At 40.6% G+C, this 288,358-nt stretch overlaps 1 protein-coding gene, 2 long non-coding RNA genes and 1 pseudogene across 4 annotated transcripts; 3 read left to right on the top strand and 1 right to left on the bottom strand.

Moving 5' to 3' along the window:
• Positions 1 to 1,115: 1,115 nt before the first annotated feature.
• LOC145518957 (E3 ubiquitin-protein ligase Mdm2-like) lies at positions 1,116 to 10,487 on the top strand (annotated as a pseudogene).
• Positions 10,488 to 56,490: 46,003 nt separating this feature from the next.
• MARCHF11 (membrane associated ring-CH-type finger 11) lies at positions 56,491 to 166,303 on the bottom strand. Of its 2 annotated transcripts, none has more exons than XM_081519325.1 (5): positions 166,168 to 166,303; positions 165,075 to 165,663; positions 163,734 to 163,889; positions 79,530 to 79,722; positions 56,491 to 57,139 (listed from the first exon to the last, which is right to left on the bottom strand). In XM_081519325.1, exons 2-5 carry the CDS (start codon positions 165,609 to 165,611, stop codon positions 56,817 to 56,819), a joined length of 1,209 nt encoding a protein of 402 aa, XP_081375451.1. In that variant the 5' UTR covers positions 165,612 to 165,663; positions 166,168 to 166,303; the 3' UTR covers positions 56,491 to 56,816. The 2 variants fall into 2 exon arrangements, with proteins under 2 accessions (XP_081375451.1, XP_081375452.1); XM_081519326.1 differs by having other exon boundaries at positions 166,189 to 166,303.
• Positions 166,304 to 166,441: 138 nt separating this feature from the next.
• LOC145517039 (uncharacterized) lies at positions 166,442 to 185,686 on the top strand. Its single transcript, XR_014061948.1, has 4 exons — positions 166,442 to 166,596; positions 175,245 to 175,350; positions 178,442 to 178,829; positions 182,002 to 185,686. It is a non-coding gene; the product is annotated as an uncharacterized LOC145517039 (long non-coding RNA).
• Positions 185,687 to 199,061: 13,375 nt separating this feature from the next.
• On the top strand, positions 199,062 to 251,500 carry LOC145517040 (uncharacterized). Its single transcript, XR_014061949.1, has 8 exons — positions 199,062 to 199,212; positions 205,492 to 205,609; positions 214,591 to 214,758; positions 215,050 to 215,080; positions 230,123 to 230,229; positions 231,733 to 232,005; positions 239,967 to 240,118; positions 249,083 to 251,500. It is a non-coding gene; the product is annotated as an uncharacterized LOC145517040 (long non-coding RNA).
• The last annotated feature ends 36,858 nt before the right edge of the window (positions 251,501 to 288,358 follow it).

Genomic DNA, 288,358 nt, shown 5'->3' with positions numbered 1-288,358 from the left:
AAACCATAAAAGCAAATTGAGTTCATCTGAACCCATCAAAGTATCTCTAAAATAATACACACATTGTTCCATGTAACGATTCTGAAAATACTGGTTTACTCATGACTGTTATTTTACAACTCTTATTATCTATAATAAAAGTTATTTATAACTCTTGCCTCTCCTCTTTACAGGTCGCTGTAACTGCAAGGAACTTCTTTTTGTTCTAAAACACTGTGTTCGACTTCCTGTCTCAGAGATTTTGCGTGTTCTGTTTCCCTTTTCTTTTAATTGCTATCAATCTAGTCTTAAGATATTAGCTTGAAGCATAATTTGCTATGTGAGATATTTTTCATCCCATAGATAAAATTAGATCCTCAATTTCATAGCATCTTGTGTTTCCTTTGTCTTTATCATAATAATGTCAATTACTTATACAAGATTCTAGGTACTGTGCTCAGAATACCCATACGCACACACACGTGTGTGTGTGTGCATACTCAGTGGTGTCAAACTCTTTGACACCATGGACAGTAGGTCTCTAGGCTCCTCTGTTTGCGGAATTTTCCAGGCAAGAATACTGGAGTGAGTTGCCATTTCCTTCTCCAAGGGATCTTCTTGACCCAGGGATTGAACTCGAGTCTCTTGTGTGCTTTGGCAGGTGGGTTCTTTACCAGCTGAGCCACCAGGGAAGACCGCACACCCCATAAATAAATAAATAAGTATATATATATATACACACTTATAAAAACCAGCTTTTTATCTATCCATTTGTCTAGCTACCCATCATTTATCCACTGTAAGAACTGAATGAGTATCTGTATAGTAGCTATAGATAGATAAGTAGATAGACAGATGAAAACAGTCTACACTTTTTGCTGCTTCCCTCTGAGAGGAATATGAAATACCAGATGGTAAACACACAGCTGACAGTTACAGGGTGCCCTACTGCTGTTTCAGACTATCAGTCCCCTCTGTGTGTATTTTCTCAGAAGTGGTGCCAGTAAAGGTGAGAAGAACAGAAAGCGTAATTTTGTATGCACACCTGATATGATCAGACATTACAAGAGTTTCATCCTGCAAGGACTGTAATTGACTTTGCCCAGGAAGGAAGAGAATAAATCTACTGACGAATGATGTTGAGGGTAAAAGCAACCATGTGCCAGCTGCCCTAATTAGGATGACACCAGCCACTGTAATGAAATATTTAAAAAGTTTGCACAACTTGAAAGTTAAGTTTTATTTGGGGCAAAATGAGCCTGCAGCCTGGGAGACAGGATTTCAGATAGCTCTGAGAAACTGCCATGAGCAGGTGAGTGGAGAAGCTAGAACATATGGGAGTTTTGCAACAAAGGGCAGGTAGGAGCAAAAGATTACTGTTAATTAAAGAAACCAGATACCTCAAGTTAAGAAATTTAGTGCTTTTCTATGTATAGGAAGATGCAAAAGTCTGGGCTCACTGAAATCATTCTTTTGATATGCACCTCAGCTGTCTGGGGCCCGTATCCTGCGTGTTCACATCCTGAGTTTCCTCGGGGCTCATGCTAGGCAGTGGCTGCAGTCTAATGACTGCTAGATGGCAGGTACTCTTTCCTTCCCGAGATCCCCCCAGGCTCACCCACTCATCATTCATGGTGGCTCTGTGTCTGTGACATCCTTATCATTTACTGATATGGCAGGAAATATTTGATTTCTCAAACTCAACCCCCAAAAGGAGTCACAGCTTACACACAATGGAAGCTTATTTCTTGCTGAGCAGTCCCAGATCAGCAGAGTTTATTCTTCTACACATGTTTTTTCAAAGGTGCAGGAAGATCTGACACCATCAACATGGAGCTTATGATTGCCTTGCTGTTCTCCATTCAGTTATAATGAACTTAGAGGAGAACACGTGGGCAGATATTATACCCAATCTACTCTTATTACTTTGGCTAGAATTTGGTCACATGGAGTATCAGTTTCCTATTGCTGCTGTAACAAACTTGAAAAGTTAAAAGAATATACATTTATTCTCTTAAAAGTCTGGAGGTCACAAGTCTGAAATCAGTTCCCCTGGCTGACGTTAAGGTGTTAGGAGGGCCACACTGCCTCTGGAGTCTCCCCTGGGGAAACCTTGACCAGCATGCAAGAGCTGCGTTCCCTGCATTGCTTGGCTCCTAGCTTCGCTCCATCTTCAATGCCGGCAGTAGCCTCTTGCTTCAGTGGTCACATTGCTTTCTTCTTTTCTGTCAAACCTCTTGCTCTTAAGGACACTTGTGATTGCATTTAGGGTCCATGCATCTCAGCCCTAGTTTATGCTCATTCGACAGTCTTTTTCTTACAACCTGATGAAACCACAGACTTGGGTTTGGGCTTTGGAGTTAAAGAAGCCACTTAGGAGTTCTCCACATGGCTCAGGTGGATTACAAGTATTTCTCTTTGGGGTTTGGGGACAAAGTTCTAAAGAGCTACAGTGTTATTTAACCTTCCATTTGTAAAATGCTCTCCTGTGACAGTGAAGCCTTTTGGGGGGCGTGATGTGGTCATTACTGGATCCACTAGAGAAATGGCACCTGAATTATCTCATGATACCCTCCAACAGTCATGAACGCAGTCAACATTCTACCAAGGAGCTGTTGGTATAAGAGGGATCAGAATCCATGTTTCTTTTTTCTTCTGATTTAGATCCACTGGGGTGTATAGCATTTTTTGAAGGGAAAGAGAACATAGACAATGTCAATTCAGATCAGTCGCTCAGTCATGTCCAATTCTTTGTGACTGTATGGACTATAGACAATGTAGAAGAAAACAAAAGCCTATGAGAAGAATGATGTCTTTAAAATAGGAATAGTAATCAGATATAGTAAGAGTCAAAGCAGAGGAAATAAGGACATGCAAAATATGATATATACAGGTAAGAGTTTAAAAAGCTTAATAAAATTGAAAGAGCAAAAGCAAAGAACTAGCAAAAATACAGGTTTGTTTCAGAAGATATCATGAACTTATGATTTGGGGGTTTTAAAATTGCTTTTCATTTTGTAACATGAAACACAATGTAAGATTTGAACTAGAAGATCTTTCATACTTCTTCCAAGTCTAAGATTCTCTGTGAAATCCAAAATGATTATGCAGTGATATAACACATCGTTTTGAACAGTAATAAAGTGTTCCACCAACATTCCACTCTTGATTCTGTAACCAAGTTGAAACATGTATGCTAATAGACTCATCAACAGATGTGCACACACAGACGTGTAACAAATACACACATTCATGCTCATACTTGTGCACACATTTCTGAAATATCTAGCGAATAGAGATTAAGATCATTAGGGAAGCATAAAATAGGAATACATCAGTTAGTTACTTAACACTGCCCTGGCATATGAACAGGATAGAATACTTATACTGGGGAAAATACTGACACACTCCCAATTGTACTTGGAGAAAAATTTTACAGATATAAGAGATAATCTTGCTATGTGGTGTTTGCTGAAGGGAGGCTGTTTTCAATTAGTCTAATCTCAGAGTCAAATATTTAGAGCATGATGTTACCATTGACCAATGAAATGTTAACACTCTTCTGCTTCTCTGGCCTTGTCTCCAGAGTCCTTTACCCTGGGTGGGAACTGAGAGGTCCTTCATTCAACAAGCAAAGCCAGAAATCAGGGGCCGTGAACAGAGCTCAAGGCCAGAGGTGGGAAAGAACTAACTGCATGGTTTTCAAGCAAGTTTATGGAAATGGTCAGGTCTCTGGGCTTCCCTGGTGGCTCAGAGGGTAAAGAATCCGCCTGCAGTGCGGGAGACCTGGATTCAATCCCTGGGTCAGGAAGATCCCCTAGAGAAGGGAATGGCAAATCACTCCACGATTCTGGAGAATTTCATGGACAGACAACCCTGGAGGGCTACAGTCCATGGGGTCGCAAAGAGGTGGACGTGACTGAGCAACTTTTACTTCACTATAGTGTACCTCTGTGTTAAGATTTGGCAAAATGCTCACTGGAAGGAAGTGTTAGAATTTTTAACGTGCTGAACAGAAGCACTGACCTTCCGGTATATATGGTCTGCATATAAGGCTGAGCCTGGATATATACAACAAATGGGAAACCCAAGCTTTCTGAATGAATTTAGGTATCTTTGGCAGAAAAATCAATGGGAAAGTCTTTTAAGTGTTAGTCTCTCAGTTGTGTCTGACCCTTTGTGACCCCATGGACTGTAGCCCACCAGGCTCCTCTGTCCATGGAATTTTCCAGGCAAGAATACTGGAGTGGGTAGCCATTTCCTTCTCCAGGGGAATCTTCCTGACCCAGGGATCAAACCCAGATTTCCTACATTGCAGGCAGATTCTTTACTGTATGAACCCCAAGGAAGCCCCAGATATTTAAACATACAGATATTGAACCGCCACCCAAAAAACCTGGAAAAATCCCCAAGCTGGAACCTGTCTGTGGGTCAGGCTAGACCAGTTCACCTGACTTTGATTGAAAATTTCTCTACAGTTGAGGCAAAATTCTTAGCTGAATATCACCTCTCTGACCTTTCCTATCCTTCTCTCTTCTTCATCCAGGAATCTTTTTGAAGACGGCAAACGTGGAGACTCACAATTTAGAGGGATATGAAATTTGCCATGCATTGGTCATTTTTCTCTACACCCAATTTGCTTGATCTGGCTGCCCAAGGGGCCCTACCCTGCAGGTACATCCAAAGGTGAGTGGTTCCTATAAGGGAAGTTGGGGTCTATATTTCCTCATAGAATCCCCCAAATTATAGCTTTTTAATTTGGAAGAATGTTTTTCTCCCTTGATATGGCACTCTGTAATGTTTGAATATGTTCTACTATCTGCACATTTCCTACAACCATCTCCTATATGAAGACATGGATTTCATACATTAGAAAAATCATTATTATTAATATTAGTTAAATTTAAAATGTTTTCCAAATTTTACTTGATGATGAAACATACATATGAAATTATGATGCATATCTATTAAGTTATGACAAGTGGCGCAGAAATTAAAAGCATAGACTTTGGTCCCACAACTCCTTGGTTCAAATCCTTGCCCTACCACTTCCTAGTCTGTGATCTTGGACTTCAGCTCTTGGTACCTCACTTTCCTCATCTACAAAAACCACTTCATAGTGCTATTATGAAAGTTAAGTGAGCTAGTATCTTCAAAGTGCTTAAAACAGAGCTTGGGCAGTAATAAGGATCTAATAATAATAAGCTAATATGCGTTAGTTTATATTATTATGAATTTTATTTAAGTGTAGGTGAAGTGTAGCTTAAAAAACTACTTCCTACTCTGCATCCTCTTAAAACAGAGCAACAAATAAAACTTCTCTGTCCCTAGATTAGAATATTTGTCCATTCTTTAATTGGATTATTTGGGTTTTCTTCCTATTGAGTTGCATCAATATCAATACCTATTGTGGGTATTAACCTCTCATTAAACATGTGATTTGCAAATATTTTCTCCCATTCTATAGGTTGCTGTTTATTTTGCAGATGGTTTCTCTTGGTGTGAGGAGCTCTTTAGTTTGCTGTAGCTCCATTCTCCTTTTTTTTTTTTGCTATTCCTGCATGTATTTTTGGTGTCATTGCTAAGACCAATGACAAAGAGTTTTCCCTTCTATTTACTTCTAGAATTTTTATGGTTTCTGGTCTTACATTTAATTCTTTAATCCATTTTGAGTTAATTTTCATGAGTTGTATAAAGACAGAGTTCCAATTTCCTCCTTTTGCATGTGAATTTTCAGTTTTACTGGTATCATTTATTGAAGAGACTATGAGTATTCTTGGCTCCCTTGTCAAATATTCGTTGACTCTGTATGCAAGGTTTTCTTTCTGGGCTCTTGATTCTGTCTCATTAGTCCATGTGTCCATTTTTATGCCAGTGTCATATTGTTTTAATTACTGTAGCTTTGTAATATAGTTTGAAATCAGTAAGCGTGATGTCTCAAGCTGTGTTCCTTCTCAAGATTACTTTTGAGTTGTAAAATCTTTAACACCTGGGAATGTGAATTCCAATGCCTCTAGTAGCAGTTTGTCCTCAATATGACTGAGCACGCACCCATGCACAAGATTCAAATGCTTGTTTTCCTCTCTACTTGCATTTGGTCTATGTTCTAAGATCTTCTTTTGTTACAGGTATCAGATATATAAGGTACAAAAAGATAACTTTATGATATGTATAGCTCAAATATTTATATAAATCTGCATAATTAGTATTATTAAAATTATATTCTGCTTGACCCCTGCCAATAAAACAGGAAGAGTAAAGATATACTTACTAAAATTTGGAAGGAGACTCCTGAGAGCTTCTAATATGAGGCTAGGACATATTATAGAAATATATTTCTTTATTCAAAAAATAAATATTATCTTAGGGGATTGCACAGTGCCAAAACATCTCATCAACTCAGTGATGAGAGTATGATCATTAATCAAAACTCTCTGGAAATAGGGCTATCAAGGAGATGCAGTCTCTAGGTCCCACCCGCTCATCTCAATATGGCCATTTTCTCCCTACATTTCCTCAGGGATGGGAGAGGAGGTTAAGTGCTCACCCCAGTCCAGGGGCACTTAAGAGAAGAGAGAGCTCCTTCGAGATGTGGCTAATACTCAGCCCATCCTGTACATGCTCACAGTGCCCTCATCCCCAGCTTCAGGGCACATAGGTTACCCTCATGCAGGGGCAGGTCCACCTCTCTCCAGAGTGTTACCCACAGGGGTTTGGGGAAAATTTCCCTGGGGGAAGGAAGGTTGAAAATTTTCATTGAGTTGATGAGATGTTTTGGCACTGTGCAATCCCCTAAGATAACATTTATTTTTTGAATAAAGAAATATATTTCTCTGAATGAGCCTCTTGTTCAGTTGCTAAGTAAAAGTAAGTAAAGTAGTTCAGTCATATTCAACTCTTTGGGACCCCATTGACTGTAGCCTGCCAGGCTCCTCTGTCCATGGGATTTCCCAGGCAAGAATACTGGAGTGGGTTGCCATTTCCTTCTCCAGGGTATCTTCCTGACCCAGAGATCAAACTTGCATCTTCTGCATCTCCTGCATTAGCAGGCAGATTCTTTACAACTGAGCCACCAGGGAAGCCCCTCTGAGTCATACCAGTGACAGAATTTGCCCATTGGGAAGCAGCAAAGGTACAGATTAGGGATCTAGTCTTGGAGTGAAAGACCTGTTGCTTTTCCTATGGCCTGAGGTGAACAGAGAGTATGACCTTCCTCCTACATTTACAGCCAGCTCTTCACTCTGTGAAAAAGATGAACATTATATAGAATAAAATTTTTTTCCTCCTTAGTGTAAGGGAAAAAAATAGTTTCAAAGAGCTACTGCAAACTACATAGATCAATACAAGGCAAATAATATGTACTTTATAAACATTAACTCCTATTATTATTGCTATCATGATTATTTTAAGGGATAGCCATTCTCTTCTCCTGAGCAATAAGACCCAGTTTGCTGGCATAGATTTAAAGGGAAAAAAGCTGCATTATCCAAAGGAAAAATAGAAGGATATTATAAAACATTATTCATTGGAACTTACAGTTTTCAATATAACAGTTATATGTGTTTGTTGGCTTCTCTTGGATTCTTGGAACATAACAGAAGCAGAGCTACAACCTAAGACTGATAAGTTTTGTATTTGAAAGAAAACTGTGACTCAGCCCTGCCTCTCAGTTAAGTTTCTTAAAGTGACATAGAAGGATGGATAAGCCACGGTTTTCTACCCATTACCCTGAGAAATATTCTCATTTAACTCAGGGCATTCATAGCCATAGGGGGTATATTTTGGTAATAGCTATCCCATAATTCCCTGTGTTCTTAAGAACAGATAGACTGGGGCTTCTGACCCACAAATAGATTTTGAAGCCTAATATAGGCACAGATAGAGCTATTTCTTTACAGTGGGATCAAACAAATGATGACTTCAAGGAAAATAACATTTGAAAAAGTCATCTACCTCACATCAAAGCCAAATTAGAGACATACATTAGAAACAGAAGACCAAATAAAACTGCTGGCTTCATAGAGAGGAAAGGCTAGAGGTTTATTGAGGAATACAAGTATAGTATTTCTTTCCAAAACAAAACAAATCATTATCACAGAGATTTGCTTTTGCAAGCAGCCACAGCTGTATACAATATGTAAGTGTGAGTCTCAGGCTCAAAAACCACATGAAAATAGAGTTAGAGCCTGGCTTATATCCACCGAAGTTTGGGGAATGTCAAGGTTACGCCAAGTCTCCTAGCCACAGAACACTGCACGTGATGCCAAGGACCTCCTCTTATCTGGTTGCATATGCTGTTTTACTTGATCATCAGTCACTTAGACTCCACTTTGGTTTTGTATTCTTATCCCTTGCTGCTGCTGTTGCTAAGTCGCTTCAGTCGTGTCCAACTTTGTGTGACCCCAGAGACGGCAGCCTACCAGGCTCTCCCGTCCCTGGGATTCTCCAGGCAAGAACACTGGAGTGGGTTGCCATTTCCTTCTCCAATGCATGAAAGTGAAAAGTGAACGTGAAGTCGCTCAGTCGTGTCCGACTCTTCGCGACCCCATGGACTGCAGCCCACCAGGCTCCTCATTCCATGGGATTTTCCAGGGAAGAGTACTGGAGCGGGATGCCATTGCCTTCTCCCTTATCCCTTGCAGTAAGCTCTAAATCAAGGGGTGGGCCCCCATACTTTCTAGGCCTGTATTTTTTAAGAAATTGCACTGCTAATGAGAGAGAACATGGAGGGTGAGAAATCTGAGTGAAAAATAATGCGGTCTTCGTCACTGCACCTTGGTGGGAATTAAGAGGGAGAATAGGGTGACAGAGGATGAGATGGTTGGATAGCATCAATGATTCAATGGACATGAACTTGGACAAACTCTGGGAGATGGTGAGGGATAGGGAGGCCTGGCGTGGGGCAATTCATGGGGTCACAAATAGTCAGACATGACTTAGTGACTGAACAACAACAAGATCAAAACAAAGAAAATCAAGGGAGTGAGACTATGAGCTCCTGTCCAGGAGTCATAGGCTTGGAACAAAGGGAAACCATCAGTTATAATTAAGCACATTCTGTCTTTGAAGTGGACTTCAGGGTTTTTGTCTGGCTGCAATAATGAAGAGAGAAAAACATTATGCTGTGGAATTTTGTGTGCATGGATAGTGCAGTTGATGGAGGCTTCAGATTCTAACTAATGAATAATTATATAAATATTCTTGATTATTGATTATATAAATTTGTCATATGCCTTTCCACATAAATGATGTGTGGACAAGTGGCAGGAAACATTGTCTGCTCAGACAGATCTTTTAATTGGAGGAAAGGTACTGCATGAGAAACTGAGATATTGGAGCTTAAATATCCCAGGATGAAAAATATTTAATGTATATCTACCTATTATGCTTTTCTGCCAATTACATAAGGGTAATTACATAATTACATAAGGGTACACAGATTCCAGCTTCGGAGCAAGAGACCCTGGTTAGACCAAAGCCATTGCTTTTGAAGTTGTTGAATTCTGTTGGTGTACAGAAGGACACTTATACTATGAAAGAAGACTTTTTGGGCATGGATGGATTCCAGGTTAAGAACTTCTGACCTAGAGATACAGAGTACAGTATACTGATCTTTCTGGGATAGAGGTTATATTTTATCTTGGCCAGTATATCATGACTAAATGATTATATGACGAAAAACAGCAACACATTGTGTATTGTTCAAATGATCTTCTAGGGGATTTGTTTGGAGTGCCAAGCTTCTCTGTGAAGGAGCACAGGAAAATATGTACAATGATCTACAGAAATTTGGTAGTAGTCAGTCAGCAAGAACCATCAGATTCAGGCACATCTGTGGGTGAAAACAGGTGTCACCTTGAAGGTGGGAGTAATCAAAAGGACCTTGTGCAGGAGCTACATGAAGAGAAATCTTCACCTTCAGATATGGTTTCTCGACCATCTACCTCATCTAGAAGGAGAGCAGTTAGTGAGACAGAAGAAAATTCAGATGCATTACCTGGTGAACGACAGAGAAAGTGCCACAGATCTGATAATATTTCCCTTTCCTCTGATGAAAGCCTTGCTATGTGTGTAATAAGGGTGATACGATGTGAAAGAAGCAGTAACAGTGAATCGACAGGAACTCCATCAAATCTGGATCTGGATGCTGTTGTAAGTGAACATTCAGGTGATTGGTTGGATCAGGATTCAGTTTCAGATCAATTCAGTGTAGAATTTGAAGTTGAGTCTCTTGATTCAGAAGATTATAGCCTTAGTGAAGAAGGACAAGAACTCTCAGATGAAGATGATGAGGTATATCGAGTTACTGTGTATCAGGCAGGCGAGTGATACAGATTCATTTGAAGAAGATCCTGAAATTTCCTTAGCTGACTATTGGAAATGCACTTCATGTAATGAAATGAATCCTCCCCTTCCACCTCATTGCAACAGATGTTGGGCCCTTCATGAAAATTTTCTTCCTGAAGATAAAGGAAAAGATACAGGGAATATGTCTGAGAAAGCCAAACTAGAAGACTCAATGCAAGAAGAAGAGGGCTTTGATGTCCCTGACTGTAAGAAATCTACGGTGAGTGATTCTGGAGAATCATGAGTTGAAGAATATGATGATAAAATCACACAAGCCTCTCTATCCCAAGAAAGTGAGGACTATTCTCAGCCATCGACTTCTAATAGCATCACTTATAGTAGCCAAGAAGATATCAAAGAGTTTGAGAGAGAAGAAATATAAGACAAAGAAGAAAGTATGGAGTCTAGTTTTCCCCTTAATGCCATTGAACCTTGTGTGATTTGCCAGGGTCAACCTAAAAATGGTTGCATCATCCATGGCAAAACAGGACATCTTATGGCATGCTTTACATGTGCAAAGAAGTTTAAAAAAAGGAATAAGCCCTGTCCAGTAAGTAGGCAACCAATTCAAATGATTGTGCTAACTTATTTCCTATGTTGAACTACCTGTAAAAACAGAATTATATATTATAAGCCTAAAAATTTAGACATGAAATTTATTTTTGTTTTTTAGCTGTATCAAAGCAAGAAAATACCTTACATGTAGATTTATCCCAATAGCGATTATTCCTTCTAGGAAAATGCCTATTCTGTTGCTATTATATATTCGGCTTTCAGTATAATTTAGATTGGATTTAGTACCTTTCATGTAAAAAAAAAAGTTCCTGTGAAAGATTTAATATTTAAATTTTAGATACTCTTAATCCTTCCAATGGGAGAAGGAAATGGCAACCCACTCCAGTATTCTTGCCTGGAGAATCCCAGGGACAGAGGAGCCTGGTGGGCTGCTGTCTATGGGGTCACACAGAGTTGGACACGACTGAAGTGACTTAGCAGCAGCAGCAGCATAAGGGTAATGGCTAGAAAAGTTATAAAATTATGGCTGTATCTTCAAGCTCCTTGAGAGTCATTGATACTCCCAATCCATACTTTCTATAATAATAAGGAAAATATAACATCTCCTTATATTCACCAATAGACATTCAAAGATGTCTATTGATCACAGTTTCCATGTCCTGATATGTATGTGGTACTTATCACCATAGACTAAACTGCTGTCTAGTTAGTCTGTTCTCTCGAATCTCTTCTAGAGTTTCTATATTCTTTTTCTGCCTTCAGAAACTTCTAGATCAAATTATGAAATATTGAGCTCTTGTGAATGCAAGGCACTGTATACAATAACAGAGAAAGCAATGGCACCCCACTCCAGTACTCTTGCCTGGGAAACCCCATGGACGGAGGAGCCTGGTAGGCTGCAGCCCATGAGGTTGCGAAGAGTCGGACACGACTGAGAGACTTCACTTTCACTTTTCACTTTCATGCACTGGAGGAGGAAATGGCAACCCACTCCAGTATTCTTGCCTGGAGAATCCCAGGGACTGAGGAGCCTGGTGGGCTGCCGTCTATGGAGTCGAACAGAGTCAGACACGACTGACGCGACTTAGCAGCAGCAGCAGCAGCAGCAGCAGCAGTACACAATAAGGAATCCTGATGCAGACATATGTTGAGAAAGGATAATGCTTAAATTATACACATGAGCAGGAGATATTGCTATCATAGTAGCAAATATAATAAAACTTATTCATTCAATTCAGTTCAGTCACTCAGTCATGTCCAACTCTTTGCGACCCCATGAATCGCAGCACTCCAGGCCTCCCTGTCCATCACCAACTCCCGGAGTCTACCCAAACTCATGTCCATCGAGTCGGTGATGCCATCCAACCATCTCATCCTCTGTCGTCCCCTTCTCCTCCTGCCCCCAATCCTTCCCAGAATCAAGGTCTTTTCCAATGAGTCAACTCTTCGCCTGAGGTGGCCAAAGTATTGGAGTTTCAGCTTCAACATCAGTCCTTCCAATGAACACGCAGGACTGATCTCCTTTAGGATGGACTGGTTGGATCTCCTTGCTGTCCAAGGGACTCTCAAGAGTCTTCTTTTCAAAGAATGAAGAACTGAATTTCTATCAAATAAAGTAACTGCATATGTGTATATTTGGGATCTTGGAGCTCAGTTTTCTTGCCTGTAAAATAGGACAATGTTGCTGTTGTTAAGTCACTAAGTTGTGTCTGACTCTTTGCAACCCCATAGACTGCAGCACTCCAGGCTTCCCTGCCTTCACTACCTCCTGGAGTTTGTTCAGATTCATGTCTATTGAGTCAGTGATGCTATCCAACCATCTCATCCTCTGCTGCCCTCTTCTTCTGCCTTCAATCTTTCCTAGCATCTGGGTCTCTTCCAATGAGTAGGCCCTTCACATCAGGTGGCCAGAGTATTAGAGCTTCAGCTTCAGGATTGACTGGTTTTATTTCTTTGTAGTCCAAGGGACTCTCAAGAGCTTTCTCCACTGATGCTTCTCCTAATTCAAAAGCATCAATTCTTTGGTGCTCAGCCTTTCTTATGGCCTGGTTCTCACATCTGTACATGACTACTAGAAAGATGGGGCAATAATCACAATTAATTCCTAGGTTTGTTGTGAGGATTGGGTAAGATAACACACATAAAGAATTTAGATGGAGAGCCCAAACCATAGTGAGTGCAACCATGAATGGGACTGTACTGTGGGATCTTGGACCTCAGTGAGTGGACTGGACTCGCTAGACGGCAGCTTAGTCTATGGTGATAAGTGCCATATTGAGGCCTCAGTACCCCAGAATGTGATTGTATTTGGAAACAGGGCCTTTAGAGGGGTAATTAAGTTAAAAATGGGGCCACTAGGATGGACTTTAATCCAATCTGACTGGTGTCCTTATGAGAAAAGATTAGGAAACACCAAGGGAGAGTGTGGATAAGGGATGGCTATCGTATGCCACGGAGAGAGACCTGGAACAGATCCTTTCCTTATGACCATCAGGAGAAACCAACCCTACCGGCTCCTTGATCTTAAACTTCTAGCCTCCAAGAACTGTGAGAAGATAAATGTCTGGTGTTGAAGCTGCCCAGTCTGTACTGTATCGTTATGGCAGCCCAAGCCAACTAATGCAAGCTCTCAATATACGTTCGCTCTACAGAGATGAGACTGACAGGGAGGGGAAAATGAATAGGTACCCAGGACACTAGAGAAGAATGGATGTGGTTACTGCTTCCACCTTGAGCTGACCTCCTTGGACCACTTTAGGCAGCTCCATCTTTCTGGCACCAGAGCTGTATCATTAGATATTCTTCTTAAGTCAGTGAGGAAATTCTGGGAAGAATCATAGCTACTTGCAGACAGAGGAAAGCAGAGCCTCCTCATCTGTATCAATTTATAGACTCACTGTGGAAGGAGACAGCTTCAAATAGTACCAAAAAAAGCAAAGGAAACAAAAGGAGCCCTCGTTCTCCTCTAGGCTGTTGTCCATTTGCAAGTATATAAATCAAGAGCGCATTTCAACATGCCTTGCTTCTTTTACAAATGTCTTGATTTCTCCAAGCCAAAGAAACTTAAAGTCCAGAGTGAAATAAAATAAGCCTGGACAACGTGTATCAGCATCAGTTCATAGGGATCCCATCAGTGCAATCACTAAACTGTATGTTCTCACTTGGTAAGTCACTTACATTGCATAATGTACGCAAATAGTCATTCCTTACTGCAGTCCTAGCCTGCTGAGATACGTCATTCTCCAGTTATGTCCCGAAGGCAAGGGAAGCAGGCTCAGAGCTTTCTGCCTTTGCAATGTCATCTCAAACACAACAAAAATTCCACAGAGATCGAAGAGTGTATTGCTGCCAATATCTGGATCTTTTTACTGCTAAATGTTCTCTTCCTCCTTTGCTTGCGGCATAGTTTTAAAGACATGTAGTGCTTATGTTTAGGAGAAATCAGATTATATCTGTAGATCCCGAGTCAGACTCCCAAACCCCATCAGTTAGCACTCGACTGCCGCGGGCTATGTATGTGACGTTTTAAGTACTTCATTAGTCTGGGGCCGTGTTCCCTGGAGTTTTCATCTAACAAAGCATTATGGGTGCTTTCCAAATGTTCAGTTGTTTTAAATCATTGTTATTAAATTTAGACAGGCTGTATAAGGAAAAGAAGCCTGGAATTTTAGAGCATACCCTTGAAATCTTCTGGTCCAGGAGTGGCAAATAGATTTTACTTCAGTTAACCCTTATCAATTAATTGTGGCTACCTAGAGTATGACATTGCAAATGTCTCAAGGTCAAGTGTGGGCTCAACAGGAAATAATACCAAGATTGATACTGATATCTGTTGTGGGCACAAGATAGGAGAGAGGTAGAGAGACATGCTGGGTATTTTCTGCCTCTAAATCTAACCCTTTCTTCTTATAGATGAGAAAACTGAGTTCCAAAAACATTAAATGATAGTCTCAAGATGCCATAATTAGTTAGCAAAAATGCCAATGCATGCATGCTAAGTTGTTCAGTTGTGTCCAACTTTTTGTGATCCCATCCACTGTCAGGTTCCTCTGTCCATGGGATTCTCTAGGCAAGAATACTGGAGTGGGTTGCCATTTCCTCCTCCAGGGCTCAAACCCACATCTCTTGTGTCCCCCGCATTGGTAGGCAGGTTCTTTACCACTAGCGCCACTTTTGCCAAAGTCAGAATCAATACATCCTGGCTCCTTTTCTACTACCCCATTGGAAAAAATCCTAGTAGCGTGACTATAACTTAATAACCAGATGGTAATAGTGGTCTTCATTTGCTAATGAAACTAATCCAGAAAGTAGTGCTGAAAACTTTCACTCCCTAACACACGTATATCCATTTTCCCTCAAAGACATGTTTATTTTGCTTTTCCTTAGTCTTTTCTCCTGAGACTCTTCACGGTACTACTTAGTCATCTATGAATTGGAGACAGTGAGACCCAAAGTCTGAGTTCTGCACATGAAATTTAAGTCTCTAAAGCCCTTTGAGTTCTGTATAAAAGCAATCCAATAATTAAAATTTCTTTTGCTATCAATATACTAACTAAAGGTAAGAAAATCTTAAAGTATACATAAGATGTTATGTACTTTAATTGGGCAAATTATGGGGGAAAATATTCTGAGGAAAGGTAAAAATGATAGAGAACATTTTCAAAAGAATAAGAGCAATGAGTTAAATTCTAATTCCTTGCAGCAGTTATCTTTTTCCCCTTGGGGAAGGACATTAAGAACTTTGGTGCTGCAATGCCATCTATTTTTTATTGCGCCAATGAACAAGCACATCTTTTCAAACTGCCACTGTTCATCGCTCTTAAATAAGAATAGATGAGTTTGAAAAGATACGAAGATTCATTAGTTCTAGCTCTAAATATTGCAGGTGAAGTTATTTCCGTCCGTTGCAGCCTAGAGCAGATTTAGGGAGGAGTCACAAAATACCCTCGAAAATTATATTTCCGGAGAATGTGTCCACTGGGCAAATTCAAAGTCAGTAAGGCCCAAGTTATCTCTTCATTAACCCTAACTACTATGCATCCTGCAGATAAAGAATGACATTTGATCATGTAGGAAGGAGTCCTTTCATATATTGTTGTTGTTATTCCGTCTCTAAGTCATGTCCAACTCTTTGTGACCCCAAGGGCTGCAGCACACCAGTCTTCTCTGTCTTTCACTACCTCCTGGAGTTTGCTCAAATCCATGTCTGCTGAGTTGGTGCTATCTAACTATCACATCCTGTGCTGCCCCCTTCTCCTTTTCCCTCAATCTTTCCCAGCAGTAGGGTCTTTTCCAATGAGCTGACTCTTCCCATCAAGTGCCCAAAGTATTGGAGCTTCAGCTTCATCGTCAATCCTCTGATGAATATTCAGGGTTGATTTCCTTTAGGATTGACTGGTTTGATCTCCTTTCAAGAGTCTTCTCCAGCACCACAATCTGAAAGCATCAATTCTTCAGTGCTCAGCCTTCTTAATGGTCCAACTCTCACATCCATACATGACTAATGGAAAAACCGTAGCCTTGACTAGAAGAACCTTGGTCAGCAAAGTGATGTCTCTGCTTTTTAATACACTGTCTAGGCTTGTCATAGCTTCCCTTTCAAGGAGCATAGCAATGTGTTTAGTTGCTCAGTCATGTCCAACTCTTTGCAACTGCATGGACTGTAGCCCACCAGGCTCCTCTGTCCATAGAATTCTCCAGGCAAGAATACTGGAGTGCATTGCCTTTTCCTATTCCAGGGATTGGACCCATGTCTCTTGCATCTCCTGCAGTGGCAGGCAAATTCTTCTACCATGGGGCCACCTGGGAAACCCAAGGAGCAAGCATCTTTTAATTTCATGGCTGCAGTCATCATCTGCAGTGATTTTTGAGCCTAATAAGAGAAAATCTGACACTGCTTCCACTTTTCCCCTTTCTATTTGCCTCTCATATATGGAGAATATTTAAAAAAAAAAAAAGATTGGAGAGGAGGAGTTTGATGCTGATAGGATATTTTATGTGAAGTTCTGTAGTTAGTAGAAAAATACTAGTAAGATTCATATCCAGTCACTTTGTGGATGAAAATATCAATGGTCAATGTAAGAAAGAAATGAAAAATTTTATTCAAGCCAAATTTAGGATTATAACCTGGGATAGAGCTTCTCTGAGAGCTCTGAGAACTGCTGCAAAGAAGTAGGAGCAGGGAGGTCAGTATACACAGGATTTGGTGAAGAGGGAACATGTACTCAAGCACCATCTTGGCAGAAGGTTACTGTTAGTCATGAAGAACAGACAGCTAATAGTTTTAGTGCTTTTGTAAGTCTGGGAAGACATAAGAATGGAGGTTCATAAAAAACTTCTGAAAATATCTAACTATGAAAGTCTGTTCTGCCAGTTTTCTCAGAGCCCAGAGTATCTCATCCTGACCTTTGCCCTCAATTCTTTTCAGGGTATATGGTTGGTCAGCAACTTCAGTGGCTAATGACTTGATTCTTGTAAACTGGATGGTGTGCAACATTCTTTACAGTCCTTCCCTTTGGGTCTTAATTTTGACCAAGGTTTGGAAGGCATTTCATGACCAGTTTGTCTCACCAAGTTAAGAATGCTCATTCCCAGGTCAGGGGAGGATTTCATTGCTAAGCCACCCAATGTGCTTTTATTGAACTAGGCCCTGTTAACAAGAACCAAACTGTCTTTCCTACTAGCCTATCATGGCTCAGGAAATGTTTTCCTCCTGTTGCTTTTTCCCATATCTAGAGTTACACTATTATGATCATTGATTTTATAGAACTACATATTTCATAAATCATTTCAAGTCTCCTAATCATCATTAATTTTATTTTATCTGCAGCTCAATCACACTTTTGGTTCAGTTCGGTTAAGTTCAGTTCGGTCACTCAGTTGTGTCTGACTCTTTGTGACTCCATGGACTGGAGCACGCCAGGCCTCCCTGTCCATCACCAACTCCCAGAGTTTACTCAAACTCATGTCCATTGAGTCGGTGATGCCATCCAACCATCTCATCCTCTGTCATCCCCTTCTCCTGCCTTCAATCCTTCCCAGTTTCAAGGTCTTTTCAAATGAGTCAGCTCTTCGCATCAGGTGGCTGAAGTATTGGAGTTTCAGCTTCAACATCAGTCCTTCCAATGAACACCCAGGATTGATCTCCTTTAGGATGGACCGGTTGGATCTCCTTGCAGTCCAAGGGACTCTCAAGAGTCTTCTCCAACACCACAGTTCAAAAGCATCAATTCTTCGGCACTCAGCTTTCTTTATAGTCCAACTCTCACAGCCATACATGACTACTGGAAAAACCATAGCCTTGACTAGATGGACCTTTGTTAGCAAAGTAATGTCTCTGCTTTTTAATATGCTGTCTAAGTTGGTCATAACTTTTCTTCCAAGGAGTAACTGTCTTTTTATTTTATGGCTGCAGTCACCATCTGCAGGGATTTTGGAGCCCCCCAAAATAAAGTCTGCCACTGTTTCCACTGTTTCTCCATCTATTTGCCATGAAGTGATGGGACCGGATGCCATGATCTTAGTTTTCTGAATGTTGAGCTTTAAGCCAACTTTTTCACTGTCCTCTTTCACTTTCATCAAGAGGCTCTTTAGTTCTTCGCTTTCTGCCATAAGGGTGGTGTCATCTGCATATCTGAGGTTATTGATATTTCTCCCAGAAATCTTGATTCCAGCTTGTGTTTCTTCCAGCCCAGCGTTTCTCATGATGTACTCTGCATATAATTTAAATAAGCACAGGGACAATATACAGCCTTGACGTAGTCCCTCTCCTATATGGAACCAGTCTGTTGTTCCATGTCCAGTTCTAACTGTTGCTTCCTGACCTGCATACAGGTTTCTCAAGAGGCAGGTCAGGTGGTCTGGTATTCCCATCTCTTTCAGAATTTTCCAGAGTGTGTTGTGGTCCACACAGTCAAAGGCTTTGGCATAGTCAATAAAGCAGAAATAGATGTTTTCCTGGAACTCTCTTGCTTTTTTGATGATCCAGCGAATGTTGGCAATTTGATCTCTGGTTCTTCTGTCTTTTCTAAAACCAGCTTGAACATCTGGGAGTTCATGGTTCATGTACTGTTGAAGCCTGGCTTGGAGAATTTTGAGTGTTACTTTCCTAGTGTGTGAGATGAGTGCAGTTGTGTGGTAGTTTGAGCATTCTTTGGCATTGCCTTTCTTTGGGATTGGAATGAAAACTGACCTTTTCCAGTCCTGTGGCCACTGCTATTTTCCAAGTTTGCTAGCATATCGAGTGCAGCACTTTCACAGCATCATATTTTAGGATTTGAAACGGTCAACTAGAATTTCCAGAAAAAACAATCTTATAAAATAAACAGAATATAAGTAATATAGCAGTAATATTAATAAGATCAGAAGCATTTAAGCTAAGAACTCTAATTAAGTGCAGCCCAGTATATCCTCAGGTTATCTGATCCAGTCTGGTCCATATCAGTAGTCATCTTTAAGGGAAATGATATATTGGCATGAGCACATGATATCAACAGCTGATTCAACGGAAAAGACCTTGATGCTGGGATTGAAGGCAGAAGGAGAAGAGGGTGACAGAAGATGAGATGGTTGGATGGCATCACCAATTCAAAGGACATGAACTTGGGCAAGCTCTGGGAGATGGTGAGGGACAGGCGAGCCTGGCATGCTGCAGTCCATGGGTTCATGAAGAGTCAGAGATGACTTGGTGACTAAACAACCAAAGTGTGAAGTTTATCAAAAATGTCTGCAAAGACAAGGCAAGTGGTGGGTCATGGTAACCCCTTAGAGGATTGAGAAAGAGATGTTATCTTCTAAGGAGTTACAGGCCGGCATCAGAAGAAGAAAAATTGATCTTTCTGGTTGAGCAGGTACTTCTGCCGTTGGAAGTCTGGTTAATGCATAATACAGATGCACAATGTATACTAGTGGGGAGAAAGGAGGCTCAAATGAGAAGAAAAAATAGTTTATGTTTAAATTTTTCTTGTCTGACATACTGTATAGCACAGGGAACTCTACTTAATGCCCTGAGGCGAACTGAATGGGAAGGAAGCTCAAACGGGAAGGCATATATGTATATGTATGTCTGGTTCATTTTGCTGTACAGTAGAAACTAACATAACATTGTAAAACAACTATGCTCCAATAAAAATTTCTTTAAAAAATAAAACAAAGAAATAAATAAAATTTTCCTGTCTCTCCTTAAAGTGTGAATTCTTATTTCATCCACATTAACCTCCAGAAGGCAATAAGTGAGACAGGACTTACTCTAGAGGAAAAGTGAGTCAGTGAGTTCTAATGAGCACCTCTCTGTTCTGCACCATCCCTAGTGATTTACACCTGATTACCAGATTAATTGTCACCACCCTCCAAAGGGTTGGGTTAAGTGGATTGAGGCAGTTTGGTGCCCTGGAAGCATGATAGAACTTGATTCCTTCCCACTAGGCCTCTTGACTCCTTCCCACTTGACCAAACTGAAAGCTGTCCCATGCCATATTTGGTGACCAAGCCACATTCCTCAGCATCCTAATCCCTTTGAACACTTCTTTCAAAGTAGGCAAACCTCTACTACAGCAGCCATCTGGTCTACTTCTCCTATCACACGCCCAGCTCCTGAACGGGAGTATCTAACTTTACCGCACATAGGAACGGCCAGTCTTACATAAGCTCTTGGAATTCCTAAAAAATTCACAGAGACTAGGACATGACTGGGGAGGGATGACTCAACCTTATTTACCCTATTTACTTCATCTTGTCCTTCACTAGGCTTTGTTAGTTCTATGACTGGAGGCAAGAACTGTGTCATGCAACCTGAATCCCCCAGGGCATCCAGCCCCCTGCCTTGTACATAGTGTTAGTTACTCAGTTGTGTCTGACTCTTTGCTACCCCACGGATTGGGGCCCTCCAGGCTCCTCAGTGCATGGGATTCTCCAGGCAAGAACACTGGAGTGGGTTGCCATTTCCTTCTCCAGGGGCTCTTCTGCACCCAGGGATCAAACCCAGGTCTCCCGCATTGCAGGCAGATTCTTTTTTTTTTTTTTTTTTTTTTGAGTCGTGAGTTAAGTTTTATTCGGGGCAAAATGAGGGCGGTCGCCCAGGAGACAGCACCTCGGATAGCTCTGACAGACTGCTCCAAAGAGGTCGTGGGGGGAAGTCAATATATGTGATTTTGGTGAAGGGGGAGTTCAATGCGATCAAGTGCTTACTTTACGAAAGGTGTTCTGTTAGTCACGAGGAGCTGATGTCACCATGAAGGGAGATAGTGCTTTTCTAGATATGAGGATTGGGATGGAGGAGGGCACCGCAACTCGCTCCAGTGTTCTTGGCTGGAGAATCCAGGGACAGAGGAGGCTGACGGGCTTCAGAGCCCGGGGGGTTGCAGAGTTGGACATGACTGAAGCGACTTAGCACACAAGGACTGGGATCGTGAGATCAGTTCCTGAAAATATCTAACTATCTAAAGATAGTTCCACCAGTTTCCCTGGAGCACAGAGCACCTCCCTCTCCACTCTGAATGCCCCGCAGTGGGTGCTGAAGGTTGGCAGCGGCTGCAGCACAGGGTTCAATCTCCAAAGAAGCAGATGGCAAATGCCCTTGACAAGTGCCGATTTGTCATTGACATGGGGTCTTCAGGAGATACACCGTCAGGAGAGTGAAAGTTAATTGCTCAGTTGTGTCCCATTCTTTGCTATCCCACGACTGTAGCCCACCCAGCTCCTCTGTCCGTGGAATTCTCCAGGCAAGAATACTGGAGCGGGTTGCCATTTCCTTCTGCAGGGGATCTTCCCGACCCCGGGATCGAACCTGGGTCTCCTGCATTGCAGATTCTTCACCAACTGAGCCACTGGGGAAATCATGAGAGTAGTGCCTTATAAATACCCCAGAGACTGCCCTCTCCCTTTCCACCACATGAGGACTGTGTCTGTGAGCCAGGAGGCAGGCCTCTCCTGACACCCAGTCTGCCGAAGCCTTGATCTTGGATGTCCCAGCCTCCAAAGGGGAGCGAAAAACCTCTGCGGTGATGGGCTGCCCGGTCTGTGGTGTTGTGTGAGCCCGGCCCGAGAGGGCCCGGAGAGCAGGTCACAGCCTCTCTGAGCATCAGTTCCCCGCTGTAAATCTGAGAGTCCTGGCCACTTAGGTTCCTTGTGCTTAAAACCAGCTCTTTCCGGTTTGGCAGGGACTGTCCTGGTTTTCAAAGTCCAGCCTTGCAGGACCCCCGAGGGCGGCCACAATGAGTACCAGAAATGGAGAGGCCGAAAACAACAGAAATGTATCCTCTCGCAGTTCCAGGGGTCTGAAATCTAGGTGTTGGCAGGCTCGGTTCCTTTCTGGAGGCTCCGAGGAGAATCTGTTCCATGTTCTCCTGGCTTTTTGGGGTGGTGACACCCCCTTGGCATGTGGCTGTGTCACTCCAGCCTCTGCCTCTGTCTTCACACGGTGTTCTTCCTCGTGTCTATCTGTCTCTCTGAGTCCAGATTTCCTCTTTTCATAAAGACGCTGGTTGTTAACCAACCTGACTCTCATTACATCTGCGGAGGCTCTCTTTCCAGGTAAGGTCACGCGCACAGGGGCTGGGGATCAGGGCTACAACACAGCTTTTTGGAGGCCAGAACTCAACGCCCCTCAAGTGCCAGGCAAGCTGGGCCGGTTGGTCCGCCTGCATAGTCTGAAGTCCTGCAGTCATACACCTCAGGCAGATTCTTTACTGTCTGAGCCACTGGGGAAGGTGCTCAATTGTTGTAAGCAGAATGACCAGCTGATTAAATGAATTAATGGGCAGATAATAGTTCACTGATGGAGTGTCCTCAGCTGCCAAAACTTTCCTCTCTTTTCACTCATCTTCTAGCACCTGACCCACTTCCCTTCCCTCTCCGACTGCTCACCTGATGTCCCCTCCACTGTGTCACCTTCCACTGATTGAATTGCCACAGTGTGATGAGGGCCCAAGGAGGATGACTCAGCTCAGTATTACATCTGCCTCTCTCCCGAACTTGCTCCTTCATTATCTGTTCATTGCCAGACTGAGTGACTCAGCACCTGGCTTAACGTAAGTGGTGTTTATAGTGTATATAATGCTATATATATGTGTGTGTGTGTATATGATATGTATATATATACAAGGTATGTATATATGGAAGGTATGTATATACATAATATAAAATCTTTATATAAAATACATTTAAGAAAACTCTCCTACAGCCATTATCTCATTCTATTGACACCTTTTGGAGCCAGCAAGATGCATCTCATGAGTCTTATAGGAAAATAAAGATACTTAACAAAATAACTGTCTCATAGCTAGTTAAGCTACTTAGTGGCATGTAGCTTAGATGCATGTCCCAATACCCATTTTACTGGATGATCAATCTCTTCTTCAATTACTGGCTGACCTTGTTTCTGCCCTCAGGACAGAGACTTACCACCAATGATGCAATGGATGTTGATAAACTTGACTAGAGCTTCTAAAAGTGCACTCTGGTAGTTTTGTTGTTTTGTTTTAGCTCAGTGGTTTTGAAGTACTTGTGGAAGCATATTTTTGTTGTGAACCAAAATTACCTGAAATATTGAATATTTTTAAAAACCCACGTCCCTGATCTCATCAAAAATGAACACTCCCCATTCATTCACTTGTGAAGATTTGGGGGGATGGAGGTGGCATAAGAGGTGAGTATTGTAGGAGCTTTGAAGGATCTTCTGCCCCAAGGAAGGGTCCATTGATGAAAACAGGCTGAGAACAATTGCACAGTCAGGCTGGGGTCCCCAGACCAGGTAAGTGGCTGATAGCCAAGGCAATTTGTTTTACGAGATGAGGAAGCTTGTCCAGAAAGAAGTGGTGGGGTAAAAGGATGTTTATTAGGAGAAAGAGGACAGGTGAAGTAGAGATGCAGACTAACGGATGTCAAATGGTTGGGTTCAATAAGGTACCAATTTGCTATGTGCATCTGTAAGAAACGCTTGGATCCCCAGAACATGCATTTAGACATTGTTTTTTTATTTAGTTTATTTTTCATTGTTTTAAAATATTTTCTTCTGAAACCATTTTCCTGTGTGTCAGTAAGTCAAACCAACAAATTTACTACTTGTTAGCTATGGGACATGTGAAAAAAGTTTTTAATTTCTCTGAACCTCATATTTCTACTTTTGTGAAATAGACTTGGGCCAGCCACATAGCATTACTGTGAGGATACAATGAGATGACCTAAGTAAGGCAGCCAGGATAATGCCTGAGAGTAGCTGTTGCTTAGTAGTTTGTTGTCTGTGTGGGTTTTCAGGTGTTTCCATCACTTAGACCAAACATACACATTTCCAAAAAGTGTTTGATCCCCAAAGGCCAGATCTCTTGGAAACACTCTTGTAATCATTTCTTCAGTCTTAGATGATAGATAGATAGATAGAGAAATAACCAAGTGGATAGATGAGTAGAGAAATATGGAGAGAGAAATATACACACATGCATACTTACATGGATAGACATAGAGGGAGACAGAGAGAGAAAAGGGCTGGGAGGACAGAGAAATAGAGAATTTTAGTAATGTTCTTGACTCACCCACATACCCATGAAATGTCACTATTTAATGGCTCTGAATTCAAAGGCTAAGTGACTGCAAATGACGTTTGGACTTCTGGGGTTTCACTGCAGGTCCTGGTTATTTATACTTTTTCCTTGTTACTGAGTAATGAGACATTACAGAAAAATGGAAGTCATGGATAAAGAAAAGAATAAATTTAAACCTACTCAGATACTAAAAATGGGCTCAAATAAAAATCAGAGAGCAAAGAGCATATATTTTCCTCATCCTAACTGTACATTTTCAACCCTCCTAGCTCCATCATGACTTCAATAATGCCTCCTCCCCTCACCCTATACCTCCTCTCCCCTGCCAAATGCACCCATGACCTCAGCTTTTACTCTGTAGCTAGAAGGTAACTGAAATGACTGTTTATGGAGAACCCAGGAAAGCTAAGGGATAGTTCACACCTAGTGAGTGGGGATAGAGTCTGTAAGGGGTAGGTTCTTGGAAGAAAGACCAAGAGAGGGCAGAATCCATGGAGACGAGATGTTCTGAATTCAGAGTCTCAGGCAAAGGCATCATCACCAGCCATCACCAATGTCCAGAGGACATGTATTACGAGTCACGCACCCATCCAGTCTTGCCCTTGATTTATTGTTGTTGTTCAGTCGCTTAGTCATGTCCGACTCTCTGTGACCCCATGGACTGCAGCACATCAGGCTTCCCTTTCCTTCACTATCTCCCAGAGTTTGCTCAAACTCATGTCAATTGAGCCAGTAATGCCATGAAAGATGCACAATAAACATTTTTGGAGTGAATGAATACACAGTTCTGCACCTAACTTTTCCCTGAGGGGAATAGCAAATATAGATTATTTGGAAAAAAACTAGCTTAATCTGTGTAATCTATGGTAATCCTGGTCCTTTGAGAGGGGAAATTTCAAAGATCAAACCCACATCTTCTGTACCTCCTGAATTGGCAGTCAGATTCTTTACTGCCTGAGCCACCTGGGAACCCAATTTCAGAGAATGGGGACTGTAAAAGTGCTCCCCCTAGAGGGACCGGGGCTTCCCTGGTAGCTCAGATGGTAAAGAATCCACCTGCAATGCACCTGGATTCAATCCCTGGGTCAGGAAGATCCCCTGAAGAAGGAAATGGCAACCCACTTCAGTATTCTTGCCTGGAGAATCCCATGGATGGAGGACCTTGATAGACTATATCACGGGGTTGCAAAGAGTCAGACATGACTGAGCAACTAACATTTTCACTTTCACTAGAGTGACCAGTACAGCACAAGGTTGGTTCCAGGAGCCCTTCTCCAAGACCTCTGATAAAGCAGCTGCTTGAGGATGGTAACAGTCTTCACGATCAGTGGGGGATGAATTGTCAGTGCTAGCTGACACTGTCAGAGGAGATGGCAGGGTCATGGTCCAGGCCTGGTCTGAGGCTGCTGCAGGTCATAACTTCCATGTGGAACCTAGGACAGAGTAAGGACCACCCTGGCTGCCAGAGGATGAACCAGAAAGACTTGAGTTGTGGTCAAACCACTTGGGCTACTGACGCTGCTGTGTAGCCGAGATTTGTAACTTCAGGTCAAGTTCTAGACAACCAACAGAAAACTCCCCCAGCCCCCAGGCTTTTTCCAAAGGTAAGACCCGAGGTTAGATCCACTCATTGTTAATTAGAATGAATAAAAAGAGACCTTGAAAAATTTGAAGTTTGGCATTACGGGTATCATACTGGCTAATGAGAGCCTGGCGGGGGCGTGGGGATCTGAGAAACTGATGGAGCTTTCTGTTCACAGCTTTTGGGTCTGCTCCAAGAAGCAGCTAAGAAATCCTAGAGGGCCCAGCCTGAGCCCGGAATGGGACAAATATGAGTTCCCCAGAGGGAACAAGGTCTGTACCATATCATAAAAAATGATCCATGAGAATTGAATAGCAAATCACTGATGTTGAGAGGGTTTTTTGGTCCTGAATTGGACGATACATGCAGAGATCATTATCTCCACTTCACAAAAGCTTTGGTGTCCTAACTGCAAAGTGCTGATCACCGAGATGGGTTAGGTGAGGGAAAAGACAGAGAAAGAGATAAAGAGAACATTCAGAAGTAGCATCCCACTAAGGTAGGCTTATTTCAAAGAGGACTGTGCCCAAATCCTTCCTTGGAAAGCACATTCTGAGTCCATAATGTCCTTGTCCTTCTCTGTTACCTGACATTCCACTTGTCTTTGCACCATTGCTTGTGACCTTGGATGGCTTTTCTTTACAAATGAGTCCCAATGCCCACCCAATAAATCCAGCGAAGCAGCCATTGCATGGTCAAGTTTTAAACTTTTCAGAAGTGAAGAATATACAAAAGGAGCATGAAAGAATAGAGCGTCGGGTATGCACACAGAATCAACCTTTTCACTGCAGGGTAGAAATAAATCAAATGCAGACACTTCCTTGACCCTAGATCAGGCAGTGCCTGGAGCTAAATAACGGCAGGTTGCTGAGTCTGAAGTGCATGTAAAATCCAATTGTAAGTTGGCTGACCACAGAACCACGACTGGATTCACTTATTGCTAATTAGGATGAATAAGAAGAGACACTAGGAGAGGTGAAGCTTGGAATTATGGGTAGTGAAAGCTACTCGATGGGAGGAAACCAATTTCTCCTGGTGTTTTGGAAAACCATTTTACATAGTGTCTAGTCCATTATTTATGTCCTGATATTTGCACGCAGTAAGAATTGAGGATAATTCTGATAAATCTACACTCCAGGAAACCCAATTTGAAGGGGATTTACGGGCCCAAGCTGGCAAGAGTGATTGGGTTTGACTCCCTGTAAAGAAGGGATCTTCTGTTCCTGGCTTGTTTGAAAGCATATTTTTCTTTCTGCCTCCAGTGATAAAATGCACACCATTGAGCAAGACTCTGGATACTGTCAGCTGAGGTTGACGTGATGGCCAGATAGGCCTCTTGATAATTGATCCTTTTTTTGTACCTCCTGGTGCTAACTTCTCTTTCTGAGAGTGAGCTCACTCTTCCTTTACTATATGTAGAAAAGTAATGAACTGCTAGGCTCATGCATGCTAGGAGTGATTGTAGGGAGGTGTAGGGCCAGAAGAAACCAGCTAGACATAGTACTGGTTAAAAATACAAAGGGATCTTTTGTGGGAATTCTTGCTCCAAAATGTTGGACCATCCCTTTCCCCCAACTTTCTGGCCAGGAGAGAGATAGGAGAGCTATTTTAATCTTAATTCTATTTAGGGGATTGGAGTGTTCCAAAGAGAAACAGAGTTTTGCTGAGCATTTTAAACAATTGATACCAGATGGATTTCCTTTGTATCATTTTTCAAACGGTTTTCTCTAAATGAGGTCTAAAGATAGACTGTACATAATCACTAAAGATTGAAGGATGCTGAAATATTAAGCAACTAGGAATGGCAAATCTTACTGTATTTAGGTGATTGGGTAGTTTTTAGTGATTGGGTAAATGGTTTCAATTCTTTATTTCTTGGTGCTCCTACCATGTATCTGAGACATAAATTCTGGCAAAGGAGGGACCACATGATGAATTTGCAGGATGAATTGTCCACATCTCTGTGTAGGTGCATACTTTGAAAATATTTTGCAATAATAAAAGACTTTTATTTCAAATCAGTTTTAGGAATAATTGTAATGACAAATATATTTGTGTGTGTGTGTGTGTTTGAGAGAGAGAGATAAAGAGAAGAAAAAGAGGCAGAGACACACAGAAAAAGAGAGAGAAATTGATTCTAGTGGAGATGCTAAAACAAAAAACCGTGGCTGGATTTCCACCCGCGATCTACTGTACATTCCATCTATCTCCTAATGGTTTTCATCATATAATCACCATGCAAAGATGAGAGTCAAGATGCTGGCACAGCTCCTGCTCTGCTCAGACGGAATTAGCATCAGTTGTAAACTTCTAGCACGGCTGTAACTACACATTCAGCGAATGTCCAGACGTAAATTAATATTCCAAGGACCTCTTATCCTTGCTACACCTACAGCCAGAGTGAAAGCACATGAGCTCTCTTGTTCTGGGTCACCAAACACAGATATCTTGGCCATGATGGCTTGAACCAGAGATTGGCTCCTCAGCTGAAAGCCACGTGACATATGTGATAGCCCAGTGACTTATGAGGTGGCCAAGTGCTAGATAAGCATGTTTCTTTTTGGATGAAGACCAGCCTCCACAGGCAGAGCATTTCTCTGGAAGAGTTGAAAGAGAGAAACAAGAAGTAGAAGGAAGAAATACGGGCAAGGCAGCCATAGAGAGACACCAAGAATAAAGAGAAGAGAAGCTAGAAAAGTGGATAAGGATTGAGCAGGACAAACTCACTCTAATAGATGTTGTTGGCAGAGAGGACAAGGACCAGACGCCTGAAGATCCAAAATGATGCTTCAACTCCTGTGACCCGCCTGTGGGGGAGTGGGCGTGGCTTCCTGACATCCCCCCTTAGACTTCCCCAGAAGCCCCTTTCCACACCCCCACCCCCTGAGGTTATCTCAAGCCTCTCTCCTTCTTGTGACCCAAAGTAGTTGTAATAATAATAACTCTAACAATCAAATGCTTCCTATATGCTAAATGTTCAAGTAGATTGCTGTAGTTAATTATTATATACATACTATGAAGTATGTATCATAATTATAATAGCCATATTACAGATGAGTGAACAGAGGCCAAAAGGGGCCAAGTATGTGGAAGGCTTCATATTGATTGTAATAAGTACCAGTAATTAGTCAGTGAATTCAAAATGCCAACTGAAATAAGAAAATATTAAAAATGGATTCACACAAACCTTCAACGTTCTATTTTCTTTTAAACAGCAATTGGACAAGACCGGCTCTTCAGGTAGAAAATACTCATTGGAAGGCAGCCCTGTTTTTCTGGCAGAGACCACACACATTACATATGTTCAACATTTTCTAGTTTCAGTTTCTTTGATGCAAAATTAACCTGGAGACACATGTGAGGCAATATGATGTAGAATCCCTCTAGATAACATTTTTCGTTTTTTCTAACCTTTTACAGTTAGTTTTTCAAGGCCCAACCTGCATGAGTTTTCTTATCCAGTCCTTCCAAGGCATCCACCTAATTTTCACAGGGGAGTAAAAAGGCACCTTTTTTCACACTCTGATTTTATTATGTTATATTTAATTAAATTACGTTATAACAACTGATATTAAAACATCTAACATCTATTAATATTAGACAACTCACCTGATAAGAGCAGAAATGTATGGGACTCTTAGAAAAGATTCTATATACTGAGATAGTTGTAACTACATGGGTTCTTAGTCCTGTCCAACTCTTTGTGGCCCCATGGACTGCAGCATGCCAGGCTCCTCTGTCCTCGTTGCTTGTGAGGAGTTTGCTCAAATTCATGTCCATTGAGTCAATGATGCTATATTAGCATCTCATCCTCTGCAGCCCACTTCTCCTTTTGCCTTCGATCTTTCCCAGCCATCAGGGTCTTTCCCAATGAATTGGTTATTTGTACCAGGTGGCCAAAGTATTGTAGCTTCAGCAAGATAACACAAGAATTAAAAGATAGACCCTTGGATTTCACTGGTGGTCCAGTGGTTGAAAATTTGCCCACCAGTGCAGGGGACACAGGTTCAATACCTGGTTTGGGAAGGTACCACATGCCGTAGAGCAACTAGGACTGTCCACCGAAGTTACTGAGTCCATGCTCCTAGAGTCTCTGCCCTGCAACAAGAGATGCCACCACAATGAGAAATCCACACACCACAACTAGAGAGAAACCTGTGTGCAGCAACAAAGATCCAACCCTGCCAAAAATAAATAAATAAATAAAAAGGTAAAGCTTCTTTTGAACCCAGAAGTCTGACTTCAGAACTATATTACTATATCCCTGAAAACATTTTTAGAGGCTCCTGCTAAACCAAACATAACAATTGACGATTCACAATTGTTCAGTCGATATTTGCGATCCCATGGACTACAGTACACCAGGCATCCCTGTCTTTCACCATCTCCCTGAGTTTGCTCAAACTCATGTCCATTGAGTCAATGATGTCATCCAACCATCTCATCCTCTGTCACCCCCTTCTCCTGCCCTCAGTATTTTCCCAGCATCAGGGTCTTTTCCAATAAGTCAGCTCTTCGTGTCACGTGGCCAAAGGATTGGAGCTTCAGCTTCAGCATGAGTCCTTCCAATGAATATTCAGGGTTGATTTCCTTCAGGAATGACTGGTTTGATTTCCGTGCTGTCCAAGGGACCCTCGAGAGTCTTCCCCAGCACCACAATTTGAAAGCATCAATTCTCTGGTGGTCAGCCTTCTTGTATGGTCCAGCTCTCACATCCAGACATGACTACTGGAAAAACCATAGCTTTGACTAGACAGACCTTTGTCAGCAAAGTGATGTCTCTGTTTTTTAATATGCTATTTAGGTTTGTCTTAGCTTTCACTTCAAGGAGCAGGTGTCTTTTAATTTCATGGCTGCAGTTACAGTCTGCAGTGATTTTTGACCCCAAGGAAATAAAATCTATCACTGTTTCCACTTTTCCCCCTTCTATTTGCCATGAAGTTATGGGACTGGATGCCATGATCTTAGTTTCTTGAATGCTGGATTTTAAACCAGCTTTTTCACTCCCCTCTTTCACCCTCATCGAGAGGCTCTTTAGTTCCTCTTCATTTTCTGCCATTAGGGTTGTATCATCTGCATATCTCAGGTTATTAATATTTCTTCCCTACAATCATAAGTCCAGCTTCATCCAGTCTGGAATTTCACATGATGTACTCTGCATATAAGTTAAATAATCAGGGTTACAATATACAGCCTTCCTGTATAAAATATACTGGATTCCTTCCTTGCTGTAAAGGTTGTGGTCACATGTGTGCAACCTCCAGCCTATGCATTCAAGCTTCATTCCTATATCCTCTGCCCCATTAGCCGCCTCTTGGTCAGTTCTAAGTCCTAGGGATGGTCATGATGATGGTCAGTTCCAGGAGAATAACCCAGGAAAGAGGCTCATGAATACTCAGGAAGTAGACTTGATCATTTGGGTGGAAACTACTGGGATCCTAATACCTGGAGCACGGTCCAAATAATCCAGTAGAAGTGAGCTCTGGATAGACTCTGGTGGGCTGGTACCTTTGATCTGTCACCCCCTTGTGCCTTGTGGAGGAGTGCAGCTTGCGCAGACTGGAGCAGCATGAGGACAGTGAGGGACACACAACAGGGGCTCCTATTCTCAGGTCCTAGGACGGTACTGATTCCACTTCCCACTTGGTGGGGTCCATCTTTACCTGAGCTCATGACTGGTGCTGTGGGCATAGATGTTGACAAAGAGCTATATAAACTGGGGTTTTAAGTGGTACTTTGGCATGCATGTACAGTCATTCAATTGTGTCCAACTCTGCTACCCCATGGACTGTAGCCCACCAGGCTTCTCTGTCCATGGATTCTCCAGGCAAGAATACTGGAGTGGACTGCCATTTCCCCCTCCCTGACCCAGGGATCATCCTGACCCAGGGATCAAACCCTCATCTCCTGTATTTGCAGACAGATTCTTTACTGTTGAGCCACCTGGAAAGCCCAAATGCTACTTTTATCTTTAGATATTTTGAGAGTTTCACAAGTTGCAGGGGAAAAGAAAGTAAACTGTGGAGAGGTCATGTGTTAACTATTGACTGTTTTTCCCCTCTATGTCCAAGCCCTCTCTCCCCAACCCTCGTTCACACTGCCTGGCACATGATGAGGATGGATGAATATTTATCAAACAGAGTAGCCTTATTTCCAAAGGCAAGTTTTACATGTCCCATCCTGGGTGCTGCTGGCATGAAAGACTGTCAGCCCTGGGTAAGGTCATAAGGCTAGAATAGGAGCCAGACTTCCCCATATCTCTGAGCACAGCTAGAATTGATGCTAAGTGAGTCTGAAGAGCTAGCGTGATAAATGAGAATTAGATTTGGCTCAATGACTAGGAGCACCAAGCAAGCTCCAGACGTTTGAGAATGAATCCTTGAGCACTGATGGTCCCAACGTTTTGTCCTGATAATGACGTTTTCCTCTGACACTGACAAACTGCTCTAATCTCTGCCCAACACCTGTGCCCAGCTGAGACACCCACCTCCTTACTCAAGTATACGTTCTTCTGGTAATGACAACCAAATAAAGGATTTGGAGCTAATAGTTACTTGGTTGTTCTGTAGGATGTTGCAACTGCACATTTATGAGATTTATTTTAAAAAGAACTACTGATCCTGATCATATTTTCAAAGCAAGTTCTGCAGAACCACAGAATCTCCCAAGTCCAATACCAGTAATGATCATAGCATGCAATTATTCACCCAACCTATAAGTCACAGACCTTCCAAGCTTGTGTATGTACTGGACAAAAACCCACTTACTTAGTTTCAAAGCACATTCTCTCCTATGTCCAGAAAAATCATTACCTGTGGAAGTAGTTTTTTATTTTAGTTAATCAGAGTTAGACATCTTAATGCAATTTTAGTCCAAACATAAAAGACTTGAGCCAGAAAGTTCTATATAAAAAGTTTTCCTGTTATTTTGATTAAGCCTAGTCCTACCAGCCTCAGAAACAAAGACCAACATAAGTAATACCCCGGTGTATTTTAAGTAAAAGTGAAAAGGAAAGGAAAAATTTCATCCTGCAATTCTGTCACTAAATTTAATTTGCTTTTATTTTGTAGGAGGTTAATGCAAATTCTTCATAAACGTGGCTCCGTGAAGATTTCTAGTGGAACAGATTGTCGAGAAATAATTCTCCTAGGGTCTAATTCAAAAATGCATGTGGAATTCTGTTTCTTGTAAAGCTTTCAGAACTGAAGTAAGCAATAAGGATTAAAACCATGAGAAATGAATGTTATACCCTCTCTCTGAACATTCTTCTGACATTGCAACATGCCTCAGCTATAGATGTTAACAAAGAATTGTAAAAATTAATGTTTTAAATGGTACTTTTATCTTTAGAGATTTTGAGGGTTTCATGAGTTTGGAGGGAAAAGAGGAAATTGTGGAGAGGTAGCTTATTAATTGCTAACCATTAATTGTTTTTTCTCCTCTATGTCCTTGGGAAATGAAAATAGAAGAGAATAATACTTCTTCCCCCATCCCCAAGGCTGCATTGGCCTCTTTTATTGGTTACCAACAGTTTTTGTTTGTTTGTTTACTATTATTATTACTTTCCTGAGGAGAATTCACTGGGTCCTGAAGAGATGGGCGGTAGAGATGCAGGGATGATGTATTCTTGATCAAAGAATGGCCTCCCAAATACACCCAGATTCTAATCCCAGAAACTTGTGACTATGATATCTTACATGACAGAGGGTAGTTAAAAGGCAAAAATGTTCAAAGTGAATAAAAAGGCAGGACCCAATCATATCCTGTTTACAAGAAGCAGACTTTAAGTATGCGTGTGTGCTCAGTTGCTCAGTGGTGTCCAGCTCCTTGTAACCCCATGGACTGTAGCCCACCAGGAGTGGGTTGCCATTTCCTCTTCGTGGGTATCTTCCTGACCCAGGGATTGAACCCTCATCTCCTGCATTCGCAGGTGGATTCTTTACCGCTGAGCCACCTGGGAAGCCCAAATGATACTTTTATCCTTAGATATTTTGAGAGTTCAAATTATTTAGATCAAAGAATTTGATGTCCATGGTATTTCCCAAGCAAGAATATTGGAATGGGTTGCCATTTTCTCTTCCATAGGATCTTCCTGACCCAGAGATCAAACCTGGATCTCCTATATTGGCAGGTGGATTCTTTACCATTGAGCCACCTGGGAATCCAGAACTTTAAGTATAAAAATACAAAATCTTAAAAGGATGATCAAATGTATATCATTGCAAATAATAACTATAAGAAAGCTGTTATGGCCCAGCTAATATTGACCAGGTAAAACTTCCATATCAGAGATAAAGAAGAACATTTCATAATGAAAAAAGTCAATTTATCAGGAAAACAAATGATATCTATTAAAGTAAAGCTTTACAATATATGAAATAAAAATTTATAAGTGAAAAAACAGACAGATCTACAATGATAGTGGAATCCAGTACAAGCACACTTAAATTTTAAAAATCTGTAAGGATATAGATTTGAAAACTATTGACCAATTTGTCATAGTAGGAATTTATAGAACACCACCCCCAACAATTACAAGAGCACACTTTTTTCAAGAATCATGAAAACTTCACTAAGTGTAGCACATTAAAGGTGGCTATCAGATAATTGTTTCTCCTCCTGTGAAGTGGTAGACTCTATTTTCTCACCTCTTAATCTGAGCTGGTCTTGAGACCTGCTTTGACCAATAGCACGTGGCAGAAATGATGTTATACTACTTGGGAGTGAAGGCCTCAGAGGCCTTTGACTTTATCCCCACCCTTTTGCAACATTGTTGCCACGATGCAAGAGAGCTTGGGCTAACCTCTAAGAGACTGAAATATCACATAAACAGAGGTCCAGCCAAACCAGTGTCCCAGCTGGGCCCAGCCCCCAGCCAACCCTCCAGTTGATTGCAGACTCTTGAGTAAGATCAAGGGAAATTGGCATAAGAATCATTCAGACAACCAACAGAATCATGAAAAATAATAAATTTTTGTTGTTAAGCAACTAAGCTTTTTGTTCAGTTGCTCAGTTGTGACCAACTCTTTACGACCCCATGGACTGCAGCATCTCAGGTTTCCCTGTCCTTCACTATCTCCTGGAGTTTGCTCAAACTCATGTCCATTGAGTCAGTGATGTCACCCAGTGATGACATCCAGTGATGTCATCCTCTGTCGCCTCATTCTCCTCCTGCCTTCAATCTTTCCCAGCTTCAGGGGCTTTTCCAATAAGTCAGCTCTTTGCATCAGGTGGCCAAAGTATTGGAGCTTCAGCTTCAGCATCAGTCCTTCCAATGAATATTCAAGGTTGATTTCCTTTAGGACTGACTGGTTTAATCTCCTTGCTGTTCAAGAGACTCTCCTAAACTGAGCTTTAGGGGTGGCTTGTTATGAAGCAACAGATCACTGATAAACTCAGAAAAGCCGTATGTGTGTGTCCGACTCTGTGCGACCCTGTGGACTGTAGCCCACCAGACTCCTCTGTACAGGGGATTCTCTAGACAAGAATACTGGAGTGGGTTGCAGTGCCCTCCTCCAGGGTATCTTCCCCACCCAGGGATTGAATTAGTGTCTCTTATGTCTCCTGCATTGTCAAGTGTGTTCTTTACCACTAGCGCCAGCTGGGAAGCCTGAAAAGCCATATACTTGGCCATAAAATCATCTCAACAAATTTCAGTGTGTTTAAATCATACAAAGCATCTTCTTGACCACAATGACTTAAGTTATAAATATAAATTGATAACAATGAGATATCTATAAGCCTACAAAAGTTTCAAAAATTATGCACATATTCTAAATTATTTATGGATCAAGGAAGAAATCATAGGGAAATTATAAAATATTTTGAGCAGAATAAGGAAAAGGATATGTTAGGATATATCGGATGCAGTTAAAACAGCACCTGGAGGGAAATTCATAGCTATCAGTGCTTATATTTGAAAGGATTAAAGGTTTAATTTAATTCATGGTCTAACTTTCTTCCATAAGAAGCTAGATGAAGAGAAAAATTAAGCTCAAATTTAGTAGAATGAAAGAAATAATATGGTCATTATTTATAGACACAGACCTGATTGTGCATGTAGAGAACATCAGGTCTGTAACAACAACAAAACACTTGAGAATAATGAGGGAGTTTAGCTACATCTCAAGACACAAGGGCTACGTAGAAAAACAAATTTTTTCTACATGCTTGTTTAGTTGCCAGTTGGGTTTGACTCTTTGCGATCCCATGGATTGCAGCTCACCTGGCCTTCCTGTCCCTCACCATCTCTCAAAGTTTGCCCAAGTTCATGTCCATTGCACTGGTGACTCATGTGCTGCTGCCCTCTTCTCCTTCTGCCTTCAATCTGTCCCAGCATCAGGATATTTTCCACTGAGTCGGCTGTTCACATCAGGTGACCAAAATACTGGAGCTTCAGCTTCGGAATCAGTCCTTCCAGTGAGTATTCAGGATTGATTTCCCTTAAGATTGACTGGTTTGATCTCCTTGCTGTCCAAGCAATTCTCAAGAGTCTTCTCTAGCACCACAGTTTGAAGGCATCAATTCTTTTCAAAGAATATCTGTTCAAATAAATATATTTCTACATGATAGCAACAAATAAAAAGATAAAATATAATACCATTTACAAAACAATAAAAATATAAACTACTTAGAAATGACTTTAAGAAAATATGCAAAGGACCTCCACACTTAAAACTGCAAAATGTGAATGAGATAAATTAACGAAACCTTAAATGAGTGTTTATGTGTTGAAAGACTCAATATTCTTGCAATGTCTAATTTCTCCCAAGTTCATCTGTAACTTTGATTTAAAGCCAAACAAAAACCCAGCAGACTTTGTTTGCTTTTGTAAAATTGATGAAATGATTCCAAAGTGTATATGGAAATGTAACAAAAAAAAAAATGAGACAAAACTGGAGGATTTACTTACACTAAAAGTTCACATGACTAAGCTATAAGCAGAAATTTTATTCCTAGGTATTTTTATCCAAGAGAAATATCTTAAAATATTTGTTCACAGAAGACTTCTGTAAGAAAGGTCACAGCCATTTTCTTTATAATAATCCCAAAGTGGAAATAGCTTAAACATCCATCAAAGGAGAATGGATAAAGAGTCTGTTCATGTAGTAGCATACTACTCAAAAATACCAAAAAAAAAAAAGCAAATAACCAATACTCTTGCACTGTGGGTAAATCTCAAAAGCATTTTGAAGAGCAAGCGTTGTCCAGCGTAAAGTGCACATCCCATAGTATAGAGAATGTATGTATTTAATTCACATGAAGTTCAGAACAGCTAAAGCTCATCCATCTCAACAGAAAATATGACAGCAGCTGCTTCAAGCAGGCACAGAAACCAACTGGAAAGGGACATAAAGGAACTTTCCACAGTGATGAAGATGTTCTCCATTTTCATTGGGGCATTTGGTGCACGGATATATACATTTGGCAATACTTCTTAGTATTCTTGCCTTGAGAACCCCAAGAACAGTATGAAAAGGCAAAAAGGTAGGACACTGAAAGATGAACTCCCCAGGTCAGTAGGTACCTAATATGCTACTGGAGATCAGTGGAGAAATAACTCCAGAAAGAATGAAAAGACAGAGCCACGGCAAAAACAACACCCAGCTGTGGATGTGACTGGTGATGGAAGTAAAGTCTGATGCTGTAAACAGCAATATTGTATAGGAACCTGGAATGTTAGGTCCATGAATCAAGGCAAATTGGAAGTGGTCAGACCGGAGATGGTAAGAATGAACATCGACATGTTAGGAATCAGCGAATTAAAATGGATTGGAATGGGTGAATTTAACTCAGATGACCATTATATCTACTATTGTGGGCAAGAATCCCTTAGAAGAAATGGAGTAGCCATCATAGTAAACAAAAGAGTCTGAAATGCAGTACTTGGATGTAATCTCAAAAACAACAGAATGATTTCTCTTCATTTCCAAGGCAAACCATTCAATATCAGAGTAATCCAAGTCTATGCCCCGACCAGTAATGCTGAAGAAGCTGAAGGTGAAAGGTTCTATGAAGACCTACAAGACCTTCTAGAACTAACACCCAAAAATGATGTCCTTTTCATTATAGGGGACTGGAATGCAAAAGTAGGAGGTCAAGAAACACCTGGAGTAAAAGGCAAATTTGGCCTTGGAGCCCAGAATGAAGCAGGGCAAAGGCTAATAGAATTTTGCCAAGAGAATGCACTGGTCATAGCAAACACCCTCTTCCAACAACACAAGAGAAGACTCTACACATGGACATCACTAGATAGTCAATATTGAAATCAGATTGATTATATTCTTTGCAGCCGAAAGTGGAGAAAATCTATACAGTCAGCAAAAACAAGACTGGGAGCTAACTGTGGCACAGACCATGAACTCCTTATTGCCAAATTCAGACTTAAATTGAAAAAAGTAGGGAAAACCACTAGACCATTCTGGTATGACCTAAATCAAATCCCTTATGACTAAACAGTGGAAGTGACAAATAGATTCAAGGGATTAGATATGATAGACAGAATGCCTGAAAAACTATGAATGGAGGTTTGTGACATTGTACAGGAGACAGGGATCAAGACCATCCCCAAGAAAAAGAAATGCAAAAAGGCAAAATGGCTGTCTGAGGAGGCCTTACAAATAGCTGGGAAAAGAAGAGAAATGAAAAGCAAAGGAGAAAAGGAAAGATATTCCCATCTGAATGCAGAGTTCCAATGAATAGCAAGGAGAGATAAGAAAGACTTCCTCAGCGATCAATGCAAAGAAATAGAGGAAAACAACAGAATGGGAAAGACTAGAGATCTCTTCAAGAAAATTAGAGATACCAAGGGAACATTTCATGCAAAGATGGGCATAATAAAGGACAGAAATGGTATGCACCTAAGAGAAGCAGAAGATATTAAGAAGAGGTGGCAAGAATACACAGAAGAACTGTACAAAAAAGATCCTCACGACCCAGATAATCATGATGGTGTGATCACTCACCTAGAGCCAGACATCCTGGAATGTGAAGTCAAGTGGGCCTTAGAAAGCATCACTACGAACAAAGCTAGTGGAGGTGATGGAATTCCAGTTGAGCTATTTCAAATCCTGAAAGATGATGCTGTGAAAGTGCTGCACTCAGTATGCCAGCAAATTTGGAAAACTCAGCAGTGGGCACAGGACTGGAAAAGGTCAGTTTTCATTCCAATCCCAAAGAAAGGCAATGCCAAAGAATGCTCATACTACCACACAATTTCACTCATCTCACAAGCCAGTAAAGTAATACTCAAAATTCTCCAAGCCAGGCTTCAACAATACGTGAGCCATGAACTTCCAGATGTTCAAGCTGGTTTTAGAAAAGGCAGAGGAATCAGAGATCAAATTGCCAACATCTGTTGGCATAGAAAAAGCAAGAGTGTTCCAGAAAAATATCTACTTCTGTTTTATTGACTATGCCAAAGCCTTTGACTGTGTGGATCACAACAAATTCTGGAAAATTCTGCAAGAGATGGGAATACCAGACCACCTGACCTGCCTCTTGAGAAACCTGTATGCAGGTCAGGAAGCAACAGTTAGAACTGAACATGGAACAACAGACTGGTTCCAAATAGGAAAAGGAGTATGTCAAGGCTATATATTGTCACCCTGCTTATTTAACTTATATGTAGAATACATCATGTGAAATGCTGGACTGGATGAAGCACAAACTGGAATCAAGATTGCTGGGAAAAATATCAATAACCTCAGATATGCAGATGACACCACCCTTATGGCAGACAGTGAAGAAAAACTAAAGAGACTCTTGATGAAAGTGAAAGCAGACACTGAAAAAGTTGGCTTAAAACTCAACATTCAGAAAACTAAGATCATGACATCTGGTCCCATCACTTCATGACAAATAGATGGGCAAACAGTGGAAACAGTGGCTGACTTTATTTCTGGGGGCTCCAAAATCACTGCAGATGCTGCAGATGTTGACTGCAGCCATGAAATAAAAAGACAGTTACTCCTTTGAAGAAAAGTTATGACCAACCTAGACAGCATATTAAAAAGTAGAGACATTACTTTGCCAACAAAGTTCGTCTAGTCAAGGCTATGGTTTTTCCAGTAGTCACGTGTGGATATAAGAATTGGACTATAAAGAAAGCTGAGCGCTGAAGAATTGATGCTTTTGAACTGTGGTGTTGGAGAAGACTCCTGAAAGTCCCTTGGACTGCAAGGAGATCCAACCAGTCCATCTAAAGGAAATCAGTCCTGAATACTCATTGGAAGGACTGATCCTGGGGTTGAAACTCCAATACTTTGGCCACCTGATGCGAAGGGCTGGCTTATTAGAAAAGACCCTGATGCTGGGAAAGATTGAAGGCTGGAGGAGAAGGGGATGACAAAGGATGAGATGGTTGGATGGCATAACCGACTCAATGGACATGAGTTTGAGTAAACTCTGGGAGTTGGCAATGGACAGGGAGGCCTGGCATGCTGCAGTTCATGGGGTTACAACGAGTAGGGCATGACTGAGCAACTGAGCTGAACTGAACTGATCAACTGTATGCTTAATGTGTATTCATTTTAGTGTTGTGCTTCCCTGGTGGCTCAGTCAGTAAAGAATCCGCCTGCAATGTGCGAGACCTGGGCTCTATCTCTGGGTTGGGAAGATCCCCTAGAGGAGGGGATGGCAACCCACTCCAGTATTCTTGCCTGGAGAATCCCCATGGACAGAGGAGTCTGGCGGGCTACAGTTCACGGGGTTGCAAAGAGTCGGACATGATTGACCGACCAAGTAGAACACGCAGCACATTAAAAAAATTGAATTAATTTATAAGAAAAAATCAATGAGCATGTCTATTATAATTAGTAATTAATTGTAATTTATTATAATTAATAATGTTAATTAGCAGGGAGCTTTCAACCCCTGCGACAATCAAACCCCATAGGACAGGTGATCTACTGCTAGGAATTGATTGAAGGATTTATGTGAGGCTCAGAGGGTCAGCATCTTTGTGAGATTCCAGGTCGGCGGGACACTCAGCCAGAAGTGATGGTCAAACTCCCTTAGAACAATCACCATAGAAGCCACAGTGAGAGAGGAGGCATGTGGGCTACTGGAGCAGAACCTAGGAAGTGGGCACCGAGGCTAATACCCCTTTGGTCAACTAGCTACACCCGAGACTGAGGTTAGTCTGCAAAGTAAGATCACATGCAGACCAGACATCCTCCTCCCACCACTGATATGTAACACAAATCTTTCCACTTTCCCTTCTGCCTGCTAAATAATAGAGAAGAAAATGGAGGAGAGTTAAAAATTATTTTTTAAAAAAGATGTTTGCTCACAAGATACAGCTTATGTTTAGAAACTTGTGCTCTAAACCAGAAGAGATTGAGTTATCTTAACCAGCAAATTTAAACATCTCACCCTCACCCCAACTGCACTTTCAATGAGAGTAGAGACCCCAAAACTCAACAGTCACACCTGTAAAAACTAAAATCCCTTCTTTTGTTTTGTTTTTGAGCATCTGGGCTACAGTATATACATTTCAATAGGCTTCCCAGGTGGGGCAGTGGTAAAGAACCTGCCTACCACTGCAGGAGAAGAAAAAGGTGTGGGCTCAGTCCCTGGGTCAGGAAGATGCCCTGGAGGAGAAAATGGCAGTCCACTCCATTCCTGCCTGGGAAATTCCAGAGATGGAAGAGCCTTGGCAGGCTACTATCCATGAATTCACAAAGAATCAGACACGAATGAGTGACTGAACACACATATACATTTCAATCCTGATTCATTCCGGTTTTTAGTCTTCATTCTGTTCTGGCTGGAGCAGGTGGGATCGTGGCAAGTAATGAGGCTGGATAGACAGAAAGGAACCAACTTTTGGGTACCATTTCAGGAATCTGGATCTTATCCTAAAGGCAAAAAGAAGGAGGCTTTGAAATGTTTTAAGTCAGTGAGTGACACAATTAGATTTGTGACTTGGAAAAATCACTCTGACAGAAGTATGGGGTTTAGTGTGAGCAAAATTAGAAGCTGGGAGAACAGATAAGAGACTATTGAAGAAAGCTAGGCAAGAAGTCGTGAGGGTGTTTTTTTTAAAGAGAGTGGCAGTGGGTGTGGATAAAATGGGACTGAATGAGATCAAGGAAGTAAATCCATAGGAAGGCAGAATATAAGAATGATGCCTACATCGTGGCTTGGGCAACTGGGTGGGTCACGATGCCATTTAATAAGAAAGAAATATGGTGCGGGGGTGGATTTGAGGAACAGAAGGGAGAAATGATGAGCTTTTAACCTGTTACTGTGAAATGTCCATGAAAGATTCAAGAGGATACCTCCGAGGTCCTCTGGCATTTTAGGTCTTAAAACTCAACAAAGAATTTTGGCTTGATGTTAAAGAAAATAAAGAGATTAAGAAGAACTAAGTAAACTCCTGGCTGAAAATTCTACAATGGAGTGGTAGGAAAAATTGAAAGATTGGGTGTTCAGTTTGTAAAAGGATTGCTTTTTTTTTTGCAAAAACAAAACCAAAGCAGGAAATGAATGACAGAGTTTCATTCATCTCACGTAGCAAAAAGCTAAGAGGTAAGTGGTTGCTGTCATTGGTTCAAATGTTCAATGATGTTAGCACCAATGTGTCTGAAGTTCTGTTATCCTAAAATTTCCACATGGCAGTTTCAGCTCTAGCCTGCATATATATTCAAAGCAGGGAGGAGGAGGGTCACCAGTCTGAACTTTTTAATCTGGAAACCAGGAACTTCCCCCAAGTTACCTACCCGGCTTGTGTCTGTGTATCTTTTCCCAAATGGTGGCACATTGCCATCCCTGGGGCCAAAAAGCTGAAACTTATCATGAAATTATATGTGTGTATACATATATAGTTGCAAGGGCTTCCCACGTGGCACTGGTGGTAAAGAACTGGCCTGCCAATGTAGGAGACGTAAGAGGCTTGGGTCAGGAAGGTCCCTGCATCAGGAAGATCCCCTGGAGGGAGACATGGCAACCCACTTCAGTATTCTTGCCTGGAGAATCCCATGGAGAGGAGAGCCTGGCAGGCTATGGTCCATTGGGTTGCAAAGAGTCAGACACAACTGAAGTGACAGCACACGCACACACATACAGTTGCAAGAGACAGTAGCAAGAGAGTAGGGAGTGGGTGTTGGGTTGACTAAGAAACAGTATTTGCAGAGGCCAAAGCAATAGACAAGTGTCAGTGATAAGGAAAGCTGGGGAAGTCTATAAAGGGTATTAAGCAGCATCTTAATACCTTAGCTTAATAGAAATTTTAAAATCCCTTATCTGGATATTTCAGGACGTTTAAAAACTTCTGATTTGGAGAGCTTTCTTTTATTTATTTATTTTTAATTTTTGGCTGCATCCTGTGGTATGTGGGATCTTAGTTCTCTGACTAAGGATCAAACCTGTGCCCTCTGCAATGGAAGCTGGAGTCTTAACCACTAGACTGCCAGGGAAGCTCTGAGAGCTTTATCTTTATGGGATACTAAAATAACTAAGTGGTAGATGGAATATCGTGGAGTTGAAGAGAAAGAAACTTAAGTCAGGCTACCTGAGTCTGCACGCAGTTTCACCACTCACCACCTGGCAGTCTTCCACATTTCATTTACCTCTTAGGCCAGACTTCCTTCATCCATAAAATTGAAATTACAAACTTTCCAAACACTGGACAGCAAGAAGATCAAACCAGTCAATCCGAAAGGAAATTAATCCTGAATATTTATTGGCAGGGCTGATTTCATTGAATATTCATTGGACTGATGCTGAAGCTGAAGCTCCAATACTTTGGCCACCTGATCTAAGATCTGACTCATTGGAAAAGACCCGGATGCTGGGAAAGATTGAGGACAGGAGGTGAAGGGGGCAACATGGAGTCCAAGGATGACATGGTTGGATGGCACCATTGACTCAAAGGACATGAGTTTAAGCAAACTCCAGGAGATAGTGAAGGACAGGGAAGCCTGGGGTGTTGCAGTCCATGTGGTCACAAAGAGTCAGACAAAACTGAGCAACTGAACAACAACAAAACATTTCCCAGCACAGAGTGAAGACTCATTAACAACAGTTGCCTTTATTAAATCATACCCTCTCTTCGAACAGGTCCTTATATTCAATTATGATAGTGGAAAATTACATTCAAAGAAGTAATCAATTGATTTTTATTCTAAAGTTGTGCCTTCTAAAAACCATCCTCATCCATGATTTGCCAAATAAAATTGTTTTTAAAAATTCTAAAATTAAATAAGGGTAACAAATAAACAAAAACTAACGCAAGGGAAATTTGGAGAGTGACACGATTCTGCTTTGGAGGTCTATCTGATTGCATTGCATTGTGAGTGAATTCCAATGGCTTCTTAATTCAAGAGGCAGTCCCTGGGTGAAGGGGAATCTGAGCCATAAAGGGATTACAGAGAAACTGAAGCAGATTGTTCTGTGATGGCTCTTCCTGGAGGCTGAGCACGTACGCAATTTGCAACTTCAGTAGGACGGCTAAAACCTGCACTTTAAAGACTTTGCCTTCTTGGTAGAGCAGCCGCTCTGGATCTTGGAGGTAAGAGCAGAACAGTGCTCTCCCTTTTCATCCCCTCTCTTGTTGGGCTACCTGGTGACCTAGGCTCTGCATGCTTTAAAAGTTTTACCGCAAACAATTTGATGACTTGAATATGATGAAGGCATCTCTGGAAACATCTGCTTCCAGAAGTACCTATGCTCAACCAGGACCCAAACTTAGAAGAGGCAGCCTTACCTAGCAAAATTTAGACACTGAGAATAATGAACTTGCAGGTGAGCACAAACTGAAGATCACTCTTGCCATAAGCATACCAGGCAAATTTGTCCTAAAAAGACTTGGCAGATAATTTAATTTAATCCTTAATTAAATTAAGGATCTTGAGATGGGAATAATTATTAATAATATATAAATAATATAATATATATAATTATAATAATACTTATTCTAGATTATCTGGGGGACCAAGTGTAATCACAAGAGCCCTTATAAGAGGGACATAGGACAGTTAAAGTAAGAGAAGAGATGTGGCAGTGGAGTGATGCACTCTGCAGATGGAGGAAGGTACCACAAGTCAAGGAATGTGGGCGGCCCCTGGAAGCTGGAAAAGAGAAGGAAGCAATTCTTCCCTCGAGCCTCCAGAAGGAACCCTGTTGATTTCAGCTCCCTAAGATCCACTTTGGACTTGTGACCTCCAGAAATATATGGTAATAAAGATGTGCTGCTTTAAGCCATTAGTGGTAAGTGGTAATTTGTTACAGCAGCAACAGGAAACTGACACCAGAGCTTACCATTTGTCTGTTTCACGGTCACATCTCAACATCCTCCTTCTCATCTTCTGAGAAGTGCCCAGGCTGAGATCCTGATGCTGGTAAAGACTGAGAACAGGAGGAGAAGGCGGCACCAGAGGATGAGATGGACACGACTCAGTGACTAAACAACAACAATTTATCACCAATATTCTACAGAGGACATTTAAACATTAATCGCATAGATAATTTTTGCAGCTCACAGAAGAGTCTCTAGAAAGCTGATATAATGAAAAATTCATTTTTTCATTTCAATAGCCATTAGGCCAACTCTATATGCAGTGATAAGATTAATCCTAGCCCAATCCATCCAATCAGGGACTTGTAAACAACCTGGCTTATGTGTTCCCAAAACACTAATGACTTCTTCCTTTCAGGAGATTTTGCTCCAAGCACAAAGGCCCTTAAGATATTTGTGGGACTTTTCCAGAGATCCTAGCTGGCAGAATAACTGTTGGAAAGATGATCTATTCAGGAAAGAGAACTTTTTTTTTCTTCTTCTAGGCTTAATATAAAGCATACTCCTTTTTTTTCTTTTTTGAAATGGTGACAGTCAGGAAGAGCTCTGTTTTCTCAAAAAAGGAAGTAAATTATGGATTTTGATAATGATGGTGTTGCTGAAGAATATGATGAAGAAGGAAGAGGCGGAGAAGGAACGGAAGGAGGATAAGGAGGGGAAGGAAGAAAAGAAGAAAATTGGCAAGTGTTATAGTGAATGAGATCTTAGAGGTTATCTAATCTGACTAGGCCATGCAGTGCAATCTCCTAGCAGGTCAATGACCATGCTTTATTTTGCTTTAAAAATTGTCACATGATTTCTTAATGCAAAGGCTAGCCAGTTAATAAGGGATATAGTGGTGAGCAGTGGAGAAGGAAATGGCAACCCACTCCAGTATTCGTGCCTGGAGAATCCTGTGGACAGAGGAGCCCAGTGGGCTGCTGTCCATAGGGTCGCACAGAGTTGGACACGACTGAAGTGACTTAGCATGCATGCACGCATTGGAGAAGGAAATGGCAACCCACTCCAGTATTCTTGCCTGGAGAATTCCAGGGACAGAGGAGCCTGGTGGACTGCTGTCTATGGGGTCGCACAGAGTCAGGCAGGACGGAAGCTACTTAGCAGCAGCAGCAGTGGTGAGCAGAGCCTCTTTGGCACTATTGAACCCTCTTTGTGCTTAAACCCAGGTGTGGCTCTCACCTGGTTGACTGTGAATTCACAGTGTCTACTGTCAGCGGTCACCTCAATATTCCAGCAGTCCATCTCTTCCTCAGGCCCCTTTTTTCCCATTCGTCACCTGTTTTTAGTACTTTCAACAATCTCCTCTGATTCCAGCCTCTTCTTAGCAGATTCATTTAGTGATTTTTCTCAAAATATAATTGTTGAGGACCCACTCTGGACCAGCCATTTTTCTAGGCATCAGGAAAGCAGCAGTGAACAGACACGGCCGCAGATTACATGGAGCTTGTACTGTGTCATATTCTGTGTTGGGTGAGTAAGTGTTTTGCCAGGGAAACAAAGTGGAGGGTGCCATTTTTAGGAGGTCTAGAAGGACCTCCTGACAAGAAGAAGTGAAGTGGTGTTGTGAGGACTGGAGGGCAGGAGTATTATGGGCAGAAGGAAAAGCGGGTGCTAAAGTTCTGAAGCAGGAATATGCTTCACGTGGTTGGAAACCAGCTCGAGCCAGACTGAGCTGTGAGAAGGGTAAGAGGACCTGACGTCAGAGGGGCAGCTAGAGGCAAACCACATGGGACCTGTGAGAATGAGGACATTGATTTCATGCTCAGAGGGAGGGCACCTCCTCAGAGGGCACTTGAGTGGAGGGAGACACGACCTGATTTACATTTGGAAACGAGGACTCTGCTGCTCCATTGAGCTGGGACCGTGGGGGGGGGGGCAAAAAGAGAAGATTAATTTCTTGGGGCAAAGCAACCAAAATTGCTGTTGTTCAGTCACTCAGTCCTGTGCATGTCCAGCTCTTTGCTACCCCATGGACTGTAGCACACCAGGTTTCCCCATTCTTCATCAACTCCCGGAGTTTATTCAAACTCATGTCTATTAAGTCGGTGATGCCACCTAACTGTTCAACCTGCTGTTGTCCCATCTCATCCTCTGTTCTCCCCTTCTCCTCCTGCCTTCAATCTTTCCCAGCATCAGGGTATTTTCTAATGAGTCGGCTCTTCGCATCAGCTGGCCAAAGTACTGGAGCTTCAGCTTCAGCATCAGTCCACTGAATATTCAATGAAATCAGCCCTTCCAATAAATATTCAGGGTTGATTTCCTTTAGGATTGATGGTTTGATCTCCTTGCTGTCCAAGGGACTCTCAAGAGTCTTCTCCAGCACCACGATTTGAAAAGCATCAATTCTTCAGTGTTCAGCCTTATTTATGGTCCAACGCTCACATCTGTACATGACTACTGGAAAAACAATAGCTTTGACTACAGAGACCTTTGTTGGCTGCTGTCTAGGTTTGTAAAAACTTTTCTTCCAAGGAACGAGCATCTTTTAATTTCATGGCTGCAGTTATAGTCTGCAGTGATTTTGGAGCCCAAGAAAATAGTCTATCTGTGTTTCCATTTTTTCCCCATCTATCTGCCATGAAGTGATGGGATTGGATGCCAAACCCCCCAAATTTATTCTCTCACAGTTCTAGCAGTCAGAAGCCCAAAATCAAGGTGTCTGGAGGGCCGTTCTCTGAAGGCTCTAGATGTGCATTCTCCTCCACCTCCTCCCGGCTCCCAGTGGCTGCCAACAACCCCTGGTTTGCAGTTGCACATCAAGTCTCTGCCTCCATCATCATCACATGGCATTCCTCGTCAGCTGTCTGTGTCTCTGTGTGTTTTCATGTGGTCTTCATATGAGGATGCAATTGTTGGATTTAGAGATCTATTATCATCTTAACTAGTTATAAATGTAAAAAAACTATTTCCAGATAAGGTCACATTCTTAGGGTCCATATGGACATGAATTTGGTGGGAAAAAAACATTCACCCCGGTATCGCTGGCTAAGGGAGCTGTGCCAATGGTCCCTATGAGTGATGATGGTGGTTTAGACCAAAAAAGGAGGGAATGATCAGCGATTAGACTCAGGGAAAATGTTACAAGGTGAAATGACAATTCACTAGTGCCCTTACTGTGGGACACAAGAGGATTTAGGGATGACACCAAGATTTTTGGTCTGAGCAGTTAACTGAAAGAGTGCAATTTTCATCTGTAATGATGGCAGGGGAGCAGGTGTTCAAGGTGAGATCAACCATTCCGGTTTGGATAGAGTTGGAGATGTCTCAGCTCCTGTTTCAAGAAGAGAGGCTCCTCTAGGCAGAGGCACCTTAATTTTGTTCCCCTAAAGCTACAAACTCATCCTCACCTCCTGCTTCTCTTTCCTCCTTCCGCTCCAGTTGAGGTTAAAGTTTGAATACTTTGAATACTGTTTATGAGCTCCAGAGAAGCCTGGCTACAGTTCATAGTGTCACAAAGAGTCTGACACAACTGAAGTGACTTAGCATGCACACACACGCACATCTGAGCTCCAGATCCTTGCCCATCCCCACGCACTCCTCAGGGAGCTTGTAAGGATCATCTCCTTCCCTCACTTAATTAATTAATTAATTTATCAGTATTTGGGTGCACTGAGCTGCATTTGAGATCTTTGTTCCCCTACCAGGATCCAACCGGTGTCTTCTGCATTGCAAGAGCAGAGTCCAAAACATAGGACCACCAGGGGAGGTCCCTTCCCTCATTTATTTACAATCTCAGCCTCTCAGTTGGACCCTATACCATGTCAGCTTATTTCCATTGTTGCTTGCTTCCTGGAATGAAAGAGAGAAAGAAAACCTTTTTTAAGGGAGAAAGAAAACTCTGCTCTGAGAACACAGCCGTCGTGTACTTTTCACTGCCATTCATAACTGGATCACAAATCCTTCCCCACCACCAACTTTACTGAAACCACTTCTGTCGCGATTATCAAGGCCCCCTTGCTAAATATCACTGATGCTTTGTAGTCTCCACCTGACTTTTTAGTTACAATTAATATTCTTGAGGGCTTCCCAGATAGCGCTAGTGGTAAAGAAGATGCCTGCCTATGCAGGAGACATAAGAGACGTAGGTTTGATCCCTGGATTGGGAAGATCTCCTGGAGAAGGGCATGACAACCCACTCCAGTATTCTTCCCTGGGAAATTCCATGGACAGAGGAGCCTGGCAGGCTACAGTCCATGGGATCAGCAAAGAGTTGGACATGACTGAAGTGACTTGGCATGCCTGCACTCTTGACCTCTTTTCCTCTTTTGAAGCAGAGTTTCCCTTTGGCTTCTAAACATTCATCTTCCTTGGTTTTTCTCCCCACTCTGGCTGCCCCTTCCTCTTGTCCCCCAGGTGCTGGCCCACTGTGCTGATCACTCATACACACATACACACACACAAGTACTTCCAGCAGAGACCTTGCTCTTGAGCTCTGGACTCACACATCCGAATGCCTCTTGGATGTCTCCACACTGCTGTCTTACAGCCATGCAAGCTCAGCTAATCCACAGCAGAACTTGGGCTCATTCTGCCACCTCCTTCTCTCCAGATACTCTGGCTTCTCCCGAACTCTCTCTCTGCCTCCTGATTCTTCAGGTTCTCAGTTTGGAGGTTACCTCCTTTAGGAAACTTTCCCTGAGCCTTCCATCTGACTCCTTAGTCCTTCTTATCCATTCCTTTCTTAAATTCTTGTTTATGACATCACACCACTTAAGCCACCTACAGTAAGTCTCCTACATAGGAACCTTCAAGTTGCAAACTTTCAAAGATGTGAACACGCATTCTGTCAATGTCAAGCATGAGTGGAATTGCAGTTTGCCCTCATCTCCTATTGCTGACGATCCTTCAGCGCTACCATCTCCCACCTCCTCCACCTCCTTCAGCCAGTAGCTCTTCTTGCCTGTTCGCTCCATGCCAACCCCAGTGTGCCAGCTGTTATATTGTACTATTGCATTTGTCAAGGTACTATACTGTAAGAGTAAAAATGTTAATTTTTGTGATTGTTTGCCCTTTATGTGTTATTTGTGTGAAAAGTATTACAAACATACTACAACACAGTGCTACATAGCTAATCATGTTAGCTGGGTAACTAGGCTAACTTTGTTGGACTTACAAAAAAATTGGACTTAATGAACATGCTCCGGAATGGAACTCGCTCATGTGGAGGGAACATACTGTAATTGAATTGCCAATATATTTGACTTCATCCTCCCCAAGACCACAAACTTCTTGCAATCAGGCTGTCTCGTGTCCATCCCCAGGCGGCCTTCCCTGGTGTCACCTCATGGGTGTCCCTTGGGCTTGTTGCCACCATGTCCCATGTTTTCCTGTCCTTTCATTTTTGCTGCTTCTCCTGATCTCTTCTCGACTTCTCTAAGGAAGGGGGTCTGTCAGCTCATCTGGGAAGCTGGTTCTTCTAATGTCAGCCTGCTGTATGCCTAGTCACAATACCTTTAACTATGGCCTGACAGGCTACAGGGGCTTCCCCAGTGGCTCAGTGGTAAAGAATCCGCTTGCCAATGCAGGAGACGCAGGAGACTCGGGTTCCATCCCTGGGTCAGGAAGATCCCCTTGAGAAGGAAATGGCAGCTCACTCCAGTATTCTTGCCTGGAAAATTCCATGGACAGAGGAGCCCGGTAAGCCACAGTCCATGGGGTCACAAAGAGTTTGACATGACTGAGCTCATGCACAGTAGAGGTAGATGAATTCACCTCGTCTGCCTAAGGCAGGATTGATGAATAAGGAAGGAAATTTACACAGGTAGCATCCTGAGAGCTGCAGCTAACACAGCCAATCATATTGTGAGTGGCATAAGTTGCATGGCGCTGTTTCTTCTTCTCCTGGTCTCTGAGTCAATGTCTTGGCTCCTTCCTAATCCCTGACATTCCCAAGACTGTTATAGGAAGAATGTCCCACAGAGCATCTCCAGCATCCTTCCACATTGTCCTTGTTGCCATAGCAGCCTCTAGGCAATAAGTATTCCCAAAGCCCCTTAGTGCTGTGATGAGGAGCTAAAGGTGGCATTGTCAGAAGATGTTTATCTCCTGGGAAAGGAGAACGTCAAGGCTGTATATAGTCACCTTGCTTATTCAACTTACATGCAGAGAATATCACACAAAATGCCGGGCTGGATGAAGCACAAGCTGGAATCAAGATTGCTGGGAGAAACATCAATAACCTCAGATATGTAGATGACATCACCCATATGGCAGAAAGAGAAGAGGAGCTAAAGAGCCTCTTGATGAAAGTGAAAGAGGAGAGTGAAAAAGCTGGATTAAAACTCAACATTCAAAAAATGAAAATCCAGTCCCATCACTTTACGATAAATAGATGGGGAAACAATGGAAACAGTAACAGACTTTATTTTCTTGGGCTCCAAAATCACTGCAGGTGGTGATTGCATCCATGAAATTAAAAGATGCTTGCTCCTTGGAAGAAAAGCTATGACCAACCTAGACAACATATTAAAAAGCAGAGACATTACTTTGCTGACAAAGGTCCATCTAGTCAAAGCTATGGTTTTTCCAATAGCCTTGTATGGATGTGAGAGTTGGACCATAAAGAAAGCTGAGCGCTGAATTGATGCTTTTGTACTGTGGTGTTAGAGAAGACTCTTGAGAGTCCCTTGGACTGCAACGAGATCCAACCAGTCTATCCTAAAGGAAATCAGTCCTGAATAGTCATTGGGAGGACTGATGCTGAAGCTGAAGCTCCAATGCTTTGGCCACCTGATGCAAGGAACTGACTCCTTAGAAAAGACCGTGATGCAGGGAAAGATTGAAGGCAGCAGAAGGGGATGACAGAGAAGGAGATGGTTGGATGGCATCACCGACTCTGTGGACACGAGTTTGAGCAAGCTCCAGGAGTTGGTGACAGACAGGGAAGCCTGGTGTGCTGCAGTCCATGGGGTTGCAGAGTCGGGCACGACTGAGTGATGGAACTGAACTAAATTGTCAATAATAAAGAAATTATATTCTATTCCACAAGGGCCTCAGCATGCTCTTCACTTCAGCATTAAGGGTTTTTCTGTCTTCTGGGAGAGAGGAGGAAAAGCCATCTGATGCTCCAGTGTTTCTACCATAGCTAACGTATAGCAATAGTGCCTGATTGCTGCCTACTGTTTCATTTTGTAGGATGTCTCCAAACTCTTTTGAGAATAGGGTCATAATTCATTACATTTTGCCCCTGATCTTGAGAAGTGGGAGTGTTACCCATAGTTACGGGGTCAAGAGAGGACATTTATCCCCCCACAGATGACCTTGCCAGCTGTTAGCACCGGCTGCTTGAGCACCATGTTCTCACTGGTCCCTGTGGGAGTCAGCCCAGCTACCTAGTCAAATCCCATAGGGTTTCTCAACCACAAATTGGCACTTGCCCTAGGTGCTCACCATCTGCCTCCACAAGGATTGAATCATGTGCTGCTGCAGCTACTGATCTCTAACACCCCCTGAAAGAGTTCAGGGTGGAGAGCAGAAGTGAGGCACTCTGTGCTCCAGGAAAACTGGCAGGATGGGTCTTCAGATAGATACTCTCAAGAGCTGATTTTATGAGTTTTATGAGCTCAGTTCTTGTATCTCCTCATTTATAAAAAGGCGCTGACACCCTTCACAGTGGTGACTGTTTTCTCATGACTAGCAGAAGCCTCACAAGACCAGCAGAAACTTTCCACCAAAAAACAAAAAAGTGCTTGATTACATGTACGTAGGGCATACTCAGTTGTGTCTGACTCTTTGCAACCCCGTGGACTGTAGCCCACCAGACTCCTCTGTCCATTGGATTTTCCAGGCAAGAATACTGGTATGGGTTGCCATTTCCTCCTCCAGATCTTCCCAACCAGGGGATTGAACCCACATCTTCTGTGAATATCCCACATTTCAGATGGATTCTTTACCGCTGAGCCACCACCCAGGAAGCCCTGATTGCATGTATTCCCCCTTAAGCAAAATCACATATATACTGTCCTTGCCCCATACCACTTTAGAGGAGCCTCTCAGAGCTATCTGGGGTGCTATCTCCTGGACTGCAGTCCTCATTTTGCCCCCAAAAAACTTAACTCAAAAGTCTCAGGTTGTGCTCTTTTTTTTTTAAGTCAACAGGTTGTATCACTTTTTCAGAAGTACCCTACACTCCCCCATGTGAGATCTCTCACCATTACTGGGACATGCCTCTGTTTTACCCCCAAGCTGTTCTTCTCCACTTACCTGATTGGCAAACTTCTACTCATGCCTCAATGCCCAGGTCCTGCCAGTTCCCCAGTGGTGCTTTCTTCGGTTGCCCCAGGGAAACTGACTGCTCCTGTGGACTGCCACTGCATTTCACTCACCTGGAACCTGACCCATATCATGCGGTGTGTCTCCCTGAAAAACTGGGTCATTCTACAGCCACGGCTCCCAGTGTCTGGCACACAGAAGGTGTCCCATCAATGTTTGTATTGCAGATTACTGGTTGCAAAGAGACAGACTGGATACAGGTCTAGATTTATACATATTGAAAAATACTCTTTAAACATTTCCAACTTTTTTTTTCTTCCATGAATGGTTTTGAAATTTAAGACAGCCTTAGCTTGAACTACAGCATTCACAATTGAAAATTAATTGTTTAAATCTGCAGTGGGCTGCCATTCCCTTCTCCAGGGGATCTTCCTGACTCAGGGATTGAACCCAGGTCTCCTGCACTGCAGGCTGATTCTTTACTGTCTGAGTCATCATGAAAGCTCACAACTGATATAGCATATTAGAATTTTTATTTATTTATTTATTGGCCACCCCACGTGGTATATGGGGATTTAGTTCCCTTGCAGTGGAAGCTTGGACCACCAGGGAAATCCGTAGAATTTTCATTTTGAAACAGAAAATTCAGTTCTCTCAATGCACCCACCCCACCTTCCACCCAGAGTAATTTGAGTTTCTATGTAATCATTTCAGAGATCAAACATTTTGTTGAATGGAAATTCTGCCAGATTCTTCTCCAGCATTGATTCGGGTCACATAGGGGTATGGGAGTGTGTCAGGAGTTGGGGCTTGTGAAGATGGAGATATGGACAAAATGGGTGTCCATAGGGCAAGGCCATGGGAAGGAGGGGAGACTGGGGTGAATCTTCCTTTCAGGTTGACAGATCCGCTGTGCCTTGTCATCTCCAGATGCCTCAGCCTTGGACACTCCAGGCAGGGTTACAGAAAGAGTCTCCCATCCTCTCCCCCTCCTTGTTTTCGGGGGAAGTTGATATGAATACAAAGGTTGGTATGAATACAAAGGGTGGAGCAGTGATAGTCTCACTTGTGTTTGCAGTCTCTTGATCCAGTATTTTTACCACCATGCTGTCAACAGGAGCACCCAAAATTAAATGTGTGTTTAATTAAGCAAGAGCACATTGCATTAAGTGTGGTGCCACTGAAGACTCCTTTGGCGATTAAAGTGTCCAGGGCAAGTGTCCACGCTTGCGGGCACAAGTCATGGACTGCTGCTTTGCCAGGACATATGCATCCCTGGTTTTGCTGTCTATTAAATAAAAGTCTTTTCTGTCCCAGGTGGCAAGACCGAAGGCAGAGACCAGGTGGACAGGACTGATCGCTGCCTTTTGGTGCCTCACCCAAGATTGTGCTCCTGTAACATTGGGTTCAAACAATCAACACTTCCTAGATCCTCTCACTTCCTAGATCCATCCCGAGAGAGTAGTTTAATTTTCCTTCTTTCATGACTTCCTGATTCTTTCTTCACGATTCTGCAAATGGTCACACCTTTAACTCATTTGTGATGCAGCTTCTTTATTAACTGGGAAAATATTATTTCAACTTGTAGTAGAATTGGCTCTGTATGAATCACAAGGCTACCTGTAAATGTTAACTGTTCTATTATGAATCATTCGAAGGTTATTTTTAGAAAATAGAATGTAAAGCATTTGATTTCATGTGCTTTAAAAATCTCACCATCAGTTACTTCAAACGGCCTACCTGTTCATCTCATTTCCAATGAAAGCAGGGCTGCCTGCCTCATCTTTTCTGTCATTACCCATTAAAATCTGCCATTTACTTCCATGAGGAGGAGAAAAAGGAAGAAAATCTCCAGGTATCTCTACTTAGCAACTTGTTCCTGGGGAGTCAAGAAATTCATTTTTCTTTCCTCTTTTCTCTTGAAAAATACTTATCTAGTAAAAGAGAACCACTTCTCACTGCTGGAGAATATATTTCCCAGGACTTCATTAAACCAAGTAACAGAATCAGTGTTTAAATGATCAAGTAGGTATATAAGGTCTCACAAAAACAAAATCTAATTAAGATGGTACTCAACAGAAATCAAGATACTAATAATTAACAAAAATAATTGCGGCTGGCCTATGAGAGGGTTAAGGAAATATGAAGCAGTGTTATTATTACATGTTCAAGGTGCAACGTTTTGGTGAGCTTTTACAGTTATAAGTAGGCGGGGTGTCCTGTCTATGTAACCTGTACTATGGAACAGGCATATCTCATTTTATTGCACTTCATTTTTTTTTTAATTGTGCCTCATAGACATTGCATTTTTTATAAATCAAAGGTTTAGGGTGACTCTGTGTGGAGCAAGTCCATTGGCACCATTTTTCCAATAGCATTTTCTTACTTCATGTATCTGTGTCATATTTTGGTGATTCTTGCAATATTTCCAATTTCCTATTATTATACTTGCTATGGTGACCTGGGATGAGTGATCTTTAATGTTATTATTATAGCTTGAAGGCTCAGCTGATGGTTAGCACTATTTAGATTTTTAAAATAAGTACATTGGGTTTTATTCTTTTTTAAGAACTAATGCTATTGCACACTTAATACACTGCAGTACAGTGTAAACATCTTTTATATGCTCTGGGAAACCAAAAATTTCTAGTGATTTGCCTTGTTGTGATATTGACTTTATTGCAGGTCTGGAAGGGAACCTGCAGTATCTTTGAAGTATATCTGTAAGACTATTTTTATTCCAATCATCTGTTTCTTTTTATAAGCTCTCTGAACTATTTCAGAAGTTAGAAAACAAGCCATAATTCCTAGGACTTGCCTTCCTGGTGACGGTTTAATTGATCCCACACAAAAAAGTCACGCTTAGATTGACAACCAGCCAGAGGCATGAGGAGGACCAGTGCGAGCATCACAGAGGATGTTTTGCTTTGTCCTTGATGGGCACTTTGGAAATTTCCCACAGCATTCTAAACTCTTCCCCATTAGTAGCATGCCTGAAAAATTACACATGGAGCAAGACGTTTGATAAAAATATATTTAAAACAAGCAAGAAAAAATAGTTTTGACCTTAAGTATAACTTTTATCATTCTTTTAACCAAGTAGAGTTAAATAATATGTATAATGATTTCAAGTACCAACTTATAAAAGATGTGATAAATTAGAAAGCAAAGAACAGGAGGACTCTTTTTTCAGAAAAATGTATTTGCAATTCAAATGTTCATATAAAAAGCATAAATTTTAAAAAGTTCATAGATGTGTGTTTTTAGAAGTGCTATGGTTTTGCCATTCATTGCAATTACATTCCAAAATGTGCAGGGTAGTCCACGTCACACCTTCTCAGCTTCGTCACACTGAAGTCACTCTCATCACAACTTCGCCCGAGCTGTTATCTTCTGACAAATCTTCATGGGCCCTCATTCGATTGAACAGATGTAACAACACGTAGCCACACTGAAATCTCGGGGAGGTCAACTGGGTTGGGTGGACCAAGTTCCTGTTCCGCAGAGCCGTCAATGGCAACCATAAAGTCCTGCTTGTGGAAGACTCTCCCCGGCTACTTTCTTCGATGTCTGTGGCTTTGTCATAATTTAATACATCCCAGTGTAAGTTGACAGCTCGCCAGCGCTTAAACACTCTGTACACTGCAGCTCCTTCATGAACAATGAGACCTGAAATTCGAGGGGGAAAATAAGAGACTGGTCCTCATCAAAAAGGTGAGAATGTTATTTTGTATCCAAGTAAGACATTAAGGAAATAGTCAATTATCCATTACTCAGCATCATCAAACAACATGGTATTCTGACTACTCAAATATTGTGTCTAATGGCTAGCTACTAGCTGTATTACACAGGTGTAGTCAGTATTCAAAAATAAGAACCCACTGCCATGCAGACAGTAAGGTCATCTTGGGTACAAACTACTTGCTCCATTTTGGCTCAGGATATGCTTAGGTATTTATGCTGCCTTAGGAGAACCATCAGGGTTTCCCTGGTGGCTCAGACAGTAAAGAATCTGCCTGCAATGCAGGAGACCTGGCTCTGATCCCTGGGTCGGGAAGATCCCCTGGAGAAGGGAATGGGAACCCACTCCAGTATTCTTGCCTGGAGAATTCCATGGACAGAGGAGCCTGGTGGTCTACATGGAGTTCACTGAGATGCAGAGTCAGACATGACTGAGAGACTAACACTAACACTAGTAAAACATCAGGTTCATTCATTCAATCAGCATATATTTCCTGAGTGCCCACTGTAAGCCAAGCAATGTGTTAGGGGCTTGGTCTGTGTTGCCGACTTGATTTGTGAAACAGATGTCAAGCTCACTGCCACCTCCGCAGCTTCTAAAACAATGACACAAAGGAGGTATGAGCGAATCTTCTGTTACTTTTCCTCCCCTCAACAATTCAACAAATATTTATTAAGTGCCTACTTGAGAGTTTTTGGGCTTCCCTGGTGGCTCAGCTGGTAAAGAATCTACCACACATTTCGGAGACAGACTCTCAGGAAAGTAAACAGGATAACACAGGAACCTCGGGGACAGCAAACTGGCCATCTGTAAATGTGCCCTGATGCATGGCACCATCTCCACCATCCACCCAAGATCCCAGGACACCCGGCATTTTTCACACATTTACATTTCAACGTATAATCTAAAAGCTTTTGAATCTGTGACCCATCACAAAAAGGAATCCCTGGTGGAGAGGTCCCTTCACATAGAAAAGCGAGAAGGAGTTTCTCTTAGAGGAATCTGAAATTTCATTGAAAGTTGAAGGAGAGGCCAATGAAGTCTTTCTTAAAATGGAATATGGCATGTAAGGAGGATGTGTCAGTCGACACGATCACATCTAACCAAAGTTTGAAAATGAGAAGATCCTACCACCTGCCAGCATTTAGAATCTCGGGTGCATGTCCTAGAAAACTCTCATCAATATAAAGAGGAAGCATGTAAAAAATGTTTTATACATTTGTGTGTATTTGAGAACAAAATCATGAACAATCTCAATGTCCATCCTGAGAAGAATGGATAAACTGTAGTGTGTGGATCCAAAGGATCATAGCAATGAAAGAGAAGGGAACAAAGTCACATGAACTACAAATCTTGAAGCAGTAGTGGAAATCTCAAAGCCATATACCAAATGAAAATTTTAGAGTATAACTGCTTGGAGTGAAGAAATACTATACATTTTTTATGGATATAGATATATACCTGGTAAAAATGTTAAAATGTGCATGGGAATAATGACCATTAAATTCATGATAGTGGGGGATTAAATTGGAGAGAGGCTTCAAAGAAGGCTTTCTATTGTATCTTTAGTATTGTGTTTTTTTTAAGCTCGGTGGTGGGGATGTGAATGTTCAATGTATTATTCTATATGCTTTTATGTACCCAAATAATTCATAATTTCAAAAATAATGGGAAATTAGGAAAATTGGCCTAAGATGGGTTGAGGAACAGACAACAGAAGGAGGGGGACAAATAAGGATTTGCCACATTTATGTGAGGAGCAGAGTGCAAGCAGCAGGAGAATACAGAGAAACAAAGGAATAAACTTGTCAGGAAAAACTGACAGAAATTGTAATGCAATTTAATGCAATGTAATGTAATGCAAGAAGGGGGAAAATCAGTCTCCCATTTTTAGGGCTAGAAGAATGGGTGATTGAAAGGATGATAATAACCTCCCATAGGTACAATGAGTTCGTGTTTGGAACAAGCTTTTGTCAGGGAGATTTTTTTTTTTTGTCAACTAAGACACTGCTGGCAGGCAATGGAGACACCTGGTCTTTGAAAAATCATACCTACCTAATATCAGAATTTAAATTTTATTATATATTCCATCCTGTTGTTCAGTTGCTATGTTATGTCTGACTATTTGTGACATCTATCCCTTACCAGGAGGTAAACTTCTGACACACATGACTTAAGAGCATTCCAAAGACACTAACATAGGCCACTAAAAAATGCATGTGGTCTAATAAATAAAAATATCTTGAACTGAATTATTATATACCACTAAAATAATAAGAAGAAATGTAAACTTTTGTCAATCATAGCAATTCAATTGTTTGATTCTTTTTTTCCTAAGGAATAATCAGAGTTGACCCAAATGACCAGATGTTTTGGGGAAACAGTCAGAATTATAAGTCAAGACTACCAGGTTTTAACTGATAACTCTAATATTAGATTTCTGAAATCTCCTCAGGTAATAATTCAACTTTTCTGATTCTGTTTTTCCTCCTTAAAATGTGATTGGAATACCAAATCTGTATATTCTGCCAGATGCTATGAAGATAGATTGAAATTAATCAATTATAAAGCACTCAGATTTCCTTGGGGGTGGTAACTATCTAAATACAAGACATTATTATTAATCAAAAATCAATAGTGAATCTTTGTGGTGCAGTGAAAGTCGCTCAGTGGTGTCCGACTCTTTGCAACTCCATGGACTATAGAGTTCATGGAGTTCTCCAGGCCAGAATACTGGAGTGGGTAGCCTTTTCCTTCTCCAGGGAATCTTCCCAACCCAGGGATCAAACCTAGGTCTCCCACACTGCAGCCGGTTTCTTTACCAGCTAAGCCACAAGGGTGGTGAGGGGCATCCCACAGGTATAGTACATTCTGAACTAGATTTAAAAAAGGAGAACTACTTGAAGTTCTCATGAAGACAAGTCCTCTTAAGTTTTCCCCTGCATGTGCTGCTTCTTAATCACATTCAAGTTATGAGAGATGTTTCGACTTGGCTTTATTCTCCATAGTAAAAAGTGAAAGTCGCTCAGTCGTGTCCAACACTTTGTGACCCCATGGTCTATACAGTCCATGGAATTCTCCACGCCAGAATACTGGAATGGATAGCCTTTCCCTTCTTCAGGGGATCTTCCCAATTCAGGGATCAAACTCAGGTCTCTTGCATTGCAGGCGGATTCTTTACCAACTGAGCTATCAGGGAAGCCCTTATTCTCCATAAATGTCTGTAATTACTCCTCTCCCTCTAGAGGTTTTCATTTTACCAAAATATGAGGTACCCCGTCTCACCCCAAGTCTGTCCTTTGTAATGTACACTTTCCCTCTTTCTCGTTTAGATTGTTTGAAGCTGTGGCAAATAGCATTTGTGTTTATGAGTGTTCATGAGAAAATTTGATTACTATAATCATTGAAATCCAGAAGTAAGGATTCATTTCATTCTAGTTCATGTTTTGAGAATCTTCCTGATTATTGGTCCCCTCTTGTTTCATAACTGATCACTTCACATCATCCATAGCCACTCTCTGACTCACACCTCAAGTTAAGCCTTAAAATGAATTTGTCATCTTGACATTTTGGGTCATAGGAAAAACAAGCTTAGATTTACTTCATCTGAGTCACTAACTCTGAAGTGAAAAGCAATGATAATTTCTAGAAAATGTAAATATTACATATTTTATGCTCCTTGCTACATTATTAATGGCAAAGATGTCAACAAGGTGTGATTCATGGGAACTTGGAGTTTTGAGACTTGAGGAGAATATGTGTGTAGGTGCCCCTGTGTGTGTGGTTGTTCTTTTTTTTTTTTTTATCATTTTCTTGCCAGTAGCATTTAATTAGAGCATCCCTTTATTGATGTACAAAGGAACATTTTTGTTATGAAATAATCTTTATCAACAGAAAAGGTTTAAACAGTTTCTGGGTTCATTAAAATAAGGGCACAGTGTGTATGAAAGTAAAATATATCCCAAATTTAGAAGTGGTGTGCTAGTTGAAATTCTTACGTGGTAGTAGAAAATGAGCTAACTACCCAAGAAATAATGGGAAGACTCTCAAGGTACACAGACTAACATGGGTATCTGTGTGCACACATAGACATATACACCATTTGTCTGTTTATTTCAATATAGACAAATGTGCTATGCTGTGCTCAGTCGCTAAGTCATGTCTGACTCTCTACGATCCCATGGACTGCAGCCCACCAGGCTCCTCTGTCTATGGGGATTCTCCAGGCAAGAATACCGGAGTGGGTTGCCATGCCTTCCTCCAGGGGATCTTCCCAACCCAGGGATCAAACCCAGGTCTCCCTCACTGCAGGCAGATTCTTTACTGTCTGAGCCACCAGGGAAGCCCAAGAATACTGGAGTGAGTAGCCTATCCCTTCTCCAGGGGGATCTTCCTGCCCCAGGAATTGATCCAGGGTCTCCTGCATTGTAGGTGGATTCTTTACCAGATGAGCTACCAGGGAAGCCCTTAAAAGACAAATGGTAAATTAAATTAACAGAGACTTGCAAAATTTATGGTCAAATATAAACAAATGTTGATATTAACTACCAAACCACCAGTCGAATCATTTCATTTCTTGTGTAATCTTGACTGCAACTCTATAAATAGATGTATTATTGAATAGTTAGCTTCCCTGTTAAGGAAATTGAGACCTAGAGAGATTTAGCCAGTTGTCCAATGTTATGATGATATCAGCTCTGAGACTGAAGCCCAAATCTGTCTAATTGCAAACCTTGAGTACTACAGGCCTATGCATGGTAGATTTCCAATGGATGGCTGTATCTTCTAGTCATATAATGACCAGCTGAAAGAACACTCTATTGACTGAATATATCTTCCCAAATTCATGTGCTGAAGCACTAATCTGTAACATGATGGTATTTGGAGGTGGGATCTTTGGGAGGTAATTAAGAGTTATAATTCCTGAGAGTGCTAATGCCCTTACACAAAGAGAAAGAGATGTGAGTTTTCTGTGTGCAAATGAGTGTGTGTGTGTGTGTGTGTGTATGTGTACGTACATGCACCAAAGAAAGGCCTTGTGGGCATATAACAGAAGATGGCTGTCTGCAAACCATGAAGAGAGCCCTCACCAGACTGAGTAAGCCAGCACCTTGACTTTGGACTTCCCACAACCTTCAAAACTATAAGAAATAAACGTTTATTGTTTAAGCCACTCAGGCTGTGGTATTTTGTTACAGCAGTTCAAACAAACCAAGACAAACCTGGTATATAAACTACATCACCCTCATTTAAAATATGAGTAAATTAGGTCCCAGAGACTATGATTTGGGCAAAGTGATATAATTATTTGCCATTTTTAATATCCTTGTGTGTCACCAACACTATTTCATCTCTAGGAGTGCCAATAAAACAGCCCCTTCCATTTGCCCCCATCCTAGGAGAGAAAAGTGTTGAGGAACCATATATGCAGGCAACACTGTGAGTGGTGTGCTCTCTGTCTGGTAAGCTGTACACATCCTGAGCTGTCCCAAGATATGCAAGATCCTAATTATAACACAACCTAAAGGCCTCTGTGTGGTTCAATCATAGAGACCCTTGGGAAAGCTAAAGAACTCTCAGCAGATAATTGGCCAGAAAAGGCTGTCTTGATTGTGAAAATGTCCAAGATTTCACAATTAAATTTAACTATCCTTCCTGGCCAAGATTCTTCTCTTCCTCTCTCTTTCTCAGTGAGTTTCCACATAACTGAACTCTGTAAATATAACCTGTGTCATCCTGAAAAGTCAGTGTGTACTACCAGCAAAATGGTGACTTTTGGTCCCCTTTAACTCTGTTTAAGAAGAACAGATTAGAGTGGATTAGAGTCAACCTCATAAAGTAGCCCCAGTTTTACTACTTAATTCCCCTTGAGGAACCTGGGGAAGACCACAGTGTGGTTGCACCAATGAGGGTTAACCAAATAAGACAGTGGCCCAAGATACTTTCTGTTAAGGTCATCTTTGTTAGAATGTAATAAAATGCATTAATTGTTCTTTCACATTTTCCTAACATACTCTACAGTTAAATGCCCAACAGTTATGGAAACTTAGACTAAATTGTAGAGGTAATCACTTTAAAAGTCACTCTTCCATTGTTGAATCTTGTTAATATGAATCTTTTGAAGAAATAACCACAAGTTATTTTTAAGTATACTGAATGAGTTTTGCTGGACTCAACCATATATGAAGCTTAAAGTAAAGCAAAAATCAGAAAAACAAAAAGAAGTGCAAAAACACAAAACTTAAATAGAGATATAAAGATTGAAGTGAAAGTCACTCAGTCGTGTCTGACTCTTTATGACCCCACGGACTCAAACATTCCATGGAATTCTCCAGGCCAGAATATTGGAGTGGGTAGACTTTCCCTTCTCCAGGGATCTTCCCAACGCAGGGATCAAACCCAGGTCTCTCGCATTGCAGGTGGATTCTTTACCAGCTGAGCCATAAGGGAAGCCCAAGAATACTGGAGTGGGTAGCCTTTCCCTTCTCCAGTGGATCTTCCTGACCCAGGAATCGAACCGGGGTTTCCTGCATTGCAGGTGTACTCTTTACCAACTGAGCTATGAGGGAAGCCCATAAAGATTGAAAGACAATACATATTTGATTACAGAAATCACTAAGTTCACAAAAGAAAGTGATCATTCTGATACCATAAATCTAGGCCTCTGGGAGCTATCAATACAGTGTCCTGATTACATATGGGGATTTTGAGAATACAAATGTGCAATGTTTCCCATCAGAACAAATAATAAAAAGAAATATCCTACATAAATGCACTTATATCTATTAAAGATTTTTATATATCCCCACCCCCAGAACCAAGTTGAGAATGGCAGGCTGGTCATGAGAGTTTAAAGCTCAGTGGTTAAAAAAGAGATTCATTATGAGCATTGGCAATAAAATCTTCTGCACAAGAAATGAGATAAGGACAACAAATTATTCAGAAACTTCTCACAACATTGAAACCCCTGACACTAGAGACTGGCTAATGCCTAAATATGGATGATCTAATCCTCTGCATCCTCAAAGTAGAGAATGGCACCCATGAAGAAACGATCTTAGTGAAGATCCTAAATGACTGCACCTCTGAGAGTACACAAAAGGAAGTTCACAGTGTTTGTTTTACAACATTGTCACCCTCTACACCTTCCTCTCCACTCAATGAAATCTGTGTCACCAGCCTGGATGCAAAGAGCACATTCATGCTGCCCCTTCAATGATGATGACAACACTGCCTGGGAACAGAACAATATGCAAAGGCAAACTTTAACATGGAGTATCACTTCTCACTAGTTGGCAGTGAGGGAAGCCCTCCCTTTTCTAGAAGGTCCTGACATAATTTGGATTTTCTTCTCAACCTACCATCCTTATTTCAGCTAATGACCACCCCTTCAAATCAGTTAAGCTAAAACCCAATGATTACGTAGGCTAAGATATCCTCTTGCACTGAATTCTGCTAATTCTATCTTCTTAACAAATCTGAGATAAAATCATAGAACAGAGAACCTTCTGTCTGTGACCCCAATCAGCCATGTATTCCCTGAGGACAGGAACCTAATCCTACTTCAATTGCTGATACATAGTAGGAACTCAATCAATCTTTGCTAAATGAGAGGGCATGAGAAAGAGAAGAGTAACTATCACTGGAATCTAAAGATGACAAGACTGACTCCATCTGGGTGCAACAGTGTTGTTAAAACACAAAATGTCTCCAATACTGTTCTTTCAAAAGTTAGAGTAATGCCTGGAGATACCAGACAAACTGAAACATGTATTCCAAGACTAGAAATGAAAAGGATTAAAAGATTTAGGCCTTTATTTCATAACTGGGTTTTGCCCCATCCCCTTCAAAATACACACACACAGAGACACAGACACAGACACAGACACACACACACACACACACACACACAGCCTGCCAGAAGTAGAAGAGCGAAAATTCTTTACAAGGGTTTGTTTTAGCCTTAGTAAATTGCAGCAGCCTCCCCCTCTCTTGTTGGCCTGGTCATCAAATGCTTACTTGAGTTAAACAATCATGAACAATATAGTTACAAATGCCTGTGCCAGACCAAAAAGCTTAAGAGTAAAAAAATGCTGGCCATTTTTCTGACCAGTTGCTCTGTTCAGAAACCGATCCATCAATTAATTATTTTAATGATTTCTTTTCTTCCTTTGTAGATAGGAGAATCTTCTGCTCTTTCAATCACCAGCTCTGGAGCACAAATCTACCATAGGCATATTCACAGGATATTCCTCAAAAGCTGCAAACTTGTTATTATAAAATACACAGTATGCTAATTTTTTAAAAAAGGATTAAAAGAATTCACTGGAGAGAAGAATTATTATATTATCTAACTTTCCACCCAACAAGGCTCGAGGAAAAAACTATCTGTGCATATTATTGTTTCAATAAAAGACATAGAGGAATGAGTCCAATACTTTTTTAATATATAATACAGGTATCCTAGAGTTCCCCTGGGCTTCCCAGATGGTAAAGAATCCACCTGCCAATGTAGGAGACCCAGGAGACTCGGGATTCAATCCCTGGGTCAGGAAGATCTCCTGGAGAAGGAAATGGCTACCCACTCCAGTATTCTTGCCAGGAAAATCCCATGGACAGATAATCCCATGGACAGAGAGGCTACGGTCTATGGGGTCACAAAGAGTCAAACACAACTGAGTGACTGAGCATACAGACACACAGAGTTTCCTTGTAACTGGAACCATGGATTAGAACTGGTTTAATTTCAGTTGAATGCAACTCCAATTCTGTCCTTCAAATCATGGACAGATGGAACACCTGGCATCACAGAGATATGAAGTGGACAAACACAGTAACTAAATTTCAAAATTAGGAAATACTGGGAATGATTTAACCCAACCTGTTCATATGCAGAGATGAAGTCTCTGAAGCCCAGAGAAGTGACATAGCTTGACCATGGGCCACAGTTACGTTCAAAGTCCAGAATCAGAGCTAGACCCTTGAAGCCTGATCCAGTGTACTCCTCTGCAAGAACTCAGATTGCAGGAGCCATCCCTGGCAGAAGCTTGTCCTCACAAGTGTGTCTCTGACCTGAGGGATATTTCCTGATTATGACTAGACAGTCAAAATCTTTCTTCAGTAACACAAGAGGCTGCAATGGTCAGCTCTCCTCTGGCCTTTATCCTAAAGTGTGCATGGCTGCAGCTGGGTAGGAGATGGGAGGACTGTAGTGGCCTTCACAATATATAAAATATTAATAAATAACTCTGCAAACCTCAATGTTATAGCATCTGGCTTAAAAGCCTGTAAATGTCTATCTTCTGTGTTAATTAATTCTTTAAGGATTCGGGATCTACCTTGGTAGATTTCCATTTGTTTCCCATACTCTGGACCAAAGCCAGTTCTGAGAAGGAGGCTATTTGTGGACTTAGTGGCAAGCTGAAATGTGTATACGTAAATTTCCTTTCCATCTCCAATGGATAAACTGTCTACTGCAAACTTGCAGATTATGATTTTATTAACCTTAAGGGTAAACAATACATGTATTGATTGTTCCATTTCATGGGGTGAGAACAATATTTTAGAAGTTTTAATTGAAATATCTAATTAAAACCTGTTTATCTTTGGACCTGACATAGGCTATTTCACTTCTGTTGACTTTGCTTTTCATTTCTCTTAAATCACATAGATTGTGGGTAAATATTCAAAACAGAAGCTGCCATCTCAGCATAAGTAAAATTTCTAATTCTTTGACTTCATCCACATAACGTGAGTAATATTTTGTAGTTGAAAATATCAATTAAATTTGATGTATTTTAATTGACGTTAATTAGAATTTTTAACAACATAAGAATGCTCAGAACTTAGGCTTCTTTAATATTCTATTCTGTGATCTAGCAAGAAAATTCAAGGTTGAGATGTGATTCTTTACATAAATAATTCTTATCAAGAAATTGCTTCACTTAAAACAATGGAGAGAGAAATGGATTTTGGTATGGTAATATTAAATATTTTATCTTTAATATGTTTCTGTATATTTTTTGTTCTATTAATTAACAATAAATAAAAGATTCACAAAATAGCTAATTACTCTGGGTTTTTAGGGAAAATTGTTTCTCCATTCCTGATCTAAAACTAGTAGTTAAAAGAAATATTTATTTCTGGTATCATGCCTTAGGTGTTTGAGACAGTAACTAAAGAATTAGTTTCAGTTTATTGAATAGACAGGAACATTTTAAAAATGACCAATTCAAGCTCAGCCTGTAACAGGCTCTGGAGCCACAGTACCCAATCTTGGGTCCCTCTTCTACTCTGGAAAGTAGTTAATGGTGCCTTAGTTTTCCCATCTTTGAGATGAGGAGAAGAGTACCTACACCCCATAGGGTTGTTATGAAGACTGAGTGTGAAAACCGAGGTAAAGTGCTGAGAATGCTGCTTGGATCAGAGTAAACATAATCTTAGCCATCACTGGAGATTTGTTTTGAAAACCTCCTTTCAACATGTTTGGAAATACGCTCATCTCTGTGGTTCCTCCTGACCCCAGAGGAACCCTGTCAGGACACCTACTTGTGTTCCAAGTAGAAACATCGTTTAGAAAAATCACCACATTCACACTCTCCTTGGTGAGAAAGTTCTTTGTTGCAAAATAGTCTGAAGTCAGGAGGTCCCCAAAGACTGGGTGCCAGTTCTGATGAACCATCTCTAGGTTCTGACGTTAAGGGAGCTGCTTCTCGTCACTGTTCCCATTATCACGGTCTCATTTGTTTTCTCTTCCAAGGAAAACTCCCCATGTCCAAGTTGAGTTGGCCTCTTTAATAACCTCATTTTAGAGTAGCCTAGGGATATAGTCAGCTCTCTCTAAAGTTGCTGCAATTGTTCCAAGCCTCACGTGTTTAGAAATCACACAACCGCTCTTGTGGAAAACAGTCAAGTTGGAGAAAGAGTGAAGTCGCATGGAACGCACACACACATGTGCGCATGCTCACATACAGAATGAAACCACAGGGGATGTCCGCTCCTGACCCCTCAGCTGCTGCCAATAATCTCAGATGACTGGTTCCCTGGCTCCTGGATCTCTGCAGCCCCACAGACCCACCCCCTTCACATCCACGTGGATGACTTGACTGTGACCTAACTTGTGTAACTCTTACCCTCTGCGGTCCCTCCTTCACTTCAGCTCAGGCCTCTCCCTTCCAGAAACTGGTCCAACCGCAAGCCCTGACACTCTCCCAGCACTGCTGGCAACCACCACCTCCAGGGCTTCTAACTCATCCACTTTCTTCATTTCAGTGGTGGTGGTGGTTTAGTCGTTAAGTCATGCCCAACTCTTGCGACCCCATGGATTGTAGCCTGTCAAGCTCCTCTGTCCACGGAATTCTCTAAGCAAGAATACGAGTGGGTTGCCATTTCCTTCTCCAGGGGTTTTCCTGACCCAGAAATTGAACCCGAGTCTTCTGCATTGCAGGCAGATTCTTTACCAACTGAGCTACTTTATTTCAATGAATGCACCCTATTCTGCTTCCTTGTGACCTCGAGCCCCTCTCTTGGGCAATCTTCCTCCAAATCAGTCAGCTTCTTTCTGGCTCTGGTTCCTTCCCCAGTCTCTGAGAAAGCGATCCCATCGTGTAATTACTCTCTACCTCTCAAGGAGAAGGACAAGGTTGATCTTTGTCCTTGCTGGTGTTCTAGCAACTCTGGATATAAAGCCTCATCCTAGCCTAGTCTCACCATTTCACCCCTCTACACTCACTCCTTAGCCCTAATGGGTAAAAACACAGAGCCTCCTAGCCCTGTAGACTGGGGCACCCCTGGCCCAGCTTCAGGAGGGCACTCAGCCATGTCCCGTGGTTCTTCCTGTCTCCTGGCTCAGCCTCCTCTCCCCAAAGCTCTCTGCAGCTGACCGTCACTTGTAATGCTCTCGACAGACTCCTCTCCCCACACAGTGCCTTCCCCATCTCAGCAGATGACCACACGACCTACCACCAAGCAGGAGATGCAGGAGACACAGATTTGATCCCTGAGTTGGGAAGATCCCCTGGAGGAGGAAATAGCAACCCACTCCAGTATTCTTGCCTGGAGAATTCCATAGACAGAGGAGCCTGGAGGGCTACAGTCTATGGGGTCGCAAAGAGTTGGATGTGATTGAGCAACCGAGCACACACCCACCTACTGCCTGAGCAACAGATCTTTTGCAGGGAGGTCCTTCTGTTTACTCTCCCAAAGCAGTGCATGAGGCATCTACAGCCGTGTCCACCCTTTCCTCCCCCGCCTGCCCATCTCAGGGTTGGGAGGACTCTTCCTGTGCAAGACAGACCCCTCTCCTGAGTGCTGAGTTCCATCTCTGCACCTCAAGGGCATCAAGCTGTCCCCCACCCCACCCCGGATCTTCAATCTGCCTTCTGATTCCTTCTGAGTCTGTCTTCTCAACATTTGCTCAAACTTCACTCTGCCATTAAAACAAGCGAATAGCAACTTTTCTCAAATCCACACCCCCACATCCAGATTCTACCCTCATTTAACTGTGCTCTTTTTCAAACACGAGTTATAAACTTACATCCTGAGCCCCTTCTGCCTATCCCAGCCATTCTCTGCAATCCGTGTCTATCCAGTCAACCCCCACACTGCCGAATCCAGTGATGCATTCTGGCTTGATTTCACCTACTCTTGATAAGGCATCCGGCACTGTCAGCTGCTTGCTCCTCCCCAAGTCCCTTCCTCACCTCACCTGACCCATGGCCACGTTCATCTCTCGGCTTGCTCTGTCTCACTGCCTTCTTCAAAATGCTGCTCATCTCTCCTGAATCACTTCCCTTGCAAACGCTGGTTTCAACTACCAGATATAAACCCCCAGCTCAAATTTCCAACCCTGAGGATGATTATCCTTCCCCCATCTGCTCTCACATACATTTCTCTCCTGGCACTTTCCATGCTGTATCTTAATTGCTCATTTCCCTGACTGTCTCTCACCAGCAGCTGGAGAGCTGAGAGGATTCTATAGTCCAAAAGGTCTTCTGCAAAGGGCCAGAGAGCAAGTACTATAGGTTACACAGATATCATAGTTCCTCTTTGTTGAGGCTGGAACCACTGACTGATAATACATCAATGAATGGATATGACCAGGTTTCAACAAAACATTTTTTATGGCCACATAAATTTACATTTGACATAATTTCCATATGTCATGAAATAATATTCTTTTAATGTTTATTCAACCATTTCAAAGCGTAAAAATCATTCTTAGATCTTGGATGGTAAAAACAGGCAGCAGACTCTGAACTAACTGTATCTCTAGCCTGTGCTCCAGACCTGGGACACAATAAATGCCCAATGAATATTGGCCCAATAGATGACTAATGCTTCTTTGGCTAAACTGCCCCTGATTGCATGCATGCTTAGTTGCACAGGTGTGTCTGACTCTTGGCAACTCCGTGCACTGCAGCCCTCCAGGTTCCTCTGTCCATGGGATTCTCTAGGCAAGAATATTAGAGTGAGTTGCCATTCCCTTCTCCAGGGGATCTTCCTGACCCAGAGATCAAAATAGCATCTCCTGCATTGTGGGTAGATTCTTTACCATCTCAGCCACCAATTGAGAGAGGTTCAAAGACTGACACTTTTTCCTAAGGAGGAAACAAAAGTCACCAACAACAATATATTTGGTCTGCTGGTCAGCTAATCATGTCCATGTTTCTCCAAAAGAACTTGAACCATACCCAGTCACAGGAGGGGAAGGTCTGGGGTTGGGTTTTCTCCACCAGGAGGAGGGCTGAAGAGTGAATTCACTTTGAGATACCATTTCAGCACAGCCCTGAGGGCAAGGAGCAAACGCAAGATCCCTTCTACTTTTTTCCCTGGGGTTTTAAAGTCAGCAATACCACTAATAACCAACTATGATAGTAATCTTTGGAAAAACTGGTAAACATCAGTATGATTAAGCCATAGACAAGCCTATAATTTGTACCTCCAGAGTAAAGAGATAATAACAGCCTACTTCTCACAGTATATAAAGGGTAAAGAGCTGTTCTTCCCCTAATGATGTTGAATTACAAGGGGCCACTCTGCCTCTCCCTCCAAGGGGCCTGGCTAGATTCTAAGTGAAGTTGGGGCATTTCCTGGGGGCTTGAAGCACGCCATGATATTCTGAAATCAGGAAAAACAATCTGGGCTTGTAAAGGAATTCTGCTCTAAGAAATAATTCTAAATGAACCAGGAGAGCATTCGAATCTGGTTAACAGCCCTGGCTGCAAGGGTAACAGACCAGCCAGTGTGGCCAACCTCCCAGCCCAGTCTTTCCCTGGGGAGATGTTTGAAGAGAAACCCAGAGGAACTCCGGGCTAGAGAAGAAGGTTTCTGTCTGTCCTAAGTCAGCAGCTGGGCCGAGATCTCCCAGGTAGCCAAACTGAGATGCTGGAGGGATGTTGGTCCCTGATCAAATTATAGACCAGGAAACAGAAGAAGGAAATGGAGCCGAGGTGGCTGACTGGTCCTCTTCTGTCTAGAAGGAAAACTGTAATAGGAAGATTCAAAAAGGAAGCACTGGGTTAATTGATATTTCTAGTTATTTTGCCAAACACTTTTTAAGTTGAGCTTCTTTTCTTCCCACGTCTTATGATTCACGCAGATGCACCCACATCCATGCTTCCTATGAAAATAGGTGTGAGACAAAGGCAACTGCAACCCCCACCATCCACTGCAACCAGAGTGCCAACCAGGGCACGCAAGTAGCTTTCACATCCCCGTCCCCTCCCCAGGGCTGCATGTGGACCTACTGGCAGCCTAAGCTCTGTCTTCCCGAGTGATTCCAGTGACTCAGATCCCAGATTTGGTGGTGGTGGTGGTGGTGACTGGGGTGGGACAGGGTGGACTGTGATGCAGGGTGGGTTTCTCCCACCAAAAAAATCTACTTCACATGGATCTGAAATCTCATGATCAAAGTTGCTGGCAAGTTTGAAAGAGTCGGGCCTGTGCCACTTGGGCAGAAGAGGAGAAGAGGGGTCACCACGTCCCACAGAGAAAGCCTCTTCAAGTGGAAATGCCCCACTTCAGGTCAAACTGGACTCGGTGGTCCAGGCTCTCCGCTGGGAGGACCGGACAAGAGTTGACCCTGTTGCACATCCACACCTGCTCTGTGCAGGATCTCACAGGCCCTAAAGAGTGTGGTGAAATCAAGTGTCCTCTTGGTAATTCTAAATTATTCACCTGGAACTATTTGACAAAATTTTATGTTTATCCATACATAACTCTACAGCTTAAGAAAATGCTGTCTCTCACATGTACACACTGCTATATATAAAATAGATCAGTAATAAGGACCTACTGTATAGCACAGGGAACTCAAATCAATACTCTGTAACGACCTATATGGGAAAAGAATCTAAAGAAAGAAGGGATATATGTATCTGGATAACTGATTCACTTTGCTGTGCACCTGAAACTAACACAACATTGTAAGTCAACTATATTCCAATAATTTTTTTTGTTGTTAAAAAGAAGAAAACTCTGTCTCTCTACCACAACCCAGGGGCTGCACTTTTTATAAACCTCACCAACAGTTGCCCTTTCAGGCACACATCTGTTTGGTGATGACCCTGTGTGACAAGGTAAGAACTGGGAGCCCTCCAAGGGGTGCTCTTCAGTAAACCCATTTTTTTTTTCTTTTTCTGCTCTCAATTATTGTGGCATGTTTCAATTCCAATACTAATTTCCTTCAGTAAATGTGTCTTTCACCTAAAATGCTCTAAGAAATATTGTCAACTTCTGAATCATGCTGGGAAGCGCCAGAAAGCAGAGAAAATTTTAAACAGGAGATGGTTTCAACATCATTTATATTTTGTTTAGAATGCATTAGGATTTTCTTCCCTTAGTTGATTCACTTTCTCAATTATGCTTTGCTTATGTAATTAGGTTGTATGCATTGAAATCCAGCCACAGGAAGGAAGATGACCTAGAAGCATCATTTTAGGGCAAACAACCCTGCCATGAAATATACATTGGTCATCCTCCATGGCAAGGATTCATTTCTTGTAACCAAGACTCTGAATATCCTGAAATTTTCTGTCAAACTTCTTCATCTTTCCTCATATAATATAAAAAAAAAATTGAAAATGTACATTTTATACTTCCCATCAATCAAATGTTAAATCCTGTGTTACTTTTAGCTGTTCTGCCTGAAGAAAGAAAAATAGAGAAGTGAAGCAATGTCAAAAGCAACTGAATTTGTGCCTTTTAAAGAGAATTACTGTGCCTTTTAAACAGCAAATGCAGGTCTAATACCATCAATCCGAGACCACAGGAATCTGTTATATTTATTTGTTCTTCCAAAGTTCCAGAATGAAATGTGAATAAAAGTTATCAACTGGTAACTCTAAATAGTTTTCTTGCATTTGCTCGAATAGCTTTAGCTAGATATATTATCAACTATGAAAAACAGATTTTCAAAAGGGCCATGATAGATACAAAAATTTATATAAATTAAAAAAAAATGGACTTGAAACTTAGGAAAACCTTACGTGGGAGAGCATGAAATTTCTGCAGAAAAAGAACTGTTCAGTATTGACTATAATTGATACAGAAAGAAGGCACTTTGATCTGATCCTCATTCTAGTATGTCCGGGATTATTTTTGAATACAATACTGAAATAGCGCATCTGCTCTGAAGATCTTGGAAAGCAAAATCCAGCAGGGGTGACCCAGATCACTGCCTCCCAAGACCACCAGCTTCTGCAGCACATTCAGGAGCTCTGGGGTCACTTACTTCTACGCCTATTACACTATTAACACTGAAAGGATTTCACTTCCCTTTTTTTCGTGTAGTAAACACTCCCAGAAATTGCTTTAAGAAAAATTGCTTCCCTTTGTCTCATGACTCTGTGGCTAACATCCCGATTCTGTTATTGCTGACTCTCCTGATTATTCTATTTCTCAAATTAAAGTGCAAGCATGCAGAACAGAGGACGTACTCACACACACACACACACACACAGATGTAATGAGCAGGAACCAGAACTACCTCGCAGGATGCTTTTGAAATAATGAGATAAATTATAAGATGGAATTTACACTGTCCTGCTCTTGAAAGCTGCACGTGGCAGTCCTGATGTCCCTAAAAGACGCCAGGCTGGACAAGCCGCATAGGAGCAGGGTCCGGTGTGGTCACTCCCACTTTCTTAGATAAATTTGTCCCACAAACCTAGATAGTCATGTGTTCAGTTGCTCAGTCATGTCCGACTCTTTGCGACCCCACGGAGAGAAGAGCCTGGTGGGCTACAGTCCATGGGATTCTCCAGGCAAGAATACCGGAGTGGGTTGCCATTTCCTTCTCCAGGGAGATGGTCACAGAATGGATGTTAAGAAAACCACTCGAATGGTGTTAAATACAATCCAAGCTACTCATCATCATGTCAAAAAAGGAAACTGTGAAAAAGATCTCGAAGATATACATCAACATTGGAGAGGGAACATTTCTGCACAGGAAGTGACATGAAAAAGGGCAGGGGGAGGGAAAGGGTCTTTTCTAAACTTTAAATATTTCACAATTGTAAACATGAAAGGTGTTTTAATCTGAATATGTATATGTTTATACTATGTGGATGACTAACAAAACCTTTTACAAGAACAACAGTGATCCAGATTTCTAAATTTTGTAGCCATAACCCTCATCACCCTTCCCTTATCATTCCAAGGAAGATACAGATCTTCCAGACGTGGTTTTGGCACTAACCTGGCATGTGCATGAGACTAGGTATAAGCACTGCTACCTCTGTTTCAGGAATCCCCACATAACAGGGAACATGATGAGGCTTTCGTTCTAGTTTACTGCTTCTATGAGAGACTGAACTCGCCTCCTCAGAGTCCCCAGACACTGAGGGGACCTAGTAGTGGCCCTCACTTTCCAGATGCAAATTCATCAGATGACTCCCCATCCTATGGTCGCATCTCAATCCCTCATTTCTTTGAGTCACTCAGAAACATATTCCTCTTGTGGTCCAAGCATCCTTGGAGGGACACAGCTGATAGAAGTGGGAGTCTTGTTTTTTCCATGTGCCATGTATGGAGCTGAGAACCAGGTCCTGTGCCCAGATCCTTCTGCCAGGCACTTGCTTTTAATTTCTGAGTTGGCTCATCTTTCTGTGTCCACTGTGCAGAACTTCTTAGGAGGGAGCCACTGTGAGCCTGCTGTGACTATTACTTCTCCCTAAATTGCTACCCTAGGGCTACAGCATCTTGGTGATTTAGATCCTTTATATTGGTTTTCCTAGTACACAATCATAGTCTGAATGCCATCTACTTAAACATTTAAAAGAGCTCCCCAAATATAATCTAAAGTTACATCTCTCTGTACTCCCATTTCCTTAAGACGGCTCCCTCTGACAGCTCTGTGTCTACCTCTGGACCACCACTCTCTCACTGTTAATAGCCTTTTCCCAATCCTCTTGCACTCATTTTCACTTTATTCTTCTCATGAAACAGTTACTTCATCATTTAGGAACTACAATCTGTTATAAAGACAAGGTGAAACTTGTCAATCAAACCCTTACACGTTTACCATCCCATCATCTAGAAATCTGTCCAATATGGTAGCCATAAGCCACAGGTGGTTGTTTAAGTGAAGTTTCAATAAAATTAAATTTAAGATTCAGTTTCTCATTCACACTAAGTACGTTTCAAGTGCTCAACAGACATATGGAGCTCGTGTCTACGGTACTGGGCAACACAGATGCACAACATTTTACTCATTGTAGAAAGTTCTGTTGGACAGCCCTGATCTAGGTATTTAAACTATCACGGTACCCAGGCCCTTGGGAGAATTCAAAACTTTAACAGCAAGAAGAAATTGGATCTTGGGAAAGCAGATGTATTAGTCGATAATAAGTGAAAGTAACAAATTAACTTTGGGAATAAGTAAATTTCCCCAAGTTCTCTTCCTAAACATTATGTGGGCTTCCTGGATGGCGCCAATGCAGGAGACGCCAGAGATGTGGGTTCTCTCCCTTGGTCTGGAAGATCCTCTGAAGGAGGAAATGGCAACCCACTCCAGTATCCTTGCCTGGAGAAGCCCATGGACAGAGGAGCCTGGAGGGCTACAGCTCATGGCGTCGCAAAGAGTCGGACACGACTGAGTGACTGGCTGAGCACAACACGTGACTTACACTGACTGGACTATAACATTGTTTTGATTCTGGAATAATCTTCTATGAATTCACAGAAATATTTTTTAAGAAGAACATTTATGAAGATGTCAATCTGCTTCTTCTCCATTTAGGTATAAATAAGTTTGAAAAGCTTAGACGAACAGGAATACGGGAATGTTTCCAGCCGCCTTAAAGCCTTCCAAATGGGAGCCAAACTTAGACTCCAGTGGTGACAGGGGGCCATCTCTCCACATGCCGAGCATCTCTTCATCCGTCAGCATGCTCAGCTATCGCTTCCCCATGAAATCTGCCTGAAACCGTTCTCTCCCCACATAAATCAGCCCTCATCATTCTTCCCCTGCTTTGTCCAACTACAATCTCCTGTGCTTAAGTCCATCACTGCACATCCTGCTGAATTCTAGTTACTTGCATCTGTCCTGTCTGTGTGGCTGGGAGCTCCTAGAGGGCAGGAAAGGGACCGACTCTCATCTGCATTCCCAGCACTTAGCACTGTGTCTGACACTTGGAAAGCTGATTGAATTGAACAAACTGGACACAAGACGTATGCTTTTCACTCTGACTCTGGTCTTGCAGTCACGGGTATTTGAGGTATAATCAATGTAAGCTACTTTGTTACTGTCTACATTTAGTTAGCAGACATTTTAATTAATTTGAAATATTAGCAGGAATAATTAATTACCTGCCATGATCCAGCTAGCTATCGGTAGCCTACATGTATTTGCTTTCTGACTCTAATAGATTTCCAATTTCTTGGGGGAAAAATAAGCTTTTCCCTGGGTCCAAAATGGAGAAGGAAATGGCATACCACTCCAGTACTTTGGCCTGGAAATTTCCATGGACAGAGGGGCCTGACGGGCTACAGTCCATGGGGTGGCAAAGAGTCAGACACGACTGAGCGACTTTCACTTCACTTCTGGGTCCAAAAAGGCTAACTAATGACATTGCAAAGTGAAATAAACACTGTTGTTCAATCTGAATTCTTTAATATTTTTCAAAGTATACAAATAAATCATTGAATGATGGGATTTTGTTTCGATGAGCCAAAAGACAGTGAAAAGTACTGTCAATATTTAAAACCTAGATAAAAACTCACTTTCCAAAGCTTCTCCAAGAAAATGTCCACTGGTTTTTCTTCCTAAGAAACTTAACTTTATAAAATGGGCAAACACCCACATTACAAAAGGGAGGCCCAGATACGTCTTATGTTGTCAAAAAGATCATTAGTTCCTATGTATGTGCTCTTAAAACCAGAATCCTAACAATCTTGATTAAAAGACTGGCATGAGCAATCAAAATTTAAGATATAATAACTCAGTATTAAATGCAAGCTATGAAATTCAAGATGATTTCCTAAGCAAGAAAGGCCTGGCCCTTTCAGTGCTGTACTAAAGTCAACTGGAATTTTTTTCCCTTCAGGTCAGATTGGGAGCCTAATGGTTCTTTCGTTTTTCATCTCTCCTTTTAAAATCAATGGAATACCACATTTTATAACTTTTATGTTGAAAGACAGAAAACACTATTTCTGAATTTGTTGAGGGATTTGTAGAATAACTTTGCAATTCTTCTCAATTTAGAGCCATACCCCAGAGATTTATTTGAATAGAGAGTTGGAATTTCCAAATGCCTACATATGCATTATCAGATTTAACGCAAATTGATCATATACATGATTAGCCTAATTATTCAGGCTACAACTGCTCGGTTTATATATTTTTCATGACATCTCCCTCCATTCTCTTTTCCTTCTTGACCTGAAATTTTATACTTTTCTTTCTTACTAGTCTTGTGTTAGTAACAATGGAGAAAAGAAGAAAAAGAGGAGAAATTCAAGCTGATCATAGTTTTTAAATGTACAGTGTTCTCTTAGAAAACCTGACTGAGAATATTGAAATTGCTAGTGAAATTAAGGCTTTCGTGAGTACAGGCATTATTTTAAGTGATTTAAAGTCTTTCAGTGTTTTGTGTCTTATTCAAACACACTTAATCTACAACTTCCAGTTACTAACATAATTATTTTACAATAGTCTTTTCCTTTATTTAAGTCTGTGTGCTATGGAGGCTTATTCCCATTTTTATAGGTGAGGAAAAAAAAAAGGAATAGAGAGAGGCAAGGTTGACCTGTCGAAGCAGTGGCCAGGGTTAGAAACCAAGGCACTCGATCGTAGGTCAAGAGTCCTTTCCCTGAAGTCAGTGGCTCTCACATCATCGGCCTGTCGGTGAGCTTGTGAACACAGATGGTGGCTGGAGAGGGGGTGCCCTGAAGTGTTGGATTTGGCAGGTCTGGGGCAGGTCCTGAGAACGTGCATTTCTTTACAAGGCGCTGCAGATGCTGCTGTGGCCAAGGGTGGTCCTCGGATCATACTTTCCTCCCCGGGCTCTTTTTACATCCCATAAGCTGTGAGCCACATCGGAGCAGGGGCTCTCCTGGGTAAGGTATGCTTGCTCTCCATCCTCATCCCCTGGTGCCAACAGGTCACCATCGCAATGCCTGTGGCACCTCACACACATCAAGTAGATGCTGCCTGAATCGGCTTCCATTTTCCCATGGTACAAGGGAAAGGAGATTGGTCCAGTGAAACATGTAAAGAATCTTTTCTGTAGCATCTGTTTTGGCTAAAGTGTCCCATCCTTTTCCTCTTCTAAACCACTAAATGTAATAAGTGAAACTAAGTGGCACAGAATGGCAAGGAAAACTGTCCTCAAGTCCTTACCCTTCCAAGGAGCCCTTTATGTCCGGGGCGGGGAGTCTGAGGTTACCAGGCCACGATATAAGACCTCCAGGTATCCAGTTTCTCCCAGATGCACACTATGGCCGTTGACATTAGTCAGTACCTTCCCAGCTTTGTGAGGGGGATTTAGTTGCTGTTCTTCCTTAGAAATTAAGTGACTATCCTTCCATCGCCCACCCCCAAATAATTTCTTCAACTCTTCCTTCTTTATGGTGCAAAGTATATCACTTTAAAAGGGCATTATCCTGTTCATTTTTCTTTTTTTCAGACTACTTGGGAACAGAGATGCTATGCTTTTTGAGAAAAGTGGTGGATTGTGGTGCCCCAGGCAGTTAATGAGCTACAGAACCAAGATCACGTGAACCACCACATTCTATGTTAGATCCGACTGATGGAAACGTAAGAGCTGGAAGAAATGGATTACTGACAGTTTGTTAGCGTTGAAATCATGGTCTTACCTATGCACACTAGATCCATAAAACCATACATTCCATAGCAGATCTGAAAAAGGATGTCCTTCCTCTGCCACACTGCATAGGGGCTGAAGGCTGACCAGAGGAGCCAGGTCACACTCGCTATTAAGAACAGGGATCCTAGAATTACAGCGATCATCTGAACTTTCTCAACCAGTGTTATAGAAATGCTTTGCCACTAAAAGAAAAACAGAGGCATGTAAGAAAAAGTGCTGTGGGTAATTTAAAAAGAAAAAAAAACATTTTTAGCCCCATGTTCCTCTTCACATTAGACCCTTTTCAATCTGATTGGTCCCCAAATGAATTTTTTTTCCATTTAATTCAGTTTATAAAAAATAGACCAGTAGATAAAGATTAATGAATTGCCTCAACTTCATTATTTTCAGTAATTCACCACTTTGCAAGTTTAATCTAGTTTTATTCCAGATAACCATACTGAGTGTGAATGGCTGAGGAATATTTAGTACCGAGGAATCACATTGTCATCTTTCACACATGCATGAAATTAAATGCACTCTGAAGAAACATGGTGAGGACTCCTCTGCCTGGAAATTTATTTTGCTCTTAATACATTTGCAAAATGTACTGCAAAAAACTACTGCAAAACTACTGCAAAAAGGGAAGTACCTCCTTTTGTGAAAAAATGTAAAAAGTAAATAAAGAAGCTATATAAGAACATCTGTGAAAAAGTCATTTAACACACTGAAATAATTATGAGGAAACTATAAAACTGTATATTATCTGTTATTGCTACATTTCATATGCTCAGATATTATTGGTTATTTATTATCTAATGAGCAATCCATGAAGCCATTCTTGTCAAGATTTAGAATTTGTACTTAAAGGAGTATCTTTGAAACTCACAAACTGTATAAGCACCCACCATTCAATGGAGACAATAATTTGGTGTCCGAAGCATCAACATTTGGGAGGATTTATCGTATAAATGATGAAAAACCTTTCAAGGTTGTTAACAACTTGAGAGAATTAATTAATCATGTTTTCACTTTTGCATCACCGAGACAGAAACAAAACTAGAACTGCTATTATGGTCTGCCAGTAAGTCAAGCAATGAAACTCAAAACGACCTGCACAATCTCCTTGTGTGAGAGTTGTGGCTGTTACAACATATGGCTTGTCAGAAGAATTCCTAAACAGTTTAAGTAACTTTTAAAAAACAAATGAGCTTCAACAATCAGAATCCACTGGGTGAATCTGACAACCTCTTTAAACTCTTTACTTACCTGCAGTGTGAATATGTGAATCCCCAGAAAGAAGTCTATCACTACTCATAACTTCCCTCTCTTCCTCATTGCCTTGGTCTCTCACCACAAATAAGTTACGTATAATGATTTTAAGCATGATTTGAACCTTGCGTATTCTTAAGACACTATAAAGTCTACATTTGTTAAAGATTAAATATCAAAATGAATTCAAAATACTTCATTCTCTCAAGTCACTTACTGGTTTCTCTTAAAAAAAAAACACCAGAACCAAATGACAAAGTTTGTGGATTCTATAATGAAGACATTTTTAATCATTTTAATATGAAGATTAATTTATTGAAAACTGGTTCTTATTTTTACAAATTTTCATGAATAATAACTGAACCAGTCAATTTTTTACATTATTATATCATCACTTCAAATAAATTAGTATTGTGTTTCAAGCACGTATCTGAAGCTTTACTTTTTTTCACTATCTTTCTGACATAACTTTAAGCACATTAATTTCAAATGACTAGGCATTTGAATTTTAAACCATTTTAAATTTGCTGTTGCCAGCCAAGTGTGAAGTGTCAGTGTCTGTGGTCTTGTTTAGTTTTGATGCTCATTAAAGTCTGCATTGAATACAACATGGTAAGCAACGTAGAAAACTGCTTCCAACTAATCTCCAGCTTAGATGGATGCTAACAGGTCTGTATACACTATGTTAGTCTTTATCAATTTATTAATCACATCACAAAGATGAAAACAAAGCATCATTTTAAGCCCATGAGGCAAAGGTGTCCAACTCGTGTGTGTATGTGTGTGTGCTTGATTTTCACATGATGTGCTATAGGTTTTGAAATACATATGCCTGCATCACAGGAGTCAGAAAGTCAAAAGTGTGTGAAGAGGGTTCACCAGGAATGCACTTTACATACTGATATCTATTTTCCTTTTGCCAGGAATCCTTTATGTTCCAGATTCATTATGTAATTTCAGTGGCATTAAATTTGGACAGCTCAATATTGTATAATTAATTACATTTTGCTCCAGTTAAGCTTATTAATTAATTAGCTGATCCAGGCTGCCTGCATGACAATTGAGTAACAACATGCGGCCATGGACACAAGTGGTAGACCCTCATAGGCGCTCGGATTTGGGAGAACTGCTGGGGATGGTTATATGGTGCTGTGGTGTGTCCTGGGACACAGAAGCTGGTGACTCTGGTCTCAGTCAGCTAACTGCCAGGACGAGGAGGCCACGCTCAGGTGGCAGGCTTCCCAAACATGAGGCTCAGCCGTCCCCTGACGAGAAAGGTGAATGAACAACAAGACAGACTTACTAGAAATAAGATTCATATGGTATCACTTATATTTGGAATCTTAAAAAAAAACAAACCCTGATACAAATGAACTTATATACAAAATAGAAATAGCCCCACAGTCATAGAAAACAAATTTATGGTTACCAAAGGGGAAGGGGAAGGGAGGGAAGGGATAACTTAGGAGACTGGAATTAAAATATACACACTATTATACTTAAAATAGATAACCAGCAAGGACCTACTGTATAGCACAGAGAACTGTACTCAATATTTTACAATGAACTATAAGGGAAAAGAGTCTGACAAGAACAGATATATGCATATGTATAACTGAATCACTTTACTGTACAAATGAAACTAACACAACATTGTAAGTCAACTATACCCCAACAAGAAAAAAGGAAATATTGATGCTTCACACTTGTTTGGTGTTACCAAATTCAAAATGGTTTAAAATTCAAATGCCTGGCTGTTTGCAATCAATTTATTTAAAATTATATCAGGAAGCTAGGATAAAAAAGAACAACTCTTGATTACAATACACCTGGAAGCTCAATTATTTTCTATCATAGAAATGATTTTTTGTTGTGGTTATAAAAAGTAATTTGAGATTTTTGAAGTTTATTTTTAGAGAAGGACAAGCTGTTCAAAATCTATAATGAGCTCCCTACAATTTTGGTTTTATGTTACTTCACTAATAGTGCAAATGTGCATGCAAGTGTGTCTGAAAGTGCATGTATATTCTTCACATGCTGATGAACCTTAAAATTAGTACTATTTCAATGAATAGATAATAAGGACAAACTGTTACTGAAATAAAATTTATGAAACTAATTATGAACTTAGAGATTGCCCTTTGAACACTGACACCATCTTGATAATTTCTTCACCCACTGTATACCACTCTCTTATTTTTACCATTATGTGCAAAAAGTGGGATTTTTCACATTCTTCCCCTAGGAAAAATACTATTACTTCCCACCACTCACCAAGCATCGTTGCCCTGGAAGACACTCATTATCTACCAGGCTCAGCCTAAAGGAACTGTGTTAATGGACCATTAGCTTGGACCTTAAGAACAGTAGAGGAGTGTCTTGGGGCTTCTCTCTCTACCCCAACAATACTGAAGGCCTGGGCTGCAGTTTGTAAGGCACTTCTGAATCTTGAACAAAATTTGTCAACTGCGGAGCACACCTTTTTCTCCTCTAAAACTTCATACGTAAGTATGTATATATTTATTTTTTCACTTAAATTTCTTCCCAAGTTTGGAAAGGAAAGTAACAATAATCAGATTGGTTTAAAGCCAATAATTGCTGTTCTTTTCTTTTGGTCTGTAATATGTGAATATGTATGACTCTTTCATACTCCCGAGAAGCTGTTCACCTCTACACAACTATTGAACCTATTGTTTCTAGAAAAGATAGGACCAATTGGTTTCTCTTTGTGACATTCATTCTAATTTAGTATACTAGAAGAAGTAATTTAATATTCATGGCCTGTATTTATCCAGGACTAATATGTGCCAGGCACTTTTCTAAGAAGTTATACATATTAACTCATCTAATTCTCCTGGCTACCTTAGGAGGGAGGTCCTATTACAATCCCCATTTTACAGATAAGGAAATACATACAGAGAGGCTTAACAAATGCTCCAAATGAAAACACCTAGTACGGACTGGAGTTGAGATATAAGCCCAGATAGTCTGGCCTCTAGGTCATGCTCTCAACCCTGTTACTATTCTGTGTAATAATTTCATTGAGCTCTGATAACAGTTAATTGGATATACCCCATCATTTCAGTGCCATGGCAGTTTTTTGATAAAAGTTTCAAGACTGTCTTTGCTGGTTTACTGAGACAGCTTTCTAGCTGCATAGCCAGCTGTGAGTAACTCATTGATTCTCTATTTAACTCCCAAATCTATATTACTAATGAAAGAAAACCTGCCCCCATTGGGGTGGACTCTAAGCTCCAATAAGGAGGCTAAATATTTGGTTCAGCACATATTCCCAGCGCCTGGCACATAACTGTTGCAGGAAGGATGGAAGAAAGGGAAGGAAGAATATTACAAGGAAGACAGGAAAGAAGGGAACAAAGAGGGAGGAAGGAAAGAAGGAAGGTAGGGAGGAGGGATGAAAGGAGCAAGGGAGGGAGAGAGGAGAGAGAGGTATATTCCTCAATTCAGCTTCATCTGATTCTCTGTATTCTCCCAAATGCTGTGTACCTTTTACTTTGGTCCCTTCTCTGCTTTTGAGCATGTTCTCACTTGATGAAATCTCTCATCCATCCTTAACTTGCTGTGATGCCAACTCTTCTAAAAAGGCAGCCCCCACCCCCAGCCCCGCCGCCCCTTCTCTTCTAAGTAGAATTCCTCCTGTTGGACCCCACGAGCCATTATGTATACTTCTGTTTAGTGTGGATTTCTTTCATTGGACTCCATGTTGTCTTAGAATCCTGTCGTCCACACATTGCATTGCATGACATGATAGCAGAAGCTGAGTCTCACCTCCCCCTGTGTTCACCAAAAAGCAGAACACACCTAGTCAATGCTTTAAAGACACCATATCTGACTTTAGTTCCCATCACCTATCTGATCTCCAGATTAACATTCTCTCCACATCCATCCTATCACTGCTGACAGGATAAAGTTCAGCTCTGGTGAAGCCACCAGTGAGTAAAGAAGTGAGAATTTAAACTCAGATTTGTTTCCAAAGCCTAACCTCTTTCTAAAGTGTCCTCCTCTGCATACTGTCTGCTTTTCACATATTCTATTTAAACTGACACATCCTACATATAAAAGCAAAACCAAAGAGGACATAGCTATACCTATCTAAAGGTAACTCTAGGGATGAAAAAAGTCAACAAATGCAAAAAGCGGCTCAGCAGAATGCCAATTAAACCTGACCAACAGCTTTTCAAATGGCATCCTCACAGTATGCCATCATACTGATGGAGTATGAAAGAAAGTTATACAGTATGAAAGTTCAGTATGAAAGTTTCTTCTTCAGTATGAAAGTTTCAATTTGTTAAATGAATATTGGGCTTCCCTGGTAGCTCAGATGGTAAAGAATCCGCTTGCAATACGAAACCAGAGTTTGATCCCTGGGTCAGGAAGATCCCCTGGAGAAAGAAATGGCAACCCACACCGGTATTCTTGCCTGGTGGGCTACACAACTGAGGGACTAAGCACATATACATACACATAAATGAAGATTAACATAATGATGACACTCTAATGGAATTATACTTCTTTAATTTTAACAAAGTTTGGAAGGAATTAAATAAACTCATACTGGAAACTTTTTAATATTCTCTTTATATATGACTGTTCAGAGATGTACCAAGTAAGGTCCATTGGTCCTAGGAAGACACAGACAAGTGTGTGCGGCCCCAAACGGGGTATGATGGTGTGTGAGGGTCCATATTGGTTTGACATCCCCTTCATGGGAAACTTGATAAGTACCCCAATAATTCCTATAGACTGCTCTGAAACCATGGCACTAACTGTTGCCCTTACCAATGAAATCGTACTGCAGCCATGAAATTAAAAGATGCTTGCTCCTTGGAAGAAAAGATATGACCAACCTAGAAAGCATATTAAAGAGGAGGGACATTATTTTGCTGATAAAGGTCCATATGGTCAAAGCTATGGTTTTTCTAGTAGTCATGTACAGATGTGAGAGTTGGACCATAAAGAAAGTTGAGCGCCAAAGAATTGTTGCTTTTGAACTGTGGTGTTGGAGAAGACTCTTGAGAGTCCCTTGGACTACAAGGATATCAAACTAGTCAATCTTAAAGGAAATCAGTTCTGAATATTCATTGGAAGGACTGATGCTGAAGCTCCAATACTTTAGACACCTGAGGCGAAGAGCTGACTCATTGGAAAAGACCCTGATGCTGAGAAAGATTGAAGGCAGGAAGAGAAGGGGATGACAGAGGATAAGATGGTTGGATGGCATAACCAACTCGATGGACATGAGTTTGAACAAGCTCTGGGAGATGGTGAAAGCCAGGTAATCCCAGCGTGCTGCAGTCTATGGGGTCACAAAGAATTGGACATGACTGAGCAACTGAACAACAATTCAATCACAGGTGTATTACTGTCTTCAGACAAAAAAGGAAGAAAAAGCCAGGAATTTTCTTTAAAGAAGTGATGGGAGCCCAAGCCATGACGAGATCAAGTCCCCTCCTTGTATAAATCACTTCTAGCCAGTAAGATGAGAACCAGAGAAAGGTGTGCACTCCATCAGGCCTCCAGGAAGCTATTTAGAAAGATGCGTTTCTGTCATTCTGTTGTCTGAAAGAGTTAATGCAGCCTCTCAATTTAGAACCAATTTCCTCCCTGAAAACAGCACGTGCTCAGAGGGAATGAGGCTGAACTCAGAGAACGTAGATAGTTTCAGTGTGCATTAAATCATTCAGTCTCAAGCACTGTTTCATCTTTGTTTTCACAAGGCAGGTCAGATATGAATCACAGCTAATAGATTCGTGGAACAGTGATTTATAGCATGCAGTGTAACAGGTGGTATTACTTACCAGTGTCACAGGAGAGAACACCTGTTCTTAAGAAGGGTCCTCTACAGAAAACTGAATTCAACGAAAATCCATTTTCAATCATCTTTAGATGGTATTTAAATTGAACCACTAAAGTTGGAATTTGAAATGCTGGCAGAAAACATCTCAATGTGTAATCAATTTGACGGGCGGATAAAACATTCAGTTAATTATATGCCTATTCTTTGAAGACTCTCATTTATAGGTTGCATATTAAAAATGACTTCATGGTTTAATATGAGTCTTCTCTGTGAGAAAAGCATTTTCATAAATTTGTCAGACCTGAGATAAAAGTCATGCAAGAGAAATTTGCTTTGTGTGAGAAAGGTGAAATCTAAACAACCTAGAAGAAATAATTAGGGGAACACAAAACTGCTTCTTTTAAATGTTAATAAAATCAATAAAACTCTAGAAAAACCAATCAAGAAACGAAAGAGGAGATGTGATGACTGATGTTACAGAGGAAAAGAATACTAAGAGGACATTCTAGACAACTTTATGCCAATGGAGTCAACTACAAATATGAAATAGACAAATTCTCTGAACAAAATAAACTTACCAAAACTGACTCAAGATGAAATAGAATGTATAGAAATAGAATAATACTATATAAAATAAATTGAATTTTTAATCTAAAGTCTTCCACAAACAAATGAACAAACATCTCCAGGACCAGATGGTTTGACTGGAGAATTTTATCAAACATTTAGAAAATACAATGTCAATTTTACATATATTCTTTCAGAAAATAAAGGAGGACAGAATATTTCTCAACTCATTGTATGAGGTCAGCATCAACCAGGTACCAAAACCTGACAAAAACATTACAAGAAAAAAAATACTTTCAGACCATACTCCTTATGAGCATAGATGAAAAAAAAACCTCTATAAAATATTAGCAAATCAAATCCACCAATGTATAAATAAAATAATGCAGCACAAGTGACATTCACTACTTCTGATCTTTGTACCCTTTTCTTTAATAATTAAAGTAGTCATAAAATGTATGTTTTGTTGTTGTTCAATCGCTAAGTTCTGTCGGACTCATTGAGACCTCATGGACTAGCCCACCAGGCTCCTCTGTCCATGGCGTTTTTCCAGGCAAGAAATACTAGAATGGGTTGCCATTTTCTTCTCCGGGGATTTTCCAGGATCAGGGACTGAACCCAAGTCCCCTGCATTGGAGGTGGATTCTTTACCACTGAGCCACCAGGGAAGCCAGCACAATGTATGTTTGATGGATCACAAACAAGACGTTTTAGCATTCCCTGTACCTCAAAATGTGAACACTTCCTGGGATGAGTGTCCAGAAATACATGCCTGGATCCTCAGATTATGAAGTAGGAGAGACATTTTTTTCCCCTAGGAAGGAACCCTCTGAGAGAAGGCAGCCCCTAAGAAGACTTCCCTCCAGTGTTGAGAGTCATCCCAGGTTTCCTCATGACAGTTGGGGTCACATGGAGTTTACACGCGAATAGGCAAAGCTATGGTTTTTCCAGTGGTCATGTATGGAGAGTTGTATGGAGGTCATGTATGGAGGTCATGTGAGAGTTGGACTATAAAGAAAGCTGAGAGCCAAAGAATTGATGCTTTTGAACTGTGGTGTTGGAGAAGACTCTTGAAAGTCCCTTGGACTACAAGGAGATCCAACCAGTCCATCCTAAAGGAAATCAGTCCTGAATATTCATTGGAAGGACTGATGTTGAAGCTGAAACTCCAATACTTTCGCCACCTGATGCGAAGAAGTAACTCATCTGAAAAGACTTGATGCTGGGAAAGATTGAAGGCAGGAGGAGAAGAGGATGACAGAGGATGAGATAGTTGGATGGCATCACCGACTCAATGGAGATGAGTTTGAGTAAACTCTGGGAGTTGGCGATGGACAGGGAAGCTTGGCGTGCTGCAGTCCGTGGAGTTTCAAAGAGTCGGACATGACTGAGTGACTAAACTGAACTGAACTGAGGCAAGGCTGCCCTTTGACTTTAACTCCAGGAGAATAGTCTTGGATGAATCAGGAAAAAAAATGTTAAACTGGCCTGAGGCCATGTGGAACAGCAAAGGGACCAAAAATTTAGGGCTGGGTCACAGTGATCAGATAAGCTTGGCAAGTTTGAAAATTCAACTCCAGGATGAGAGGAACAAAGAGTAAGCTTCGTCACTAAGTAAGAAGCAGGACTAGCAGAGCCCACAGACATGGAGTAGGGGGGGAAGTTGAACAGAAGTGTCTGTGAATGGCCAGAGATGTGGACACTAACTACATATGTCAGATGAGCCTTTCCAAAAAAATATGTCTAGAAAAACCCTTCTAACCAAAGCTGTCCTCTATTCAGATCCCAAGTCTTTGTAAATGGAAGACCATCCTATCTAGCTGTCTCCAGAGTCACAGGAAGATGGCAAATCAAAGGAGTAGAAAGTGTGAAGTTTTTTTATAAGAGATGAGTATCATTAGATGTAAGGTTTCATCTCACTGAGAAAATCTCTCAAGTGATTTGGTATTAATAGGAGCAACAGCTTTTTGAACTAATGCATGCTAGGTCACTTCAATGCATGCTAGGTCACTTCAGTCATGTCCGACTCTTTGCGACCCTATGGACTGTAGCCCTCCAGGCTCCTTTGTTCATGGGATTCTCCAGGCAAGAAAACTGGAGTGGGTTGCCATGCCATCCTCCGGGGGATCTTCCTGACCCAGGGATTGAACCCACGTTACTTTATATCTCCTGCACTGGCAGGAAGGTTCTTTATCACTAGGGCCACAAGCTAGTATTATTTTTAGCAACTGTAGGGTATAGAGTCTATGTGAAGATACCAAAGATTCTGGATCTCACTTAAGAAAATGCATATTTACTCCTGCATTTTATTCTTCTAATTCTTTCTGAACCATCCGTATCTCATCCCTCAAGGTAATCTCTTGTTCAACTGTTTTGATTGTTGTAGATGTCCATACTTGTCAAAGGTGTGTTGATCCAGATTTAATGTTAACGAAATAAAAATACACTTCATCTCTTCAGTGTCCAAGACCTTATACTTCCCTTTCCCTCTCTGTGTTAATTCTTTCTTGCAACAAAAGCAGGTGCTATATCCATTATTTCAAATCAGGGAAATTTGCCTCAAGTGTCAACTATCTAATATAGCTAATCTCAATAACTAGATTTTATCACTCATGAATTAAAAGTGTATGCCTACATATACAGCACTTTTGTTTCAATACTCTTCTCAATATTTGGTACTAATGATGTTTGAACAGGCTTCCCAGGTGGTGCAGCGGTAAAGAATCCACCTGCTAATGCAGGAAACCCAAGAGATGCAAGTTTGATACCTGGGTCGGGAAGATCCCCTGGCATAGGCAATGGCAACCCACTCCAGTATTCTTGCCTGGAAAATCCCATGAACAGAGGAACCAGCTTGGTTGCAGGTTGCAGTCCATGGGGTCATGACTGAGTGACCGAGCATGCACCCATTAGCATGATGTTTGAACACACACTCCCCAGGGCATCTCTAAGTAATTAGTAGGTGGTCACAATCGTATTTACTTGTTCTCTCCACGAATTGAAAGCTACCTTTGTTAATGGAACTTACTAAAACTCTCAATGGGCTGTTACTGTTTTCAGCCTTGCTTTAGGAACGGGATTTTGATGGACAGCAACTACCTTCTCATTTGAAATACTCCGTTCATGCAGACTGATGAAAGAAACGTTCACATCCTGGGGTACAGGGAAGTCATTCTGGCTTATACCTGAGTTGATGTGAATTTTATGCTAACTAAAACGTCCTGTTTGTGGCCCATCAAACACATGTTGCACACCTGCTTTAATTATTAAAGAAAAGGGTGCACTGAGGAGCAGTAGAGAATGTTCATGCTAAAAATAAAGATTAAGTGCCTCCCTTCCCGAGGTGCCAACGCTGGTCCTCCTTTGATGATAAGACTGCCTTCCCAGGTGTCAAGGCCATACTGACTGGCTGTGGACGTCCTGATCTGTTTTTCTTGAAACCTTCCAGGAATGTATCCCTGACTTGTTTCATGCTCTTTGTTCTGACAAGCACGAAAACCGTGCTTCTCTGGAGCAGTTCCTTGGAGTTAGAGAGAGGGTCTTTCCTGAAATACAGTCCTCAATTTATCTCAGATAAAGCTCTTTTCTATTCTTACCATAGATGGTTCATTGGTTATTTTCACTGACAAGACTGAACACCGTATACTCTCCTGGTGGTCGGAACAGTACCCCTGATCATTAAGAACCAGAGCATGAGTCAAAATCACCTCTTCTGTGTAATTTATGCAGTCTTTACACAGTGGTTTTCCTTGGCTATGGGGAGGCTGGTTCAAAAAGAGAACTGGAATTGGCTCTTCTACCCCATGAGTTACTCTTCTCATAAGGACCTCCGTGTTCTTCACTGTAAAATGACATCTGACATAGTTGTCTCAGAAAAACTGTGTACTGCCATCTTCACACCTAGCACTCCTTCCTTATTTGGGTTCTAGAGACTGAGGCAGCGGTTTACCCTATGGGATTCCTCAGCAACCACATCTGTGCACACAGCACTCTCAAAGTGCAGAGCAGAAACACGCTTCACAATCTGGAGCCACAAAAGGATGAAGAGGAAGGTAATGTGATCTGGGGTTTTGACACATCAGTAGAGGTTCATTAGGTACAAAAGAACGTGCCAGGCAAAAGACCAAGCACTTCTCTCTCTTTGGCTGTAGGTTTTGCTTTAATTTAATTTTATTTTTCTTTCACTTGTCTTTTGTAACTGATTTGAGTTCAATTCCCACACTTAGTTTTGCAAGCCAACAGCAGTCAAATAGTGACTTCTTAGGCCATTAATGTAAACATTTCAGTATAACACTTGGCTTCCACCTCACATAGCCCATAGTCTACTTGAGGGATGAGACCAATGCATGAGAAACAGGGGAATCAAGCAATATAGCATGCAATTTAGCCATCAACTGTGCAGAAGAGACTGTGAGTTTCATAATGGGAGTTAGGTGGGCAGACATCAACGCAAACTAAAGCAATCCAGAATGGCTTCCTGGAGGAGACTGGCCTGCCTGTGAGTGACAGGGGGAATTTGGAGATGTAAAAGTCTGAGATAAGATCTTCCAGGAGGAGCAACCTGAGAAAGGCTCCAAGGTGAAAGAAAGAACAAGGGATGCTTCTGGGGTGCCTGATTTAAAGGCAGGCTGTGTTCACAGGACCCCAGAAGAACCGTTTGAGAAGTGATGTTGGTCAACAATCTGATAGACACAGAACATCCAGCAATATGACTAACTTTCTTCCTATTAAGTCCCATCAATACATGATGATCGATCGGTTTACGCGTCTGCTTCCCGACTTCGCTGGGAGCTCTGTGCAGGCAGGGATGAAACCTTATCAGTGTCTGACTGAGTCCTTGTCACTTGGCGCTGTGCCTGGCACATCATCAGAACTCACACTGGGTCAGTGAAGGAGACTTAGTTCTGCTTTATCTCTTCATGTGAGTGATTTGTTTTGACAGCATGAAAGGATCCCAAAGTCACTGTAACTTTCTGGTCTAGTTCTCAACCAAGGATGATTTTTGCCCACCTTCTCCCCTGGGGACCTTTGACAGAATATGGAGACATTTTAGGTTATCATCCCTGGAAATGGTGCCCCTGGCATTTAGGAAATAGAAGCCAGGGAAGCTGCTCACATCCTACAGTGTACAAGTCAGCCCCACAAAATTATCAGTCCCAAAATGTCGATAGTGCCAAGGTCGAGAAACTAGTCTATCACACTTAAGACCAAAATAGACACTGTGTTTGGATTGCGGGTATCTTAGCTGTACTCTCTTCTGAACTTAAAGCATGCTTATCTTAAAAAAAAAAAAAAGAAAGAAAGAAAGAAAGAAAAGAAAATGAGAGGGAAAAAGCCTGATTCTTTTCAAGATAATTCAATGTAGTTTCCTGAGAAACCTAACAGCGGTGATGTCCAAAGTGTGTCAAGGGTCATCTCATCAGCCAGCCAACTGCATTACATGGTGACTCAGCCGGAAAATGCATGAGAAACGGTGCGGGGAGGACAATGTCAGACGGTGACTAATGTGCTAATTAAAAAAAAAAACAACCGAATTCCTTGTGATTCTGCATGAAATAAGCTACAGGCATCTATTAACCCAGCATGCTATTTTTTGAAATGAATGACAGATGATTCAGTGAAGCATTGATAAAGGAAGGAAAAGCATGTTGCTTAAGGAAAGATTTCTTTATAACACGAGATACAGAGGGAGGGATAGAAAGAAGGAAGGAAGGGTGGGAGTGATGGAAATAAGGAAGGGGGGAGAGAGGAAAGGACAGAGGGAGGAAGGGAGTGATGGACACAGGAAGGGAGAGAGGGGAAGGATAGATGGGTGGATGGATGGGTGGGTGATAGGTAGACAAATGAATGGACAAATGAATGGATAGATGGAAATACAGACTGACTTACCCCCATCCAAGGCCACAGCCAAGGTCACTAAAGCATCCATAATGCTGTATTATCATCCTGCACAGAGTCTCCATACACTGAAGCAACCCTTTTATGGTTTTTGATTAGGAATTGGAAGAAAGTTACTCAACAACTTTAGCGTAATTCTAACCAAAAAGCTTCTGGATTAGGCACATCAGAGAGGGAGCCTACCCTAGAAACTAAATGATTCCCTGGTCCTGGAGAAAGGAGAGCTCTTCAGACAAGAAAGAAAAGCAAAGACAGTCTGGTTCAGAGAGAAATGATGGGCGCAGATGAAAACCGTGTCTACTGAGGAGAGAGATCAACCTGTTTCAGATCTGAACGGACACAACCAAGAACCTGTCCTTATAGAAACACATGTGGAAGGAGGCAGAAAGCTGCTCAGAGGCCCTTCGTTTTAAGGAAGAGAAAAGAGAGGTCCCAGCAGAGAAGTAAATTGCTAGCCAAGGCCACCAAGCTGGCTGCTGGGACATCAATGTGACCATTGACGTTGGTCCAGCAATACAGTCACTCTGCCATGACACCTCTGAACTCACCATGAAACCTCTCCTGTCTCAACTTGGGCGATCTTCTCACTCCTATGGGCTAATGTACTAGTCACTCTTAACTCTTCCTCGTCAAGCCCACGGATCCAGCCCACAACTCATGGTAGTGGTAGAAACCCCCTGCCCGACGACCCACAAAGTCAGAGGCAGCTCAGGGAGGATCCTCAACACTGGCCAGGGACATGCCTACAGGTCAGGTGTTCACTAAGCTCCTCCTCTACTTCTTCTTAAGAAATCTCTGTCTATCCTGAGAAATGTTCCCAAACAATGAACATTACAGAAGGGATGAATATTAAATTATTCACAAGACAGCTGACCTAGCTTTTAAGCCACTTCATTTATGAACAGGATTTATCTAAGAGGAGATGTGAAGGCAACTTTTCCAGAGCTTTCCCTTCCCCAAGAAATGCTTAGAGTGAAAAAAGTTAAGTAGTTTAGAGAAAGGAGAAGGGCTTGAAGGAAGCACTATTGATTTTTTTTTTGGCGGGGGTGGGGTTAGACTACCATATTATTGGTTTTTAGAAGGTTGTATGTATGCGTGCATCATGTCTGACTCTTTGCAACCCCATGGACTGTAGCCCACCAGGTTCCTCTGACCATGGGATTTTCTAGGCAAGAATACTGGAGTGGGTTGTCATTTCCTTCTCCAGGGGATCTTCCCAACCCAGGGATTGAACCTGCGTCTCTTCAATCTTCTACATTGGCAGGAGGGTTCTTTACCAGCTGAGCCACGAGGCAAGGCCTTTTAGGAGGTTATATCCCTATTAAATAAAAATCTATTCTTCAAAAAAGAAGATGTGTTACTATGGGGAACACATGTAAACCCATGGCTGATTCACGTCAATGTATGGCAAAAACCACTACAATGTGGTCAAGTAATTAGCCCCCAACTAAAATAAATAAATTTATTAAAAAAAAAAAAAAACTTCTCTTGACAAAAGTTTTGTCGTTGGAAGCAGGAATGAATGACTGAAACTAAGCATGATTTGCAGAGAGTGAAATAAGGCCTCCTGTGCCGCCAAGTAATTAATAAATCATTAAATAGCTACAATATTAAATGTGCTCCTGCTAAAGAAATAAAGCTTAAATCTCTGGCTAAGAGACGGGAGAGGAGGGCAGGTACAGGGCTGCAGTGGTGGGCATGGAACTTGGAAGGTCCTGTCTTCACATCTGTCAGGGAAGAGAAAGGGGACCTGCTGGCGGCAGAACTGTCCCCAGGCAGGACAAGCTCTGGAGAAAAGGGGGAGCAGAGAGGATCAGTTCCTTTCATTTCCAGAAGGCTTAGCGGCCTGGGGCAGAGGAGCAGGGGTGAAGAGGGGGTCTGCAAAATGAGAGAGTCCGAGCTGAAATGGCGCAAGAGGGCAGGCAACAGCAAACAGTGCCCGTGTCTTTCCAGGCAGCTGAGGGGCATGAGAAAGGCATGCTCTGGTCTGAGTTTCTCCTGCAGCTGCAGGAGCAGAGCTCTGCGTAAAGAGTTCTGTGCAGTGAGCATTTGTGTAGAGTGTGTGGTGTCTGTGTGTGTGTTTCTGTGTGCGTGCATGCCTATGAAAAAGGAACATTGCCAGCCTTTCCAGTAAACTATGAGTGTTGCCCACCAGCAAGCCACCAGCCCTGGCAGTGGTACCCAGTGGTATGCCCTGAGGGGAATTCAGAAAGAAGAAAAACAGGAAATGTTCTGTATTCCGGATACTGGCCCTAGATAGTTAAGATGCATACCTAAGAAATCATTTCAATCAGCCCAGACTCTTGCACTTTCCTGTACATGGAAAAGCACTATAATCATTTTGTGTGTGATTAGCAGTAATTTTTTGGTGTTTGGCTACGTGTTTCTTTTTTCAGCAAAAATTCCTATATATCCTGGCTCCTCCCTTACCTTTTTGGAATTGTTCCTCAGAGTTGAGTGGCTGGCTCCTAGGCTGTAATCCTCAGTAAGGAAGCCTGGTGTGCTGTAGTATGTGGGGTTGTAGAGTCGGACACGACTGAGCAACTGAACTGAACTGAAGGTTTCCAAATAAAAACATACAATTTGTATGTTGTATTTTTCTCCAGTCAACACACACACGTATACATGAGTATGTGTGTTTATGACCATGTACCTGTGTCCCCTGCCTGGCATTGATGATAGTTAATACCACAAGCCTCAGTGTGAAACATGAACTTCCAGATGTTCAAGCTGGATTCAGAAAAGGCAGAGGAGTCAGAGATCAAATTGCCAACATCCACTGGATCATAGAAAAACACAAAGAGTTCTAGAAAAACATCTACTTTTGCATTATTGACTATGCCAAAGCCTTTGACTGTGTGGATCACAAAAACTGTGGAAAATTCTGAAAGAGATGGGAATACCAGACCACCTGACCTACCTCCTGAGAAATCTGTATGCAGGTCAAGAAGCAACAGTTAGAACTGGACATGGAACAACAGACTGGTTCCATATAGGAAAGGGACTATGTCAAGGCTGTATATCATCACCCTGCTTATTTAACTTATATGCAGAGTACATCATGAGAAACGCTGGGCTGGAAGAAACACAAGCTGGAATCAAGATTGCTGGGAAAAATATCAATAACCTCAGATATGCAGATGACACCACCCTTATGGCAGAAAGTGAAGAAGAACTAAAGAGCCTCTTGATGAAAGTAGAAGAGGAGAGTGAAAAAGTTGGCTTAAAGCTCAACATTCAGAAAACTAAGATTACGGCATCCGGTCCCATCACTTCATGGCAAATAGATTGGGAAACAGTGGAAACGGTGGCAGACTTAACTTTTGGGGCTCCAAAATCACTGCAGATGGTGACTGCAGCCATGAAATTAAAAGACACTTATTCCTTGGAAGGAAAGTTATGACCAACCTAGACAGCATATTAAAAAGCAGAGACATTACTTTGCCAACAAAGGTCTGAATAGTCAAACCTGTGGTTTTTCCAGTAGTCATGTATGGATGTGAGAGTTGGACTATAAAGAAAGCTGAGCACCAAAGAATTGATGCTTTTGAACTGTGGTGTTGGAGAAGATTGTTGAGAGTCCCTTGGACTGCAAGGAGATCCAACCAGTCCATCCTAAAGGAAATTAGTCCTGAATATTCATTGGAAGGACTGATGCTGAAGCTGAAACTCCAATACTTTCGCCACCTGATGTGAAAAACAGACTCATTTGAAAAGACCCTGATGCTGGGAAAGATTGAAGGTGGGAGAAGGGGATGACAGAGGATGAGATGGTTGGATGGCATCACCGACTCAATGGACATGAGTTTGAGTAAGCTATGGGAGTTGGTGATGGACAGGGAAGCCTGGCGTGCTGCAGTCCATGGGGTTTCAAAGAGTCAGACACGACTGAGCGACTGAACTGAACCGGACAACAAGCCTCAGTGTGGTCCAGTCTCAATGAGAGTACTAATTATGCTATTTCCTACATAAGCTTGGAAATCTGCTTGACCTTTCAGAGCCTCAGTTTCCTCATTTTCAGAACAGAATAATCATACCTACCTGATAGTATTGCTATGAGCATCACAAGAGATGATTTTATTAAGCACTTAATGGCATCCTTGAAACAGAAGGGTGCAAAGGACTGCACCTAGCTATTAACTGTAAAGAGGTCAGAGTTCCCAGAGATCCACCAGCTGAGCCCTGAGAGAAGGCACGCCCAGGTATGTTTAATCCAACAGGCAAAAACAGCAACTGTCACTTTTTTCCCCCCAGGATCATTGGTGCAACGTATTGGTGACATAGGGAATATATTTTCTTCCTAGATCTCTAGACAAATTATATTCACATGTTTTTATTAATTTAGAAAATTTCTAATACATGTAATTTTAAAGGCCTCCTTTAGAAAACAAAAACAATAAGACAAAGACTATTGTTTAGGACACTAACTGAGATCAAGATCACATAATTCAGTTTCTGTACCTGTAAGACTGTTTTGCACAAACGAATCATTAAATTGTGTCACTGGACTAAAGGAGACCAGATATAAAGAAGAAAACCACACAACCTAATGAAAAAATTCATTGCATTTTTCACTGCTTATATGTGGGTTACTAGCTGTGGGTGAAGAGCAGAATTTTCATATCTGAATGCACAATTAGAATACAATACAATTATATAATATTAAATACGTATTTATTTGAGACCAATCTCATGGTACAACTGGAGAAGGCAATGGCACCCCACTCCAGTACTTTTGCCTGGAGAATCCCAGTGACAGGGGAGCCTGGTGGGCTGCCATCCATGGGGTCGCACAGAGTCGGACACAACTGAAGCGACTTAGCAGCAGCAGCAGCATGGTACAACGGTAGCACATCTGACTCCAGATCAAAATGTTGTGTGTTCAAATCATGTTGGGGTCAGTGTTCGCTTTTCTGGGCTTCCCAGGTGGCGCTAGTGGTAAAGAACCTGCATGTCAGTGCAGGAGATGTTAAGAGATATGGGTTCGATCTCTGGATTAGGGAGATCCCGTGGAGGAAGGTATGGTAACCCACTCCAGTATTCTTACCTGGAGAATCTCATGGACAGAGGAGCCTGGCAGGCTACAGTCCATCGGGTTGCACAGATTTGGACACAGCTGAAGCAACTTAGCATGCATGCATTTATTTGAACTAAACATTAGAGTTTTAAAAAAAGCACATAGAAGGCCTACCTCAAAAAACAAGAAAAATCTCAAATATACAACCTAACCTGGTGTATAAAAGAATTAGAAAAAGGAGAACAAAGCCCAAAGTCAGTTGAAGGAAAAAATAATAAAGATCAGAGAGGAAATAAATAAAATAGAGATCCCCTCCAGTACAATAGAGAAGATCAATAAAACCAAGAGCTGGTTTTTTGAAAGTGATAATCTATGAGTCAGGCTCATCAAGAAGAAAGGAGAGAAGACAGATATAAACAAAATAATAAATGAAAAAGGAGAAATAACAACAGCAAACCAAATCTAACAAAATATAAAAAGGATCACACACCATGATCAAATGATTTATTACAGGGATGCAAGGACACTTTGATATTTGTATATCAATTAATGTGATATACCACATTAATGAAAAGAAGGAAAAAAAGCACATGATCTCAGTAGACACAGAAAAATATTTGGTAGACTTTATCATTCATTCATGATAAAAATTTTCATCAAAGTTTGTATAGAGGGACCGTGTTGTCATGAGACAACCTCATAGTTAACATACTCAACAGTGAAAAACTGAAAGCCTTTCTTCTAAAATCAAGAATAAGACAAGAATTTCAAGTCTCTTCATTTCTACATAATAGAGTATTGGATCCCTAGCCTCAACAATCAGACTAGATAAAAAATAAATGGCATCCAAATTGGAAGAGAAGATTAAAACTACCACTATTTGCAGATGACATAATATTTAATATAGAAAGCCCTAAAGTCTCTATCCATTAGAACTAATGAATGAATTTAGTAAACTTGCAGGATACAAGATTGATATATAGAAATTGATTCTTTTTCTATACATTAATAATGAACTATCAGAAAGAGAAAGCAAGAAAATAATTATGTTTAAAATCTCACCAAAGAGAATAAAATATCTAGGATAAACTTAACCAAGGGAGTGAAAGACCGATACTATGAAAACTATAAAACACTGATGATGAAATCTGAATATGAAACAAAGAAATGGAAAGATATAATGTGTTTTGGATTGGAGGATTAATATTGTTTAAATGTCGATACTACCCAAAGAAATCTATAGATTTAACACAATCCTTATCAAAATATCCATGATATTTTTCACAGAAACAGAACAAATAGTCCTAAAACTTATATTGAACCACAAAAAACCCCTGGATTCCCAAAGCAATCTTGAGAAAAAAGAACAAAGCTATAGGTATCATGCTCCCTGACTTCACACTATACTATAAAGCTACAGTAATCAAAACAGCATGGGTTTGCCCAGGTCAATGAAGCAAATAGAGAGCTTGAAAATACACTCATGTACTTATGGTCAATTAATCTACAACAAATGAAGCAAGAATATGCAATGGAGAAAATAGTTTCTTTAATAAAGTGGTGCTGGGAAAACTGGACAGCTAGCAGAAAAAGAATGGAATTAGAACATTTTATCACACCACATAAAAAGATAAAGTCAAAATGGATTCAAGACCTAAATGTAAGACCAGAGACCATAAAACTCTTAGAGGAAAATATATGCAGGACCCTCTTTGACGCAAATCTCAGCAATATTTTTTTGGATCCCACTCCTAAAGCAAAAGAAGTAAAAGCAAAAATAAACAAGGGGTACCTAATTAAACTTAAAAGTTTTACACAGCAAAGGAAATCACTGAAAATACAAAAAAAAAATTAAAAAATACACACAACCTACTGAATGGGAGAAAATATTTGCAAATGATATGACCAATAAGGAGTTCATATCTAATATGTATAAACAGTTCATATAACGAAACATCAAAAAAACCAAAAAAACACTTTGATTAAAACATAAGCAGAAGACCTGAATAGACATTTTCCCAAAGAGGACAGACAAATGGCCAATAGGCACATGAAAAAATGCTCAACATCACTAATCATCAGGGAGATGCAAATTAAAACCACAATGAGATAGCATCTCATACCTACCAGAATGGCTATGATCAAAAAGAACACAAATAACAAATATTGGTGAGGATGTGGAGAAAAAAGAACCCTGGTACACAGTGGGTGACAATGAAAATTTGTGCAGCCACTGTAGAAAACAGTATGAAGATTCCTCAAAAAACTAATAACAGAACTACCATATGACCCAGCAATTCCACTCCTGGGTATATATCTTAAAAAAAATGAAAACATTATTTCAAAAAGATACATGCTCCCCAATGTTTATAGAAGCATTATTTACAATTGCCAAAATACGGCTGCAACCTAAGTGCCTATTCACAGATGCATGGATAAAGAAGATGTGAATATCTATAAATACAAAGCAGATTTTTTACTATCTAAGCCACCAGGGAAGCACCATATATATATACATATACACATAAAATGGAATATTAGTACAGTTCACTCACTCAGTCATGTCCAACTCTTTGTGACCCCATGGATTGCAGCATGCCAGGCTTCCCTGTCCATCACCAACTCACTCAAACTCATGTCCATCGAGTCAGTGATGACATGCAACCACCTCCTCCTCTGTCATCCCCTTTTCCTCTCGCCTTCAATCTTTCCTAGCATCAGGGTCTTTTCAAATGAGTCAGTTCTTCATATCAGGTGGCCAAAGTATTGGAGTTTCAGCTTAAGCTTCAGTCATTCCAATGAACATTCATGACTGGTTTCCTTTAGGATGGACTGGTTGGATCTCCTTGTTGTCCAAGGGACTCTCAAGAGTCTTCTCCAACACCACAGTTGAAAAGCATCAATTCTTTGGCACTCAGCTTTCTTTATAGTCCAACTCTCATATCCATACACGACTACAGGAAAAACCACAGGTTTGACTATTCAGACCTTTGTTGGCAAAGTAATGGCTCTGCTTTTTAATATGTTGTCTGGGTTGATCACAGCTTTTCTTCCAAGAAGCAAGCATCTTTTAATTTCATGGCTGGCTGCATTCACCATCTGCAGTGATTTTGGAGCCCCCAAAAATAGTTTCTCGCTGTTTCCATTGTTTCCCCATCTATTTGCCATGCAGTGATGGGACCAGATGCTATGATCTTAGTTTTCTGAATGTTGAGTTTCAAGCCAACTTTTTCACTCTCCTCTTTGACTTTTATCAAGAGGCTCTTTAGTTTCTTCTTCACTGTCTGCCATAAGGGTGGTGTCATCTGCATATATGAGGGTATTGATATTTCTCCCAGCAATCTTGATTCCAGCTTGTGCTTCATCCAGCCCAGCATTTTGCATGATGTACTCTGCATATAAGTTAAATAAGCAGGATGACAATATACAGCCTTGACATACTCCTCTCCCGATTTGGAACCAGTCTGTTGTTCCATGTCCAGTTCTAACTGTTGCTTCTTGACCTGCATATAGATTTCTCAGGAGGCAGGTCAGGTGGTCTGGTATTCCCATCTCTTTAAGAATTTTCCACAGTTGTTGTGATCCACACAACAAGGCTTTGGCATAGTCAATAAAGAATAAGTAGATGTTTTTCTGGAACTCTCTTGCTTTTTCGATGAGCCAATGGATGTCGGCAATTTGATCTCTGGTTCCTCTGCCTTTTCTAAATTCAGCTGGTACATCTGGACATTCACGGTTCATGTACTGTTGAAGCCTGGTTTGGAGAATTTTGAGCATTACTTTGCTAGCATGCGAGACAAATGCAATTGTGCAGTAGTTTGAACATTTTTTGGCATTTCCTTTCTTTGGGATTAGAATGAAAACTGACCTTTTCCAGTCCCATGGCCACTGCTGAGTTTTCCAAATTTGCTGGCAGATTGAGTGCAGCACTTTCACAGCATCATCTTTCAGGATTTGAAATAGCTCAACTGGAATTCCATCACTTCCACTACCTTTGTTCGTAGTGATGCTTCCCAAGGCCCACTTGACTTCCCATTCCAGGATGTCTGACTCTAGGTGAGTGATCACATCATGGTGATTATCTGGTCATGAAGATCTTTTTTGTATAGTTCTGTGTATTCTTGCCACCTCTTCTTAATATCTTCTGCTTCTGTTAAGTCCATACGATTTCTGTACTTTATTGTGCCTATCTTAACTCAGCCATAAAAATAGAATGAAATTGTACCATTTGAAACAACATGGATGGACTTAAAGAGTATTATGCTAAGTGAAATAAGTCAGACAGAGAAAGATAAATACCATATGATAACAGTTATATGTGAACTATAAAACACACAATAAAATAATAAATATAACAAAACAGAACCAGACTCACAGATATAGATAACAAACAAATAGTGGCCAACAGGGAGAGAGAAAGTGATTAGGGGTAGTGAAGGGGTAGGGAATTAAGATGCAAAAACTATTATGTCTAAAATAAATAAGATACAGGATGTAATGTACAGCACAAGGAACATATCCAATATTTTATAGTAACTATAAATGGAGCATAACCTTTAAAATATTTTATTGTACACCTGAAACTTATACAATATTGTACATCAACTATAATTCAATTAAAAAAACCTCAAACCATAATGTCTTTGAAAAATTTTTAACAATACAATCCTCCCTCCTAATACCAATACTTTATATCAAGACCATATTTTTATTTTCAAAGGAAGGCTATTACCTTAGTTTTTCACAGAGCTGGTTTATAGTGTAAGAATTAACAAAATCAGCACAAACTTTGGTTATAATATATCAACTGAGATTTATGCAACTCAAGAAAAAATATAGAAGGAAGCCAAAATCTGAAAAAGATTTCTGGTGTTTCATTTGTGAACTGATTAGGCTTGCAGGTCAGTTGCCAACATGCCCTTTTTTCTTATTTCCAACTTGTCTGTTTCCCAGGAAGCATCATTATTCTTGAGTGGCAATTTCCCTTTTGGTCCAAAAGTGTCACATTGTTGAACCAGTAGGTGAGGAGGAGCTTGTGGTACATACACAGGGCTGACATTATTGGAAGTCTTTTGTTATCCGGAAGACATGGCTGCCTTATTTAATATGAAAAAGAAACACAATGAGGTCTCATATTTTCCCTTAATTAAATCTACTTTTATTACTGGACTTGTTCTTTTAAGAATTAAAAAAAGAACAAAACTGTGTTGTGGAATCAAAAGCCATCAGGCTCAGCTCTTCTAGTTGACCGTATTTATAGTATTTACCCGCACACCATGGCTCACCCTCTTGCGATTACTTCATCCTTCTGCAGGGAATAAATTCCTGTCATCGGTGCAGGTCGTGAATAAGATTATGAGTCTTGACTCGGCAGTAACATTTTTAATGGAGGCTAAGGTGGGACTTTGTAAAGGGCATCTTGCAGCGAGCATAACTTGAAATGAAATATTTCATCAGTCTGCTTCTTGAGATAAAATCTGTGAATCTAATTTAAGCCATTATTTTGTAATGAGTGCCCTCTCATTCCTTAATTCATCCATTTCCTTCATAACACTTGCATTCGATGTGCACTCAGGTCCTCTTCCTGTGCTTCCCTGAAGTGCGTATTTTGAGCTTCTGGCTTTCTCCTCAGCTGAGGAAAACTGTGAAGTGCAGCTTGATGTCACAGCCTCGTGAGTTTAGGAGAGAAGAATGAACTCATCACTAAATCCATTTTTTTTTTAATTTTCATATTGGATTATAGTTGATTAACAATGTTATGTTAGTTTCAGATGTACAGCAAAGTGATTCAATTATACATATACATGTAACATTTTTCAAATCTTTTCCCATTTAGGTTGTTACATAATATCGAGCAGGGTTCCCTGTGCTATACAGCAGGTCCTTGTTGGATATCCATTTTAAATATAGCAGTGTGTACATGTCAGTCCCAAACTCCTTAACTGTCCCTCCCTCCACCACCCTGCCCTTTTGGTAAGGATAAGTTTGTTCTCTAAATCTGTGTGTCTGTTTCTATTTTGTAAATAAGTTCATTTGTATCACATTTTTTTTTTAAGATTCTGCATGTAAGTGGTATCATATGATACCTGGCTCTTTCTGCCTGACTTACTTCACTCAGTATGACAATCTCTAGGTCCATCCGTGTTCCTGCAAATGGCATTATTTCATTCTTTTTAATGGCTGAGTAATATTTCCTTACATATATGTACCACATCTTCTTTATTCATTTGTCAGTGGGCATTTGGGTTGCTTCCATGTCTTGGCTATTGCAAACAGTGCTGCAATGAACACTGGGGTGGCATACATCCTTTCGGACCATGTTTTTCTCCAAATATATGCCCAGGAGTACGATTGCAGGATCATATCACTAAATTTGAATCAAGACCCTTGGAAAGTAGAAGAGAAGATAGAAGCAATGACATGCAAAGAGAATATTTTTTCTTAAAACAAGTATTTACAAATAAATTTTTTTTAAAAAAAGCATTTATAGGAAGCATGTAAGTTAGGAGTCATTTACAATGTTTTAAAAACTAGGTAAGAGGGATAGAATAAAAAGACTGATATGAAAATTTTATCAGTTGAACTGAAAACTTGGAGCTTGTTTACTTTTCTAAAACTCATCTTTTTTTCTGGGAACATTTCAGTATGAACACTTGTGTTGAGATTGGCTTTGCGGGTTTCTCTGTGGGAACTAGATACTCTTGGAAGCCCATGTTGCCATGCATTTTGTGAGGCTGAGCATCACTGAGAGAGAGATGGCAAAGTTTAGTGACATGATTTTCGCCTTTGAAACAGGCATGTACTTCTTAATGACCATCAAAAGAGACCCTGCAGACAACAAAGAAACCCATCCTCTTTATGCTTGAGTATTTCAAAGTCAGCGAACATCATTCTTGATGTTACTGTCCTCAATCTCTTCTGTCTGTCTGTCAACAACCACAACATTGAATCCAACACTAAGAAATCAAACTGACCCCACTTCAATGCCTGGAGCTGGGAATCGAATCCCTCTCACTAGAAAATATACTTCACCCACTACGCTACCTTCATGATGTGTGCCTTGCCTACTAGGGAGCTGGAATTGCCTGCTTCTCCATGCTCATGATGGAGAAGGGAATGGCAATCCACTCCAATATTCTTGCCCAAAGAGTCCCATGAACAGAGGAGCCTGGTGGGCCACAGTCCAGGGGTCGCAAAGAGTCGGACGCGACTAAGTGACTAACACTACACTACTACTACTATTATGTGGAGGGGGGAATGGCAGCCTGCTCCAGTACTCTTGCCTGGAGAATCCCATGGACAGAGGAGCCTGATGAGCTACAGTCCATGGGGTTGCAAAGAGTCGGACATGCCTGACTGACTAAACCACCAACATCACCATGCTCACGATCCCATCAAACAACCCTGAGGACCTCCAACGGTTTAGTTCCCTGTAACCTCCACTCCCAAACTGCAGACAACTTTTATTACAGGTGATGTGGGAAATCGTTTCTGCTACTTCTCAAGGAAAGTAATGAATTGTACTCCATCTACTTTGACATAGTAAAAGATTCAATAGGGAGTTTAGAAAAATTAATCTTAGGCTACTGGAATGACACGTAGAAGCTGTATCTTGCCATGCATGATGGTATCACATTTTGGAATATTTGGAAAGAATTCAAAGGTATAACTTCATGCAACGATCAACAGGATTTCAGCATCCCAGAGCAAACAGTGTGCATGAATAGCATCCTTAAACATTTTAAAGTCGCAAGGCTTGCAGTTTTCATGGTTCTGGGAATTTAAACAGAACCATCTAAATAAAAGGGGTTTCCAGGTAGTGCAGTGGTAAAGAATCTACCTGCCAATGCAGGAGACGTGGGTTCAATCTCTGTGTTGGGAAGACCCCATGGAGAAGGAAATAGCAACCTATTCTGGTATTCTTGCCTGGAAAATTCCACAGACAGAGGAGACTGGCAGGCTATAGTCCATGGGGTCGCAAAGAGTCGGACACGACTGAGCACACAGACACACTCATGCATCTAAATAAAAAGCTATCTAAACCGAGGGACAAATGTTTAAGCAAACAAATTTGGGTAAAATGCCCCCATAGCACCCTTATAACAGAAGTTGCTTTCTCAGAGTCCTATCACCTCACGAAGGGTGAGGCATGAGGAAGTGCTAAGACTTTCTCAGGCACAGGAATAAAAGCTCAAGGAGAAGATCTGACATTGGCCAGCTAGGACGTTTAAGGAAGACATGGATAAAGGAGAAGAACTAAACTCTAATGTAAATGTCATTCTGACTATTAGAACCCAGAGCCATCATTAAATCACAAGTCAGAAGTGCACTGAGAAGGACAAATGTGCAAACACTGCAGTAGTGTTGAATACCTGCAGTGGCGATCTTACCAGAGAGGTAGAAAGAGCAGGAGAAAGTTTTGCAGCTGTTTCACTTGAAAAGAACCACCTAACTGAACAACACCTGGTATCCTGGTGTTATCTGCTTATCCACAGCAGGTAAGCACCAGGATACCGGGATCACCCTGGAAATCTCCTCAAATTGATTTTCTTCAATCCAGAGATAAATAAAATACGACTGAATCAGCTGTGCTGTAATAGGGCTCATTTGGGATGCTGTGAATTATTTATTTCTGACTGTGGACCAATTCAGCATGTTGACTCACTAACCTTTTAAAGCCATCTGATAAAAATTGACTTTATCAGATTTTCTTTGCTTAAATTGATTCATTTGCATAGACACATTTCAGGGCCAGCTTCTTTCTTTGCAGTCCTGAACTCACATCCATTTATACATCCGGGAAAAAATAACGTGCACGAAGGAAGTACTCTACACAAAGCAACAAAGCCCAGCCACACCCATGGTGGACTTGGCCCTCAGGAAGGCCACAGGCCCAAGGAAATTGATGACTGCTTTCTTCCCCAATAAACTCGGAAATAAAACTCACTCATTCATCCTATATCTTAGCGCCTACCATGTGCCTGATGTAGGACATGGGTTGGTGAAAAGACAGGCAAGTTCCTGCTCACATGATGCTTACTGGCCAGCAGAAGATGCAGAAATTAGACCCAAAACGGCACAAAGGAAGCTAGCATGTAACTATAAATTGTGACAACTGCTATGAGACGGCACAGGCTGTTCTGAAGGAGGAAGGGAAGATATGGGTTTAGGGGTTCAAGAAAGGCCCTACAACCGAAAGACTCTTTTACCCTGAGACCTGAGGGATGGGCAAGAGTTCATCAGAAGAAGAGGTGGGAGACAGGTGTGCATGGCAAGGGGACGTGCACTGAGCACCTAGGGGGACTTTGAGGAACATATGGAACCAGAGATGGAAAGTGGCAGGTGAACGTACAAGCAACATGAAAGGAGCTTGAAGATGCAGGCATGGCCCGAGTCAGGCAGAACCTGTGAGTCCTTTGAAGGATTGAAAATTTTTTCCAAGCTCACAGGGGAACCAACAACTGAAGGATTTTAACGCAAGAGGTGATGTTTCCTTCACTGCTGTATAGATAGAAAATGGATCTGAGTAGAAGGGAAGTAGAAAATTCATCTAAATGAACATTCAACTGGTCCAAATAAGAGGTGGCCATGACTCGAGACAGATGGTGGTTAGAGAAGGCAAGTGACTGGAGGTACAGCACACGGAGATGGGGAGACTGGAGGAGGACGAGGTTTAAGGGAAAAGGCCAACAGTTCTGCTATAGATGTTTAGTTTGAAATTCCCACTAAACATTCAGGTGGAGCTATCAAGATGGTAGTTGGATTTATGAGCATGAAAGAATTATCACACTACATAGAGAAGGAGGAACCAGGATAAAAATTCAAACAAACAAACAAAAAAGCCAGAGCAGTCAGAGAGACGATAAGAACCCAGGTCAGGGGAATCAGAGCAATAGAAGAAAGGAGGAGGGTATCACCCACTGTATCGTATTCTGGAATGTCTGAAAACCTCTCTTCCGGGCCATGACTGGTTTTACCAAGAACAGTATCAGGAATATAACAGAAGAATCCTGCTTAAGAGTGGGTTGAAGAATGGCTGGGAAGCAAAGAGGTAGAAACAGTTAATCACGGGCAATACTTTTAAGGAGTGTGGCTGGGAAAGAAAAAGAGAACAGTAGCTGAGTAGGTCAAAGGTAGGTTTATTTGTCAGCTTTTTGCTTTTGCAGTTCTGTTTGTTAGAATGGGGGGAGGAGACTATAGAACTCTGTACAACCACTCTTGGAAATATTCCAGTTGAAGAGGAGACATTGACGAGTCAAGAAAGAGAAGAAGCAACCAAGGAACAAAAGACTTGAGCTGTTGGTAGTGGGGAGGGAGGGCTGAGGTCTGGAGCAAGAGAAGAGTTATGAGCTCTGAAGAGGCTGCTCTTCCCTCTCTGGTCCAAGCTGGGGAGAGATCACGCCGGAAGCATCACCGACACTATACACGCGGCTTGGGGAAAACTTGATTTTAATCCAAATTCCCAGAACCATGAAGATCGGAAGCTTTGGGATTTTAAAATGTTAAAGGATGCCTACCCAAGAAGACTCTCTGTTTGGGGATGCTGAAGTCCAATCAGCCAACAGAACAATTATGTTTACTGACTTGCTGACAATACCTTTTAAGAATCCTCCAATTTTGAGTTTATTCCACCAATTATTCCTCTAAGGCAAAAAAACCCAAGGCTCAGTGTTTTATTACTTCTATTTATGGTAATAAAAACTCAACCCACAGATTCAAATAAACATGCAGAATGAAATGAAGTAAAATGAACTAGCTTAAAATGCACTGTGTACTAAATAACCCTTCACAAATGGATTTCCCCTAGGCTTTATGCCCATACTTACTTACACTGTTAAGTGCTTAACTCAAGGACACTCCCCTCCCAGCAGATGGTCCAAGGACAGCAAGCAGGGCCTGCACCTGCTGTTCTGCAGCATCCATGAGCAGCCCAAAGCCATTGGAGTCCCTGGAGGAGTTTCTGAGAATGGGGCTCTATCTCTTTCTGCAAGTTCACCTTGGAAATCTAAAGTCCAACAGATTCATTTACTCATTCACTCATTCAACATATATGTTTTGAACATCTACCATGTGGCAGCCATGGTCCCAGGAGCTGAGCAAATTGTGGGAAATAAAATATTCCTTGCTTACAAGGAGTTTTCATTCAAAATGACAGAGAATGAGAATAAGCCAGGGATGACTTTCAATGGATATGCAGAATGTGGTCAATTCTCATCTCTTTCACTGCTTCCACCCCAGTTCAAGTTGCCACCAAAGCCTCACTTAAGATTACTGCAACAGCCTCCTAACTGGATATTCAACTTCCACTTTGTCCCTTTATGGTCTCTTCTCTGCAGAGCAGCCAAAGAAACACTTTTCAATTATTAATTCAGACCATGTCAAAGCCCTGCTCCAAACCCTCAGATGGCTTTCCAGCTTACATTTACAACTTACATTATGAATAAAATATCAACTTACATTTACAACTGGCAAGGCTGAAATCCTCTCTGACCTCATGCCCTAACATTCTCCTTAGGGCACACTGCAAAAAATGGACACAGTGTTTGGCCGTTTGTCCTATCAACAGTCAAATTCTCCAAGCCTTGAACCTGGGATTGGCCATGAGACTTGCTTTGACCGACAGAATGTGGCAGAAGTGACCTGCCATATGAACAAGCCTCCAATAACTTGTTAGAGGATGTGGACCAGAGAAAAGCCATCCTGCCTGTGGTCCCCAAGGCCAATCAGCACTCAACTTCTGATAGCTGCCAGAGATATGGGACTGAGCTCCATCAAGACCAACAGAAGACTACCCAACCAAACTGCCCACAAATAGGTTACTAAGCTAAACGAATGGTCATTGTTTTAAACCACTAGGCTTTGAGGTGGCCTATTATGCAACAATAGCTAACTGATGCATCTCCCCTCACTCATTTCATCCCTACCATACTCACTTCCTGTCACATGAATACAGCTAAACTGTGTACCTCTCACCCTTTGAAGTTGCTATTCTCAGTTCTTCAGAGCACTCCTCATCCAGATATCCACACATATCACTCTCTTCAGATCTCTGCCCAACTGTGAGCATTTAGTGAGACATTCCTTGCACACATTATTGTTGTTCAGTCACTCAGTGTGTCTGACTCTTCGTGACCCTGTGGACTGCAGAACGCCAGGCTTCCCTGTCCTTCACCATCTCCCAGAGCTTACTCAAACTCATGTCCATTGAGTTGGTGATGAGTGCAATTGTGCAGTAGTTTGAACATTCTTGGCATTGCCCTTCTTTGGGACTGGTTCTTCTTTCAGCATTCTTGCCTTGAGAACCCCATGAACAGTATGAAAAGGCAAAAAGATATGACACTGAAAGATGAACTCCCCAGGTCGGTAGGTGCCCAATATACTACTGGAGAAGAGCAGAGAAATAGCTCTGGAAGGAATGAAGAGGCTGAACCAACACAGTAAACAACACCCAGTTGTGGATGTGTGTGGTGGTGAAAGTAAAGTCTGATGCAGTAAAGAACAATATTGCATAGGAACCTGGAATGTTAGGTCCATGAATCAAGGTAAATTGGAAGTGGTCAAACAGGAGATGGCAAGAGTGAACATCAACATTTTAAGAATCAGTGAACTAAAATGGAATGGAATGAGCGAATTAATTCAGATGACCATTATATTTACTTCTATGGGCAAGAATCCCTTAGAAGAAATGGAGTAGCCCTCATAGTCAACAAGAGTCTGAAATGCACACAGTATATAGTACTGCAAACTTACCTCCCACTGCAGCCCAGCACTTTTTTTGTGTTTCTGCATGAGGTTTCTCATCATCTAACATATGATATTTACCATATATTTATATATTTCTTTATTGTTAATCTACCTTATCCATTAGAATATAAGTCCCATGAGGACCAGGACTTTTTCTAGTTTCATCATCCTTATGTTTCCTGTAACTGACACAATGCCTGGCACGTGGTATGAATGCAGTACATACTGGTTAAGTGAGTAAGCCAATAAGTGAATGAAACAAACCAGGAAACACAAGATAGTAATAACTGCTGCTAAGTTGCTTTAGTCGTGTCCAACTCTGTGCGACCCCATAGACGGCAGCCCACCAGGCTTCGCCATCCCTGGGATTCTCCAGGCAAGAATACTGGAGTGGGTTGCCATTTCCTTCTCCAATGCGTGAAAGTGAAAAGTGAAAGTGAAGTCGCTCAGTCGTGTCCGACTCTTAGTGACCCCATGGACTGCAGCCTACCAGGCTCCCCCGTCCATGGGATTTTCCAGGCAAGAGTACTGGAGTGGGGTGCCATTGCCTTCTCCAAGTAATAACTAGTATAAAAAATTTAAGATAAGATGATGAGATAGGAAGTGTACTGGTGTCTCCTTTAGATTTGGTGGTGACAGAAGGAATTGCTGAGGTTAGTGACATTTGTGTGAACACCTGAATAAATTCTTCAGTTTGCATGTAAGTGTCACACCAATAATGCCATTGTTTCCGATCATGGCTGACTCCACTACAACTGCCGAGGGTCAGTGTCCACCGACAGATCCAAAAAGGAAGGCTAGAACTCTGTACCTGTCCTGAAGTAGGTAGTCTTTCATGACCTCTCCTATCAATTATGCCATCAATATCATTATAGCTACCCTATCACAGGTAAAAATAATCACAATACAAATCTTTTCAAGTGACTGTACTGCTCCAGGTACTGTCTACGATACACTATGCATTTTAACTCATTGGTAATATTATTATCTTCATTGTATAGATAGAAACTAGGAGACAGAGAATTTAGGTATGTGCTAAGCAGTAGCTGGATGGCATCACCGATGTGATGGACATGAGTTAGAGTAAGCTCCGGGAGTTGGTGATGGACAGGGAAGCCTGGCATGCTGCAGTCCATGGGGTCTCAAAGAGTCAGACACGACTGAGCAGCTGAACTGAACTGAAGCAGTAGTACTGGATTTAAACACAAGTAATTGGGGTAATCCTACTCCTGGGCATATATCCAGAGAAAAACATGGTTTGAAAGGATATATGTAGTCCAGTGTTCGTTGCAGCACTGTTTACAACAGCCAGGAGATGGAAGCAACTTACATGTCCATCAACAGATATAGATGTCCATCAGTGGATGTCCATCAATGTCCATTTCGTTGCAGCATTGTTTACAATAGCCAGGACACGGAAGCAAACTAAATGTGCATCAACAGATAAAGATGTCCATCAGTGGATGTCCATCAATGTCCATCAATGGATAAAGAAGATGTGGTACATATATAAAATGGAATATTACTCAGCCACAAAAATAATGAAATAATGCCATTTGCAGCAAAATGGATGTACCTGGTGATGATCATTCTGAGTGTAGTAAGTCAGACAAAGATAAGTATCATATAATATCACTTATATGTAGAATCTAAAAAAAAAAAAATGATGCAAAGAAAATTATTTACGAAACAGAAACTAACTCACAGACTTAGAAACCAAATTTATGGTGATAAAGAGATAAGGGTACCAACATAATCGGTTAGTGTTGGGGAGAGATTGGGAGTTTGGGATGAACACATACACGTGGATATGTTTAAAATAGATAACAGACAAGACCCTACTGTGTAGCACAGGAACTCTGCTCAATATTCCGCAAAAAGAATTTGAAAAGAATAGATAACAGGTACATATAACTGAATCACTTTGCTGTACACCTGAAACTAACACAACATTGTTAATTAACTATGTTTCAATGTAACATAAAATATTTTTGCTGCTGTACTACAGCAACAAGGATGGACCTCGAGATTTCATACTAAGTGAAGTCAGAGAAAGATAAATATCATATGATAGCACTTATATGTGGAATCTATAAAATGATATGTGTGTGTGTTAGTCACTCAGTCATGTCTGACTCTTTGCAACCCAAGAGTGCTAGAATGGGTTGCCATTCCCTTCTCCAGGGGATCTTCCTGATCCAGGGATTGAACCTGTGTCCCTTATGTCTCCTGCAGTTCATGCAGAATCTTTACCACTGAGAGCCACTGAGGAAGCCCACAAGAGATGCCAGCATAATTGGTTCTGGTGAAGACCCCTTCTTGAGTCTGCCCAGGGATAGAATAAGACTGCCTTCTTATCATATCCTTACATGGAAGAAAGAGAGCTAGGCATCTCTCTGGGCTTCTTCTTACAAGGGCACTAATCCCATCACTGGGCTCCACCCTCATGACCTAATCGACTCCCAAAGGTCCCACCTCCTAATATCATTGCACTGGAGACTGGATTTCAATATAAGAATTTGAGAGGTATACTTACATTCAATTCATAACACCAGGTAACTGAGATAAAATAAGGTCATTAGGGCAGTCCCTGATCCAGTATAACAGGTGTGTTTGTAAGAAGCAGGAACTTAAACACAAAGACACCTATAGAGGGAAGACCCCATGAACACACAGGAGAAAACAGCCATCCCCAAGACACGGACAGAGGCCAGGAACAGACCGTTCCCTCGCGGCTCTCAGAAGGAACCACTCTGCTGACATCTTGATCCGGACTTTCACCCTGAGAACTGTAAGACTAGAAGTTTCTGTGGTTCACGACAGCCAGTGTGCGGCACTCTTGTTACTGCAGCCCTAGCAACTCATACACAGTAAAAGGCCTTAGGATATGTCCTGTGCTGCCTTGCCACTGAACACCGAGGGTTTTATTTTGAGGCTTGAGTTGGTTGCCTGGTATTGTTAGAATGTGGCAGGGATAACAAGGACTCTAATTCAACCTGGAATTCAAAAGTGAGACTCAATAATTCAGAAATTATCACCTTCTTATTCATTAATCCAGGAGAGGATAGAACCATGAGTCGGGGACCATACTTCTATACAAGATGGACAGCTAGGGCTGGAAGTCAGCAAAATGGACTGAAAATAGATGTGCAGGGAGTACAAAAGCATGTTCCCTAGAAGCGAAGACAAAACAGGAGGCATGGCCTCCTTCCCTATATGTTCTATTAATACTGATCGCTACTTCCCACAGGGAAGGCTGAAACACGCTCCCCTGCTAAGGAACCTCATATCCATTCACGTCAGTGACAGCTACAGGGAATCTGCTGTTTGGGTTGCATCCTCAGCCAGCATCATCGCGGCTGCATAATGAAATGAAAACCCAAGGTAAGCCATGGTTCTTGGAAATTCAGTCACCAATTCAGGGTAAATAATGCCTCAAGATAAGAGCTGAGATCAGCCTAATAAAAATTTGCAGACACGGTGAAAACTAGCAGCTTTCATAAGACATTCATAAAGGTTCCAGGCACATGAGTAAAAATGGTCTGCTTTGTTAAAATGTGATTTGAAACTATCTTTAGAGAAATGATGTAATAGACTTGTTCCTTTTTGCCTATTAATTTTTGAAAAGGTCTTGGTAATGATGTATTTATAGGCAAGAATCCTAAATTTTTCACAGGCCCCTACCATCACAATAAATTTTCTCATATTGCCCCTAAGCCAAACGAAATAGCTTAAAGTCCTGTTTATGAAGTAGTCAGATCCAGACAATTAAATAAGTACCTTTCTAAACAACTTAGTAGCCACTTGAAGAAATAATAATAATCGTCATTATTCAGTGACCACAATTGCTTGTAACAGAACATGTGTCCCTGCTGGGCACTGATCGGCTTCTCAAGTTTTCAACTGAGAGAAGACACTGCCTCCTCCATTCCCTGTTTCAGCTCTATCTTCATGGGGCACTTTCATCGTATCCCAGCAATCCTGAAAATCTAACTTTACAAACTTAGGCTATCAAAAGGAAGCTTGAAACCTGAAACCATGAACTACCCTGAGCTAGCAATTCACCCACTTCCAGACAGATGGCGCCGTATTTTCCTTGAAAATTGATGATATCCGATGGTGCCCCTGGAAGTTTCTGGGCATAAATTTCCAAGCCAGAGACTTATAAAATCATTAGTTTATATCTCAAACACAACATTACACATATGGGCAAGACTCATAATTAACAATAGAAGATGCAAATCTACATCTTTTGATTTCTACTAATTTGTTAATCATTTCTAAGTTGTGGGCTAACTGTTTTGTCAGATCTGCTAGATTTGCACTGGTACGAAGAACATCAGCTGAACCGTGTTCTTATTGTTTGATTAGGTATGCATTGTTATAATTGCCTTTCAGCCAAGCTTTCTTTACCAGAATGTTTTTTAGCCTCTTGTCAGTTGTGTGATGGTAAAGTGGAGTTTAAACCAAGTACTGTAATCTGCAATATCTATCCCATGGGGTCCTGATAACGGGATATGTCACATTAAGCTGAAATGCAACCCCAGTGAGGATGACACTGCCAATGTTCCTTCTTTGGAACATTGCTGATAGCATATTCATGACCATCTGATGTTTGAACTGAGTACTGGCACAAAAGCCAACTCGTATATTAAACATCAGTAAGGCTGCTGTTGTGTGGACTGAGGATGCTGCTGTTGCTGTTAAGTTGCTAAGCTGTGTTCAACTCTGCAACCCCAGGGACTACAGCCTGGCAGGCTCCTCTGTCCATGGGATTTCTCAGGCAAGAATATTGGAGTGGGTTGCCATTTCCTCCTCTAGGGGATCCTTGCAACCCAGGGATCCAAACTGTGTCTCTTGCATTGGTAAGCGGATTCTTTACTACTGAGTCACCTGGAAACCCAGATTGAGGAAAATACATGTAACTATCCTATGACTGGGATGGCATGTGGTTCAAGTTCAATAAATCCTATTATCTTCAAGCTCTCAGTGCTGTTCGGTCTCCAAAATGGCCCCTTGCCATGTGGCTTTTAAAGTATGGAATAACTTCCCAGCAATACTTGACCTGCCATGAAGAATCTAGCACCAAGGCGGGCATCTCAGAATGGATTTGGAGCTTGTAAAAGTAGCCAGGACCTTAGGACTGCTTCATCCATAGACTTTTCTCAGCAGGGGAACCCTGGCAGTCTGCAAATTCTTGTTGACTTCTGCTTCATTATACTATCAAAGGGATCCATGTCAAGAAATCCAGAATGTGTGAGAACAAAGACATGTGGGCCCTAAAACCCGTATATGGTAATACCAAGTCAGTGTGATGAGAATTTCCTCATTCTGATTTGTGAACATAACTTCTTGCTGGCAAGTCTTTAGAAAGTGTTCACTGTAAAGAATTCAGATGAATCCCTTAACTGCTTCAGCTGAGTTTGGGTTTCTTAAATAACATCACTCCAGCTAACAGTTATTGTGCAAATTAACCATTGCAACCTGGTGCAGTCAAGGAGAAATTGTTAACAAAGGAAAAAAGGAGCCATCATTTTAACATAAACCATGGATGGTTTAAAGTTGGGGTGATGGGTGTAAGGGGCTCATATGGATCACTTGACATCTAAATAAAGGAGACTCAAGAATTTAGATGAATCCGTTTCTCATCTGCACAGTGCTCACCAATTCCATGAAGTCACATGCCAAGAATGTGCCATATAAATGCCTCTAATTAACAACTAAATCTTTTACCAAAAAACATTGGCAGATAGATGAATTTTTAACACATGAATTATTTTGAACTTTATTTCAAATTATAACACTTTGCAGCTGGAATTCAACTTAAGTCTTTAATTTCAAAGCCTTCCTATATTTTTCTTATTGTTATAATAGCTACTTTTTTAACGCCCTGCAGAGACATTTTATAAGAACTAAGTGCTTATAAGAATGAAAAATATTAGCATTATATTATGGTCCTGTGTTTCTTAAGGCAAGAAAAGCTCAATGACATATTCTCCCTTTGGACCTCTCTTTAATCCTAAATATTTGGTTTCAAATATTTTAAGGTGGTCATGTAACAGGACATACTGAATTAAGATTCCAATTGTAGAGTTAAAATTCTAATAAGTACTGACATTAAATCAATTCACCATAGTAACTGCCCACCATAATACTGCTTGTTTTAACCTTAAGATATGACATTTTCAAAAGTCTTGCTTTGATAAGCATATACTTTTAATGGGCATGGATGCTTTATAAGGAGACAAATTACTAACTTGATTAAGGCACTAAAAATTGGGAGAATATATTTGAAGGATCGTAAATCTTTAATAACAACATAAATCTACCTACTTACATCATCTCAACTCAATCAAAAAATCAATAAGTAAAAACCACTCCCCCAATGGTTCTTCCAAACATGAATGGTGGAGATAATTAGAGTCATATAAAATTAATTAATTGGATAATTAAAGGTCTAGAGTAACTAGTAAAACATTCAGGTTTCACAGGCTATGGTGGAAATCCCCAGGATAACAAGAATTAATGGATATATACAGTTGTGGAGGCTTCCCCTATGACTCAGTGGTAAAGGATCCCCTGTGATGCAGGAGACACATCCCCTGCGATGCAGGACAACTCGGATTCGATCCCTGGGTTCGGGAAGATCCCCTGGAGGTGAGCAATGCCAGTACTCTTGCCTGAAAAAAATTCCATGGGTTTTCTCCCAGAGCCTGGTGGGCTATAGTCCATGGGGTCGTGAAGAACTGGACACGACTGAGTGGCAGGGGCTGAGTATTCAATGAACATGTCCTAAGGAGTTCCACTTACTCTAAGTTACATTCATTGCTGGGCTTCAGGCACACAACAGAGATTGTCAAAACTCATCAAAGTCCTGCCTTTCTTTGCATGTAGTGCGGAACCATGTAACCAAGTGGTCAAGAGAGTGTGAGTAGCCAGATGCAGCCCCACCAGACCTGGGCATAAAATGATCTTCTGTAATCCTCCCTTTCTCTTCCTTCTCTGAATTCTGGAGACCCCATGTTGCAGATGGTTTATCTCCAAGACAGAAACCACTTGACGCATCCTGAACTAGAACATGAATGAGCAGTTCTCTTTGGGTTACGTGCGTAAGCTCTCCGAGATTTTGCAGTCTGATCCACATTGCAGCCTAACCTCCTCTGACTAATATGAGGCATGTTTGGGCAGGTCTGGAGAAGCGCCTGGGTCAACACAGCAGTGCATCTGCCTGAGTAGCCAACCTTCTGCACATGGACTCAAGCACCACAGTTACCATTGGTCATTGCTCTGCAAAGAGGGACTCTTCTGAACGTGACAAGCCACCTGTTTTGCAGATTTCTACTCAGACCCAGCTCCCAAGACCCAGTCTACTGCAGCACAGGAGAGGCAAGGGAGCGGGGAGGGGAAGTCGGCGTGCCAAGCACTGTTAGTTTGGGCCTCTGCACCTCAGTTCTGTCTGCTCTCTTCTTTATGAAACCCTCACACTAGCCCCCTAACTCTCGGGATTCTGGTTGGATGGGAAGAGCCGGCAGAAGGTCAAGGGGAAGGAAGAGTGAAGGTGGGGTGTCTGCTCCCCTCGTTTCCTCCTTACCTGACATGAACATGGCAGTGGCTACATTCTTCTAACCTCAGCTCACCTCCTCTTCCACAGCACAGCTCTGAACAATCTCCAGGAACCCTCCCCCACCCCTTCACATCCTAGCTGTCCACTGTCTCTTGTTGGTTCTCTTTACCCCGCTCACAAGTGGTGCTAGCGGTAAAAGTGGTAAAGAACCTGCCTGCCAATGCAGGAGATGTAAGAGACACAGGGTCAATCCCTGGGTCGGGAAGGTCCCCTGGAGGAGGGCATGGCAACCCACTCCAGTATTCTTGCCCGGAGAATCCCCATGGACAGAGGAGCCTGGCAGGCTACAGTCCAGGGGGTCACAAAGAGTTGGACACGACTGAAGTGACTGAGCACGCACACACCATACTCACAGCATCCACAAGACACATCTAGAGATCTGTGTGTTTCCTATCAGAGCTGGATCAGGCTGTGTGTAATTTAAAAGGCTAAAACTATGTTTCCTGAAATGATGGTACAACACCAAGACACAAAGCAGCCTCATCAGGTGAAATACAGCTGAACAGAGAAAGTGAGGTGCTCTTCCTGTCCTGACTCGAGGCCCAGTGCAGCTGGGCTATATGCAGACTCCCAGAGACCCACGGGCATCTCAGGGCCCTAGTGAGTGAGCTGCAGACTCACACCTGTTGGGTGGAGGGACCCGCAAAGACTGTGACAGTCTGCAGACAGCTCAAGTGCAGGCTCAAGAGGCCGTGGCTGGCTCTTTCCATGCAGCTGTGAACACTGCAGAACAACTACTAACCGCCAAGGTGTATTCAAGCCCACTGAAATGGCCCTGGGTATTCCCAGGAGTATTTGGAAATGGTCTGAAGCTGTTCAGGGTTCCTCCCTAGAAAAGAGAGGCAAGAACCAGAGAACCAGAATTTAATGCTCTTGCTGTCAGTCCCTGTGTAATTCCAGACTGAGGTGTCAGAAAAGTCTCTGAGTAATAGCATGTGCCCTAGCAAAAGAAATGACTTCCTTGGAATGAATTTACCAGTCATATACTAAACTTTGGGGTGTGTGTGTGTGTGTGTGTGTGTGTGTGAAAACACCACTCCAAATGAGTCTTTCAAAGTTCATAGGAAAACTGATCCAATATTCCAAAATTCAGGGGAAAAAATGTAAGCAAGCTTGGCCATCTGTTCATGCAAGTAACTTATAAAACACCAATTCCAGATGGATATTTAAACCTTAGACTTTCACTTACTCTGCCTTTCTGTGCCTAGCTGCTTTCATTTTCCGAAGTGTCTCTCTTATTTTGTATACAAGACCACTCCCTTCCAACATTATGCTTATGCAAGCAAGTCCCATGAACCCTTGATTAGTAAGGGTTGATTAAAAGGTGATCTTACAGATGAATGTCTCTATTTTTAATATCATCATTCAGTCCTTCATGTGGCAACCCTGAATCTCTCAACTGTTCATCATAGTTCATGCAATTGATGCAACTGACATACAATTGATGTGAGGTGCTATGCTGCTGCTTACCCTGACACAATACTTTCTTTCATTTCTGAAAAGCCAGATGTTGTACAAATAAAACAGTATTATGTCAAACCATCCAAAGACATTCATAGGTATTTAAAGTTGTGGAATGCCTGGAAATGTTTTCTATCATCTTCATACTACTTATCAGTGTTTTTTGAGTATATTTTCTTGGCATTGCTCAGGAAACATTTTTCTAGCATACAGTTGGTGCCTTTCTTTTTTTTTTCTATGAAGCAATAGACTATAACAATTTTTAAAATCACAGTTTAAAATGGAAAAATTTCCTTATTTCTAGGGCAAGTGTTTTATATGAAATAGCTATGTCAAATTTAATTTATTTAATGTGTGCTCCAGTCCTGTCAGTTGTGTCCAACTCTTGGCAGTCCTACGGACTGTAGCCCACCAGGCTCCTCTGTCCGTGGGATTTTCCAGCAAGAATACTGGAGTGGGTTGTCATCTCCTCCTCCAGGGGATCTCCTTGACCCAGGGATTGAACCTGCATTTCCTGTGACTCCTGCATTGGCAGATGGATTCTTTACCACTAGCCACCTGGAAAGCCCTTTATAAAGATGTCCAAATAGAGATATTTATAATGCTTATTTTAGGATTATTTTACATTCCCATTATACCTTAAGTAACTTACTTTTCAAGCAACTTGCTGGCTGAGCAATACTTTATTCTATACTGAGTTTCAGTGATCCAAAAAAGACTTTATAAAAATTAGCTGTAGAATTGAGTAAGATATCACTAATACCATTTTTGAGTTTGTTTTCAGGTGTTTCAATAGAGAAAAAGTAATTTCCAGTTGACATTCATCCCAATAAGTTACACAATTCTTTTGTTTGAGGTCATTTTATGCCACTTGTCCCAATTTATTTTTGTCCTTACATGGCACTGGGACTGTTATCAGAGTGAGGAATTCCAATCAGTGATCAAGGACCAAAAGAAAATCAAAATTTTAAAAAGAGAATGCAATGCTATGCATTCGTGCTATAAAATCAAAAATTTGTGCTATTAAATGCAAAGAGGATGAAATTTCCATGTCTTCCCTTTCTTAGCATTTCAAGATGTGAAAATTTCCTAGTAAATTAATAAAGACAAAATGTTACATTAGTTACAGAGAAAATGAGATAGTTATTTGTTGCCTTTAAGATTCTGTCTAACTGAATTATGTCAATGCAAGTAAAATCTCACTTTAATAAACTCAATAATTAAATCTAGATTTAATTTTGGAAATGTGGTCCACCTCTCACTAATAGTTCATATTAACTGCTATGCTGATGGAAGTACCATCAATTCTAGGTGATAAACACACATACATAATAGGTGCCTTCACATTTTTACTAAAACATTTGTTAAACATTGGTCAATGTTTCCAATCAACGAAGATCATGAGCTATTTAAAAAGATCGAGTGTTTACAAACCTTGAACTTGAAGACTTCTGCCATGCTAAAAACACTCAAAATTAGGATATTGTGACACAAAATGCTATGCCCATGATATTTGGGCATTATAAGGATAGTTTTATTGTCTTTCAGACTTCTGTAGAGTTGTAGGATATTACAGAACAAAATCTGTGCAGTGTGCTACTCAATGAAGGAAAATAAAACATCCTTGGTTCTGGTAAAAAAAAAAAAAAAGCCTGATGGTGATATACATAAAGGGATAGACACAAAAGGGCAAAAAGCAGTAACAATTTTATAGGTGAAGACAACTGAGACAGCATTATTAAACAAAGTCAGAGTGCTCAAAATATACTCTAATTTGTTATTATTGAGGTAGAAGACAATCGTGTCACCAACAAATCAACCCAGTAACATTGCCACAAATCCAACCGTAAGCTGACAGTCTAATTCCAGATATGTTTCTATTAGACACAACACTTTCCATTCTTACTGAAATTAGTTCACTTCCTAAATCTTTTTCCACCTGACAAAACTTATTGTGGCCTATAGATCATGGCTTCCAGTACCATCACTTCAAGGCAAATAGATGTGGAAACAGTAACAGATTTTGTTTTCTTGGGCTCCAAAATCATTGCAGACAGTGACTGCAGCCACAAAATTAAAGGACACTTGCTCCCTGGAAGGAAAGCTATGACAAACCTAGACAGCATATTAAAAAGGAGAGACAGTACTTTGCCAACAAAGGTCTGAATAGTCAAACCTGTGGTTTTTCCAGTAGTCATGTACAGATGTGAGAGCTGGACCATAAAGAAGGCTGAGCACTGAAGAATTGACGCTTTTGAACTGTGGAGCTGGAGAAGACTCTTGAGAGTCCCTTGGACTGTAAAGAGATTAAACCAGTCAATCCTAAAGGAAATAGACCCTGAATATTCATTGGAAGGACTGATGCTGAAGCTGAAGCTTCAATCGTTTAGTCTCCTGATGGGAAGAGCCAACTCATTGGAAAAGACCCTGATGCTGGTAAAAGAATTGAAAGCAGGAGGAGAGGCAGGCAGCAGGGGATGAGATGGTTGGATGGCATCACTGACTCAAAGGACATGAGTTTCAGCAAACTCCAGGAGATAGTGAAGGACAGGGAAGCCTGATGTGCTGCAGCTCATGGGGTCTCAAAGAGTCAGACATGACTTAGTGACTAAACAACATGTCTGAAGGCTCATGTTAATTTACCAGGCAAATGTGATCTGATGGGATAGATATTTCATTTTAAATAGATGAGACAATGGTGAATACTTACAAATGCCTTTAGACACACATTTTAAAGCCAGCAGTGGCTTGATTGTTCCATTTAATAGAGGACAGCCTGGAGAATTAAGACAGAAGCGCAGGCTCAACTAACCAGGATGCACATGCAACTTAAGTCTATGTCTATTAATAAAACAGTTCAACATAATTACTTTTTTAAAAGTTCAACATTCTAATCCTAATTGCCGTAACTCCTCATTAATTTGTGAGGAAGAAACCAAACAATCATCAGGAAAGAAATAGCAGGCAGTAATGTACTCTAGTTCATAAGTAGTAACATAATGCCATTAGAATTACCTATTTTGGAGAAAGGAAAGCAGAAAATAGGAAGTTACAATTTCTTACTTATGACTTTCTATTGGATTCTGGATATATTTTCAATTTTGAAATATAGAAAGTATACAAAATAGAACAAAGGTGAAAAAGATTTGAACCCTGGTAGCTCAGCTGGTAAAGAATCCACCTGCAATGCAGGAGATCCCGGTTTGATTCTTGATCGGGAAGATCCCTGGAGATGGGACAGGCTACCCACCCCATATTCTTGGGCTTGCCTGATGGCTCGGACAGTAAAGAATCCACCTGTAATGCAGCAGACCTGGGTTCGATCCCTAGGTTGGGAAGATCCCCCGGAGGAGGGGATGGCAATCCACTCCAGTATACTTGCCTGGAGAATTCCCATGGACAGAGGAGCCTAGTGGGCTGCAGTCCATGGGGGTCGCAAAGAGTCAGACATGACTGGGAGACTAAGTACAGTAGAGAGATAAGAAAAAAAACCAGAATCTAAAATAAAATATGTTATCAGCAAAGTAGTGTGAAGAACCAGAGGGAAAGTAAAGAATAAAAAAGCAGTGGATTGATGGGACCTGGATCTGAATTCCTATTTTGGAATCATGAATAAATCATCCTTACCCCTCTGGGGCTCAGCTTCTTCCAGGTACACCTGATGATCTCTTAGATCCTTTTCAGCTCAAATAACCTGGGAACATTGCCATTTCACAAAGAACAGCTTAAATAGAAAGATCATTTTACTTTGTGCTTGGAACTGGAATATATGTCCTTTGTATCTAAATACCTACTCAGTTCTATCTTCTGCCAACTTCTGAAGCAAGATATTAAATAGTAGTGATGTGGCACCATTTAAAAGGGAGATGCAACGATAAAGTCACAGATGCTCTGAGGTAGGGTAAGGTTCACCTATATAGAAAGAACAGAAAGGAAAAGCAGAAACAAGGTCAAGGACTTAGGCCCCAGAGTGTAGCCCAGAGCCGGCTACAGAGGATTTCTTTCATCCCTGATCCATGCCCTCAGGACAAGAGCTCAAAGCATCCCCAGCTGTGGCTGGAGAAGCTGCCCAAGTGATGCAGGAGAATGAGGCAGGAGCTGTTGCCATGGTCATAACCAAGCATAATGTGACTTATTCTCAAGTTGTTTGAATGGCTTAAAAGCAAAGAGGAACTAATATGTCTGAAAGGTGACAATAAAGAGAATAATGGGCCCCGTTTTGAATATGTTCCTTTTGGTCTGATCTTATCAGCCTCAGGCCAGTCATGTGTATCCTACCAGTCCAACTTAGTACTCATCTCAGGGCTCCATTCCTTGCTGGTCTAGGAGCTTACACTTTGCATCCATCTTTGGCTTCTTCCTCCCTAACATGACCCTCATAAACCCCCTCGAGTGTCTGGACTGCAAGAACTAAGGATGCTTAATGATGAAAAGTGTGTACAGTTGTCCCTGGTACCTGCAAGGGATGGGTTCCACGACCAAAATCTGTGAATTGTCAAGTCCCATAGGCAGCCCTTTGTATCTGAGGTTCTGTATCTGTTCACTCAACCAGCAGATGTGTAGTACTGTAACATTTATGAAAAAATCCATGTGTAAGTGGATGTATGCAGTTCAAAGCCATGTTGTTCAAGGGTCAACAGGACATGGAAATTTAGTTGTATACGGAGAGCTCTTTACAAGCAAGGTACTAAAATATGGAAAAAGATTCAGAAACAGGCAAATCAAGGGTTCCATTTGGATATGGATGATTTATATTTAAAGTGTCAGAGAACAAGGCAGTGTGGAGTGTTAGTCTGGAGACCAAAAATAAGAGAGCTGATGTTTTATTAAAGAAACCCAAAGAACATCTTAAAGACTTCTTGGAAGCCTCAAGAATAAAAGAAGCAATGCTTTATAAGAGCTAGAAGTAGAAAATAACAAGGATAGAAAATCCTCAGATGAAAAGTTAATAGGAACGGGTAGAAACACAACTTGCCACAACAGAGACAAATAATTACAAGGAAATAATAAAACATAATAGGCAAGACAAAATTCACATTGGAGTAAGCACCTGACATTAACACAGGCAATAGGAATACACAGAGGCTTCCCAGGTGGTGTTAGTAGTAAAGAACCTGCCTGCCAATGTAGAAGATGTAAGAGAGACGTAGGTTCAAACCCTGGATCAGGAAAATCCCCTGGAGGAGAGCATGGCAACCCACCAGTATTCTTGCCTGGAGAATTCCATGGACAGAGGAGCCTGGCAGGGTACAATCCATAGGGTCGCAAAGAGTCAGACACAACTGAAGCGACTTAGCAAGCACACAAGCAGGAATAGATGCAATAATCAAAGACATACTTAAGAAAATTTTGCACTTAAAGAAAAGTAAAATTAATTTTTTAAATGTCTCTTAGTTATAGCCTAGAAAAATCTTTGAAAACAAAAGGTTGAGGAAATATCCTAAAAGGATCCAGTGATAAAACAAAAACCAAACTAGTTAGCTACTATGGAAAACTTAAAGAATGTTCACAACTATTCCCTCCTCCCTTTAATCTATGTCTTTGCGATGCATTTTTGCAGTTCCTCCCACTGAGAAGTGGAGTCTGTTTCTCCATTTCTTGAATCTGGGTTGGTTCTGTGACTTTGGTTCTGGTTTTTGCCAATAAAAGTATCAAAAATAGCTGTGTACCATTTCTAAGCCTTTTTGGAACCTTACCATTTGAATAAGCCATTCTAGCCTGCTGAAGAAGAGAGAACTCAGTTGCCCTAGCTTAGATCATCAGGATTCAGCCAGCCTGTCATTGCCTAAAATGCAAGAAATCTTGACCAAGATCAGCAGAAACATCTCCCTACCCCATAGCTGATGGCAGAGACATTAGACACTGCAGTGAGGATCAAAAATCATACAGAGACTGCCCAAAGACTAACGAACAATGATAAAGGATAATTGTAAGACACTGAGTTTCATAATTTTTTTGTTACACAGCACTAGCTAACTAATTTACCTAAATAGGAACAAAAACATTGTAACATGCACCCACATATGCATATATATCTTTATAAGCATATCAAAAATATTGAAATATTTGAAATGCCTTTGAAGGAAATAAGCAAAACTCTACATATCAACAGACAATTGGGCAAAGAACTTCTTTAGACAATTTACAGAAAAAATATAAATGGACAATAAATATCACAGTCCACACAACTCCATAGATGAAAGAAACAAAAATTAAACCAAAAAAATACCAGTTTTCCATGTTAAATTGACAACAAAATTTAAAACTCACAAGGCTAAATGTTGAGCGTGGCATGGGAAGGCAACCACTCACATTCTTGGTGAGAATGTAAAAATGACAAACCATTCTCATGACCAGTCTCACATTTTGAGTCTGAAAAAGGCTCATGCTTATGTTATATTTCTCTACATGTAGTACTTCACAATGAAATAGAAAACAAATAAATTGGCATTGAAAAAAAAATCATGATCTTTCACTTATCAATTCTACACTTGGACATTGTCTTAATAAAACAGTTACAAATATGGACAAAATCTGATAATACTAGAGCTTTAACAATAAGGGAGTGACTAAATTTTGGTATAGCCTTATTTAAAATTATGTAGCCATTACAGAAACCATAAATAAAGAATATTTACCAAAATGAGATAACACAGCAATACAAAGAGAAAAACAATACTAAATTTTAGATATTTAAGCATGACTAAAATTTAATAAAATTATGTGTGTATATAAAGGCCAGAAGGAAACACGAAGCATCCTAAGTAATCATTGTGCCTGTAGGAGTACAATTACAATCCTGACATTACACACACACAGTTTTCAAATGCCCTACTGTACGCATACATTATTTTATAAATATAACCAATAAATTCGCTTTTTAAAGAGTAAGTTATACAGCAACCTTAGTGTCCATCAATAAGTGAATGGATAAAGAGATGGGGGTGAGAGGAGGGAGAATTAGATGAAGGCAGTCAAAAGATACAAACTTCTAATCATAAGATAAGTACTAGAAATATAATGTATTAATACAACATGATAAATATAATTAACACGGCTGTACGTTATGTAGCAAAGTTGTTAAGCCTAAGAGTCCTTATCACAAGGTGAAAATATGTTTTCTATTTTTCAAATTCTGCATCGATGTGAGATGACAGATCTACACCTTAAACTCCTACAGTGTTGTATGTCAAATATATTTCAGTAAAACTGGAAGAGAAAACAATTAGTATAGCTTTGGATGAATTTTTGAAGTCAATTCCTGGCTCAGTACACTTTATAATCTTTTCACTGGTCACCACACAGTGGTGCAGTATATAAACGTAATAGCTTTGGATCTTTTACCAAAGCAGAAGACTTTATGAATTCAGAATGACACTGTTAAATGCTGAAGTGATCAAAAACAAATAGGGTGAGATCCAAAAGAGATGTCTGCTGGGTCATTTACACAACATGCATATTACATCTCATCCTCTGTAAATACATGCATTAATTACACAAGGCAATACAGAGAGGGAGTGCAGGTGTGTCTAAAATGGATCTAGGAGTTAGTGGACCACAAACTGAATAAACATGAATTAGAAAGCTGTGTATAAAATCAAGTACATTACGGAAATCTACATTGACTAATAAAAACATGAGATGAATTCTTTCCCATTCCACTGGCCATGTTCAGTCTTTAATGAATATCACCTATAGTTTTTGATCCAAAGTTTAAAAAGAACGGCTTAAAGGAAAACATTATATATCACAGTACTTTTCAAAAACAAGATCACATAGCCCAAAGAGAACACTATTGAAAAGTTTAGAAGTCTTAGGGTACATGAAAAGTAATTGAGGTCTCCATGTCTACTGAGGAAATGCCTCCAAAACAGTATGAGTAAGTAATGTGACCATTATGCCTGCTCTCTCTCTTCCACCACTGCTTCCAATGACATACATTGTACAGCCACATTTTTATGTGGAACATGTTCCTCAGTGAAAAGATGTGGGGAAAGATATCAAAGACAATAAGAAGGAATGAAAGTGAGGAGGGAAGGGCAGAGAGAGAGGTATGCGGTGGGGAAGGTAAGGAAGAAAGGAGAGAAAGAGCAGGAACAAACTCAGAAAGATCTTCAGTAGGAAGACAGGTGCCGCTCTAAAAAGACACAGAAAAGGTAGACCTGGGATTGAATCCTTGCCCGTCCTGTCTTTTACTATGCCTTGGTGTCTCATCTATAAATTAAGGAGTAAATGTAATCTGATATTTAAAAATTCAGGGAGAAAGTGATAGCAATTAAACAAAGAGATGCTATATTTGTACAAATGCTGCAGAAAAAAGGAAAAACAAGTAAGATAGATAAATATATATATACATACATATGTACATACAACAGGTAAGTAATACAAGAAGATACTAGAAGCAAAAGATTCAAAGCAGACTGAAAGTGCACATTGGATACCAAGGGGAAAAACTGCTAAGTAACAACCAACATGAAGCTATGGACTTCAAATAATAAAGAAAATTCTTTGGGCATCCAGATAAGATAAAGAGATGACTTTATCTTGAAGGAAAAGACATGAGCTAACCTTGGCTTTTCCCCCAGAAACATTCAGTATTAAGACATGGTGAAAGACCTCAGGCAAGACGTTCTCAGGCAAAGAAAACCAAGAGACGATTAAAACCAAGAGACTGAGATGGATGAAACTGGAGCCCATTATACAGAGTGAAGTAAGCCAGAAAGAAAAACAACAATACAGTATACTAATGCATATATATGGAATTTGAAAGATGGTAACGATAACCCTATATGCGAGTCAGAATAAGAGACACAGATGCATGGAACAATTTTATGGACTCTGAGGGAGAAGGTGAGGGTGGGACGTTCTGGGAGAATAGCATTGAAACATGTATATTATCGTATGTGAAACAGAACACCATACTAATGCATATATATGGAATTTGAAAGATGGTAATGATAACCCTATATGCGAGTCAGAATAAGAGACACAGATGCATGGAACAATTTTATGGACTCTGAGGGAGAAGGTGAGGGTGGGACGTTCTGGGAGAATAGCATTGAAACATGTATATTATCGTATGTGAAACAGAACACCATTCCATGTTCGATGCATGAGACAAGGGCTCAGGGCCGGGGCAATGGGATGACCCAGAGGGATGCGATGGGGAGGGAGGTGGGTGGGGGGTCCAGGAAGGGGAACACATGTAAACCCATGGCTGATTCATGTCAATGTATGGCAAAAACTATTACAATATTGTAAAGTAATTAGCCCCCAACTAAAATAAATAAATTTATTTAAAAAAAAAACAAAAAAAAACTGCTATTAATAAGATATTTGAATCCCAGATTGATAATATGTATAGTTTTCTTATGTATTTTCTAATTTCAACTTCTGATTTTTCTGTTTAGGATTTTAAATTAAAAAAATTCTTTAAAAAAAAAAAAATTCAGCAAAATGCCTAGTACTGACCACTGACTGCATTTAATGAAGGAATGAGGATTAAAGCCACCATGGGAACTGTGGCTATAGAATAGAACAAAAATGGTGTAGAAGTGAGGTAGCCAACAAAACTCGGGGCATGCACAGAAAGAGAAGTAGAGAGATGTGGAATGCACTGGCTGATTCATCTTTTATTGCAGGGTAAAAACATAAAATTCAATTCTGGTAAAGGAAAGGAAATTCAAGTGAAGTAAAAATATAAAGGGAAATAGAATAACTAAAAATATATAGTATAATCAACTAAAACTAGATGGTAGAAGGAAGGAATGGAATGAAGAAATAAGTAGAATTATACTCATTTCTTCACAAGTCTTAGGAGGCATAGATAGACACTGGTTAACAGATTATAATTAACTATGAACCTATTGTAAAGGTTATCACTAAAACAGTTATGGCATGATGGGCAAGAACTTTCCAAATAACAGGAGAAAAACATACAATTAAACTGAGACCATATAATAAAAAGTTAAGTAATAAAGCAAAGAATAGCATAAAGTATAATTATAGAATTAAGGCTAAACATATCTATTATAGTAAGAAACATAGGTGCATTGTATTCAAAAATCAAAACAAAAAGATCCCAAACTGGTTTTCAAAGGAAAAAAAAAATTGTATGCTCTGTGTCAGAAACACCTAAAATAAAATGACTCAGAAGAGTTGAAAATAAAAGTCTGGGTAAAGGCATGCCAGGCAAGTACCAACAGAAAAACAGAAATCCTAATCTTAGTATCAGGCACACTGAATTCAAAGCAAAGAGTATCCAATAAGAAGAGGCTACTTTAAACCTGCAGAGAGTACAATCCACAATCAGCATTTATAGATATGCCATCATCATTTATATAATAGAAACTATCTGAAGCAGAGAAGTATAAGAAATACAGATGACAATTTATTTCTGCTGAAGAATGATCACATGAACAAGAAATAAGAATAAGACATAAAACTGTTCTAAATGATATGTAAATGGAATCCTATATCTTAAAACAGAGAATACAGCTTCTTTACAAATACTCCATTTTGAGGATTTATTAGTTCAAAAATAAAGCCTCAAATTACAAAAGTTAAAATGAGATTAAAAATAATTTATGCTCACAATAAAACAAAAATCCATAACAAAACCAGAAAATCAAGAGATCCTACCATCTGAAAAATTTTTAATTCTCCAAGATAAACTCGGTGACAAAAATGAAATCAAAACCAAGAATACAGAATATGCAGAATATAATGAAATGGAATGCTCTCTATCGAGATCTTTGAGATACAGCTGTGATGTGCTCAAAGGAAAATTCACAGTCTAAACTACTTATATATATATATATATATATATATATATATATACACACACACATGTATGTATGTATAAAGAGTCTTCTTTTTAAGTTAAGAACTCTAAGGCCAATAAATAAGATAAATCTTTGACTAACCAAAATAAAGAAAAAGAAACAGAAGTGAGACTGTAGAAATAACCACAAATTGTTCATAGAATATGTGCATCATAAAAACTACTTGGCTGAAAAATATTACAATAAATGTAAAATCCTAAATGAATGGATGATTTTTGTACATTACCAATTACCACAAATGAAACTGTAGTACATTTTTAAAAGAATAACCCCTCCCAAAATGCACCAGACTTAATCAGTTTCACACTTGTGAATTCTACAAAGCCTTAAAGGATCAGATTTCACTGCTACTTACAATGTACATGGAAAAGGAAGAGAAGCTTTCTACTCTTTCGACAAAACCAGCATAAAATCAACACCAACATCTGAAGATGGCACACCAACAAGAAATGAAACTACAGACAAATTTCACTTATGTTCTCAATGCAAAAGTCCTAAATTAATGTAAGCCAAATCATGCAGCTCACTGGGGCTCACAACAGGTGTTCAATGACTGTTCAATATTAGGGGCTTCCCTGGCAGTCCAGGGTTAGGACTCTGCACTTCCACTGCAGGGGAACTAAGCCGATCCCTGGCTGGGGAACTGAGATCCTGCAGATCACATGGTATGGCTAAAAAATAAGTAAATAAATAAAAACCAGGACCTGCTATATAGCACAAAGAAATCTACTCCATACTCCATAATGATCTATAAGGGAAAAGAATCTAAAAAGAGTGTTTATATGTATACTTGACTCATTTTGCTGTACACTTGAAACTAATATAACATTGTAAATCAACTATGCATGCAGGCATGCAAGTGCAGTCACTCAGTCATGTCCAACTCTTTCCAACCCCTGAGCCCACCAGGCTCCTCGGTCCCTGGGATTTTCCAGGCAAGACATACTGGAGTGGGTTGCCATTTTCTATTCCAGGAGTTCTTCCAAACCCATGCATTGAACCCATGTCTCCTGCATTGGTAGGCAGATTCTTTATCACTAAGCCATCTGGGAAGCCCATAAATCAACTATAATCCAATAAAAAATTTTTAAAAAGGACTGTTCAACATTAGAGAATAATGTTGACGTAACTTTTTGTTGTAATAGTAAGTAAAAAGAGAAATTTTATGTTTTTCATTAAAAATTAATTGGACAAAATTTGATAAAATTTAAAATTTATTCACTTTTGATTTTTTTAAAACTCTAAAATAGAAGAACATGGTGACTTCAATAACATCATAATAACAACTAATATTTATAAAGTGTTTACTACGTGGTGTTTTAGGTGGATGTGTACTGATTCAGAATCTTTCTTTTTTCTTTTCTGAAAGTAAGGCAAGGGCAGTGGGAATAGAGGAAGCAGGGAGGCAGGGACCACCCGGTGGGACCCTTGATTTATTCTGAAAGTTGCAGGAATCATCTGGTTGCCAAACCAGAAGAAGACACATCTAAAGCTTACCTCCCAGAGTCCGCTGGACCCTCTAGATACGGACAGTGTAGCAAGCACTCTGCTTTACCCAACAGCTGATGCATATCTCATCAGATGGCAGACATGCTTGTGGAACATGCAAATATTTACTGAGTGCCTGCACGGTGCCAGACATGGTTCTAGGTGCTGGAGATTTACCGGGAGAATAAACTGTCCTCATCTGTCTCACATTCTGGTCCTAAATCTAAACACAGGAAGCACTTAGTAGCGCAAATCCTCTTTATTATTAGCAAACACTCCCCAAACCTCAGGCACTGGATTAAATGAAAACAAAACTATGGTCCTTCTCAAGGCGCCCATGGGATGTGCAGGCCAAGTGTCACCAGGAACCATGACTACCCTGTCATATTCTATTGGCAAAATAAAAGAAATGGGTGTCTTTGGAAACTCAGAAACAGAAATAGGAAAGAAACACACCCATTAGAAGTTAAACAGTGGCCTAGGACACCCTCATCTGCACAGCAGGATCACTTTAATATTTTGAAGGAAAATGACATTTAAAAAAAAACCAATACAATTTTCTTTCCATTCATCTTGAAAATGTGGATTGAAGCTCAAGAGCCAAGAAGCACATGAGAACAATATACTGTGACCCTGAGCAAGTAAAGTGGTGTTGCCTCCAAACCCTCTGCCCTGTCAAGGGTACTTTCCAGGATCTGGGCACTTCACGGTCACTACCTCACAGTACAGGAACCCCCTCAAGGCCCTCCGGGACCAGGATGTTGCTGGGGTTTCAAGAGACTTCCTTCCTCTTTTTGCTGGCAAATCACTTTAACACAGATTTTTAAAAGGCAACTCAGAGCCTCCCCGTGGTTTCCACATGAGTCACTGCCAGAAATTTGGGAGCCAGTCTTGTGACCGTTTTTTCAAAGGAAAAACAGCAGATTCTATCTTATTCACAGAGTATCAACTCAGGCCAACGTGACTAAAAACCTCACTGAAGAGCTGGCATTGCGGTTTCCAAAACCAAGATAGTTCCCGACAAGTAGTTAAAATGGAGGGGAAGCTATTAAATGGTGCTCTGTTTGACAAAAGCAAGTCATTTCTGAGGTGAGATGTTTAAGAGGCAACAGCATCCAAGAACTTGACAACCAGAACACAATCTTCCGGGCAGACCTGATACCTTCATCATCTCCTCCGCTCACACTCACTTTCCTCGTTAAAATAACAACAGAAGAGTAATTCCCGCTCCAGGACCACTGGGACAGACTTCAGATATTCCTCTTCTGTGTCCAACAAGTGTCTTCAGCCAAAGTGAATGGCTCTTAAGGCAACCAGATTAAAAAAAAAAAAAAAAGACCCTAGAGAAAGTACTGTAAAACGCAGCCTGGCTTTGCCCTGAGGATTCAAACTGCCGCCAAGTTCCGGAAGCCGCCATTTTGGTGGAGCACGGGGTGCTGTGCCATCTGATGGACCAGGTGGAGGTCATCACACCACAGCTTCCACTACCCCTGCCTTCCTCTCCTCAGTTAGTCCGCTCAGAGGGAAAGCCCTGTTTGTCTGTTTTACCTTCTTTCAAAAATATTTTAAAATGTTTATTTAATTTTTTTTTATTATTAGCGTGTCATTACTTCACAATGTTCTGTTCGTTTCTGCTGTACAACAACACGAATCGCCTCCCTCCTGCCCCACCACTCCACCGCTCCTGTGCTATACAGCAGCTCGCCACTAGCTAGCTATTTTACACACGGTAGTATATATATGTCAGTGCTACCTTCCCAATTCCTCCCCCTCTCCCATTCCCCTCCTGTGTCTGCATGTCCGTCCTAAGAGAACACTCAATATCGTAGGTATTAACACATATATGATGGAATCTAGAAAAATGGTACAGATCAACCTATTTGCAGGACAGGGATAGGGACACTGCGTATCACCTTCTTATGTATAAAAGCAAATTGTATCAGACCTTAAAAGAAACAAAACCCCCTATGCCCACATCTCCTCCCTCTGCTTTCTCTGTTTCTCAGTCTCACCTGCCCTTGGCTCTCCGCTCTATTGGAAGCGCTTCTAGCTGATGACTTTGTTCCATCCCTATTTCTGGGGCTTCCCAGGTGGCTCAGACTGGGGAAGAATCTGCCTGCCAAGCAGGAGACCCGGGTTTGATTTCTGGGTGGGAAAGAGCCCCTGGAGAAGGAAATGGAGACCCACTCTAGTATTCTTGCCTGGGAAATTCCATGGACAGGGGAGCCTGGGTCACAAAAGAGTCGGACACCATGTAGCGACTAAACAGCAGCAGCATCCTATTTCTAAGGCAGCACAGGGAGATGGAGAGTAAGAGAGCGCTGTGAACGTGCTGGAGCTGGGGAGGTAAACAGGGGGTTGGCGAGGACAGTTGATGAGACACACATTTTGACCTGCCCACTGTTCCTCTTGCTCAGTCATTCCCTGTCCCTCTAACACCTTGATGCCAGGTCTCCTGGGCCCCCCTGGCCGGTCTGCTCCTTGCTGACTCCCCGGAAAGGGTTCACTGTGCCACTGAATGCGGACCGTCTCCCCTTCTGAGGTGAGCCTGTCTTTAGACTCCCTGTGATCTCTGTGAGAGTGAATCTGAACAAGAATGTCCCTGAAAGAAAGCTGTCCTAAGTAAGAGCCAAGCCCTACGAAGTGTTGCAACAATAAGGGGATTTTACCTTTAACCCTAATCCACCCTTTTTACCTAAACCAGGGTGACTAGGGCAAGGTCAGAGAGAGGGAGGCAGGCATTGGAGAGAATCTCGCCTGAGTCTAGTGGAGTGTGGGCACGGAGTAGGAGGGGCAGTCATAATCCTCAGGTGTGAGTCTGGGTGTGTGTGTGTGTTGGTCACTCAAGTCGTGTCCAAATCTTTGCGACCCCATGGACTGTAGGCCTGCCAGCCTCCTCTGGGTGACACCTCCCCAAACAGAAACTTGACTTAGACATCCTGATAGTAAAATCTCCTCCAAACACTGGCAGGACTTCAGAATTCTTCTGATTTAAATAGACTGCAGTGGACTCCAATGTAGAGAGCAGCTATATGGAGACCCAGGTGCAGGACTCACTCCCGTTCTGTCAAGGTTACTCACTGATGTTCCCTGAAGCCAATCAACTGAAATTAACAGAAATTCCTGCTTGTCTCTGAGCAAGTGAGCCAGAATAAGTTGCTTAACCTCCCCAAGACTTGAAAGACCCATCTGTAAAATGGGACTAAGGCTAAAATTAACATCGTATAGTTTCATATGGGATTATTCAGCGAATGAATGTGAAAGCACTTTATGCATGGAAATGCAAGAAAAAAATGTTAATTTACTGTTTCTCAGAGAAACTCAGAATTAACACTGTAAAATGAGTTTAGTAAAGAAAAAAGTCAAGAATGCGTTCTTGAAAGAAAGATAGCATTAAGTCATGTCTGACTCTTGGGATCCCATGAACTGTAGCCTGCCAGGCTCTTCTGTCCATGGGATTCTCCAGGCAAGAATACTGGAGTCGGTTGCCATTTCCTTCTCCAGAGGAACTTTCCGACCCAGGAATTGAACCCGGGTCTCTCCCGCATTGCAAGCAGATGCTTTACCGACTGAGCTACAAGGGAAGCCCATAGCTGCATTCTTGAATACTCTTTAAATATTCACTGAGATGACTTGTGCCCTTTAAAATAAAACTTATCAAATTGCTCCGATTTGCCTAGACCATACATGCTCTCCCAGTGCGTTATCATCTCCATCATCTGCCATCATTAGCAGGTCCTCTCGGCCCTCTCCATAATGGAACACTTCCTAACAGCATCACTTACAGTCCTATTCTCTCTCTTTGTTCTCCAGCACTAACTACTAAATGTGTGCTCACTGTCCTTCTCCCCTTTATCCCCTAATTCTACTTGTTTTTCCACCAGCCCATATGATTGATTTAGGGGTTTTCACTTTTAGTTAAAGCATGCAGCCTGCTGATTCTTAATCAAAGCAACATATTGCAATCTGTTTATCAAGCCCACAGAGGAATGCTCAAATATGAGTCATGTGGCTCCACATCCCTTGAAATTATATATAATTTAATAGCAAAGTGAGAAATTCATGGTGCCAAAGTAAGTATATCACCCTGCAGTGCCAAAAGCTGTAATTAAAAAACAATTTTCAGTTTGTTATCTGCATTTTTAGGCTATCAGGCAAACATTTAAATTAAGTGGGAACAAGAGGATAGCTGACTAAAATTTTCAGTCTTAATCTGGATTTTAAATGCCATGTGCACACAATAGAAAAAAAAGGGCAAAGGTAAGAATGACAGCTGACAGAAATGACAAAAAGAGAATACACGGAGCTTGCAAGAAAATCACCAGACAAAATTCTTCCCATTATATGCACCCCAGTGTTCACACCAGCACTATTTACAATAGCCAGGACACGGAAGCAACCTAAGTGTCCATCAACAGAGGAATGGATAAAGAAGATGTGGTACACATAAACACAATGGAATACCTGGCATAAAGAAGAATGAAATAATGTCATTTGCAGCAACATGATGGACCTAGAGATTATTATATTAAATGAAGTCAGACAGAGAAAGACAAATATTATATGATATTACTTATATGTGGAATCTTTTTAAAAATGATATGAATGAACTTATTTTCAAAAAGAAATAGACTCACAGACATAAAAACCAAGCTTATGGTTACCAGAGAGAGGAGGAGGAGAGGGATGAATTAGGAGTTTGGAGTTAAAATATATACATTATTATATATAAAGTAGCTAGTCAACAGTGACCTGCTGTGTAGCACAGGCAGCTAAACTCAGTGTCTTTTAATAACCTATAATGGAAAAGAATCTACACAAAAATACATATACACATTAAGCTCTCAGCTGTGTTTAACTCTTTGCGACCCCATGGACTGTAGCCCGCCAGGCTCCTCTGTCCATGGGATTCTCCAGGCAAGAATACTGGAGTGGGTTGCCATTTCCTTCTCCATGTATATATAACTAAATCTCTTTGCTGTACACCTGAAACTAATATTGTAAATCAACTGTATTTCAGTAATGTTTTTAAAAAACTTCCCATTAGATAAGGATAAGAATTGGGATTCACTTCAACAATTCAGGGTAACAGAGGAGAGTTCAACACATTTGTTTAATAAAGTCAAAGATCTTCTACCCTTTGAATGCTGGACATGTTAGTCTCTCAGTCTTATCCGAGTCTTTTGTGACCTCATGGACTGTAGCCTGCCAGGCTCCTCTGTCCATGGAATTCTTCAGATAAGAATACTGGAGTAGGTGGCCACTCCCTTCTCCAGGGGATCTTCCTGATCCAGGGGTCAAACCTGAGTCTCCTGCATTGCAGGCAGATTCTTTGCCATCTGAAACACCAAGGAAGCCCACACTTACTAACTTGTTTTCAAAAGAGTAAATTATGAAATTATGGGAGGAAATGGGAAGAGGAACATTACAGTAGAGAAACCTGATCAATATTACCTCAAACTGGGTGACCTAGGTTAACATCAGTGGTTACAAGTCCTAGTGGTAGCGAAAGTGAAGTCGCTCAGTCATGTCCGACTCTTTGCGACCCATGGTCTGCAGCCTACCAGGCTCCTCCATCCATGGGATTTTCCAGGCAAGAGTACTGGAGTGGGGCGCCATTGCCTTCTCCACCTAGTGGTAGCAGGTACCCTTAATACAATGTGTTAAGAATGACACTTCACCTCTCCCTGAAAACCATAATCATGATCCCAGTCTACCTAAGAGAGAAAAACATCAGTAAATCCACACTGAGGAACATTCTAGAAGACACCTGACCAAGTCTTCTCAAATCTGTCAAGGTTATCAAAAACAAAGAAAGTCTCAAAAATGTCACAGCCAGGAGGAGCCTAAGGAGACACGACAACTGAACATAATGTGCTGCCCTGGAGAGGATTTTGAACCAGAAAAGAATTTATTGGGGTGGAGGGGTAATGAAATTTTAATGAAGCTTGATCAATCATAATGTGCCAGTATTTCTTCCTTAGCTGTGACAAGTGCACCATAGTAACTAACATAAGATGTTAATACTGAGGAAGACTGGGTGTGGGTATACCAGCACGCTCTCTACTAGGTGGTAGAGCTGGAGATGGTCAAGTAAGCAGATGCTGAGCTCATTTCCCGCCACGAACACATCAAAAATACAACCACATGAGGATCACCTTTTGCTGAAGATGACCAGAAGGCTGGCAAAAGGACTTTTCTACAGGCAAAGCTGTATAGAAAGATCCACAAAGAGTCTGGTAGGAAAGGGGAAGACACAGTCCTGTAGGGAACCTGTACTCCTAGCAGGGGACAGAGAAGATGAGGAGGGTATCACACCCACACAAGATCAGTTCAGTTCAGTTGCTCAGTCGTGTCCAACTGTTTGCAACCCCATGGACTGCAGCACGCCAGGTCTCCCTGTCCATCACTAACTCCTGGAGTTTACCCAAACTCATGTCCATTGAGTCGGTGGTGCCATCCAACCATCTCATCCTCTGTCGTCCCCTTCTCCTCCTGCCCTCAATCTTTCCCAGCATCAGGATCTTTTCAAATGAGTCAGTTCTTTGCATCAGGTGGCCAAAGTATTGGAGTTTCAGCTTCAGCATCAGTCCTTCCAATGAATATTCAGGACTGATTTCCTTTAGGATTGAATGGTTGGATCTCCTTACTGTCCAAAGGACTCTCAAGAGTCTTCTCCAACACCACAGTTCAAAAGCATCAATTCTTCAGTGCTCAACTTTCTTTATAGCCCAACTCTCACATCCATACATGACTACTGGAAAAACCATAGCTTTGACTAGATGGACCTTTGCTGGCAAAGTAATGTCTCTGCTTTTTAATATGCTATCTAGGTTGGTCATAACTTTTCTTCCAAGGAGCAATCATCTTTTAATTTAATGGCTGCAGTCACCATCTACAGTGATTTTGGAGCCCCCAAAAATATAAAGTCTGTCACTGTTTCCACTGTTTCCCCATCTATTTGCCATGAAGTGATGGGACCAGATGCCATAATCTTAGTTTTCTGAATGTTGAGCTTTACGCCAACTTTTTCACTCTCCTCTTTCACTTCTATCAATGCATTCATTTCCCACTGGTACGCTGGAGGCAGCCTCTTCTATCCATGTAAACTGAGGTAAACATTCACATTTATTTCTAGCATTATTCACTGCCCACATGGCTAACCCACCCTCTGAGTTTCAGCTCACACTCGCCACTCCTGGAAACTTCCCCCATGGAGCCCCCCCATCCCCCTCCCCCTCATTCACCACCCTCTAGACTTAGGTAAGTACCCATCTTCAGTATTCTCACAGTGCCCTGGACACAGTTTTATAGATGCATGTTCCACACTGGATTGTAACTTAGGTGCTTTTATTCTCCACTAGACTATAAGCTCCTTGAGTCTGCAGGCCATAACTTATACATGATTCTTGGTGCCTGCCCTCACTGCTTCACACTAATGAGGCAGATGATTGTCTTACTCACACCTAGGATGCTGTTCCTACCTCTCTATCCTCTAAAACCCTAACTTGGATAAATGAATCAATCCAAGTGCTTCCTACCATGTGAGATCCTCTGACCTTTCTTGCTACACAAAGCTTTCCCTTCTCTGAAACCCTGAGACCTTAAGAATTCACTGTATCTCTCATTACTCCCCATCAGCTTTGACATTGCAGGTATCTTCCCAGTTGAAAGTGAAAGTTGCTCAGTCATGTCTGACTCTTTGTGACCCCATGGACTATATAGAGTCCAAGGAATTCTCCAGGCCAGTAAACTGGAGAGGGTAGCCATTCCCTTCTCCAGGGGATCTTCCCAACCCAGGGATTGAATTCAGGTCTCCTGCATTGGAGGTGGAATTTTTACCTGCTGATCTTCCCAGTTAGATTTTTAATTATCAATGTCAATATTTTAGCAAATGTTTTTTCTCTCTCTTTACATTCATAGGTATGTTTAAATATGTAGATATGAATCTACCTATCTATTCAACTATGAAGTAGAATTAGAACATACATGTGCTCTGGAACCTCCATTTTGTGTTCAAAATAAGGATGCAGAAATTCTCCCAAGTCCATACATTTCATTGGTTTCGTACTACTCCATTGTATGGTGTACAACACCTTGATGTATGAGCATTTAAATCTTTTCCAATATTTTTCTATCACAAACAAGATAGAAGTCAATATCCTAGTACATACACCACTTCAGACTTATATAATTATATCCTTAGAGTAAATCTCAAGGTGTGATTGCCAAGTCAAAGAGTTGAAGATTTTATATTTGTATAAACATTCCTAGATTACTTTCCTAAAACATAGTATCAGTTTATAGGACCCAAATCGTTTTCCCAGAACCACTCACCCACACATCACACTCTTGGAGACTGACTAATTACTTTGTCTCCTAGGAAGACAAAAACCTGGCAGCTTAGTTATTTACTTTGCCTTAAGAGCACACATGCTTTTGTGTGTGTGTGTGTGTGTGTGTGTGTGTGTGTGTGTGTGTGTGTGTGTGTGTGAGATGGGAGCTATCAAAAAGTGATGTCAATCAGAATTCTCCCTTCCATGTCTCTAGTTATTGCCACAACATTTCAACACTCACTCTTAACTTCGCCAATAAACATATGAAAAGATATCCAAACTCCCACTAACCAAAAGAATGCACATAAAATAATAATGACTATTTCGGTTTTGTTTTCTTGTTGCTGTCATTTGGAGGTGAAGGCAAAGACTAATATTCTCTCTTGAGGTAAGTGTCAGGGAAAGAAATATATGTCCATTTTTTTTGGATTTCTTTCTGAATTGCGTTAGCTAGCACTTCCAGAAATTTTTCAAACAGCTGCGATAACAGCAGTACTCGTGTTCTGACCTGACATTAGAAGTTGTATTTCCAGCATCTCAGTTATCAAGCACAAGACACTTTTTAGTTGAGTTTTATATTTTTATTTCTCTCACAGTTCCACTATGATTAAATGACTTTTACCAAATGAAGCTTTTGTGTACCTATCAAGATGAATACACACTGAGATACTCACGGTGAGTGTGATATGAACCAGACAGTTTCTACCTGCCTACCCATCTGTCTAACAAAGACCTTCTTTTCAGTTTCTGTCCAAACATGAGATTTGTTCCAAGCTTCTGCACCAACTTGCAAAAATAGAGTTAAAGCACATGTTCTGACTGTATGTACAGTGAAAGAGTAATAACAGTATGATCAAGATCTGTGTCACAAACCATATCAAGCCTTTTTTATTAATTCATCTTAGAGACACTAAGCCAAATTTTGGCAAGATTCAATCTGATATAAAGAAATCCTGTTTGAGACAAGATAGATATAAAACCACAGGATAAGATTACCTACAAACAGCTTTTACAGCAAAACCAGACATCCATTTCTTACTTTCCATCAGAGACACAAATGGAACCCGAGATGTTTCATCACTCTTTCCCAAAGTTTATGAAATAAAGTGCCCCCTGATGAATCCAATTTCAGGAACTGGCATTGTTTCTAAATTCTGCTTCCTCTGTTTGGCTAAGAATAAATCTGTTAAAATATTAAGATATGCCAGTAAGTAGTATCATGTTTTCTCTCATCACCTGCAGCTGGTCATGTTATCTTTGAACTGAAAGCATCTCTTCTCATTACTGTGATCAAGAACCAACCATATCATTTGGACCACACAGAAAAAGAATTACATTAATGTAATTTAATACTATAGATTTGTATAAAATAAATATTATGGCACTAAATACACACATTTTACAAGCAATCAATCATTCACTTCATTTACCCCTTTATTGATGTATTATTACTCAATATTATACACATGGGTAGGCAGAGAGGATGGAAAAGTAATTCAGGCACTAGATCTGCCCTCACAAGCCTCCTGGTGTAGAAGAGAGACAAAATGTGTACACAATTACAGAAAAGATAAAGTGTCATAGTGGTTCCAACAAGAAGATAATGCATATTCTGGAGTGATCAGAGACGGCTCAATGGACAAGCAGCTTTCGGATTAGACTTGGAAAGCAAGAGATTTCTCCATGTAGAAAATAGAGAAAGCACATTTCCTAGATGACAAAGGAGCCTCTCCAGCATAGGAATTAAGGCAGGGGTCATGGTTTGTGTTGGGAAAATAAGAATAACTCTTTACCAGGATTGCAAGAAGAAGCCCAGGAAGGAGGCATACGTCAGTAACTTAAGCTCTGACAAGGTCAATTAAGACCTTGACCACCATGCTAGAGAGCAAGAATGTGACTCAGTAGGCAACTGGTTGTTGCTGAAAAAGCTATTAAGAAGGGATACAGATGCTCAGAGTTATGTTTAGGATGTAGAAAAGGTGGAGTTCTAAGTATTTTAACAAAGATGGCATACAAAATTAAAGTGGTATTCTTTACATTTCAAGACACTTGCATTCAATAAATTGAGTATTAATTGATATATGTACATATTGATGGAAATTGGTTATGGCAAAGACTGTTAATTGCTACTCAGTACCTATTCATCCCTTGTGTTAAAGAACTCTCCAGATTAAGCAGGTCACAGAATAAAGACCAAACCCTTCTTAACTTGCCCTGTAGCTGGATGAGGTCATTAGACTAAATTGCGGACCATGGGACATAGTCTGAAGTGCTGTGCGCCACTCCTGGGAAGTGGCCTCTCGACGTTTCCACACATCTCTTGAGGAGGGTTCTTTCCCTTCTTTTCCCCTTCATCCTGGAATGTAGGTGTAATGTCTGGAGCTGAAGCAGCCAACATTGGCAATAAGGTGACTATGAGATGAGGGTCTCATATATCAGGACAATAAGAGGAAGAACTTGGACTCTGACACATGAGGCACCTGCACAGGCCCAGAGCACCTCATCTGACATTTTTATGAAAGAGAGAAAGAAATTCTTATCTTTTCTGAGCGTTGGGTATTTTGGATATTCACCACTGGTGTCTAAACCAAATCCTATCTGACACGGTTGAGAAAGTGATGCAAGAGGCTTTTTGTAGTCACACATCCAGCAAATCTGTTAACTTCACCTTAGGAACACAAGAATTCTGTAAGGGGTGGGGCAAGCCACCAGACTTGAGAAACTGCATCCAATAACTGAAGAAAACACATTCTTTTCAAGCACATATTACACATTCACAGAAATTACCCATACAGTTGGCCAAAATTAAAGTCTCAGCAAATGTTGAAACACTGAATTCTTATCAAGTATGTTTTCTAATCACAAGGCTATTCAATTAAACATCAGCAACACAAAGATAATCCTTATACATTTAAAAATTAACTACATGATGACTTGTTAACGTGCATATCCCAATTAGAGTCTAAGTTATATAAGAGAAACTGACAGATCAAGCTGGTTAAGAAAAGGGAAAAATTTGTAAAGACATGAACATAAATTATTAAAACTAATAAACTTGGTCTCAACCAAAAATAGGCCAAGGGTATGAGCATGTAATCTGCACACACACAGAAATGCCAATGGTTCAGTAAACACAAAAAGCAGTACTCCAGCTCACTGATAATTAAGGAAATGCAATTTAAAATAACAAAGTATCTTTTTTATAAAACATTAATAATTTAGTTTACTAACTATTAATAATTGATGATTGCCAGTATTGGTGAAGATACAGAAAATGCCCACCTACACTGCTGATGGAGCGTCATATTAAGACAGTGGAGATGGTGGTCAATTGGGAAGTGCCTTTGTCTTTCAAAAGTTTATGGCACATACCCTATACCCCAACATTTCCATGTCTGGCTCCATCCTACCGTTATGTTCCCAACATGTATGTAGGGTTATCTGCAGCACTTTTATAACAGTGAAAAATTATAACCTAAGTGTCCCTCAACAGGGACACTTATAACCTGAGTGTCCCTCAGTAAACTGTTAGATTCAGTCTAAAGAATATAATTAATGCATTAATTTAAAAAAATAGTCATATGTAATGATACACTGTCAAGTAAAAGAAACTAAAGAATAAAGCATGAAGTGAGGGAAAAAACCTATAAATACACAAACATATATGTATACACATGTAAATGCATTCTTCAAAAAGGACTCAAAGGCTACAGACCAATGTTTTAACAGTGATTACCTGGATGGGGGTGGGGCTTTGAGGGTCAATAAAGAGAGAGATTATCACTGGTCTCTATATTATCTCAATTATTAAAATTTTAACATACTTTTTGACAATATTATGTTTTCCTGAGTTATCTGTGTAAAAACAGTTCAGTAAATTATTAAATTTATCCCAAATCTCAGAGTGATATGTTGTTGTTGTTGTAGTTGTTCAGTCACTAAATTGTGTCTGAAACTCTGTGACCCCATGGACTGTAGCCTGCCAGGCTCCTCTGTCCATGGGGTTCTCCAGGAAAGAGTACTGGCGTGGGTTGCTATTTCCTTCTCCAGGGAGTCTTCCGGGACCAAGGATCAACCTTGTGTCTCCCACATTGCAGGCAGATTCTTCACCACTGAGCCACCATATGTGGTGACTCATAAACTAGCATTCAGTCTCCTTAACTGATTGGAAAGGGTTTTTCCATTTTCCCAAACTGATTTAAACTTCACTGAACTCCAGAGAGTTTTATTGATCCTGTAAATATGGACACAAACTTAAACTGAAGCACCTCCAACTAAGATACATTTTCCCAGATGTTGGTTTTTACAGTATTTTTGAGAATTAAATGAGACAATGCCTCTTAAGCACCTAAGAGCTCAATTAACAACAGCTATTATTATCAGTAAGAATCTCCACAAGAGTCCTTGTAGCAAGACACAAACTTTACGATAAACAAGCTTATTTTCCGAGCTCTTCAAAGGCTCTGCTGCAGAGAAAGCATGTACAAGGGGAGATGCTCAAACATACTCTAATCCTCCTATACCAGATAGCTCTCAACCATGCTTTAGAAATATTTTCAGGCCTGGAAATGACATATTAGGATTTGCTTAAAGTAAACGCTTGTCTAATCTACATCACTTTGCACTGCTGCTTGCTGTGCAATCAAGTTCATTTTAATCCATAAATATCTCTAAGTAGATAAAGCAATATAATTTTGTACTGAGTTCTGAGTGGATTTATTAGATACTTAAAAGATAGTAATTGTATAATTTAATCATTGTAAAGTCACTCTGCTGGCACTGTCTGGTTTTGACCAGATATCTAGAAGAAATTCCATCACTGGATTCTGATACCAGATGAGAAGTGAGCTTCTCTTCACTTCTAATGTGCTGGCCAAATTCTGACTCACAGTTGATAAGGAGTTCTGTGTTTTCTTTTCATATCACAGAACTGTCATCTATATATAATTAGCACCTTATTTGAAGTTAGGGCCTTGTCTTCAAACTATAAACTAAAACTGCCTTCAACGATGGCCAATATTCTCATAGTTTTTTACGGAAATACTAGTCTTATATAGATGTGAAGCTGCTGAAAAATGGTTAAACAAATATGTTTTCACACAGAACGTGTAATGCATATACACGATTGATATAAGAATTCCTCTCCTTACTCTTAATGAAACGTTATGTTATTTCATTGAAAACTGTCCCAATTTGCTATTAACTCTCTGTTGCAATAACACCGTAAAAATGAACACACTTTCATTTTGCTGTAAGATTTAACTCTGTGTTTATTTCATTTAGCACCTATGGTTTGCTACTCAGAGAGAAAAAGGCATTTACTAAGTAATGTAAGCCATTTTTCTCACCGTATGAAAATCTGATGAAGAACATTTTTCCAGCTGTCGAAACTAAAACTTATACACAACCAAGATATTCAACTGTAAATTTATCATGCTAATTTATGCAATTATTATCATGTTCCGCTTTTTAAAATCTTCTCTGAAATCTATGCTGGTCTCAAAATACTTTTTAATTTTTGATAAGGCAAAAGAACTATATGTGCATCTTTATGGAAGAGACAGTATATTCCTTTTAAATGTTTATCTGTTCACTTAAAATCCCCCTCACATTATCCCTATTTAAAATATATTTAATGAATGTGATGCCCACATAATTGTCTATCAGAAGCTTTCTACAAGCCCCCTACCCCACCTATGAGGCTGGACACCACAGTGCTGAAATCGTTTTCCCCAACACAGTGTAACATTCCTTCAACTTTTACCACGCTTTCTTGTACTTTTTGATAATTGAGTTACTCAGCCAGAAGGCAGGGAGAGTATTGCAAACTGAGCTCTTTGACCTATTGATAGTTACGTATTATTTATTTTCAATAACTAATAGGTCCTACTATACAGCACAGGGAACTCTGCTCAATGCTAATGAGGCAGCCTGGTTGGGAAGGGACTGTGGGGTAGAATGGATGTTTGTGTATGTATGGCTGTAGAGTCACTCTACCGAAAACCTGAAAGTATCACAATGTTGTTAACGGCTATATTCCAATATAAAATAAAAAGTTTAAAAGCATTGGAGTTTTCTAACCACGAGCAATTTTATATAACCACATTACCAAGACTACTTAGAAAATAAACCACAAGTTTAACACACACACACACAAAATAACTAATAGGTCTTAGTTTCTGAGCATGGAACCAAGAGTACCTATGGCCTCATTGACTTGGAAGGGATATTAACACTCTTCGAGACAACTAAGTTTGTCTAATACCCCTATTAATATTCTTGGAAACCTTTGTATCTCTAAAATAAAATTATATTCCCCACTTATAAAAAGAAAATTCTATTTATCATTCCTTTTCCTTCTGCTATTTCTTTTTATTTACTCTAGTTATTTTGAGGGCATTCAAACCAGACAGAAACATTCTCTCCACCATCCCCCCCCACAGTGATAAACCTCAGGAGGTGGCTGGGGCCTCAATAGTAACCGCTTAATTAAGGTTCCTCTGGTTGTTAACTAAGAACTTAAGCCTCCTGGAAAACTTTTCTCCCTCAAGCAAGATGGCTCACCATTAGTAAAACAATCAGCAGTAATTAAAAACCTCATTTTCACATATAGTTCATTAGTTTTACATCATGAAAATTGTTTCTCATATAATTCTTTTTAAAAATGTTGCCCGCAGCAAAATAAAAGGGCCTCTTTGAAAAATCTGAAGCTGAATAAAAGAAGCTGAAATGTGATCAGTTTCTCTCTCAAATAATAAAACCTCCTCAAAATTTGATCAATAGTTTCTCTTAAGAATTGATGCTTTAAAAAGTGGTGCTGGAAAAGACTCTTGGGAGTCCCTTGGACTGCAAGGAAATCAAACCAGTCAATCCTAAAGGAAATCAACCCTGAATATTCATTGGAAGGACTGATGCTGAAGCTGAAGCTCCAGTTGTTTGGCCACCTGATGCGAAGAACTGACTCATGGAAAAGACCTTGATGCTGGGGAAAATTGAGGACAAGTGGAGAAGCTGGAGGCAGAGGATGAGATGAGGCAGCATCACTGACTCAATGTACATGAGTTTGAGTAAACTCTGGGAGATGGTCAAGGACAAGGAAACTTGACTTGCTGCAATCCATGAGGTTGCAAAGAGTTGGACACAACTTAGTGACTGAATAACAACAGCAGCAGTTTCTCTTAAATACATTAATCCAAATACTAAGGATATTTTTGTCTTATTTCCAAAATATCTAGAATACTTGATCATCAATATATTGCAAATATTTTGACAAGGATGCTCAGTTCAGTTCAGTTCAATTGCTCAGTCATGTCTGACCCTTTGTGACCCCATGGACTGCAGCACACCAGGCTTCCCTGTCCATTACAACTCCCAGAGCTTGCTCAAACTCAGGTCCATCAAGTCGGTGATACCATCCAACCATCTCATCCTCTGTCATCCCCTTCTTCTCCAGCCTTCAATCTTTCCCAGCATCAGGGTCTTTTCCAGTGAGTCAGTTCTTCACATCGGGGGCCTCAGATATTGGAGCTTCAGCTTCAGCATCAGCCCTTCCAATGAATATTCAGGATTGATTACCTTTAGGATGGACTGCTTTGACCTCCTTGCTGTCCAAGGGACTCAAGAGTCTTCTCCAACACCACAGTTGAAAAGCATCAATTGTTTGGCACTTAGCTTTCTTTATGGTCCAGCTCTCACATCCATATATGGCTACTAGAAAGACCATAGCTTTGACAGGGATGCTAGATGTCATAATCATCTTCTATGTAAACTTGTTGCACCTAGATATTCACTGGGGAATCAACATGTGAATGTGCTCCTTAAAATAACTTTAAATGGACTTAACATTCTTCTTGTGCTCACATGATTTATATTCTTAAACTATTTAAGACATAGTTATTCCAAAGCCTCTCAACAGACTAAAATTTAATCCTCCATATTTGCAAAGTGGAATAAAGAAAACAAGTTTGATTTAATCAAAATCTAATCAAAAGAGGGGAGCACCTTTTCTGAAACAAATTAGGTAAACAAAAACAGATGTCAAAGCCTTTTACACAAGTGGAACCTGGGCCAAATTTATTTTCAAACAAGATGTGAAATACATACAAATATCTCTAACCTAGTGAAATTCTGGGCAACATGGGTCCAATTTCGAGACTGTGACTGTAGTTATCAGGAAACACTAGGGGGCGGAGTTGCACAGTGAAGTTTTTCTGACATCTCCCTGGGGAAGGGGTATCAGTCATCAGATGCTTGCCCTTTATACACACTCTCAGGATACTGAGTTATCTTGAAAGGCTTTAGACTTTTAACAGAAGATCTAAACTAGTTCACTACAGTCAAACACAGGACACCCAGACTGGAGTTCCCTGGAGAATATTTGCCCTAAGAATATCTATCTTCCTTCCCGCACATGTTTATAACATGTCACTCCTGGTGAAGTAACCATCACTTTTCTCCTGAATAAAAGATTGTTAATAACCCACTTATGCTCATGCCTTCGAAACCCAGGGATTTTAAGTTACAGATGACATTTCCCGTCAAATCTGAGGAACTGATTATCCCGTTTTGGTGAGCTAAGTGCCATAAGCTGAGACAAAATGTCTCCATATTATTAAAAGTTTTCTGAGGAAGAAGAAGTGTTCAACCTTCAGAGCTCCTTTGTGCTCATTCTCTGTCAATGGCCAAGAGTCAAAAAAGATGGGTACCCTGCATTCCACTGCACTGATAAATGGAAGCCATTTATGTCAAGCGGATCTTGGAAGCCCAAATATCAATTTCTGTAACTCCAGGAGCAACATAAAAAGCCATTTCTCCTTTTTCAGCCCCTGCATGACTTTCAGAGTGGCCAAGTCATGTACATGCCATGTCAAAAGCTCCTAATTACAGTACACTGAAAATTACAGCCTCACACATTCATTCTCCAGGTAATCAAGTTTCTTGGATGGCATTCCATGAGATGATGGAGCTTCCCTTCAAAACAATCCATCTCAGAAAATGTGTGTTTCTCAACAGAAAAAAAATGCATTTGTCCTAGAAGAGTGTTTTATTATCACTATATTTATAAAATATATTACTCTTATAAAAATCAGTGTTAAAAAGAATTATAATCCAAATAGGCTGAATTTCTCATATATGATAGATTGTATTTAAGATAATAACGCCTTGATAATTCTATAGATTGAACAGTGAATGTGGCACCCACAAATGTTATAAATAATTCAGGAAGTACAAATTGAGCATCTGTGACTCTTAGAATCCAAAATACACTTTTCACTATTCTTTTTCTCTTTATATATATATATATATATATATATGACTGTGTAGTCTTTTTCCTTGCTTTTAAAATCAATGTCTGAACATTCACCATAATATCCAAGATATACAACGGGTCAAGGAAATAGGGCCACTACCAAGGTTTTTAATATACTTATGTAAACTTGAAAACTATAGGCTGTAAAACATTGACCTCTTCAGTCTACTCATGGAAAACTAAAACTCAGAATGGAATGTACTTCAGTAGGAAAACTAACCATGGTAAACATTACTGTCACGCTTAGTCATGTCTGACTCTTTGTGACACTTTGGACTGTAGCCCACCAGGTTCCTCTGTCCCTGGGATTCTCTAGGCAAGAATGCTGGAGTGGACTGCCACTTCCTACTCCAGGAAATCTTCTCAAACCAGGGATCTTCCCAGCCCAGGGATAGAACCCATGGCTCCTGTGTCTCCTGCATTGCAGGTGGATTTTTTACCCACTGAGCCACTGGGGAAGCCCCTAAACATTCATGAGTATATCCTACTTCCTATCTCTAGAAAGCCATATATGGAAAATTTCTGTCAGTCAATGTCAAATCTCATGCATGGGTAGCCTTTTCTAACCACTTCATCTAAAATTTTAACCACCTCTCTCAGCCTTTCATACCCTTCTGTTTGGCCAATGTTTTTCCCTTAGCACTTACCATGAATTAATTCACTAATTTTTTTTACTTGGAATTTTTACTTGTGTATTATCAATCTCCCTCTCTGGAGTATATGCCCTCTGAGAGCAGGGATTTTATTTCTTTTGCTTACTCTTCTGTTTATCTCCAACCCTTAGAACAGTGCCTGGCCTAGTAAGTAAGTAATAAATATTTGTTGGATTAAATGGATGAATGTAAATGAATAAACAACAAATCCAAAACCTAGCAGAATTTTATGTGTTCCAACTCTTGTTCTAACAGAAGTAATAAAATGTTACACACCAAGAACTTTGAAAATGTTCCCTGATTTAACTTTCCAACAACACTAAAGAATGAATACTTATGGTATCACTGTGGGTCACACAACTTAGTATGTAGCTGAGCTAAAATTTAGACCCTGGTCTGCATGTTGCTAAAGTCTATGTTTTGTCCATTATATCACACTGACCTACATATAATCTCAGCTCCTCTAGAAGATGTGTAACAAGTGTATAAAAGGATGATCTAAAATTACAAAGGTTAATTGTGTCAAAATTCTCATACTCAGGGGGCTTTGGAGACTTAGAAGAAACAGTTGAATATTTATGAATGGCTATAAGAATATCCTATTTAGTAGAAAAGCCTAGGGTTCCACAAATTCTCAATTACTCACATCAAGCCTCAGGTGATATAGTTCCTTTTAAGCAATGTTAACATTTGTTGATTTTCATTAGACACTATTACAGGAAAAACTACATATAAGTCCAAACTCTTTTACCCAATAATCCAATGATGTATTGTCTGCAAGAGACACAATTTAGATTCAAGAAACAAATAGGCTGAAAATAAAAGAATGAAGATAAATCATACAGACATACCCAAATGACTGGAGTAGCTATACTAGTATCTTACAGATAAGAATTGTTACTAGAGATTAAGAACATTTTATCACTAAAAAAAAAAAAGTCAATCCATCAAGACCTAACACTTATGAATGTCTCTGCACTTAATAACAGAGCCCCAAAATACATAAAGAAAAAACTGGGAGAATTGAAGAGAGAAACAGACAATTCAACAATAACATTTGGAGACTTCAATACCTCACTTTCAACTAGACAGAAGATCAACAAGGAAATAAACTGACTACACTAAACAGACCTTTATAGAATATATTACTCAACAAGAGCAGAATATATACTCTTCTTAAGAGCACATGGAATATTCTCCAGAATAGACCATATGTTAGAGCAAAATCCCTTACCCAAAACACTTTGGACCATATGTGTTTCAGAATTTCAAATTGTCCATATTTTTAAAGTATGTTGCATTTTTATTATATTATATAATATCCTTCATGCTCAGCAGGATCTAGGTCAATATCCTATAACCAATCACAATATTTCTACAGAGAAATACATGAAAACTGACACTACCTTAGAAAAAGACTATAAACAGCTTCAACTCGGTTCAGGTGTTTTGTTATGAAATAAATTACAAAAAAAAAAACAATGTTAACTCTTGCTTCTACCTTCAAAGCATTTTGGATACACTTCTCTTCATCTCTGCTGCCATCATCATAATAGGAACCCCTGTTACCTCCTTCCTATCCATCAGAGAGCATTCTAGCAGCATCCCTCTCTCAACCCATGCTCTTTACAATCCAGTCTTTACAAAGCAACCAAAGGCATTTGTTACTTTTATTATTTTACTCCTCTGCCTGAAACTCTACAATGAAGTCCCATGGCTCTTAGAATGAAACACAGATCTGTCACAATGGCCTGCATGGTAAGGTGCATCCCTACTTCCCCAACATCTCCTACTCTTCCTCACTCATGGATCTCCTTTTATTCCATCCAACACAACAAGCTCTTCCCTATTTCGAGCCTTTAGTCTAGCTGCTCCCCTTTTCAGGATGATTATCATCAATCTTTAGGTCTAAGCTCGACTATCATAGCCTCAGCAAGACTCTCCTTACCCCTTCTATCTAGATACACTTAGTGTTTCCCATACCTTAAAAAAAAAAAAAATTGACTTTTAGAGTGGCTTTAGATGCACATAAAAGTTGCAAAGATAGTACAAAGAGTTCCCATATATGCCACACACAGTTTCTCCTATATTATCAGCATCTAACATTACTAAGGTACGTTTGTCACAACTTAGTAGAACAACACTGGTACGTTACTATCGACTAAGCTCCACATTTTATTAAGCTTTACTAAGATTCCCTGGTAGCTTAGTCGGTAAAGAATCTGCCTGCAGTGCAGGAGACCTGGGTTCGATCCCTGGGTTGGGAAGATCCCCTGAAAAAGGAAATGGCAACCCACTCCAGTATTTTTGCCTGGAGAATTCCATGGACAGAGGAGCCTGGCAGGCTACAGTCCATGGGGTCGCAAGAGTCAGGCACACAGCAACTATACCACCACCACACTTCACTAGGATTTCACTAGTTCTTCTCTAATGTGCTTTCTTTATTTCCAGAATTCCATCCAGGACACCACATTAGGTTTTGTTGCCACATCTCCTGGTGGCTTCCCTGGTGGCTCAGACGGTAAAGAATCCACGTGCAATGCGGGAGACCTGGGTTTCATCCCTGGGTTGGGAAGATCCCCTGGAGGAGGGCATGGCAACCCACTCCAGTATTCTTGCCTGGAGAATCCCTATGAACAGAGGGGCATGCACACCACATATCCTTAGCTTTCTCTGGCTTGTGACAGCTTCCTGGACTTTTCTTGTTTTTTCTTCACAGTGTTGAAGAGTACTGGCCAGGTATTTTGTAGGCTGTCCCCCAGTGTGGCTTGGCCTGCTGTTTTTCTCATGGTTCAGTGAGGGTTATGGGTTTTTAGGAAGAAGACTACAAAGGTAAGGAAGGTAGTCTCATCACATCATATCAAGGGCACATGTTAGCCATATGGCTTAGCACTGATAATGTTAAACTTGGCCACCAGGCTTAGGCAGCGTTTGCCAGACTTCACTACTGTTAAGTTAATCCCTCTCCCCACATTCTACCCTGTAACCAGTCAACTCTTTGGAAACAAGCCACTAAGTACAGCCCACACTCAAGGGCCAAGGGGAGCCGAGCTTCACCTCCTGGAGAGCACAGTATATAAATATATAATTTAGAATTCTTCTGTGGGAGATTTGTCTCTTTCCCTCCATTTGCTTATTCATGCAGTCATTTATTTATAATAATATGCATACATGGAAGTTCATATTACAGTTTACATTATAATCCAATACTACATTATTTATTTTATTGCTCAAATTATTCCAAATTTAGCCACTGGGGACTCTTCCAGGTTGGCTCTTGTGTCCTTTTGCTGTGCCCCATCACTGTGTTTTTTTGAGCATTTTATTTTCTGGAACAACATACTCCAACCTTATAGAATAGCATCTTGTACAAGATTGGTTCCTTTTATTGGAGGATGGTATTGGAAACCAAGACCTGGCGCTAGGTAAACTGTAACTGGGGTGTTACTATTAGGCTTTCTCAAGAGACAGAGCAAAGAAATGAGTGTGTGTATACTAACCCATGCACAAGCACATATCTATAAATATTTCCATATGTAACCATTTGTATCTATATTAAGCAAAACATGAGTTTACACTGATGTTTCCAACTCTAACCCAGTATCACATGGTTCACTGCAGTATACCATTTTTTTAATCATCCAGATGTTTCCTAGTGAAATTATTAACTTAATCTAAAATTACCTAGTTTGCTTACTTATGGTTTATTGTTTGTCCTTCATCATCAAGAATTTAAATTTAGAAGCAGAGGCCTGTTTTAACAAATTCCATAGCTCTAGAACCGAGAACAGCACCTGCAATGTGGGAGTGGTTAATGTACTGATGAGTGAAAAAATAGTCAATAAAAATTATCAATTAATTCATAGTAGAAAAAAAGACGAAATATTTTGAGGCTAACCCTTGACATGAGTAAGATCATCTTCCAAATGAAAAATAAACAGATATTAATCCAACTCTATGCCCTGTTATATCAATAATCTCTATGCATTCACCATCACTTGGAGTTGAAAGTTTCCCCAAAAGCAATTCAAGGAATGCTTGAGGATTTCCCCCTGAAGTTTACTATAGTAGAGCTTAATCATGCCCCAAATGAAAGTAACACATTTCTATCTCAGATTTCCTTCTATGCAACATATACTACTTCAGTCTTAGTAGGGTGTAGCTCAGAGAGAAGAGGTAGACGGGAGGTAAGGACATTCCTCACCCATCCTTATGCTTCACCAAACTATTCAAGGAGGTCTTTCCCCTTCACCCTAGTCTAGGGACCACATGTCACTCAAAGCTACCCGACAAATTTCAGTACAATTAGTTCCAACAATTAGTACAATTTGTTGACTTAGCATTTTTCTTCTTTCTACTGTTTCTCAAATTATTGAAAAGTCTTGTCTGGATCTGAAAATGTCTTTCATAGAAGCTTTTGTAGTATGAAAGGTAAAAGGAAGACAGTTTGCGAGGGGACTGAAAGGGATCCTGCTTCAAGATTTTCTTTCAACTTCCAGGTTTGCCCTAAGGCATGCCTACTGGCCCTAGAGAACACAAGGTGGACAAGGGCTGTCTCCCTGTTCACTGTGTCTTTTCTCTCTAAAGAGCTGGAGGCTCCCCTAGAAACCTCCCATCTAGTTATCTTCAGTACGAAGAGAAGGATAAGATGTTGTCAAGAAAAGGAAGAAGAAGATGGAAAGAGGATAAGAAAAATATTTACAGAATGCTCAGTGTATGCCTGGAAAATCCTGTGCTCTTTATTATTACTCTACTCCTAAGATCACAACTAATTTTACCAAAATTTGGTAAAGTTTTTAATGTCTTTGTGCTCAGTTGCTCAGTCGTGTCTGACTCTTTGCAACCCCATGGACTGTAGCCCTCCAAGCTCCTCTGTTCATGGAATTCTCCAGGCAAGAATACTGGAGTGGGTTGCCACTTCCTACTCCAGGGGATCTTCCCAACCCAGGGACCGAACTTGAGTCTCTTGTGTAGGCAGATCGATTCTTTACCATTAGCACCACCTGGGAAGCCCTTGATTTTCTTATTTTCCTTTAAACTGATAGCGAGGACACTTACATACATACTTATATTAAAATCTGCAAATGTAACACAGAAAAGTTAACACTGGGGTGGGAAGAAAAGAGCAAAAGTATTTCCTGTGGCTTCTGGAATATTCTTTCACAGGAATATAAATAAAATCCCCTAATATTTGTGAGAGATATTATCCTTCTTAAAGGCTTTTTTTTAAAACAGGCTGGACAAACCAAGCTGAGCCTTTATACATTTCTTGAAATAGTTCCTTGTTTATTTGAACTATTTTGTACCCTGGAGTTATGACATGTAAGTGTCAGGGCACAACTGCAGGTCCATATATAACAAAGGAGTGCCCAGAGGGTTCCTGAAATAAGAGCTGGATGCTCCATTCATACCGGGAGGGCCCCTGTGCCTAGATTAAGCCTTGGCCAATTGCACATAATTAGCATACCAAAATGAGAAAGAAAACTGAAAAACACATTAGGGAAATGGAACCCTGTTACCATGTAAAGGACACATTCATTGCCCAGGTGTCATTATTCAAAATCAACTGTGTTGAAGAGATGAAAACTGGGAGGAAAACAGGTTTTTAGACAGTCGCTTTCAGAGCACATATACCTAAAAGGAGGGACTGAATAAGAAATATCTCCCCAAAAAGTTCTCGTTGACTTTACACAGCAACGTTTCCTGGTTTTTGTCATGTCTTCCCACGGGACTGCTCCCAGACCACCTCTACTCATGTGGGACTTCATTTGGCTAAATCGTAAGAACAGTTGTTGACTTATAAGTTAATGGGCACAGGGAAGATGATGTCAAATATCCAAGGATATAGAAAGTACAAGCCACGGTGCAGTTTTTCTTGGCCACGTCCTCAGTGTCCACTATCCATTTACTGGTAATTGTAGGCAATTATCCCGTCCATCCCCCGCTGCTCTAAAGGATCGGAAGCACTGTAGCTTCACCCTCAGAGTCATCCCATTCTACTCTTAGAAGGTCCAAAAATAGAAGGAAGCTGAGTTTCCTTTGTTCTAATCCCTTCAGCAAACATCAGTCACATCACAGCAAAGCCACACGCCAAGACAAAGCAGGAAATGAGTAAGGGAGAAATGGTCTATTCTCTTGCTGCACCGCCCTGTGTTGGGGTATTGTACTCACCAGTGGAAAATCATTTTGGAAGTTATGTTACAACTGTACAAACTGCTCATAAAAAAAAAAAAAAATCCATCACCTAGTTTTCAGCCAGGTGGCAGATTTCACACCAAGAAAACTACCCAGTAGACATTCTTAGCAGTTCATCTATACCCGCGATCATACAGTAAAATTTCCAACAAATTATTCAATTTCTTTGAACAAATGCTAGATGAAATCCTTCAACCAGTGACAACCTCAAGAAACCAAGTGTGTCACACATGGGTAATTTCACATTCACAGAATCTTTTTCATGACATTTTATTTTTTGAAAAGAGCAGATCTGTCTCTCACTGGAAACCTTTTTTTTTTTTATTCTAGGTTTTTAAAAATAGACCCTACTTTTAAGATTTTTTTCCCCTGTGGTCTGAAGAACCAAAAATATTTTCAGAGGCAGATTCAGAATAGGAGCATGAGGTCAATTTAAGAAAGAGTTAAAAATTGACAGTAGATGGCTAATGGGTGAGCAGTAAATGTGACTTAATTTCCTTAAGTCACATTCTCTCCACAGAAATATGAACACGACCCCCATGATTTTCTCTGTCTTTCTAAAACACTCGCTCATGTGTTCATTCATTCATGCATACCACAAATATTCACTGAATGCCCACGAAGTGACCAAGAAAGTGGCTGCCAAGCTACATTGATCTGCGTTACCTCATTTTTTCTAAAATCTATCCCACTTGGAACATTCGTTCTTCTACAAGCAGCTGAGAGGAGAGGCCAAGAGAGCAAAAAAGAGAAAGGTGTCGAAAGGAAGATATACTTGAAAAGAGCTAGCAAGAATGTAGAAAAGCAGACACGTATGGGAAAGAAAGTTCTGGAGAGTGCCATCCATCAGGACCGCATCATCCCTGGTCCTCTCTCCATAAAGGATAAAAGCAAGCATCAGTCCACGATACCCTGAATGGTCTCCATCTTTTTTTTTTTTAATACCATCTTGGAACCATCTGGCTTTGAAACAGATTGTAAAATCACTGTACACATGGCCCATACAGTAAATAAGATGGCTGTAGTAGTAGATGCAGTATAATTTACATGTTTTATTCACTAGAGGATTATTAATCTGTTCTAGTGAGTAAAATGCAGATCTAAGTGCTTTGAGAATTAGTAAGCAAATGAAACAAAAATCACTTAAAAGGCCAGGGAGATGCCTCATGATGTGTTCTTTATTTCGATATTTTTAATTACCTATTAAATACGTCAGTACATGTATTTAAATATTAACGTTTCAGCACTGTTTCTCAGATATCCAGGCATGGTAATAAAAAGCTTCCCCTCTACATTTCATTTGCTGTGAAACCTACAGAGATGCTAACAAGAGCAACAGAGAAAAAGTAAAAGTGGTGGCTTCACCACTTCAGCCATGTTGAATGTATGCAGACATTCTTAATCCATTAAATGCAAATGCCTTGAGTATTTCAAAGGACAGTAACGCTGATAAAGTTCATGCTCTGATGTTTTCCTAGTACATTTCCAAAATCACAGTCAATTTTCAATGATAGTTTGTCAGCTTCTCCTACTACATCAGCTACATCATGAGAACAACTTAAATCACCTCTAAAGCAGGAAATACCCCTTTCACGACAGAGCCCTATTTAGCAAAAAAAATGATCACAGGGCCCTCAAGAAGTTCATTAAAGGTCTATAAACGCTGTGCACATAGTCCAGAAGCTGTACCTTATAACGGCAGCCACGTGAGGCTGCCTGCTGTCAACTTCCTCTCTAATTCAAAACAATCACGATGAATCCCATCAGGAAAGGAACATGGATAAAAATGAAAAATACTCTCCTTCCTAGGAGTTGCTCCAGTCAGTCTCACTGCTGGAAGATGACTTGTCGCTGACAGCCCATTGTAAGAGCTTCAAGGAAAAGCAGTAGGGAAAGACTAACAAAAACGTTATTGGCTGGTAAAGATGGCCAGGGCCCTGTTATCTACAAAGGCAGGTGGCCCACGTGGAAGTGTCTGTCCCTAACCCACAAGCCCTTTGCCAGTTGTTGGTGCTCCGAGTAACAGAGGAGGAAGGAAAGCTGACGGATACCAGATTCACTGTGACTGATGCTGGACCACCTACCTGTGCCCTCTGACTGCCCCCACAGGATCTCTGGAGCTTCTTAGACCTCCTGCTTATCACACACACCCCAGACTCAGGGGCCTTTCCAGAGCATAAACACGCAATGCTCCTCAATGACACTGGAGGGTACTGCCCTGTGCTGGGCCATGTAAAAGCATATCTCCAATTATAAACAGACTCCAATAAAGACTCATGGGGAGGAACAGCTGGAGAGTAAATATGCGCCCACGGGCTGAGATCATTTTATATCTCACTACATTTGATTTTTTAAAATGCTGATTCCTTCTTTATTTATAATAACCAATCTGGTCGCAAACCTAGGCGGGCTCTCCTAGAAAAAGCAGAGAGTAAACATGCAGGGATAAAGAACGATATGGAAAGAAGAGTCAATAACTTTATTTTGGTGACAAGAGACTGAAGGAAACAACAGGAACTGTTGCTGGGAGCAAGTGAAGGTCCCTAGTCTTCGCCGACTGAACAAGTAAATGTCATCAGAGTTGACATTAAAATGGCACCTACTATGTTCTGGCACTATTCTCAGCATTTTACAGGTATATACATATTTAATCCTCAAAACATGTATAAAATAGGTGCCATTATTATCTTTTAAAGATGAGTTAACCGAGGCACAAATACTTAACTAACTCAGCCAAGGTAACATAGCTACTGCCTTCCATTAACATTTTATTTTTCTATGTTTAGGCATTATAGTCCATGTCTTATAGCATGTTTCAAGTTTCCCATACAATACTTCATCTAGTAAGTGTTATCTCTTCAAACATCTCTAGTTCTTGAAAAAGTACTGAAAGCATTCATAAAGCTAAATATACTTGCTTAATTAATTTAAAATATCACCAACATCTCAAAATAAATTTGATCTTATATGTTCTTAGATTGCACTAATTTTAAACCACAGTATGAGATTCAAAACAGAATTAGCTTTTACTCTTAAAATTATCATTAATGTATCATCTTGAATATGGTAATCAATAAAAGAGATTCTGCAAGGAGGTAGTAGGAACATAAATGCATGTTAATTACTTCTAATGTCTTAATTAGCTCCTACTGCTAATGATACAGTAATTAAGATTTAAATATATTCTACAGGCTACATCAGATTTCTGTTGGGTCATGTTGCTGAGCATCACTTAAAGCTCACAAAATGGGGAGGTTTACACCCAAATTCTCAAAGAATTCTAATCTCAATGAGAAAAACAAGTAGAACTAAGGTTTTAGACTCATTGCAACATGGTTCCTGCACACACACATGCTTCCTGGTCAGCTGCTCCTTTCCTTCTCTGTCCCCAGGTCTCTCTGGGCACCACGAAGAACATCACGGCAACAGTCACTTCTGAAAGTGCTTTAGTGTATGCATCGAGCACTGCCGATGGAGTCCAACTCCCATCCGTTGTTTAACTTTCTTTATTTCTGATCCCTGAAAGGGGAGTTATGGTGGTACCTGTTGACTAATCTGGACCTGATGAGGACCAAATGCAAACACCAGGGTAGGTAGACAGCACCATTTTAGAAGCTATCTCACACAGGGGATTAAAGATGTCCACTCTTCTTAAAGAAGGGAAGGCTCCAGAGTTGGAGTCTACTTTTCCTTCTCTTGAATCTGGTTGGTCCTCTGATTTGCTTCAATCAAGGGAATGCAGCAGACATAAAACCATGTCACTTCCAAGGCTGGGTCATAACAGACCTGTAACTTTCACTTTTATGCTTCTGGAATCCAATCATCACACCCAAATCACACACAGAAAGGAGTGAAGCACCAGCTGACAGCCCCAACTGAGCTTCCAGCCAACAACCACCACAAGTCAGTTCAGTTCGGTTCAGTTGCTCAGTCATGTCCGACTCTCTGCGACCCCAGGGACTGCAGCGCGCCAGGCCTCCCTGTCCATCACCAGCTCCTAGAGTTTACTCAAACTCATGTCCATTGAGTCAGTGAAGAGCAAGTCAAATAAAGTGAGCCTTCTTGGATGTTCCCATCCAGTCAAATCTCACAGCTCCAGAATGATGCCATATATGGAGAGGAACCTCCCAACTGATCTCAGTCAACCCACAGACTCTTAAGAGATAACAAATGATAGATGTTGTTTAAGCCACTAAGTGTGTGAGGTAGTTTGTTAAACATCAATAGATAAAGCCTTTCTAGACCATCATTGAGACTCAGGCTGAAACCAGAGGCTGCTTGACTCAGCATAACACAGGATAAGTCGTGATGAATCCAGAAACATCAGGATGGCTACGATGAAGTTGAGAAGAACACTTTCCAACTAGGGCACAGTGTCTAAGGCCGTGGACCTCAGAGCCTCAGACTGTTTGAATCTTGGCTTTGTCTTTTGCTAGATATGAGCGTAGTAAAAGGTACTCAACTACGCTGTACCTCAGTTTCCTTTAGTATAAAATAGAGATAATATTCTGTACCTCATAAGTTTATTTTGAAGGTTAAACATCAGTAACAGTATATGTAAAGCACTTAGAACAGTGCCTGGCACAAAGTAAGTGTTCAGCAAATGCTTTCTCTTACTAGTATTACTTAGTCTTTTTCCCTTCTACATACAAGGAACTACCCACTCACAGCTATGGGAGGGCTCTCTACTTAAAATGAAGGGGTTTGGAAAGTGCAAGGGAAGGACATGACATGGCACCTGTTGGATCCTGTGCCGTGGGGAGATGGATCTCTGCCATGTCATAAAAACATGAGTGCAACAAATGCTAAATTTGATTAGCTTCACACCAGAGGAAACCAAAACTCAGAGTAAATGCTCAGTGTGTGGGTCATCAATAACAGATACGTCAGTCAATCACTCAAATTTTATCTGAGGATAATCTACTCCTAGGTATGGCAATCTATACTATGGGAACCTTATAACTGAGTTCTGTTCATAAAGAGTACTGAGCTTTATAAGCACATAATGCAGTCCTGGAAAGTTGTGTCTTCAGGCATGATCTGAACTATCACCATCATACTCGTATCAATTTTGTTTCTAAATGTTATTTTGTAGTTCACTGGAACAAACAGGTCAGGCCACAGATTATGACAGTATTTGCATATGTCATAATAAAATTAATCCTAAATGTATTAGTAATACCAGGTTAGCTTTTGGTTTTTAGTTGTTTTTTGTTTCCTCTTGACTTTTCAGTCATATCACGTACACACTTTGGGGAACTGTTTTTGTTAAAATAACTACTGATTTTTAAAATGAAGCAAAACTACTGATTTTTTAAATGAAGCAAAATACAGTAATAATCAATCTATACTGCTATAGGTTTAGAATTAGTAAATATTATTTTGCCCCAACTCTCTGTCTCTTCTCTATTTTAAAATTACATCAAGTACCTATTTATATTTATTTTAGAATTAACCACCCCAAGTGAATTAATATATTGTGGCATAAGTTGGTTTTTGAAATACTTAGCAATCTATATCAGCTCTGGAACATCTGACCATAGTACTTCTCATGGGACTTTTCACTGGAGCCTCAAAGCTCTCCATTTCTCATCACATGTTCTATTCATAAAATTATTATAGATTCAATTATACTACTCATATCCTGTTATTTGGGCATGGTTCCCTCTGCTTTTCAAGACAGTTATGACGGATCTATAAATCGATACCCAAGTAGGTCAATCAATTGGTGGGTCTGAGAAAATATGTCAGGTTTGTGCCTATCTTTACCATCGCCGTCATTCATTCACATTAGTTATTCATCTTCTTTCCAAATTATTTACCAGCCTTAGGTCAGCTTGAGAAAACTTATACTTTTATTTCATGCCAGCTAATCATGCCTTAAATGGCGAGTATCAGAAATGCAAATTAATTGCAAACTATATGAAGGATGCACAAATTTAAAACTATGAAATTTAAACTACTAATTCAGCTTCCATATTCCTACTGCCATCACTAACAATTTCATCTATTTTATATTGCTCAATGCAAACTAAATTTGGTAATTTAAAGTGATACAGGGAACATGGGACTTTATTACTTTCTCACCCTCCTAACTTTCAGTTCCTCTTCCTTTTCCTTCCATTACCTCCTTCTTTTCTATGTTTTGAACCTACTCTTACATTGGCTGAACTTCAATCCCATGTCACTATAAGATCTTGTCAATTACACACTATTCTGCTTTAGTCTAAGATGTCTTTCTCAGTATTATTTTACATCCCACCAGTCTATTTCAAGAACCTGAATCTGTTCTACCATACAAAAAAAAAAGCTTATCTCTCCAAGAATTTTTGTCTGGTTATGAGCATTATGTGATCATGTGATTATGCACTAAAAGTTCTAAGAATATATACAATTTCAGTAATATTATTGAGAGTAACTGTTGGGAATACTTCTGCATCCACTGTGTAGTTGAACATAGCAATGAATGAAAGTAGCCAAAATAAAACTGTGAAAAAATACTCATATGAAAAAGAAAGTCTGGTTAAGTGAAAAAATGGCTCAGATTAGAAATAATGGGTTCCACCAAAGTTTCCAGATTGGTAAAGTTTTGCTTTACTTGCACCTATCTCCTGGAAATGGAGCCCATTTAGAGTTTCAATGCTTAAATTAACAAAATACTACTAAAATAATTTGTGTAACATTTCTAATTAATAAAATTGAATTAACTGGAGTATAAGACATTTTTTTACCAACTTGCCCATTTACAAACTAGGATGAGTATAATTTCATCCATAAACAACCAACTAATAAAGGAAGCCATTTGAATAAAAATGGCTTTGGAGTTTCTCAGATAAAAATGCCACAGACTTCTCAAAGCACATTTCTACAAATTCTAAATCTTGGTTTTAGTGTGATTCGCATAGAATACATTAAGTAGCATATGCAGATATCCTCATGCTTATTAGCAAAATGACTTCGGGGGAAGGAAATGTCACAACAGTTTACCTGGCAGGGTTGCTTCATTTTAATGGCTGTGACATGGTATCTGTAACAGCAGAGTTCACAGGTCCAGGAACCCCTCTCACTGATCCATTTTAGCAAGCACAGCTGATGTGTATACCTAACGGACCCGTCACATCGGCAGGGGTTCAACAGCTCCCCCTGAAAAGAAAACAACTCAGCATGAATCTTTATGCTTGTGTTTCTGTTTTAAAAACCCAACACTCGCTTTCTTTTCTTGCAAAGCCATTTACTCAGAAGGATACAAGCATCAAACTCTATCCTAGAAAATGAAATTAAATTTTTATATCTCTGGTGGGAATGAAACTAAAGTCTTAAAGCTATTTCAAAGATATTACTTAGAGTCATGACATAAATGTTCTACCAACATACAAAATGTCTGCAAGATATAGCTCTCAATACCCTTGGGGGAAAGCTGTACTATTAAATCTCTTTAATAACTTTTAAGTGGATGGTCAGATGCATTTCCTCTGCAGTTATTCTTAATCATTGCTAAAGAAGAAATGCATACCATCCCAGAAAGTAGCTTGCAATAGCATTATGCTTTTATTTTTTTTTCTAAATGTAGCATCATAAATATTGACTTAGGGCACTATATTCCTGAAAGCCTACATGTTCTTATGCATTTTCCTTACTTATAAAAATATTAAACCTAATGTTTTCTGAGACCACACATTTCATAAGAGAGATGTATTATCCTGTTTCCCCCGCGATTACTTGCTTATAAGTTTGCATGCACCTCTAACGGAGTTAATAATTTTAGAATTGTGTTTCTAATCAAGTACATTGTTGGCTAAATAGGCTTTCTTCCACAAAATCAAAGTCCATTTTTATTTCTCCTATTAAAAACTCTAACATGCTTTTCACATCAGTGAGACTGAGTCACCAAAATTTGCAATAAGGAAAGACTCTGCCCTTTTTGGTTTTGAAATGACTCACTCCCTGTTTGTACTCTAAGGCTATCTGCCTCACGATACACTTGTAGATAAAAGAATATAGGTTGGTTTTTACGTATAAACCAAATCCATTTAGTAATTCACAAAAAAGATACTTATAGCATTATCACTAAAACACCTGAGGAGTGTGTAACTGAAAAACCACGTAGGAAAAAAAAGTGTAGACCAAATAAAGCACTATTCGCCACCGGGACAAGGTTATTTGCCTTTGCAGGAAAGGGACACTCGGTAGCTCCCACGCAACCGCTCAGCCCAGGAACCCAGAAGCGGACGCTGTCCGTGGTGCTGAAAGTCGGCCATCCGGACTCGGAGCCAGCCCAGCCCTGCCCGAGCCCACCGCCCGCTGCCCCGGCGTCCCGCCGGGCCTCACCTGCTCGGCGCCCTGGAAGCAGATCTTGCAGATGGGCTGGTGGTGCTGATGCTGGTGCCCAGCGCGCTGGTCGCCGCCGCCGCCGCTGCTGCTGCTGCGGCTGCTACACACCGAGCGCGTCTCGGGCTGGTCTCCGGGGCCCCGCCGCTCGCCCTCCCCACCCGCGCCGGCCTCGGGCTCCCCGGGGCCGCCCTTCCCCGCTGCCGCCTCGGGGACCGTCGCCTCCGGAAGGCGTCCCGGACCTTCGCCGGAGTCGCCGGCCGCCGACACCTCCTGCCCTGCCGGCGGCGGCGGCAGCTCCTCGGCGCCCCGGTGCCGCGGGACCACCTCCGCAAGCAGCTCGTCGGGGCCCGCGCGGCGCTCGGGGGACGCGGGCGGCGCCGGCAGGTACCGAGGGGGCGCGGGGACCGAAGCCGGCTCTCCCGGCGGCGGCGGCGGCGGCGGGGAAGGCGGCGGGGGAGGCGACGGGGGCGGCTCGGCGTCCCCGCTCTCCGCCCCGCGGCGCCGGCCGCCGTTGTGGCCGCCCTCAAAGCTCATGGTGGTGCCGCCGCCGCCCTCCTGCCAGCCCGGCGAGCGGGCCCGGCTCGGGCTGCGGGCGAAGGGAGAACCGAGGAGGGAGGGAGGGTATTGGGGGGGGGGGATGGCGGGCAGAGGGCGGGGACGGGGGACCCGGGCGCCCGGGGCTGAGGGGCGGGACAGGGAGGGGACGCGGAGGGCCCGGCGGCGGCGGCAGCGGAGGCTGCTGCTCCGCGGAGCCGCGGGCTCGGCTCTGATGGAGGCGGTGCCCTACTCGGCGGCGCGAGAGAGCGGCGCGGCCCGGGGTGGGGGCGACAAGGGCGGGGGACCCGGGAACCAGGGAAGGGGGAGGAGCCGCGCCGCGGAGGGGATGGGCCCGGGAGGAGGTATTCGGCGGGAGCCGGCCCCGGGCGGGGAGTAGCTGGGGGTCGTTCCGGGCAATGGGGAAGGGGCGGGGGTGGGGGGCGAGTGCAAACCCCCAGTGAGGTGCGGAGACGGCGAGTGGGCGGGAATTGGGGGGAGGCGGGTGGGGGAATCCCTGGGCCGCCTCCCGCGACCCCGCCCCGGGGCCGCTCACGTCTGTTCCGGGGCGGATTACCCCTCTCGGAACCGCGCAGCACTGCGGCTCCGGTGGGTGGATGGGTGGAGGAGGGTCGGAGGCCACCGGGTCCAGAAACCGTTACCGGACGGGCCAGAGGGATGCCCGCGGCGCCGGGCGGGATGGGGCGGGGGCGATCGAACCCGAGACCTGCGTGGGAATGGTGCGGAGGGGGGGCTCGCGACGCTGCTGCCCCTAGCGCGCCCCAGTCGCCCCCTAAGCAGGGGGCGAAGGAAAGGGCGCGCGGGGCCCTGGGGACTAACGGATGCTCCCCCTAGATCGCTTCCAGCCCCCTGAGCCCTCTCCCTCAAGGGAAGGGCACACTCACTGACCCTCCGGAGCCTCCAAAACTTAAGTCCTGGAACCTGCATCTTCCTTCTCTGCCCCCCTCGCCCTCTCCCTCCTGCAGTGAGTATCTTGGTTTATTTGAAAATATTCTGGTGACATTGTAAGTATCATGTCCTAGAGTGGTTCCTCCTAGTGAAGCCTGATGCCACGTTCCTGTGGCGGGTGGTCTCCTTCACCCTTGCCATAGAAAGGACTCAAATGACACCTCTCCTGAAGAAGTTGCTGCAGCCGTGGATTTCGATTTTATGCACCCCGAAGCCAGCCAGTTTCTCTGGGACTCCCCCTCCGAAAAAACCTCCTCTTCCCGCAGGGCAACGAGCTCAGTTCTTTTCTGAAAATAAACTACCTCACCTGCAGGGAACTAGACTGGGGCGGGGGGCGGGGGGGGGGGGTGGAAACCGGTGCACATGCCGTAGTTTCCAAATTCGTACAGTGTAAAATCATAAAGCAATAGATTTATATACTGCAATATGTCTATTCAAAGCATTGGTTCTTTTCACTAGTGTAACACTTTGATGTCTTTGACACAACTGACTTGCTCTCCAGGCAGTCGTTTTTGGCTGCATTTCATAGCTGTAGAGCCAGAATCAGACAGGCAAAGTTACTTGTTCAAGGTCACAGAACTATTAACAAAGAACTTTTGAGCTCCCTGACTCCACAGATTTTCTGACTCAAACACCGAATGATTTTCCCCCCAATTCTGTTTCCTGCCTCCTAAAACAATATTGTATTAATAATACATGGCATGTTTGGTGGCACTGACTTCCATTAATAGCTAGATGTTCTTGAATGATTAAGATAAACTACCAGCCTAATTTAATTTTTCCACTATACATTTGGCAGTAAGAAGTATATTTGGTTAAAAAAAGAAAAAAAAAAAGTCCAGCTCTTTCGACAGAAATTGGTTTGGTTGGAAAGCAGAGAAGGAAGTAGTAAAAAAGAAGTCAAGAATGCTTTGTCACAAGTGATTCCAGATGAAAGAGTTCCCAGAGATGTCCTCTAACACTTAGCCTCCTCTGACTACCTTGTTTTTGGTAGCAGAATGGCAAGAAGCAAGCACATTTAAAAAATAATAATAATCTTTGAATGCCCTAGGAACTTATCACACTAAAGAAATACGGTTGTAGATAATACTTTCATTTTGTCTTCACCTGTCAAAATGACATTGCACAAGACTGTACACTGCCACAAGCCATAATATCATAAGCCTTAATCCTAAATTCTTGAATTAAAAGGTGTCTAAATTGTTTTTTAACCCCCCTAAATAATTCAGTTTACGACTAATACATTTCTACCAAATATGATACAGTCCATCATTATTTGAAGAATGGCATATATAAGCTGTGAGTTTTGGATAAACAATGTGCAGTGACTCAGGTAGCAAAGTAACATGGATGAAAGAGTAAAATGGCCACAATGCTAGATGTGTTCTTTAGTTGATTGTTGAAAAATAACTCTGGTAAGAGAAAATTAACTTTCCTTGTGATAATGAGTAGCCATGTAAAAATAGTATTTCCTAGCATCTGCGACCTCCAAAGCTGACCTGAACAAAGGGAAACTTGTTCATAATCTTCAGTTAACTCAGTGAGTCTTCAATGGATCAAGGAAAAAATACCTTTGTAACCTTGACTGCATCCTCTGCCATAAATATATAAAAACAATGGAGTGTACTAAAAGGATAAACCACTCTCAGCTGCTGGCACCCCAGTAGGAGAGCTGATGGAGAGACACAGACATCACATAAAGAACCACAGGGCACCCACAGCCACCGACAGCCATCCAATAGCTGACGTGCATCCACCAAGTAAAAAATGGATGAAGGGAGAGGCAATTCTACCAATCTGAGCAAACAGAGAAAGGCGCATCCAACCTATACAAATAAAGAGAAAGATCTAAGTAATACAGGAAATCCTTGAAAAGTCTCCATTCTCATGTTTTTCCCCACTCCACCCACCCATACATGCAGAGTTACATGTACCTTTACCAAAAGAGGTCTTTCATTATGAACATGCAAACTCTTTAGACACCAGGAGTCTCTTGAGTTGAATCCAAGAATGGAAGAGAGATGGAAGGGCCCCAGGCAAGCATGTCCCAAAAATTTCTTTGGTGATATTAATGGATATCTGCACAATATTCTCCTTGAACTTCCCTGTGACCACACCTTGAAGGTGTCCCCTGAAGTCACCTCAGGGATATTAGGTAGAAAACAATTCAAGCAACACTAGGTCAGAGATGTTTCAGGAATGACTTTGAAGCTACACTAGGTGTGATGACCTTGATGTGTCGTCCAACAGAGTTAGCCTGAAGAGCTCTTTAAAACTGCCTTTCAGATGGACCTAGAGATTATCATGCTAAGTGAAGTCAGACAGAGACAAATATTATATGACATCACTTATATGTGAAATCTAAAAAAGATACAAATGAACTTATTTACAAAACAGAAATAGGCTCACAGACATAGAAAATAAACTTATGGTTACCAGAGCGGAAGTTGATGGGGGGAAGGAAGGAAGAAATTAGGAATTTGGGGTTAACAGATGCAAAGGACTGTATACAAATGCATAAACAACAAGTACTTACTGTATATCGCAGGGAACTATTAATATATTCAGTATCTTTTAATAGTAGAAAAAAATCTGAAACAATATATATGTATATATATGCATATATACATATACAAACATGCCTATATATCTTAATATATATATAATACATAGTATATCTGAATCACTTTGCTGTACACCTGGAGCATTGTCAATCAAGTATACTTCAATAAAAAATATTTAAAAGTTGCCTTTCAATTAAGTTTAATTTTTAGAGATGTTCCAAAATTGTTGACTTGGCACCTTTGGGGTGTATTTATTTATCTCTCTGTGTTCATCGAGTACAGTACAGAGAATTCTCAGTTGTCTTCAAATATCTGAGAGAAAAGTAGTTAAGAACTCAGTGTATTATAGAGCAACGAAGTTATGTTGTGTGAGTGGGAGGGTAATTTTAAAGAGGAGAGTCAAGCGCAATCTGTGGGTTGCAAGTACCTGGGGCAGAAAACAGCTTCATTGTATGCTAGAAACGAAGCAGAGTCAGCACCATACCACACAATGCCATGTGCAGAAAAGTCCACAACTTATATCTCATATTCTAACCTCTAAATTGAATTCCAAACTTCTGTGTCAAATTGCCACTAGGACTGCTCTACGTAGATACCTAGAGTATTCCAAACTAACCCAGTCCAAAAGCAAACAACCCCAAACCTGCCCATCTCCTGATCTCCATCATAACCAGTAAACCAATTCTTCACTCATCCAGGTACTTAAGCCAAAATCCTTGGAGTCATCCTTTGACTTTAATTGTTCAGCTCATATAGTCAGTGTGGCAAAAAATTCTGTCACATGTACTTTTTTTTATACTACAAAGTTCACTGCTTTTCACCTCCGTCCCCACCATCCCAGTTCAAACCACCATGATAAGCCAAGTTTATCAAAATAGTCTCCTGCCACATGCTTCTTATTCTTGAGTCTGTCACCTACAGCAGCCTGGATGATCCAATTCAAATGAAAGTCCAGTCATGTTATCCCCCTGCTCAGTACCCATCAATGGCTTCCCATTACTCTTGGTGCAAATGTCAAAAATCTTAGCAAGCCCTACAAATCCTCAGTGTAGCTCCTGGCTACATCCCTGAAGACATCTATCTCTATATCCTCTCCACCACCCTCTCCTGGTCCTTGTTATTCATTCCTGCCATGCTGGCCTCCTTGCTACGCCCCAGGTAGATTCCCTTCTTACTCTTCATCCAGTTATAATGGCTCACTCCCTCACTCAGATCTCTGTTCCAAGACACTTCAACAGAAAGACCTTCCTCAACCTTCTGAACTGAAATAGAACCCTCCACCCTCATTTTAACTCTAACCTTTGCCCAGTTTTACACTTTCCTAAGCTGACTTACTGCTATGTATACATTTACATAATGTGTGCATATTTTGCTTGCTTTTTTTTTCTTATCTAATATCTGGATCACTGGAATAGTTTCCCACTATTGAATTCCAGACTTCCGTGTCACTGTCCCACTGGAACACTTGCTCTGTTGAAGACTATTTTGTCTGCTGCTCTATCCTCAGTGCCTAGAACAGTGCCTGGTCAGAGGAGTGTTCAGTCAATCTTATAGAACTAGTATATGAAGAATTTAGGGCTTCTGTGGTGGCTCAGACAGTAGAGAATCTGCCTGAAATGCAGGAGATATGGGTTTGATCCCTGGGTCGGGAATATCCCCTGGAGGAGGGCATGGCAGCCCACTCCAGTATTCTTGCTGGGAAAACTCCATGGACAGAGGAACCTGGCAGGCTACAGTCCACGGGGTCACAAAGAGTCAGACAAGACTGAGCGACTTTTGCTCACTCGCAGTTTCACTCACAGGCAATTGAGCAGGTGACTATTAATCAGCTTTCTTGTTTAAGGCACTGTGCAGCTGGCTAAACCACAGTTTCCAGGTGGGAATGCAATCTGTAGGACAAGGAAGGATGCAGTCACAGAATTTTGGTGCATTCAACGGTGCCATTTTTTCTCATTTCTTTGCCAAATTACCTAAAATTATTCTTTTCCTTAGAAATTTTTTATTTGCTGCCTAATTTGTCATTTGCTACCAGGCATATTAAGTTAAATTCTTGGTTGACCTGATATGAAGATATCAGAAATTTAAAAACACACACCATTGGTCTTAAGGGAAAGTGAAAGCGTATGGAAGGATGGTATCCATGTCTGAGCAATTTCATTGATCATCCATCATGCTCCTCTTTTGACTTTATACTACACTGCATTCTAACGTGTGTTGATTCAACCTGTAGATTTTATACCATACTTTCCTTCAATCCTTCTGTCTTTGCTTCTTGCATTTCTCCCCTGTTCTCTGTTCCTGCTGGCTCTTCCACTCATAAAGGCTTCCATATCCCAGCTGACTGGCCAGTCCCCTCTCTACCCTTACTAGATGCCTTGATTCTCACCAGCTTCCTTTGACTTGGCATTTCTCCAAGAAGTTGGCATCTTCTCTGAAAAATCACCGATATTTAAACTCTGTATACAAGAGCTCTCAAAGCTATGTTAGCTTTCTATGCTTTGCTTAGTCACTCAGTTGTGACCCCATGGACTGCAGCACACCAGGGTTACCTGTCCATCAGCAACTCCCAGAGCTTGCTCAAACTCATGTCCATAGAGTCAGTGATGCCATCCAAACATCTCATCCTCTGTCATCCCCTTCTCCTCCTGCCTTCAGTCGTTCTCAGCATCAGGGTCTTTTCTAAGGAGTCAGTTCTTCGCATCAGGTGGCCAAAGTACTGGAGCTTCAGCATCAGTCCTTCCAATGAATACTCAGGATTGATTTCCTTTAGGATGGACTGGTTGGATCTCCTTGAAGACCAAGGGACTCTCAAGAGTCTTCTCCAACACCACAGTTCAAAAGCACCAATTCTTCAGCACTCAGCTTTCTTAACGGTCCAAATCTCACATCCATACATGACTACCAGAAAAACCATAGCTTTGACTAGAGAACTTAGCTTTGAAAAACCATAGCTTTGAGAACTTCAAAACAATAAAATAACATCTTAAAGGCATGTTTGATTTGTAAAGGATCATATTGAATTTTTTACAGTTTCAAAAATAACCAAGCATTATTTTCTCCCTTGGCCTCCTTACCTTGAAACTTGGAAATACAGAAGGGACTTTTACCTGACAGGTTGAAGACATAGAAATATGTTCCATCACTGTGTACACTGGAAATTCTAAACCTGACTGACATCTGGAACGCAACTGAATCAGCATGACCTGACAGAGCTACCCAAGCTTTACAAGGATCTTGAATAAAATCAGCTCTGATTCCCCTCTGCTGAAAATCATCTGTTTTTCAACCAAACTCACATATTAAATATGTTTTTTATGTTATATTATACCTTGCCTTAAGACTAGGCATGCAATTTATCTGCATCTATTTTTTCTTATGCTAGATTGTAACCTACTTGTAGTTTGAGCCTGTTTAAATGAATCTTTTATCTGCATATACTATGATTGTTGACACTGAAGTGAAAGTGAAAGTCACTCAGTCTGGAATTCTCCAGGCCAGGATACTGGAGTGGGTAGCCTTTCCCTTCTCTAGGGGAATCTTCTCAGTCCAGGGATCGAACCCAGGTCTCCCGCATTGCAGGCGGATTCTTTAGCAGCTGAGCCACAGTAGGAGTTCAATAAATGTGTACTAAATAAGTAAATGGGCTTCCCTGGTGGCTCAACTGTAAAGAATCCACCTTCAATGCAGAAGACACATATCTGATCCCTGGGTCAGGAAGATCCCCTGGAGAAGGAAATGACAACCCACTCCAGTATTCTTGCCTGGGAAATCCCATGGGCAGAGGAGCCTGGCGGGCTACAGTCCATGGGGTTGCAAAAGAGTCGAACACAACTTAGCGACTAAACGACAACGACAAATAAGTAAATATTAACTGAAACTTTAGTTCAAAAAAATGACCATGTACTTGTTAAAAGTTATTGACAGGGAGACTTCCCTGGTGGCCCAGTGGGTAAGACTCCACTCTCCCCATGCAGGGGGCCTCGGTTCAATCCCTGGTCTGGGAACTGGATCCCACATGCAGCACCAGGAAACATGCAAGGATGCTATGCCACAGCTTGGCTTCAGCAGGTTCCTGGCCTGAACCCTGGTTTCTCTACTCATGGAATCCTAGGGTCTCTACTGTTTCCACAGGGCCTCTGCCTAGGATGGGATCACTGGTCTGTTTCCCTGTGTCTTAGAAAAGTCTGTGTTCTGACCAGAAGGACAGGCAGCTCCGTGTTTACACCAGGTCACCAATTTCATACCTCATCCCCAATTCCACTTCAATCCACCCCTTTTCCAGACACTAAGATTTTCAGGAAAGGACCATGACTGACTCAGTCTTGAAGAGGAGGTTTTGACTAGTCACTGAAGCACCTTCAACAGAATTACGTGGTTAGGGGTAAACAGCAACTTCTCAGAAGAAGAGAAATGTTGCTCTCGGGGGCATGACTGCTTGGCAGATACTACCAGATGCCAACTCCCCCCACAATGGAATTTGACGTCTAGTCCATACAGTACCTGTGAGTTCCTTCCTCCTGTCCAGCTGAGCTCCTGAACTTAGACCCTCCACAGCTAAGCCAGCAACACCAGACTACAAGCTAAATGATACAGAAATGTACAACTGAGAGTGATAAACTGCAGCTATAAGCAAGGGTTCTTAAATGCAGGAAGTTTTAAATAAGTGGACCCAATTCAATACGGTTAAAGAAAAATAACTTTTGATATCATGAGCATGAGTTCAGCATGCTGGGGTGCTGGGGTGTGTGTGTGTACGTGCCCACATGTCTGTGTGGTGAGGGGATACGTGGATGACTGGGCAGGGGATCTCACAAATGATGGGTATCATCAGAAAGAAAGTGAGTGCAAACCATAAAACACTATCTTTTTGTGCAATCAATAACCAGCAAGTGACAATTTTTGGTAATGCACTTTGAGAGGTGGATGGACCCGACCTCAAAAAAGCCCTAATCCAACTAAGAAGATAGGCATGTATGTGTAAAGATGTTACATAGATTAAAAGTCATATAGGAGGATTAAAAGTGTTATGGAAATACAGATAAAAACAAGTCTGCATGCAAAAGATTATTCATCCTAAGAAAAAGTTTCTCAGTTCAGTTCAGTACAGTTCAGTCGCTTAGTCATGCCTGACTCTTTGCAACCCCATGAATCGCAGCACCCCAGGCCTCCCTGTCCATCACCAACTCCCGGAGTCTACCCAAACTCATGTCCATCGAGTCAGTGATGCCATCCGGCCATCTCATCCTCTGTCACCCCCTTCTCCTCCTGCCCCCAATCCTTCCCAGCACCAGGGTCTTTTCCAATGAGTCAACTCTTCACATAAGGTGGCCAAAGTATTGAAGTTTCAGCTTCAGCATCAGTCCTTCCAATAAGTGGGTCATTTGAGCTGGGCTTTGAAGGCTAGATAACAGTGTGCCAGATGTGCCCCATATCAGCAGCTAACTCAAGAGGTTAGAGAAACTGATGTGAATCTTAGACTCAAGCGTGAGGACTATAGAAACAAGGAAAGGTAAGAGAGGACATGATTCAAGTTCATAAAAATGAAGATGGTGATGAGAAGGATAAAAGTGGACCTACTACATACTGAAATACTAGAAGAGAAGTACATCTTCTTTTAGGAAAAATGTCACTATATATAGAATTTAGATCATTTGGTAGTTTAGTCACTAAGTAGTGTCTGACTCTTGAGACCTCATGGACTGTAGCCCACCAGGCTCCTTGTCCATGGGATTTCCCAGACAAGAATACTGGAGTGGGTTGCCATTTCCTTCTCCAGGGTATCTTCCTGACCCAGGGATCGAACTCGGGTCTGCTGCACTGCAGGTGGATTCTTTACCAACAGAGCCACCAGGGAAGCCCCTTAGATCATTTAATTATCAGGAAGTCACTATTCCATCAAATGCAACCAGAATCACCCAAGAACTCGGAAATCAGCCTCCAAAAACCAGTGCAGTCCACACCACACACAACCACATAAAAATCCATTTACAAATGCTTCCACTTTCCTGTCAGGTGAGACTACTAGATCTGTTATATCTGATTTTAAATATAGCCCTAAAAAGCACACTCACCTACTTTCTCTGTCTACAACAAATCACAGATAACAATCTCGGAAGTATCAGCAGAAGAGCACTTTCAGGAAACAACAGCTAATCATCCAGCCCTCCTCGCGAAGAAGCAGACCCAGTAATTTTTAAATCTCCAAGGTAAGAGTTTATTTCAAAGCAAACAGCTTGGGACTTCCCTGGTGGTACAGTGGATTAGAATCTGCCTGCCAACGCAGGGGACACGGGTTCGATCCCTGGCCAGGGAAGGTCCCACATGCTGCAGAGCAACTAAGCCCTGTGCCACAACTATTGAGTCTGCGCTCTAGAGACTGTGCTCCCCAACAAGAGAAGCCACTGCAACAAGAAGCCCATTCTCTGCAACTAGAGAAAGCCAGTGTGCAGCCACGAAGACTGAGCATAATCAAAAAATAATTTAAAAAATAAATAAAAGGACACAGCTCTATAGGCAATGTCGTCACCCGCTGGAGAGCTGTCTATCTTTTGTGTGTGTGCTCAGTTGCTCAGTCGTGTCCAACTCTTTTCGATACAGCCTGCCAGGCTCCTTTGTCCATGGGGACTGACTCGCACAATCACTGGTAATGTTAATGAGGGTTGTGACTATCCGAGAACAGTTTACAGCCTGGGCCATGGATGTTGATTAATTTGTAAAGCATGATGAGACGTGTTCTTAAGACTCCCTTTCAATACAGGGAATTACAAACTTTCACCACTTGAAATAACCAGATTAAAAGGTTTCCTTATCTTGCTCTGGGCAGCCCCCTGTGCCTCCCTCCACCCTCACAGCCAGGCTGTGCTGTGTCCTCATTTAATTGCACTGTTTCCTTTGAGCCAGTGCCACCCGAGCCCACTGACTCTCCCTACTGGCAGATCACAAGTTAACTTGAGGCCAGATCATTTACATACACATACATATAAAGTGTTTAGATTGTTCCCAGGGCTTTGTATAAATGCATTCATACATAATGGTTATTCAAACAAGTTTTATATGAGGAATAAGAGAAAAATGAGGCTTTTGTAACACGTTTAAAGAAGATTTATGTTAAAAATGAATGAGCCTCCAATTACATGAACAATTCTTTTGCACTTACCAGTGATAAGTAAAATTGGTTGATCATTTACCAGGTCAGGCATTGGTCCAAGCACTTCACACGTGTTCATTTGTTAAATCCTCAGCACAGTCTGTGAAGCAGGTACTATTACCCGAGTTACACTGATAAGGAAAGGGAGGCCAGGGAAATCTACCTGTGACCATTTAGGCGGCTAGTGAGAAACAGTGAGAAACAGAAGCTGCCTTCACACCCCAGCAGTCTGGCTCCTATGCCTATGCCCTTCAAAGCTCAGGTATTTGCCTCCTGTGTTATCTAATTTATTGCAGATCCAAAAAGAAACTTGAGCACTGCTGGAGGTGGATAAAATCATTGATGTAGATTCATCAGTTTGGGGAAAAAAAAAAACAACTGTTTTTAAGTTACTCTTCTACCTCCGTTTTTGTAAGTTCGCATTTTTAGATTCTATATATAAGTGAGATCATACATAATTCATCTTTCTCTTTTCATTTAACAAATGCTCTCAAGGTACATCCGTGTTTTTGCAAATGTCAGGGTTTCTTTTTCTTAAGGCTAAACAACATTCCACTGTATATTTAGACGACATTTTCTTTATCCATTTTTCCCTTGATGGGCACTTCAACTGGTTTCCATATTTGGGCTACTGTGAATAATGCTGCAATGGACATGAGAGTGCAGAGTTATAAGATAAACTGAAGCATAATAAACTTTTAAAAGTTGGAGTGAAAATTGATTTAGCATCCAATCTGGCATATAGAAAGGAAGGATCTGTACAAAATGAAAAGACTTTTATAAGCAGAAGGAAACAGACAGAAACAAGGAAGTTGTATCAAGTTAAAAAGGGGGAGGAGGGTTATTGCAAGATTACTATTCTGTGGGGAATGGCAGGAGACGATCAGGCAGATTACCCAACTATTACTGATCAGATTATTTCTGATTGGCTGGTTTAAATTTTCATTTTTGGAAGAGCTGAAACTGTAATGAAGTCTCAACTTGGTGACACTGAGTTAAGTCTCAACTTGGTGACGCTGGACTTGAGCATAAGTAACTTATCTTGTTCCTGCTGTCTTGTTTTTAACAGAGATACACTTGACTGTCATCTACATTTTCACATTTTTGCTCCTGAGTAGCAAGGAAAGTTAGGGGCTGGGGGATGTTATATGCCAGACCTTTTGAGATCGATAGCATGAAGTATCATAACTATACTCTTAAAATTGTTTCTTGATGCTATTGGCAAAGAGAAAAGAACAGCAGTGGAGGAGCACTGAGTTGAGTAAGTATGGCATTTCCTGCTGTAACGCTGACCTTAAACAATAAAAACAGACACTTATCTCACCAAACAGATAATTATCTTACCAGCCTTTACTCCAGGGGCAGCAAAGAAGCACCAATCAGAAGCTGCAACAACGGCCACCCACTTGCAAGCCTGATAAAGCAAAGGAGAGGAAGCTTCTTATAGAGGAGAAAGGGCAGTTGGGTGCGCTGCTATAAACAAAAAGTCTATTGGAGGAAACTAGGAGTTTGAAATATAGTGGGTTTTCATTGGCTGAGCTGAGATAGTCTCTGATTGGCTAAGCTGTTTCCAGGCAAGGAGAAAATCTTTCTTCCTCCTGATGGCAGTAGTAAAGTAGTGTCACTTCTTGCCAGAGATGCACGTATGTCTCTTTCTATTGGCATCTATATTGACGTCCAGTGGTACCTGCATGATGGGCTTCCCAGGTGGCGCCAGTGGTTAAAAAAAAAAAAAAAAAGAACAAAACCCGCCTGTCAATGCAGGAGACATAAAAGATGCTGGTTGGATCCCTGGGTTGGGAAGATCTGCTGGAGTAGTTAAGTGGCAACCCACTCCAGTATTCTTGCCTGGAGAATCCCATAGACATAGGAGCTTGTCAGGCTACAGTCCTTAGGGTCTCAAAAGAGTCAGACACGACTGAAGTGATTTACCACGCTAGCACGAATCTGCAGGGCAGTTCTCCCTTCTGGTCTCCTGACTTCCTTTTAACGAGGTTTCCCTTTACTGATTTCCACAACCTTTCTCTAAAAAATTCTGCTGAAAAAGGTCCATTCATTATAATGCTTCAGAGAATAATTCATTCATAAATCATGATTAAAAACAGAGATGGAAGCCTAAAACTTACCTCATCTCTGTCTTTCCTCAACAGGGAGCAACTTTGCCCCCACCTCCAGGTGAGACACTTGTTCATGACTGAAGGTATTTTTGGTTGTCACAATTCATAGGGTGCTGCTGTTGGCAGGGGCCAGAGATGCAGCTGAATATCCTATAGTACACTGTGGTGTTGGAGAAGACTCTTGAGAGTTCCTTGGACTGCAAGGAGATACAACTAGTCCACCCTAAAGGAAATCAATCCTGAATATCCATTGGAAGGACTGATGCTGAAGCTGAAACTCCATACTTTGGCCACCTGACGCGAAGAACTGACTCCTTAGAAAAGACCCTGATGCTGGGAAAGATTGAAGGCAGGAGGAGAAGGGGATGACAGAGGATGAGATGGTTGGATGGCATCACTATCTCGATGGACATGAGTTTGAGTAAGTCGTGGGAGTTAGTGATGGACAGGGAAGCCTGGTGTGCTGCAGTCCATGGGGTTGCAAAGAGTCAGGCATGACCAAATGACTGAACTGAACAAAGAATAGCCCCTGCCACAAAGAATTATCTGGCTTCGAATTTTAATAGTACCAAGACAGAGAATCCTCACCCTAAAAATAGCAGAATTTCCCCCAAGATCTGAGTAAATAACAGTTAAAATTTTAAAAGTAACTCTAAAAAGGAAATGATAAATTATACAAAGGAGGATATTCTAAAAATTTTTTAAGAATTAAAAAAATGTTAAAATTAGAGTTTTTTAAATATTGAAAGAAGTAGAGACAATTAGGGAAAAAGGACAATGTCCAAAGACTAATTGAACAGGCCATGCATAATACAAGAGCATATGCTTAAAATAAAATGCTAATTTAAAATAGATTAAAGTAATGCATGTGCATGAGGTTACTCAGAAGAAACTGGTGAGAGTTACTTCCTTGCAGCTTATTTTCATCTTTTCTAATGCACAGTGAACAGACTTCCCACTGATTTCAAAGAATATTTTGGTTTTGAGATTAGCTTTACGGAAGCTAAAAATTAGTCTTTAAAAATCATTAACTCCTGGTCCTGTAGATTTTGAAATTCTTTTAATAAAAGAACATGCTACTAAACAACACGTGCAGTGCAGTGCCCATTCACTAAGTCATGTCTGACTCTTTGTGACCCCCATGGACTTTAGCCTGCCAGGCTCCTCAGCCCACGGGATTTTCCAGGCAAGAATACTGGAGCGGGTTGCCATTTTCTTCTCCAGGGGATCTTCCCGACCCAGTGATCAAACCCACATCTCCTACATGGCAGGTGGATTCTTTACCACTGAGCCACCTGGTAGACAACAATAAACATTTTGGTGATAGTTATGGGAATGATGGGGCTTCCCTGGTTACTAAGATGGTAAAGAATCTGCCTGCAATGCAGGAGACCCGAGTTTGATCCCTGGTCAGGAAGATCCCCTGGAGAAGGAAATGGCAACCCACTCCAGTATTCTTGCCTCAGAAATCCCATGGTCAGAGGAGCCTGGCGGGCTACAGTCCATGGGGTTGCAAAAGAGTCAGACACAACTTAGCAACTAAGCAACAACAAGAACAACAAATAAGTAAAGATTAACAGAAACTTTAGCTCAAAAAAACAACCATTTATTTGTTAAAAGTTATTGATGCGGGCGGAGACTTCCTTGGTGGTCCAGTGGGTAAGATTCCACTCTCACTATGCAGGGGGTCACAAAGAGTCAGACATGACAGAGCAACTTTCACTTCACTTCATCGGAATGATACCTATTCCCATATTTTTAGGAGAGGTGTTTGTGATGATAAAAAAAAGAAATCTGACTAGTAAAGGAAAGTGTTATCCTAATAAAATTAGTTTAAAACCAGAAACACACAGAAAAAAAAAAAGCCTCAGTCATTAAAAAGGTCATGTTAGTCATTCTTAGACAAAAAGAAAATATTTAATATGATATAAGTTGCTTTTTTCAAATTCTATCATTTGTGTGTGAAGAGGAGCGAAATATGTCACCCCAAAATATGTTTCCTTGGCATAAGGATGATCTTGGACTGGTTATTTTTAAGAAACAGCAGACTAAGGAAAAACTCTGCAAACGAAGAAGTTGTTCTTTGTAAGGTACATTTACATTTATAAGGGAAACCATATTTAAACATGTTTCCCTCTCTGTGGGCTTCCCCGGGGGCTCCTCTTCCCTGGGGGTTTCCCTGGTAAAGAATCTGCCTACAATGCAGGAGACCCAGGTTGGATCCCTAGGTTGGGAAGATGCCCTGGAGAAGGGAATGGCAACACTCTCCAGTATTTTTGCCTGGAGAATTCCACGGACAGAAGAGCCTGACAGGCTCTTCATGGGGTTTGGAAGAGTCAGCCACAACTGAGCGACTAACACTTTCACTTTTCCTTCTCTGTGCTAGGAAGAAGGATTCTAAATCTCTAGAAACTTTTGTCAATGAGGAAGGCGATGACCTAAATCTGTAAAACAAATTTACCCTTTTTCACTATGCTTTTCCCATAACGGTACCCTCCCTCACCCACACACATCTATCTTTTGTCTTTAGTTGAAGATGGTATTTAAGGTGGTGGGTTGGGCCATTTCAAGAAGTTACTCAGTTTTCTTGGGCATCTTACATGTACACGGGAGGTATTTTGTCGTTGTTGTTTAGTCGCTCAGTCGTGTCCAACTCTTTGTGACTCTATGGACTGTAGCCCGCCAGGCTCCTCTATCCATGGGATTTTCCAGGCAACAATACTAGAGTGGGTTGTCATTTACTCCTCCAGGGGATCTTCCTGCCCCAGGGATCGAACCTGACTCTCTTAAGTCTCTTGCATTGGCAGGCAGATTCTTTACCACTAGAATGACCTGGGAAGCCCTCTAGTCCTTTCAAATATTATGGCTCAGCTAAGGGTCTACTCTACAGAGAGTATTTTGACCCTTTATTTCATATCCTTCTAAAATATACTTTTTATTGGAGAGGTGATACCATATATTTCATGGATGTCTCATGGATTTGTTTTCTCCTAGGGTGTTCTTTTCTCTTTTTTCTGTTTTTGTTTGTCTTTGGGTTTTGTCTCTTGTTTTTTACGGGAGAAGGAGAGGCAAGTGTTATTATCAATAATGTTTGTATTGGCACCAGTGAAGAGACTTTTTTTTTTTGTATTTTTCTGATTATATCCTGAAGAAAAGTCACTAAAGTAGAATCCATGAGCCAAGCAGTATAAAATTGAGGCCATAATGGTATTACCGATGTAAACAGTATAAATGTAAAACCAAGCCACAATTACTCTTTAGAAACACCAAAATAACTGAGTCCTCATTTTCATATGGTTACCTTGCTAATTCCATAGAAGCATTTATTGTCATTATTGCTATCCTGCAGAGTTCAGACTGTCTTGGCTCGTAAAGCATTTGCTTGTGCACGAGCAAATATAATGACCAAGTCCATTATATCCTTTAAGTTTACATCTGTTTCATTAACTTCCTCCTCTTCCCTCTCCTTGTGTGCAAAAAGAGACTGTATTTTTCTTGAATGTCCCAGATGGTTCTGCCATGAACTTTGAGATTCTCAACAGTTGCTGGCTGAGCTTGTTGAGATAGGTCCTTGACCTTGGCTTCTTCCCAAGCTTTGTAGGTATCGAAAGTTGGATCATGTGGAACAGCTCAATATGGCAGCTTGCTTCATCAACAGTGCAAATTAAAAGAACCAGAGAGAGAGAATCCAGCCAAGAAGGAAGTCAATCTTTTGAAAACTACTCTTTGAAGCGATATATTCCATCACTTTAGTTGTATTCTGTTTGTTAAAAGCAAGTGTGAGTCCAGCCTACCCTTTAGGCTTTTTCTTTCCTTCTTTTTGTTGAAGTAGAATTGATTTACAATATAATTTCAGGTGCACAACATAGTGATTCAATATTTTTCAGATTTATACTCCATTTAAAGTTATTATAAAAATATGGTTTATATTCTATTTTTGTGGGTGTGAGAGCCCATATCCCTTGTCATGCCTTCGGGGACCTGGCATATTAGGAACCTCGCATCTTGGAATCATCTCCAGTCCAGGGCCCATTCCCAAGACTTCCCATGTCTGAGCCCCTCCTTCACAGTTCCAGAGGCAGTTACCTGAGAATTGATTTCAGAAGCAGCCTCTCTCTAGGGATGGAATTGGGGGGAAAAAAAACTTCTTTCTCAGCTGTTGCCTTTTCAATATCTGGCATACCAGCAGTACCCATATTTTCTCTTCTCATTTTTTTTTTTTTTGGTGGCTCTGTAAACTCAAGTTACAGTGTGGTAAGCTTGTAGTTTCTCAGAGCTGTTAGCATTTACTATTAATTGATCACCAACTGCTTTGTATGTTACAGAATTTTTGGTTTTATGAAGCCACTGGCACCCCCACTGGCTTTTCAGTATCTCATGGATTTACTTAGATATTTCTTATTTTAATAGAATTTGAGAAAGGCAAGTAATAACTCTGCCTCTCATTATGTAAGCTGGGCCAGAATTCAGAAGTTCTTTATGGAATAAGATTGAAAGAAAGTGAAAGCTAGTCACTCAGTTGTATCCGACTCTTTGGGATCCCATGGACTGTAGCCCACCAGGCTCCTCTGTCCATGGAATTCTCCAGGCAAGAATTCTGGAGTGGGTTGACATTTCCTTCTCCTGTGTTCAAAATGAGGCTCCATCATTACCTGCTGTAAGACCCAGACAAATTTCGGTGCCTGTTTCCCTATTTTCAAAATGTGGATAGTAGGGCATGGCGTTGCTATATAGAGACCTTGTTCAGGACACTCCATAAAAGCTAGCTGTTGTTATTATTGTGTCTGTCATATATATTGTAAAAGTTGTCTTTTACTTGTAATACTGTATGTTTGTGTGTACATAGATATAGGAGCATGTACATATCTTTATGCATTTTCATAATAAAAACTAACACTTATATATGCTTACTATGTACCTTTTAGGCACTTCACATATATTAATCTATGTTTCAGAAAAAGGAACCACACTGGAAATTAGAAAATATTTTAAACTGATAATGAAAACAGAACCTAATAAAACTTATGGGGCACTTATACCATTATGTTTCCTCATTAGCCATCACTGGCGTCTTAAAAATGTTTTAGTTTCTGTTCATTTATTTTGAACTTAGTTTCAATATGCTGAACAAAGCCTCAGGCAGAGGGTTTATGAGCTATTACTTTATTAGGAATACCATTCCCAGGAGCAAGAATGAGGCTCAAGGAGAGTGAAGCGGGCGAGATGGGAGAGTCCTTGTGAGCATGCGCCTTGCAGATGGCTGCCTGTAGGTGTGTTCACTCCAAGCCCAGGGCCCACCCTAAGGATCTGTGTGAACTGCAGCTCCTGCGGACACTCTTTGGTGGGAGGAGCAGTGGGAGGAGAGGAGAATAGCACCTTCTTTGGTGAAGAAGGGAAGATACCAGTTTCCATCTTCTTTTTTATTTAATTTTTATTTTTTTAACATCAAAAACATTTTGTATTGGGGTATAGCCAATAAACTATGTTGTGATAGTTTCAGGTGAACAGTGAAGGGACTCAGCCATACATATACATGTATCCATTCTCCCCCAAACTCACTCCCATCCAGGCTGCCACGTAACATTGAGCAGAGTTCCATATGAAATACAATAGATTTTTGTTGATTATCCACTTTAAATATAGCAATGTGTACATGACCTTCCCAAAGTCCTGAACTATTCCTTCCCTCCCTGACCACCAGCAACCATGAATTCCTTTTCTAAGTCTGTGAGTCTCTTTCTGTCTTGGTAAGTAAGTTCTTTCATATAATTTCTTTTTAGATTCCAGATATAACTTCTTTTTCTCTCTGTGATATTAGTTCCTCAGTTCCTAGCCTTGGCAGAAATCCAACCCAATAAGCTCCTTTCTGTGTAGTAACTTGGTCCCTCAAGTCCAAGCTGCTTCAGCTGTCTCGGAGGCCTTCAAACAGAATCTCTTTTTCAATTTATTCATCTTTTCTGGTTGTTCTCAAAGAAGCATGTGGCACAGACGATGTTTTATTTTAGTCGCTCAGTTGTGTCTGACTCTTTGCAACCCCATGGACTGTAGCCCTCCAGGCTCCTCTGTCCTTGGGATTCTCCAGGCAAGAATACTGGAGTAGGTTGCCATTCCCTTCTCCAGGGGAACTTCCTGACCAGGGATCGAACCTGGGTCTCCAGCATTGCAGGCAGATTCTTTACCATCTGAGCCACCAGAGAAGCCCCCATAGAGGCATGGATCTACTGCAAACCATACCACTGAGGTCAGAAGTGAAAACTCACCTGCTTGTTTTGATTTGTGATGGTTTTTCATTGCTATTTTCCCATAAATAATTAAGAGTTTTAGTTTTGATTAACTCTCGAGCTGAGAATCTTTAGAAAGTATGTTGGGTTTTGTTTTTGTCAGTTTTCATTGCTGATTCTCTGAAACTTGGGAGGTTAAACCTACAACATAAATTATCTTAGCATTTCTGTGGTTCAGGACCCTGGGTAGGACTCAGCTGAGTGCCTCTGGCTAAGGACTGTCCCACACTGCAAGCAAGGTGTCATCCAGGACAAATTTACCTCTAGGGCTCAGACGGTAAAGCGTCTGCCTACAACGCGAGAGACCCAGGTTCAATCCCTGGGTGGGGAAGATCTCCTGGAGAAGGAAATGGCACCCCACTCCAGTATTCATGCCTGGAAAATCCCATGGATGGAGGAGCCTGGTAGGCTACAGTCCTGGGGTGGCAAAGAGTTGGACATGACTGAGCAACTTCACTTCACTTCACTTCACTTTCATGAGAAAAGGACTTGTCAGCAAGCTCATTCATGGGAGTGTTGGCAGAATTCCATTTTTCCAAAGGAGATTGAAATGAGGGCCTCATTTCTTCCCTGCTGCTGCTCTGAGGGGTCTTCAGTTCCTTGCTGGGTGGCAGCTCAACAGGGCACCTTGCTGTCTCAACTGAGCAAGTGAGAAGAGCCAGAGAGAGAGAATTCAGCAAGAGGGAAGTCAGTCTTTCATAGCACACTCTGGAAAGTAATATCCAATCCATTTTATTGTCTTCTGTCTGTTACAAGCAAATCCCTGGGTCCAGCCCACACTCTGGGTTTTTTCTTTCTTTCTTTTTATTGAAGTATGATTGATTTACTCTATTATATTAGTTTTGGGTGTACAACAGTGATTTGATATTTTTATAGATTATATGCCATTTAAAGTTAAAAATATTGACTCTGTTCCCTGTGCCTTACAGTATATCCTTGTAACTTATTTACTTTACACATAGAAGTTTGTACCTGTTAATAAAGGCTTTTTCTTTGTTTGAAGAATCTCTCGTTTTATTTGGAAAAGACTGTAAACTGACTGAAGCGACTGAGCGCGCACACACACACACAAACCTCTACAGAAAGTGAAAATGTCAGACATCACGTATTCACTACCTGTCTGGTGGATGGCATACAGGTACATGAGGGAGTGCTTGCTCAGTCGTGTCCAACTCTTTGCGACCCCCTGGACTGTAGCCCACCAGGCTCCTCTGTCCATGGGATTTCCCAGGCAAGAATACTGGAGTGGATGCCATTCCTTCTTCCGGGGGATCTTCCCAGATCAGGGATCAAACCCTAGTCTCTTGTGTCTTGTGCATTGGCAGGTAGATTCTTTACTACTGCGCCACCTGGGAAGCTCCTACAGGTACATGATCTACGCTTATTCACTGCGAGGTAACCCTGCAGACACTGAAATTAAAGCATCTTACAGGAAGAAACAGGGTCGCATTGGAGGGGCAGCTGCATTCAAGTGCCCAGCACAGCAGTGAGGTGGAAGTGTTTCAGATCCAATACTCAATACTTCTGCTGTCCAAGCTGTACTATCTTTTCCTGATTACCTGCCTACTGCCTGGTTACCTAGACTCCAAGCCTGATTCTGGAACCATCTTGGAGATACTGTAAGCTAAGCAATAGTTTTAAGTAAATTTCTTTTTTGTTAAATTAGCCAGAATGATTTTCTTTAGCTTCCAGCAAAGAAAGCTGAGTGCTCAAATGCTCTCGTTATCATGGTATTCCATTCCTTCTAGCATCTTTGTCAAGATCAGCAGCTTTCCATTTCTGCTCTTCATCCTCCATTTTCATTCCTTTTTTCTTTGTTTCTGGGGCTCATCCTGTATTTTTTGTCCTTTCTCAGTGTATTCTAAGATATATGTGTGTGTGTGTGTCTTTCACCCGATGATTTGTTTTTTAGCAGTATCCATTGGTCTTTAAATGACAACTTTTCTTCTATAATTTCATCTTTGTGTTGTTTTCAGTCCTCCCCTTCACAATCAGTTACTTCTTGTTTCCAACTGCCTCTCAGGTGTAATTCTATTCATGTTAGACTAGGATTTTCATCTCAGCAATATCCTATTTCCAGAATTTATCTACACTTAAATTTTATTGAGCATGAAGCAAATGTTTCCCCAAATTAATATTTGTTTTCCATGAAATTAAAAGTGTTAGTTGCTCAGCCATGTCTGACTCTTTGCAACCCTATGGTCTATAGTCTGCCAGTCTTCTGTCCATGAAATTCTGCAGGCAAAAATAGTGGAGTGGGTAGCCATTTCCTTCTCCAAAGGATCTTTCTGACCCAGGGATTGAACCCAGGTCTCATGCACTGCAGGCAGATTCTTTGCCATCTGAGCCACCAGGGAAGCCCTTATTTTCCATAGTAAATTTTAAAATGCAGACTCTTTTCCTGTATATCTTAAGTGGTATGTTCCTGACACCTAAAGTGCAGAATTTTTTCAGATACATTCTTGTAAGGATAAATTCTACTTCAGGGAACTGTCTACCTGGTTGCTGCTAGAATCTTCTCAGACTTCACCTAGAAAGCATGATGATCTGCATGGCCCTAGCAAACTCTTTTTTAAAAAAAATAGATTAAATCTAAGCACACAGAACAAATACAGTGTATTATTTATAGTGTTAATTCCCAGACAGGAAACTTGAAACATAGGATATGTTGCTCATAAAATAGGTTAACATATTAAAAAAATTACACCACAAAATGATCAAAGTAAACTGACAAATAGCAAACTGCAAGACATATAGCAGTATTCATGTAGAGATTAATGTCTTTAATGCCAGAAACATATACGCACTGACTACTATAAATATTACGGATTTATTATACTGATAAGAAAGAAATCAATAATCTTATAGACATGGCAAATGTCATGAATAGATAATTCACAGAAAAGGAAACGTAAATATATTACACTTATGAAAAATATATTTACCTCAAAATAAGAGAATTTCAAGTGAAATACAATATTGTTGCATTTCTTACCTATTGTTGCTGTTGTTGTTCAATCACTGCTGCTTGTTCCAACTCCGCAAGCCCATGGACTGCAAAACACCAGACTCCTCATTCCTCTAATATCTCCCAGAGTTTCCTCAAATTCATTTCCACTGAGTCAGTGATGCTACCCAACCATCTCATCCTCTGTTTCCTCCTTTCCTTTTTGCCTTCAGTCTTTCCCAGCATCAGGGTCTTTTCCAATGAGTTCGCTCTTCATATCAAGTGGAGCTTCAGCTTCAGCAACTGTCCTTTAAATGAATATTCAGCATTAATTTCCTTTAAAATTGACTGGTTTGATCTCCTTGCAGTTCAAAGGGCTCTCAAGAGTCTTCTCCAGCATCACAATTCAAAAGTATCAATTCTTTGATGATAAGGCTTCTTTATGGTCCACTCTCACATCTGTTTATGGTTACTGGAAAAAATGTAGCTTTGACTATACAGACCTTTGTTGGCAAAATGATGTTTCTGCTTTTTAATGTGCTGTCTAGGTTTGTCACAGCTTCCTTCCAAGGAGCAATCATCTTTTAATATCTTGGCTGCAGTCACTGTCCACAGTGATTTTGGAGTCCAAGAAAATAAAACCTGTCACCATTTCCACTTTTTTCCATTTTATTTGTTATGAAGTGATGGGACCAGATGCAATGATCTTTGTTTTTTGAATGCTGAGTTTTAAGCCAGCTTTTTCACTCTCCTTCTTCACCCTCATCAAGAGACTCTTTAGCTCCTCTTCACTTTCTGCCATTAGAGTGGTATCATCTGCATATATGAGACTGTTGATATTTCTCCACACAATCTTGATTCCAGCTTGTGATTCACCCAGCCTGGCTTACTCTGCATCGAAGTTAAATCAGCAAGGTGATCAAATACAGCTTTGTCATACTCCTTTCCCAATTTTGAACCAGTCTGTTGTTTCAGTTCTAACTGCTGCTTCTTGTTCTAACTGTTGCTTCTTGACTTGCATACAGGTTTCTCAGAAGGCAGGTAAGGTGGTCTGTTACTCCCATCTCTTTAAGGACTTTCCACAGTTTGTTGTGATTCACATGGTCAAGGGCTTTCATGTAGTCAGGCAGAAATTGATATTTTTCTGGAACTCCTTTGTTTTCTCCATGATCCGAGGAATGTTGGCAATTTGATCTCTGGTTCTTCTGCCTCTTTGATACCCAGTGTGTACATCAAAAGTTTAAAACAACTTAAATTTGCACCAATAGAAGCATGATAAAATAAAATAAATTGTACATTATATGATAGCATATCAACACCGAAAACAGACATGACTCTGGTCATTCAAACATAGAATAATTGCTAAGATATATTAGAGATAGAAAAGAAAACAGTGTCCTGGATAGTCTTTATACCTGTTATCACCTCAGAGAAATAAAAAGGAAGCACCCACCTGGATGCTGGTCTGTTGATTAATTATAAAAGGATACAAGAAATAAGTCATATTGTTGACCCTTATCAAAAGCACTGTGAGGCAGGTGGGCAAGGGTGGTAGATAGAGTTATTTTTTACTCCGTGCCCTCTATAACATTTGATATTTGACCATAAACATGATTTCAAAAATACAGCTATCAAAGTCTTAATGAAAATACATAATACAGTTGCCCAGTTTCATTTATATACAAGTGTTTCAACTGTTTTGCTTGTGTCTTTTAATGGTAAAAATTAGAGGCAGAGGGTAGCACTGACATATACACACTACCATGTGTAAAATAGATAGTGGGAAGATGTTATACAGCACAAGGAGTTCAGCTTGGTGCTCTGTGATGATCTACAGTGGCAGGATAGGGGGTGGGTGGGAGGCTCAAGAGGGAAAAAATACAGGTATACTTATAGCTAATTTACTTTGTTGTACAGTGGAGACTAAGACAACATCATAAAGCAACTATACTCCAATTTTGTTGATTAAAAAAAATTGAGGCAGGAATAATCATGACTTTTACATTTGATCCTATGATTCTCAGGTGATTTTATAAACCATATAAAGGCCAACTTAAAAAAATTACAAAGCCAAAATTATTTCCAGAGGTATCTTGGCAGTAAATTCATTAGAAAGTAAAATAGCTTTTAAGAATAAGAGCCAGTACTCAAATGTTGGTCTTTTAAAATTAACATAAATTTAGAACTTGAGAAAATGACATTTAAAAAACCTGTCCAATCCAGTGTGTAGGTCCACATGTCTATATATGTGTAGATCCACAGTACACATATGGTTCGTTCTTTAGCTTCTTTGCAAACTATCAGGTCTTTGATCTTTGCTCTGAAATAATTTCACTTGTGTTGATTTCATATATTAAAAAAACTCAGTCTTAACCTCTCATTTTCTTTCATTTCCTCCTTTTTACCAGTTGAATTTATTGCATTTTTTCATCAAGTGGAGATTTCTCTTTATGAAGACTGCTGGACTGAGTTCATAATGCACAGTTAATCTATAGCAGTCTTTAAAATAATATGCCAAGATTTTTTAAAGATTGGAGTTTTATGAGTAAGAGTGGCTGCTTCATTTATAATATTGTATTAAAAGGCCTTCAGGTAATTTTTCTAAGAGACTAAGAATCAATTGAGCTAAAAGGACACAACACTGTATCTAATCGTGCTGGCCTGTTCACATAGTTCAGAAATATTTTTGCTCAAAATAAATGAACAATAATTACTGAAGTGGGAATTTATGTTCAAAAGGAGTTTATTAAATCAGTTTCTCTATTTTTTGTATAGGTTTTGTTCCAGTCTTAAAATAAATTTCTAACATTGTTGACTCCAGACACCTAGGTTTATAATACCCTCACTTCTCTTAACTTCTCCTCCTTCTCTTCTCTGTCCTCCCTGATCTTCCCTAAAAAGGAGGAGCATCTCCATAAGAGATGGTTCATTCATTCAATAAGTATTTCCTGCAGGTTTCTGTGAGTGGGCTTCCCTGATAGCTCAGTTCATAAACAATCCACCTGCAATGTGGGAGACCCAGTTCGATCCCGGGGTTGGAAAGATCCCTTGGAGAAAGGAAAGGTTATCCACTCCAGTATTCTGGCCTAGAGAATTCCATGGACTGTATAGTCCATGGGGTCGCAAAGAGTCAGACATGACTGAGCGACTTTCACACTTCTAGGGGTGGCTCTCAGACTCTGCTCTAAGCTTGATGACCACAGTGTAAACAAAACTAACTTGTTGGCTTCACAAGGCTTAGATCCTAGAAGGGAGAGCAACAAATATGCAAGTATACTAATTTTAGATAGTGATAGATATCTGTCTTCCATTAGTGTACAATCCCCAAATTTAGTAACTTAAAATGACACCCACTTATTTGTTCATGATTCTGTGCATTGGCTGTTTGGGCAGAGCTCAGCTGGGAAGATTTATCTGCACCAGGAATTATCAGCTGGTTCACGTATATATTTGTGGTTAGTTGGAAATTGCCTGTAGGCTCACAGTTGGCTTGGGTTGCCGGGACACGTCACTTCTCCACCAAGTGGTGTCTCCAGAAGACTAGCTCTGGCTTATTCCTGTGATGCTTTCAGAATTCTAAGCCCAGTAAGGGAGGGCAAGACCTAATACACAAGGAATTTTTGTGTGTCATATTTGTTCTTACTCTATTAGCCAAAAAGATAAGTGGGCCAAGGCCATAGTTATTATGGAAAGTGACTAAACAAGGGCCTAGACTAAGAGAGGGAAATTATTGCAACCATTTTTGCCAAAAAAAAAAATATTGCTTGTATGTCATGTACCAAGGATCTCAGATTCAGGCATTTGCATGCAAGCCTGGAACACTGGCTACCATGAGGTCCTTGTTACATTTTGTTTCAAAGTGTATATATATACATATATATATAAATTTTCTTGCCCATTGGAAAATCCTGCCTTAAATACTGTTAAGCAGTTATTATTATCATTATTCTTAATATCAGCATTCATTATTCAGGGCTTCTCAAGGAGTTAGACACACTACCAGGCACTGGGAATCCCCCAAATGGGAAAATTATCTTGAAGTATTTCACAGGCTTGTTTTGACCACAAAGTAGATGCTACTCAACTCTAGTGAGCTGTTGCATCAAGATTGTGGCTTCAATATTTCCAGATCTTCTAGGGATTCAAAAGAAGCAGAAGGGTTTTTTGTTTTTTTTTAAATGTGAAATTTCCTAGTTTTTAGGTGTTGACAACTTGTTCAAATATTTCTTTAAATACACTATAAATAAATTTTAAAAAATAAAGTGAAATACAACTACAAATCCAACATGGCTAGTTGGTGACCTTAAGGGATCAAGGAGACTCTTGGAAAAGAACTCATATTGATGGAGGGCCGAGTGGAGGCTGAGAGATTTGGTGAAAAGACAAAAGGCCCAGGTAGAAGGGCTGGTTCTGAGCACAGCACTGAGCCTCTCGCTCAGATTGTTCTCAGCCCAGCACAAAAGGCCTCACAGGAGTTCCCCTAAGGGAAGGACAATACAAGATTGAATGCAAGCAAACAAACTGTTCTCCATAACCTCCATGGGCACCGAGAGCTCAGGGAGTGAGTATCTCTCATGAAAACATTGGTGGCCCCAGCTCAGTACTCTCAGCATCAATAAAGACTCTTGGCCTTGGTATTCCAAGGAATCAGCAAGAGCAGAATCTAACTCTTTCTGACGGGTCCACTTTTCACTGATTAGTTGCTTGTCAGTTGGAACAGAGATGGAAGAGTGACCTTCTCAGCCTTCCTGTTGGGAGGAAGCTTTTCCCCTGAAGCATGTTCCCTGGGTCCATTCCTTTTCCCCATCTGATCTGATGTATATTCAGGACTCTGACCTTTAACGGCATGAACTGCTAAACCACCCCCTCTGCTGTACACCCAACCCCAGATATCTGTTTATGCTTCTATCTCTGTTGCAATAAATTATATTTTTCAAAGCTGTGGCATCCACAGGCTCTAACACTATGTGACTTTGCCAGTCCCCCATCAACAAGTGGAGTCTGTTCCCTTCCCTTTTGCATCCAGACTGGGCTTTTTCAATCTCTTGTCCCAAATGCAATGGAGAGAAGTGACTCTGCAGGACTTAAGAAAGGCCTTGCAGCTGCTGTCTATAGCTCTTGTTTCCCTGGGTCTACTGGAAAATTTCTCAACATCAGTGCTATTGGCATCCTGGGCTGAATAGTTGTTTGTTGGGAGGAGCGGATGAGAGTTGTCCTGTGCACTGAAGATGTTTAGCACCTTCCCTGGTCTTACCCACTAGATGACAGCAGTACCTTCTCCCCAGTTGTGACAACCACTATCAGCTCCAGAACACACTGCCAACTGTCCTCTGGGAAGGCAAGCTCATCTCCTGCTGAGAACCTCTGTTCTATGGGAAGCCAGCTGACACTGAAGAAGCTCGACTACTCAAGACCACCATGCTGGAGACATCACGTGTAGGTGCTCCACTGCACAATCCCGGCAGGAGCCCAGCTTGCCAGCCACCGTCACCAAGGTGCTAGGTTTGTGAGTGGAGCCATTCTAGACCCTCAGAGTGGTCCAGCTGGCAGCTGAGTACCACTGAGTCATCTCAGTCAACATTACTAGAAGCCGAAGAAGGATCCAGCAGAGCCCTGCCTGAACTCCTTGCCTACAGAATCTGTGGCATTAAATTTTTTAAAAGACTGCTTTTTTTAATCCACTAAGCTTCAGGATAGTTTATTATGCAAGCACTAGTATGTTATGGAGCACCAACGGGCTTCCCTGGTAGCTCAGACAGTAAATAACCTGCCTACAATGCAGGAAACCAGAATTTGATCCCTGGGTGAGGGAAGACCTCCCTGGAGAAGGAAATGGCAACCCACTCCAGCATTCTTGCCTGGGAAAGGAACCTGGCAGGCTACAGTCCTTGGGGTTGCAAAGAATTGAACACGACTGAGCAACTTACACTTAAGTGTATGTTATGAAGCACCTGTGTAGATAAAAATGAGAAGTAATGTTGTTTTGCTGTTTGTTTTTTTTTAAAGAAATTAGTATTCAGGCTTGTCCTTGGATGTTTATTTTCATTTTCATAATTTTCTGTGGAGCAAATGAAGTTGGTCTTGCTCATGTAACACAAATCCATTGAGGGCCAATGTTGGTGCCAGGAGTCATGCTGCATCTCAGAGACAGTAGACAAATATGATATCGTTCAATCATTGTATGTGTGTAATTCCTTTCGTGTAACCTCTTATCTCACCAGCATTCTCACTTTTGTGAGCTGGTGACCTTGACATGACCTTCAATCCTCTGGCGTTTTTTTTTTTTGGCTTCCATTCTTGCCAGTCTTCTCCCTGGAACTTACTTCTCCCTCTCCATCTTCCTAAATCTTGTACACATTAGGGCCAAATCCAATATTACCTTCTTCACCAGACTTTGTCCTGTCCATTAGACAGAATTACTTTCACCCCTTCTTTCGGCTTTCACTTTTTTCTCCTCCTCTCTCAAGCTTAACATTGCATATTATCATCCTTACTCAGCATCTAGCCTTTCCATCTACTTTATAGAGAAATGGAACCCATGAGCATTGAGTTCTGTTGGCTTGCAGCTTCACAGTCTGCTGCTAAGTTGCTTCAGTCGTGTCCGACTCTGTGCGACCCCATGGACGGCAGCCCACCAGGCTCTGCCGTCCCTGGGATTCTCCAGGCAAGAACACTGGAGTGGGTTGCCATTTCTTTCTTCAGTGCATGAAAGGGAAAAGTGGAAGCGAAATCGCTCAGTCCTGTCCGACTCTTAGCAACCCCATGGACTGTAGTCCACCAGGCTCCTCTGTCCATGGGATTTTCCAGGCAAGAGCACTGGAGTGGGGTCTACACATTCTCATCTGTGATACAAGCAACCTTGACTGAGGGTTCCCCAGAGAAACAGAACCAGTTGAGGAAAGGTGATAGATAGATAGATAGGGATTTATTGTTGGAATTGACTCACACAGTAATGGAGGGTGAGATAGCCTCTGACCTACCCTGGAAAATCAGGAAAACCAATGATGTAATTCAGTCCCCATCTGAACCTCTGAGAACAGGGCTGGTGTAAGCCCTAATCCTAGTCAAAAGGCCTGAGGACAAGCAGCATCAGTGTCTGAGGGCAGAAGAAGATGGGTGTTTCAGTTCAAAGAGAAGGAATTCTTTCCTTGGCTTTTTTGTTCTAGCTGGGGCCTCAACAATTAGGCGATGCCAATCGGCCTTGGTGAGGACCATCTTCTGTCCTCAGTCCACGATAAATGCTCAGCTCTTCCTGAGACACTCTCACAGCCACACTCACTTTACCAGCTCTCTGGGCATCCCAGAGCCCCATCAGGTTGACACATGAAATTAACCATCACATTTCTTTAATTACATTTTTGTAGAACAACTTGCTGTCTTCAGTTGAAAGTCACACCATCTCTGCTATGAATCCAAACTCCTGATCTTTGGAAGTCACAGTCCCTTTTCCTCTAAAATTGCCACTCCCACCCTTTCCCCCTCATTAGCTTCGGCTTAAAATAATAACCTGGGACTTACCTAATGGTCTAGTGGCTAAGTCTCTGCACTCACAATGCAGGGAGACCGGGTTCAATGCTATCACAAGAGTTCTGCCCAATTACTCTCTCCACTTTGAATCTCTCATTCACCCTTTACCCCCACCCCACTTTTTTTACACATACATGCACGGTATATATAATTGTATATATTATTGCAATAATACTGTATGTATTATTTCACATGTATCATAAAAATTTGCATAATTAAAATGTCTATCCAATAGAATACTTTCTTCCTTTTCATCTTATATATAAATTTCCTACTTCCTCCCAGGTGGCGCTAGTGGTAAAGGGTAGACCTCAAGCCATAGGTGTCCCATGAGAAAGTAAATAAATGCTCAGTCTTCAAAGACTCCGCTCAGTTGTCAGCTCTTTGGGTAGCCTTTCCTGATGCTCACAAGGGAGGATAGATCATCTCTAGGGTGGTGCAGTGGGATTTTCTCCGTGACTGTGCTTAGAACAGTATAACTGTCAGTAGCCCTTTCTCTTCCCACAGTCCCACAGGAGGGACTCTGTCTCTTGTGTCTGTGTTGTTTAGTTGCTTCAGTCGTGTCCAACTCTTCGTAACCCTATGGACTGTAGCCTGCCAGACTCCTCTGTCCTTGGGATTTTCCAGGCCAGAATACTCAAGTGGGTTACCATTTCCTCCTCTAGGGGAATCTTCCCAACACAGGGATCGAACACACGTCTCCTACTTGGCAGGCAGATACTGTATATGCAGCTTTAAGCATGATACTGGCATTCAGTACACATTCAATAAATGTCTTAAGTAAATAACCCACTGCAACTTCTATGACTGCACTCTGCATGCATTCTTTGTCTCCTTTGCTGTTGTTGTTGCTATTGTTCAGTTGCTCTGTTGTGTGCGACTCTTAGCAACCCCATGGACTGCAGCACGCCAGGCTTCCCTGTCCTTCACCATCTCCCAGAGCTTGCTCAAACTCATGTCCATTGAGTTGGTGATGCCATCCAACCATCTCATCCTCCATTGTCTCCTCCTTCTGCCTTCAATCTTTCTGGCCCACAAACACTTTTGAGACTTGGAGCTTTTTTTTCTTTCTCCCACTGTCTATTACCATGCTGTTCACATCCTAGACACACAAAAAATGTTGAATTAAATTACCGTTAGTGTTTCATATGTTCAGATAAACCTAAACTGAGCTCATCAAAAACAACAAGATGTTCATTTTTCCAATGCTGACCAACATGATGCCAGGCTATGGAAACAGATGGTTAGTTGCGACTCATGATTATATGGAATACATCCTTTCAAACAACAAATTGCTGTGGAACCTTCAGCATCTAGTCTCTGCTTAATAGTTTGCATGCTTTCTGTTAGGATTTTGCACGAAGTTTCCCGCTATCTTCAATCAGGACTTCCTAGGAGGATAATTTCTATAGCCAGGGTGTCCAATCTACCACAGCCTGGATAACATAGCCTGCAGAGCAGTTCATCTCCCTTTGTTACCATTGTGAGCTCACCAAGCCCAAGCATTATTTACCTGTAGGGTGATAAGAAGTAGAAAATTTCCTGGTCTACCTCCTAGACAGTGTTTCCTGAGCCCTGAAAAATTCTGACTCTAAATTTCTTCTTTTTTTTTTTTCTAAATCTCTTCTTGTGAGATTTTTAAAAACATTTCTCCTGACTTGCTGCAATGAGATGCATCCACATTTATTTTATAGTAGCTGTAACTTAATTTCTCTAGTATTTGATAAATACCCTTGCACCTAGATCAAGATTTGGGAAGAAAAGAGGGTGTTCACATGATTTTGAGGATAGGTTGCTTCAGATATTGGTTAATTTTATCCAAATTATGTTTAATCTTTTAGTTTCTAATGTACATGAAGACATGTTTGCTTTTATGAATACAAGTGCTAACATCGATTATTTAGAGAATATAAATTTTAATCACAGAAGAGTTACATCGAATTAGATTCTAAAATCAGTCTCTTTGTCAAAAATCATGTGTGAAAAATTACCCACCTGCCACACAAAGGCAGACCTTCTTTCTCTCCCATGTCTAATGCTGCCCAATCTCATATCACCATGGATAGCTGCTTCATCATTTCCTCACCAAATGAAATTCCTGGTTTGCATTTAAGGGTCATTTAGTGTGCCTAGCATATATCTAAACAAGAATTATTTTCAGTAGTGTGACACAATCACACAACCAGAAGCTCCTAGAATCAAGATCGGTGTCACCTCCCATCTCATTTTCACTTAAGAGTCCACGTTCTTTGGTGAAATAGCGAGCAAACCCCCTGCCATCTTGTGTCTGCCCTTCTCTCTCTCTCCAAGTTAAATAATTTATAGACGTTCACTGTACATAATCAGTGTCTATCTTAAATGTTTTCTTAACTGTTCTCAATAGCTTATTACAAACTCAACTGAAACTAAGAGCGTGTCTGTCTAACCATCTGTCCCCATAGTTTTCCATATCTGATCCTGCAAGTCTGATTTCTGTTCTGCAGTTCTGAACTTCCTTTACTCTGGTCACTGACATAAAAACAAATTGGCTTTGTCTATTTCTTCCATATCTTAATGCACATAGAGGAAAGTCCTGATGGCATTATCTATAGTTCTATCCTCAGGACACTACATTTTCTTAAATCTCTAAATAAGAAAATAAGGCATGGCCTACAGAGTCATGCCCCCACTCTCAGCCCTTCCTGGAGAGCAGGAAATCCCCCAAGCAAGGGGTCTGTCTGTGTGTTGGGTCCTGTGTGACTGCTCTGGCCACACACTGTGCAACCTGCACCAGCTTCTCACCATCCCTTCAGCTAGCTGATTCTCAGTTGCAAAGGGATGTTTCTTTCTTCCTCAGACCAACCCATCTAGCTGCAAGAATTCTGGAGCCCAGTATTGAAAGGGAGTCAGGAGGTCTCATAGTCCATGGAGAGGATGTAGAGTTTCATTTAATGCCCTTGTTTTCAGTGTCTGCCTCCTCAGCCACGAATTTGGATTTCCTGTTTCAGATTTTTCATAGAATAATTCTCAAGTCTTCTGCCAGGTAAAAAGAGCTGGAAGCAGAACTGAAATGGAAGAAAGAAGGTGATCTGGAGCTGCAGGGGGCGGGGGGTGGGGAGGTTGGTAACTGCTTATAAACATTTGTAGGCAATCTGTCTTCAGCCCCTATTCTGAAAGCCCCATTTTCAGAAGTATTTTCTATTTCCAAAAATGTCCATTTCTGGACTTCTGAGATAAAACTTGACCTGGCTTTCCCTCTCCAATTTATATTTCAATTTCCTCTACATTGCTAATTCAGTTACCGCTTGCTCGGTTTCCTCTCTAGCTTCCAAAATTATGTTGCTATGCTCTTTACTTCTATTCTTTTCCTCCTATGAGCTTTTGCCTCTCTCATCATCCTCTTAGAGAGGTTTTCCAAGGGCAGAACTGTTTGTACAATAGATACTCAAATCTGCATGTTCAACTGAAAGTCTCTCTTTTTTATTTCTTTCCCCCTTTTTAAATAGAAGTTCTCCTTCTCTTTTCTCCTCTTCCCTGATAATTGTACACAGGGGTTGCTGACGGTGATTATATTCACAATTTAGGCTAACAAGTCAGTTTCCCGAGAAGCATGACTTCAAATATGGAGGACACGTTAACACAGTGTTGTCTGAAAAAAGACAACTGCGTGGCTGCTGGAGGACCCGGCAATAACACACATCAGATACCAAATTCCCCACTTAAGAGGAGCTTCAAGGACACACTTGTTCCTGCTTCTCTAGAAACTGCATCTGTCATGACAGTGAGGCCCCACCAGCCGCATCCAGGCCATGGATTCCCCTGGCTCTGGACAATGGACTCAAGCTGGACCAATCAGATCATCTCCCCTTGGAGTTTGGACTTTGATCTCAGATGAGAGAATTAGGAGTTATCAGTAACCAAAGCAAACAAATGGCAGCACTGCAGAGGGAAGACCCTCACAGTCCACTGCAGAGGCGCTCAGAGCCACCGTCATCCTCACACATGGAGAGGTCCAGTGGTCAGCTCTTGGTTGTGTTCCATGAGACATCTCCATACACCACATGCATTCTGTGAGTTCTTCCTTTTTTTGTTGCTTTTTGGTCTTTTGGCTTCGACTGGCTCTTGGTTATTTTAGTTTCACTCAAAATAACCTAAAAGAGTGAAAAGCACTCTTATTAAAGATGCTGTAGTCAGGTGCTATGAAGCAGTAGGATATGGAGCTGCTGTTGCAAGAAGCAGCCATGTCCATTTCTTCCCAACTTCATGTCAGTGACTTCCTTTGAGTAGCTTGGGTCAGCCATGGTGGGAGTATTTACACCACAAGAACTGACAAATGCTACAGTTCAGTGACTTGGGGTTCCCTCCCCTCTCCCCAGGAAAGCTGCTGTTTAAACATCTAACAGTACACCACTGATGGTAATCCTAGTTGTAAATTTCCCTGGCCCTCAGTTTGTGCATCTCTAAAGCAGATGTACGGAGAAGGCGATGGCACCCCACTCCAGTACTCTTGCCTGGAAAATCCCACGGACGGAGGAGCCTGCCAGGAGATCAAACCAGTCAATCCTAAAGGAAATCAACCTTGAATATTCATTGGAAGGACTGATGCTGAAGCTGAAGCTCCAATTCTTTGGCCACCTAAAGTGAAGAGCTGACTCTTTGGAAAAGACCTTGATGCTGGGAAAGATTGAGGGCTAGAGGAGATGGGGGCGACAGAGGATGAGATGGTTGGATGGCATCACTGACTTAATGGACATGAGTTTCAGCAAGTTCCGGGAGATAGTGAAGGACAGGAAAGCCTGGCGTGCTACAGTCCATGGGGTCGCAGAGAGTCGGACGTGACTTAGTGACTGAACAACAATAACAAAGTAGATATAAATAACATTTCTACTTTTCTTGCTTCTCAGAGATGTCATTAAGATTTAACAAGGTAAAGAAAACAGAAATTTTAAATTGTTCCAATATTCAGTAAATTTTTATAAGAAATAATTTAAATTGAATAACACATTTTAATTAATAACTTTGCTTATTAATGACATGTTAAGGAATAAATACTTTCTGAGAATAGGACATAGGCTGGACATATTCAATCTTCACTCATTTATTTATAACTTGAAGAAATAAAGATAATAAAATAATACCCAAACATATTATGAAAATAAGTGAGTGAATTCTCCACCTGTTTTCTTTAGCAAATTACAAAAACTCCCAACAGCAATCATAGAAGGAGAATCCTAAGTTTGCTTAATTTTACTTTTGCTTCCTTCCCCCATCTTTTACTTGGTGGGAAATTAAAAGAATTTTTCTCTAAAAGATTATAACAATCATTTAGACTGAAGGTAAAAAAAATCAGCTGTCAGTAATACATTTTTACTGTATATTTGTATATGAATATATTTTACAAAGTGAATCTATATCCCTTACCTTATTCAATTCTATGAACATCTATTTTTATTTTTGAGTCCCAACACAACTCTCACCTTGCCTTTTTCCTTTGCTTACTATAAAATAGAGCTTCTCAGATAAAATATGGTCTGAATTTCAATTTCGAGGCAGAATAAGGACACACAACTCCTACATTTAGATCCATATCTTGGGTTTTGTGCTCTGTGTTCTGAACACTTGAATATAACATCAACTCCGTGTCCCTCATTGAAAATAGATGTCGAACAGGACATTGTGGATATTTATCACTACAAAAATATTTGTTTAAGGTAAGCAATTCAGATAACATTAGAAAATGGCTACAAAACAGGTGTAGTTGTTATTTATAGGGTGCTTTTGAGAACACAAAAGAAGGGACAGCCTTTGTCCACTGGGATTTTGGTTGAAGGACAAAACAGAAAATCAACCAAATAAGCAAGTCAGAAACAAGTCTAGGGAGGAAGGCAGGCTTCGCGGATGAGCTATTACTGACATTGGGTCTCATTTCTCTTCTTTCCTGAGCCATCTCCCTTATCTTCTTCTCCAAGCAGGAGACTTTTACTAGGAGATCAGATTCAAAAGATTTTGTGAAACATTATTCTGAAAACAAATTTGCAAAAGGATTTTGCTGAGAAAAAGCCTAAGAGAAATGTATTTTTCATACATAAGAAACACCCTAATAAAATTTATATAGCTACAGGGAATGTCAAGATCTGGAGAAAATGATAAACAGATTCTATCTAGGCAAAGAAAGAAGGAAATTTGACCAAAACAAGCAAAGGAAGGGACTCACAGAGTTAGGATGCTTAACAGAGTATTTTATGTTTATTTGCCAACAATTCAGAATTATAGCGCTCTGGTGACCCACATTTACACTTCTTTATCAGGATTGCAAAGAAAGCCAGAGGCAGAAACTGATCTCCTTCAACTTTTGCCCTGAAAAGTGGTTTCCCCCATCTCGCTCTTCAGATACAGAAGTGCCTGCCCACAGAGCCTCCTCCCAGATCTTTTATCTGGAAAGTTTATCTCTGATTTCAAATACAAAGCTTTTCATGGGTAAAGGAAATTCAGGCATCATTGAGCAGTCAAGGAAAGTGTTTTGCCCAGTCTTGTGGACTCTATCACATACTATTACTTGTGTATTTTACATATTTTTAATTATCTTTTAGCCCTTGAGGCAGGCAAAACTATATAACTTGGCAAGGCTGATAACTTATTACAGTTGAATTCATGAAACACTTAGGATGATGAAAGAAGAAGCAGGCTGCAAAACTGGATAATTTAATGGTCACTGGCAAAGCTGAGGGCTGGGTATGGGAGATCTTCTCAACTAAAGAAAGGAGGCAGTCATTACCATCTTACTGCAGTTTTCTTTGGTGTTACTAGCCTACATGCCCCAGGCTTTCTGTAATCAAGCAGATGTGAATGAAAGTTTGAATGATCCTTGGAACCTCCATGAATACAATCATGACAATTTCTTCCACCCTACATTCATTCACTCATGCAAGCAATATTTACTTACCAGGTACTCTGTGTCACGCCATGTTCATATCATTTGTATGAACAGAAATATTACCTGCTCACATGGATCTTACTTACATTACAGGTAAAGCAGGAAAACAAGAAAACAAAGACATAAAAAAGATGTCAGACAGTGACAAAGTGCTCTTGAGAGACCTGATGTGACGGGTCAAGATGGTGACTACTTTTTTCAATTGAATTATAATTGATGTACAGTATTGCGATAGTTTCAGATGTACATCAAAGTGATTCAGTTTTATATATATAATCTTTTTCAGATTCTTTTCCATTATGGTTTAGTACAAGATATTGAATATGGTTCCCTGTGCCATGCAGTAAATCCTTATTGTTTGAAAGTGAAAGTGAAAGTCGCTCAGTCATGTCCCACTCTTTGCGATCCCATGGACTACACAGTCCATGGAATTCTCTAGGCCAGAATACTGGAGTGGGTAGCCTATCCCTCCTCCAGCAGATCTTCCTGACCCAGGAATCGAATTGGGGTCTCCTGCATTGCAGGTGGATTCCTTACCAACTGAGCTATCAGGGAAGTGCTTTATTATTTCCATACTTAATATGTACTGGAGTGTCCTTTAATCCCGTATTCCTAATTTATCCCTGCCCCTCTTTCCCTTTGGTAACCATGAGTTTGTTTTCTATCTCTATGAGTCTATTTCTGTTTTGAAAATAAGTTTATTTGTATTTTTTTTGAGATTCCACATATAAGTGATACCATATGATATTTGTCTTTGTCTGATTTACTTCACTTAGTATGATAATCTCAAGGTTTAACTATGTTGCTGTAAATGGCAGCATTTCATTCTTTTTTATGGTTGAGTAATATTCCATTGCGATATATGTGTGTATATATGTGTGTATGCATATACATTATTCCTAAAATTGTGTGACCAGAGATTTCTCCAAGAATGCAACATTTAAATTAAGCAAGTATGCATGGCAATAGAAAGCAGGCAAGTGAAGACCTGGGAGAAAGAATATTCCCAGCAGAGAAAATAGGTATTTTAGTGTGGAAGGAGGCAGATGTGACTGGAATGTGGGGGATGAGCAGGTAGGGCATGAAATGACAGTGGAAGTATGAGCTGAGACCAGCTCATAGAAAGTGGGCTTCCTGAGCAGGAAAAGAGATTGGATTTTGTCCTATTACAGTAGAAACCCTATGTAGGATCTTAAGAAGGGAAATGATGAGATTAGCTTTAAATTTTTAAAAATCCCACAGGCCACTGTGCAGGGGATGAATCATAAGTTATCAAGTGAAAGCAGAGATATAAATTAAGAAATCATCACAACAGCTTAAATGAAAGCTGGTAATGGCTTAGATGAGGTCAACAGGAATAGAAACAGCAAGAAGTGGTTGGGTCTAGGTCACATCTTAGAAGGACCCTTGATGAGAGTTGCTTGCAAGTTGGATAGGAACATGAGGAGAGCAAAAAGAAATCATCAATTTTCTGCAGCAGGCGGCAAGCAATCCTTGGCATCCCTTGGCTTGCAGCAGCATCGCTCTACTTTCTCCCTCTACCTTCACAAAGTTGTCTTCACCCTCTGGGTGTCTGTGTCTCCCTCTCCTCACGTTGGCATCAGTTATGGGACTTAGGGCCCACCCTAACCCAGGACGCCCTCATCTTAACTTGGGTGTACCTGCAAGAACAGGTTCCTCTGGATGGACAAGAATTTTAGGGAAGAGTACACAACCCAGCACTGTGGCTAAGGGATCTGCTTGGCTCTACTTCAGACTGTGCTCTCTTGAGTAAACAGCCAGGCAGCACAGGCTCAGGTAGGGGTGTCTCCCTAGGCTCCTGGGGCTAACTACCTCATTGTCTTCTGAAATCTGGTGTTTTTGCAAAGAGATGGTAGAGAGTGTTCAGCACATGGAGTCTCTACCTCTTAGCCCTGGAAAATGGGGTTGTGACTACAGCATTGGTGATGGTGATGGTTTAGTCACTAAGTCATGCCCGACTCTTGTGATCCCATGCATTACAGAGAGGTAAATAGGAGCACATTTATAGCAGATTAGATCTCAGCTTTGGAGGTATTATGGCTTGAATTAAGTACCTCAAACTCATATGTTGAGGACTTAACCTCCGGTGTGGCTGTATTATTCTAGACACTATAGATTTCTCCTATGTCATCTCTAGCAACTAGAACTAAAATTATTTCATCCTCTTCTTTAAGTTTTCTACTTCTTACTCCTTGTTCTAGTCGAAGCCATTTTCCATTTGATTACATACAGAATTATTTTGACCCTTGATAGCAAGTTAAGAAGCTTCTTTCCATAAGATTTCACAGTTTGTATTTACTCTAAGCTCCTCCTGGGTGGGTTCCCTGAACGAGCATACAAATAGGAACCAAGCAGTCACTTTGAAGGTCTGCTGGTTTAACATCTTTGTTGACAACCTAGAAGAATGCAAAAATACCACAGTAATGAAATGTGATTCTAAATTGGGAGTTGAAGCAATGACAGAGGAGTAAATTGAGGAGAAAACCCGCATAGTACCTGAAATTCAACTTAGCAAGCTACGATCTAATATAGCTGAGAACTGAAAAAGAATTCAAAACATGAACTGTCAAAGGATGAGTGAAGTCAGTCAAATATTAATGTCCTAAAAGACCTGAGGGTAATGGCAAAGTTAATCATGCATGTTAGAACTGAGATGGGCTAGAAAATGATCAATGCTGTTTACAGCAAGTAAGGAGATGGTGTAGGGAAGGGACATGTAGAGGATTGGTGAGACAGCATCTGGAATTTTGTCAACTTAAAAGAAATGCCCAACCTGGGAGCTGTAAGTTAAGTTTTATTAGGGGGCAAAATGAGGACTGTAGATCAGGAAACAGCATTTCAGATAGCTCTGAGAAAATGCTCCAAAGAGGCAGAGGAGAGATCAGTATATAGGTGCTTTTGGTGGATGAGGAGGGCATGCAGTCAGGCACATATCTTTTGCAGAAGGTTTCCGCTAGTCACTCGGGGCAGTAGTCACCATGAATGATTTTAGTGCTTTTCTACCAGTCAACCCTAAAGGATATCAACCCTGAATATTCATTGGAAGGACTGACGCTGAAACTGAAGCTCCAATACTTTGGCCATCTGATGCGAAGAGCGGACTCATTGGAAAAGACCCTGATGCTGGGAATGATTAATGGCGGGAGGAGAAGGGGACAACAGAGGATGACATGGTTGGATGGCATCACTGACTCGATGGACATGAGTTTGAGCAAGCTCTGGAAGTTAGTGAAGGACAGGGAAGTCTGATGTGCTGCTGTCCATGGGGTCTCAAAGAGTCGGACATGGCTTTGTGACTGAACTGAACCAGATAGGGGGAGATAAAAGAATCGGGCTCATAAAATTGTCTCCTGAAAATATCTAACTATTAATTTCTGAAAACCTGTTCTGACAGCTGTCCCCCTACCGAAGACCGAGTGCCTTGATTCTGCTCTCCTACCTGAACACCTTTCAGGTGGTGTTGAAAATCAGCAGCTACAGCAGCACGTGATTTAATCTTTATAGAGTGGATGGTGAGTGCCAGTTTATAGTTAACATTTGATATCGTATTGGATGTATTATCACTTGGAACTCCCTCTATCACAGACAAGCTGAAGGCATGGATCAAAGGAAGAATGGAAGGAGAGGACTGACACTGGGGAAAGCAAATTGAATGGAGGAGCAAAACAGATAAATATGAACTGGCTGCATTCCCAATTATTCAAAGTTACAGAAAGCAGTGTGCTTAGAACATAACAACTTGAAAATCAGGGTGGTTTCGTGTCTTCCATTCAGCCTCTTATTTGTTGGATCTTGGACAAGATGCAGAACTCTAGAGTCTCCGTTTTTTGGTCTGAAAACATGAAATAGCAGGAACTCTTGATTCTTAGGTTTGTTTGAAGGGTGAATAAGGTAGTGCATGTCAGAAATTAGTGCAATCCTGTATTCTGTGAGGACCTAGTTGGGTGGGATGCTGGGGGTGGCGGTGGGAGGGCCCAGAGGGAGGGGATATATGTATACAGCGGAAACTAACACAACATTATAAAGCAACTATACCCCAATAAAAATAGATAAAAATTTTAAAAAAGATTTAGTGCAATCCCAATGCATATATTGGGTTTCCCTGGTGGCTCAGCTGGTAATGAATCCGCCTATAATGCGGGAGACCTGGGTTTGATCCCTGGATTGGGAAGAACCCCTGGAGAAAGGAACAGCTTACCCACTCCAGTATTCTGGCCTGAAGAATTACATGGACTGTATAGTCCATGGGGTCACAAATAGTCAGACATGACTGAATGACTTTCACTTTGGACTTCCCTGGTGGCTCAGATGGTAAAGTCTACCTACAGTGCAGGAGACCCAGGTTCGATACCTGGGTCAGGAAGATCCCCTGGAGAAGGAAATGGCTACCCACTCCAGTATTCTTGCCTGGAAAATCCCATGGACAGAGGAGCCTGGCAGGCTACAGTCCATGGGGTCACAAAGAGTCGGGCACAACTGAGCGACTTCACTTTCAATGCATACATTCTCATAAAGTACTGACTGTAACAAATGATAATAATAATAATGATCCACACATAATTAGGTCTTTTAATTACTCACATCTTTGTCAAACATTTTTACCTTCTGTTAGTGATGATTTTTGCACAGCAATTTTTCTAGACGTGACATTCAACTTAGAGTCTCCACCAACAATGTGATAGCCTCTACGCCTGCAGAGGATTCATTTTAAGTGGTTCACTGTCCCCCATCACTTCCTCCACTACATAATTCTACCATCTGTCCTCCCGTATCTTCTTAATCAGAATAGCCTAATAGGCAGTCCTGGATCCTGCAATTTTTTAAACCAAGAGAATATGGAGTGAGAGCCAGATGGTAAATTTAAACATATCTAGGACAATCACTTTATTTAGCTACAAAAACAAACAAAATTAAACAGTCATTTCTCTCTTTTATCCACTGGTTTCCCTGGCAAGATAAGTCCTTGAACTTTTTTAGATGACACAAAATTTCTATCCACTCATCAGATACCACATATCATTTTAAACCATGGGATATGAAAGAAAGAGTGTATTTTGGGTGTGCCATTTTAAAGTCTCAGTCATTGTATAGTTGCTTTCTATCGCCTGTGTCAGGTCTTTTCTGTGACTTTTAAGCTGAAGGGCAAACAGAGATATTTTTTAAAAGGTGAATATTTGAAGGGAATTTCATGTACACTAAGGGAAACAGAGATGGACAAAGTATGATTACCTCCCTCCCCCAAAGAAAATGACGTAAATGACCAGGTCAAAGAATTTCCTCCTTGCTGAAGTTTGTGTGCTGTTTTGCAAGCATTCCATAGACATGAAGGTAATGAAGTGTGTTCCCAGAGAGGCCCTTTTCTGATCTTAGAGCCTGGTTTGCCCCTTTGTAATCTAGAGCCTAGTGTATTAATTAACCAGACCCAACAAATTCCTTCTTCAGTTGAAAATTTGTACTCCAATGACTCAATCAATCTGATACCACTAAACTAAAAACCATTATGGTCCCAAAGATTTTCTTCTGAGAAAGAAATGAATGACATAATGCTTCTACACATCATCCAGACATGTCAATTTCTTTTTATCCGAATTGCACACTTTTCTAGGAGTTTGTAAAAACTATCAAGCAAATTGTAGCAGAGACATTACTTTGAGATAATAGATCAATCATCTTAGTCTTTTTTGAATCACCTTGGATTTTAATGCCATTGAAATAATGTAGGCCTTTAGACTATTTCCACTGAGGCACCAAACGATCTTTTATAAATAATTATTAAGAATTTTGGAGGGGGGTCCAGGAAGGGGAACACATGTAAACCCATGGCTGATTCATGTTAATGTATGGCAAAAACTACTACAATATTGTAAAGTAATTAGCCCCCAACTAAAATAAATAAATTTATTTAAAAAAAAAAAAAAGAATTTTGGGCTTTCCTGGTGGCTCAGTGGTAAAGAATCCAGCCGCCAATGCTGGAGACTTGGGTTTGATCCCTGGGTCGGGAAGATTCCCTGGAGGAGGAAATGGCAATCCACCCCAGTACTCTTGCATGGAAATCCCATGGTCAGAGGAACCTGGCAGACTACGGTTCATGGGGTCACAAAAGAGTCAGATATGACTTAGTGACTAAATAACAACAAATTAAGAAGTTTGGAATTTTTTCTCACTTGATTAGCTCATCAAATGTCTTCCTTCTTCCCTTAACACTGTATCTCCACATAACATCTGAGACAACAATGTTTTCACATTAATAAAAGTTTTTATCAGACATCCATTTTTTGCCTTAAAGAAATGCCTTCCTCAAGAAAGGGCAGTAGTAGTAATCTCCTTTTCTGAAGATATAAACATCAAAACATTTCATATTCTACTTTGGAATTCAGTCACATTAAGAAGGATTTCTTACTCAGGGAAGTATTTTTCCCCATATAAAATTTGCTAATATAAGGACTTCCGTGGTGGTCCAATGATTAAGAATCTGCCTTGCAATGCAGGAGGTGTGGGTTCCATCCCTGATGGGGGAACTAAGATCTCACATGCCACGGAACGACTAAGCCTGAGCACCACAACTACTGAGTCCGTGCACTAAACCTGCTAATGTATTCCAGATGTGTATCCGTGATCCATTCAGTTTTGGCCCACAACTGAGAGGTGGCTTCTTTTAGTTCTGTTTGAGATGGGTATTATTCTAGCTTATTGAAACAGAAATGACAGAATGCCAACTTGCTTTCCACTTGTATGCTATGTGTAGCAATCAAAGAAGCAGTTACACAAGGCATGTTGAATTCTTTTCAGCTTAAGACATGCAGTTCACACGGTCTCCCTGTCTGAGGCACAGCAGTGTGGAACAAAAGATTGGGTACCTCAGATGGTTTTATAACATACCCGACCAGCTCTCCAAGTGTGGCAAGCACCATATTTTTGGTGAGTGGTTTAATGTCAATCTCAGTCTCAGTATGGATGAATACATTTCCTTTGAGAACTTGTCTGCACTGACTAGCAGTGTCCTTGGGTCTAGGAAAGCATTATCCAGAGAAGAAAATTCTGTTTTTCACTCACACATGGTGTTTTTCTGATTTATCAAGTGCTTTGAGTAGATAGAACTAATTTTTTTTATTTTTTTTTACATACATTTGGTTAGAAAAATATTTTGTTCTTCACATGTCATTTGGACTTGCTTTTGTGGAAAAACAAAAACAAAAATCTGTTTGCATTCATGCTAAGTCACTTCAGTTGTGTCCGATTCTTTCCGACCCCATGGACTGTAACCCCCCAGGCTCTTCTGTCTATGGGATTCTCTAGGCAAGAATACTGGAGTGGCTTGCCATTCCTTTCTCCAGGGGATCTTCCTGACCCAGGGAGCTCTCCCACATTGCAGGCGAATTCTTTACCATCTAAGCTATTATTACCAGTATGACTGAATCTAACATTTCCTGTTACCTCAAGGTTATCCAGACACCTGGAGCAAATTCCACTTCATTGTAAGTAAATAAGCAAGCTATACTACAATCAGGTTCTACAGCACAGCATTAAATATCTGTTGCCTTAGGGGTGTTTCTCACTTTTTAAATGAAAATGCCTGATAAAGACACTTGCATATTTTCATTTACCATTTATGGCTGATGACTCAGAACTCTCTTCTCCTAAAATGTCTTTGGTTATGGGAGGGAAACGTTGGCAACTGTGTCTCTGTTGTTTCCTAAAGAAAACGGGTCCTGTATTTATATCACTAAGCCACTTCCGTCTCTAAATGGTTCTGCTTGTAATAGATACATTGTCCTTTTCATGTTTTTGCATGGTAAGTACGGCATTGCTTCACAAACAGTTGAAAAGCACTTAGGCACCTGGAATTCTGTTCTTTGAGGAGGAAAATTAAAAAGAGAGACAAAGAAAGAGGAAAGGATAAAAGCTAGTCTGAAAAGCTTTTAAAGCTCCAGGGGTGAAAAAAAAAAAAGGCGACAAAATAGAACGCAGTGAAATAAAATGTTTAATACGTGTTGACATGCGGAGTGAACTGGACATCTGAGGAAAACAAAATTGTGGGGAAGTGGAGACCCTTTCAGGGCAAGGATTCAGAGTTTTTCCCTAAACCACCTGCCTGAGAACCTACAGGGTCCAGGGCCCCAGCGGGGCCTGCTGACTCAGAAGAGCTCAGAGACCACCCAGAAATTTGCATATCCATCACTTCCCACGTGATTCATATGCACGATAGGGCCTGAGAGCTGCTTATATATTCAGTCTAGAGCACTGAAAAGTAACACCAGGCTGACCCCTGCCTGTCTGGATGGCCTTTAATTCCTCAAATAAAGAAACCAAATATATCTCTCTCTTACCTCTCCCAGATATCATAGTGCTGTGAAGGGCAAAATTGTGTCATAAAACATGACAGAGAGAACTCAATATCTTTTATGCCTCCTCTCCATGTCTTGGACAGCCTCCTCCCTCCCAATTCCCCAAAGAACACCCAGAAGTTTTTTGAAAAATACAAATAAGATCCTCTTACTTCCCTGCCTAGACCCTTCCAGTAGCTTCCTGAAACACTGAGGGTAAGATCCAGATACGTCTCCAGGGTTGCCAAGGAACACAGAGCCAAACCTCTGCCCACCTCCCCGCTCCAGGCTCATTTCACACCATTCTCCCCTTAATTTCTGCTCATCATTTTCCCGCCACAGATGCCTTCTTTCAGAACCCCAGGAAACCTATTTCTCCCCAAGGCCTTTTGAGCTTGTCACTGAGTGCTCTAAACTTGAGAGGTAGAGTACAGTCAAAAAAGAGCTGTATTCCTCTCCAGACACTGCGCTGAGATCTGCTTCTCTCTTCCTGTTAAAACAATGCCAGACAGTGCTCTTTGCTTTCTGTTGTTTTTCAGTCACTGAGTTGTGTCCGACTCTTTGTGGTCCCGTGGACTGCAGCACGCCAGGCTCCTCTGTCCACGAGATTTCCCAGGCAAGATACTGGAGTAGGTTGCCATTTCCTTCTCCAGGGGATCTTCCCAGCCCAGGGATCGAACCCATGGGAATGTGTCTCCTGCATTGATGGGCAGATGCTTTACCACTGAGCCACCGGGAAAGCCATTTTCCAAATAAAGAATGTGTTCTCACCGGCAGTGTGAAGCTAGTCCTCTGCTTCTGTGCAGAAATCAGCCCTCCCTGTTCATTCCCCATTCCCCCCCTCCCAACTTCATTTATCTTCTCCCCTACAGCGGCATCTGGCCTCTCTGCTTGGGGACAGTGGGGAGGAATTTGCAGGAAGGTTGCGATGACTGGTTTAGAGACCTGTGTTGTCCTAGCTTGATTTGTCTCTGGCTTTCAAATGCTCTCTGTCAAGGCTGACGCGCAAGTGCTCACTCTTCTTGCAGGCTCACCATACGTTCTTCGGAGACACCCCCATCACTGCCCACCACAGGGACCTCCTTACAGAGCTGTTCCCTGATGTGAGCCATGCATTCCTTTTTGGTGGTTGTCTTTTTTTATTCTCTCTCTCTTTTTTAAATTGGAGGATAATTGCTTTACAATGCTGTGCAGTCTCTGCAGTACTGCAAAGCAGATCAGTGATAATTTTATATATATATATATATATATGTATGTATGTATGTATATATATATATCCCTTCCCTCTTGAGTCTACCCCCTCTCCCACCCCACCCCTTTAGGTCATCACAGAGCACCAGATTGGGCTCCCTGTGATATACAGCAGCTTCCCACCAATTATCTATTTTACTCACGACAGTGTACGTATGTCAATGCTACTTTCCTCAATTTTCCTACCCTCTCCTTCCGTCTCTGGGTCCACAAGCCATGCATTCTTACAGCAGCTATTCAGACCTATGTCCCCAGCTCCCCAATCCCATGCACACCCTTGGGATCCTTCCCCTCACAGGCAGGCAGCTTGTGGCTGGAGGTCCTCCCAGACCTGGTGGGCCCTGTCCCACCCTGGTACCACACTGCAGCAATCTGCAGTGCTCGCTCCTCCTCTCCTGCTCCCTCTCCTTTGACTCTGCCCAGGTCAGTTTCTTCCCCAGCCAGCTTCCTATCTTCAGACTTTTCCAGCCAAAACTTGGGCAATCCATCCTTAGCCACCCAATCCCAGATTCTCCAGGAACTTACTTTTCTTTGATGGGAAGCTGGTCTCTGCACTTCCATAAGCAAGTTCTGAGAGACAGAATACAATTCCAGTTTTCCTTGCTTGCACACACCCCGTTCCCCCTCTACCCTCACAAAAAATGTTCAATTGCGGCCTCTTGCATGTGACTTAGAGGAAGGACCAGATAATTCCCTTCTATGCACGGAGAAAGAGAAAGGAAGTGCCACTGCATTTTCTTCCCTGCAAGTAGCACTTCAGAGGTTGCTGCACTCAACGACTTGAGCAATTTCTCATACAAGCTGCTTGTATGAGTGACTCGTGCACCTCCTAGCAAGTCTTGTGGGGAATTTTCTAGTATCTGACTTTAGAACTCAGGGAGATGGTATCACCCCCTACTCTGAGCTTTGAGAATTTAGTCACCCGATAAAGAAAACCCGAGGCTATTCTGTTCTGATTGCTTTTGCTATCCATTCGTGGATAACAAACTGTCTCCCAAAGTGGTAACTTACAGCAGCATGTTATTCATTTTTGCAAGTCTATGGGCTGACTGACCTCAGCTAGGTGGTTCTTCTTTTCTGTGTCAATTGTGTCCCATATTCACTTGGTTGCATTCAACTGGGTTGGCCTGGAAAGCTGATGAAGTCTTCATCCAGATGGTGCTCAGGGTAGCCCCTCTTTGTAGTCTGGGCTTTCCGACACCATGGCAGGTTCAGAGTAGTCGAACTTTATAAAAAGCAGCTGGCTTCAAAGAGGGAAAGCAAAAGCTACCAAGCTTCTTGAAAAATAGGTTTGGAATGGGTGACCCTATGAGCGGTAGCCCACCAGGCTCCTCTGTCCATAGGATTCTCCAGGAAAGAATACTGGAGTGGGTTGCCATTTCCTTCTCCAGAGGATCTTCCTGACCCAGGGATCAAAGTTGCATCTCTTGCACTGGCAGGTAGACTCTTTACTACTAGTGCCACCTGGAAAGGGCACATCTCTGCATCCTCCAGTGAAGGAAACGAAGATTGCCTCTGGATGGTAGGAGGGGCGTGTCCATAAGAAGGAAAGGAATTGACAGAAGCCATCTCTGGAGATTGTTCCTCATACTGACCTCTCTCCTGGAATATTCTTTCCAAAGATCTTAGCATGGTCACTGGCTTCCTTCTCAGCATTCAGGTTTCAGCTTAAATGTCATCAGGCTTCCCAGGTGGCTCAGTGGTAAAAGAATCCGCTTGCCAGTGCAAGAGATGCAGGGATATGGGTTTGATCCCTGGGTCAGAAGGATCCCCTGGAATAGGAAATGGCAACTTGCCCCAGTATTCTTGCCTGGAAAATTCCATGGACAGTGGAGCCTGGCTGGCTACAGTCCATGGGGTCTCAAAGGGTCAGACACAACTGAGCATGTGTGTGCATGCTAAGCTGTTTCAGTCTTGTCCGACTCTTTGTGATCCCATGCACTATAGCCCGCCAGGCTCCTCTGTCCATGGGATTCTCCAGGCAAGAATCCTGGAGTGAATTTCTGTGCCCTCCTCCAGGGGATCTTCCCAAGCTAGGAATCAAACCCATGTCTCTTATGTCTCTTAAGTGTCTTCTGCATTGACAGGGGGTTCTTTACCACTAGCACCACCAGGGCAGCCCACAACTGAGAATGCACGCGTGCAAATGTCATCAGTGACTTTCATCACCAAGATCATTACCAGCTCTACTCATTCCACATAAACCTACAGTCACTCTGCATTTACCTTCTTCATTTCATTTCACTGTTTTTGTTTAGTGTATATTGCCATTGTTTACTAGATATTGTTTATTTATTTGTATTAATATATTGTCTCTTCTTAACCTCCCCCTCCCCATCATAACAAAAGCTCCCAGAAAGAGAGGAGCTTGGCTTCCTTATTCTCTGTAGTCTTTTCATCATCTAAAAAAGAGAAAGGACTCACTAACTCTTCGTGAATAAATTAACACCTAGCTCAGTTCTACCATGTTCAAAGCCAGCTCTCAATAACAGTGGTTGATGGATGCGAATGTCTTTATATCTATCCAAGATTTCCTGGGGGAGTAGCATTTTAGAACATTTAAAAAAAAATTCTGGAACAGTAGAGACAATTTCTCAAAGTTTGATATAAAATCAGTATTTTGACTCCAATAACACTTTGGATTTCTTCTGGATAAAATGACCTCAGGTTTAATACAACTTCTTAATTTCAATAAATGGCTAAACAGAATTTTATTTTTCCTGGGCAAAGTCAAAGGAGAATATTCATGTTACCTCTTTGATTTTCCTTCTCATCATATTTTCATGTTACAGTAAATCAACATCATTATGGGGCCATACCTGAGGGCAGAAACCGACAACCTACGGTTTTTCTGCCATTATTTTTATTAGGATAATAGTGATAATAGCTAAATGTCCTGAGCACTTGCTTTTTTCCAGGTCCTGTGCTAAATGCATCACACAAATCAACTATTGGGTTTTCTAAACATATTGACTGAAAGGGTCTTCTGCTGTCTTTGTGGCAAGTGTCTATAAGCTTCAGGAACATGCTCTTAACAAATACTATCACCGTTGGAACAACTTCTCTGCAAACTCTATAAGACAGAGGTACTTTTTTATATTACTTTTCTTTATTACAGTATAGTTGCTGTAAATATTATGTGTTATAGGTGTAAAATACAGTGATTCACTGTTTTTAAAGTTATTTTAAGATAACTTTAAAATAACTATATAGTTATAAAATATTGGTTATAATCCCATTTATAGTATAAAATATTGGCTGTATTCCCCATGTCTATTCATCTGCCGATAGACCCTTAGGTTTGGCATTTATAAATAATGTTGCTATAACATTGGAGTGCATGTATTTTTTTGAATTCATGTTTTTGTTTTTTTCAGATATATACCCAGGAGTGGAATTGCTGGGAAGGTAAATAGTTCTGCTTTTAGTTTTATGAGAAACCTCCATATTGTTTTCCACAGAGGTTTCACCAATTTATATCTTACCAACTGTGTATAAGAGTTCCTATTTCGGCAAATCCTTGCCAATGTTCATTACTTGTGTTCTTTTTGGTGATAGTCATTCCTGTGAGTGTGAGATGGTATCATATTGTGGTTTTGATCTGCATTTCTCTGATGATTAGTGATGTTGAGCTTCTTTTCATGTGCCTCTCGGCCACCTGCATTTCCTCTTTGAAAAAATGTCTGTTCAGTTGTTCTGCCTACTTTTTAATTGCATTGTTTGTCTCTTTTGATGTTAAGTTGTATGAGTAGTTTATATAGGTTGGATATTAATCATTTATCGTTCATATCATTTGCAAATATTTTTTCCTATTCAGTAGGTTGTCTTTGTGTTTTGTCAATGGTTTCCTTTGCTGTGCAAAAGTTTTAAGTTTAATTAGGTCTCCCTTGTTTATTTTTGTTTTTATACATTTTAAGAGTGGTCACCCCTACTCAACTGAAGATATACCCAACTGAATGCAGAGTTCCAGAGAATAGCAAGGAGAGATAAGAAGGCCTTCTTCAATGAACAATGCAAAGACATCGAGGAAAACAATAGAATGGGAAAGACTAGAGATTCTCTTCAAGAAAATTGAAGATATCACAGGTACATTTCATGCAAGGATGGGCACAATAAAGGACAGAAATGGTAGACTTAACAGAGGCGGAAGAGATTAAGAAGAGGTGGCAAGAATACACAGAGGAACTGTATGAAAAAGGTCTTGATAACCCAGATAACCATGATGGTGTGATCACTCATCTAGAGCCAGACATCCTGGAGTGTGAAGTCAAGTGGGCCTTAGGAAGCAATGCTACCAATAAAGCTAGTGGAGGTGATGGAATTCCAGCGGAGCTATTTCAAATTCTAAAAAATGATGCTGTGAAAGTGCTTCACTCAATATGCCAGCAAATTTGGAAAACTCAGCAGTGGCCACAGGACTGAAAAAGGGCAGTTTTCATTCCAATCCCAAAGAAAGGTATTGCCAAAAAATGTCCAAACTACCACCGCACAATTACACTCATTTCACACACTAACAAAGTAATGCTCAAAATTCTCCAAGCTAGGCCTTAACAATACATGAACCGAGAACTTCCAGATGTACAAGCTAGGTTTAGAAAAGGCAGAGGAACCAGAAATCAAATTGCCAACATTTGGTGAATCATAGAGAAAGAAAGGGAATTCCAGAAAAACATCTACTTCTGCTTCATTGACTACGCCAAAGCCTTTGACTGTGTGGATCACAAAAAATTGTGGAAAATTCTTAAAGAGATAGAAATACCAGACCATCTTACCTGTCTCCCAAGAAACCTGTATGTGGGTCAAGCAGCATCAGTTAGAACTGAACATGGAACAATGAATTGGTTCCAAATTGGGAAAGGTGTACGCCAAGGCTGTATATCGTCACCCTGCTTATTTAACTTCTACACAGAGTACATTGTGTGAAATTCTGGGCTGGATGAATCTCAAGCTGGAATAAAGATTTCCAGGAGAAATATCAACAACATCATACATGCAGATGATACCACTCTAATGGCAGAAAGCAAGGAGGAACTAAAAAGCCTGTTGATGAGGGTGAAGGAGGAGAGTAAAAAAGCTGGTTTAAAACTCAATACTCAAAAAAAACGAAGATAATGGCATTCAGTCCCATAACTTCGTGGCAAATAGATGGGGGAAAAGTAGAAGTAGTGACAGATTTTCTCTTCTTGGGCTCCAAAATCACTGTGGATTGTGACTGCAGCCATGAAATTAGAAGACACTTATTTCTTGGAAGGAAGGCTATGACAAACCTAGACAACATATTAAAAAGCAGAGACATCGTTTTTTTGACAAAAGTCCCTATAGTCAAAGCTATGGTTTTTCCAGTAGCCATGTACAGATGTGAGAGTTGGACCATAAAGAAGGCTGAGCACCAAAGAATTGATGCTTTCAAACTGTGGTGCTGGAGAAGACTCATGAGAATCCCTAGCACAGCAAGAAGATAAAACCAGTCAATTCTAAGGGAAATCAACCCTCAATACTCATTGGAAGGACTGATGCTGAAGCTGAAGCTCTAATACTTTGGCCACCTGATGTGAACAGCTGAGTCATTGGAAAAGACCCTGATGCTGGGAAAGACTGAAGGCAAAAGAAGAGGGTGGCAGAGGATGAGATGGTTCGATAGCATCACCAATGCAATGGACATGAACTTGAGCAAACTCCGGGAGATGGTGAGGGATAAGAAGGCCTAGTGTGCTGCAGTCCATGGGGTTGCAAAGAGTTGGACACAACTTAATGACTGAACAACAACCACCCCTACCCTAGAGTAACAATGTTATAATACACCTTACTTAGTTAAACGTAAGATTCACAAGCATTTATTTCTTACTTTGAGATGTTAGTCAACTCTTGTCCCCAAAATAGAGTCTAACTACTTCATCAAGAAATACTAATTTTATATGATTTTTATCTGTCTCTACTAAAATTGCATTTCTGTTTAATGGCATCTTTCTGTTATACAAAGAGGTAGGGATAATTGCAAGCTCAATAATATATGTTTTATTATGTACATCTGTTTATACCTTAAATAAATAACAACTTTTGAATGTGCGTCTGTAAGTATATGATAATGCTTCATGCTATTCTAAAAATCAGTTTTGATTAAAATCCACCCAAACCATGTAAATGTCTTTTGACTTTCCCAGTGGACCAATTTGCATAGGCTTTTCACAAACACTTACTCATAAGGCATAAAATATTTGGAAATATGCCCATTCAGTGGTTGCCTCTCAATGGCCATAACCTAGCTGACTTCTCTGCTGAAAACTCTGGTCTCAAGATCACTGTTCATTTAATTGATGGCTACTGTCTTCATCACACAGCTGTTAGCCCATCAAGAAGATAGTTAATGAACTTGGCAATATACCTTGCATTAACTTTTTGCCCTAAGGTTAATCATGGGCTTATTTTCAAATGTGCTTTTGATGTGCTAAGCTTCCCTAATAAATATGATTAAGTAAAATAAGTTGAGAGGAAGAACATCAATTCACTGAAGATTGCTTAACATTGGGCAGTAGGTCTGTATTTGAGTAAAGGGAAATTTAGTGTTTGTGCTTCATGGCTCTCAAAGAGTATTTGGCTATGACCCAGATACTGAGCTTTACCTTCATTGAGCCAAGCCAGGAACTCTGATTTATACACCAATATGATGTTCTTCAATTGAGTACTATTCAGGGCCTTATTTTTGCATACAGCATGCTCTTTTCTCTTTTTTCTTTACATCAAAACAAGCATTATAATTTTTGGCTTATTTATAAGCCAAACAAGCATTATAATTTTTGGAGTAATAATAGAGGATATTCTAAGACTCAATCAGTGAAAGGAATAAACAATATTAAAATAGTAAACTCTTAAGAAAAAATATTTTTTAGTAAAGAAACATTCTCCCAAGCATTATAAGTAAATTTACATTAAATATTAAACCTTTATAAAGTAAAATCTATTTACTCACTTTTTCCACAAAAATAAAGAACAATGCAGACTGCCCTTGCTGCTCATACACACACATATGACGTGTAGAACAACAAAGACTATACAGGTCAGTAGAAACACATTTTGTGATATAATTTCCTTATTTTAGTTTCTGTAATCTTATTAAGAAAAAATATTCTTGGATTTAAATTTTCTATCATTTGTTCAGGCCTAAAATGATGTTTTTTAAAAAAATCTTGATACAGTTGCTTTGGTCACTTTCTCCTTTGCCAGTTAAAATCCCAGAGAGACCATAATGATGACATCAGTCTGGGAAAGACAGCAGCCACCATTGAAGATGGTATCCTTTTTTTTTTCAAGCACAAAATCAGTATTCTCTCTCCTCTTAGCACAAAATGTACTTGCTGGGATAGAAAAATCCCATTCAAACTTTTTGGACTCAGCCTTCCATCTGGCTTAGTCTTGGCTGAAGGAGAGAATCACAGAGCAGATAAGGAGGATGGTCTGGTCTCCTCTTGGCTTAGAAGGTGGGCGGGCAGTCGCTTCTACTTCTCCAGTGGCTTCCTCCTCCGGATGTAATCTCCATTTACCCATTGCTTTGAGAACATGGGTTCCCTTCCTTCATTAGGTAACAGACTTTAGGTCTCTGGAGTATTTTTCAGAGAAGTTCTGCTTTTCAAGAAAACACGAAATAATCTTGAGCCAAAGTACTCTTTCTTTAGATTTTTACAAGAAGGGGAATTTCTTTAGATTTCTACAAAGTTTTGTTTTCAAAACTCTCATGTTCAAGACAGTAAATATTTTCTAATTTCTGTAACAGCTACACAAAATATTTTTGAGCCAAAGTACAATATCTTTAGGTTTTTACAAGAAAAGTAATGAAACTACAAAGTTTCTGTTTTCAAAGCCCTCATGTTCAACTCAATAAATACTTACAAGTCTATAAAACACTGTACTAATGAGAAGATTGGGATTAGAAGAGTTGGTAAGATCAAACTGAACAATGAAAACAAACAAAGTCATATTTCTGCCTTCCAGTTGCCAATATCTTGTTGAAGAGACAACGATATGTTCTAATAATCTGGTACAAACTGAGTTATGTGAAATGGTACATAGGAAGCTCAAACTCGTTGAGGGTGGTAGGGACATGGGTACCTAGGAAAGCCTTCTGAATATTGACCATTCAGTTGAAGCTCCAAGGTCTTCAACAAAGTAAAAGAGGGTTACAGACCCAAGAAGGAACTTGTACCAAGTCCCAGCAATATGAGGGCTCAGATTTCATTCTAGGAAGGCTACAGTGAGGGATGTGCAGAGGATATGATGGGAGGAAGTAAAAAGGTGGGATGACTTATCTTTTTGTAATTTCTTTTGTCAGTATTGGAAGTACATAAATATATATTCCCTTTCCAGAATGTGTCATACTGCCATGACACTATGCAGAATCCAGAAAATGATGCCAAACAGTTCATATATTTCCCCTTGACAATGCTTCATCCTTCAATGAATCTATCTCAGGGGGTCCCAAATCAATCTCTCCTCTTTAGCTTATGGTACCTTTTCTCTTCACTATGATTTTCTGGATCAGGGGCCAGCAAATATTTTCTGAAAAAGGACAGATAGTAAATATTTTAAGTTTCACAAGTCAAACATTCTTTATCACAGTTACTCAGCACTGCTGTTAAAGCATGAAAGCACTCATGAGCAATAGGTAAGAGAATGGTGTGTCTGTGTTCCAATAAAACTTTATTTAAAAAGCAGATGGCAGGCTGGATTTGGTCCACTGGTTGTAGTTTATGGTCCCTTGTTCTAGGTCCCTCAATTTCTTTGTCTTCCCTAAAGAATCTTAGTTGTTCTACTCTCTGTCTTCAGTCAAGACTGTTAGGTATTTGAAATCATCAGATTTCCAGCCTTGGTAAATCTGGGGCAGGACCACATTTTGGAGGCAATGATAGAAAAGATGGTCTTTTCTTGTCTGAGCTTCAAGATGAAGGATCTAGAAGACAAATCTTTTAGCACAACTGTAGGGTGTTATTATGTTTGAAGTGTCTCTCTTTTTCTGGTTTTACCAAAGGCATCTTTCTGCTAATTTAGCTCCTTTGAGCAAGGGCCTGAGAGTGAAACCAGATGTGCAATATATTCTAAGAAGCAGGTCATCCAGAAGAGGAAAGATGGAAAATGAAGAAAAATACCATTTTGCTACATGTTGTAATCCTCAAATCTAGCTTTTAAGTCTCCACTCTTTGTCAAACCACTAATTTTCCTTTACTTTAACTATTTAACATGGGATCCAGAAAAATGAATCATTTCAACTTAGTCTACACACAGTGGGAAAATCCACTGGAGACTGTCGATCAGGAGAATAATGTGTTCAGAACTTTTTAAAGAAAATGTAATTCTGCTAACAACATACAATGAAGAAGAGCCAGTGCATTTTAATAAAAAGTCTGAGTGGTTGGCAAGGGTTGGAGGGAGGGAAGAAAGAATAAGCAGTGAAACTATTCTGTGTGGTATTATAATGTGGGAAACATCTCATACCCATAGAATGTACAACACCTGGAGTGATCCCAACATAAACTATGGATTTTGGGTGACTATGTGCATTCATGTATGTTCATCAGTTGTAATAAATGTATCGCTCTGATGCAGAATTTGATAATAAGGGAAGATTGTACATGTGTCAGGGCAGAGGTTACATGAGAAATCTCTGCTCAATTTTACTGTGAACCTGAAACTGCCCTAAAAATTAAATTCTACTTTAAAAAGTCTCTGACAAGGAATAATCCCAGATTTAACTTGTCAGATGACATATATAAGTACCATTTATGGCCCTAAAAGGCCCCCTTAGTAAGCCCCAAAAGACAACATCTCCCAAAGGGAGAGTGGGGTTGGAAGAGAGGTAAAGTGTTTGCCTTGAGCTGTAGTCTAGACAGAGTGCCACGCTGTCAGTCAAGCAGTATGCAGATTTTTCTTTCCAAGATGGCTGCAACAAGAGCTCCCCTCCCACACTTCTTCTTCCTGTGGCATGCTATCACTCCTACTAGAGAGGTGTGGAGGCTTTTTTCTCCCCTGAACCTGACAACACCAGAATTGATGCTATGGAACTTCCAAGGTTAGGACATAAAAGACTATATGGATTTCACTTGGCCCTCCTGGGACACTTGTTTTGGAACTTAGCCACCTTGCTACGAGGAAGTGGCAAGACCACACAGAAGCCAGGTATAACTTTCTGGCTAAAGCTCCTATTGAGGTCCCAGCCAGTAGCCAGCGTCAACGTCCCGACATGTGAGTAGCTGAGTCACAAGGTAACTCTAGCCCCAAACATCACCTGCTACAACAGCATGAGAAGTACCCAAACTCCAGGCAAACACTGCCTAACTGAGCCCAGTCAACACCCAAAACAATGAGAGAAAATAATAAAGTGATTTTTATTGCCTTGATGTGATTCCTCTCTTGGCAATAGATAACCAAATAAGTACAAGGTGTATAAAAAGGAAGGTCCAGCTGGGTTGCTGCTTCTCCTTAAATCAGTAGAAAATAATAGCTAATAATATCATGCCTAACTCTTACGTTCACTTTTTAATATTTCAATCAGTTGGTCTAAGATTTCTTTAATGACCACCATGTTGCCTGCCTTTCCTAAATGTGCTGCCAGGATTGACAAGATCCTGCTTTCTCCGAGGCAAATGGTCTACATGAGCCAGAAGCCTGGGAACATACACAGCATGCTCAAATGACCATCCGTGTACTTAATTTAAAAACAAACAAACAAAACATTGCTCATTACTCCACAGGTACTAGGCTGATAGAACCAAGCCACAGGATATCACAAGATATCAAACCCTAGAGATACAGTACATTTCTAATTTTGCAAAAATTGCCTTTTTATCCCGAATGTATTAATTCATTTTTTACTTTTGTAACTGATGCTGTCACATATCTCCTGGGATCACTGCAAATCTTGATAAGGCCCTGTGGCACTTACTTTAACCTAATTATAGCAGCGATTCCAACAGCCTATCATTCACTTGGATGTGAAGAAATGCATGACTTAACAGGGTCACATTCCTGGGCTAATTCCACTCTTCAGTCAGCCACGAGGCAGCTGCTTGAGCGTGTCTGAGGATGTAGAATGTGGCCACTCCTGATTCCATGCCAACATCCGCCCCCTTCATTCTCTGCAAACAAAATTCTCTCTTAAGGGCAAAGAATTATATCACCTCTCTAACTTCTGCTGTCCATTCCTTTCTCTAATTTGTATAAGCACGCTCCTCACTTCTTCTCTCCTCTCCATTATCTCAGAATACTGTGTTTTTTCTACTTCAAGTCAAAATCTCCCCATCTTTCTTCTTCAGCCTCCCACTTCCCCATCTTCTCAGAGACATTCTCCATAAATAATTCTCTCTTTTCTGTATCTGCAGTCTCTTCCTCTTACCTGACTCTTGACCCTCTGCCTACAAAATTTTAAAAAGACTGTCCCATTCTAAAGGTTAACTCTTCCTTGCCCTTTTATCTCTTTAGATACCTTCCCTTTTCAATCAACCTTTTAGAAAATGTTAACATTTGATTTCCCTTGCTCAGTTCCTATTCATTCTTTGTTCTAGTACCATCTTGATATTGCCCACAATCATTTGAGTTGTTGGGGTCGCCAATGATCTTCTGAAATTATTTCAAGCCTTATAGAACTTGTTCTTTGTAAGTATTTAGAGATTCTCAGCCATTTCACCCTTTGAAAATAGCCTATCTTTCCTGTTTTCCACATCACTCTTTCCTAATGTTGCCTTGTCTTCCCTGCCTTCATTCTCTCCTTTCTTCCTTCTTCATGTTTTCTTTTCTCCATTCCTCTATCTCTCTCGCTCAACAATATATAGGGTCTTGTATTAGTCAACTTGGGCTGCCATAAGAAAATATTTTGTATGGGGTCGCTTAGAAATTTATTTTCTAAAATTTCTGGAGGCTAGCAGTCCCAGATCAAGGTGCCAGCTAACTCAGCTCCTGGTGAAGGGTCTCTTTCTGGCTTGATTATGGCCATCTTCTCACTATATTTTCACACGAAATTCCTCTGTGCATGTGATAGAGTAAATAGGAGATCTCTCTCTCTCCTCTTCCTCTTATAAGACCATCAGTCTATCAGATTAGGGTCCCACCCTTATGAACTCATGTAACCTTAATTTTCTCCTAAAGATCTTATCTCCAAAAATAGTCACACTGAAAGTTAGAGATTCAACAAATGAATTTGGAAAGGAGACATAATTCAGTCCATGGCAGGTATAATTTGTAGCATAAAAAGTAGGCAGAGGCACACAGTTCCAGGTTGGCTTGCAGCCTGGGCACCTCTCTCTTTCCCCTCTGTGGCCCTTACTGAGTTGCTGGCATTTTCTTTCAGACCTGTTGCTTCAGAATCCCAAGATGAATACTACATCCTGAGAGGTTTTTCTTGAGAGGCAGAAACCAGGCAAACCTATGCACCAGGTCCATTTTTTAGGACAAAGAAAAATAACAGCAACCCTCAGACTCCCTTCATTTCTTCCTACCCAGAACTGCCTCACATCCTCATGGATCACCACATCAAAGGCAAAGGGGATTAGTTTAGTCTAATCAACATCCAATTTCAAGATGACCCTTTTCAAGGTGACTGCTAGAGCTGACTGTGATGTTTCTGCATGTAGCCCCTTTCCTCTGTCCATAAAATCTCTTGCCCACTGATTGTCAATGGGAAGAAGAGTCAGCCTTTGGACAGAAGTCTGTTCCCCAGCCTCTGCCCCCAGTTGCTGGCATTAGAGATAAAGCAAACTCTCCTTTCCACCAATCTTGCCTCTTTATTGGCTTTTGAGCAGCAAGCAGATGGACACCACTGTTGTCTACAATATCACATTTAAACTCATTTTGACTGAGTTGAGTGAAATTTGCTTCTAAGAGCATGTGACTTTCAATGAAATTACTACAAATAAAAAATGAATAAGTTATCTCCTCTAAGTTATTTTCATTCCAGTATTGACCTCCTTCTTGCTTTGAAAGTTTTGCACTTGAAATTATCCTCTTTACCCATAAATTTATCTCACTTTTCTCAAGGGATGAGGAAGAATGCAACTTCTTCATACGGTGTTTTACCATCTGCAATGTCCTTTCTGATCTATTTAATTACTTCTAAGCCACATGTTAATCTCATGAGGCAGATAAACCAGAAATAATTTCACAGATGAGAAAACTGTCACCTTTACCAAGATCACAGGATTAGGAAGTGATAAAACCAGGAGAAGACTCGATATCTTCTGATATGTAGTCTACTGCTCTTTGAAGCTTGGCAACCACTCCAAGCTCAAAAAAATAAACCTCCCTCTGCCTTTTATAAAACAGCATGAAGATTGCACTGGGAGCTTTCTTGGTGGCTCAGTGGTAAAGAATCCATCTGATAATGCAGGAGACACGGGTTTGATTCCTGGGTCAGGAAGATCCCACATTCCTTGGAGCAATCAAGCCGTTGCACCACAACTATTAAGCCTGTGCTCTAGAGCCTGGGAACCACAACTACTGAAGCCTGTAGACCCTAAAGCCCAAGTTCCACAACAAAGAGGAGCCCCCACCCATCGCAACTAGAGAAAAGCCCAAGCAGCAATGAAGACCCAACACAGCCAAAGATAAACTTAAAAAAAATTTTAAAAAATTGCACTGAGTTGTACAGAGTATAAAATTGCTTGTATACTTTTGATCGTTTCTTTTTTTTTTTTGCCATTTCAGTTTTGAAATGGCAAACCTTGGAAGACTATCTAAGGTTTATACAGTGAAAATGTTACTCCTCAGGACTTGGGAAAGTCTACTCAATATTGTTATTATAGAAAAAAAAATACTGTTCTTCATGGAATATTCATAAGACAAATGAATTTTTTAAATTTGCAAAGCTGGCTGAGCTACAACCTCACAAGTGATATTTCAAAACATGTTAGAGGTCTTCTGCTTGTGGCTAAAACAAAATAACTTGTACCGGACTAATCTTCTCACCATAGAAAACTATAAAACCGAACAAAATAGAGGAAGGGATTATTTTTAGATATTAGACAATAGGCAACAAAGATCTATTGGTCCCCCAGGGGAGTCGGGGAGCCTTCAGCTAAGCATCATAGTTAATACCAGCTGTCTGCTTGGAGGCATTTGGAGGCAGGGAGTCGCAACACAGTGCAAGGGTCTCACTGGGTGGAAAATGCAGATATCATAGCTCTGGGCTTAAGAGGTGGTTGGAAATTATGAGGCAGGAAAGAAGAGAAGAGAGTCATACAGAAATAAAGCTCCAGAATGCTGCGTGTGATTCCCTTTACTCTTGGATGTAATACAAAACTGTGTATGCATAGGGCAGAATCCTTAAGGCAGAGTAAAAAACAGCTATTGAAGAAAGAGAAGTTACTGAGGAAATTTGAGTTGAAAAACTATTAGACCTCACCTAGTCTGGGATACACTTGAGTCCTGACACTCAGAGTGGAGACATCTCATTAAATATCCCTTACATTCAGCGGACACCCAGAGAAGGTCATGTTAACCTCATTTCACAGTAGAAACTATGCTAAGGTGTCCTTAACAAGGGCTTCCCTGGTAGCTCAGATGGTAAAGAGTCTGCCTGCAATGCCAGAGACCTGGGTTTGATCCCCAGGTCAGGAAGATTCCCTGGAGAAGGAAATGGCAACCCACTCCAGTACTCTTGCCTGGAAAGTTCCATGGATGGAGGAGCCTAGTAGGCTACAGTCCGTGGGATTGCAAAGAGTCTGACATGACTGAGCAACTTCACTGGTTCACCGGTCCTTAACAAAGCACAAAAATTGCCCTTGAATGAGTTAAACTTAAGGAAATTAATTATCTGTCTGCTGGAACAAAATTCAATATTTTACTAAGAAAGAGCATAAAAGCCAGCTCTTTAGCAACATAGCACCCACAGTATTCAGTATATAACAAAACATTACTAGACATTGTGAAGAAACAGCAAAATATGATGCAGAACCAAAAGAAAAGTCAGTTGATAGAAATGTAAATTGTTTATTTTTAGCAAAATGATATAGACCTCATAAATCTTTGAATGTTTGAAAAAGTCTTTTCCAAAATAGATAATGGCATAAAAAGAAAAATTTTAAAGAAATCAGAAAGAAAGAAAAGAGCCACTGTTAACCTCATTAGAAACAATGTATCTCAGACTACATTAGACTGCCATCTTTAAAGTACCAAAAGGAAAAACTAAACCTAAAATCTTGTAAAAATATCCTCCAAATATGAAGGAAAAATAAAGACATTTTTAGGCAAACAAATACTGAAGGAATCTGTCACCAGCAGGCAAATACTACAAGATATATTAAGAGAAGTTCTTCAAACTAAATGAAAAATGATTCCAGATGGAAATTTGGTCTACGCAAAGAAAGGAGAGTTCCAAAAAACTGAATATGTAAATAAATATAGATTATTTTCTCTTTTTGCTTAATTTCAGAGAAAAATGGAAGTATGCTGCTATAAGTATTTATATGCAAATACTTGCAATTTTAGATATGTGTGTATATATACACATATATATATGAAAAAAAGAGAAGGAAAGAGGCATAGCTGACAAAACAGTAGAAGACATAAAATGGAATCCTTAAAAATTCTTAATCCAAAAGAAAGCAAGAAAGGAGGGAAAAAAGGACAAAGATCTATTGGGACAAAAACATAGCAAACACAAGGTGACATATTTAAATACAATTGATTATTTGGTAATTCCATAAATTGACACTGGACTCTAATTAAAAGTAAAGGATTATCAGACTGAATTTTTTTAAATCAATAGGTGGTTTATGATGTGAGAGTTGGACTATAAAGAAAGCTGAGTGCCGAAGAATTGATGCTTCTGAACTGTGGTGTTGGAGAAGACTCTTCAGATACAATTGATTATTTGGTAATTCCATAAATTGACACTGGACTCTAATTAAAAGTAAAGGATTATCAGACTGAATTTTTTTAAATCAATAGGTGGTTTATGATGTGAGAGTTGGACTATAAAGAAAGCTGAGTGCCGAAGAATTGATGCTTCTGAACTGTGGTGTTGGAGAAGACTCTTCAGAGTCCCCTGGATGGCAAGGAGATCCAACCAGTCCATCCTAAAGGAAATCAGTCCTGGGTGTTCATTGGAAGGACTGATGTTGAAGCTGAAACTTCAATACTTTGGCCACCTGATGTGAAAAGCTGACTCACTGGAAAAGACCCTGATGCTGGGAAGGATTGGGGGCAGGAGGAGAAGGGAACGACAGAGGATGAGATGGCTGGATCGCATCACCGACTCGATGGACATGAGTTTGGGTAAACTCCGGGAGTTGGTGATGAACAGGGAGGCCTGGCGTGCTGCGGTTCATGGGGTTGCAAAGAGTCGGACACGACTGAGCGACTGAACTGAACTGAACTGAACTGAAGAGAGAAAAGCACAGAAGAAGACATATCTCTTAAATTTTCATCAAATGAATGTTGAGCAGGCTATATTAATATCAAACAAATTATACTTCGGGACAAAAATGTTTTTAGAGATTAAAGAGGGACATGCTATAATAAAATACATGGTCATCAAGAAGACATTAAAATCATAAATGTGTATACACCTAATCAGAGAAATTCAAAATGCACAAAGAAATAAACTAATGTAACAGAAAGGAGAAATAGGAAATTCTACAACTAAAGTTTTAGATATCAGTACTCCTTTCTCAATGATAGGAAGAATAAGTACACAAAATGCTCTGTGTGGATACAGAAGACTTGAACAGCATGACCAATAACATAACAAACACAACACATTTTTTCCAGAGTGATCATGGAGAATTCATCAATAAAGATTATATGCTAAGTCACAAAACAAATTATAAGAAAACTTATAGAATTGAAATCATACAGGGTACATTCTTAACAACAAAGAAATTATAAAATGATCAAAATATAGACTTCAGAATATTCCCAAATACTTGGAAATTAAGAAGTCTTAACCCATGGTTCAAGGAAAACTTTAGAACATATTATTAAATATTGAATGATAATAAAATTATCACTATCCACACTGGGGGGATGCAGTGTTTGGCAGAAATTATACAGCTCTATATGGTTTCCCTGGTGGCTCAGTGGTAAAGAATCCATGTGCAATGCTGGAGCTGCAGGAGACACTGCTTGATCCCCGGGTCAGGAAGATCCCCCAGAGGAGGGCATGGCAACTCAGTCCAGTATTCTTGCCTGGAGAAAGCCATGGACAGAAGAGCCAGGCGGGCTACAGTCTATAGGGTTGCAAAGAATCGGACACAACTGAAGCGACTTAGCATGCTGCTGCTGCTGCTAAATTGCTTCAGTCGTGTCCGACTCTGTGCGACCCCATAGATGGCAGCCCACCAGGCTCTCCCGTCCCTGGGATTCTCCAGGCAAGAACACTGGAGTGGATTGCCATTTCCTTCTCCAATGTATGAAAGTGAAAAGGGAAAGTGAAGTCGCTCAGTCATTTCCGACTCTTAGCGACCCCATGGTCTGCAGCCTACCAAGCTCCTCCATCCGTGGGATTTTCCAGGCACGAGTACTGGAGTGGGGTGCCATTGCCTTCTCCATGCATGCCTATATAAAAAAAGAGGAAAGGATTAAAATCAATAGTTACTGCTTTCACCTTAGGAATCTAGGGAATGAAGTCTAAACCCAAAATCAGCAGAAGGAAGGAAACAGTACTGGTAAGAGTGGATATTAATGAAATAGAAAATGGATGAATAATAAAGAAAATCATGAAATCAAAATTTGGTTCATTGAAATGTTAACAAAATCAATAACACCTACTTTAACTAAGACACAAACAGAGAAAGCACAAATTACCAATACCAAGAAAAAAAGAAGGAACATCGGGGATGATCCATGGACATTAAAGGAATAATAACATTTATGAATCACTTTATATCACTGGATTCAACAATGTAAAAGGCAAATTCCTTGAAAGACACAAATTACTAAAATTGACATAAGAGGAAAGGAAATCCAAGTAGCCCCACAATAATTAAAGACATGTATTTTTATTCAGAAACCTTCCCAAAGAAATATCTAGATAAATTCATTCATGAATTCTACCAAATAATTAAGGAAACATAGTATCAATTTTCCAAAATGGATTAAGGTTCAAAATATGGTTTTTGTCTTTATTCTTTGATTTTAAGAGTAACTCACTGGTTTTAAAGATAGACCCCATCACTAAACGATATGACAATCATGAAAATCTTAAAAATTGGGTTGAGGAAATAGATCAAACTAAATTAGAAATCTAATTCAAAACACCAATGTTTGTCATTCTTTCCTAAGCTAGGCAGAAAGCTGAGGGGACTGAGAGTTCTGATAGGTTTTACCATGTTCTGTCACAGTTACCCTCTGCTGAGCTGAAACTGTGTGATCCTGGTGAATGATCCTAGTAGTCTGCCTCATTTTTCTATTTTCTCTTTCATAAGAATCATTTTAATTTACTGTATCTACTTTCTCTTCTCCCATTCCCAGGCAAGAAACCTCCAACTCAGTCTGGATGCATGCGGAAGTAGCCAAGGAAGCCAGGAAACCAGCATGGCCAAAGGCAGAGAAATGAGAAAGCTGGCATGTAAAGAACTGTAAGAGGTTCCTCCATATTGAACCAAAAAGCAATGGGGCTGGGAGGTTAGGTCAGAGATCACCAAGTGAATGTGGCATACTCCTTAGGATTTTATCTTCCAAAACAAGAAGCTATTGAATGACTGCAAACATGATCAAATTTGGACTGTGCAAATATACTCCAGTCATGCATTGGAGAGAGGGTATATCTGTTCATCAAATGTTGTAATAGTTTAGTGCAAGACAGTGAAGACCTGGTTCAAATTCAAAACAGTACAGAAAAAGGAATACTTGCAGATACAGGGGTAGAATCCAAGGGACACAGTGATTGATTCAACATCTGGAGTGAGAAAGAGGAAGGAGTCTAGCTGATTCTAAGGCTTCCTGCTCAGGTGGCTGTGTGAATAGTATGTCCTTCACTAAGATGAGGTCCCAATAGTGGACTAGAAAGTTACTATGCTTGCTCTTGTGAATTAATGAGGTTTAAGGTGAAATGTGAGTTTGAGCAAACTCTGGGAGGTAGTGAAGGACAGGCAAGATTGGTGTGCTGCAGTCCATGGGTTCTCAAAGAGTCGGACACAGCTGAGCGACTGAATAACAACAAAGGTGAAATGTGAGATCTGATGGACATTTGTATATATCCTGCACTCGGGAGAGAAGACTGCAGACCGGTATTTGGGTTTCCTCAGCATATGAACTGAATGTGCAATCAAGGCATGCATAAAGTGAGAAAAAAGATTTATGTGGCTGTTGAAACCATGTGAAGAGATGAGATCTCCAAGATATAGAAAAGGACATTACATAAGAAATGTCAGAGGGGATTTTCATGTTATATTTATAAGTATATCATTTCTATGTAAGCAAGCTACTTTCTTTGTTCCAGATTCAAGTTCCTAACTCTGAAAAGAATTAGTGATTTCAAGGATGACATCTTTTACTCCCAAAGGAAGCTATTTGAACAATAGAAAATTGACAGTCAGTCATTATCTCTTGATTATAAAATATTAGGGAAAAAACTTGCAATGTATACAAACTAATGATGGTGGTTCTCCTCCAACCTATGAGTTTTACAATAGACTCCATCTCCTCTACAAATGCTGTACCCAACATCACATCCTTCCAGTCTCCCATTGTCACGATGTTGTTTGTTGACAATAATATCCCTCAGAGTTCTGTAAAGCCATAATGCAGTCTTATAGCCACTCTTCAGCAAGACCCTGTCAATAACTGGATAGTAAAGTCAGAGTGAGATTTACTGTGAAGCTGTTGACCCTTAGACTTGTGTTCTTTTTTATAGTAGTTTGTACAGTTTTATAGTATTTGTAAAGGTAATGTATTTTTATATTCTTTTGTCAAAGAGGTCCCCCAATTACATGAGCTGCAGCACAACCGTACCACCTGTGTATAAGGACTGTAATTCGAATGTTATAGAAAATAGGTTAGGAAAAATTAATCTAATCTTAACAAATTAATTACATTAATACATTTGCAAACTGGCTTTCACCCTTGTCTTCTGACATTAGGATCCTTCTCACTACAGCTGGAATTCTCCACCCAGTTTGCATACTTGAATTGCCCAGTGGACATCCAGGGTTGAGGATCACTGCCTTACCGTTAACTTCTGTTAACACATCTTAAATACGGATGAACAATTTGAAAAAATACATTCTTGAGGAAATCTCCCCAAAGGAAGAACAGTGGAACAAAGATATGAAGTCTTCGCATTTATTTCTTAAGTAATTGGTTCACTGATAATTCAGCTGTGCCAAGTATTATGAACATTTAATCATACAAAGGTAAGTTGTTCTTTCTTATCTGGAGAAATTCTAATATGGCAAACAGACTATATTTGTTCAGCAATCAGTTATTGATATTTTTCTGGCTTGGAGTGCATAATTAAGCATCCAGCAAACCCCTGTGTTCTAATCTACATAAGTTTGAATTGAATTATTTTTATTCAGGTTTTATTCAGTTGCTCTTTAAGCCTTCCATCAAGGATCACCCCCCATCTTCACCTCACTGATGTGTTGTCTCTTGCCCTACATTCTAGGTTTGAAGGAGAAAAGCATTTCCCTCAACAATTGAGCTTTGGTTAGCTTCCATAGCCTAATTCAAGCCTTAACATTGCTTATGAAAGCTACTTCTTCAACCTATCTTTTCAAAAATTCACTTGCATTTCTAATAAGGATTAGAGGAACAGGAACAATTACATGTGAGAGAAATTATTTGAATAGTTCCAAATAGTTCCCCTGGATTCTTTGGACAATTGGTGTGCTTTTGTTTTGCTGTTTTTATTCATTTACGATGTCACTTCTTACCTTCCATAAACAATTCTTTTCCTCCTGTTAGGCATTTCAAAGGAACTTGTGATGTAATTAATAGAGTGGTGGTCCCCAACCTTTTTGGCAGCAGGGACTGATTTTGTGGAAGACAAATTTTCAATTGACAGGGAAGGGGGAGGGATGCTTTCAGGATAATTCAAGCACATTACATTTATTGTGTGCTTTATTTCTATTATCATTACATCAGCTTCACCTCAGATCATCAAGCATTAGATCTTGGAGGTTGAGGACCTCTGGAATAGAGTAACTGAAAGACTTAGATTCTGATCCATCTGAAAAGCTGTGTAAAATTGGCAAAGGTGATTAAACTCTGAAAGTCAGTTTAAAAAAAAAACCTGTAAAGTTAGAATATAAATATGACTTTGTCTTCCCTCATAGCTCAGTTGATAAAGAATCCACCTGCAATGCAGGAGACCCCAGTTCTATTCCTGGGTCAGGAAGATCTGCTGGAGAAGGGATAGGCTACCCACTCCAGTATTTTGGGGCTTCCCTTGTGGCTCAGATGGTAAAGAATCTGCTTGCAACGTGAGAACTGGGTTCAATCCCTTCCCTGGGTTGGGAAGATCCCCCGGAGAGGGGAAAGGCTACCCACTCCAGTGTTCTCACCTAGAGAATTCCATGGGCTGTATAGTCCATGGGGTCACAAAGAGTCGGACACGAGTGAGCGACTTTCACTTTCACTTTGTCTAACTCACAGAGTTGGTTAGTGACTAAATGTGATATTTCTATCATCTATTATTTGACAGGAAGATATTTGTTCTTGGGAAGGGGGATCCTTGATTGCAGAATGTTTGACTAAATGCATACAAACTTTGCTGTTGTTCAGTTGTTCAGTCGTATCCGACTCTTTGCATGGACTGCAGCAAGCCAGGCTTCTTGGTCTTTCACCATCTCTCAGAGTTTGCTCACATTCATGTCCATTGAGTCAGTGATGCCATCCAACCACGTCATCCTCTGTCATCCCCTTCTCCTCTTGCCGTCAGTCTTTCCCTGCATCGGGGTCTTTTTCAATGAGTCGCCTCTTCGCATCAGGTTGTCAAAATGTTGGCGTTTCAGCTTCAGCATCAGTCCTTCCAATGAATATTCAGGGTTGATTTCCTTTAGTTTGTATTTTAGCATACAAACTTAGAAAGCTGTATTATAAAGTATGTTTCAAATAAGCAATTTATCCAAATGAGATTTTCACCTGAATGTGGCAAACCACAAGAGGCTAGATGTCTTTCTACACTAATTGGAAATTATTATGGATATTCAATAATCCCTTTCATTTAGAAAATGTCTCTTAGGAAGATATATATTACCATAATTTGAGAATATGAAGATTCTGAAGGGTTTAAAATCTGATTAACTTTGAGTAATTCCTGGGCCATTATTGATTATTACATATGAGTATCTGTAAAATTAATTCCTTGTACAACAATATTTCTCAAAGCAACCTAAGCCAGTATCTCCAAATATGTGATGATAAAAATCAAAGCAAGGCTAAAGGTACATTTAAATGCTGCAGCCCAGGGAATTCCCTGCTGGTCCAGTGGTTAGGACTCTGTGCTCCCTCTGCAGAGGGTTTGATCCCTGGTTAGGGAACTAAGATCCCTGTCCCCCAAGCCACGTGGTACAGCCAAAAAAGAAAAATAAATAAATAAATGCTCCAGCTCAAATTGATATTCACTAGGAGTCACTGAATGGGACAGGAAACACAGACATTGTTGAGTAGACTAAGCCTCTCATCTGATAGATGTTGAAACAGAGATTCAGTGGTTCTGTCTAGCAGCTGTTTTGTTGTAGAATTGGAATTAGAACCTTTAAATAAAAATGTAGAATTCTTTTAACTACTCCACTCTAACTGTAGAAATATATCCCCACATTTGCACACTAAAATAGAAAATATAAAAATTGCAGGAGTTAGGGAGAGAACATGCTTAAAAAGTCAGAAAGTAAAATATTCCAATTTTTATCAAAACCTTAACAAAAATTTCCATTTTATAGTTTGATATCATAGGAGAGATATTCCATTGATATACTACCCGAGTCCCTGGTTCCAGCATAGACTTAGACTATTAAAGCCTAGTTAAAACATGTTTAATTTAGTTGCTTACTCATATCTGCAGTACTAGTCTTCACTTGGGATTTAATTATAGAAAGCAATAAACTAAATTAATCTCATTGGAGTTTATTTCATTATTCTTATGTAGAAAATTTCAAAAAATTAGCTTAAGGAAAAAAAAAAGAGCTGAACAGTCTCGTACAAACTCTTTCCCAGTAGATCAATCCACTTTGAAATGCACTAAACAGCCTGATGAGGTGAACATTTCCCCTTCTTCAGGCCCAGCATTTCGGTGCACATTTTCAAAGTAATGATTACCAAGATGTTAGCATCGTTAAATGTTGTCAATCCTGAAAAACTGCATGTAGGGTATTCTGGATATTTTTAATCTGGACAAAATGTAAAGCAGGGGAAATCATTTAGAAAATTTAGCAGACATAGTCTTGGCTTTGTCACTGGAGTGGAGGGAGGCATTATACACTGTCGCCTATGCTACAGCTGTTCCCAAATTCTTACGAGGCAGTTGCAAAGAGGAATGCTTTCCTCATCAATGTGTGACTCCAAGGTTACGGCCTTTTCTTTGAAAAGTAGACTTGATCCCAGTTGTTCACTCTTAAGAGCGGCGTGCAGTAGGTAGATGAATATTTCAATGTCACAATATATAGACAGTGTTTTTTCTGATAAAGAAAAGAGTTCCCAAATATCATGATAGTAAGAGGGCCTAATGATGCTTGAGTCCCAGGTCTATCAATGATGCAGGAGAAGCCCTCTACCCTCTCTGGGACTCGGTTTTTTCCTGTGTAATATCATGATCCCTATGGTCCATTCTGTGCCCACTTTGAATCCTCCGAAATAATCCGACTTCATTGTTAAAAGCAGGCTGCTAAGTTCTTCACCAGAGGCTAAGATTACACCAGAAGTCAATAATTTATTTTGTTAAATTTAGTACTCAACCCTTTCTCTGTGAATGAATGAATGAAATATGAAATATGACACATAGGAGACAAGAGAATTAGAAGGCTGCATATGTGTGGTCATTCATTGTAGAGTGGCTAATAAGCTCAATTACTATGAGATGGGTCAAATTCAATGGAGTGAAAAAAAGCATGTCTTCTAAAAAATCCCACTTGCAGTAAATGATTTTTGTCAGGTATGTTTTCTGCTCCTTTCTGTTTCATATACACAGAAAGAGCAAGCTATACTTTCAAATAAAATCCACTCAGAAAACAGAAGTGTGATAGGAGGAATTTAGCTCCGCAGTAGGATGCATCCGGTGCAACATCCCGTCCACGTGTGAGAAACAAACCAGCCACTGCAATCATTACGATGTGGTCTAGAAAGAACAGAGGACCAAGAGATGGGAAAACCTGGACTTGTACTCTCCAAAAGAAGGGGTCATTATCTTTCTTGGTTGACTTTGCATTTCTAGAGTTTAGCTTGGTGCATGGAACACAGGAAGCTCTCAAAATGAGGAGTTGGACTTCAAACTCTGCTGCCTCCTTGGTAAGTCCTGGTCCAGGACACTTGGGGAAGCAGAGCTGAGGCAGAACTGTGTGCTACGGCTTTGGGGAGGTACAAACCCAAGGCATGAGGAATGAGGTAGAAACAAGAAGCCAGTTGAAGGTGGTAACGTTTGTAACCAAGACCAACGGTTCCAAGCACAAGACATCATCCAAAGGCATCCCTCAGAGGAGAGGAACTCATTTTTCCAGTGTCTTATCCCTTATACCTGTTCTTATCCCTCAGTTTACCTCCTGCGACACTGACCCCTCCCACACACCCGAGTGGTGTTACCTGGCCGTAGCTGCCGCTGGAGCAGCCATATTGCATTGCCTACCGCGCAACACCTCATCTGAGCCCAGGGGCAGAGGGAGGAGGCGGAACCCACGGCTAAGCCAGGCTGGCCTTTGACACAGGGGCAGCTCTTCTTTCAGAGGCATCGTCGAGGTAATGCCAAAGGCCAACACCCCCTAAGCACCCACCTAGCCAGGAATGGAGGGTCAGAGGACCCCTCCACCGAGCAGGCGGTCAAGTCCCAGGAAGCAGGCCAAGCTATCTGGTTTTGGCGGAGAGGGGCGCAGAGTGGTGATAAACAGGGTGAGGGATAGTGTGGCATTTTAGAAAGTTATCTGACGCGAGTCTGAGCTTCTTCAGCTCTAAAAGGCTGATCACATACATGCCCTCCCATGCCATGGAGTATCAGGAGGATAACAGTGAGAGACATGTGACTTTAATCTTCTCATCCCTCTTCTCCACCTCCTTGCCTGCATTCTGTAAACCTCCAAAGCAGGAAGAATGCATACACCCACCAGCTCCCAGCTAGCATCCACCAGGAGACACTAAAAAAAATCTCACACAGCCAGTCAAACTGGTATGCCAGCCCCAAGTAGGCCTGCCTCCCTGAGTCTCAACTTTGGTGCTTTTCCTCTTTGAGCTTATTCTCTTTTCTTCCTCTTCCCCTGCGCTTTCTACTCTCCATTAACACCCTTGGCCAGGGACAGACACAAGTTTTGGAAGTCCTGGAGATTATAAAGTATTGGGAATCTCTTTTAAGAAAAATGTTACGAATATAAAATTTGGTCTAAAGGAGAATTTATTTATTTTAAATAAGCAAAGAAAACACACCAAATACTAGAGACTTGTAAATCCAGGTCCCTTTCTTCTGTGATCTCTTTAAACAATTTATGAGAAATGCTTAGTAACTGCAACTTGGTTTATCTTCCTAACACAGAATACCCAAGAGCGGCATATTTCAAAGTACCCCTGAACTTCTCAGAAGATTTCCCATAGTAAGAAAAGGCAACCCACTCTAGTACACTTGCCTAGAAAATTCCATGGACAGAGGAACCTGGTGGGCTACAGTCCATGGGGTCGCAAAGAGTCAGACATGATTGAGCAACTGAGTGCGCGCGCGCACACACACACACACACACGCACGCACGCACACATGCACTGAATTTCTGGGAAACTTGTGAAAATGCAGATCTTGATTCAGTAGGTTTGGGTGGGTTTTTAGGGTCTACATATTTGACAATGCCCAGGGCATGCCCAGGTGACACTAGTGTTACCCAGGCATGAGCCATATTTCTGGTAGCAAGGGTTTAACTCTCAGCATTTGCCAGGGCAGGTGCAACTAAGGGCTCAGAAAGCTTACACCTCATAAGTTCCATCCTTTCAGGCGTCAATCACTTCACCCTTCCAATGCCTAACAAAAGAGCAATTCAAAATGGCAGTATATGGGACTTCTCTGGTAGTTCAGTGTTAAGGAATCTGCCTTCCAGTTAGGGCACATGGGTTATATCCTTGGTCAGGGAACTAGAATCCCACAGGCCACAGGGCAAGTAAGCCCGTGCATAACTGGAGAAGCCTTCACACTGCAACAAAGACCCAGCACAGCAAAAATCAAACAACAAACTAACAAAAATGTTGGTATAGATGTTGAGAAAGTGCATAACTGTAGAAACTGGGTAAAAGATCTTTTTCTAATTCTTACTTTCAACCTAACTGAAGGAGAACTGAATCTTTTTGCCAAACAGTAGGTTATTTAAAGTGATTTTTGATATATACTCTCTGATTTTTGCCATAAACCTCAGAAGGCATTTGAAGAAATAAATGACACTGCTAGAAACAAAGTCTTTCATTCTTCTCTGCTTAATTCTGTGAAAAGGTTTCTCAGGGATGGTATTAATAAAAGTCAAAAACAGGAAAAGTATTGATGGAGAACTTTATCTCATTTTCACAAAAAATAATATTGAACTTGGATACTTAAATTACCTTGGAAAAAACTCTCCATCTATCCTTTTAACTGGCACATTTCTAGTAACTTTTATATATTTAACAATAATTTATCAAATTGTATAACGCATTCTATTGTCTTGACTAATTGTATGCAAATATTAATTCAACCCAGGAGAAAAATATTTAATACATAGAAGATTATGGTTACAGGACTTTTCAAAAATTTAATTTCAGTGTCTATAATTTGTTGCAAACATTGCTCAAAAATGATTTCCAAACATAAAGATATAATAAAATCCTGTGGAAGAAGTAAAATCAAATGGAAATAAGATTCCAAGGGAAAAAGAATGACATAAAATTTCCAACTCATCATGAATATTTTAAGTGAAATCATCGAATGCCAAATTATAACTGTATGTTGATTCCATAAGTAAATTTTTAAAAACCTCACAATAGTTGTATTTTAAAATTTCAACATGCCTTTAAATTTAAATAACAAATATATAAATAACTTACAAGTATAAATAAATTTATATATAAATTTAAATAACAAATATATAGAGAACCTTTGTCTTCATCTCCATTTCTGGCACAGAGCTCCTAAATCCCTTGGAATTTCTTAGAGAGTGATGGAGGTATATTTTATTTAGTTAACGAGGTGGTTTGGGAACCCTCCCTAAGAATGGGCTTTAATAGCCAGAAGAACCATGTGATTTGAGGGTTGGAAATTTAGTCCCACAACTTGATCTCCAGAGAGGGGAGAAGAACTGGAAATTGAGTTCAATTACCGAGAATCAATGGTTTCATCACTCATGTCCATGTAATGAAGCTTTCATAAAACTGAAAAGGATGAGGTGCAGAAAGCTTCCAGGTTGGCTGGACTTGTGACTGGTGTCAGAAGGGGAGGCAGGGTTCAGTCTTGTAGGACTGGGCCCTCAGTGGCGGAATCTAATGCTATCCTCAGATAGAGTGTCCAAATTTGACTGACGGCTTGTGTCCCACCACCAATTGCTTGTTGGTGGTGATGCCAAAGGCCCAGCCTCTGTGCTCCAGTACCAAACCTCGGAGACAGAGTTTTAGGTGAAGTAGAAAGGAATAGCTTTATTGCTTTGCCAGGCAAAGGAGGACAGAGTGAGCTCCTGCCCTCAGAAACTGTGTCCCAACCCAGGAGTGTTTGGTGAGGAGTTTTATGGCAATGGTTCAGGGTGGGGTTGTTGATAAGATTAGGGTAAGCACAGGGCCTGCACTCCTCTAATCTGTTTCTGGTAATCTTGATGAGCTTCTCTAGTGTGAAGAATGCTGACATCTTCCATTTGTTGGGTTTTAATTCTATAAAGAGATCAAATTGCCAGCATTCAGTTGGATCATACAGAAAGCAAGGGAATTCCAGAAAAACATATACTTAAGCTTCATTGACTAGTTAAAGTCTTTGACTGTGTAAACCACAAAAAACTGTGGAAAATTCTTCAAGAGGTGGGAATACCAGACCACCTTACCTGCCTCCTGTGAAAGCTGTATGCAGGTTAAGGAACAATAGTTAGAACCATACACGAAAGAACAGACTGGTTCAAAATTGGAGAAGGAGTACGACAAAGCTGTGTATTGTCACCTTGCTTATTTAACTTATATGCAGAGTACATCATGTGAAATAGCAGGCTGGATGAATCACAAGCTGGAATCATGATTGCTGGGAGAAATATCAACAACCTCAGGTATGCAGATTATACCACTCTAATGGCAGAAAGCAAAGAGGAACTAAAGGGCCTCCTGATGAAGGTGAATGAGGTGAGTGAAAAAGCTGCCTTAAAACTCAACATTCCAAAAAGTAAGATCACGGCATCCGGTCCCATCACTTCATGGCAAATAGATGGGGGAAAAATAGAAACAGTGACAGATTTTAATTTCTTCATAGTCACTGCAGTTGGTGACTGAAACCACGAAATTAAGATGCTTTCCCCTTGGAAAGAAAGCTACGACAAACCTAGACAGCATATTAAAAAGCAGAGACATCACTTTGTGACAGAGGTCCATATAGTCAAAGCTATGGTTTTTCCAGTAGTCATGTATAAATGTGAGAGTTGGACCTTAAAGAAGGCTGAGGACTGAAGAACTGATGCTTTTGAACTGTGGTGTTGGAGAAGACTCTTGAGAGCCCCTTTGACTGCAAGGAGATCAAACCAGTCCATCCTAAAGGAAATCAGTCCTGAATATTCATTGGAAGGACTGATGCTGAAGCTCAAGCTCCAATACTTTGGCTAGGTGATGTGAAGAGGTGATTCACTGTAAAAGACCCAGATGCTTGACAAGATTGAAGGCAGGAGGAGAAGGGGACGACAGAGGATGAGATGGTTAGATGGCATCACCAACTCAATGGGCATGCATCTGAGCAAACTCCCTTGAGTTAAGGACAGGGGAGCCTGGCATGCTGCAGTCCACGAGATCACAAAGAATTGGACATGACTCAGTGATTGAATGACAACAATTCTATAAAGAGTTTAAAGGCTTTGTTATGCATAAACCTTGAGGTGAAACCAGGACCCTGCCCCAGTTCAGTTCAGTTCAGTCGCTCAGTTGTATCCGACTCTTTGCAACCCCATGTACTGCAACACACCAGCCTTCCCTGTCCATCACCAACTCCCAGAGCTTGCCAAACTCATGTCCATCAAGTCAATGATGCCATCCAACCATATCATCCTCTGTGATCGCTTTCTCCTCCTGCCTTCAATCTTTCCCAGCATCAGGGTCTTTTCCAATGAGTCGGTTCTTCACATCAGGTGGCCAAAGTGTTGGAGTTTCAGCTTCAGCATGAGTCCTTCCAATGATTATTCAGGACTGATTTCCTCTGCCGTGGAATCTTCCTGACCAAGGGATTGAACCCATATCTCCTGAGTCTATTGCATTGGCAGATGAATTCTTTACCAATAGAGCCACCTGCCCCAAGGCTGTAGTATTGTTTCTTGGCTGCCTGTCACTTGCCATGGCATCCCTTCCCTCCCTGTATTAATAACTATTAAAATCTGTTCTTTGGAACTCAGGGATGGTCTTGGAGGCTGGAATCTGTTTCCTACAAGAAACAGAAATGCTGCACCCAGGAGCCGCACACGGTCCTCCACAGTTTCAGTGGGAGGCACATCCCCCTAAACACGCATGTTGAAATGGGATGCAGAACCCAAAAGAATGCTAAAACATATATATATATATATATATATATATATATATATATATATATATATGTATTTTTTGAAATTACTTAAAATTATGATGAAAGGTTGTCAATATGCCTCTATGACGGTGGTACACAGTTTTCCAAAATTTCCTAGAAGTTCTATGAATACACAAAGCTCGGGGATCACAGCTTTGCCCAAGCTTCCTCCAGGAGCCCATGGCTCACTCCACTGTCCACTCCAGTCTGGCTCTGCCTCATCCTTCAACAAGGCCACTCTTGATCAAGTTATGGATGTCCAGCACTTATGTGACATCACCTTAACTAATTACAGATGCAAGGAACTTATTTTCAAGTAAATTCATATTCTAAGGTAACAGGGGTTAGGACTTCAATATATGTTTTGGGGGATACACAATCCAACCCATAGGAGTGACAAAGTCTCAGTTTTCTTTGATAAACTTTCAAAACCCACTCTCTTCCCTTTAACTCTCCAGGTTCTCTGACTTCAATGGGCCCTCATCCTGTCTCCATCTCAGACTCCTCCTCTCTTACCTGACCTCTCAAGGTTGGAGGGCGAGGGCCTCCGTTCTAAGCACCTATCTCACTCTGAATCTCTCCTTCTTGAGGTCATTCATGCCTTCATTTTTTCCATCCCCAGACTGCCCATTTTCTCTTACTCTGACTTCTCCTCTGGGCCCCAGACCTAAATGTCCAACTGTCTACTTAAAATAGCCTCTTAGTTATCTCACAAACATCTCTCACCTACGGCTTCCCAAATTAAACTTCCCATCCCCCTCTCCATCTGCTCCTCTTCCAGTTCTATCTCAGTAAATGACACCCAAATACCCCAGTTGCTCATGCCAGTAATTTGATCATCATCCTGGCTATCTTCCTCCTTAAAATATATCTAGAATCCACAGAGCATTCTCCGTTTCCCTTGCCAATACCCTAAGCCTCTCCAGCATTGTCACTCTGCTGAAAACATTACACTTTGGGTAAAAGCCAAAGTCTATTCAAAGCCTTCAAAGTTCCCATATATCATAATTAATTATTTAGGCAAATGCACCTGTGTGAGACTTCACTGTTTATTTGATTAAAGCCGAGACATTATAAGGTTTCCCAGGCAGCCCTATTGGTAAAGAATTTGCCTACCAATGTAAGAGACTCGGGAGATGTGGGTTCAATCCCTGGGTTGGGAAGATTCCATGGAGGAGGAAATGGCAACCCACTCCAGTATTCTTGCCTGGAAAATTCCATGGACAAAGGAGCCTGGCAGGTTATAATCCATGGGGTCGCAGAGTCAGATACAACTGAACCACTAAGCATAGCTCTCACAACGTAAACATTATGAAGCTGGAACTCTACCCAGTAGATTTCAGTCTGGTAGAAATGGCAATTATTATGCTTGTATGGTTCTATAAGATACTAACCAATTTTTTGTTTATTAGAAAATTTATTCTGCATTTCTTTAGCTTTCTGATTATATAAATATCTTGTTTCAAGAATTCTTCTTCGAATCAGTCTTGTGATCCTGCCAGTTCCCTTGTTAACTAACAGGAACACAGTTTTTGACATGTGCTCTTTCTATATTTGAACAAGGACAATGTTTTTAACTTTTCAAAAATTAGAGTTTGTTTTGGAAATGGTTGAACATGTCCAAGTGGACTCCTGAGCCAGAACCAATTAAACTGTTTTGTTCAAGAAGTATTCCTCATGGGCTTATCTCTTCTAGGTCTCTCGGGTAATTTTCCAGCAGCACTAGAACTTTACTTTTGCTGTTTCTTCTCTTTTTTTTTTTGTAGTTTTTTTAAATTTTTATTTATTTATTTATTTTTTTAAAGTCGTAAACATCTGTTTATTGAACACAAACTTGGTGAGCAATGGTGCCAGCACTTTTTATCCATACGTCAAATAACCTTCACAGAAAATGTAAAATTCACTGTTCTTTCCCCAGTTTATTTATTTTTTATTAATTTATTTATTTTAGTTGGGGGCTAATTACTTTATAATATTGTAGTGGTTTTTGCCATACATTGACATGAATCAGCCATGGGTTTACATGTGTTCCCCGTCCTGAACCCCCCTCCCACTTCCCTCCCCACCCATCCCTCTGGGTCATCCCATTGCCCCAGCCCTGAGCATTTGTCTCATGCATCGAACCTGGAATGGCATTCTGTTTCACATATAATAATATACATGTTTCAATGCTATTCTCTCAGATCATCCCACCCTCACCTTCTCCCACAGAGTCCATAAGACTGTTCTATGCATCTGTGTCTCTTATTCTGTCTCGCATATAGGGTTATCATTACTATCTTTCAAATTCCATATATATGCATTAGTATACTGTATTAGTGTTTTTCTTTCTGGCTTACTTCACTCTGTATAATGGGCTCCAGTTTCATCCATCTCAGTAGAACCGATTCAAATGTATTCTTTTTAATGGCTGAGTAATATTCCATTGTGTATATGTACCACAGCTTTCTTATCCATTCGTCTGATGATGGACATCTAGGTTGCTTCCATGTCCTGGCTATTATAAACAGTGCTGCGATGAACACTGGCGTACACATATCTCTTTCAATTCTGGTTTCCTTGGTGTGTATGCCCAGCAGTGGGATTGCTGGGTCATATGGCAGGTCTATTCCAAGTTTTTTAAGGAATCTCCACACTGTTCTCCATAGTGGCTGTACTAGTTTGCATTCCCACCAACAGTGTAAGAGGGTTCCCTTTTCTCCACACCCTCTCCAGCATTTATTGCTTGTAGTCTTTTGGATAGCAGCCATTCTGACTGGTGTGAAATGGTACCTCATTGTGGTTTTCATTTGCATTTCTCTAATAATGAGTGATGTTGAGCATCTTTTCATGTGTTTGTTAGCCAACTGTATGTCTTCTTTGGAGAAATGTCTCTTTAGTTCTTTGGCCCATTTTTTTGATTGGGTCGTTTATTTTTCTGGGATTGAGCTGCAGGAGTTATTTGTATCTCCAGAGATTATTATGAAATTAGATAATAGCACATCTTAAATTTAAATACTTGTTCGGATAATTTTTGCTTGTTTTTGTTTCTATCTTTTTTCTGTTCTGATTGCTTTATAGAAATAAATATGTGCTTATATAATTAATTATTTGCCAAAATTTCCAGAAAATAAAGAAACAGAATTCCTAATATTTTATTATGATAGCCCTTTAAGGAAAACAAAAAACAAAATGAACTTCTGGCTCGGAAGCTTTTTTATTTTTTTGTCCGTGCCATGCAGCTTGTAGAATCTTAGTTCCCTGACTAGGGATCCAACCCAGGGCCCTAGCAGTGAAAGTGCAAAGTCCTAACCACTGGACAACCAGGCAATTTCCAGAAGCTTCTTTTAATTAGGAACTTGGGTTCCCATATTTAAGGTGAATCTTTGGACAAGTCAGACTTGTTTTAATAATTTTGATTTACAAAACTATAAATATTAACTTTATGTCTTTTCCCTGAGGTTATCAGTGAAACATGTAATACAAGCACATCTTTTTAAATTTGACTTTGCTTTCTCATGAAGAGACTAGTTCATCTGATTTCTTAAATGACTTATATTGGTTTATTGATCAGATAACTAACATTCTACATAATGTTTGTATGCTAAGTCACTTCATTCATGTCCGACTCTTTGTGACCCTATGGACCATCACCTGCCAGGCTCCTCAGTCATGGGATACTCCAGGCAAGAATACTAGAATAGGTTGCCATGTTCTCCTCCGGGGGATCTTTCTGACCCAGGGATCAAGCCCATGTCTTCTGTGGCTCCTGCATTGCAGGGGGATACTTTACCACTGAGCCATCAGGGAAGAAATGGAAAAATACAAACTTAGGTGTTCAACTATCAGTAGATTGAAATATGAGTCTAACAGTTTTAGAACAGTAATTATATTTTGTAGTGTATCAACTTGAACAGAATTTCTAAGGTTCTTAGATAACATTACACCTTAGACAATAATTAAACTGAGTTTTTTAATGGAGAGTCTTAGTACATCAAGATAATGACTGTGTATGATAGAACATTGAAGCATGGGTAACTAAGTATTGTACACACACACATACACACACACACACATATCTCAAATATACACATCTCATTACATATATATGTATAGCAGAAGTATAGCATTCTGAGCATCCTATGGCTTAGAAAAATGAGGAGCACAAGTGTCTTGTGTCAGGATTCTTTTTAGTACAGAGGCAGAAAACTTCATAAAACAGAGAGCTGATCCAAGATCCCCAAAATAAGAGTTATGGATGTAGGACTGAATGAACTGATGAGTGAATAGTGTTAGTATTGATTTTAATGTTCCATTTTCTCATGGATTTATAATAGAGTCTGTTCTCTTTCTTCTTATGCTGTTCAAGGTCGGGGAAAAAATTATTCCCTCCCCTAAGCCCTTCTATCTCCAAAACACTTTCCCTTGCTTTCCTCCCTGACAGTTCACAATGCCAAAGGCCAAGAGATACTGACCAAGACACAGACTGGCTTGAAAAGAACCCGGATCTGGAGTACTCAGCTGGTAAGGTTCTGTCCGGACCCTTGCTCTCCAGGCTGGCTTATATCCTAAGACCACTGCCCTCATTGTCTGCTGGTTTTTATCTAAATGACTTTCTCTTTCTCAAAAGAGAAAATATATTGTAGATTTTTTTTCATTTTTCTATAACTTTGAAACAGAAACAAAATTTATTTCAAATGAAATAATTTATAGAAAACCCTTCTTTATTGTACTGATGAACCCATATGCAGGGCAGCAATGGAGATGCAGACATGGTGAACAGACTTTGGACACAGGAGGGGAAGGAGATGGTGGCTCAAATCGGGAGAGTAGCATTGAAAAGGCCAGAATACTGGAGTGGGTAGCCTTTCCCTTCTCCAGGGGATCTTCCCGACCCCAGAATCGAACTGGGGTCTTCTGCATTGCAGGCGGATTCTTTACAAACTGAGCTATCAGAGAAGCCCATATACATTACCATTAAAACATAAACATTACCATTGAAACATAAACATGTAAAATAGATAACCAGTGGGAATTTGTTGTATGATGAAGGGAGCTCAAACCCAATGCTCTGTGACTACCTAGAGGAGTGGGATTGGGTGGCAGATGGGAGGGAGGTTCAAGAGTGAGGAGACATATGTACACCCATGGCTGATTCATGTTGATGTATGGCAGAAACCAACACAATATTGTAAAGCAATTATCCTCTAGTTAAAAATAAATTAATTAATTTTTAAAAAATTTTTGAAAAGTTAAAAAAAGAAAACACTTCTTTTGATGAACACTCAAGTTTATTAATAAGATAATTATCGTAATAAGTCATCATCATGGCAAAGCAGAAAATATCTGCTACGTTTTCTATGTTTCCTATATGAGTATTTCAATCTCACAGTTATTTTTTTAACGTTTCTTCCCTTTCTGTCAGTCCCTTCCTAACCCTTGAATATCCCAAATATTCAAGCATTTGCCCTGCCTTTTGGGATCTATTACCAAAATAGCATAATACCTGTTTTCTCCAAAATAGCAAAATACCTGTTTTCTCCTTATTCTCTGTTCCTACTGCCATAACCTAGCTAAGGCCAGAGTTACATCTAACCTAAACTATGCCCACGTTGTCCTAACCCATTTGCCTGACTCCAGCTTCATCCCTCTCTGGCCTAACTTTCCTCATCTTGTTCCAAACAATCTGCAGCCTTAACTACTACACAAAACCAAGCTATCATCATATAATCACTCGGCTCACGGATTAAAATTCAAATCCTATCATGGCATTTCAACACCCTCTACCCTTTGGTCCCACCTTACTTTCTCCTTTTTAAAAAGGCTTATTATGGATCCCTCACACCTTCTGTTCACAGAGGTCCCTTTGCTTAGAAAGCCTTTTTTTTCTGCTACCTTGTACCCCATCTGCCTTTGCAAGTTTAAATTACACCTTGTTCACAGTTTCCTCTAAGATTGTTCTCTGATCCTTCTTACATCTGTTAAGAAAAATTATCTAAAACTTTCCTGGTCCCTAGAAACATTGACTGTAGCCTTCTCTGTGTAGGATCATTTATTGCTCTTGCTTTCTACTTGGTGTCAGCGGATTCCTTTGAACCATTAATGTCTCTACGTTGATGTTCACCTTTCATTCTTATAGGAGAATTAGAGTACTTTTTCCTGGTTAAAATACGTTATCTCAACTGATTTCTCTTGGGATTCAGGATTTAGAATGACAGCCACATGAAATGTCATATAGGAATTCCCACATGAAACTACTACTTTCAATGTCATGTATGATAGGCTCATTAAAGATTACTTAGGTATCACAGGGAATGACTACATTTGACTTTGCTATTTGCTAATAATTAAAGGCTTGCTGCTGCTACTGCTGCTAAGTCGCTTCAGTCGTGTCCGACTCTGTGCGACCCCATAGATGGCAGCCCACCAGGCTCCGCCGTCCCTGGGATTCTCCAGGCAAGAACACTGGAGTGGGTTGCCGTTTCCTTCTCCAGTGCATTAAAGGGAAAAGTGAAAGTGAAGTCGCTCAGTCGTCCGACTCTTAGCGACCCTGTGGACTCTAGCCTACCAGGCTCCTCCGTCCATGGGATTTTCCAGGCAAGAGTACTGCAGTGGGGTGCCATTGCCTTCTCTGAATTAAAGGCTTAGACTCTGGGCAATCATGGTTCAGTTCAGTTCAGTTCAGTCACTCTTTGCAACCCCATGGACTCAGCACACCAGCCCTGAAAATTATGTTTTTATGTCATAAATTATGAAATTATGTTTACTTGTACATTTTATTCTGGCAGAAAACATAATCCTCAAGATTAAGATTTTACTGCTCTATAGACCTTAACCAATTTTGTATCTAACCTACCCATGTTGTTCTAAATTTTTTTTTTTCTCAAAGTGCCGATAAGGCCCAGTTCCTCAAAATGCTTTTTGAATCAACCTTATGATTTTAGTGATTCGCTTATTAATGAGTCAGTAGAAATCTGCATGTCCAGTTCTAACTGTTGCTTCTTGACCTGCAACTTCCTGATTCTGCAGATCGGGGCCCAGGAAAAATTCACAATGAAATTCTCTAGAGACCTTACAGTGTCTTACAAGTGGTAGATGCTCAGTAAATATCTGATAAATATAATGGAAAGTATAAATAAAATTTTCTTTTTTATATATGGTGTCTTAAGAAATAATTTTAATTGGCAAAATTGTTTTTAAGTTTCTATTCAAGAAAATGAATTCCTTACACATATTTTGCTAGAAACAACACTTCAGAAGACCTCAATGAGCATGCTAGTTTTGATATAGTCTTTTAATTTCAAAAAGTTGTCTAAAGGATCTATAATTATCGCTAAGGGAATAGGCTCACTATCTTCAATACCATACCTTTAGTATCTGTTATTATAAACAACAAATCATGTCACTCAGAAAATGGTCATGATAAATACGATAAGTGTGGAAAGCAAACTGGAAATTTTCCAGCATAATTTTGATATAACAAAACAAATCTCTCTGACTAATCTCTCTTACTAATTAAGACTAACAACTTTATATCTTTGCTTTTTAAAATTTCACTTTACATGAAGTTCTGGAAGCCTGAGATCACCTGAGTCAATCAACATAGCTCAGCAATGGGACTGACACCTGAGGCCACCGATGTCAATGTGACCTGATTGCTCCAGGTAATTCATGCCCCAGAAAATGACTGCAAACCAATAATTAACTTTACCATTTGCTTCAAGAAACCCTTGCAAGGCAATTTATCAAGCCAAACAATTTGCTCCTCTGGGCAAACAGCTCTCCCATCAGAATGGTTTGCTTACCTTGTGCAAACAGCTTGCTCATCAGAACCTTGCTTTGCTATGTTCACCAAACCTGTATTTTCACGTCATAGGTCTTAACCAATCCCACTCCGTCCCTGCCTTGAAAGATCCATCTTAAACACTTGGCTCAAACTTCAAAATCTTATTAATTAAAAAAATAAAAACTCCTTCCCTAACTTTCTTCTTTTAAGATAAGGTGATGTTCTCCTTTACTGCAGGAAGTTTAGTGAACTAGGCTTTGCTTAGTTAACTGCTCTTGGTCAAGAGTCAATCAGCATGCTAAAATCAAAAAACCACAAAAGAATATCTTAAAGAGCTAGAGTAGTAGTAAACTTTATGATAGTGTTCAATTATTCTGTTGTAAGTCATTGGCTGAAAATGAATACTGCATGGTAAAGGACAGAATTAGACCATTCAAGAATGTGTGCTTGCTAAGTTACTTAAGTCGTGCTGACTCTTTGCAACCCCATGGACTGCAGCATGCCAGGTTTCCCTGTCTATCACCAACTTCCAGAACTTGCTAAAACTCATGTCCATTGAGTCGGTGATGTCATCCAACCATCTCATCCTCTGTCATCCCCTTCTCCTCCTGCCTTCAATCTTTGCCAGCATCTGGGTCTTTTCCAATGAGTCAGTTCTTTGCATCAGGTCACCAAAGGACTGGAGTTTTAGCTTCAACATCAGTCCTTCCAATGAATATTCAGGACTGATTTTCTTTAGGATTGACTGGTTTGATCTCCTTGCAGTCCAAGGGACTCTTAAGAGTCTTCTCCAACACCACAATTCAAAAGCATCAATTCTTTGGCGCTGAGCCTTCTTTACGGTCCAACTCTCACATCCATACATGACTACTGGAATAAGTCTGAAATGCTTGCAATCCATCTTGCTGTTGTTCAGTTGCTAAGTCACGTCCAGCTCCTTGTGACCCCATCATTTGCAGCATGCCAGCGTTCCCTGTCCTTCATTATATCCTGGAATTTACTCAAACTCTTGTCAGTGATGACATGAGTCAGTGATGCCATCCAACTATCTCATCCTCTGTCACCTCACCGCCAATCCATCTTACTCACTCAATATTTACTCTTCAGAATTGGCTCCAGGCAAAATTTTGTGATAGATATTGTCATTGAAATTCCTGTTTTCCCCTCTTTTATAGTGTTTCTTCTCCCCACTTTTTCAGAAAACCAAAACCATCCTGTAGGTTTCTTGCTTCTGTCCACTGGCCTGGACCTTATCTGCAATTCACACCTTATATGATTGGGTTTTCCACCAATGGTTTATCCTCTCCTCTTCCCTTCATCCCCTGCCTGAAAATCCGGCCATTTGTGCATCTCCTCCATTCTACTTTCACCCAAGATATTTTCATTTGAAATCATTTTTTTCTATTGAGAAAATAAAAAGACTTATCCTAAGTTAAAGAAATTTCAAGAAAGAATGATGAAAAGTTTGGTAGGATGAGGGAATTTCCTACAACCATTTGCTCGAATGTATCCTTTTATTCTGAATAAAAGCCCAATCATATGGACAATAAGATAATTGAGACTATTGCAGTGGAATGGAGAAAAATATCCAGTAAGACGTATAAACTAAGACACCGTTAGAAGCAACCAGATAAATCCAGAGGGTATGACATTCTGGAGGATAACAGGTCCAGACATATCGATTATTTAGTGTCATGAAAAAGAAGACTTCCCTAGATCAGGGGTCAGCAAATCTTTTCTGTAAAGGGCCAGATAGTAAATATTCTAGACTTTGTGGCCCATATGGCCTCTTTCACAACCGCTAAATTCTGCCTATATAGAGTGAAAGTAGCCACAGACAACTCTGTGAAATGAGAGTGCCTGTGTTCCCATAAAACTTTATTTAAAAAAAGCAGGCTACTTGAAGGATTTGCTTCAGCCTTTCTAGATTAAAGATTTAAAGCAAGATGCAATATATAGTGCTGATTTAGATTCTTCTTGGAAAAATTAGCTGTAAAGATATCTTGGGCATAATTGGGGTGATTTAATATGATTTGGCTACTAGATGGGGTAGTTTTGTTTACAAATAGAAAAGTAAAAAAATATTAACTGACAAAAGAAGATCACTCCCTACACATTATATGTCATACTATTCCTCACTTTTAAAGATGCATATGTATAAAAATATACAGCTATATTAAAGTGATTTTTGTGTTGGGAATATAGTGTCTTAATTTTCTTATTTTAAATTTCTTACAATTTATATTCACTGACTTTTTTAATAGTAAGTTGGTTTTTAATTTTAAAAATATAGGAGAAAGTTATTTATTTGAAATCTTAAACAAATGAGTACATTCCTTGAGTGATTAAAATGAAGAAAGCCTTAAAACTACATCTTTTAAGTTTTGTATAATTTTATGATAGGAATATATATAAACTAATTTCATTTATAATATATGTTGTAGAATGAACTAAAACAAAGATAATTCCACAAAGAAATAAGTCTCCAATTGATTTAGACTTTATTTCTTATTTTTGATGAGTTTTGGAACTGTCCCCAAAAGAATAAGAAATAGACTTCACACAGACTTGTAACTTATAAATCACATTTATTATTGCCCACCGGAAATTTCATACTTAATGTATGCAATGAATTATGTGTGGCAATAAATGTGTGTCATCAAAATATATATAGCTATTAACTTTGGATTTTACATTTTATTAAAGGAATTCTGTAATGCATTTCTAGATGGTTGTCATTTAACATATCTGAGATTGAATTTACACAAGGTGAGTATTTCTGAGTAAAGTGTATTATTTGATTCAGCTTTGTTTTTTTTTACTTTATTTTAATCTTCCTATAATAAATTTGAGACTGTAGTTGCACTACTTGCAGAGGCATGTTTGCTTGGGATCATACTTTTCATATAAATACATAGTAAAGAGTTAAAAAAGTCCTCAGGTCCGATGATGACAACTTACTGAACAAATGTAAGGGTCCTTTTCCCACACCATACAATGGTGGTTTCCACACCATTGTGATGAGTCTTCTCAGCTAACATGTTAGAACTCTGTGGACTTCCACTTCCTTTTTGAAATGAGGGAGTTTCGATGACTTCTTCTCTAAAGATTCATTTAGGAGACTTCCCTGGTGGTCCAGTGCTTAAGAATCCAACATTCATTGCAGGGGATGCAGGTTCGATCCCTGGTTAGGGAATTAAGAGCCCATATGCTGCAGAGCAGCTAAGCCCAAGAGCTGCAACTAGAGCTTGCATGGTGGCAACCCCTGAGCCCTGGTGCTCTAGAGTCCATGTCTCACAGCGAGAGAAGCCCACTCGAACCACTGCTGGAGAAAGGCCACGTGCTGCAAGGAAGACCCAGTGGGGGAAAAAATTCATCTACAACTGATACGCTATGGTTTACTAACTGCGTATCTCATTCATTCTTTTATTTTCCATGTTTCTCAGGCATGAAAGAATAAGCATTACAATAAACACGGGGTAGCTGGTTCCTTCTCTCCCAGTCCTAATGCCCTCATGTCATATTCTATTTGTCCAAAGCCACCCTTTCCAACCCTGCTATCCCTCTGCCTTGAGCAGCCAGGATCTGCTGAGCTCTTGCCAACTCTCCAAGGCCCACACGGGGCCCTAAATTTGCAGCCCAACATGCACACCAACTAAAAAATAATTGTAAGTTTCCCTTCCTGCCTCCTCTTCTGAAAAATCTCTGTAATTGGTGAACCCATATTAAGATCAGATGTCATTGTAGGAGCAGCAGGTTGGGGTTATAAATCTTGACAGTCAAACTCTCAATCTCATGCTGCTGAACTCTACACAATGAGATCACCATCCTATGAATTTTTCCATTCTTCTCTCAGTTTCCATCTTCCAGCCTCCATTCCACTTTCTGTTTTGTTTCTGTGACAACTTAGCCCATGAGACATTCATATCTAGCTATTTGACACACAAAGAAGATATTTTTTAATACTTTCTCCATGCATCATAATAATTTGTAATACTTTTTTCTAATAATCATACGATGAAGTAAATAATAATAATGGCCCGGATAGCAATAGAGACAGTATAAATTTTCTTTATAAAGCTTTACATGTAAAATCATGCTCCAAAGTTAAAATAATAAAAAGTAAACATTGCAGTACAGGTTAAGAAGAGAGTTGCTGTATTGGATTGAATTGTGTCTCCCCAAAAGATATGGTACCAGAGTCTTTGAAGATGTAAGCAAGTGAAGGATCTCAAGGTGAATCATTCAGGATTAATTTCGTGCTAAGTCACTTCAGGGAAGCCTGGCGTGCTGCAGTCCATGGGGTTGCAAAGAGTTTGACACGACTGAGTGAATGAACTGAACTGAAGTCACTTCAGTCTTGTCTGACTCCTTTGTAACCCTGTGGACTATAGCCCGCCAGGCTCCTCCTGTGTCCATGGGATTCTCCAGGCAAGAATATTGGAGTGGGTTGCCATTTCCTTCTCCAAGGGATCTTCATGACCCAGGGGTTGAATCTGCATCTCTTATGTCTCCGGCATTGGACGGCCAGTTCTTTGCCACTAGTGCCACCTGGGAAGTCCTGGATTAATTGAGTGATCCCTAAATCCAAGTTTAAGTGTCCTTACAAGAAGAAAGAAAACCGCAGACACAGGGAAGGTGTGAGAAGCTGAAGGCAGACAGTGAGAGGATTGCCAGCAGACATAAGAATCTAAGAGAGAGGCATGAGATTTGCTCTCAGAGTCCCCCAGAGCAATCAAGCCTGCCGTCAGCTAGGTTTCTGGCCCCCAGAACTGTGAGAAAATAGATTTTTCCTTTTTTAAGCTACCTGGCTTGTGATAGGAAACTCATACTATAACAAAGTAGTGTTTTTTTTATTACAAAATACATATTTTTTTGAAAGGGCAAAGATTTATTCTTACATTGATCTAGAATGGGCTTCATGGGTGGCTCACTGATTAAGAATTCACCTGCTTTTATTCCATATTATTGGAAACAATAATAACACCGGACTAAAAGTTGGCCTGCTCTTTATTATCACCGTGCATCATCAATTTCAAACTGTATCAGTGATCATCAGGGCATTCCCTGGTGGTTCAGTAGTAAAGACTCCGTGCTTTCACTGCCAAGGGCCCAGGTTCAATCCCTGGTCAGGGAACAAAGATCCCAAAAGCAAGTGAGGTGGCCAAAAAAAAAAAAAAATCACTTCCTGTTTTCCCACTATCAGTGATCATCAGTTACTCCTCCTGCCAAATGTGGTCTTGGTATAAGATCTAAACATTTGCTGCACTTCTCACTGTTAAAATGAGCTTCAGATTAGCACACCCAAATTCCATCTCCTTGAATGACAAATGTATTCTACGTGGAAGGCCAAAGATGAAAACTCTCCCAAGATCCCGCCTTCAGTACTCCACTGCCACATACCTAGTACAGTTTAGTATAGAGCATCCAGAGAATATAGATATCAGGAAAGACATGGCCCAAATGTGCAGGAAGAGGGAAGCCAGCCCAGAAGACTAGCAAGAAGGCTCTACATGGTAGGGGACCCTTTCCCCTAAATTTCTGACCTTGGGACCATATGCAATGTGGCCAGTGGCCTTAGCTTTGGCCTCAGATACAATATGCCCATCTCCAGAATTCCCTGTTTGGGAGAAGACCTCTAGGTTACTCTAAGGTCATGGTCTAGTGGAAATCAAAAAGGAAATGGAGAAATTATGACCCCCATGTATGCTGCTGTGGTGAGCTGTTAGGTAAATTGACATCCAAAATAAAAAAAGAAGCAAAGGAAAAATACAGGGATTTTATGTGCCAATGAAAACATAACAAAGAAATGCAAAACTAGGAAGGGAAATGATGTCAATATGAAGATCTAAAAGTAAATAAAAGCCAGAGACCCTGAAGAATCCATGCCCTAATGTAAACATCATGCCCTTTAATACAACTATCAACTTCAAAACAGATTGTTATTAAAAGGCCAGAGTGGTGAACAATTGTATTTTCTGCTTTAGAGATGTTCCATCTGGCAGTGAGAAGGGATGTTTGTCATTGTGTGAGACCTGATTAGACTGACCCCACCAGCAAATACATGACATGGGAGAGTGGCTTTAAAACAATACTATATGATATGTGTGCTCAGTAGCTTCAGTCTCATCTGACTCTTTGAAACCCTGTGGACTGTAGCCACCAGGCTCCTCTGTCCATGGATTCTCCAGGCAAGAATACTGGAGTGGGTTGCCATACCCTCCTTCAGGGGATCTTCCCAACCTGGGGACCGAACCCATGACTGCCTGTGTCTCCTGCATTGCAGGTAGATTTTTTACCCACTGAGCCAGCTGGCCAACCATATTATAAGATATGTTACTTTAAATAGGTGGTATCCAGTTTTAGTGTGGGCTTTCCCTGTGGCTCAGTGGTAAAGAATACACCTGCCAATGCAGGAGATGCAGGTTCAATCCCTGGGTTGGGAAGATCCCCTAGGGTAGGAAATGGCAACACACTTCAGTATTCTTGCCTGGAAAATCCCATGGACCTAGAAGCCTGGCAGGCTACAGTCCATGGGGTCGCAAGAATTGGACATAACCTAACAACTAAGCAACAACAATTTTTAGTATGTTTATTTGAAATTCTACATAATCAGTGAAAAAACTTGGATTGGTATTTTAAACAATATCTACTGTCCAACACATTAATAAGAATCTGGTTCCACTTTTCTTCCCAATGGTAATCAATATTTTTAAACCAACAGTCTCTTCATTTTTTTACGGTCATTGGTGCATCATAGAAAGAGGAAATACAGCTGAATTTTACAAACATATCAATTTCACACATATTGCATTTTCGTAAGTAGAATTTGGGCTTGCCTGGTGGCTCAGGTGGTAAAGAGTCCACCTGCAATGCAGGAGAACCAGGTTCGATCCCCAGGTCAGGAAGATTCCCTGGAGAAGGGAAGGGCAACCCATTTTAGTAAACTTGCCTGGAGAATCTCATGGACAGAGGAGCCTGGTGGGTTACAGGCCATGGGGTCTCAAAGAATTGGACACAACTGAATTTACCTAGAAATCAGTTTATATTCACAGAACAAAAGCAGAATTAAAGACCTAGGAGATCTGAATGGTTCTCCATCACAGTAGAACCAGAGGGAAAGTTAGACAGTACATGTGCTAATTAGGAAATTGCAAAAGAGACCTGAAGGTGGAAAGGGTAACTTGTGATCCCTCTGTGAGCTGAAGAGGTACATTGCAGCAGCTGGAGGGAGAGAGCGAAGCTGAGTGTTTGTAAATGCAATCAAAGCAAAGCACTACACACACATAAAACACTAATTTTCATCAGCGGGTCCCCATGTGCTGTGTGCGTATGTGTAGACAATTTATTATTATCGTCCCTATATATAACTCCCATCAGTATGAGCTGGGAGAGAACAGCTGTCTCCCACGAAACAATGTGCCTCTGAGGAGTCTCTAAGCAAGTCTCGGAGCAAGGCAGAGCAATCAAGACTGATTAAAAGGATAACATTTAACAGCAGTTGAGGCAAAGTGAAGGGGGAGAGGGAGGGAGAGACCATTACACCTAAAATCAGGCTTGCCTCATGCATAGGTATTACTAAACTCTGTAATCATACTGATAGCTGTTTGCAGTCATGATAATTTATTCTAACGAGAAAATTAAAAAGTTCTTTGTTAGACCACATATCTGGTTACCTAGGAATCAGTCGTGTCATGTTCCTAATACACAGAGTATGAAGTGCATCCTCATGCATTTGTCTAAAGTGTGAAGGCAGCAGGCATGAAAGCTCAAATTATTGATGTCCTCTCTAAAGGCATTGCCCTGGGAGGTTATAGATTTATTCCAATGATGCCTTCCCAAACTTTTGAACTCCTTTTTGGGGGAGTTTATCGGTCTTCCAAGAGTTTATCTCTCTCTTTCACATGTACATACACATGCACACACACACAAACACACACACATATGGGTGAACATGACAGCCAGCTGATTAGAATATGGTGATTCTAGAATTGGGGGAGGGGTGACTATTTTTTTTACCAAATGTACATTATCCAAGTTTGCCCATCATCATCCAATAGCAGTTCACTTTTTTCTATAATAATAATTCCCTGACATTTAGCTGGTATGTTATACATAAGCACAGAATAAGGACAAATTTCTCTGCTTCCCACACAGCTAGGTAGGTATGGTCAGATTGCCAGGTTCTGGCCAAAGGTTTATTAGTGTAGATAATATGTCTACATTATATTGTAGACATACAATATATCTACATATTAGACATATTGTATGTCTGCCTTAAAGGTAAAGGGGTGAATTCTGCCTCCCACCTCCCTTCCTTCCTGGATGATGAACCAACTTGAAACAAACAAAGAGTAAAATAATTATGTTGACTTAAAAAATATTCACAACCAAAGCTGAGAGTATGTTTTATTCAGCAAGAATTTTTAGGGCTTCAAGCCAGAGAGGCAGTGTCTCAAGTAACCCTGAGAGAATTGCTCCAAGGAAGTGAGGGGGGAAGCCAAGTTATATAGAAATTTTGCAACAAAGGGCAGGTAGCCTGAACATCAAAAGATTATTGTTAGTTAAAGGAAAACCAGATATTAATATCTTGAGTTAAGGGATTTAGTGTTTGTCTATGTATGAGAAAATGCAAGAGTCTGGACTCACTGAACTCATTCCTTTGATGGATGTCTCAGCGGTCTGGGGCAAGTATCGTGTGTTTTCTTATCCTGAGTTTCCTCGGGGCTCACCATGGGGAGTGGCTGCAGTCTGATGGTGGCTAGATGGCAGGTATTCTCTCCTTCCTGAGTCCCCTCAGGTCTCTCCAGCTCACCATCAGTGGTGGCTGCATTTGCTGATGACTGTGACATCCTTTGTTTACTGATGTGGCAGGAAATATTCCACTTCTCAATAGTGATGACAGATCAACAAGACAGAAGGTGCCAAGCCCCTGGAGACTATAGAGCAGAATCATGATACTAGATCATATTCTTAGTGAGAGAAAAATAAACTGTCTTGTCTAAGATGTTGCTATTTTGGATTTGAGTCACTTAAGGACAAGTGAAACTCCTGACTAATAGAGTTATTTGAAAAAAAATGGTTCTATCCTCAAAGCAAAACGATCAACCATGATGAAAACAAGTATTCCAAAGGATCTCTGTGAAGAAATTCTCAAAGAGATGCTGCAAAAAAAATTATGGCTCAATCAATGACTTGTGTTCTCTGTCATCTATGTGAGAAGAGCAGTGGTCAGGTGGAAATGTACATGTTAGTGAGGGTTTAAAGAGTCAGTTGCACCACCTTTTTTAATTAAAGAATAGAGCTTCCCAGGTGGCACAGTGGTAAAGAATCCACCTGCCAATGTAAGAGACGCAAGAGACTCGGTTTTAATCCCTGAGTCAGGAAGATGTCCTAGAGTAGGAAATAGCAATTGACTCCGATATCCTTGCTTGGAAAATTCCATGGACAGAGGAGCCTGGAAGCCTAAAGTCCGTAGAGTCACAAAGACTCAGGCACGACTGAGTAACTGAGCACACACACACACAGCTGATTTGTGATATCGTGTTAGTTTCAGGTGTGTAGCAAAGCGATTTCTTTATATTTTTATTCAGATTATACTGTATTATAGGTTATTACAAGATATTGAATGTAGTTCCCTGTGCTGTACAGTAAATCCTTATTGCTTATCCATTTGTGTGCAGCGGTTTGTATCTATTAATTGCTTTTTAACTATATAAGTATTATTATATAATTATATAAGTACATTCCTGAACAAATGTTGACCAACAGCATAATTCACATCTGATCACACTTGCCTTAGATGCCTGTCACCACCAAATGGCTAGGTAGGAATTCAAGTTATATCCACTGGATTGGTAAGGAAACACCAGGAATTTCAGGACTTCCTTCATAATCCATAAAATCTCTTAAAAGTTGCATTAGAATATATCAAGCTTCCATAGGCTAGTAAACCTACTAGAAAGTAAGCAAACCATTGTCTTCCAATCATCTGTGGAATTCCAGCTTCCAGGAGGGATCTAGTGTTTGAGAATCTGGGGAGCCCCAGCAACAGGGCTGACACTGAGGGGGTCTGTGGTGGTGAGATCTGGCCAGGCATTGACAGTCAGCTCTGGTCCAGGATGAGTACTGATTGGTGTCCTCACCCCACCAGTTGCTAGGTACTTTGAGTATCTCGCATTCCGACTATTGTTCAAAAGGTCTTCACTCCTGTCCTGGCTGCTGGAAACATGGTGTGAGTGACAACGGGCCCTGGGTGACTACTTCCCTCTACTCTAGATAACAAATGTGGGAGAAATGCCCGCTAGAGAGGTGATAGAGGCCTCATCTGTGGAGGAATCCTCTTGCAAACCATGGGTAGACCCAAGCCTTAACAGAACCTTCCAAGGTAGAGATAACCTTTGAGAAAAAGGTAGAATTTCATGCTAGAGAAAAAGACTCAGTGAAGAAGAGAGAGAAAATCAGAAACCTGCATGCAGAGATGAAATGGGGAGTCAGCAAAAACAAAACCTCCAGATCAGGCTTCTCAGGATCCACTGGAGGCCAGTCATAGGTCACCCAGTGATGGCATCAAACTTGCTCTGGGCAAGAGGGATGCTTAAATGATGAGCAGGGTCTGAGGCTCCCTTCTCCAAGGCCTTCTCCTCAATGAATGTTGGAGTTCCTTGCTTTCTCCTGGGGTGCTCAGACATTGATTGACATCCTCTGGCAGGGAGGACCACGGAAAACAGTATCGCAGAGGAAAGAGGAGTTGAGAGAGGTTTGTTTGTTTAATTTAAATTTTTTAAATTTATTTTTGCTTATTTATTTGGGGTGGACTTCCCTGGTAGCTCAGTGGTAAAAAATCTGCTTGATAATGCAGGAGATGCAGATTCAATCCCTGGGTTGGAAGATTCCCCTGGAGAAGGAAATGGCAACCCACTCCAGTATTCTTGCCTGAAGAATTCCATGGACAGAGGAGCCTGGCTAGCTACAGTATATGGGGTCATAAAAGAGTTGGACACAACTTAGTGACTAAACAACAACAACAGTTTACCTGGGGTATCAGCAGAATTCTATCTAAGTCTTAAATAATTTTTTATTATTGTTTCATTTTTAGTGTGGGAACTTTCAAACATAAGGAAAAGCAGAGGGGAAAAGCATGATAAAATTTCATGCTAAGTCAGTTGTGTCTGACTATTTGCATACCCTATGGACTACAGCCCACCAGGCTCTTCTGTCTGTGGGATTCTCCAGGCAAGAATGCTGGAGTGGGTTTCCATGCCATTCTCCAGGGGATCTTCCCAACCCAGGGATCTAACCTGTGCTTCCTGCACTGGCAGGCAGGTTCGTTACTTCTAGCGCTACCTAGGTCTAGCAATTTTGTTTCATCAATCATCACCACCACCATTCCATCCCTGGATTATTCTAAAACAAATTTTCAGCAATCATATGACTTCATGCAGAGATATTTCCGTCTAATACAAAAGGGCTTTCCTGATGGTCCAGATGATAAAGAATCTGCCTGCAATGCAGGAGACCCGAGTTTGATTCCGAGGTTAAGAAGATCCCCTGGAGAAGGGAATGGCTACCCAGTCCAGTATTCTTGCCTGGAGAATTCCATGGACAGAGGAATCTGGTGGGCTATAGTCCATGGGATCGCAAAGAGTTGAATACAGCTGAGTGAATAACACTTTCACTATTCACTTTCAATTTAAAAGCTAGAATGCAAGTTTTATCTTACAATGAGGAGACCATTTCTCCTGTTCTTTGCAAAAAGTACAATTTCAACCATACTCATCAAAAGACAAATTATTAGTATACTTCTTTTCCTTGTTCACTTTTATCTGCCTCAGAATGAATTCAAGCATGCTAAATTACTTAACGTTTTTTCTGTCGACCCTGAAAATTCTACCAGTTGCTTAAATGTAGTTAGGAAGGAACAGTGCTATATCAATTCCTTTGAAAAATGTAAAGAGTTCTCTTTAACACTGTTTGTTTTTTAATTAAAAAAAAAAAAGGTCGCCAAGGAGGAAAGAGGAAAGATGGTAGGGGAGAGATGGACTGGGAGTTTGGGATTAGCAGATACAAACTTTTATATATAGAAGGATAAGCTACACAGTCCTACTGTATAGCAAAGGGGATTATATTCAGTACCCTGTATAACAAAGGATAATGGGAAAGAATATGAAAATGAATATATATATATCTGGGGCTTCCCTGGTAGCTCAGTTGGTAAAGAATCCGCTTGCAATTCAGGAGACCCCAATTCAATTCCTGGGTCAGGAAGTTCCCCTGGGGGAGAGATAGGCTACCCAGTCCTATATTCTTGGGCTTCCCTGGTGACTCAGATGGTAAAGAATCCACCTGCAATGCAGGAGACCTGGATTTGATCCCTGGGTTCGGAAGATCACCTGGAGGAGGGCATGGCAACCCACTCCAGTATTCTTGCCTGGAGAATCCCCAAGGACAGAGGAGCCTGGCGGGCTACAGTCCATGGGGTTGCAAAGAGTCGGACACGACTGAGTGACTAAACATAGCACAGCGTATATATATATCTGAATCACTTTGCTGTACAGCAGAAGTTAACACAGCATTGTAAATCAGCTACACTTCAATAAAAATAAAGATACATTTTTAAAAAAAGGTAAATTCTCACTCTGTATAAATTAGAGGTTCAAAATTTCACTTCAGCCATAGTAGGTCAGTACTCTGCCATTATCCAGACTCCTTTACGTGATGCCTAGAGAGCCCAAAATGAATCTCCAACTTTATTCTCTATTAGTCCTCCTGGCATCCAGCCTTCAGGGGTATGGGTTATAAATGCCATGCTCATTGTGTCACTGCTCTCCCTCAAGAACCCACATGGCTCCCTATTACTTAATAATCTTCTATCTGACTGCTTTCATGAAAGAATCTCCACCAGTTGTGATTCTATTCTTATCCATTCATGTCTCTGCCTCTTCTTTCCAGTCAGGTCAACAGTCACACAGTTTGCCCTTCCTTTGCCATTGAGCAACTTTTCTATTGTGATGAAAATTTTTCCTTTGGGTACAGTTCTTCCTGCTTGGATGTCATCATACCGACTTGGGTGCAGTTTTTCCGTTTTGGATAAGGTCAAATAGCAAGACAAAAGAACATCATCTTAGTTATATTTTATAAGGAATATCACAGATTGGTTGTTCTTCTGGGCACCAAAACATGGGTACTGTCCAGTTAAAAGTACTAATGAGCAAAATTCATATTTTTAGATTAGACTGAAGCAAAGAGTAATGCCCACTTTACTTGCCAACCTTATTATAGCAAGTATTTGCCTTACAGAATTGTAGTTTTGTGAAACATGATTTGACATAAGAGACACCGTGCAATGAAAATTTATGTTACAATGGTGTGTTATGTGAAAATAGGTCTTTGACTCATTTGTTCACTCAGTAAATTCTTACTGAGCACCTATTATATGCCAAGCGTTGAGGTCTTCTTCTAGGCCCTAAGGATATATCAGCAAACAAAATAGACCAAGTCTGTATATTTACATAACTGTAGTTCTAGAGAAGGATTGTGACCATGAGTAATTAAACAAATAATTACATAATCAGCAAACAAAATAGACCAAGTCTGTATATTTACACAACTGTAGTTCTAGAGAAGGATTGTGACCATGAGTAATTAAACAAATAATTACATAATCTAATCTCAGGTGAAAATAGTCAAAATAATTCAAGATTGAAGAAAGAGATCAATGTACGGGTTGGCTATTTTAGCTATGGTGTTTAAAAAGGTGACATTGGAGAAGAGACATGGAAAAACTTATCTAAACAAGCTCCTTGAAGCCCTTCTAGAAGAGTGTTTCCATGGAGGGGAGTAAAAAGTACGAATCCCTGCGCCAGAAATGATCTTGGTATATGCAGGGATCAGCAAGAAAACCAGTACAGATTGACTGGAATAAATGAAGGAAAATGGTGAGGGATCACTGAGATAATGCAGGAGCTATATCATGTAGGGGTTATAGGGCATATTAATGTGTTTGGATTTTGTTCTATGTGTGACAGACAGCCATAGATTAGGTTGGAAATATTCTGAAAGTGAAGTGTTAGTTGCTCAGTCATGTCCGACTCTTTGCAACACCATGGACTGTAGCTCACCAGGCTCCTCTCTCCATGGAATTCTGCAGGCAAGAATACTAAAGTGGGTTGCCATTCCTGTCTCCAGGGGATCTTCCTGATTCAGGGATCGAACTCAGGTCTTGTGCATTGCAAGCAGATTCTTTACCATCTGAACCACCAGGAAATATACTGATTTACATACTAAAGGTTTATTCTGTGGAAGTTATGGTGAGGGAGCAAAAAGATGATGGTGACTTGGACTAGGGTGGTAGAGGGGAAAGTGATAGGAATTGGGGTTGGATTCAGACATATTTTAAAAACAGACTCAACAGGGCTTGCTGATGGACTAAAAATGGCATATGAAGAAAAATAAGGAAGTGAGAGTCAAAAATCCTAGATTTCTGACATGAGTAACTGGAGAAAAAGTAGCTTGGGGAAGGTGAAATCAACTTTGATTGGAAATATTAAGTTAAGATATCTATCAGACCTCAGATGTTGATGTTGATGGAGGAATTAGTTATGAGTCTAGAGTTCAAGACAAAGCTCAGAGAAAGAGGCATAGATATTGAGAACATCATGATACAGGGAGATTTAAAACCATGAGATCTGATGAGATCAGAGAGAAGAACTTTGAGAACTGAGCTGTGGGATATTCCAACTTAAGAGAAGGGGCGAGATCATGACAGATTCATCAAGCAAGGGAAAGGGGAGAAGCCAATGAGGTAAACAGAAAGCAAGAAGAAAGTCATAGAAGGCAAGTAAAGTGTTTCAAGAAGGACAGAGTAACTGTGTCAAATGTGCTAAAGCTCAACTTAAATCAGTCTTGAGAATTTTACATTGATCTGGCAAGATGGAAGATGTTAGTGACTTGGACAAGAGGGCTTTGAGTGGGTGGGGTGACTGAGTAAGGACAAAGGCCTACATAGAGGGAACTGAAAAGAAAATTACAAGTGAGGAATTAGAGATGGAAAATATAGACAACTCCTTAAAGGAATTTTACTTAAAAGGTAAACAGAGAAGCAGGGCATTCCTGGAGGAGATCCTAAGATGAAGGGAGGATTTTTTTTCATTAACATGTAATACATGTAGCCTTTCTGTAAAAGGATGAGATGAATCCCATGGAGAGGAGGTAGCAATTGATGATGCAGGTAATAATTGCAGGAGCAAAGTCCCTGAGTCAGTGGGATTGGACAAGATCTACGCTCAGAAAAAGAGGTCTGCATGAGATAGGCGAAGGTATCCTCCATAATGTCAACAGGGAATCAGGCAGAATAGAGGGATTTAGATGCCATTAGTGGATAGATTTTCCTAGAAAAAAAAAAATGAGATTGTTCTCCTCTGATTGCGTCTGTTTTCTAAGTGAAATGAGGAGTGAGACAATCGGTTTGGGAAGAGAAGAAAAAAGGTCAAACAGCTGTCTCAGAGAATTGGAGATTTCATTGATTAAGGAAATGTAGCATATTTCTGAGGTCCCACTTGAGAGTCTTGTGGTCATGCATTGTCTCCAGCCAGTCAGCTGTTCTGGTGCAAGTGTGAAACAGAGGTCAAGAGTTGAGCTTAACTAGAGTCTGGATTTTACTTGTCAAGTGAGTACAAAAGTGTGAGCAAGGGCTTGGGGGTGTTTGTGAGGGAGTCATCATAGTCGATAGAACAGAGAATCTGAGGAAAATAAGGAGGAAAGTATTGACATTAGAAAGATAAAGGACAGTAAAAAAAAAAAAAAAGAGGTAGGTCAGTTGATTAGAGGTCTTCATAGAGTGGAAGAATTCTTGGACTGGGATTTTTAGGGTCAGTGAGCTAGGAAGTGAGCCTTCTAATACATGTAGAAGGCTACATGTATCACGCATCAGGGTATGAGAGCCTCAAAATTAGGATGATGTTGGTTGTTCAAAGATGAATTATGACAAGATCTAGAGCATAGTCATTCTCTAGAGCTGAACTACTTATGTAGTATGATAGCCCTCAGCCATGCATCTACTCAAGACTGAAATATGGCTGGTTCAAATTACCATATGCTGAATGTGTAGAATATACGTTACGTTTCAAGGATTTGATGTGGAAAAAATGTAAAAAAATCATTAATATTTGATATTTATCAGTTGTTTAAATGATAATATTTTGGATACATAGGGTCAAATAAAATATGCCACTGAAATTAATTTCACCTGTTCCTTTTCACTTTTTTAATGTGCCTACTGTAACATTTAAAATTGCACATATGGCTCACATCCATGATTCACATTTTATTTCCAGCATTGACTACTGTTCTGGAGAAGTGATTGTGGTGGGGTTTGGGAAAAGGTCTGTAGGAGTAAGGTGAAGGGGTGTGCTCAGTCGCTTCAGACATGTCCGAGTCTTTGCGGCCCTATGGACTGTAGCCTATGAGGCTCCTCTGTCCATGGGATTCTCTAGGCAAGAATAGTGGAGTGGGTTGCCATGCCTTCCTTCAGGGAATCTTCCCAACCTGGGGATTAAACCCACATTTGCCTGTGTCTCCTGCATTGCAGGTGGATTCTTTACCCACTGAGCCACCTGGGAAGCCCATGGTGAGGGCAGTGAAATGCTAAGGGTTGCGTAGATCATGTTAATGAATGTCAACATCACCAGAAACAGTGTTGAGGGTAAAGATGATGAGCCACAAAATAAAAATCTCAGTGAATGAGGATATGATCAAGATGTCAATCAATAGCTACAGCCAGGAAAAGTGGCAGATGATGTCTTATGATGAGGGGCTTAGGGCTTCTTGAGGAAGAAGAGGAGACATTGTCTAGAAGTAGCAGTGAGGAGCAGAAGGTCTTGTACCCCACTTCCAGGTCATGTGGTACACAGGTGGTGTATTTTTTTAAGCACCATTTGAGTAGTTTATAGGGGAATCAGAATCCTTTGGGAATGGGTTTCAGTTGGTACAAAAAGCTCAAAGGTTGTGCAGAGAAGAGGTTAAAAATATGAGATTTTGCTGACAGCAGATTATTAATTAATGCCAGTAGGCCGAAGATTCAGAGAACTGTGTAAATGGTTAGATTTGGGAATATACAGAATTAGTGCCCCACCAAGGATGGATAACCTGGGAAAGTTGGATCTCTGGTGACTTGCTGCTGCTAAGTCGCTTCAGTCGTGTCCAACTCTGTGCGACCCCATAGATGGCAGCCCACCAGGCTCCCCTGTCCCTGGGATTCTCCAGGCAAGAACACTGGAGTGGAGTGGGTTGCCATTTCCTTCTCCAATGTATGAAAGTGAAAAGTGAAAGTGAAGTCGCTCAGTCTTGTCCGACCCTTAGCGACCCCATGGACTGCAGCCTATCAGGCTCCTCTGCCCATGCGACTTTCCAGGCAAGAGTACTGAAGTGGGGTGCCATTGCCTTCTCTGCTGGTGACTTGGGAAGTAGGATATTTAGACCTGATGTTCCCACAAAGAATACAGATGATCTGGTCTGTTTCTCAAGTCCCTCTTAGACTGGGTCTCTTGGCATTCATATGAGTGACAGAGTGGTATCATTGTGTGGAAGGCACCCTTGTGTGTTATTACCACAAACACAAGCAATTCAAGGTGTGGTGGAGGCCAAATGCATAGAGAATTTTTATGATCTACAACTGGCCTCCAGGTTGTATTTTAAGATGTGCTATTCAGATTGTTTTTACATATTTGCTTGGTATAGTGGGTTGAATTCTGCCTACTGTCAAACTTCATCCCCATGCTCAGAATGTAACCTCGCTTGGAAAAAGGGTATTTGCAGATGTAATTAGTTAAGGATCTTGAGATGAAATCATCCTATATTTGGGGTGGGTCATAAATCCAAAGATTGATATTTTTATAAGAAGTAGAAAGGACTCAGGGCCACAAAGAGAAAAAGGCAGTGTGGAGTAATGCATCTACAATCTGAAATGATGCACCAAAGATTGCCAGCAGCCACCAGAGGCCAGGAGAGAAGCATGGGATGGATTCTTCCTCCAGAAAGACCCAATCCTGCTGACACCTTGATTTTGGACACTGACTTCCTGAGCTGTGAAAGAATAAACTTCTGTTGTTCTAAACCACCCGTTTTCTGTTAATTTGTTTTTGTAGACCTAGGAAGCTAATCAGTTCAATTCAGTTCAGTCACTCAGTTGTGTCCAACTCTTTGTGACCCCATGGACTGCAGTACGCCAGGCTTCCCTGTCCGTCACCAACTCCCGGAGCTTATTCAAACTCATGTCCATCTAGTCAGTGATGCCATCCAACCATCTCATCTCATCAGGAAGCTAATACACTTGATAATAAGCTTACTTAGGAAAGGAACTAGGTCTCAAAGTTATATTCTACCTGAGAGTCACCCATGATACTAGACATGTAATCAGCAGTTAATATACATGTTTTGGGAGTTCCCTGGTGGTTCAGTGGTTAAGACTACATGCTTTCACTGCAAGGGGTGTTAATTTCCATCCCTGATCAGGGAAGTAAGATCCCACACATCACATGGCACTGCCAAAACAAACAAAAACTAAGTCCTCTCTGGAGTAAGAAAGCACTCCCCCAGATCCTTAAAAATTACTTCGCCAATGTTAGTTGTATAAACAATGTCCTGAACTTAATAAAAAAACAACTAGAAAAAAAATATTTTTTAAAAAACCAAACAGGGGCTTCCCTGGTGACCCAGTGGTAAAGAATCTGCCTGCCAATTCAGGAGACATGGGTTCCATCCCTGGTCTGGAAAGATCCCACCTGCCTAGGAGCAGCTAAGTCCATGTGCCACAACTAGTGAACCTGTGCTCTGGGGTCCAGGAGCTGCAACTACTGAGCCCACGTGCCACAATTACTGAATAACTTCAGAGCCCATGATCTGCAACAAGGGAAGCCCATGCCCTGCAAGGAAGAGTAGCCTCCACTCACCACAGCCAGAGAAAAGCCTGGGCAGCAATGAAGACCCAGCACAGCCCCAAAATAAATAAATATAAACAAACAAACAAGTGTGTTTTGAGTTAACTCAATCATTTCTCAAGTCTACCAGTGTAAAATTTCTCAGACCCTTAAACTGCCCATATGAATAAAATTCAAGGAGCCACTTAAAGCCATTTCCCCACTCTAAAGCACCTTATGGGAGTGACATAAAAGGTGAGCAACACTGTTTCAACCTCCTGGACACATGAAGATGAATCGCTTAATTTACCCCATTTCTCCCAATTAGTGTTGGTAGAGCTAAGAGGACTGCATGTATTTTTTTCTGGCTATTCTACCGAGGTCAAGTCACCTTATTTCCCGCAGAAGGGCAAGTTCAGGAATTCCATTAAAGTCCTGAAAAATGTTAACTTCTATCCAGCCGAGCATTTTTACAAAGTCCATTTGTGCTTTAGGAGAAGAGAACACAGCTGTAGCAGTGGTGTTACGCTGGGTATTGACAAAGCCATTTTCTCCCAAATGACCTCCCGAATCTCACTTTCTAGATTGGGAAATGGCAGCAGTTTTAAGTTAACAGCTGGACTGTGTTCTCTTGAGTTAAAGTGATGCTTTTCCCCAAAGTGACAATGTTCATTAATAGAACTTTAATGTTATGGACAAATTATTTAAAGGTTTTTTTTTTTTTTTTTTAAAATCAGCTGTCTAACCAAGTTCTCTCCCCACTGCAGGAAGGCACAGAAGGAAAGGTCATACACTCTTGTAGGTGGGATGGGAGACCTGGAGAGCATCAGTCACTGATTAACCCAAAAGACTTTGGGAGAAATAAACCTGAAAGATTTAAAAGGAGTGGGCCAAAGAGTGTTTCAACTTTTGAGATGATGGGAAAGCCTGTGTCTCCCCGCTGCCTCATCCCAGCATGACTGCGGACACATTGTAACCATTCTAGCATCTCCCTACCTGCCAGCATATGTCTGGTGTTTTTTTTTTTACTTTGCAGACAGACAGGAAAATGAAGAGAAGGGAATGGTGATATACTCAGAGAACAGCAGGAGTGGGAAATGGGGGGCTAGAAAGAGGAGGGGATACAACTTGCTTTCGCTTGAAATAAAGGAATATAATGAAAGTTGCCAGAAGAAAGCATTGCAGGGTTTTCCTTATTTTCCCTTCCCTGTCTCCACCTCAAAGATTGATGGATGGGCAACCAGAGGGAGTTGGCAAGAGAGTTGGCAGAGGCTATACAACCTGACTAGATGATGAACACCTTGCTTTGACAGCCCTCCCAAGAATGTTCCCAAAAAATCTGGCTCTAATGAAAATAGCAGGAATCCTTTCCCCCCCCTTTCAGGTGTATGATCCCTGGGATCATACAGGTCCCACAGGTGATGCTGACTGAATTGATTTTACAATATCTTCATCTCTCTTAACTGTTGTTTTAAGCTTTTTTTTTTTTTGCACTTTTTTCTACTAATGCTTCTTTATTTTTAAATAAATAATACATTTACACATTAACATGAGAAATAGCTTTGCAAACTTCTACACTGTAGAAGATACACACTTATTTCAGTGATGATATTATGGCTTAAAATATTTGGGGGGCACCTTTCATGAAACTGCTATCAGACCGTATGTCAGATCATTTAGAAACTGCTCAGTGGTCATAGACTTTTAAACTTTGAGTACGGGTGAGCTTTCTGAATAGACTCAGAAGTCAGAATATGGAGTTGGAGGTAAGTGATTAGATTTGGTGATATAATTTTTGTGCAAGATAAACAAATTCACAGAAAATAGGCCATGATCCAATGAAATAGTTATTGGCATAACTGCCATAGAGAATAATCAGTTGATTTCTAGTAAAACTGAAGAAACACAGACCTACTTCCAGGCAGCAATCTCAGAGAACTATCAGCTGCACACAAAAGGAGATATAGGCAAGGAGTAATGTGTACAGCAGTGGTTATAATGATGAAAAGGCATATTTAAACAATGTAATACTACAGTAACCAAAATCACATATATCAACATGGATGAATCTGAAAAACATAATTTTTAATAAAAGAAAAATATTTCAAATGAATATATAGAGTATGATGCAATTTATATAAAGTTTTTTAAAATATGGAAAGCAACTATAAATTATTTAAGAATACACACATATTAATGAAAGTATAAAAGCATTCATGGGAATGATAAAGAAGAAATTTAGGAGAATACTTAACTGGAGAGGGAAGAGGATCATGGGAGTTAGGAGGCATATATTATGGACCAATTCCATCAGGTTTTGTTTCTTAGGGAAAAAAGGCAATAATTTGAGCAAATGTGGAAAAGTAGCGTAATTTGACAAAATGATTGGTGAGAATCTGAATGTTCATTGTATTATAGCCTACACTTTTCTAAATCTTTGCATCTTTGAAATATTTAATTTTGGAGGAAAAACAGAGACAATGGAACATTCAGTTTTGTTTTTTTCTCCTTTGAGTCAAGAGACTCAGAGAGTTTCAATTTCCAATTAACATTTGTGATATTTTGCCTATACTGGGTAAATTCTGCAAAATCAGAGACACCAATAGCCACAAAATAGCCAATATTTTACTCACTTGTTATTAATTAAGCCCATGCTTTGTCAGATTCAGATGTCTTGGGATTTTATAGCGTAGATGACTTTGGCATATTTTTTCAAGTTGTTTTGAGAACATCCTGTTCAAATGTGCTGTTTTCTTATGGAAGTTCAGGACAAATGTAAATAATATACATACATATATATATATATATAGAGAGAGATTTAAATTTAATATATATAACTACATTAGATATAGATTAAATTAGTTAAATTATGTAAAGATATTTAATTAAAATATAAATTTATATTAAGTTAATGACCATGCCCAACATCATCTTGCAGAAACTTTCCTTAACTTCAATTAGTCTTTGGGACTGAGTCCATTCTACTTCTTAAACACATTACCGTTTATGTGTATCTGTGTGTGCTCAGTCACTTAGTTGTGTCCAACTCTTTACGACACCATGGCCAGGCTCCTCAGTCTTTGGGATTTCCCAGGCAAGAACACTGGAGTGTGTTGCCATTTCCTTCTCCAGGGGATCTTTCTGACCCAGGGATCAAACCCATGTCTCTTGTGCCTCCTGCCTTGGCAGATGGATTCTTTACCACTGCACCACCTGGGAAGCCCTTCTGTGTATCTGAATCAAAGGAATCTCTGACCGTCTCAACAATTTCAGTGGATCTTTGAGTGAGCACAAGGAGAGACAGGAAGAAGAGGAGGTGTGAGAGGTGACAGACTCTCAGGACTGAGGTCAGGGTGAGGCGAGGGAGGCAGTCATCTTCCAGCACAAAATTAAGAAGCTCCAAATAGCCCTCAAAATAATGAGACTTTATTGCAACATCCTTTAAAAATCAAATGAACACCAAAATTCCACGATGGACAAAATATCGAAAACTAAATGAAGATACGACCAGCATCTGATTCAATTGACTGATTTTTTTTGGCCTCAGAAAGAACTGTAGGTCAACCTGGCACTGATACTGATCCTGTCTTTGTTTAAAATTTCGATATTTGATTCATTATGGATTTTTTGTATTAATTGTGCTTCTCAAAAATATTTCAGTGAAACATCATTTATGTTGATGTCCCTTAAATTTTACCCTTGAGACTACTGATTCATATGCCTCATTCTAGTCTCAGTCTTGAAGTCATTTTGAAATTTAAGCAATGCCATCCTTACCTTCTTAAAAAACAGGCTTTATTTTTTAGAACAGTTTTAGATTCATAGGCAAACTGAGAAGACAGCACAAAGGGTTCTCATATATACCACACCCAGATTTCCCTGTTATTAACATCTCACATTATATGGTGATGGATGGCATCACCAACTCGATGGACATGAGTTTGAGCAAGCTCTGGGAGTTGGTGATGGAAAGGGAAGCCTGGCATGCTGTTGTCCATGGAGTCACAAAGAGACGGACACGACTGAGCAGCTGAACTGAACTGAACATCTCACATTAGCATGGTACACTTACTGCAATTAATGAACCAATTCAGTACATTCTTGATGAAGTTGATTCAGCTTTCCTTAGTTTTAACCTCTGGTCCTTCTGTTCCAGGATCCCATCCCAGGTACCACATTACATTTAGTCATCATGTCTCCTTAGGCATCTCCTCACTGTGGCTCGTTCTCAGATTTTCTTTGTTTTTGATGACCTTGACAGTTTTGAGGAGTATTTTGTAGAATGATCCATGCTGGAATGTGTCTGATGTTTTTCTCATGATAAGACTGGGGCTATAGGTTATCAGGAGGAAGGCTGCAAAGGTAAATTACCATTTTCATCACATTGTATCATGGGTGTTTACCATCCATGTGATTTACGACTGTAGGTGTTTGGTCACCTAAGGTAGCGTCTGTCAATCTTTTCCACTGTAAACTTACTTTTTTCCCTCTTCTTTTCCACACTAGAATGCAATCACTATTTTCAGCCCACAGCTAAAGGATGGGGAGCTGTGCTCTCCCAGCTTGAGTGGAGATTCTGCATAAATTATATGGAATTCTTCTGCAGAGGAAATTGGTCTCCTGCACTTGTTACTCAACCATTTGTTTAAAACAGTGTGAACTCATGTATACTTTTTTTATACTCTGGGTTATAATCCAGTGCTAGTTTATTTTATTGCTCAAATTCTTCCACTTTTGCCCATTGGAAGCCCTGTCAGTTGACTCCTGTGCCCCTTTGACACTATCAGTGTATGGGTATTTTGGGGGGGTACTTCTTCACTTTCTGTTGTTACTAGATGTTCTGATCTTGTATATTTCCTGGCTCAGTCCTAGAATAAGTCATTTCTCTGAAGTCCTGGCTCCTTTTATTTGAGATTGTTATTAAAAACCAAGATAAGTAATACAACATTGAAAAGCAATTATACTCCAAAGAAAACTCCAAATCAGGGTGCTCCATGTGCTTATAGTTACTGGAGTGCTCCTCTGCCTTTTAAAAACCCAATGTGACAGCAAAAAATAAATTCCTGATCATAACATTATTGTATCTCTTAATAGACTTTAATTGATATGTCTGATAATTTATCCTTGGTTTATTGAAATTCATGTAAAATTTGGTATTAAGTCTTTGCTCTCTGAGCCATAACTTTAATATGGACAAAGAGAAACATTCCCTTAATTTCAGCAGACTGAGCATTCATGGAGCCACATGCTGCTCTATTGAACATAAGTGGAGGTGGCCTTGATAATCACTCTGCCCTAGTTCCTTATATCACAAGAAAAAATTTGGCCTCATTATTTTTTAGACATGTCACGTTCAACCAAAAGTAGAACATGCCATGGAGAAGTTGGGTCCTTTCGTGATCCCACTGATCATATAAAGGGAGAGGCATTTGATGGGGGCAAATGTTTTCAGCTCTCCCCCCAAAACTGATCCAATTGCAGCCAATTTTCCCTAGTCTCCCTTAAGTCTTCACTGGTATCAACCTCTTGCTATTACATCACTTTCTTACCTCTAAGATCACTTTGACCCTTAATTATGGTTCCTCTTACATTACTCATTTCATCTGACCTCATTAGTACAATATTGAAGTATTTTCCCAGTAATGTGACAATGGTTTAGTTGGTTTAGTAACTAAGTCGTGTCAGACTCTTGCAACCCCATGGACTGTAGCCTGCCAGGCTCATCTGTCCATGGGATTCTCCAGGCAAGAATACTGGAGTGGGTTGCCAAATCAGCCATTTATTCAAATTGTTTTAAGATAAGGAATCATCCGTATACTTATACCTTTTTTCATGGAGGCAAAAAAATAAATTCCAAAGCTCTTCTGGAACATAAAGACAAACTTGATCATGTGTCTTCTAAAATTAGAGACTCTAATTTAAATATTATTACCAATGATGATGAATTAGCATTAAAAACGAGTTTTTAGAAATTAAAGGCTACATTCAATAGGGCATCATAATCCCTAAATGTTTGTTTCCATTGTTACAGACACGCTGTGAAAGGACACTCTTTACAGCTACACACAGATCAGCATTTATTCTCCTTAATGATTTTTTAGTCTGCAACTTTATTTAAACAGTTTCCTTTAAGTGGTTATGCCATTTAAAATTTCTGCATCTGCTCCTCAGCTGTCTGGTTATATTTTTGATAGTAGGATAACTAGTCAGGAAGACCTGAAGCTCTCAGCTCTTACTTTTTTATTGAGAAAACAATTACAACATTTTGGGGCAGAAAAGAGATGATTGAAACTGAATCTGCCCTTCAGAGATGATGAACAGATTTATTTCCCAGATTTTGGTGCTGTATACACGTGCCAAACTTACCAAATTGCCTACATTAGTTGTGTGTATGTTTTTGTCAACTAATTATACATCAGTAAAGCTGGAAAACTAATACTGTATCTAGCTTGAAAACATGTGCACTCTTGATCCAATTGGGAGATAGCCAAAGCTACAAGTTGGTTGGAAGTTTTCAACTTCATGGAAAATAAGCATGGGTGTATCTCCCCAAGGTTCCTCAGTGGGAAAGAAACCGCCGGCCAATGCAGGAGCCACAGGAGACTTGGGTTTGATTCCTGGGTGTGGAAGATCTCCTGGAGTAGGAAATGGCAACCCACTCCAGTATTCTTTTTTTTTTTAATTTATATATTTTAATTGCCTACTCCAGTATTCTTGCTGGGATAATCTCATGGACTGAGGAACCTGGCAGGCTACAGTCCATAGGGTCGAAAAGAGTCTGACATGACTGGGCAACTGAGCACAGCACATTTCCCCAAAATTCATATGTTGAATCTTAACCCCCCAAGTTGATGGCATTAGGAGGTAGCCCTGTGAGAAGTGATTCAGTCATCAGGGTGGAGCCCTCACAAATGGGATTAGTGGCTTTTATAAAAGAGATCCCTAGTCCCTTCCACCATATGAGGACACAGTGAGAAGGTGCCCACTCTGAATCAGGAAGAGGACTCTCACCAGAATGTGAGTATAAAGACTCCTTGATCTTGAACTTCCAGCCTCCAAAACTGTGAGAAGAAATTTCTGTTGTTTCTAAGCTATTTAGTCTGTGATATTTTGTTATAGCAGCCCAACTGGACTAAGACAGTGTGCAAATTAAACATGAAAATCTCTTCTCCACATAGAAGGCAGTTTCTTTTGAAATTTCTTTGAACATCTTAAATATAGGACAGAAACCACTGGGGAGATGTGAAAGGTGGTTGGCCAATTGAAACTTGGGTTGGATTTTCCTTATGCACCAGCCATGGTTAAAATAGAAAGTCGATGGCACTTCCCTGGCGGTCCAGTGGCTAAAATTCCACACTCCTAATGCAGGGGGCCCAGGTTCAATTCCAGTTCAGAGAACTGGATCCCACAGGCTGCAACTAAGAGTTCACATGTCACAGCTAAAATGATCCCACATGCAACTAAGACCCAACACAGCCAAATAAAATAAAATAAGATAAAAACAGGGTCTAAGAGTTGAAGACAAGTCATCTCAAAGTGCCCAAGAACTCCTGTGGACATTCACCACCTTTCTGGAGTTCAATCAGATGCTTCTATTTTCAGTCCTGTGTCTAAAAGAAAAAGCAAAATTAACCATAATATATTTTTAAAAGTTGTGGCCAATGTGTTCTTGCAGTGACAGACATGGATGAGAATGGGAGAAATTGCATTTGACAGCAACATAGGTGGCCATTGATAAGTGATGTCTTTGATGAATCTTGACGTGAATTCAGTCTCTGCTTTATCACATAGTCAAGCTCAATGAGTAGGGCTTGTATCTGTGAAAGAAATAGTTTATCACATATTATTGGGCTTTCCCAGATTATTAATGCTATACAATAGTTGCATTAGTTATATTAATTATCTAATAAGTAATTAATAGTAGAAGTAATAAGATATCTCACAGGACTTCCAATAAACATTTCTTATGGTGAGATGCCCAGTATTGGATTACTTATCGTTGTGACTTATTCTCTACCCTCCCTGAAAGAGGCTGATAAAATCCTGCCTGTTGCTATGTGACTTATAGTGCTTCCCTGTAGAGTTTAGTTCTCTGCCCTGTGCTCCTTGGCCATGGCATGCGTTGGGCAGTGATACATGAGCAGTAATGATATGTTTCACATCTGAGTAAACATCTTAAAAATCATCATATGGTACCTCTTTTGCTCTTTTCCTTCTGCCATGAGAATGAAATGTCCTAATTAGAGGCCGCTCCTTCAGTCTGAAAGCTAAAGGGAAAAGCGATTGTTCTTTTAAATGATTTGGGGGCTATTTGTTACTGACTATAATACAGCTTGTATCAGATACATGTACATTACTTTCATCCACTTGGCACTCTTTTTTTCCAGCCTCTGTTTGGATGCCAGTTCTGTGCATGTTTTTGCCAGCTTAATGCAATGTCAGTCTGATAGCCACCTTGCTTGGATGTTTGCATGCATCTCTTGACTTCTGCCATGGGCTTCTCTGCCTCTGCAGTGTGGGATATCCATGAGAACACTTGAATTCTCACAGGTACAATATAAAGAATGAGGGGTACAAAGGTACCCTTAACAAATGGTAGAGGGAAGTCAATGGAAAAATTCTTCCTTGTTTTGTCCCTCATGTAGTCAGTTCTGAGGCATATTTCATGAGGCTTCTCAGAAGTTCCAGCAAAATAGAATGCTGGCTGTCCAGAGGACTGGGCAGCTCGATAATGCGTCTCTGTACAGGCTTTGCTTTCTACTTTGTTTCATTCCCTACATCCTGCCTTCCTGCTGCCTGGAATTTCATTCCCAAGTAAACTATCTGGACACTAGGAGGTGTCATCTCAGGCTGTACTTTCGGGGAACCCAGTATCACATTTCCATTTGCTACAGATTTTGCAAGAAGTGAGTAGAGCACCAGTCACTTTATCCCATTTTCTGGTCAAACCTTGGCTACTTTACTGTTTGAAGTTTCTTTGCAATGTTCACCACCCTTATTGATTTTAGAGAATCTGAACATTGAAAGTATTTTTGAGTCTATAGGGGCTTCACCATTTCTTTTACATCTGATATGTGGAATAAATGTCCTTGCTGCTCCAATAGAATAACCTAAATTTGGAAATAAAGTATTCTCAGTTCAGTTCAGTTCAGTCACTCAGTCGTGTCCGACTCTTTGCGACCCCATGAATTGCAGCACGCCAGGCCTTCCTGTCCATCACCAACTCCCGGAGTCTATCCAAACCCATGTCCATCGAGTCGGTGATGCCATCCAGCCATCTCATCCTCTGTTGTCCCCTTCTCCTCCTGCCCCCAATCCTTCCCAGCATTAGGGTCTTTTCCAATGAGTCAACTCTTCACCTGAGGTGGCCAAAGTATTGGAGTTTCAGCTTCAACATCAGTCCTTCCAATGAACACCCAGGACTGATCTCCTTTAGGATGGACTGGTTGGATCTTCTTGCAGTCCAAGGGACTCTCAAGAGTCTTCTCCAACACCTCAGTTCAAAAGCATTGATTCTTCAGCGCTCAGCTTTCTTCACAGTCCAACTCTCACATCCATACATGACTACTGGAAAAACCGTAGCCTTGACTAGACGGACCTTTGTTGGCAAAGTAATGTCTCTGCTTTTAAATATGCTATCTAGGTTGGTCATAACTTTCCTTACAAGAAGTAAGCATCTTTTAATCTCATGGCTGCAATCACCATCTGCAGTGATTTTGGAGCCCCCAAAAATAAAAGTCTGACACTGTTTCCACTGTTTCCCCTTCTATTTCCCATGAAGTGATGGGACCAGATGCCATGATCTTAGTTTTCTGAATGTTGAGCTTTAATAAAGTATTCTAGAAGTCCTTAAATGTGTGTTAAAGTGAGAAACCTGCTGGGCTTTGCTCTTTGTCTGAATCATTAGGTAGCTGCTAGATTACTCTGTTCTGAAACCCTGAGCTTATTTTGCAAATAAATGAATCATGCCACCTTTGCACATGTGTACATCTTTGCTATCCTAAGAATACATCTACTATCACTATAAGATATGCCTATAGACTACCTTTCTTCCATATAATAAAATCAACCTGAATATTCAGGCCCCCAGTGGGAAGGATTAGCTTCGCTCTTTGTTGCCAAAACTTTGCTCAAATGTGCACCTGATGCAGAGGATAGCTGTGGTGGTAGTACTGAACCACATTAAAAGCTAGAGCATGCAAATCATGGTGTTATTTCCATCACCTACCCACTCCCTTATTTGCTTGTGCCAGGCCATGGGTACAAGAGTCAGGGGAGAAGATTGCCAAGAAGTCCCCAGATAAGTCAATGATTCAGAGCAGTTTGTGCAAGTCTCCAAAACTTGTGTGTGTGTGTGTGTCCATGTGCAGGCTTGTGTGTCTGTATATGTGTGTGAATATATGTATGGGTGTGTCTGAGTGTGCATGTGTGCATACATATGTCTGTGTGCACATATGTGTATCCATGCTTTCACACACATACAAAGCATGAAGGACTGATTATGAAGAAGGGCAGCATCTGAAAGATCTTCAGAGGAGGTCAGTCACTTCATAGAGACAAGAGCAAAGGTGAAGTTTAAGGAGGATTAACCACAGTCTTGGCCAAACTTCTAGCCAGAATAGCTATTTCATAATCACTACACCAATGAGTATTATTTCTACCTTTGTCTACCTGGTGGCTCAGCAGTAAAGAATAGGCCTGCCAAAACCTGCCAATGCAGGAGACTCAGGTTCAATCCCTGGGTCAAGAAGATCCCTGAGAGAAGGAAATGGCAACCTACTCCAGTATTCTCGCCCGAGAAATCCCATGGACATAGGAGCCTGGTGGGCTACAGTCCATGGGGTTGCAAAAGAGTTGGACTTAGCAACCAAATAACAACAACAATATCCCTAGGTTGGCATTTATATACTGTTAAATATTTAACAGGTAATAATAAAGTATTTGACCAATAAAGCAAAAGTAACAAAGTTCATTTAATTTAGTCATTGTACAAAAAATATATCCTGAATGTTCTGTTTTTTTTTAAATTTTAATATGGCAGTAACTTACTCTGTCACAAAAATAAGACACACAGTCATCATTTAAAATTCAAACATAATTTGTCAAATGATTTGCCTTGAATGAGTATATTAAGTGAATCTTAAATTAAAATTTAATTGCTGACATTTATTTTACCATGGTCAGTTGCACTCTTCCAATTCTGTCTGAAAGTCTTAATCAAAATATTACCAAATACAAGACTTCCCTGGTGGCATAGTGGATGGGAGTCTGTCTGCCAATGCAGGGGACACAGTTTCAATCCCTGGTCTGGGAAGATCCCAAATGCTTCAGAGCAACTAAAGCCCATGCACCACAACTACTGAACTCGAGCTCTCGAGTCTGGCAGCTGCAACTACTGAGCCCATGCTCTGCAACAAGGGAAGCCACCACAACGAGAAATCCACACAATGCAACAAAGAGTAGCCCCAGCTTGCTGCAATTGGAGAAAGCCCACAGCAACAGAGTTCCAGTGTGGCCAAAAATAAACAAATAAGTAATTTTAAAAAATATTACCAAATACAACTTTTTCAATTTACTGTTGCCATAGACAGGCTGTGTACGCTTTCACCTTCGGGCTCCCTCTATAGAGATACTGCTGTCAACGTTATAAAAGTGGCAAATTTTGACCCATTTTTAGATCCAGCCAAGATGACACCCCGGGTTGTGACTCACACAGGCTCTCAGAGCTGACTGTGCACATCACTTTACAGCTCCATCATCAGTGACATGGGATTAGTAACCTAGAATCTCAGAGAAGGTAATGGCAACCCACTCCAGTATTCTTGCCTGGAAAATCCCATGGACAGAAGAGCCTGGTAGGCTGCAGTCCATGGGGTCGCGAAGAGTCGGACATGACTGAGCAACTTCACTTTCACTTTTCACTTTCATGCATTGGAGAAGGAAATGGCAACCCACTCCAGTGTTCTTGCCTGGAGAATCCCAGGGACAGGAGAGCCTGGTGGGCTGCCGTCTATGGGGTCGCACAGAGTCAGACACGACTGAAGCGACTTAGCAGCAGCAGCAGCCTAGAATCAGCCTGGTTGGGAATATTTATACCATGGAAATCAGCAACACTACAAATCATGGTGTGTGTCTCTCTTGTTTTCTGAGAACTGGTTGTTAACGTTTATCAGCACACTACTGATAACAACCTTATTCATGAAGACCTGAGTGAACCAGGCAGAGCTTGGGTACTAATAGAGAGAGTCTAGATTAGCCTATAAAACCAAACAATAATAAAATCTCAAGGTCGTATCAGAACTGAGGTTTATTCTCACTTGGTCTGAGTGGTAACTCTTGATCTGAGTGATAACTCCTGGTCTGAGCTATAACTCCTGGTCTGAGTGATAAGCACATTCCCCAGAGAGACTCCGAGACCCAGATTCCCAGAGGTTCCCCATCCTGTAGCTGTAGCCTCTGGAACACATGACCGCCATGGTTAATGCTGCAGGGCAATGGAGATAGGGGACGCTCACCTGGGAATAAAATGTTTCTGTGCATTAGTTTCCTCCTGCTGCTATAACCAATTACCACAAACTCAGTGGCCTCTAAAAATACAAACGTATTGTTACATTTATCTTATCTTATCTTACAGTTCTGAAGGATCTTATTGGACTAAAATCATGGGGTTGGCAGGATCATATTTCTTCTGGAGACTCTAAAGAAGAATCCATACCTTTCCCATCTTCTAGAATCTGTCTACATTCCTTAGCTTGTGGAATGTTCCTCCATCTTCAAAGACACCAGAATAAATTCTTCGAATAAATTCTTCCGTCTTTGGACTTTGGTCCCTGATTCTGTTGTCACATCTCCTCTTTCTCTTCTGTCTCCTTCTTCCATCTTGTAATAACCCTGTGATTACACAGCCAACCCGGATAATCAAGGATAACCTGCCATACGATTCTTACCTTAATCTCATCTGCAAAACCCCTTCTTTCATCTAAAGTGACATATTCACAGGCACCATAGATTAGAATGTGGACATTTTCAGGGGACCACCATCCTGTCTGACTTAATGGGACTGAACATAGTGGAGTGGTCCAAGAAAAAGAAACATTTTCACAATCTTGGAAAGATTGGGATTATTATTATTAATGCAGCCTCCACCCCAGGTTTTAAAATATTTATCTGTGTGTGCATTTACACATAAACATACTATATGTATACTCAATTCCCAGTTTGCTTCTTCAAGAAGCATTCTCAGATGATACAAAGTTGGGGGCAAATCCTTCAACTTCCTGGTAGGAGCAGAGAAGAGGTGGAGCCCCCAGACATTTCTATCAAAAACTGTGCCTCTCTTGTCCTTTGTGGTTCAGTTTTATAAAGGAAGCACATTGGAACTTAAGTCCAAGAGTTAAGTACTGTCATAAGTTCTGTACACTGTCCAGAAGGCTTCAAATCCTTATTTTCCTAGTTAAGGACTCTTGTAATCACTAACTGCTCACATGAGGTTCCACATCGGTAGTTCAGAGAGACCTAGAGTATACTCTATGCCTCTATGTTGCCCTTTAAAATAATTTAACTTTATAAAAAGTCTTATTTCTTTCTTCGGAGAAGGCAATGGCGCCCCACTCCAGTACTCTTGCCTGGAAGATCCCATGGACGGAGGAGCCTGGTAGGCTGCAGTCCATGGGGTCGCTAAGAGTCGGACACGACTGAGCAACTTCACTTTCACTTTTCCCTTTCATGCACTGGAGAAGGACATGGCAACCCACTCCAGTATTCTTGCCTGGAGAACCCCAGGGACGGCGGAGTCTGGTGGGCTGCCGTCTATGGGGTCGCACAGAGTCAGACACGACTGAAGTGACTTAGCAGTAGCAGTATTTCTTTCTTATGTCTTCCCTCCCTTCCTTCCTTTCTTTTTAATGACAAAATTGTTGCTGTTATTGTTCAACCACTAAGTGGTGTCCAACTCTTTGCGAATCCATGGACTGGAGCAAGCCGCGCTTCCCTGTTCACTATCTCCTAGAGTTTATTCAGACTCATGTCCATTGAGTCAGTGAAGCTATCCAACCATCTCATCCTCTGTCACCCCCTTCTCCTCCTGCTTTCAATCTTTTCCAACATCAGAGTCTTTTCCAACGAGTTGGCTCTTTGCATCAAGTGGCCAAAGGATTGGAGCTTCAGTTTCAATGTCAGTCCTTCCATTGAATATTCAGGGTTGATTTCCTTTAGAACTGACCGGCTTAATCTCTTAGGTAACCAAGGGACTCTGAAGAGTCTTCTACAGCACCAAAGTATGGAAGCATCCGTTCATTGGTGCTCAGCTTTCTTTATGGTCCAGCTCTCACATCTGTACAGGACTACTGGAAAAACCATAGCTTTAACTATACAGACCTTTGTTGGCAAAATGATGTCTCTGCTTTTTAATATGCTGTCTAGGTTTGCCATAGCTTTCCATCCTAGGAGCAAGGGTCTTGGTGAGACTGCAAGTTGATGCAACCACTATATTAAACAGTATGGAGGTTTCTCAAAAAAACTAAAAATAGAGCTGCCATATGATCCAGAAATTCCACTTCTGGCATATAATAGGCAAAAATATAATTTAAAAAGATACATGTATCCTTGTGTTCATAGCAGCACTGTTTACAATAGCCAAGACATGGAAACAACCTATATATCCATCAACAGATGAATGGATAGAGAGGATGTGGCACATATACACAATAGAATATTTACTCAGCCATAAAAAAGAATGAAATAATGTCATTTGCATCAACATGGATGAAATGAGAGATTATCATACTAAATGAGGTAAGTCAGAAAAAGAAAGACAAATACCATATGATATCACTTATGTGTGGAACCTAAAATATGACACAAATGAACTTTTATGAAACTGAAACTGACTCACAGACATAGAGAACAGACTTGTAGTTGTTAAGTGGGTTGGGGCCTTAGGGAAGGATGAACTGAGAGTTTGGAATTAGCAGATGCAAACTATTATACATAGAATGGATAAATAACAAGGTCTCATACAGGGAACTATGTTCAACATCCTGTGATAAACTATGATGGAAAAAATATGAAAAAGAAGGTACATTTATGTAAAACTGAATCATTAGACTTTATATCATAAATCAACACACTATAAATTGATTATATTTCAATTAAAAAAGAAAATAAGAGTCCAGTATTGATACAAGATTGATAAAGTATGATTGTTGGTTTAGTTACTCAGTTCTGTCCAACTCTTGTGACCCTATAGACCGTAGCCCACCAGGCTCCTCTGTCCATAGGATTTTCCAGGCAAGAATACTGGAGTGGGTTGCCATTTCTTTCTCCAGAAAGATAAAGCATATTTTGGTGTATGGTAAAAAAAGAAATTAAAAGTCTTCAGAATCTTAAACCCCTATCCTGGAAAACCTGATTCTAGAATAGTAAATATATTTTGACCTAATTTGGTTCATAAAAGAGGAAAATTTGCCTTTAAATCATAACCTTTAGAAGAGATTTTTCTTTTGTTCAACGATAAATAATTAAAAACAAATGTAATATCTTGAAAGGTAAATATGTTGACTGATAGAATGCTTGATGATTCCTAAATATTCAAAAAAGTGTTGTATTTGATGTATTAGAGATGAACAATATACTACCTAATCTGATATCCTGTTGATTGGAAGAAATGTGCTTTGAAGGCTATGTGTTTGCACTTGGCCAATTATCACATTTATTTGGGTGAAGGTATGAATACTAAGCCATTTCCTCCAGACAATTATATTATATGGTCCAAAGCTTGGTGGTGACTTTCCCCTACCATCCATTTTACTTCTACTGAAGCCTCTTTCTTTTTCTACCTACGGTCTTCAAAGTGAGAAAGAAGAATGCACACCATTTAATCTGCATGAACATCCAGAATCAAAGAATAAAAAAATCTTTTTGTTTGTAAGGTTCAGAAATTGGAGCCTATTATACAGAATGAAGTAAGTCATAAAGAAAAACACCAATACAGTATATTAACGCATATATATGGAATTTAGAAAGATGGTAACAATGACCCTATATGCGAGACAGCAAAAGAGACACAGATGTAAAGAATAGACTTTTGGACTCTGTGGGAGAAGGTGAGGTTGAGATGATTTGAGAGAATAGCATTGAAACACGTATATTATCATATGTGAAATAGATTGCCAGTCCAGGTTCAATGCATGAGACAGGGTGCTCAGGGCTGGTGCACTGGGATGACCCTGAGGGATGGGATGGGGAGGGAGGTGGGAGGAAGGGTCAGGATGAGGAACACATGTACACCCATGGCTGATTCATGTGAATGTATGGCAAAAACCACCACCATATTGTGAAGTAATTAGCCTCCAATTAAAATAAATAAATAAATAAAATAAATAAATAATAAAAAATAAATAAAATAAAAAGGAGAACTCTTAAGAGGAAAAAAAAAATGGTTCAGAGTGATCAACTATCTTTGACAATTACACAGGCTACTACAATGGAAGACACAAAAATCTCGAGACCCACTGAAGCTTAATTACTCTCCATATTTACTCTCATCTCTTCCTTGCAGTCTGCATCTCTGCCTTAATTCATGGCTAATCGAGGTCAGAGTCAGGGTTAATAGTCTGCAGTTCAACATTCATTAAGCCATTTGCTGATCATTAAAACATCCTGAAAGAGCTTTATGCTGAAGTTTTAATCGCAGCAATATATGGAGACTTGCTGTTCTCAAATACTAATAATTGCTCTTTTATGACAGTAAGGAAGTGTGTGTATCCAACAGCTAATATTAATCTTGATTATCAGTTCTGCTCTCAATATAAATTCAAAACCAAATATTTAGGAAAACTTCCAGAATGATGAGATTTCATGCACTACAATTTTCTGACCCAGGAGCTATTGTCACAGCTCTGAGGATCAGAAAGTTCTCTTGATACTGAAAGAACCAGGTATGGGAAAGTGCCCTGGAGCTGGTCTGAAAGATTCCTTTGATCCTGGCATTGACTTCAGTCCTTCCTGTAGATATTAACTGAGCACCTATGACGGAAAGGCTAGCGACTAGGGATACAGTAGTGAACAAGACAGATATGATCTTACGGAATTATATTTCAGCCACCTGGAAATATTCCCTGGCCCACATTACACTGAAAAATTTAGAAAATGGTTAAAAAAAATCACATAGTTCTATGTCCATCTTTAAGAATGAGTTTCAAATACATTTCAACGTTTGGTTGTGTAGCTACTTGTATAACTTGAAAAGTATAAAACAGTACTATAGATTATATCTTAATATTAATGCATAGTTAGGTCTTGTATTGGGGAAAAACCCAATGGTTTTTGGGAAAACTCAGTGGTCTTCCACCTGAGTAAGGAAAAATCCAAGCCTCCCTCCTTTGTATTTTTTATTTCCTATTCAGAACACTTCATTCCTGATACTCCTGGGTACCAAATGTGTGGGGATTTTTCCTTCATCAAACAATTCTGTGACATCAGCTGTGTCCTACAATTTAATTCAATTCTGACACTATTTACCTGGCATGCGTGCTCGGTCACTCAGTTATGTCCGACTCTTTGTGACCCTTTGGACTGTAGCCCACCAGGCTCTTCTGTCCATGAGATTTCCCAGGCAAGAATACTGGAGTGGATTATCATGCCTTTCTCCAGGGGATCTTCCTGACCCAGGGATCAAACCCATGTCTCCTGTGTCTCCTGCATTGCAAGCGGATTCTTTACCTGCTGAGACATCAGAGAAGCCCCTGGATTTACTTGGATTTACTGGATTTACCATCGAATCCCATAGATTAATTAAGGGTTTAGTAACACATGACGGCCCCCCACTTCAGATGCCAATCACAAGCAGTAGGTCCCCAGGTTACCTACAACTTCTTTCTGACTTGACTAAAAACCACAGGTAACCATAACTTCCTCCTCCTTGGTTATTTGCTGGAACAGCACAGAGATGTCAGGGATCACTTACTTACATATACTAATTTATTAAAGGATATGATATTAAAGGCACAAATGAGCAGCCAAATGAAGAGACACACAGGGCAAGTTCTAAGAGGGTCCCTAGCAAAGGAGTTTCTGTCCCAGTGGAAGTAGGTGCCTCACCTTCCCAGTTCAGGGATGTGCTCACCAACCTGGCAGCTTTCTAGTCCAGGTACTGTTGGAATTTTTATGGAGACTTCCTCCTGTAAGCATCACCAGGGAAGAAGAAATTTCCCCCATGTCTCTTGAGTTCTTGTGGCAGGGCTAACAATAAAATTGACCCAAAACACATTAAAAGAAGAAGAGAAAACAAATTTCAATTTGTGGGCACAGAGGTCTCATAGAAATGCGACCTACAAAGTGGCCAAAGCAGGCAACTTTCATACTTTTTACATAAAGAAACAATAAACATATGAGGATTTGACAAGACAAAGACACTTGAGCTTTGGGTGTTCAATTAGTGAAGAATCCAAATAGTCTGGATTTGGCATAGCAGGTTAGAGAAGTGACAAGGGTTTTTCATTTAGCCCCCTTGGCCCCAAATTCTCTATTTCTGGCTATAAGGGTGTCTTTCTACCTCCAAATGCAGGGAGTGCACCTTTCACATGGGAGATTGATTTCCTGCTTTCAGAGGGACAAAGAGGAGGATCAGAGTGTCCCTCTTTCCTTGATCTTTTCTTAAATAACTTTAATTCAAAATAATCAATATGCCATTGAGGCATATTGATGGTGAGCATATTTGTGGTGAGCCTGCCCTGAGCCCCAACAGTTACCTCCTCTGAAACTTCCCTACAAGTTTTTGATATTAAAAACTGAACTGGTAGATCATTTCATTTCATTGAACCAGTCTCTTAGTCTTGACAATAGGTCAGTTCATTTAAACTAATTTCAGGAGGCAGTGATGCGGGTCAGCTCCAAAAGTCAGATCTACACTATGCAAGCAATTGGGTATTTAATAAGAGACGTGTCTATGGAAACATAAGAAAAAACAAAGGTTAATGACTGGAGCAGTTATAAGCCAGTTCCTGAGCCCAGGGGCAGTCAGTCAAGGAGATCTGGGATGTCAGAATTGCAGTATCTTTTGCAATTTGAAATGTTTCTGATGATGTCCTCAGATGCTCAGGTAAACTTTCTGAGTGGTTCAAACAGCAGAGGAGATGAAGCTTGTCATTTGGAATAATGCTCGGTCATAAAAAAGAATGAAATCGTGCTGTGTGCAACAACATGGCTGGGCCTGGAGGATATTATATTTTGCGAAATGTCAAACAAAAAGACAAATACTGTCTGTTATCATTTATATGTGGAATCTAAAGAATAAAACAAGTGAATATAGCAAAACAGAAACAGACCCAGATATGGAGAACAAACTAGCAGTGACTAGCGGGGAGAGGGAAGGGCAAAGGGGCAAGATAGATGGAGGGGATTAAGAGAAACAAACCGATGTGTATAAGATAATCAGACTACAAGGGCATGTAACACAGGGAATATAGTCAATAGTTTACAATCACTTTAAATAGAGTACAATTTACAAATTTTTTGAATCATGTTTTCAGGTATAATGATTCATTTTGAATCATTATAACTAACATAATATTATCAATCAACAATACTTCAATTAAATAATTTTTTAAATTAAAAACTCTATCATTTTAATGGAAAGAAAAAACAAGTTTTAATTTTGTGCCAGCTTCCTTTTTTTTTTTAAAGAGTGCTCAGTGTTTATTAGACTCGGTAGTATATATTACCTGTAGATTATTCATGTGCAAGGCAGATGCTTTTTTTAAATTTGCTTTCTAATTGAAGTATAATTGCTTTACAGTGTCTACTAGAAATAATAAGTAAAGTAAGATATGTTTTGGGGTTACTGTGCTATGCTTACTTTTGATATTAAAACTCATTTACTTCATAAGTATTTTCCAATGTAATTCCTTTCCAAAGACTTCCTTTTTTCTTTTTTTTTTTTTACAAACAATACAACTTTCTATGTCTATTTTAGTTTATTCCTTGTTCTCTTTTCCATTTAGAATAAAGACCTTTAGGACAAAATCACTTTCTTTTTCTTTAATACAAACATCTCCATGCCTTACAATCCCAAAACATATCTTACTTTTCTTATATTTCTAGTAGCTTTAGTCATACATATTAGATTTCTTAATTCTTAGAAACCA

The sequence above is a fragment of the Giraffa tippelskirchi genome, chromosome 8 (genome assembly GCF_054371585.1).
Source record: "Giraffa tippelskirchi isolate mGirTip1 chromosome 8, T2T-mGirTip1v1.2.pri, whole genome shotgun sequence".
Classification (NCBI taxonomy): domain Eukaryota; kingdom Metazoa; phylum Chordata; class Mammalia; order Artiodactyla; family Giraffidae; genus Giraffa; species Giraffa tippelskirchi.
This window is presented reverse-complemented; position numbering and strand designations above follow the sequence as displayed.

Coding starts and splice junctions, on each gene's coding strand:
- MARCHF11 (XM_081519325.1), bottom strand. CDS start 165,611: ATGAGCTTTGAGGGCGGCCACAACGGCGGCCGGCGCCGCGGGGCGGAG. Junction 79,723..163,733: donor AAATGAAGCAACCCTGCCAG/GTAAACTGTTGT, acceptor TTTTTCTTTTAG/TGGCAAAGCATTTCTATAAC. Junction 57,140..79,529: donor TATGGATCTAGTGTGCATAG/GTAAGACCATGA, acceptor CTCGAATTTCAG/GTCTCATTGTTCATGAAGGA.